General features: G+C 45.4%; 11 protein-coding genes and 1 pseudogene across 51 annotated transcripts; 3 read left to right on the forward strand and 9 right to left on the reverse strand.

The window, feature by feature from the left end:
• Positions 1-902: 902 nt before the first annotated feature.
• On the reverse strand, positions 903-18,602 carry ZNF888 (zinc finger protein 888). Its single transcript, XM_014342831.5, has 4 exons — positions 18,554-18,602; positions 15,113-15,200; positions 12,359-12,485; positions 903-5,347 (listed from the first exon to the last, which is right to left on the reverse strand). The coding sequence occupies exons 2-4, from the start codon at positions 15,125-15,127 to the stop codon at positions 3,330-3,332; spliced, it is 2,160 nt and encodes a 719-aa protein (XP_014198317.3). The 5' UTR covers positions 15,128-15,200; positions 18,554-18,602; the 3' UTR covers positions 903-3,329.
• Positions 18,603-18,739: 137 nt separating this feature from the next.
• LOC103786729 (zinc finger protein 813) lies at positions 18,740-40,776 on the reverse strand. The gene is given in 4 exon segments (XM_055102868.2): positions 18,740-18,837; positions 23,552-24,112; positions 24,114-24,580; positions 40,686-40,776. Coding segments are annotated over 4 exon segments (1,209 nt in total). The 3' UTR covers positions 18,740-18,747.
• Positions 40,777-48,653: 7,877 nt separating this feature from the next.
• LOC100977156 (zinc finger protein 816) lies at positions 48,654-120,813 on the reverse strand. Of its 5 annotated transcripts, XM_063600604.1 has the most exons (5): positions 61,749-61,893; positions 59,085-59,235; positions 55,052-55,129; positions 51,864-51,990; positions 48,654-50,692 (listed from the first exon to the last, which is right to left on the reverse strand). In XM_063600604.1, the coding sequence occupies exons 3-5, from the start codon at positions 55,112-55,114 to the stop codon at positions 49,089-49,091; spliced, it is 1,794 nt and encodes a 597-aa protein (XP_063456674.1). In that variant the 5' UTR covers positions 55,115-55,129; positions 59,085-59,235; positions 61,749-61,893; the 3' UTR covers positions 48,654-49,088. The 5 variants fall into 5 exon arrangements, with proteins under 5 accessions (XP_063456674.1, XP_034800432.2, XP_034800431.2 ...); XM_034944541.3 differs by lacking the exons at positions 59,085-59,235; positions 61,749-61,893 and adding an exon at positions 120,681-120,813; XM_034944540.3 differs by lacking the exons at positions 59,085-59,235; positions 61,749-61,893 and adding an exon at positions 90,485-90,600.
• On the reverse strand, positions 62,793-68,390 carry LOC112437895 (large ribosomal subunit protein eL39-like). Its single transcript, XM_034944566.3, has one exon. It carries the CDS (start codon positions 65,869-65,871, stop codon positions 65,653-65,655), a length of 219 nt encoding a protein of 72 aa, XP_034800457.1. The 5' UTR covers positions 65,872-68,390; the 3' UTR covers positions 62,793-65,652.
• Positions 68,538-120,975, reverse strand: LOC100975466 (zinc finger protein 701). The gene is given in 2 exon segments (XM_014342832.4): positions 68,538-69,880; positions 120,681-120,975. Coding segments are annotated over 2 exon segments (1,638 nt in total).
• LOC129394768 (actin-related protein 2/3 complex subunit 1A-like) lies at positions 84,169-90,472 on the forward strand (annotated as a pseudogene).
• Positions 96,957-99,371, forward strand: LOC112437892 (endogenous retrovirus group V member 1 Env polyprotein-like). The gene is given in 1 exon segment (XM_034944550.3): positions 96,957-99,371. A coding segment is annotated over 1 exon segment (1,629 nt). The 3' UTR covers positions 98,586-99,371.
• A 5,980-nt stretch (positions 120,976-126,955) lies between the features above and the next one.
• On the forward strand, positions 126,956-134,640 carry ERVV-2 (endogenous retrovirus group V member 2, envelope). The gene is made up of 2 exons (XM_034944551.4): positions 126,956-127,930; positions 131,838-134,640. Exon 2 carries the CDS (start codon positions 132,224-132,226, stop codon positions 133,829-133,831), a length of 1,608 nt encoding a protein of 535 aa, XP_034800442.1. The 5' UTR covers positions 126,956-127,930; positions 131,838-132,223; the 3' UTR covers positions 133,832-134,640.
• A 5,440-nt stretch (positions 134,641-140,080) lies between these two features.
• Positions 140,081-142,507, reverse strand: LOC134729645 (uncharacterized). Its single transcript, XM_063600620.1, has 2 exons — positions 141,260-142,507; positions 140,081-141,133 (listed from the first exon to the last, which is right to left on the reverse strand). The coding sequence occupies exons 1-2, from the start codon at positions 141,525-141,527 to the stop codon at positions 140,709-140,711; spliced, it is 693 nt and encodes a 230-aa protein (XP_063456690.1). The 5' UTR covers positions 141,528-142,507; the 3' UTR covers positions 140,081-140,708.
• Positions 142,508-149,526: 7,019 nt separating this feature from the next.
• On the reverse strand, positions 149,527-187,405 carry ZNF160 (zinc finger protein 160). 13 transcript variants are annotated; one of them, XM_063600595.1, is made up of 8 exons: positions 186,229-187,405; positions 180,831-182,247; positions 178,328-178,734; positions 174,605-174,688; positions 169,239-169,298; positions 158,031-158,157; positions 157,112-157,240; positions 149,527-153,177 (listed from the first exon to the last, which is right to left on the reverse strand). In XM_063600595.1, exons 5-8 carry the CDS (start codon positions 169,251-169,253, stop codon positions 150,992-150,994), a joined length of 2,457 nt encoding a protein of 818 aa, XP_063456665.1. In that variant the 5' UTR covers positions 169,254-169,298; positions 174,605-174,688; positions 178,328-178,734; positions 180,831-182,247; positions 186,229-187,405; the 3' UTR covers positions 149,527-150,991. The 13 variants fall into 13 exon arrangements, 10 of the variants coding, with proteins under 10 accessions (XP_063456665.1, XP_057156645.1, XP_034800391.3 ...); XM_057300662.2 differs by lacking the exons at positions 178,328-178,734; positions 180,831-182,247 and adding an exon at positions 173,512-174,360; XM_034944500.4 differs by lacking the exons at positions 178,328-178,734; positions 180,831-182,247 and adding an exon at positions 174,381-174,497 and having other exon boundaries at positions 169,239-169,294.
• Positions 187,406-190,799: 3,394 nt separating this feature from the next.
• On the reverse strand, positions 190,800-215,269 carry ZNF415 (zinc finger protein 415). 20 transcript variants are annotated; one of them, XM_057300665.2, is made up of 7 exons: positions 215,171-215,269; positions 205,840-205,994; positions 205,001-205,082; positions 198,917-199,037; positions 198,308-198,415; positions 197,815-197,937; positions 190,800-192,830 (listed from the first exon to the last, which is right to left on the reverse strand). In XM_057300665.2, the coding sequence occupies exons 3-7, from the start codon at positions 205,013-205,015 to the stop codon at positions 191,299-191,301; spliced, it is 1,899 nt and encodes a 632-aa protein (XP_057156648.2). In that variant the 5' UTR covers positions 205,016-205,082; positions 205,840-205,994; positions 215,171-215,269; the 3' UTR covers positions 190,800-191,298. The 20 variants fall into 20 exon arrangements, with proteins under 20 accessions (XP_057156648.2, XP_054959819.2, XP_054959816.2 ...); XM_055103844.2 differs by having other exon boundaries at positions 205,840-205,941; positions 215,171-215,209; XM_055103841.2 differs by lacking the exon at positions 205,001-205,082 and adding an exon at positions 204,743-204,955 and having other exon boundaries at positions 215,064-215,206.
• A 6,261-nt stretch (positions 215,270-221,530) lies between these two features.
• Positions 221,531-242,001, reverse strand: ZNF347 (zinc finger protein 347). Of its 6 annotated transcripts, none has more exons than XM_034944508.1 (5): positions 241,275-242,001; positions 236,034-236,094; positions 231,545-231,671; positions 230,985-231,116; positions 221,531-224,847 (listed from the first exon to the last, which is right to left on the reverse strand). In XM_034944508.1, exons 2-5 carry the CDS (start codon positions 236,046-236,048, stop codon positions 222,599-222,601), a joined length of 2,523 nt encoding a protein of 840 aa, XP_034800399.1. In that variant the 5' UTR covers positions 236,049-236,094; positions 241,275-242,001; the 3' UTR covers positions 221,531-222,598. The 6 variants fall into 6 exon arrangements, with proteins under 6 accessions (XP_034800399.1, XP_034800398.1, XP_024782425.2 ...); XM_034944507.3 differs by having other exon boundaries at positions 240,959-242,001; XM_024926657.3 differs by having other exon boundaries at positions 230,985-231,113; positions 241,275-242,000.
• Positions 242,002-245,693: the final 3,692 nt, after the last annotated feature.

Raw genomic sequence — 245,693 nt, forward strand, 5'->3', positions numbered from 1 at the left:
TATCTAATTTTTCATGTTTGACCATAAGGTTAGATTTTATAGACTCTTTTTAACTTTTTGTAATTTTTGTTAAAGAGCAGGTTGATGCTTTAAGAAAAAAACCTGTTGCATTTTTACTTTGATGTCCATTTCACAGAAAAACTGGATGATACCTTTTTAACTTTAGCTAATATGTTTACACACAGAATTTTCTTTACAATTAATGTTTTAAAACTTGCTTAAACTTTCAAACAATAATTTTTTTAACTTTTTAATATAGGTAAAAATCCATTCTTATGCCTCCTTATAATCTTTTTACTATAGGTATATTTTACTTTTCTTATACACCTTGTACATAAACTGTTTCTTCAATAATACACAGGAGGCCTTATTACTTTTAAATTATACATTTTTTGCATAAAAAATTTTTTTAAACAAACTTTCTTTATGTCTTTGGACTAGACTGTCTAAGGCTACCAGACTAGAAGTTACTATAATACATGCTACGCTGTTAACTTTTAGCAAACTTCACTTTTGTTGAAAACCTTGTAAGTTTGGGACTTCAATTATCCTTTGCTATTAATAAGACCTTGTTTAGTCTAAATTAACTTAGAATTGGTATAGATGGCCTCTTTTTCTCTCTGCTGGTCTTTTCTTGCCTCTGCCAGCCATTTATGCTGCTGTTCTTTTAACTACTGTGGGGGGCGGGGGGAGGGGGTCTAAAACCAGGTGTAACTGTCTGTGTACGGAAACTGGTCTGGGTGCCTTGGCTTACAGGTTACCTTGTGCCATATCTTTGAAACTAGGGACCCGTCCAGGCTTCCTTCTGATGGCTAACCTATCTCAAATGCTGGCCAGTCTATTTCACACAAAGTTCTAAGTTTTCCTGGGGTCACAGTTACACCATAATCTCCTTTACATTCTTTCTTGAAATTCTTTAACATATTTCTTAGTGGGGTGGGCTTACTTTGTGCCTGAACTATGTTTTTTTTTTTTTCTTCTGAGACAAAATACCATGCTCACACCACACATACTCACCACAAGACAAAGAATGGGTAAAGAGGGCACACACACGCACTTTTACCGTTTATACCAAACCAAAATCACGAAATTCAAAATCTGAGTACTAAAAAATTCAAGCCAAGTCAAAACCAAAACTAAAGTATCTAACAATTCAAATCAAGTCAAAACCAGAACAAAAGCGCCAATGCAGGCATGCCGTGGGTGATCAGGCCACGCTTCCACTCAGATGGAGTGGGGCAAGTTCCAAAGATTAGTCTTACCAAGTTTCAGATGTCTGGACTCCAAGTGCCAGTTCCTTCCTGGTGTTCAGCCACTGTGTTAATCCTCCATGGGGGCCTGCTATGCACCGCTCTGGCGAGGCATTCCATTGGGGCAATTTCCTACCCAGGAGCGCTCTTTGGATCGTGTCACTCAGGCTGGCCAGAGTCCCCCCCGCAGGGATGCTCCACAGGGCAGGCCTAAGCCACCTAAGGGGCTGCCTCGGCCATCCATCAGTTACCTCATTTTCAGGTCAGGGAACCAAGAAAAGTAGCAGGATGAGCCTCAGACAAAACCTCTCAGACACTGAGTTGCAGAAGGAAGGGCTTTATTCAGCTGGGAGCATCGGCAAGCTACTGCCTTAAAATCTGAGCTCCCCTAATGCACAATTTCTGTTCTTTTTAAGGGCTCACAACACTAAGGATTTCACATGAAATGGTCATGATTGATTTGAGCAAGCAGGGGGTATGTGACAGGGGCTGCATGCACCGGTGTTCAGAGCGGAAAAGAACAGAGCAGGGAGTTTCACAATGTTCTTCTATACAATGTCTGGAATCTATGAATAACATCAGTTTCTAAGTTATGAGTTGATAAAATTTTAACTACTGGGTTCAGGCCAGGCAAGCCCAGGCCTGGTTTCAGGCCTGGTGCCGGGCTGCCTGTCTTTGATTTCACTTCCTTGTTTTTTTCCTATAACAGGTACTGAGTATAAAACAATATAAAATAATATGAGAGGGTCTCTCTCTTCCCTCAAAACTACTAAATTCAGTGGATTTGCACAATACAATATCAGCACCAAAAATTACTTGAATTTCCATACATTAACAATAAACAATTTTAAAAGAAAATTTAAAAACACTTCCATTTGCTAGAGAACTTAAAGTAAGAAATACTTAGGAATAAACGTACAAAGCTGAGAAGTTTGTACCTTGAAATCTACAAATGTTGATCAAAATGATTAAAAACATACATAGAGATACAACTCATATTGATAGTTTGGAAAAATTAATAGTTAAATAATTATATAACCCAATGTGATTTAGATTCAACACGGTACCCATAAAAATGCCTATAAAATGCCTATCAGTTGACATTCCACCACAAAAGAAGTGAACTTGGCTGGTCCCTGCCTTAACTGATGACATTACCTTGTGAAATTCCTTCTCCTGGCTCATCCTGGCTCAAAAACTCCCCCACTGAGCACCTTGTGACCCCCACCTCTGCCAGCCAGAGAACAACCCCCTTTGATTGTAATTTTCCACTACCTACCCACATCTTATAAAATGGCCCCACCCCATCTCCCTTCCCTGACTCTCTTTTCGGACTCAGCTTGCCTGCACCCAGGTGATTAAAAGAAAAAAAATCTGTATCTGTTTTTGTTAAAGAAACAAAAAACAGGCTGGGAAAAGTGGCTCACGCCTGTTGGCCACACTAGTCTCAAACTCCTGACCTCAAGAGATCTACCCACCTTGGCCTCCCACAGTGCTAGCATTACAGGTGTGAGCCACCGCACTCAGCCTAATCCTCTTAACATAAACACTTTAATGTCAATTAATGCTTGAACTCAACGTTAAGTCAACTCAAACTCAAGTCAATGCTGAACTGACTCTAGTGTCAATTAATGCTTGATGGTTTGCTATACTCATTGCATTTGGAACTATTATCTCAAAAATAAATTTTCTGATATTCTCCAAGGAGTGATCTCAGACTGAAGACCTTGCCACCCTGATGACATTTGTAAGATTTCTGTCCAGTATGGATTCTCTGATGTCTAATGAGGTGTGAACGTGAAGTAAAGGCTTTGCTCACAATCATCACACTTGCGAGGTTTCTCTCCTGTATGAATTCTCCTGTTTTGCATAGTATGAAGCTTGACTGAAGACCTTGCCTCAATCATGACATTTGTAAGGTTTCTCTCCAATATGAGTTCACCCATGAACTACAGCATATGAACAATGTCTGAAAATTTTGCCACATTTACTGCACTTGTAAGATCTCTATTCATTATGGATTCTTCAATGATTTGCAATGGTTGTAGCGTTACTGAAGACTTGGTGACAATCATTACATTAGTCAAGTTTCCCTACACCATGGATTGCCTGATGGTGAATAAGTGTTGACTGTGCACGAAAGGCTTTGCCACACTCACTACACTTGAAAGGTTTCTCTCCAGTATGAATTCTAGTATGTTGTGCCAGGTGTGAGTAACACTTGAAAGCCTTGTCACAAACCTTACATTTGTATGGTTTCTCTCCAGTGTGAACTCTCTGATGTTGTGCAAGGTATGAATCACGCCCAAAAGCCTTGTCGCAAACCCTACATTTGTATGGTTTCTCTCCAGTATGAACTCTCCTATGTATTTCAAGGAGTGATTTGAAATTGAAAACTTTGTCACATTCTTCACATTTGTAAGGTTTCTCTCCAGTATGAAGTCTATGATGACATGCAAGTTGTGACTGTGTCCTAAAAACCTTGCCACATTCATTACACTTGTAAGGTTTCTCTCCAGTATGAAGTCTATGATGATATGCAAGGCTTGATTTGTGATTAAAACTTTTGCCACATTCATTACACTTGTAACGTTTCTCTCCAGTATGAATGACCTTATGCATTACAAGAGATGAATTTTGAACGAAGGTCTTGCCACACTCATTACACTTGTAAGGTTTCTCTCCAGTGTGAATTACAGTATGTCGTGCCAGGTGTGAATCACGTCTGAAAGCCTTGTCACAAACCTTACATTTGTATGGTTTCTCACCAGTGTGAATTCTCCTATGTCTTTCAAGGTGTGATTTGCGACTGAAAACTTTGTCACATTCTTTACATTTGTAAGGTTTCTCTCCAGTATGAAGTCTATGATGACGTGCAAGGTTTGATTGTTGATTGAAAACCTTGCCACATTCCTTACACTTGTAAGGTTTCTCTCCAGTATGAATTGTCTTGTGAACTAATAGGGCTGAATTTTCACCGAACGTTTTGCCACACTCATTACACTTGTAAGGTTTCTCTCTAGTGTGAATTACAGTATGCTGTGCCAGGTGTGAATCATTTCTGAAAGCCTTGTCACAAACCTTACATTTGTATGGTTTCTCACCAGTGTGAATTCTCCTATGTCTTTCAAGGTATGATTTGCAACTGAAAACTTTGTCACATTCTTTACATTGGTAAGGTTTCTCTCCAGTATGAACTCTATGATGACGTGCAAGGTTTGATTTTTTATTAAAAGCCTTGCCACATTCATTACACTTGTAAGGTTTCTCTCCAGTATGAATTGTCTTGTGAACTAAGAGGGATGACTTGTCACTGAACGTCTTGCCACACTCATTACACTTGTAAGGTTTTTCTCCAGTATGACGTCTATAATGACGTGCAAGGTATGCTTTTTTATTAAAAACCTTGCCACATTTATTACACATGTAAGGTTTCTCACCAGTGTGACATCTACGATGGTGTGCAAGGTATCGCTTCTGATTAAAGTCTTTGCCACATACATCACATTTATATTGTTTCTCTCCTAGATGAATTATCTGATGTTTTTTAAAGAGTGAGCTACAATTAAAGGATTTGCCACTCTCATTAAATTGGAAAGATTTTTCTTTCCTGTGTACATCCTGTTTCTGTGTGAGTAATGAAGAATGGAAGAAATTATTCCCATAGTTATTAGAAATATGGGTTTTGGGCCTACAAGAAATTCTTTGGGATGTTGAAACTGAGGAAGCATTGTTGATAGATTTCTCAAGTTGATTACCAATTTTCCCTTCAGGCTGAAATATGTGCAGTTCAGGCAGACGTGAATGACAGCTTGATACAAGCTGATCTTTAATAGGCTTGTTTCCAGCATGCCTTTGATCATATTGGTCTGTACTACCTGTCAACTCTTTGATTTCTGTCATGGGTGCTTCATGGCCATTTGTTTCATCTTCTTGCCACTGAAACACAAAGTCATGAATGTCTTTCTCAATTTCCTGGAAGCAACATTCTCCAATGTGATGACGTGCAAGTCTTTGCAATGTCCCTGTGTGGATCACTTCTGTATTGCCTTTCCCTATTGACGAGAACTCCTTCATCATGCATTTGGAAGAGATATCTACAAAATATAAACACCAATAGTTTTCCAATTCAGTACAGATAATATATAATACTGAAATGTGTAAATATGACACCAAAAACAATACTTATTTTAAACATCTCAAACATGAGCTTCAAAGTTCAGGAACACAAAAGGAGGAAGATCCTTTAATAAATGAAGGGTGATTGCATGTACTTCAAATCATTTCTATGGAAGCCTATTTCTAATATCATGACAAAACACTGACAGGGCACAAACATGTGTAAGCCTAAAGTAAGGAGTGTTTTTCCATTGTGACCTTAAAGTATGTCACAGTTTGCAAAAAATTTATCACTGTAACAACAAAAAGAATAAAATATATATTCTTCATATTTACAGCATATTTACTGTATAGAAATAAATGCTAAAGGACCGGACAATGTACTATATTGGTAAATAATCAACAACAAGCTCTTGTAAGGATAACCAAAATCAATGGAAATTCTGTACTGTCAAACAATCATAGCACAGAGAAGATAATAAAAGATTACAAAAATTAGCCAGGTGTTGTGGCCCGTGCCTGTAATCCCAGGTACTCGGGAGGCTGAGGCACAAGAATCACTTTAAGCCAAGAGGCAAAGGTTGCAGTGAGCCAACATCGCACCACTGCACCCCAGCCTGGGTGACAAAGTGAGACTCGAGTCAAAAAAAAAAAAAAGGCAGGGCTTAGTGGCTCACACCAGTAATCCCACTACTTTGGGAGGCCGAGGCAGGTGGATCTCCTCAGATCAGGAGTATGACCAGCCTGGCCATCGTGGCAAAACCCCGTCTCTACTAAAAATACAAAAAGTAGCCGGGCGTGGTCGCGGGCGCCTGTAATCCCAGCTACTTGGGAGGCTGAGGCAGGAGAATTGCTTGAACCCGGGAGGCGAAGATAGTGGTAAACTGAGATCGCACCACTGCACTCCAGCCTGAGCAAAAAAGTGAGACTCCATCTCAAAAAAAAAAAGAAAATGTTAATACTATATTTTTCCGAATAACTGTTACAAAATTACCTATATCCATGTGGAACAGGCGCTTTGTAACTTTTTAAAAAAAGTTTTTGTATTTTTTTTTTTTTTGAGATGGAGTCTTGCTCTGTCACCCAGGCTGGAGTGCAGTGGCACAATCTGGGCTCACTGTAACCTCAACCTCCTGGGTTCAAGCGAGTCTCTTGCCTCAGCCTCTTGAGTACCTGGGATTACAGGCACACACCACCATGCCCAGCTAATTTTTAAATTTTTAGTAGAGATGGGGTTTCACCACGTTGGCAAGGCTCGTCTCGAACTCCTGACCTCAGGTGACCCACACGTCTCAGCCTCCTAAATCCTGGGATTACAGGCATGAGCCACTGTGCCCGGGGGCACTTTTGACATTAATGAGTGGAATCTCTCAGTTATATTGCATACCACGTACCAAAAACTCACATGTAAAATCATAAAATCAATTAATAAAATATATTATTAATTCATTAATCAAATAATAAAATACTGTAACCCATGATAAAACAAGCAAGAAAATAAGTAGATTTATACAGCCTGCAGAATTCTAAACAATTCCCTCAAGAAAAAAACCACAACTTGTTCTTACCACCAGTACACAACATAAGAACTGAAATACATGTTAAGATCACTACCTTCTAATATATGAGGTGAAGAAAATACACAGCATTATAAGGAATAAGAATTGACTATGGCCAGGCATGGTGGCTCATGCCTGTAATCCCAGGACTTTGGGAGGCCAAGGCGGGTGGATCACCCAAGGTCAGGAGTTCTAGAACAGCCTGGCCAACATGGTGAAACCCCATCTCAACTAAAAATACAAAAATTAGCCGGGCGTGTAATCCCCGCTACTTGGACCCGAGGCAGGAGAATCACTCGACCCTGGAAAGCGGAGGTTGCAGTGAGCATAGACTGCACCATCGCACTCCAACCTTGGGGACTAGAGCGAGACTTCGTCTCAAAAAAAAAAAAAAGAACTGAATAACACCTGGGTGCGGTGGTGCATGCCTGTAATCCCAGCACTTTTGGAGGCTGAGGCAGGTGGATCATGAGGTCATAAGTTCAAGACCAGCCTGGACAACATGGTGAAACCCCATCTCTACTAAAAATACAAAAAAAATTAGCTATGCATGGTGGCGGGTGCCTTTAATCCCAGCTACTTAGGAGGCTGAAGCAGGAATCATTTGAACCTGGGAGGCGGAGGATGCAGTGAGCCGAGATCATGCTACTGCACTCCAGCCTGGGTGAGAGAATGAGACTACATCTCAAAAAAATAAGATAAATAACTACTTCTCAAATAAGCTTTGGTAGATGTGGTATTCTCTAATAGGCTGTTCCTGCAGATGCAGACTTGGAGAGAATTTAGCCATGGGTGTTGACTACCTGTGAATACTAAAAGTGCATTTATAAAGAGACATTAAAGAGCTCATTGCCTGTTCCTCTTTCCACCATGTTAGGACATGGTAGGAAGATGGCTGGGCTAAACCATGAAGAAGCCTCTCACCAGGAACTTATTTGGCTGGCACCTTGCTCTTGGATTTCCCGCTTCCCAAATTCATGAAAAATAAATTTCTGTCTCTTAAGCCTCCCAGTTTAAGCTATTTCCTCTTTTGTCTTTGAGACTGAGTCATGCTCTATCACCCAGGCTCAAGTGTAGTGGCATGATTCTCCTACCTCAAGTGATTCTCCCTCCTCAGCCCAGAGTCTCACTCTGTCACCTGGGCTGGAGTGCGGTAGGGTGATCTTAGCTCACTACAACCTCCATCTCCTGGGTTCAAGTGATTCTCCTGCATCAACCTCCCAAGTCTGGGATTACAGGTGCACACCACCATGAACAGCTAATTTTTGTACTTTTAGTAGACACGGGATTTCACCATGTTGGCCAGGCTTGTCTCGAACTCCTGACCTCAAGTGATTGGCCCGTCTCAGCCTCCCAAAGTGCTGGAATTACAGGTGTGAGCAATTGCACCTGGCCCATTTTTGGCATTTAGTATATCTGAGGTTTCACCATGTTGTACAGACTGGTCTCAAACTCCTGACCTCAAGCAATCTGCCCACCTTGGTCTCCGAAAGTGCTGGGATTAGAGGAGTGAGCCACCACAGCCAGCAGTCTAAGCTATTTCTTTTCCTTTTCTTTTCTTTTTTTATTTTTGAGACGGAGTCTCGCTCTGTCACCCAGGCTGGAGTGCAGTGGCATGATCTCAGCTCACTGCAACCTCCATCTCCTGGGTTCACGCCATTCTCCTGCCTTAGCCTCCTGAGTAGCTGGGACCACAGGTGCCCGCCACTACACCCAGCTAATTTTTTCTATTTTTAGTAGAGACGGGGTTTCACCATGTCAGCCAGGATGGTCTCGATCTCCTGACCTCGTGATCCTCCCACCTTGGCCCCCCAAAGTGCTGGGATTACAGGCGTGAGCCACCGTGCCCGGCATCAGTCTAAGCTATTTCTAACAGGACAGTGAAATGACAGAAACAGGAAAAAGAGCATCTTATCATCAACATCACCAAAGGCTGACAAATCTTATTAAACAAAGGAAGTTAAGAGCCTGTACTGTAAGACTTGCAATACATGAAGTCATCTAATAGCAGTAACATATTTTATTTTATTTTTTTATTTTTTTATTTTTTTAAGATGGAGTCTCACTCTGTCGCCCAGGCTGGAGTACAGTGGTGCAATCTCAGCTCACTGCAAGCTCTGCCTCTTGGGTTCAGGCCATTCTCCTGCCTCAGCCTCCCAGGTAGCCAGGACTACAGGCACCCGCCACCACACCCTAATTTTTTGTATTTTTAGTAGAGAAGGGGTTTCACCGTGTTAGCCAGGATGGTCTTGATCTCCTGACCTCGTGATCCACCCGCCTCGGCCTCCCAAAGTGCTGGGCTTACAGGAGTGAGCCACTGCGCTCGGCCTTTATTTTTTTATTTTTTGAGACGGAATCTTGCTCTGTCGCCCAGGCTGGAGTGCGGTTGCGCGATCTCGGCTCACTGCAAGCTCCGCCTCCCGGGTTCACGCCATTCTCCTGCCTCAGCCTCCCGAGTAGCTGGGACTACAGGCGCCCGCCACCACACCCAACTAATTTTTTGTATTTTTAGTAGAGATGGGGTTTCACCATGTTAGCCAGGATGGTCTCTATCTCCTGACCTCGTGATCCGCCCCCCTCGGCCTCCCAAAGTGCTGGGCTTACAGGCATGAGCCACCGTGCCTGGCCAGCAATAACATATTTTAAATACATTGAGACAGGCCGGGCACGGTGTCTCATGCCACTAATCCCAGCATTTTGGGAGGCTGAGGTGGGAGGATCACGTGGTCAGGAGATTGAGACAGTCCTGGCTAACAAGCTGAAACCCCGTCTCTACTTAAAAAAAAAAAAAAAAAAAAAAAAAAAAAAATTAGCCCAGCATGTTGGCAGTCACCTGTAGTCCCAGCTACTTGAGAGGCTGAGACAGGAGAATCGCTTGAACCTGGGAGGTGGAAGTTGCAGTGAGCCGAGATCACACCACTGCACTTTAGCCTGGGTGACAGACTGAGACTCTGTCTCAAAGAAAATAAAAATAAATGAAAGAAGGCTAAAGAGTAACTCCAACCCAGAAGCATATACAAAGTTCTCCAGTAAAGGTAAATTAAAAAACAGACAGGCCAGGCATGGTGATTCATGCCTATAATCCCAGCACTTTGGGAGGATGAGCCAGGCGGATCACCTGAGGTCGGGAGTTCGAGACCACCCTAGCCTACAAGGAGAATCCCTGTCTCTACTAAAAATACAAAATTAGCTGGGTGTGGCGATGCATGCCTGTAATCCCAGCTACTCCGGAGGCTGAGGCAGGAGAATTGCTTGAACCCGGGAGACGGAGGTTGCAGTGAGCCGAGATCGCAGCATTACATTTCAGCCTAAGTGATGAGAGCAAAACTATGTCTCATAAACACATAAATTAATTAATAAAAGGACAGATACAGAAACTGGCATATGTGTACCTTTTCTTCATAACTAAACTTTTTTCATATTATTTAAAATTAAAAGTCATGAAAAAACACTGTAAATATATGTTAATGAAAATGCAACATACACAGAAATAATTCTGGCATAAATTTAAAAAGTTCTGCTGGAGAAGTAGTTTTTGCAGGTTATGGAATTTTTTTTTTTTTTTTTTTTTTTTTTTGAGATGGAGTCTCACTCTGTCACTCAGCCTGGAGTGCAATGGTGCGATCCCGGCTCACTGCAACCTCCGCCTCCCGGGTTCAAGTGACTCTCCTGGATCAGCCTCCTGAGTAGCTGGGATTACAGCTGCCCACCACAGTGCCTGGCTAAGTTTTGTAATTATACTACAGACGAAGTTTCACTATTTTAACTAGGCTGGTTCTGAACTGACCTCAGGTGATCCGCCCCCGCCTCAGCCTCCCAAAGTCCTGGGATTATAGGCGTGAGCCACTGTACCCGGCCAGGTTACAGAAATTTTAAGTTTCATTATTATACTATAAGTTTAAGATGTTTAACATACCTGCAACAATAACCTCTGCCCAAATATCTATACAACACACTTCACTTCTGCGTACTGAAAGGAATGGACACTAACGTGGTTGTTATATTCACACTGGAATCATGCTTAAACCACTTATATGTTTACTAAGAACTAAAAGACAAAACTATTTAAAATAATAACGGTTGGGCATGGTGGCTCACGCCTGTAATCCCAGCCCTTTGGGAAGCTGAGGCAGGGGAATCACTTGAGATAAGGAGTTTGAGACCAGCCTGGCCAACATGGTGAAACCCCATCTCTACTAAAAACACAAAGTTAGCTGGGCATGGTGGTGAGAGCCTGCAGTCCCAGCTACCCAGAAAGCTGGGGCACAAGAATCTTTTGAGCCCAAAAGGCGGAGGCTGCAATTAGCCAAAATTGCACCACTGCACTGTAGCCTTGGCAACAGAGTGAGACTCTGTCATAAGAAAAGAAAGAGCAGAGAGATAAGCAGGGGCAAAGAAAGATGTCCTTTCAAAGATCTCAGGATTTAAACTTTCCTTTACCCACAGAATTCTCCCACTTGCAGAGAGTTTCCCCACACACTATTTGAAGGTGGAGCTTCCACTCTGCCCATCTGAGCTCTTACCTGCGTTTACACCTGTAATACATTCCCACCCATCTGGATTTTTTTGCTATTTTCACTTCACTCTCCACAGTCCAGGGCTCTTTCCCTTGCTCCAACATGGAGATAAGAGGTCAGAGACTCCTACTTATAAAAAGAAAGGACCATGAAGTGCTGGAGCTTTTCTAGAGTCCCAGCCCTATGTTTCAGTAGGAAAGAAGACATTGCAGATAGATCTAGGAAAATATTTCACTAATTCCTCCACTGACTGCCTCATTCTGAATGCTTAGGGAGCACTGTAATATGTAATATGTGGACATCAAGCTCTCTTCCAAGAACTAATGAGTTGAAAGCACAGGAGAAGCAAACGGGGAACTGGATATTTTTAAACTCTGCAGTAAGGTTTTGTTTTTGTTTTTTGAGACAGAGTCTTGCTCTGCCATCTGGGCTGGAGTGCAGTGGTGTGTTCTCGGCTCACTAGAACCTTCACCTCCTGGGTTTGAGTGATTCTCTTTCCTCAGCCTTTCTAGGAGCTGGGATTACAGGTGTGTGCCACCATCCCTGGCTAATTTTTGTATTTTTAGTAGAGACTGAGTTTCTCCATGTTGGCCAGGCTGGTCTCCAACTCCTGATCTAAAGTGATCCACATACCTCCTAAGGTGCTGGGATGACAGGCGTGAGCCACCATGCCCAGCCTGCCATAAAGTTTTATGCCTACTTTAGTTCTGGAACCCACATTGAGGTATCATGAAGAATGCAGAACATCTAAACAAAGGGGACAGTGAAAGTCCAGATGCTACATCATGAAGCTTTTCATTTCAAAATCAATACAGCTTCCATTTTAGTCAAGCAAGGATGCAACTCCCAAGAGAAACAAGAGAAAATGCAAAGATACACAAGGGAACATCCCCAGGAAGGAAGTTATCCTCACCCAGGGAGACCAGGTTCCTATAATTCTCCAACATCACGTCTCTGTATAGAGTCCTCTGAGCAGGGTCCAGGCATTTCCACTCCTCCTGAGAGAATTCTATGGCTACGTCCCTGAATGTCAATAGACCCTGAAATGAAAACACATTTTAAGCAAATGGTTATGGGAGGAGTTCTTATCTTTACAGAAAATGAGAAGAAGAGAGGGGAAAGCAAGGATTTAATTGTAGTGAATGTTCTGACAAATCCGAGTAAGGGATTTTTCACCACATGATGTATTTTTTTTCTTCTTTTTCTGTTTGAGATGGAGTGTCGCCCTGTCGCCCAGGCTGGAGTGCAGTGGCATGATCTCGGCTCACTACAAGCTCTACCTCACAGGTTCATGCCATTCTCCTCCCTCAGCCTCCCAAGTAGATAGTACTACAGGCATCTGCCACCATGCCTGGCTAATTTTTTTGTATTTTTAGTAGAGATGGGGTTTCACCATGTTGGCCAGGATGGTCTCGATCTCCTGACCTCGTGATCTGCCCACCTCAGCCTCCCAAAGTTTTGGGATTACAGGCATGAGCCACCACACCCGGCCTCACATGATGTCTTTATTATACTTTTTGAAGAGGTCAAGACACCCTATCAGTATGAATTTCTTATGTTTGTAAAAAATATAAGAAATAAATAAAAAATCAATGCAGGGTTCCTGCTATAGAAATGTTTGAAACTTTTATGGAGACACCAAGTGACATTCAGTATCTCGAAGAGACAGAGCATGAGTGATGTCTTCAGAGATGACAAGGTCCACAGTAAAAGATCAGCCAGGTGCAGTGACACATGCCTGTAGTCCCAGCTATGTGGGAGGCTGAGGCAGGAGAATGGCTTGATCCCAGGAGGCAGAGGTTGCAGTGATCCCAGATCGCGTCACTGCACTCTAGCCTGGGCAACAGAAACTAGGTCTCAAAATTAAAAATAAAAAATTAGCTGGGCATGGTGGCAGGCACCTGTGGTTCCAATTACTTTGAAGGCTGAGGTGGGAGGATGGCTTGACCCTGAGGGTGGAGGTTGCAGTGAGCTACGATCATGCCAGGGCACTCCAGCCTGGGCAACAAAGTGAGACCCCGTCTCAAAATAAAATAAAATACATGAAAACAAACTTACTCAAAGTACAAAATCCATTTCTTAAATGTTCACAAAATAATAAAACCTACACAGACTCACAAAAAACTAGATGTTAATACAAAGGGTTGTCATTTGTCCCAGATTTTCAAAATATAAAAGATTTTCAAAATATATACGTGTGTGTACATATGTATGTGTATGTATATGTGTGTGTGTACATATATGTGTGTGTATATGTGTGGGGATGTGTGTATATGTATTATATACATACACATACATATATATTATATACATACACATACATATATGTATTATATACATACATATATATGTATTATATATACATATATGTATTATCTACATACATATACATATATGTATTATATAATACATATATGTATTATATACATACATATACGTATATATATGTTTTAAATATATAAAAAGTAGCAAGTTTTGTTTAACTGAAGAGGAATCTCACCTTGGTGGAAAAGGACACATTGACAACTGGGGGCTGGGGGGAATCTTGTCAGATCTAAGAAAACAGGAAATGCCCCATCCTAGAGGAAGCAATCACCCTTTCAACTGCCTGGCCTGGAGGATGAAGAATCACTTGAACCCGGGAGGCAAAGTTTGCAGTAAGCCAAGATCATGCCACTGCACTCCAGCCTGGGTGACAGAGCAAGACTCCGTTTCAGAAACAAACAACAGAAATAATAATAATAGGTGGAATGAGAATATAGCTTTATCCTCTAGAATAAAAAAAAAGCACTGCTCCCATATTTGAGAAAAATTGTAATCATTTTTACCAAAAGCCTGTTTCACGAGCCTCTCCACAGTAACACCACTGTCTCCATGAGCGTAATGTGCTAAGAATGGTTGGATGAATCTCCTGCTATTATTTATGTTGATTCCGTATTCTTGACCTAATGATGGAATCATTCATGTATCATTCATTTCCATTATATTTATTTATTTATTTATTTAAGACAGAGTTTTGCTCTTGTTACCTGGGCTGGAGTGCAATGGTGCAATCTCAGGTCACTGCAACCTCCGCCTCCCGATTTCAAGTCATTCTTCTGCCTCAGTCTCCTGAGTAGCAGGGATTGCAGGCACACACCACCATGCCCAGCTAATTTTGTATTTTTGCTAGAGACAGTGTTTCTCCATGTTGGTCAGACTCACTCAATTACCTAAAAATGTAGTTTAATATCAGGCAGAAAACATTTCCTCTTATCGGTCTTTTCTAGAATTTACCATGTTCTTTGTGCACATTAATACGTGACTTCCATTGGCAGCTGCTCTAATCTTGGTCCACAGAGAGCTGACAGAGCATCCAGATGTGGCCCCTGAACAATCCCTGCTGCCCAACACCACTGACACCACGGGACCCTCACCCCATCTCCATCCATGTCTGGGTGTGAGCCCTTCCCAGGACCATGCCTACTGCAACCTCTTCTCATGTTCATGTCATTGGGTCACGAGAGATGGAATCTAGGTGAGATGAGAGGGACTGAGGGAAGGCATGGGTGAGTGTGAGCAAACCTGTCAGGCAGGATGCTTCAGACTCAGAGAAGATTCCCAACTCCAAGGCCCAGCATTTCTGAAAGGAAGGAGACAGAACAATCCACAGAGAATATCATCTCACCTGAGGAAGAGCCATCCCTGACTCCTTTGCTTTCCTCTTCCTCTTCTGAGTTTCTTCCTCATGTACCCAGAGTCTTTAGAAGTCAATCCTGAATGTTAGAAATATGTTGTTTATTGCTCAGAGTCAACATACCCCCTCCCTGTAAAACAACGACACATACAAAGGAGACCTCGCCCTGGGAAATATGGTCCCCTCTGCTGCCCACCATACCAGGGACAAGAAACTCCTATAGGAAAACTCCCACTCCCCTTCTGGAGAAGCCCCCACACACGCTGCAGCAGTGGGGAGCTGGGCTGGAATGAGCTCCCCTTCAGGGCACAGACCCAGCCCTGAGGAAACCCCACACAGAGGCTGGGTGCGGTGGCTCATGCCTGTCATCCCAGCACTCTGGGAGACCAAGGTAGGTACATTGCTTGAGCTCAGAAGTTTGAGGCCAGCCTGGGCAACATGGTGAAACTCCTTCGCTATCAAAAATACAAATACTTAGCCAGGTATGGTGGTGCATGTCTGTGTTTCTGTCATCCCAGCTACTTAGGAAGCTGAGGTGGAAGGATCACTTGAGCTCAGGAGTTTGAGACCAGCCTGGCTAACATGGTGAAACCCTGTCTGTACCAAAAATATAAAAATTGGGTCGGGCGCAATGGCTCAAGCCTGTAATACTAGCACTCTGGAAGGCCAAGGTGGGTGGATTACTTGAGGTCAGCGTTCGAGACCATCCTGGCCAACGTGGTGAAACCTCATCTCTACTAAAAATACAAAAAGTAGCCAGACTTTGTGGGTATCTGTAATCCCAGCTACCCAGGAGGCTGAGGTTGGAGGATCACTTGAACCTGGGATGTGAAGGTTGCAGTGAGCCAAGATCACACCATTGCACTCCAGCATGAGTGACAGAATAAGACTCTAAAATAAAATAAAATACAAATACAAATACAAAAATTAGCCATGTGTCGTGGCATACAGCTGTAATCTCAGTTACTTGGGAGGTTGAGGCACAAGAATCACTTGAACCCAGGAGACAGAGGTTGCAGTGAGCCAAGATCATGAGACTGCACTCACAGCCTGGAGGACAGAGTGAGACTCTGAAAAAAAAAAAAATCTTCATTTCTGATGTGATTGATGCAGAGATAATAAACCTGAGTAACGTGATAGAGACTGACAGGCAGAGGGAACTTCAGATGGCAGTGGGAGGACATGGGAGATATCTCTGAGCCTAGATCTGAAGGAGGAGAAAGGGACAGGGCTGTCACCATTTAGGGACATAGGATAAGAGCAGGACAATGACCTGAGACAGGAAGTGTTTTGATATCTGGGAAAAGAGAAAAGCTAATGTGACTGGGGCAGAGGGATTCATGAGATGAGGGCAAGCTCCCAGGAGGAGGCTGGACAGTGGCAGGGGCCCTGGACACAGGGCTGTGGAGCCACAGTGAGGAGTTGGGCTTTTGTCCTGGGGAACACAGGAAGCCAGTGGAGGGTTCCCTGCCAGGGACTGACATGACTTGCTTTAGATTTAGCTGTGATGTCCTCACAGTGAAAACATTTTCACCGACTTACCCTGAGAAGGTCTGAGATGAGTGAGAAGGTGTGCCTGAATTCTTACATGGGGGCCTGGAAGGGCTAATGGGAAGGGTTGGTCTTTATCACCCCATCCTTGAAAATTAGAGAAGCATCTTACACATACCTGGGCTAAAGAAACTTCTTTTGCAAGGTTCTGATGCCATTAATTCCTAACATTTAATTTTTCCTTACAAGAAAATTACAGTAACATTTACAAAATGCAAAAGTGTAAACACACAGCTATTGACCTTGAAAATAGGGAGGCCGAGGTAGGTGGATCACCTGAGTTGGGCAATTGTAGACCAGCCTGACCTACATGGAGGAACCCCGTTTCTACTGAAAATACAAAAATTATCCAGGCATGGTGGCGAATGGCTGTAATCCCAGCTACTCAGCAAGGCTGAGGCAGAAGAATCACTTGAACCCGGGAGGCGGAGATTGCAGTGAGCCAAGATCGTGGCACTGCACTTCAGCCTGGGCAACAAGAGCAAAACTGCATCTCAAAAAAAAAAAAAAAAAGAAAGAAAGAAAAGAAAACAGGGAAAGAGAGTCAGCTGTTGAACTAAGACAGAAGTAAATTTTTTCATTCAAGAATACATAAGTGGCCAGGTGTGATGGCTCACCTGAAGTCAGGAGTTTGAGACCAGCCTGGCCAACGTGGTGAAATCCTGTCTCCACTAAAAATACAAAAATTAGCTGGACTCCATCCACAACTTATTTAACCTCTTGTTACTCCTTCTCCCCAATCTTTAGATTGTTCTCAATCTCCTCTTCTCCCATCTCTGTGCCTCCTGAGCTCTCCCTGTTAAATTCTCTCTTCCCCGTTATACCCCTCTGGCCCCACTCTCTGGCACCCCAGATTTCCCAGATATCCTCCCTGCTATGGTTCTCCCTCTGTTCTCCTTGCCACCAGCACCACTCTGCTCTGTCTTCCCTGGCTCCAAATCCCTCCTCCTCTCCCTCATTCTGAAGAGCCTTTCTGTTTGCTGCCCCTCTCCCTACCTTGCTGTCTGTCCTTCATCTCTCTGTACATCCAGCTTTTCTCTACATTTCTCCAGTTGCTTTTCTCCTCCTGCTTTGTTATCTTTTGTTTTTTCACTTTTGCTGTCTCTTGGCAAATCCCTGACCATCCCCTACTTTGCCATCTGTTATGGGTCTTTCTCAGTCTTCTTTTATCTGTCTCAGGTTTTCTACTGCTCTCTCAGTCCCTCTCTCTGTCTCCTGATCCCTTTGGCCCACACGATCACAGGATGGTTTGGCGTAAGACGCCCGCATCCCGGAGAAGCGCATTTTCCAGGGGCTGGAGCTGGGCAGGCAAGAACACCCCATGTCACAGGACAGGCCCCGGGCACCTCCCCAACGCGGGCTCAGGGAAAGCGGTGACTGCGGAAGGGAGACTTGGGGAGCAGCAGGGCCCAGCATGAGGAGGGAGATGGAGGGCGATGACGCCTTCGGACAAGGGTGGGGTCCGCAGGATCCCACCACTAGGCAGAGAACGCGGCCTCCCTGGGACTGTGGTGTCAGCGCTGGGCTCCAGGGGCCGACGAGGGTGAAGCTGGGAGGCGCCAGAGCAGGAATCCACCTCTTGGGTGAGGACTTTAAAAAGCGCGGGGTGGGAGGAGTCAACAAACGGTTGTGAACGGGGAAACTACGCGATACAAACTGTATACATTGCCCTATAGCAAAAAGACCGAGGACAGGGCAGCCTCAGGGCGACTTTAAACCCAAAAGGAAGTGACTTCCGGACTCCTAGGGGAATGTCTCCATTTGCTCTTGTTGAAGGAAGAAGGGAGAGAATTTCCAGGTCTGTGGAGACCCCACATCCCAGGTACAGAATTGCCGGGGACCTGGAGGCACAGCCTCCATACAACACAGAGCAAAACTCACCGCCGCAGTGTGACTTTCAGTCCACGCGATCCGCTTCCTGGTCCGGGCGAATCTACAAGCACAGGACAGAAGCCAGGCCTCCGTGGAGCCAACGAGGTGGGCGGGGCCTGGGCGAGGTAGGGGCGGGGCGCCAGGCGAAGAGACCTGCCCTGTAGAACCTGCAGACGCGGGGCCGGGGCGGAGCTGTGCTTCTCTCAGCCTCGCACCCAGCCGCTGTTTTTCGGGTTTTGGTGAGGGAAGAGACACACCCTCTCATTTGTTTTATATTGTTTTATACTCAGTACCTGTTTTAAGAAAAAAAAACAACAAGGAAGAAAACTGAAGACAGGCAGCCCTGCGCCACGCCCAAAACCAGGCTTGGGCCTGCCTGGCCTAAACCCAATAGTTAAAAATCAACTCATAACTTAGAAACCAATGTTTTTCATAGATTCCAGACATTGTATAGAAGAACATTATGAAACTCCCTGCCCTGTTCTGTTTCTCTGTACCAGTGCATGAAACCCCTGTGTATATATCTGGGACTGTAGTCCCTGTTACGTATCCCCTAGATTGCTCAATCACGACCCTTTCATGCGCAGTCTTTAGTGTTGTGAGCCCTTAAAAGGGACAGAAATTGTGCACCCGGGGAGCTCGGATTTTAAGGCAGCTTGCCGATGCTCCCAGCTGAATAAAGCCCTTCCTTCTACAACTCGGTGTCTGAGAGGTTTTGTCTGTGGCTCGTCCTGCTACACTGGAGGCAAGAGTGGCCAGGAAGGCTGAGGCATGATTCAAAAGCCCTGGAATTGTCTGGAACAGGGATGCAAACTAGAACGTGAAATGCAAATCTCTGCCTAGGCAGAAAGTACGATCTCATGCTGATGGTACACAGAACAGAATAGAAATCTCTCCCTTTCTATTCTCCATTTGCTTGGGAGGGAGAGTCCGCCCTGCGCTCAGCTTCAGAGACTTCCCTAGGGCCACCGCCTGGGATGCCGGAGGGAGTGTTCAGGCCAGGGAGGAGTGAGGTCACCACCTGCTGCTTAAACACAGCAGAAATGTGGAAGTGGGGGCGGGAGCCTGAGGTCCAGCTACTCAGGAAGCAGTGGCGGGAGAATCATTGAGCCCAGAGGTCCAAGCCAGCCTGGGTGACAAAGTAACACCCCCTCCCGCAGGGATCCCTTCCTCATCTCTTTTTTTTTTTAATTTTTAAAATAAAAATTTCATTGTGTGAGATAGGGATCCAACATTATTCTTTTCCATGTGGATATCCAGTTAGTTGTCCCAGCACAATTGTGGATGACATCTATTAGTTTCTTTTTTTTATTTACTTTTTTTCTTTTTCTTTTTTTTTTTTTTTTTTTGAGACAGAGTATTTCTCTGTCACCCAGGCTGGAGTGCATTGGCAAGATCTCAGCTCACTGCAGCCTCTGCCTTCTGGGTTGAAGCAATTCTTCTGACTCAGCCTGCATAGTAGCTGGTATTACAGGCATGTGCCACCATGCCCGGCTAATTTTTGTTCTTTTGGTAGAGACAGGGTTTCACCATGTTGGCCAGGCTGGTCTCGAACTCCTGACTTCAAGTGATCCGCCTGCCTTGGCCTCCCGAAGTGCTGGGATTACAGGCGTGAGTCACTGTGCCGGGCCCAAGAAATACTCTTTACTTCACTTTTTAAATGTTGAGAAAATACAATTGAAAACTAAAAAATCTTCCCCAGATGAAAAATCATCTTCACTATGATAACAGAGAAGGAAATAACAACCATATTATTAATAAAGAGCCTTAGACCTGAATGCAATGGGAAATAGAGGCAAACAGTTGAGAGGTTGAAAAGAGAGAGAGAAACCTCACTGTTCTGTACAACCCATTAAGTACATGTTTTCTTTTGTCTTTTTTCTTTCTTTCTTTTTTTTTTTTTTTTTTTTGGAGACAAGAGTCTCACTCTGTTGCCCAGGCTACAGTGCAGTGGCACGATCTTGGCTTACTGCAACCTCCACCTCCTGGGTTCAAGCAATTCTCCTGTCTCATCCTCCTGAATAGCTGGAACTACAGGCGCCTGCTACCATGCTGGGCTAATTTTTGTATTTTTAGTAGAGACGGAGTTTGACCTTTTTGGTCAGGCTGGTCTCAAACTCCTGACCTCAGGTGATCCACCTACCTCCGCCTCACAAAGTGCTGGGATTACAGGCCTGAGCCACCGCGCCCAGCCTAAGTACGTTTTCAAGATAAACACTAATCAGTCCTCAGGGAAGAGGACTTGACAACACCCTTGGTCACACATACTTCATCCTGGCTCTACTTGGTAATGGAGGTGACCATTTGTGTCAGTTAATTAGCTTCATCCTGAGGAAGGGGGGAAAACGCTAACCCATGTCTTTTTGACAAGTGTGAGTTTTACAACATGGCGACAGGTGCCGTCTCTAGTGAGGCTCCTACAATCCGACAGAAACTGACGTCAGCAGTAAATAATAAAATTTAGAATACATGATTAAGTATAGAGTTTATGTGAACACAAAGCTTGAGGATAGACACCTGGAAACATCAACTCCAAATGAAGGGGGCCCGTGTTCCCATGTAGAGATGTTAAGGTTTCACACACAGGGAAAGACAGAGAAGCTTTAGCAGAATCAACACGTTTTCCATTCAAGACCAGTGGATAAGTTGCAGCAACTTGACTGGTGATGGATTGATACACTTCAAGGAAGGTTACATTATCACTACATAAGAAGGGACAATCGGCCAGGTGCGGTGGCTCACGCCTGTAATCCCAGCACTTTGGGAGGCGAGGCGGGCAGATCACAAGGTCAGGAGATCGAGACCATCTTGGCTAACACAGTGAAACCCATCTCTACTAAAAATACAAAAAATTAGCCGCGTGTGGTCGTGGGCGCCTGTAGTACCAGCTACTTGGGAGGCTGAGGCAGGAGAATGGCAAGAACCCAGGAGGGGGAGCTTGCAGTGAGCTGAGATTGCACCCCTGCACTCCAGCCTGGGTGACAGAGAGAGACTCCGTCTCAAAAAAAAAAAAAAAAAGAAAAAAGAGGGACACTGATGCCAAGAGGTCTTGTCTCTGGGGCTGCTCAGTCTTCCTAATTATCTACAGGAAAACTTTTGTGTTTTTTTCTTTTCTTTTCTTTTGAGACAGAGTTTCCCTCTTGTTGCCCAGGCTGGAGTGCTATGGCGCTATCTCGGCTCACCGCAGCCTCCACCTCCCAGGTTCAAGCAATTCTCCTGCCTCAGCCTCCCGAGTAGCTAAGATTACAGGCATGCACCACTACGCCTGGCTAATTTTGTATTTTTAGTAGAGACGGGCTTTCTCCATGTTGAGGCTGGTCTCGAACTCCTGACCTCGTGATCTGTCCGCCTCGGCCTCCCAGAGTGCTGGGATTACAGGCGTGAGCCACTGCGCCCGGCCCTCTTTTTTTATTTTTTTGAGACAGAGTCCCGCTCTGTCACCCAGGCTGGAGTGCAGTGGTCTGATCTTGGCTCACTGCAACCTCCGCCTCCTGGGTTCAAGCAATTCTTCTGCCTCTGCCTCCTGAGTAGCTGGGACTACAGGTGCACGCCACCATGCCTGGCTAATTTTTGGTATTTTTAGTAGAGACGGGGGTCTCACCGTGTTAGCCAGGATGGTCTCGATCTCCTGACCTCGTGATGCTCCCACCTTGGCCTCCCAATATGCTGGGATTACAGGCGTGAGCCTCTTTGCCTGGCCAAAACTTTTCTTTTTTAAACTGATATTAGGAAACTGAATTATATAGCTTTTTTTTTTTTTTTTTGGTATGGAGTCTTGCTCTGTCGCCCAGGCTGGGGTGCAGTGGCATGATCTCGGCTCACTGCAACATCCACCTCCCTGGATCAAGCAGTTCTCCTGCCTCAGGCTCCCAAGTAGCTGGGAATACAGGCGTGCCCCACCACGCCTTGTAATGGCTTTGTATGTTTACGTGTTTCACCACGTTGGCCAGGCTGGTTTCTAACTCCTGACCTCAAGTGATCCGCCCACCTCGGCCTCCCAAAATGCTGGGATTACAGGCTTGAGCCACTGTGACTGGCCAGGAAAACTCAAAAAAGTTGCACCTGCGGCTGGGCGCGGTCGTTCATGCCTGTAATCCCAGCACTTTGGGAGGCTGAGGTGGGTGGATCACAAGGTCAGGAGATCAAGACCATCCTGGCTAACACAGTGAAACCCTGTCTGTAGTAAAAATACAAAAAATTAGCCGGGAGTGGTGGTGGGCGCCTGGAGTCCCAGCTACTGGGGAGGCTGAGACAGGAAAATGACATGAACCCAGGAGGCGGAGCTTGCAGTGAGCGGAGATCGCACCACTGCACTTCAGCTTGGGCGACAGAGCGAGACTCTGTCTCAAAAAAAAAAACAAAAAAGAAAAGACCTTGCGCCTGCATGCCACTGGACTCTGGTTGCATGACCACGTTCCTCTCAAGGCTCAGAATTATTTAAAGGTCGGTAGCTTTTAATTTGAAACATTTGATGTTTGAATTATTTAATTTCCTACTAAGATACAGGTACTATCTCCCTTGTTTGCCTTAAAAGGATCGCTCCCGAGTCCTTCAGAAATACATCCCTGGGTCATTAAACTGAAAAAAGGTTTAGTTACTTTCTAAAAAATACCACTTCAGGCCAGACGCGGTGGCTCAAGCCTGTAAATCCAGCGTTTTGGAAAGCCGAGGTGGGTGGATGACCTGAGGTCAAGGGTTCAAGACCAGCCTGACCAATATGGAGAAACCCCATCTCCACTATAAATACAACAATTAACCAGGCGTGGTGGCATGCACCTGTAGTCCCAGCTACTTGGGAGGCTGAGGCAGGAGAATCGCTTGAGCTCAACAGACAGAGGTTGCAGTGAGCCAAGATTGCACCATTGCACTCCAGCCTGGGCAACAAGAGTGAAACTCCGTCTCAAAACAAAAAAATTAATAACAGTAATAAATACGGCCAGTGCAGAGGCTCGCTCAGGTGAGACTCTGTCTTAAAAAAAAAAAAAAAGAAAGAACGCTACCACTTACACAGTAGGGCATTCTCAAAAACAAGGGCAACGCCACCTTGTTTAAGTTTTTCTTTTGTCTTTCAAGGTGTGATTTGCGACTGAAAACTTTTTCACATTCTTCACGTTTGTAAGGTTTCTCTCCAGTATGAAGTCTATGATGACGTGCAAGGTGTGCTTTCTGATTAAAAACCTTGCCACATTCATTACACTTGCAAGGATTCTCTCCAGTATGAATTGCCTTATGAATTACAAGGGCTGAATTTCAACCAAAGGTCTTGTTATGCTCACTACACTTGTAAGGTTTCCCTCCAGCATGAAGTCTACGATAGCGTGTAAAGGATGAGGTCTGACTGAAGGTCTCGCCACACTCATAACAATTGTAAGGTTTCTCACCAGTGTGACATCCACTATGGCATACAAGGAATCAATTCTGATTAAAGACCTTGTCACATACATCACATTTATATTGTTTCTATCCTAAATGGATTATCTGATGTTTCCTTAAGAGTTGGCTATAATTAAAGGATTTGCCACTCTCATTAGATTGGAAAGATTTTTCTCTCATGTGTACTTCCCATTTTTTGTGTGAGTAATGAAGAATGGAGGGAATTATTCCCATAGTTATTAGAAATATGGGTTTTGGGACTACAAGAAATTCTTTGGGATGTCAAAATTAAGGAGGCATTGATGATAGACTTCTCAACTTGATTAGCAATTTTCCATTCGGGCTGAAATATGTGTTCAGGCAGATGCGAATGAGAGCTTGATCCAAGCTGACCTTTAATAAGCTTGTTTCCAGCATGCCTTTGATCATATTGGTCTGTACTACCAGTCAACTCTTTGATTTCTGTCATGGGTGCTTCGTGACCATTTCTTTCATCTTCTTGCCACTGAAACTCAAAGTTATGAATATCTTTCTCAATTTCCTGGAAGCAAAAATCTCTAATGTGATGACTTTCATGTCTTTGCAATGTCCCTGTGTGGATCATTTCTCTATTGCCTTGTGCTGTGGATGAGAACACCTTCATCATGCATTTGGAAGAGATATCTACAAAATATAAACACCAATAGGTTTCTAATTAAGTACAGATGATAAACAATACTGAAATGTGTAAATATGAACCAAAAAAATAATTCTTATTTTAAACTTTCCAAATATGAGCTTCAAAGTTTAGGAACACGAAAGGAGTAAGATTCTATAATAAATAAAGGGCAATCGCATGTACTTCAAATCATTTCTATGGAAGCCTATTTCTAATATCATGACAAAACACTGACAGGGCACAAACATGTGTAAGCCTAAAGTAAGGAGTGTTTTTCCACTGTGACCCTAAAGTGTATGAGAGTTTGCAAAAAACATATCACTGTCTATGAAAGAAGAAAAAAATGTATTCTTCATACTTACAGCATATTTACTGTATACAAATAAATGCTATAGGGCCACACAATATACTATATTGGTAAATAATCCACAACAAGCTCATGTAAGGACAACCAAAATCAATGGAAATTCTGTATTGTCAAACAATCATAGCACTGAGAAGATAACAAAAGATTACAAAACTTAGCCTTGTGTCATGGCCAGCACCTGTATGTCCAGCTACTCAGGAGGCTGAGGCAGAATTGCTTGAACCTGGGAGGGAGAAGTTGCAGTGAGCCAAGATCGCACCACTGCAATTAAGACTGGGCAACAAAGTCAGACTTTGTTTCAAAAAAAAAAAAAAGAAAACAATAAAAGAAAATGTTAATACAATATTTTTCTAGATAAATATCATAAAAATACCTTTATCCATGCAGAACAGGCACTTTGTGACTTTAAAAAAAATTTGGTAGTTTTATTTTTTTGAGACAGAGTCTTGCACTCCGGGCTGGAGTGCAATGGCAGGAGCTCGGCTCACTACAACCTTTGCCTCCACGGTTGAAGTGATTTTCCTGCCTCAGCCTCCTGAGTAGCTGGGATTACAGGCACACGCCACTATGCGCAGCTAATTTTTGTATTTTTAGCAGAGATGGGGTTTCACCATGTTGGCCAGGCAAGTCTCAATCTCCTGACCTCAAGTGATCCACATGCCTTGGCTCCCCAAAGTTCTGGGATTACAGGTGTGAGCCTCTGTGCCTGGTGGCACTTTGTGACATTAACGAGTGGAATGTGTTAGTTATATTGCATACCAGATACTTAAAAGCCATATGTAAAATCAGAAAAATAATATATTGTAACCCATGATAGAACCAGCAAGAAAATAAGTACATTTATACAGCCTGCAGAATTGTAAACAATTCTCTCTTAAGAAAAAGGCCACAATGTCTACTTAACCACCAGCACACCATATAAGACCTGAAATACATATTAAGATCACTACCTTCTAGACCAGGTGTGGTGGCTCACGCCTGTAATCCCAGCACTTTGGGAGACCGAGGCAGGCGGATCACAAGGTCAAGAGATTGAGACCATCCTGGCCAACATGGTGAAACACCGTCTCTACTAAAAATACAAAAATTAGCTGGGTGTGGTGGTGTGTGTCTGTAATCCCAGCTACTCGGGAGGCTGAGGCAGGAGAATCACTTAAACCCGGGAGGTGGAGGTTGCAGAGAGCTGAGATCGCACCACTGCACTCCAGCCTGGTGCAGAGCAAGACTCCATCTCAAAAAAAAAAAAAGCCCACTACCCTCTGATGTAGGAGGTCAAGAAAATACACAACAATGCTGGGCATGGTGGCTCACACCTGTAATCCCAGCACTTCAAGAGGCCAAGTCGGGCAGATCACGAGGTCAGGAGATCGAGACCATCTTGGCTAACATGGTGGAACCCTGCCTCAACTAAAAATACAAAACATTAGCTGGGCGTGGTGGCGGGCACCTGTAGGCCCAGCTACTCAGAAAGATGAGACAGGAGAATGGCGTGAACCCGGGAGGTTGCAGTGAGCCGAGATCGCGCCACTGCACTCCAGCCTGGGGGACAGAGCCAGACTCTATCTCAAACAAAAAAAAAAAAAAAAAGAAAGAAAAGAAAAGAAAAGAAAATACACAGCATTAAAAGGAATAAGAATTGACTAACGGCCGGGCACGGTGGCTCACACCTGTAATCCCAGCATTTTGGGAGGCCGAGGCTGGCGGATTATGAGGTCAGGAGTTTGAGACCAGCCTGGCCAACATGGGGAAACCCCATCTCTACTAAAAACACACAAAAAATCAGCTGGGCATGGTGGTGGGCACCTGTAATCCCAGCTACTTGGGAGGCTGAGGCAGTTCTTGTGGGTGGAGGATTACCCGGGTGCCGAGGCAAGAGACTGAAGGCACAAACCATTTCAGTATAATAAAGAAAATAGTTAGAATAAGAATAATCACAACACAAACTAGATATAGAGATGATCATGGACAATTATCAATCATTATTATAAACAGTATAAATCTTTAGCTTTTAATATTACTCTTTGTTGCATTACTAATATAACCTAGGAATAACTGGCGGGCATAGGGTCAGGTGCTGAAGGGACATGGTGAGAAGTGACCTAGAAGGCAAGAGGTGAGCCCTCTGTCACGCCCGCATCAGGGCCGCTTGAGGGCTCCTTGGTCAAGCGGTAACGCCAGTGTCTGGGAAGGCACCTGTTACTTAGCTGACCGCGAAAGGGAGTCTCCTTTCCTTGGAGGAGTCAGGGAACACTCTGCTCCACCAGCTTCTTGTGGAAGGCTGGATAGTATCCAGGCCTGCCCAGTCATCCCGAGGCCTAAACCCCTCCCTGTGGTGCTGTGCTTCAGTGCTCACGCTTCTTGTCCACTTTCATACTCCTCCCGTACTCCTGGTTCCTCTTTGAAGTTCATAGTAGATAGCGGTAGAAGAAATAGTGAAAGTCTTAAAGTCTTTGATCTTTCTTATAAGTGCATAGAAGAAAACGCTGACGTATGCTGCCTTCTCTCTCTGCTTCGGCTACCTAAGAGGGAAGGGCAGCCTGTCCCATGATCACATGACTTTCTTCACCTTGTCAATCACTTCGAAGATTCACCCTCCTTACCCTGCCCCCTTGTCTTGTATGCAATAAATACCAGCGAGCCCAGCCTTTCAGGGCCACTACCGGTCTCCTCAATTTGATGGTAGTTGTCTCCCAAGCCCAGCTGTTTTCTCTTTATCTTTTTGTCTTGTGTCTTTACTTACTACAATCTCTTGTCTCTGCACACGGGGTGAATACCCGCTAAGCCCCATAGTGCTGGACCCTATAAGTTCTATGTATATGCATTGAAGGGGGCCTGACCCTCCACACCTGTGGGTATTTCTCATCAGGTGGGATGAGAGACTCAGAAAAGAAAGAAGACACAGAGACAAAGTATAGAGAAAGAACAGTGGGCCCAGGGGACCGGCACACTCAGCATGCAAGGACCTGCATCGGCGCCAGTCTATGAGTTTCCTCAGTATTTACTGATCATTATTTTTACTATCTTAGCGAGGGGAGTGTAGTAGGGGAACAAGTGGGGAGAAGGTCAGCAGGGAAACATGTGAGCAGAGGAATCTGTATCATGAATAAGTTCAAGGAAAGATACTGTGCCTGGATGTGCAAGTAGGCTAGATTTTTGTTTCTCTTCACCCAAACATCCCAGTGTAGGAAAGAGTAACAGAGCAGTATTACTGCCAGCATATCTCGCCTCCAGCCATGGGGTGCTTTTCTCCTGTCTCAGAAGAGAACGAATGGGAATGGTCGGCTTTACACCGTGACATTCCATTCCCACGGATGAGCAGGAGACAGAAGCCTTTCTCTTTTTTTTTTTTTTTTTGAGATGGAGTCTTGCCCTGTCGCCCAGGCTGGAGTGCAGTGGCACGATCTCATCTCACTGTAAGCTCTGCCTCCTGGGTTCACGCCATTCTCCTGCCTCAGCCTCCCAAGTAGCTGGGACTATAGGCACCCGCCACCACACTTGGCTAATTTTTTAGATTTTTAGTAGAGACGGAGTTTCACCGTGTTAGCCAGGATGGTCTCGGTCTCCTTTTCCCGTGATCTACCTGCCTTGGCCTCCCAAAGTGCTGGGATTACAGGTGTGAGCCACCACGCCCAGCCTACAGAAGCCTTCCTCTTTTCTCAACTGCAAAGAGGCCTCCCTCTTTCACTACTCCTCCTCAGCACAGACCCTTTATGGGTGTCAGGCTGGGGGATGGTAAGGTCTTTCCTTTCCCATGAGGCCATATCTCAGGCTGTCTCAGTGAGGGGAAACCTTGGACAATACCCAGGCTTTCTTGGGCAGAGGTCCCTGTGGCTTTCCACAGTACATTGTGCCCCTTATTAATCGAGAATGGAGAATGGCGGTGACTTTTAGCAGGCATACTGCCTGCAAACATATTGTTAACAAGGCACATCCTGCAGGGCGCTGTGGCTCACGCCTGTAATCCCGGCACTTTGGGAGGCCGAGGCAGACAGATCATGAGGTCAGGATATCGAGACCATCCTGGCTAACACGGTGAAACCCGTCTCTACTAAAAATACAAAACAAATTAGTCAGGCATGGTGGCAGGCACCTGTAGTCCCGGCTACTGAGGAGGCTGAGGCAGGAGAATGGCAAGAACCCAGGAGGCGGAGCTTGCGGTGAGCTGAGATTGTGCCACTGCAATCCAGTCTGGGAGACAGAGCGAGACTCCGTGTCAAAAATTAAAAAATAAAAATAAATAATAATAAAAAAAAAACAAGGCACATCATGCACAGCCCTAAATCCATTAAACCTTGATTCAGTACAGCACTTTTCTGTGAGCACAGGGTTGGGGCTAAAGTTACAGATTAACAGCATCTCAAAGCAAAACAATTTTTCTTCATATGGACCAAAATGGAATTTCTTGTCTTCCTTTTCTACATAGACACAGTAACAATCTGATCTCTCTTTCTTTTCCCCACAATGCATTGCCCTTATATAGTTTGCTATGCATAAAATGCAAAACATAGAATGTGTACTGGGAAAATTTATAAACTCAGTCAGAGAAAACTTTGTAGAAAACAAACTGCACAGCAAAAACAAAAAATAGGATGCAGGCTATCTGGCCTAAATGTTTGTATTGGCTAAAAGCCATTATCAGACTTCTTATTCTCCAACAGGATGTTCCTGCAGATGAGGCCTTTTAGAGAATTTGGTCATCTGTGTTGACTATTCATGAATAGGACTAATGCTTTTATTTTTATTTTTTCTTTATTTACTGATTTTTGAGATGGAATTTTGCTCTTGTTGCCCAGGCTGGAGTGCAATGGCATGATCTTGGATCACCACGACCTCGGTCTCCTCAGTTCAAGCGATTCTCCTGCCTCAGCCTCCCGAGCAACTGGGATTACAGGCATGCGCCACCACGTCCGGCTAATTTTGTAGTTTTAGTAGAGACGTGGTTTCTCCATGTTGGTCAGTCCGGTCTCGAACTCCCGACCTCAGGTGATCCGGCTGCCTCGGCCTCCCAAAGTGCTGGGATTACAGGCAAGAGCCACGGCGCCTGGCCAGGACTAGTGCTTTTATAAAAAAGAGACAGTAAAATGTTCATTGCCTGTTCCTCTTTACACCATGTCAGGACACAGGAGGAAGATGGCTGGATGAAACTATGAAGAAGGATCTCACCAGGAACCAATCTGGTTGAAATCTTGCTCTTAGATTTTCCACTTTCCAGATTCATGAGAAATAAATTTCTGTGTCTGAAGCTTTCTAGTTTACACTATTTCTTTTTTTGTCTGTTTTTGAGACTGAGTCACGCTTCATCACCCAGACTGGGGTGTAGTGGCACGATTCTCCTGCCTGAGGAGATTCTCCCGCCTCAGCCTCTGGAGTAGCTGGGACTAAGGCACACGCCACCATGCCTGGTTAATTTTTTTTGTCGGGGGGGGGGAGACAGAGTCTCCTACTGTCACCCAGGTTGGAGGGCAGTGGCACGATCATGGCTCACTGCAGCATAGCCTCCCGGGTTCAAGTGATTCTCCTGTCTCAGCCTCCCAAATAGCTGGGATTACAGGTGCACCAAGCTCAGCTAATTTCTGTATTTTTAGTTGAGACGGGGTTTCACCATGTTGGCCAGGCTGGTCTTGAACTTCTGACCTGAGGTGATCTGTCTTTCTCAGCCTCCCAAAATGCTGGGATTACAAGGATGAGCCATTGCGCTCAGCCAATTTTATTTTCATTTAGTAGATTTGAGGTTTCATTATGTTTGTGCAACTGGTCTCAAAATCCTGACCTCAAGCGATCTACCCACCTCGGCCTTTCAAAGTGCTGGAATTAGAGGCGTGAGTCACCGTGGCTGGCTAGTGTAAGCTATTTCTGACAGAACAGTGAAATGAGCGAGACAGGAAAAGAGGCATCTCATCATCAACATCACCGAAGGCTGACAAATCTTATTAAACAAAAAAAGTTTAGAGTCTGTACTATAAAACTTCCAATATGTGAAGCAATCTAAAAGCATTAACTTTTAAAAACCAGGCGGGTGAATCACTTGAGGTTGGGAGTTCGAGACTAGCCTGACCAATATGTAGAAAGTTCATCTCTACTAAAGATACAAAAATTAGCCAGGCACTGCCGGGAACGGTGGCTCACGCCTGTAATCCTAGCATTTTGAAAGGCCGAGGTGGGCGAATCATGAGGTCAGGAATTCGAGACCAGCCTGACCAATATGGTGAAACCCCATCTCTACTAAAAATATAAAAAAATAGCCGAGCTCTGTGGTGCACTGTGAGGAAAAGCAAGACAGATCAGATTGTTACTGCGTCTATGTAGAAAAAGGAAGACAAAAGAAATTCCACTTTGATCTGTACTAAGAAAAATTGTTCTACTTCAAGATGCTGTTAATCTTTAACTTTTGTCCCAACCCTGTGTCACAGAAACATGTGCTGTATTGACTCAAGGTTTAATGGATCTAGGGCTGTGCAGGATGTGCCTTGGTGGAAATGTGTTTGCAGGCAGTATGCTTGGTTTACCATTGCCATTCATTGCCATTCTCCATTCTCTATTAACCAGAGACACAATACACTGCGGAAGGCCGCAGGAAACCCTGCCCAAGAAAGCCTGGGTATTGTACTGTTATGCCTAGTCCGTTTGTTCCTTAAAGAAGACCACCAGAGTCCAGAATCAAAGCCAAGTGGCAAGGATCTTTACTACAAGTTCGAACCTGGTCCTTCCATTCCACAGCATACAAGAGGGCCTTGAACAATGCGAGTGTTTGCTTTTTATAGCCTGAAAGTTACAGGGGAACAAAGGAATTCTTTTGGTTCCTGCTCTTTCAGTAAAACTTTGAGATATTCAGAGAAGGACTGTGTGGTAGATAGAGCTCCCTCTCCCCTCTCCCCTCTCCCCTCTCCCCTCTCCCCTCCCCCCTCCCCCGTCTCCCCTCTCCCCTCTCCCCTCTCCCCTCCCCCCTCCCCCGTCTCCCCTCTCCCCTCTCCCCTCTCCCCTCTCCCCTCTTTCCACGGTCTCCCTCTGATGCCGAGCCGAAGCTGGACGGTACTGCTGCCATCTCAGCTCACTGCAACCTCCCTGCCCGATTCTCCTGCCTCAGCCTGCCGAGTGCCTGCGATTGCAGGCGTGCGCCGCCACGCCTGACTGGTTTTCGAATTTTTTTGGTGGAGACGGGGTTTCGATGTGTCAGCTGGGCTGGTCTCCAGCTCCTAACCGCGAGTGATCCGCCAGCCTCGGCCTCCCGAGGTGCCGGGATTGCAGATGGAGTCTCGTTAACTCAGTGCTCAATGGCGCCCAGGCTGGAGTGCAGTGGCGTGATCTCGGCTCGCTACAACCACCTCCCAGCCGCCTGCCTTGGCCTCCCTAAGTGCCGAGATTGCAGCCTCTGCCTGGCAGCCACCCCGTCTGGGAAGTGAGGAGCGTCTCCGCCTGACTGCCCATCGTCTGGGATGTGAGGAGCCCCTCTGCCTGGCTGCCCAGTCTGGAAAGTGAGGAGCGTCTCTGCCCGGCCGCCATCCCATCTAGGAAGTGAGGAGCGCCTCTTCCCGGCCGCCATCACATCTGGGAAGTGAGGAGCGTCTCTGCCCGGCCGCCCATCGTCTGAGATGTGGGGAGCACCTCTGCCCTGCCGCCCCGTCCGGGATGTGAGGAGTGTCTCTGCCCGGCCGCCCTGTCTGAGAAGTGAGGAGACCCTCTGCCTGGCAACCGCCCCGTCTGAGAAGTGAGGAGCCCCTCCGCCCGGCAGCCACCCCGTCTGAGAAGTGAGGAGCGTCCTCCCTCCTCATCTGGGAGGGAGGTGGGGGGGTCAGCCCCCCGCCTGGCCAGCCGCCCCGTCCGGGAGGTGAGGGGCACCTCTGCCCGGCTGCCCCTACCGGGAAGTGAGGAGCCCCTCTGCCCGGCCAGCCGCCTCGTCCGGGAGGGAGGTGGGGGGGTCAGCCCCCCGCCTGGCCAGCCGCCCCGTCCGGGAGGCGAGGGGTGCCTCTGCCCGGCCGCCCCTACTGGGAAGTGAGGAGCCCCTCTGCCCGGCCAGCCGCCCCATCCGGGAGGGAGGTGGGGGGGTCAGCCCCCCTCCCGGCCAGCCGCCCCATCCGGGAGGGAGGTGGGGGGGTCAGCCCCCCGCCCGGCCAGCCGCCCCGTCCGGGAGGGAGGTGGGGGGATCAGCCCCCTGCCTGGCCAGCCGCCCTGTCCAGTAGGTGGGGGGGGCGCCTCTGCCCGGCCGCCCCTACTGGGAAGTGAGGAGCCCCTCTGCCCGGCCAGCCGCTCTGTCTGGGAGGGAGGTGGGGGGGTCAGCCCCCAGCCCGGCCAGCCGCCCCGTCCGGGAGGGAGGTGGGGGGGTTAGCCCCCCGCCTGGCCAGCCGCCCCATCCGGGAGGTGAGGGGCGCCTCTGCCCGGCCGCCCCTTCTGGGAAGTGAGGAGCCCCTCTGCCTGGCCAGCCGCCCCGTCCGGGAGGGAGGTGGGGGGGTCAGCCCCCCGCCCGGCCAGCCGCCCCGTCCGGGAGGGAGGTGGGGGGGTCAGCCCCCCGCCCGGCCAGCCGCCCCGTCCGGGAGGGAGGTGGGGGGTCAGCCCCCCGCCCGGCCAGCCGCCCCGTCCGGGAGGGAGGTGGGGGGGTCAGCCCCCCGCCCGGCCAGCCGCCCCGTCCGGGAGGGAGGTGGGGGGGTCAGCCCCCCGCCCGGCCAGCCGCCCCGTCCGGGAGGGAGGTGGGGGGGTCAGCCCCCCGCCCGGCCAGCCGCCCCGTCCGGGAGGGAGGTGGGGGGGTCAGCCCCCCGCCCGGCCAGCCGCCCCGTCCGGGAGGGAGGTGGGGGATCAGCCCCCCGCCCGGCCAGCCGCCCTGTCCGGGAGGTGAGGGGCGCCTCTGCCCGGCCGCCCCTACAGGGAAGTGAGGAGCCCCTCTGCCCGGCCAGCCGCCGCCTCCGGGAGGGAGGTGGGGGGGTCAGCCCCCCGCCGGGCCAGCCGCCCCGTCGGGGAAGTGAGGGGCACCTCTGCCCGGCCGCCCCTACTGGGAAGTGAGGAGCCCCTCTGCCCGGCCAGCCGCCCTGTCCGGGAGGGAGGTGGGGGGTCAGCCCCCCGCCCGGCCAGCCGCCCCGTCCGGGAGGGAGGTGGGGGGGGTCAGCCCCCCGCCCGGCCAGCCGCCCCGTCCGGGAGGTGAGGAGCGCTTCTGCCCGGCCGCCCCTACTGGGAAGTGAGGAGCTCCTCTGCCCGGCCACCACCCCATCTGGGAGGTGTACTCAACAGCTCATTGAGAACGGGCCATGAAGACAATGGCGGTTTTGTGGAATAGAAAGGGGGGAAAGGTGGGGAAAAGATTGAGAAATCGGATGGTTGCTGTGTCTGTGTAGAAAGAGGTAGACATGGGAGACTTTTCATTTTGTTCTGTACTAAGAAAAATTCTTCTGCCTTGGGATCCTGTTGATCTGTGACCTTACCCCCAACCCTGTGCTCTCTGAAACATGTGCTGTATCCACTCAGGGTTGAATGGATTAAGGGCGGTGCAAGATGTGCTTTGTTAAACAGATGCTTGAAGGCAGCATGTTCGTTAAGAGTCATCACCACTCCTTAATCTCAAGTACCCAGGGACACAAACACTGCGGAAGGCCGCAGGGTCCTCTGCCTAGGAAAACCAGAGAACTTTGTTCACTTGTTTATCTGCTGACCTTCCCTCCACTATTGTCCTGTGACCCTGCCAAATCCCCCTCTGCGAGAAACACCCAAGAATGATCAATAAAAAAGAAAAAAAAAAAAAAAAAAAAAAAAAAAACTTTGAACGGCTGTCTCCTTATCGGAGACTTTCCTGGTGGTGTTTGTACTGGGCTCAGGAAGTTTGAGAGATATATGGCGATATGTGGTGGGATGGGAGGATGGGATGTGTTTGTACTGGGCTTGTTTGTTTTGAGCCTGGGGCTGAGGAATGTGCCTGGCTCCTTTCAGTACAGGTTTCCCCCCACTGAGACAGCTTGAGATATGGCCTCATGGGAAGGGAAAGACCTGACTGTCCCCCAGCCTGACACCTGTAAACGGTCTGTGCTGAGGAGGATTGGTGAAAGAGGAAGGCCTCTGTGCCATTGAGATAAGGGGAAAGCATCTGTCTCCTGCACGTCTCTGGGAATGGAATGACTCAGTGTAAAACCGACCAGACATTCTATTCTGAGATAGGAGAAAACCGCCCTATGGCTGGAGGTGAGACATGCTGGCAGCAATACTGCTCTTTACTGCACTGAGATGTTTGTGTAAAGTCAAACACAAACCTGGCCTACATGCACATCCAGGCACAGCACATTTCCTTAAACTTATTTATGACACAGAGTCCTTTGCTCACGTGTTTTCCTGCTGACCCTCTCCCCACCATCACCCTATAGTCCTGCCACATTCCCCTCACCAAGATAGTAGAGATAGTCATCAATAAATACTGAGGGAACTCAGAGGCCAATGCCGGTGCAGGTCCTCACTTGCTGACTGCCGGTCCTCTGGGCCCACTTTTCTCCCTCTGTACTTTGTCTCTTTTCTCAGTCTCTCATCTCCACCTTGTGAGAAATATCCATGGGTGTTGGAGGGACAGGACCCCTTCACAAAGTGGTAGAACTATGGGCATGAGCCACTGCACCCAGCTACACATTTACATTATAGCATCTTGACCTTCGGCTCCCCAGCTGCCTTGTGACTGGGTGTGTGTGTATGTGGGAGTGACTGTGTGCGTGTGCATGCTCACGTGTTGTGACAGGCAAGGAAAAGCCAGTAGAGCGTCATCGCCACTGGCCTGGCAGGAGGAGGTGGCCCTTGGGCTGCAGTTCACTGTGCTGTTTGCACTCTTGATCCTTGGAAGAATCTTTCCTGAAGTCACGGAGCCTCCAGCTCCTCCAGAACAGAACTAGTTGTGTAGGAGTGTGTCCTTCATGCCCCTCAGGTCCCTGACCTTCTCCCCACCCTTCCTGAAGGGAATCCAGGACCCTCACTCTGAGCTCATCACCTGCTTGTGGCAAAGTCCCTGCCCATAACGGCCAAACTGGGTCCTGGTGATGTGCAGAGCACAGAAGACCCAGGAGCTGGAGTAAGGCAGTGGCACAGATGACAAAAATGGGGATGCCTCAGCACTGCCTGAGGACACAGGGTCTGGTCTGTAAGGCTTTTCTGACCCTAGTGAGGCCTTCTCTTCTTATTTTGACTGAAATAAATAGCCACAGGAAGTTCAGATCAATTAGAGTTGAAATTTCAAGAAGAAATGTGGGACCATCCTCACACTTGCCCCAGGCCCTGAGTCTTCCCTGAGGACGCCTCAGCATCTGAACTATAACCCCAGAGTAGGTGCTGCAGTTGTCCTGTGGCCAAGATGAGAACTGTGCATCCTTCAACGAAGGGAGACACAGAATGTTCAAAATAACCCATGCAGAAAGGTGTTTCTGGGTGGGCACGGTGGCTCCCGCCTATAATCCCAGCACACTGCTAGGCCGAGGCAGACAGATCACCTGAGGTCACGAGTTGGAGACCAGCCTGGCCAACATGGTGAGACCCTATCTCTACTAAAAATACAAAAATAGGAGCAGGTGAGTTGGCTCATGCCTGTAATCCTAGCACTCTGGGAGGCCGAGACAGGTGGATTACTTGGGGTTAGGAGTTCGAGACCAGCCTGGCCAACATGGTGAAACCCCATCTCTACTAAAAATACAAAAAGTAGCTGGGCTTGGTGGGTGTCTGTAATCCCAGCTACTCGGGAGGCTGAGGCAGGAGAATCACTTTAACCCAGGAGGTGGAGGTTGCAGTGAGCCAAGATCGTGCCACTGCACTCCAGCCTGGGTGACAGATTGAGACTCAAAAGTAAAATAAAATTAAATTAAAATTAAAATACAAAAATTAGCCAGGTGTGGTGGCACACACCTGTAATCTCAGCTACTTGTGAGGTGAGACACAAGAATCGCTTGAACCCAGGAGACAGAGGTTGCAGGGAGAGATGTCACGAGACTGCACTCACAGCCTGGATGATAGAGTGAGACTCTGTCTCAAAAAATAAAAAAATAGAGCATTTCTGATGTGACTGATGCAGAGATAATAAAATCTGAGTAATGTGATTGTGGGGAAAAGCAAGAGAGATCAGATTGTTACTGTGTCTGTGTAGAAAGAAGTAGACATAGGAGACTCCATTTTGTTCTGTACTAAGAAAAATTCTTCTGCCTTGAGATTCTGTTAATCTATAACCTTACTTCCAACTTCGTGCTCTCTGAAACATGTGCTGTGTCAACTTAGAGTTAAATGGATTAAAGGCGGTGCAAGATGTGCTTTGTTAAACTGATGCTTGAAGGTAGCACGCTCCTTAAGAGTCATCACCACTCCTTAATCTCAAGTACTTAAGGACACGGAAACTGCGGAGGGCCGCAGGGACCTCTGACTAGGAAAGCCAGATATTGTCCAAGGTTTCTCCCCATGTGATAGTCTGAAATATGGCCTCGTGGGAAGGGAAAGACCTGACCGTCCCCCAGCTCGACACCCGTAAAGGGTCTGTGCTGAGGAGGATTAGTATAAGAGGAAGGCATGCCTCTTGCAGTTGAGACAAGAGGAAGGCATCTGTCTCCTGCCTGTCCTTGGGCAATGGAATGTCTTGGTATAAAACCCGATTGTACGTTCCATCTACTGAGATAGGGAAAAACCGCCTTAGGGCTGGAGGTGGGGCATGCGGGCAGCAATACTGCTTTGTAAAGCATTGAGATGTTTATGTGTATGCATATCTAAAGCACTGCACTTGATTCTTTACCTTGTCTATGATGCAGAGACCTTTGTTCACGTGTTTATCTGCTGACCTTCTCTCCACTATTATCCTATGACCCTGCCACATCCCCCTCTTCGAGAAACACCCACGAATGGAAAGGCAACCCACCCCTACATGTGATAGAGACTGACAGGCAGAGGGAACTTCAGATGGGGGTGGGAGGGCATGGGAGACATCTCTGAGCCTAGACCTGAAGGAGGAGATAGGGAAAGGGCCATGATAATTTAGGGACATAGGGTAAGAGCAGAGACAATGACCAGAGACAGGCAGGATTTTAATTTTTGGGAAAATAGATAAGCAAATGTGACTGGGGCAGAGGGAGTCATGAGATGAGGGCAAGCTCCCAGGAGGAGGCTGGACACTGGCAGGGCCCCTGGACACAGGGCTGTGGAGCCACAGTGAGGACTTGGGCTTTCAACATTTGTCCACATGGACCAGAGGGCCTTGAGGGAAACATGCACTTAATAGCTCACAGCTCAAGATTTTAACAAATGACATAAGGAAAGAAAACTGAAAAACAGACTAACTGGTTAAACCACATTTTGATGTCAAAGGTTGCCAATAAATAATAAAGAGTAGAAAGCATGCAGACCTCGATCTGAACCAGACGCAACTAATTTCAAACAGAAACTACTTTGAAATTGTTTTTTAAAACTCGAACAAATTCAGATGTCAACGGGAAAATAACTAGAACATACACTTGTACAGAAAGGAATGATGTGAGCTGATTATAGGATGCCATAAAGGCATCTTTCAGAAGAAGTGATTATGGATTAAAAAAGGAATTTTTAAAATTAACATTTATCTCAAAGTCAAACTCCAAAAAAAAAAAAGAAAGAAAAAAAAAAAGAAAGAAATGAAGAGGAATCAGAAAGAAAAAAAGGAAATCTATTACATAACGAGAACAAAAGCACTTTTGATGTCCCTTTTGTTTTTTAATTTTTTGGTTTTTTTTTTTTTGAGATGAAGCCTCGCTCTGCCCCCCAGGCTGCAGTGCAGTGGTACCATTTCGGTTCACTGCAACCTCTACCCCCCAAGTTCATGTGATTCTCATGCCTCAGCCTCCCGAGCAGCTGGAACTACAGGTGCACGCCACCACACCCACTTTATTTTTTAGTGTTTTTACTACAGACGGGGTTTCACCATGTTGGCCAGAATGGTCTTGAACTCCTGACCTTAGATGATTGGCTCCCAAAGTGCTGGGATTACAGTCATGAGCCACCATGCCCGGGTTTGATCTGCCTTTTTTTTTTTTTTCCATTTTTCTTTTTTGAGATGGAGTCTCACTCTCGCCCAGGATGGAGTGCAGTGGCGCAATCTTGGCTCATTGCAACCTCCACCTCCCACCTTCAAGTGATTCTCCTGCCTCAGCCTCCTGAGTAGCTGGAATTACAGTCACGTGCCAACATGCCCAGGTAATTTTTGAATTTTTAGGAGACAGGATTTCACCATGTTGGTCAGGCTGGTCTCAAACTCTTGACCTTGTGATCTTTGTGATCCACCCGCCTCAGCCTCAGCCTCCCAAAGTGCTGGGATTACAGGCGTGAGCCACTGCACCCTGATGTCCCTTTTAAAAAGTACTATGGGATGGGCATGGTGGCTCACGCCTGTAATCCCAGCATTTGGGAGACTGAGGTGAGCGATCACCTGAGGTCAGGAGTTCGAGACCAGCCTGACCAACGTGGAGAAACCCCATCTCTACTAAAAACAAATTTAGCTGAACGTGGTGGCTCATGCCTGTAATCCCAGCTACTCAGGAGACTGAGACAGCAGAATCATTTGAACTCGGGAAGTGCAAATTACGGTGAGCCGAGACTGTGCCATTGCACTCCATCCTAGATGAGAGCAAGATTCCACCTCAAAAAAAAAAAAAAAAAAAAAAAGACTCTATAGGCCAGGTTCGGTGGCTCCTCTCTGTAATCCCAACTGTAATCCCAGTAATTTGGGAGGTCAAAGCGGAAGGATCCTTTGAGCCCAGAATTTTGAGACCAGCCTAGGAAACATAGTGAAACTCCTTTTCTACAAAAAAAAATACAAAAGCTAGCCAGGCTTGATGGCTCATGCCTGTGGTCCCAGCTACTTGGGTGGCTAAGGAAGGAGGATCGCTTAAGCCTAGGAGGTCGAAGCTGCAGTTAGAGGAGATCATGCCACTGCACTCCAGCCTGGCCGATACAGCCAGACCCTGTCTCAAAATATTAATTAATTAATTAAATTTAAACTATTATATGATAACAGAAAGTGATTTTTTTCTCCCACTTCACTGCCCCACTTCCTATTCCACCCTGGGAAAAGGGAAGAGAGTGTCTAACAAGTGAATTAAGACACAACCCTCTGGCTGAATAGGGATTCCAACTGGAAGCTGACCTCTGATGCCAAGATTTATAGAATGTACATGACTCATAGATAGGAATTTTAAAATTCTCAGTCTCATCTGTATAATTTTAACAAGTTTTAAGTTATTAAACTACATACATAGAAGTCAACATGTCACAACGAATCATATCTAATGAACTCACCCACTCATCTGAACCCAAAGTCCCCCGCCCCTTTTTTTCTTTTGAGACAGGGTCTTGCTCTGTTGACCAGGCTGGAGTGCAGTGACATGATCTCGGCTCACTGCAGCCTGGAGCTCCTGGGCTCAAGTGATCCTCCTGCCTCGGCCTCCAGAGTAGCTGGGATTACAGGTGTGCACCATCACACCCAGTTAATTTTTTTTTTCTTTTGGCAGAGATGGGGGTCTCACTATGTTGCCCAGGCTGGCCTCGAACTCCTGGACTCAAGCAATCCCCTTGCCTCAGTCTCCTAAAGTGCTGGGATTACAGGCGTGAGCCACTGCGCCCAGCCCCTCTGTCTTCATTACTGTGCTTCCCTCCCTAATTCTGTACATATCTCTCATTCTCCCCTTCTCTCTCTAGCTCTTGTTTTCTTTTCTTTTTCCCTGGGATTCTGCTCTTCATTTTGTACCCCTCTCCTCTCCTGCTGTTTATCCCCTTCTTCCCTCTATTACTTCTCTTCCACCTCTTCTGCTCCATCCTCGCAAATTCTTTAACCTCTTGTTGCTCCTTCTCCCCAATCTTTCGATCATCCTCAATCTCCATATATTTCTGCCTCTTCTCCCATCTCTGCGCCTCCTCTGCTCTCCCTGTAAAATTATCTCTTCCCTGTTAAATCCCCCTGTCCCCAATCTCTAGTACCCCAGATCCCCAGGTGTCCTCCCTGCTGTGCTTCTCCCGCTGTTCTTGCCACCAGCACCACTCTGCTCTGTCTGCCCTGGCTCCAAACCCCTCCTCCTCTCCCTCACTCTGATGAGCCTCCCTCTTTGCTGCCCCCTCCCTACCTTGCTCTTCTTCATCTCCCTGTACATCAAGCTTTTCTCTACATTTCTCCAGTTGCTTTTCTCCTCCTGTTTTTCTTATCCTTTTTTTTTTTTTTCACTTTTGCTGTCTCTTGGCAAATTCTTCACCCATCCTCTATACTGCCATCTGTTATGGCCTTTCTCATTCTTCTTTTCTCTGTCTCAGGTTTTCTACTGCTCTCTCTCAGTCTCCCGATCCCTTTGGCCCACACAATCACAGGAGGGCTTTGAAGTAAGATGCCTGCATCCCGGAGGAGCGCATTTTCCAGAGGCTGGTGCAGGGTAGGCAAGAACACCCGGTGTCATAGGACAGCCCCGGGCACCTCCCCAACGCGGGCTCAGGAGAAACGGTGATTACGGAGGGAAGACCTGGGGAGCATAAGGGCCCGGTACGAGGAGGGAGATGGGGGGCGACGGCGCCTTAAGACAAGACTGGGAGGCGCCCAGGGCGGGAATCCGCCTCGCGGTAAGGAGTTTTAAAAGTGCGGGTCGGGAGGAGTCAGAAAAAAGTTTTGAGCAGGAAAACTACGCGATGGGAAGTGTATATGTTACCCTATAGCAGAAAGATTCGGGACGGGACCGGTCTATGGTGACTTTAAACCCAAAAGGAAGCGACCCCCAGACTCTCACGGGAACTTCTCAATTTGCTCTGGGTAAAGAAAGATGGAGGAGAACTTCCAGCTCTATGAGGACCCCACGTCCCAGGTACAGAAGCGCCTGGGACCCGGGAAGCGCAGACTTAACACAACACAGAGCAAAACTCACCCCCGCGGTGGGACCGTCACTCCACGCGACCGGCTTCCGGGTTTGCGCTCATCTGCTCTCTGGGGACAGAAGCCAGGCCTGGGAGGGACCTGCGAGGAGGCGGGCGGGGCCTGGAGGAGGTAGGGGCGGGGCGCGAGGCGGAGAGACCTTGCCCTTCAGAACCGACAGAGGGCGGGGTCGGGGGCGGGGCCGGGGCGGGACCTGTGCGTCTCTCAGCCTCGCTCCCAGAGCCTCAATTTTTCGGGTTTTGGAGGCGAGACCAGCCAGGAAGGCTGAGGCATGATTCAAAAGCCCTGGAATTGTCTGGAAGGGGATGCAAACTAGAATGTGAAATGCAAAGCCCTGCCTGGGCGGAACATACGATTTCATGCTGACGGCCCACAGAACAGAATAGAAATCCTCTCCCTTTCTATTTTTCATTCACTCAGGAGGGACAGTCCACCCTGTGCTCAGCTTCAGAGACTTCCCCAGGGCCTCCGCCTGGGATGCGGGACCGAGTGCTCAGGCCAGGGAGGAGTGAGGTCACCACCTGCTGCTTAAACACAGCAGGAATGCGGGCGCGGGGGCGGAAGTCTGAGGTCCCAGCTGCTCAGGAAGCAGCGGCAGGAGGATGCTGAGCCTGGGGGTCCAAGCCAGCCTGGGCGACAAAGTAACACCGCCTCCCGCAGCGCTCCCTTCCTTGTCTCTCTCTCTCTTTTTTTTTTTTTTTAACTTTTTTTTAAATAAAATTTTTGATTTTGTGAGATGGGGATCCAACATTGTTATTTTTCATGTGGATATCCAGCTAGTTGTCCCAGCACATTTGTGGAAGAGATCTATTACTTTCATTTTTATATTTACATTTTTTCTTTTCTTTCCTTTTTTGAGACAGAGTATTTCTCTGTTGAACAGGCTGGAGTGCAGCGGCGAGATCTCCGCTTACTGCAAAATTCACCTCCCGGATTAAGGTAGTTCTCTTGCCTCAGCTTCCCAACTAGCTGGGATTACAGATACGCGCCACCAAGCCTGGCTAATTGTTTTGTATTTTTAGTACAGACTGGGGTTTCATCACGTTGGCCGGGCTGGATTCGAACTCCTGACCTCAAGTGATCCACCCGCCTTGGTCTCCCAAAGTGTTGGGACTACAGGAGTTAGCCACCGCGTCTGACCAGGAAAACTCTTAGAAGTTGCGTCTGCAGCCGGGCGCCAGTGGCTCACGCCTGTAATCCCAGCACTTTAGGAGGCTGAGGCGGGCGGATCACGAGGTCAGGAGTTTGATGCCAGCCTGGCCAATACGGTGAAATCCTGTCTCTACTAAAAAATACAAAAATTAGCCAGGCGTGGTGGTGCGTGAATGTAGTCCCAGCTACTTGGGAGGCTGAGGCAGGAGAATCGCGTGAACCCAGGAGGCGGAGGTTGCAGTAAGCTGAGATCATGCCACTGCACTCCAGCCTGGGTTACATAGTGAGACTACGTCTCAAAAAAAAAAAGAAAAAAGAAGTTGCGTCTGCATACCACAGGACACAGGTTGCATGACCACATTCCTTTCAAGACTCAGAATTATTTAAAGGTCCATACCTTTAAATTGTTTAAATTGGAATTATTTGATATTTCAAACGTTTAATTTCCTACTGAGTTACAGGTACCGTCTCTCTTGTTGTTTGCCTTTCAAAGAGAGACCCCAGGTCCTTCAGAAATACATCCATGGGTTATTAAGCTGAAAAAAAGTTTAGGTTGTTTCTAAAAAATACCACTTCAAGCCGGGAGCGGTGGCTCATGCCTGTAATCCCAGTGTCAAACCGCCGAGGCAGGCAGAACGCCTGAGATCAGGAGTTTGACACCAGCCTGACCAACATGGAGAAACCCCATCTCTTGTAAAAATACAGGATTAGCCGGGCATGCTGGTGCATGCCTGTAATCACAGCTACTCTGGTGGCTGAGGCAGGATAATTGTTTGAAACTGGGAGACAGAGGTTGCGGTGGGCTGAGATTGCATCATTGCACTCCAGCACTGGCAATAAGAGCAAAACTGTGTCTCAAAAAAAAAAAAAAAAACCCTCAGAAGTGAAGGGGGCCTGCCCCTACACACCTGTGGGTATTTCTTGCAAGGTGGAGATGAGAGACTGAGAAAAGAAATAAGACACGGAGACAAAGTATAGAGGAAGAAAAGTGGGCCCAGCGGACCAGTGCTCAGCATACGGAGGACCCGCGCCGGCACTGGTCTCTGAGTTCCCTCAGTATTTATTGATCACTATCTCTACCATCTCGGAGAGGGGGATGTGGAAGGACTATACGGTAATGGTGGGGAGAGGGTCAGCAGGAAAACATGGGAGCAAAGGACTCTGTCATAATAAGTTTAAGGAAAGGTGCTGTGTCTGGATGTGCACGTAGGCCAGATTTATATTTGAGTTTACACAAACATGTCAGTGCAGTAAAGAGCAGTATTGCCACCATGATGTCTAGCCTCCAGCCATAAGACGGTTTTCTCCTATCTCAGTAAATAGAATGTACGATTGGGTTTTACTCTGAGATATTCCATTCCCAGGGATGAGCAGGAGACAGATGCTTTCCCTTTATTTCAACTGCAAAGAGGCCTTTATCTTTCACTAATCCTCCTCAGCACACACGGTTTACAGGTGTCGGGCTGGGGGATATACGGTCTTTCCTTTCCCACAAGGCCATATCTCAGGCTGTCTCAGTGGGGGGAAACCTGGACAATACCCAGGCTTTCTCAGGCAAAGGTTCCTGCGGCCTTCCACAGTGCATTGTGTCCCTGGGTAACCGAGAATGGAGAATGGCGATGACTTTTACCAAGCATACTGCCAGCAAACACATTTTTAACAAAGCACATCCTGCCCAGCCCTAAATCCATTAAACCTTGAGTCAACATAGCACATGTTTCTGGAGCACAGGGTTGGAGCTAGGGTTACAGATTAACAGCATCTCAAAGCAGAAGAATTTTTCGTAGTACAGATCAAAATGGTGTTTCTTATGTCTTCCTTTTTCTACATAGACATAGTAAGTCTGATCTCTCTTTTCCCCACACAGAAGACAGAGAAAATGCATTTACAAATTTTCTAAATAAATGTCCTAAGAAAAGAGGCAAAAAAAAAATCTTTTTTTTTTTTTCAAAGGAGGAATTATACCTCTCATTTATTTCCTTGTTTGTTTGAGACAGGGTCTAGCTCTGTCACCCAGGCTGGAGTGTGGTGGAGAGATTAGAACTCACTGCAGCCGTGAAATCCCTGGCTCAAGTGATCCTCTCACCTCAGCGCCCCGAGCGGCTGGGACCACAGGCGCACACCACCACACCTGACTCGTTTTTTGATTTTTAGTACAGACAATGTCTCACTACGTTGCCCCGGCTGATCTCGAACTCCTGGGCTCAAGCAATCTTCCTGCCTCAGCCTCTCAAAGTGCTGGGATTACAGGTGTGAGCCACCGCTCCGGGCCCTGACTTTATTTCCATGAAATATGAAACCCCTATCCTCCACCTCCTGTGTGTAATAGGCAGTTTTGCTTGTCACTTTTCAGTTTCCATTATCCACTCAAACAACCCAGGACCTTGCTTAGTTTAATAAGCCGTTCTGTCAGTTCCCGCTGCAACCAGCGCCCCACTCCACCCCTTTACCGAGGTCCCTGCCCCTCTCCCCCGCCCTGCCCCAGACTGAGGGGAGCTCGCCCCGCCTGCAGGACGCACGACTCTACCTGCTCCAAAAAGGCGCTTTGCATTAAAACCATTTTCAATTTAAGAAGAGAAACTATTCAGCGTTCAGTACACGTGGTCTACTACAATAAGTTGTTTTACCTTCGATTGTTTGAAATGTTAACTTAAAACGGGCAGGAAGCATCCATGTGATATTAGGGGTAACATCACGGCACAAGAGAATGAATCCACCAATCAGAACTCGGAGGATCCAGTCCTAGAGGGAGAGGATGACAGCAGGAGACATCCACGCCCCAGCTGAGAAAGCCCGAACCCGCCCCCTCCAGGCCTGGCCCTTTAGAACAACCCACCTTCCAGAGCCCGCCCCCTAGACGGCGATAACCCTCTGGCCTGGCTCCTGCCCGCAGTCCGGCCCGGCCCCCAGGCAGCCTCCTCCCTTTTGCCCCGCCCCAGGCCCCGCCCCCACAGCGGCCTCTACTCTCTCGCCCCGACCCAGCACCTGTTCAGGCCCCGCCCGCTCAGCAACCTTTTCCCCTCCTGCCCTGTCCCCGCTTAGTGTCCAGAACCCTCCCAGACAGGGTCCAGGACCAGCCCATGGTTGTTCTGCACGGAGAGCCCGGGGCTGACGCAGGTGAGTGATTTTTTGTCTTTCTGCTTCAAACCTGCCTTTCTCAGCACCCCAGCCCCCAGTCCAGCCATACCAGGAATTTGGGTGCGTCGGGATGTTGAAATCCCCACGCGAGTTTGTGCAGTTGTCAGGGAGTCCCAGCTTCGCCATGGGAAGCTCGCAGACCCGGTGGCTCTGCAGCGTTTGTATCGTTTTAGCCCATGTCCTCCCCCTTTCAGGTGGCAAAATCTCGGCTCACCACAATCTCTGACTACTAGGTTCAAGCGATTCTCCTGCCTCAGGCTCCTGAGTAACTGGAATTACAGGCGCCCGCCACTACACCTAGCTAATTTTGTATTTTTAGTAGAGACTAAAAATGTTGGTTACACCATGTTGGTTATGCTGGTCTGGAAAACCCAATCTCAGGTGATCTGCCCACCTCGGCCTCCCAACATGCTGGGATTACAGGCGTGAGCCACTGCGCCCAGCCTCTAGGTAGCTTTTTTTTAGTCTTTGTAGCTATGTTGTTTAGGAATAAAATCGGAGGCAGGTTTTTCTGTCCCAATTCCCAGCTTGACCTTTCTCTTTGGCTTGGTAATTTTCATTATCCTTTCACAAGCTCAGACAGACATAATGCTTTGACACAATGATATTGCTTTATATAGATTTTCCACATCAATAAAGTCCAAGGGTCTGTCATGAACTGGGTTAGAAGAGATTAGAAGATTCCCAGGAGACTCAGTCTCAAGCAATCCTCCCACCTCAGCCTCCCAAGGTGCGTGGACCACAGGTGTGATCCACTGAACACAGTGGAGTCTCCAGCTCAAAAAAACAAAACAAAGGTTAAGGTACTCTATCGAATTACGTCATTTGACTTATTTTATTTTTATTTTTTATTTATTTATTTTTTTTCTGAGATGGAGTCTTGCTCTGTCACCCAGGCTGGAGTGCAGTGGCGCGATCTCGGCTCACTGCAACTTCCGCCTGCCGGGTTCATGCCATTCTCCTGCCTCAGCCTCCCGAGTAGCTGGGACTACAGGCGCCCACCACCACGCCCGGCTAATTTTTTGTATTTTTAGTAGAGACGGGGTTTCCCCATGTTAGCCAGGATGGTCTCGATCTCCTGACCTTGTGATCCACCTGCCTTGGACTCCCAAAGTGCTAGGATTACAGGCGTGAGCCACCACGCCCAATCGACGTTTTTTTTTTTTTAAATAAAATGTTTCACATATTTATTACCGAACCTAGCCAACCAATGCGTTCGTAACAGAGTCAGAGATAAAAAATATATTCCCAATAAAACATGTCCAACTCTCCAGATAGGGGCGACATTTTCAGCTTGATATGGTTGCGTGATTGTGACCTTATTATCAGTTTTCATGCGAATCCACTGGGGAATGGAACAATTCTGCTTTTGTTTCTTGGCCAGGACTCTCTTAATCCTGAAAGTCTTGTGAGAAGACATGGCAAGAAGCGAAGTCAAGCACACACTACGATGACGGAGAGAGAAGGGTCTTGATTTTTTCTTTTTTTTAGACTAAGTTTCTTTCTTTTTGCCCAGGCTGCAGTGCAATGGTGCGATCTTGGCTCGCTGCAACCTCCGCCTCCCGGGTTCAAGTGATTCTCTTGCCTCAGCCTGGCGAGTAGCTAGGTTTGGCCAAAATATGAACTAGAAAGGCAGGAACCTGGCCAAAGGTGGGGAGCTTGAATGTTATTACCTTATTCCTGCTTGATCTTTACTGCCAACGCCAACACAAATGGTCAGAGGTCCCTTATATGAAAATCTTCATGATCTTGCGGGAAAACCCTGATTTTTGTAAAGGCTGCAAAACAGGCTCAAAAATAAATAAATTAAAAAAATTAAATTTAAAAGAGCCAGTTGCAGTGGCTCACGCCTGTAATCCCACCACTTTGGAAGGCCGAGGTGGGTGGATCAGCTGAGGTTAGGATTTCAAGACCAGACTGACCAACATGAAGAAACACCCTCTCTACTAAAAATACAAAAATTAGCCAGGCTTGGTGGCGGGCACCTGTAATCCCAGCTACTTAGGAGGCTGAGGCAGAAGAATTGCTTGAGCCCAGGAGGCAAAGGTTGCAATGAGCCCAGATCATATCACTGCACTCTAGCCTGGGTGACAAGAGCAAGACTCCATCTCAAAACAAAAAAATAAAATAAAATAAAAAATAAATAAAAATACAAAAATTAGCATGGTGTGGTGGCATGCATCACTAATCCCAGCTACTCAGGAGGCTGAGGCAGGAGAATTGCTTGAATGCAGGAGGTGAAGGTTCCAGTGAGCTGAGATCATGTCATTGCACTATAGCCTGAGTGACAAGAGCAAGACTCCATCTCAAAAAATAAAAATAAAAAACAGGCTGGGTAAAGTGGCTCAAGTCTGTTGGCCAGGCTGGTCTCAAACTGCTGACCTCAAGTGATCTACCTGCCTTGGCCTCCCAAAGTACTGGGAAAACAGGTATGAGCCACTGCACCTGACCCATTCTTCTTAACATTAACACTTTTTATGTCAATTAATGCGTGAACTCAATGTTAAGTCAACTCAAACTCAAGTCAATGTTGAATCAACTCTAATGTCAATTAAAGTTTTATGATTTTTTTATATTCATTTTATTTGGAACAATTATCTCAAAAATGAATTTTCTGATGTTCTGCATGGAATGACCACAGAGTGAAGACCTTGCCACCCTTACATTTGTAAGGCATCTGTCCAGTATGGATTCTCTGATGTCTAATGAGGTGTGAACATGAAGTAAAGGCTTTGCCACAATCATCACACTTGTGAGGTTTCTCTCCTGTATGAATTCTATGTTTTGCATAGGATGAAGCTTGACTGAAGACCTTGTCACAGTCATGATATTTGTAAGGTTTCTCTCCAGTATGAGTTCACTGATGAACTACAAGTTATGAATGACGTCTGAAAAATTTGCCACATTTATTACACTTGTAGATCTCTCTTCAATATGGATTCTGTAATGATTTGCAATGGCTGTAGCATTACTGAAGACTTTGTGACAATCATTACATTTGTAAAGTTTCCCTACACCCATGGATTGCTTGATGGTGAATAAGTGTTGACTGTCCCGTAAAGGCTTTGCCACACTCATTACACTTGTAAGGTTTCTCTGCAGTATGAACTCTCTGATGTTTTGCGAGGCTTGCTTTTTGATTAAAAACCTTGCCACATTCATTACACTTGTAAGGTTTCTCTCCAGTATGAACTCTCTGATGTTGTGCAAGGATTCCTTTTTGATTAAAAACCTTCCCACATTTATTACATTTGTAAGGTTTCTCTCCAGTATGAACTCTCGTATGGTTTGCAAGGCACGAATCACTCCGGAAAGCCTTGTCACAAACCTTACATTTGTATGGTTTTTCCCCAGTATGAATTCTCCTATGTCTTTCAAGGTGTGATCTGCGACTGAAAACTTTGTCACATTCTTCACATTTGTAAGGTTTCTCTCCAGCATGAAGTCTATGATGACGTGCAAGGTTTTCTCTTCGACTGAAAACCTTGCCACATTCATTACATGTGTACGGTTTCTCTCCAGTGTGAAGTGTATGATGGTATTGAAGGGATGACTTCCGACTGAAATTCCTGCCACATTTATTACACGTGTATGGTTTCTCTCCAGTATGAACTCTCTGATGTTCTGCAAGGTATGAATCACTCCGGAAAACCTTGTCACAAACCTTACATTTGTATGATCCCTCTCCAGTATGAATTTTCCTATGTCTTTCAAGGTGTGATCTGCGAATGTAAACATGGTCACATTCTTCACATTTGTAAGGTTTCTCTCCAGTGTGAAGTATATGATGGCATTGAAGGGATGATTTCTGACTGAAGGCCTTGCCACACTCATTACACTTGTAAGGTTTCTCTCCAGTATGAAGTCTACGATGGCATACAAGGGATGACTTCTCACTGAAGGTCTTCCCACACTCATTACACTTGTAAGTTTTCTCACCAGTGTGACATCTATGATGATATACAATGTATTGCTTCTGATTAAAGATCTTGCCACATACATCACATTTATATTGTTTCTCTCTTGAATGGGTTATGTGGTGTCTCCTTAAGAGTGAGCTATAATTAAAGGCTTTGCCACACTCATTACTTTGGCAAGGTTTTTCTCTCATGCGTATTTCCTGTATTTGTGTGAATAATGAAGAATGGAGGAAATTCTTCCCATACTTATTAGAAATATGAGTTTTGAGCCTACAAGAAATTCTTTGGGATTTTGAAGCTGAGGAAGCACCACTGATAGACTTGTCCAATTGGTTACTAATTTTCCCTTTAGTCTGAAACATGTGGAGTTCAGGCAGATGCGAATGAAAGCTTGATCCAAGCTGATCTTTAATAGGCTTGTTTCCAGCATGCCTGTGATCACTTCGGTCTGTACTACCAGTCAACTTTTTGATTTTTGTCATGGGTGCTTCATGGCCATTTCTTTCAACTTCTTGCCACTGAAACTCAAAGTGATGAATATCTTTCTTCATTTCTGGGAAGCAAAAATCTCCAATGTGATGACTTTTATGTCTTTGCAACGTCCCTGTGTGGATCACTTCTCCTGTATTACTGTGCCTGGTTGATGAGAACTCCATCATGGATTTTAAAGAGCTATCTAAAAAATATAAAGACCAATAGGTTTCCAATTAAGTACAGATGGTAAATAATAGTTGATATTCAAATGTGTAAAAATTACACAAAAAGCAATACTTATTTTAAACTTCCCAAATGTGATCTTCAAAGTTTAAGAACACACTGTCTCTACTGAACATACAAAAATTAGCCAGTCATGGTGGTGGGTGCCTGTAATCCCAGCTACTCAGGAGGCTGAGGCAGCAGAATTGCTTGAAGCCAGGAGGCAGAGGTTGCAGCATGCGGAGATCACCACATTGCACTCCAGCCTGGGCAACAAGAGCAAAATTCTGTGTAGAAAAAAAAAAAGAGTTCAGTCAAGAGCCTCATATATATGAGGCAGTGAGCCTGAATGATGTCCTCCCTAGGAGGAATTTCTACAGCAGTGACTACTGCTTAGAGAAGATGACCATTTGTTTATGTGATGAACACTGTCACAGTGCTAGTGAGAGATGCTTCTGTGATGGTTCTCAAAAACCAGAATGAAAGGCCAAGCATGGTGGCTCACGCCTGTAATCCCAACACTTCGAGGCTGAGGTGGGCAAATTGCTTGAGGCCAGGAGTTCAAGACCAACTTGGCCAACATGGTGATACCCTATGTCTAATAAAAATACGAAAATCTGCCAGGTATGGAGGCATGTGCCTGTAATTCCAGTTAGGTTGAGAGGCTGAAGTACAAGAATTGCTTGAACTCAGGATGCAGAGGTTGCAATAAGATGAGATCAAGACTCTGCACTCCAGTCTGTTCAACAGAGGGAGACTCTGTCTGAAAACAAACAAACAAACAAAAAGAAAACAAAACCACAAGCACAGCTGGAAACACTTGTCAGTCAGTGTCATGCTTTCTATCTCGTATCCTGGGCCATGCTGACCATTCTGCTCAGGGCTTCCAGGGACATCTCTTCCTAGAGCAGGATGATGTTCAATTGTATTAGTCAAAGTGTTCGTGAATTTTCTGTTTTTATGTAAAACCACTCCAAAGAAGAGTCTCTAAGAAGCTGTCCATGACAGATAGGAGGGTCATCACTGCAGAAAACAATGACATGTACATCAAAAGCATGTATGCGGCAAAATCACAAAAGAGAATATAAAACCAGAAAGAGCCAAGATAGACAAGTGCAGATTCCTCATGTCTGGAGGGACATTTTCCTCACCCACAAACTCCAGGTTCCTGTAGTTCTCCAACATCACAGCCCTGTATAAAGCCCTCTGCGCAGGGTTCAGGCATTTCCACTCCTCCAAAGAGAACTCTATAGCCACATCCCTGAAAGTCAAGCGTCCCTAAAATAAAAAACACGTTTCAACAAAACATTATGGAGGAGCGAGTTACTGCCCTCACGTGAAATGAGAAAACAGAAAATAAGTATTGATTTGATCCAAGACTGTGTTCTGACAAATTTATGTTAAGGTATTTTTGAACAATTTTTCAGTATAGTTGCATTTTATTGTACTTTTTCATGATAGCTTTTAAAATCCCCTAAGTCACTGTGGAAGTCTCAGTTTTATGGACAATATAAGGCCAGGAACGGTGGCTCATGCCTAAAATCCCAGCACTTTGGGAGACCAAGGCAGGTGGATCTCCTGAGCTCAGGAGTTCGAGCCCAGGACAATATGGTGTAACCCCGTCTCTACTAAAAATACAAAAAAAAAAAAACCCAGGTGTGGTGGCACACACCTCTAGTCCCAGCTACCTGGGAGGCTGATGCACGAGAATAACTTGAGAACAAGAGACAAATGTTGCAGTGAGCCAAGATCGTGCCATTGCACTCCAGCTTGGGCTGCAGAGTAGGACTCCATCTCAAAAAAAAAAAAGAAAAAAAAAATATATATACACACACATACATATATGTTTTATATATATAATACAATATTATATATAATATATATTTATAAAATATATAATGTATAATACAATATTATATATGTATTTATAAAATATATAATATATGATGCAATATTATATATTATATATTATAATATTGTATCATATATGATATATAATATTGTATGATATATTATTAAATAATTAAAGATATTAAGTATATATAATATATATTTTATATATATATAAAATAAGTCCAGGCATGGTGGCTCACACCTGTAATCCCATCACTTTGGGAGACCGAGGTGGGTGGATCACTTAAGGTCAGGAGTTAGAGACCAACCTCTCCAACATGGCAAAACTCCGTATCTACTAAAAATAAAAAAATTGGCTGGGCATGGTAGGGAGGTGCGTGTAATCCCAACTATTCAGGAAGCTGAAACAGGAAAATCACCTGAACTCTGGAGGCAGGGGTTGCAGTAAGCCAAGATCACACCACTGCAATCCTGCCTGGGCAACAGACTGAGACTCTTTCTCAAAAAAAAAAAAAAAAGGTATATATATATATATTGCAAATAATGTATTTTCTACATAAACCGTGGGATTGGCTGCACACAGTAGGTACACCTGTAATCCCAGCACTTTGGGAGGCTGAGGCAGGTGGATAACCTAAAGTCAGGAGTTTGATAGCAGCCTGAAGAACATGGACAAATTCTGTCTCTACTAAAAATACAAAGTTAGCTGGGAATGGTGGCGCATGCCTATATTCCCAGCTACTGAACCTGGGAGGTGGAAGTTGCAGTGAGCCGATATCGTGCCACTGCACTCCAGCCTGGGCCACAATAATGAAACTCCGTCTCAAAACAAACAAACAAACAACCACAACAAAAAAGAAACGAAACAAAACTGTCAAGGACTCATGTGTCTTCATTCAGAGAAAGCTCCAAGGAGGATTTAAAAGAGCGAGCTATCTTGTTTTCTACCTTGGAAACATGAAAATTTTCAGAACTTGCAGGATAAAATACCATAACAAACATTCATCAGACCGGGAGCAGGGCTCACACCTGAAATCCCAGCACTTAGGGAGGCCGACGTGGAAGGATCACTTGAGGCCAAAAGTTCGAGACCAGCCTGGCCAACATGGTGAAACCCCATCTGTACTAATAACACAACAATTAGCCAGGAGTGTAGCACGCATCTGTAACTGCAGCTACTCAGTTGGCTGAAGCGTAAGACTCATTTGAACCTGAAAGCCAGAGGTTGCAGTGTGCCACTACACTCCAGGCGGGGAGGCCCTGTCTCAAAAAACATGCAAAAAAAAAAAAAAACCCCATTCATCAAATAATTTTTTCTAAAATCTCATAACGGTATATGAATACATTTCTAAAGCATTGCGCCGACTTGCCACAGAACTCTCAACAGCGATTCCCCACTGAGACATGGGAATGGGTGGAAGGCTGGACAGGAAAGGGGATGCATAAGTGCACTTTTCTTTGGACTTTTATTACACAACACATATATACATCATGTGATGTTTAAAATAAAAGAATTACTTAATAATAATGGGTAGAAAAAGAATGGCTCCATCCTCTCTAACGACATAAGTTGTGCTCTTATGTCAGAGCAAACTTATAATCATTTTTACCTAAAATGTTTGCTTCATCAGAGTCCCTGTAAAAAAACAAAACAAAACAAAACAAAGCAAAAGTCTCTGTGGGGTCAAAGTGCTGAGAATGATTTAAAGAATCCCCTGCAGTTAGATATTTGTATTGATTTCATAATTTGAAGTCAATGATGGAATAAAGCTAACTCTATTACTGATATCTATATCCGCTTTCCATTCTATTCCAAGACATTGAAAGTGCAGAGTCCTGCTGGGCTGTCTCACACCTGTAATCCCAGCAATTTGGGAGGCTCAGGTGGGAGGGCCACTTAAGCCCAGGAGTTCGAGGCTGCTGTAAACTAGAATTGTGCCATTGCACTCCAGACTGGGCCCCAGAGTGACACCGTGTCTCTTAAAACAAAAGTTTGGCGTCAGAGACATATTGACTCACTAGTGCAGCTTCAAATGCATTACAAAATCAGACACAAAATATCTCCCCTAGTTTGTCTCCTTTTCCAGAATTTACCAGATTTACCAGTGAACATTAATGTATGACTTTCATATACAGTTTCTCTGATCTGGTCCACAAAGAGCTAAACGTGCATCCAGATGTGGCCTCTGAACAATCCCTGCTGCCCAACATCACTGATAGCACGGGGCTCACACCCCGTCTCCATCCATGTCTGGTGTGAGCCCTTCCCAGGACCATGCCCAGTGGAGCCTCTTCCCAAGCTCATGTCACTAGGTTATAGGAGATGGAATTTAAGTGAAGATGAGAGGGACTGAGAAAAGGCACGGGTGAATGCAAGCAAACGTGTGATGTAGAACGCTTCACACTCAGAGAAGATTGGCTACTACAATACCTGGCACTTCAGAAAGGAAAGAGACAGAAGAATCCACCAAGGAATATCACTTACCTGAGGAAGAGCCATCCCTGGCTCCTTTTCTTTGCTCTTCTTGGTGGCTTCCTCTTGTAACATGAGTCTTTGGAAATCCTGTATGTTAAAAAAGCAAGAGATTTAATATTTAGAAACCATAGACTCCTTTCATGTGACAAAACACACACACAGGGGAGACCTCACCCAAGAGAAAGATGGTCCTCTGCTACCCACTGCACCAGAGACCATGCAGAGATAAGAAAGTTCCACAGGAAGACCTACAAGTGTAATTTTGACCCATTTTCAGATCTTGCTCCCCTCCTGGAAAAGTCCACACACACGCTGCAGCAGGACACAGATCTTCAGGGCACAGATCTGGCCCTAACCAAACTCCATGCAGAGCACAGCCCCCTCACCTCCCTGTGGATCACAGGCTGATCTCAGCTCTCAACATGGAGGAAACTTCCTTGATGTTTAATGCTGGACACAGATAAGAATCACCAGTGCCATTGTAAGTATTATTGAGTGTGGGTCCCATCCTATTATAATAGCAATCTGATAAAACAGCATGCCTGTAATCCCAGCATTTTGGGAGGCCGATGCAGCTGGATCCCTTCAGCTCTGGGGTTGGACACCAGCCTGAGCAACATGGCGAAAGCCCATCTCTACGAAGAACACAAAAATTAGCGTGGTGTGGTGGCACGCGGCTGTGGTCCCAGCTACTCTGGAGGCTGAGGTAGGAAGCAGACCACCACTTCTCCTGCTGCCTTCCTCCCTCCCCCTTGCCTAGTTTATAAGACAGGAGGAAAGGAAGAAAGCAAAAAGTTAGAAAGAAACAGAAGTAAGATAAATAGCCAGACGACCTTGGCGCCACCACCTGGCCCCGGTGGTTAAAAATAATAATAATAATAATAATAATAATAATAATAATAATAATAATACCAACCCCTGACCTAAACTACTTATGTTATCTGTAAATTCTAGACATTGCATGAAGAAGCATTGCAAAAGTTTCTGTTCTGTTAGCTGATGCACGTAGTGTCAAGTCACGTTCCCCACGCTTGCTCGATCTATCATGACCCTTTCACGTGGACCCCTTAGAGTTGTAAGCCCTTAAAAGGGCCAGGAATTTCTTTTTCAGGGAGCTCAGTTCTTGAGATGTGAGTCCTCTGATGCTCCGGGCCAAATAAAGCCACTTCCTTCTTTAATCCGTTGTCTGAGAGGTACTGTCTGCGGCTCGTCATGCTACATTTCTTGGTTCCCTGACTTGGAAGCGAGGTGATTAACAGAAGGTCGAGGCAACCCCTTAGGTGACTTAGGCCTGCCCTGTGGAGCATCCCTGCTGGGTACTCCAGCCAGCTTGGGCGACATGGATTCTGAGAGTGCTACCAGGTAGGCATGTGCCCCAGAAAGATACTTAGCCTGGCCACCCGAACTTGCAGCGTAACCAGTGCGCTTACTGTAATGAAATAGGATATTAGAAGGACAAGTGCCCTCAGCTAAAAGGACAACAAGGTGGCTCAGAGCAGGAGGCCCCAGAAGGAGCCCTGTTCAATATAGCAGAAGAGTTACTGAACTGAGGAGGACCGGGCTCAACTGCCCCCAAAGAGCCCATGGTCAAGATGATAGTTAGGGGCAAAGACATTGATTTTCGTATTGATACCAGTGCTGAACATTCAGTAGTAACCGCCCCGGTTGCCCCCTTTTCCAAAAAGACTATTGTTATAATCGGAGCCATGGGAGTTTTGTCAAAGCAAGCTTTCTGTTGCCCCAGACTTGTACTGCAGGAAGACATAAAGTGATTCACCAGTTCTTGTACATGCCTGACTTGAAAGGACTTGAAAGGACTTGCTTAGCGAGCTGAGAGCCACCGTCTCTTCTACAGAGCACAGCTCTTTACAGCTAAGGTTACCCAGAACGGGAGTCATTATGGCCCTTACAGTCCCCCAGGAAGAGGAATGGAGACTTCTTTTAACTGAGCCAGGCCAAGAGATAAGACCAACTCTGGCTAAGCGGTGGCCAAGGGTGTAGACAGAAGACAACCCTCCAGGGATGGCAGTTAACCAAGCCCTGGTACTTATAGAAGTTAAGCGTAGGGCCCAGCCAGCCAGGCAAAAACAGTACCCGGTCCCCAGAGAAGATCTTGAAAGTATCCAGGTCCATCTCAAGAGCCTGAGAGCCTTTAGAATTACAGTCCCTTGTCAGTCTCCCTGGAACACTCCCCTCCTGCCTGTTCCCAAGCCAGGGACCAATGACTACAGGCCGGTACAGGACTTGCGCTTAGCCAATCAAGCTACAGTGACTTTACATCCAACAGTACCTAACCCGTACACGTTAAGGTTGCTGCCAGCTGAGGACAGCTGGTTCTCTGGCTTAGACCTGAAAGACACTTTCTTTAGCATTAGACTAGCCCCTGAGAGCCAGAAGCTGTTTGCTTTTCAGTAGGAAGATCTGGGGTCAGGTGTCACTGCTCAGTACTCTTGGACCCGGCTTCTGCAAGGGTTCAAGAACTCCCCCACCATCTTCAGGGAAGCACTGGCTCGGGACCTCCAGAAGTTTCCCGCCAGAGACCTAGGCTGCGCATTGCTCCAGTACGTCGATGACCTTCTGTTAGGACACCCCATGGCAGTTGAGTGTGCCAAGGGAAAGGATGCCCTACTCTGGCCCTTGGAGGACTGTAGGTATAAGTTGTCCAAGAAGAAAGCCCAGATCTGCTGACAGCAGGTACATTACCTAGGATTTACTATCCAACAGGGGGAGCACAGCCTGGGATCAGAAGGAAAGCAGGCTTTTTGCAACCTACTGAAGCCTAAGACCAGAAAGCAGGTGAAAGAATTCTTAGGTGCTGTGAGGTTCTGCAGACCGTGGATCCCAAACTTTGTAGTACTGGCCAAGCCTCTGTATGGAGTCACAAAGGGGCAGGACCAGGAACCTTTTGAACGGAGATCCCAACAACAGCAAGCCTTTCATGAGTTAAAAGAAAATCTTATGTCAGCCCCAGCCCTGGGGTTACCTGACCTGACAAAGCCTTTTACGCTGTATGTTTCTGAGAGAGAAAATATGGCAGTTAGAGTTTTGATCCAAACTGTGGGGCCCTGGCCGAGGCCAGTGGCCTGCCTCTGTAAGAAACTAAATGGGGTTTCTAAAGGTTAGCCCTCATGTTTGAGGGCCTTGGCAGCAACTGCCCTGCTGGCAGAAGAAGCAGATAAACTAACTCTTAGGCAAAACCTGAACATAAAGGCCCCCCATGCTGTGGTGACTTTAATGAATACCAAAAGACATCATTGGCTAACGAATGCTAGACTAAACAAGTACCAAAGCTTGCTCTGTGAAAATCCCCACATAACCATTGAAGTTTGTAACACCCTGAACCCCGCCACCTTACTCCCGGTATCAGACAGCCCTGTTGAGCATAACTGTGTAGAGGTGTTGGACTCAGTTTACTTTAGCAGGCCTGACCTTTGAGACCAGCCTTGGGCATCAGTAGACTGGGAGCTATACGTGGACAGGAGCAGCTTCAACAGCCCACAAGGAGAGAGATGTGCAGGATATGCGGTAGTAACCCTGGACACTGCCATTGATGCCAGATCGTTGTCCCAGGGCACTTCAGCCCAGAAAGCCGAGCTCATTGCTTTAATTCAGGCCTTAGAACTCAGTGAAGGTAAGACTGAAAATATTCACACTGAGTCTCAGTATGCCTTTTTAACCCTCCAAGTGCATAAAGCATTATATAAAGAAAAGGGCCTGTTGAACTCTGGAGAAAAAGACATAAAATATCAGCAAGAAATCTTGCAATTATTAGAAGCAGCATAGAAACCCCACAATGTGGCAGTCATGCACTGCAGAGGACACCAGCGAGCTTCCACCTCGGTTGCCTTAGGGAACTCCAGAGCTGACTCAGAAGCTCGAAAAGCAACATAAACACCCTACTGGGCATCAGTCACAGCCCCGCTGCTCCCTCAAGCACCTGACCTTGTACCTACTTATTCTAAAGAAGAAAAAGACTTTCTCCAGGCAGAGGGAAGACAGGTGATGGAAGAAGGAAGGATCCGGTCACCAAATAGGACAGTACCTGTGCCACAGCTGCTAGGAGCCACAGTTGTACTGGAGGTGCATGAAACCACCCATCTAGGTCAGGAGTCACTTGAACAGTTGTTAGGCTGGTACTTCTACAGCTCACAATTGTCAGCCCTCGCCAAAACCGTGGCACAGCGGTGTGTTACCTGCCGACAGCACAATGCGAGGCAGGGTTCAGCCATTCTGCCCGGCATACAAGCTTATGAAGCAGCCCCCTTTGAAGATCTCCAGGTGGACTTCACAGAAATGCCAAAGTGTAGAAGTAACAAGTATTTACTAGTTCTCGTGTGTACCTACTCTAGGTAGGTGGAGGCTTATCCCACACGAACTGAGAAAGCTCACGTGCTTCTTCGAGATCTTATTCCTAGATTTGGATGGCCCTTACGAATCAGTTCAGATAACGGGCTGGAGTTTGTGGCTGACTTAGTACAGAAGACAGCAAAGGTATTAAAGATCACATGGAAACTGCATGCTGCCTTCTGACCTCAGAGTTCTGGAAAGGTGGAGCGAATAAATCGGACTATCAAAAATAGCTTAAGGCCTTAGGAAAAATTACACAAATGATTTCAGCCCAGGTAAATGAGAGATGCCCCATTAGCTTATTCTCCCCAGTTCACTCTTTCTCCCCAGGTGATTGAGTGTGGATCAAGGACTGGAACGTAGCCCCTGTGTGCCCCCAGTGGAAAGTACCCCAGACCGTCATCCTGACCACTCCCACCGCTGTGAAGGTAGAAGGAATCCCGGCCTGGATCCACCACAGCCATATAAAACCTGCAGCGCCTGAAACCTGGGAGGCAAGACCAAGCCCAGATAACCCCTGCAAAGTGACCGTGAAGAAGACGACAAGCCCTGCTCCAGTCACACCCGGAAGCTGACTGGCCCGACGCACAGTCGAAGCATGAGGAAGCTCATCGTGGGACTCATTTTTCTTAAATTTTAGACTTGTACAGTAAAGGCTTCAACTGACCTTCCTCAAACTAAGGACTGTTCCCAGTGTATTCATCAGGTCACTGAGATAGGACAGCAAATTAAAACAATCTTTCTGTTCTATAGTTATTATGAATGTACAGGCACGTTAAAAGGATCTTATTTGTATAATTCCACTCAGTACAAGGTACGTAGCCCAGGAAATGACAAACCTACTATGTGTTATAACCCATCTAAGCCCCCTGCAACCACCGTTTTTCAAATAAGATTAAGAACTGGTCCTTTCCTAGGTGACACAAGTAAAATAATAACTAGAACAGAAGAAAAAAGAATCCCCAAACAAGAAACTTTAAATTTGATGCTTGTGCAGCCATTAATAGTAACAAGCTCAGATTAAGATGTGGATCTCTTGACTAAGAAAGGAGCTGCACAGTAGAAAATAAATGTTTGTCATGAGGCAGAGGTCTGTGAAAATTTGCCTATTGCCCATGTGTTATTTAGGCTACTTAGAAAAAGGACAGAAAAGACCCGGTTCACTTTCAAAAAAAAGAAGCCAACCCCTCCTGTGCTAGCAGTCACCGTAACCCACTAGAACTAATAATCACTAATTCCCTAGACCCCCGTTAGAAAAAAAGAGAAGGTGTAACCCTGAGGGTCAATAGGACAAGGGTAACCCCCCAAGTTGCCATTTTAGTGTTTCAAGCCTTTTATAATGAGCTAAATCTGCCAGCACCAGAGCTTCCAAAAAAGACAAGGAACTTGTTTCTCCAGTTAACGGAAAATGTAGCTCATTCCCTCAATGTTACTTCTTGTTATGGACGTGGAGGAACTACGGTCGGAGACCGATGGCCTTAGGAAGCCCGAGAGTTGGTGCCCACTGATCCAGTTCCTCACACAATTCCAGTTCAGAAGGCCCAAACTAGCAACTTCTAGGTCCTAAAAACCTCAGTTATTAGACAATACTACGTAGCTAAGGAAAGAAAAAACTTCACCATCCCCGTAAGGAAGCTCAATTGTTTAGGATAGAAGTTGTATACAACAGCACAACAGGGACAGTCACTTGGTGAGGCTTAAACCACACTGAAAAGAACTCATTAAGTAAATTTTCTAAATTACAGACTGCCTAGGCTCATCCGGAATTTCATTGAGACTGGACGGCCCCCGCTGGACTATACTAGTCCAGGCACAGAGACTATACTATACTATACTAGTCCAGGCACAGGCTATACTAGTCTGTAGGCACAGAGACCCATCTCCAACAACAAAGAAGAAAAGTTAAAATCTGGGTCCTGGCTCTGGGAATCTAAGGCCGATTAATGTGAACTTTGCAAAACTAGAGCAAAAGGAATAACCCCATCTCCCCACCCGTAGTAACAAAGGATCAAAGGGTACTCTCCCTGTAGCCCTCCCACTTCCACCACGTCTCAGATGGAAAGGGAAAGAGCCCAGGAGTGGCCACAAAGCACCGGCCACCCTGGGGCTGCGGGGCTGCAACGCTGCGCTCCAGGGGCCGACTAGAGCGAGGCTGGGAAGCGCTCTTGCCCAGGGCGAGAACCCAGCTCGGGGTGAGGACGTGAAACAGCGCGAGGCGGGAGGACGGGTCGGGAAGGGTTTTGCGAAGGAAAGTTTGGCGACAGGAGGTGTCTGCACGGCCCCACTGCAGAAAGACCGGGGACGGGACCAGCCTCAGGGCGACTTTAAACTCAAAAGGAAGCGACTCACGGACTCTCACCCGGACGTTTCAATTTGCTCTGGGTTGAGAAAAGAGGGGCCGGAATTTGCAGGTCTGTGGGGACCCCACGTCCCCTATATAGCAGCACCAGAGAACTAGGAAACGCACACGCCGCGGTGCAACTTTCAGTCCACGCCATCCGCTTCCGGGTCTGTGCCAATCGGCGCAGGACGGAAGCGGGACCTGGGCCAGATCCCCGAAGAGCTGGGCGGGGCCTGGGCGAGGCCGGGGCGGGGTGCAAAGGACAAGGGCCTGGCGCGGGAGAGAAGAGTCTTGGGCTGTGAGGAGTCCGCGGGGGCGGGAAAGGGGCGGGGCCTGAGCTTTTCTCCATCTCGCTCTCCGGGCCTCTGTTTTCAAGGTTTTAGAGGTGACACCCGCCAGTGAGGCGGGAGCAGCTCAGCAGTCAGGGAAATAGTACCTCCCTGAGAAGTCGCCGTGTGGCGGTAATTGGATCCGGGAAAGTTCCTTGCTATTGAAATTTATTTTAGCAATTTAATTCCAAAGCCTGGAAGTTGTCTAGGGCAGGAATGCAAACTAGAACGCGAAATGCAAAGCCTTGCCTGAGCGAAAGGTAGAATTTCATGCTGACGGTCCACAGAACAGAATAGAAATCCTCTCCCTTTCAATTCTCCATTCACTGGAGTGGGAGAGCCCACACTGTGCTCAGCTCCTGAGACTTCCCTAGGGCCACCGTCTGGGGTGTGGAGCAGAGGGCTCAGGCTAGGGAGGAGTGAGGTCACCACCTGCTGCTTAAACACAGCAGGGATGCGGGCGGGGTGGCAGGAGTCTGGGGTCCCAGCTACTCAGGAAGCAGGGGCGAGAGGATCGCTGAGCCTGGAGTTCCAGGCCAGCCTGGGCGACAAAGTAAGACCCTCTACCCCAGAGCTCCCTCCTCCGTCTCAATAAACAAAAAAGTGATATAAAAAAAGCACTGACATTGTAACAGTGCATATAAGTTGCCCAGTTGTTTCTTACGTTTGTTATTTCATGCTGCGCTTAAAATGAGTTATTTTTGTCGTGGAAAAGACTCAAACTGTAAAATATCTTAAGAGATTTATTCTAAGCTAAATGTGAATGACCCTCAGGAGGTCCTGAGAACATGTGTCCGAGGTGATGGGGAACAGCTTGTTCTTAGACATTTTAGGGAGGCATTAGACATCAATCAAATACATTTAAGAAATACGCTGCTTTGGTTCAGAAAGGAGGGGCTACAGGTAAATTGAAACATTTTCTGATTGACAATTGGTTGAGTTTGTCTAAATACCTGGGATCAACGGAGAGGAAATGTTCACGTTAAGGTAAAAGATTGTGGAGACCAAGGTTGTTTTCGAGTCTTCTATTGGCTGCCCTTAGAGATAATAGATGATAAGTGTTTTCTATTCAGACCTTTAAACAGTGCGAGATTCTTACTTAATCTCTTCAGGATTGGTAGGGCCTAGAAGAAAAAGATCTAGCTATGTTAACAGAGATTCTTTACAGATGCACATGTACCCCTCACAAAGAGCAGCTTCGCAGGACCATTTCAAAACATGGCACAGAAACATGTTTTGGGGTAAAATATTTTGACTTTCTTCTTTGTCACGTTATTCCAGAGTCAGACTGGAAAGTAAGACAGGATATATACGACTAAATAAAACCCATCTGATGAGTATTTATGGTTTGTAGGGCATGACTCCCCAGACCCTTTAGATAGGAATTTGGGCAAGATAAAAAAATTAGACCTTGGTCCTCATTCTCAAATTTTTTTTTTTTTTACATAATTCCTAAGTGTATTGTAATATCAAATTCCCTTTACGTGCCTTCTGAAAATAAGTAGAAAATGTACTTTTTATCTTCAAGTTGTAATTTTTTTTTCCCTAGAAACAGGACCTAGTTCTGTCACCCAGGATGGAATGCAGTGGTGGGAACACTGCCCACTGCAACCTCAACCTCTGGGGCTCAAGCAATCCTTCCGCCTCACCTCCCAACTAGCTGGGGCCACGGGCCCTCACCACCAGGCCTTGCTAATTTTTAAATATTTTGTAGAGTCGGGGGTCCACTATGATGCTTAGGCTGGCCTTGAACTCCTGTACTCAAACAATCCTCCCACCTTAGCTTCCCAAAGTGTTGGGATTAAAGGCGAGCTACCACACCCATCCAATTGTAATCTATTTTGGGTGTTTTCTTTGTTGTTCTTTCCTAAGTGTTCTATCAGGTGTGAATAACAAAGGCTGTAAAATAGGCAGTCTTCAAACATTGGGATTTATTTTCATATAGAGAATAATTATGAGATATTACTAAGGATACATTGCAGTCAGGTTATTCTGTTTTACGTGGGCTCTAAAGAAAATATAACTAAATTACAAAATTGGCTGGGTGTGGTGGCTCACACCTGTAATCCCAGCACTTTGGCAGGCCTAGGCAAATAGATCACCCTGAGGTCAGGAGTTTGAGATCAGCCTGGCCAACACAGTGAAACCCCATCTGTACTAAAAATACAAAAATTAGCTGGGCATGGTGGCATGCGCCTGTAATCCCAGCTACTCAAGAGGTTGAGGCAGGAGAATTGCTTGAGCCCAGGCAGCAGAGGTTGCAGTGAGTTGAGATCTCACCATTGCACTCCAGCCTGGTCAACAGAGTGAGACTGCATCTCAAAAAAAGAAAAAAAAATTATAAACTTTTAAATCACCGCATTTCTGCATGCAATAATTTTTTGGCAATATCTGTAAGTTAATATGTACTATGAACTATATTTTTCACTCACATCCCTAGTTATCAAAGGTTTCATTTATCAAACACTAGTAATTAGCTAAAACATAATTACGTTTAGGAAGAAATTAGCATATCTAAAATATTAGCAAGTTTAAAAAAGCATAATGTGGCCAGGCATGGTGGTTTGTGCATGTAATTCCAGCATGATGGGAGGCCGAAGCAGAAAGATAGCTAGTGGCCAAAAGTTGGAGACCAGCCCAGGCAACATGGTGAAAACTCATCTTTATATTTTAAATATTTATGTATCTGTGTATTCATTTATTCATCTTTGAGATGGAGTTTCATTCTTATTGCTTAGGCTGGAGTGAAATGGTGTGGTCTCGGCTCACCACAACCTCTGTCTCCTGGGTTCACGTGACTCTCCTGCCTCAGCCTCCCGAGTAGCAGGTATTACAGGCATATGCCACCATGCCTGACTAATTTTCTATTTTTACTAGAGATGGGGTACCTCCATGTTAGTCAGGCTGGTCTCGAACTCCCGACCTCAGGCGATCCACCCACCGTGGCCTCCCAAAGTGCTGGGATTAGAGGCCTGAGCCACCATACCCAGCCTCTATGTAGCTTTGTAAAAAATCCTTGTAGCTGTCTCTTTTAGGAATAAAATGGGAGGCAGGTTTGTCTGACACAGTTCCCAGCCTGACTTTTCTCTTTGGCTTAGTAATTTTTAAGCTTCTTTCACAACCTTCTGACAGACATAATGCTTTGCCACACTGATATTGGTTTATATAGATTTTCCAAAACAGTAAAGTCCAAGGGTCTATCATGAACTGGGTTAGCGGAGGCGAGAAGATTCCCAGAAGACTCCTGATCTCAAGCAATCCTCCCACCTCTGCCTCCCAATGTGTGAGGACCACAGGTGTGATCCACTGAACCCAGTGGAGTCTCCATCTTAAAAAAAACCAAAAAGCAATACAGGAATTAAGGTACTCTATGGAATTACATCATTTGACTTTTTTTTGAAATGAAAAGCCTCACATATTTATTACTGAACCCAGCCAACCAACGTGTTCCTAACAGATTCAGAGAGAAAAAATATATTCCCAATAAAACATGTCCAACTCTCCAGATAATGGTGACATTTTCTGCTTGATATGGTAACGTGATTGTAATGCTCAGACAGCATAAATATGTGTGCCATCTCATGTACAATTCCTTATAGACCCTGATTGGTTCTTCTCCAATGTCTCCTTTTAAAGTTGTACCTGATTTTATTACCAGTTTTCATCTGAATCCACTGGGGAATGGAACGATTTTGCTTTTTTTTCTTGGCCAGGAATCGCTTAATCCTGATAGTCTTATGAGAAGATCTGGTGAGAAGCAGAGTCAAGTACACACCATGATGGTGGAGAAAGGAAGAGAAGGGGCTTGACATCTGTTTTTTTTTGAGAGAAAGTTTCACTCTTGTTGCCCAGGCTGGAGTGCAATGGCACTATCTCGATTCACTGCAACTTTCACCTCCTGGGTTCAAGCGATTCTCCCACCTCAGCCTCCCAAGGAGCTGGGATTACAGGTGTCTGCGACCATACCTAGCTAATTTTTGTATTTTTAATAGAGATGGCACTTCACCACGTTAACCAGCCTGTTCTCAACCTCCTGACTATTGTTTCTGCTGTTAGCTGTCAGTCCTCTTCATCGCGGCACAAACAAGATTATTGTTTTTCTCTGAAACTGATGTGGATGGTCTGCCTGCTGCTCCACGTGTAACCTTCAACATTGTCTTCTCCCAACTCAAAATTAGTTATCCATTTACAAACTGTTGATTTCTTTTGGGCATCGTCCCCATAACCTTTTCATAAAGCATCAATGATATCATAATTCATCTACCCAAACTTTACCATAAGTATTCTTTTTTTGAGACATGCTGGAGTGCAGTGGCAAGATCACAGCTCACTGCAGCCTCGACCTCCCAGGTTCGTGCCATCCTCACGCTGCAGACTCCACAGTACCTGGCCCTGCAGTCAGGTGCCACCATGCCCAGCGAATTTCTGTATTTTTTGTATAGAAGGGGTTTTCACCATGTTGCCCAGGCTGGTCCTGAATGCCTGGGCTCACGTGACCCACCTGTCTTGGCCTCTGAAATTGCTGGAATTTCAGACCTGAGACACTGCAACTGTTCTCATCAAAAATTTTATTTTTCTTCTTGTTTCAATTTTAGCAGAATTTATATTCCTTTGATACAGTCTCTTTTCAAACTCATGTCTTATCCTTCTCAGTGCCTCAAACTAGAGCCTGTTCAGACATGTTATAACAGATTTGTATCAGTTTATTTTGGTGCAAAAACTGTGAAATTCACGGACAATTTTCCCATAATATGTATTTTTCCATGAGCTTCTTGAAGACCACTTGTACTAGAATACTGTATTCAAGAGGATATATAAAAGGATTGTAGATATGCGAGTGCCATTTACTTCTGACATGCAAGGATGGTTCAACATATTCAAGCAAATCAATGTGATATACCACTTGAACAGAATGAAAGATGAAAACCACATCATCTCAACAGATGGAGAAAAATCATTTCACAAAATTCAACATCTGATCATCATAGAAATCTTAAACAAAATAGATAGAGAAGGAAATTTACCTCACCAATAGAAAGACCATTGATGAAATGACCAATGTGGAGATAACCAAGCAGGGAAAAGGGAATCCTTTTCCTGTAGGATCTCACATGATGCAAGAACGTTCTCACTTTTTCTATTCAATAAATACTGGAAGTCCTAGCCAGAGCAATGAACTAGCAAAAGAAATGAAATGCCTCAAAATCAGAAAAAGTAAAATTATATTTTTTGTAGATGACATGATCTTCTGTGTAGAAAATCACAAAGAGTCAACCAAAATACTACTGCGACTAATAAACACATCAGTAGATTTGCACAATACAATATCAGCACCAAAAATTCGTTGAATTTTCATACATTAACAATAAACAATTTTAAATGAAAATTTAAAAACACTTCCATTTGCTAGAGAATTTAAAGTAAGAAATAGGAATAAACGGAAAGAAGTGAGAAATTCATACATTGAAATCTACAAACATTGATCAAAATGATTAAAAACATATATAAAGATATAACCCATATTATGTTTTGGAAAAATTAATACTGTTAAATGATTACATAACCCAATGTGATTTAGATTCAACACAATACCCATAAAAATCTCTATCAGTTTTTGTTGAAGAAACAAAAAACAGACTGGGAAAAGTGCTCACCTCTGTTGGCCAGGCTGCTCTCAAACTCCTGATCTCAAGTGATCTACCTGTCTTGGCCTCCCAAAGTACTGGGATTACAGGTGTGAGCCACCGCACCTGGCCTAATCCTCTTAACATAAACACTTTAATCTCAATTAATACTTGAACTCAATGTTAAGTCAACTCAAACTCAACTCAATGCTGATTTGAATCTAACGTCAATTAGTGCTTGATGGTTTGCTATACTCATTGCATTTGGAATTATTACCTCAAAAATGAATTTTCTGATGTCCTGCAAGGAGTGACCTCAGACTAAAGATCTTGCCACACATATGACTTTTGTAAGATCTCTGTCTAGTATGGATTCTCTGATGTGTAATGAGGCATGAACCTGAAATAAAGGCTTTGACACAATTGTCACACTTGTGAGGTTTCTTTCTTGTATGAATTCACCTATGCTTTGCATAAGATGAAGCTTGACTGAAGACCTTGCCACAATCATCACATTTGTAAGGTTTCTCTCCAGTATGAGTTCGCTGATAAACTGCAAGGTATGAATGAAGTCTGAAAAATTTGCCACATTTGTAACACTTGTAAGTTCTCACTTCATTATGGATTCTAGAATAATTTGCAATGGTTGTAGCATTGCTGAGGACTTTGTGACAATCATTACATTAGTAAAGTTTCCCTATGACATGAATTGCTTGATGGTGAATAAGTGTTGACTGACCACTGAAGGCTCTGTCACACTCATTACACTTGCACGGTTTCTCTCCAGTGTGAATTCTAGTATGCTGTGCCAGGTGGGAATCACACCTGAATGCCTTGTCACAAACCTTACATTTCTATGGTTTCTCTCCAGTATGAACTCTCCTATGTATTTCAAGGCATGAATTGAAATTGAAAACTTTGTCACATTCTTCACATTTGTAAAGTTTTTCTCCAGTATGAACTCTATGATGATGTTCAAGGTTTGATTTTCAATTAAAAACCTTGCCACATTCATTACACTTGTAAGGTTTCTCTCCAGTATGAAGTCTATGATGACATGCAAGGTTTGATTTGTGATTAAAAACCTTGCCACATTCATTACACTTGTAACATTTCTCTCCAGTATGAATGACCTTATGCATTACAAGAGATGAATTTTGAACAAAGGTCTTGCCACACTCATTACACTTGTAAGGTTTCTCTCCAGGGTGAATTATAATATGCTGTGCCAGGTGTGAATCACATCCAAAAGCCTTGTCACAAACCTTACATTTATATGGTTTCTCTCCAGTATGAATTCTCCTATGTCTTTCAAGGTGTGATTAGCGACTAAAAACTTTGTCACATTCTTCACATTTGTAAGGTTTCTCTCCAGTATGAAGTCTATGATGACTTGCAAGATATGCTTTTTGATTAAAAACCTTGCCACATTCATTACACTTGTGAGGTTTCTCTCCAGTATGAATTGCCTTGTGAATTACAAGGGATGACTTGTAACTGAAGGTCTTGCCACACTGATTACACTTGTAAGGTTTCTCACCAGTGTGACATCTACGATGGTATGCAAGGTATCGCTTCTGATTAAAGACCTTGCCACATATATCACATTTATATTTTTTCTCTCCTGAATGGATTATCTGACATTTTTTTAACAGTGAGCTACAATTAAAGGCTTTGCCACTCTCATTACATTGGACAGATTTTTCTCTCATGTGTACTTCCTGTTTTTGTGTGAGTAATGAAGAATGGAGGAAATTATTCCCATACTTATTAGAAATATGGGTTTTAGGAATACAAGAAATTCTTTGGGATGCTGAAACTGAGGAAGCATCATTGACAGACTTCTCAACTTGACTATCAATTTTCCCTTTGCTCTGCAATATATGCAGTTCAGGCAGATGTGAATGAAAGCTTGATCCAAGCTGATCTTTAATAGGCTTGTTTCCAGCATGCCTTTGATCATATCAGTCTGTATTACCCGTCACCTTTTTTATTTCTGTCATGAGTGCTTCATGGCCATTTCTTTCATCTTCTTGCCACTGAAACTCAAAGTCCTGAAAATCTTTCTCAATTTCCTGGAAGGAAAAATCTCCAGTGTGATGACTTGCTTGTCTTTGCAATGTCTCTGTGTGGAACACTTCTGTATTGCCTTGCCCTCTTGATGAGAACTTCCTTGTCATGCATTTGGAAGAGATAGCTACAAAATATAAACACCAATAGGTTTCCAATTAAGTGCAGATGGTAAATAATACTGAAATGTGTAAATGTGACACAAAAAACAATATTTATTTTGAAATTCCCAAACATGATCTTCAAAGTTTAAGAACACAAAAGGAGTAAGGTTCTTTAATAAATAAAGGGTGATTACAAGTCCTTTAAATCATTTCTACAGAAGCCTATTCCCAATATCATGACGAAACACTGACAGGGCACAAACGTGTGTAAGCCTAAAGTAAGGAGTGTTTTTCCACTGTGACCCTACAGTGTATCACAGTTTGCAAAAAGCATATTACTGTCACATCAAAGAAGGAAAAAATATATATTCTTCATATTTACAGCATATTTAGAGTATACAAATAAATGCTAAAGGACCGGATAACGTACTATATCGGTAAATAATCCACAAAAAGCTCTTGTAAGGATAATCAAAATCAATGGAAATTCTGTAGTGTCAAACAATCATAGCACTGAGAAGATAAGAAAAGAATACAAAAATTAGCCAGGCGTGGAGGCCCATGCCTGTAATCCCGCTACATGAGAGGCTGAGACACAAGAATCACCAAGAGGCAAAGGCTGCAGTGAGTCAATATCGCACCACTGCACTCCAGCCTGGATGACAAAGTGAGACTCCATCTCAAAAAAAAAAAAAAAAAAAAAGGCAGTGCATGGTGGCTCACACCTGTAATTCCAGTACTTTGTTTGGGAGGCAGAGGCAGGCGGATTACCTCAATATGAAAAGTAGCTGGTAGCCAGGCGTGGTGGTGGGCACCTGTAATCCCAGATACCTGAGAGGCTGAGGCAGAAGAATTGCTTGAATCCGAGAGGCAAAGATTGTGGTAAGCTGAAATCGTGCCACTGCACTCCACCCTGGGCGACAGAGTGATACTCCATCCCCCAAAAAAGAAAATGTGAATACCATATTTTTCTGAATAACTGTGAAAAATTTCCTATATCCATGTGGAACAGGCACTTTGTGACTTTTTAAAAAAATGTTTATTAGTTTTATATTTTTGAGGTGGAGTCTTGCTCTGTCACCCAGGCTGGAGTGCAATGGCACGATCTTGGCTCACTGCAACCTTTACCTCCTGGGTTCCAGTGAGTGTCTTGCCTCAGCCTCCTGAGTACCTTGGATTACAGGCAAGCACCAGCATGCCCGGCTAATTTTTGTATTTTTAGTACAGATGGGATTTCACCATGTTGGCCATTTGGGATTACGGGCATAAGCCACTGCACCCAGTGGCACTTTGTGACATTAATGAGTGCAGTGTGTCAGTTATATTGCATGCCACATACTGAATATTCACATGTAAAGTCATAAAATTCAATTAACAAAATATTGTAACCAACGATAAAACAAGAAAATAATATGAACATTTATACAGCCTGCAGAATTGTAAACAATTTCCACTTAAGAAAAAAGCCAAAACTTCTACTTACCACCAGCACACAATATAAGAACTGAATTATATGTTAAGATCACTACCTTCTGATACATGAGGTCAAGAAAATACACAGCATTGCCGGGCGCGGTGGCTCACGCCTGTAATCCCAGCACTTTGGGAGGCCGATACGGGCAGATCATGAGGTCAGGAGATCGAGACCATCTTGGTTAACACGGTGAAACCCCATCTCTACTAAAAATACAAAACGTTAGCCGGGCGTGGTGGCACATGCCTGTAGTCCCAGCTACTCGGGAGGCTGAGGCAAGAGAATGGCGTGGAACCGGGAGGTGGAGCTTGCAGTGAGCAGAGATCGCGCCACTGCACTCCAGCCTGGGCGACAGAGTGAGACTCTCTCTCAAAAAAAAAAAAAAGAAAAAAAAGAAAGTACACAGCATTTAAACGAATAAGAATTGACTAACTGCCAGGCGTGGTGGCGCATGCCTGTAATCCCAGCACTTTGGGAGGCTGAGGCAGGCAGATCACGAGGTCAGGAGTTCGAGACCAGCCTGGCCAACGTGCTGAAACCCCATCTCTATTAAAAATACAAAAAAATTAGCTGGGCATGGCGGAAGGTGCCTGTAATCCCAGCTACTTGGGAGGCTGAGGCAGGAATCGTTTGAATCCAGGAGGTGGAGGTGTCAGTGAGCTGAGATCATGCCACTGCACTCCAGCCTGGGCAACAGGATGAGACTCAAACTACTCAACTACTTCTCAAATAAGCTTTGATAGATGTGGTATTCTCTAACAGGATGTTCCTGCAGATGCAGACTTTGAGAGAATTTAGTCATGGGTGTTGACTACTCATGAATAGGACTAGTGCATTTATAAAAAGAGACATTAAAGAGCTCATTGCCTGTTCCTCTTTCCCCCATGTCAGGACATGGCAGGAAGATGGCTGGGCTAAACCATGAAGAATGCTCTCAGCAGGAACCAATTTGGCTGGCACCTTGCTCTTGGATTTCCCACTTTCCAAATTCATGAGAAATAAATTTCTGTGTCTGAAGCCTCCCAGTTTAAGCTATTTCTTATTTTGTTTGTTTTTGAGACAGTCATGCTCTATCACCCAGGCTGCAATGTAGTGGCACGATTCTCCTGCCTCAAGAGATTCTCCCGCCTCAGCCTGGAGTCTCACTCTGATGCCCAAGCTGGAGTGCAGCGGCACAGTCTCAGCCCACTGCAACCTCTGCCTCCGGGGTTCAAGTGATTCTCCTATCTCAGCCTCCTGAGTACTTGGGATAACAGGCACTTGCCACTGTGCTGAGCTATCTGTTGTATTTTTAGTAGAGATGGCATTTCACTATGTTGGCCAGGCTGGTCTCAAACTCCTGACCTCAAGCGATCCACCCACCTTGGCCTCCCAAAGTGCTGGGGTTAGAAGCATGAGACACCAGGGCCGACCAGTCTAAGCTGTTTTTGATAGGACAGTGAAATGCCTGAGACAGGAAAAGGAGCATCTCATCATCAGCCTCACAGAAGACTTATAAATCTTATTAAACAAAGGAAGTTAACAGTCTGTACTGTAAAACTTGCAATACTTGAAGCCATCTAATACCACTAACAAGTTTTCAAAACCTTAAGGCAAGCAGGGCATGGTGGCTCACGCCTGTAATCCCAGCACTTTGGGAGGCTGAGGTGGGAGGATCACGAGGTCAGGAAATTGAGACCATCCTGCCTAACACGGTGAAACCATGTCTTTACTAAAAAAATACAAAAAATTAGCCGGGTGTGGTGACACGCACCTGTAGTCCCAGCTACTTGGGAGGCTGAGGCAAGAGAATCCCTTAAAATCAGGAGGTGGAGGTTGCAGTGAGCCAAGATCGCATCACTACACTCCAGGCTGGGCGACAGACCCGAGACTCCATCTTGAAATAAAAAAAGAAAGAAAGAAAGAAAAAGAAATGAAAGAAGGCTAAAGAGTAACTCCAACCCACAAATATATATAAAGTTCTCCAGTGAAGGTAAATAAAAGGACAGATAGGCCAGGTGCAGTGGTGCAGCTTATAGCTTGCAGCGAACGCCAAGAATGAAGTACTCAGATAATTCCAGCTGAGTGGGGCGGGGAGCAACCCTTCTGAGAGATTGCCCCCCCAGAATCCGTCCTCCAAGTATTTATTGAAAGGGCTTGTTTAGACCAGTCGCGGTCGCTCACGCCTGTAATCCCAGCACTTTGGGAGGCCAAGGCGGGCGGATCACGAGGTTAGGAGATCGAGACCATCCTGGATAACACAGTGAAACCCCGTCTCTACTAAAAATACAAAAAAATTAGCCAGGCGTGGTGGTGAGCGCCTGTAGTTCCAGCTACTCGGGAGGCTGAGGCAGAAGAATGGCGTGAACCCGGGAAGCGGAGCTTGCAGTGAGCCGAGATCATGCCACTGCACTCCAGCCTGGGCGAGAGCAAGATTCCATCTCAAAAAAAAAAAAAAAAAAAAAAAAAAAAAATGGCTTGTTTAAACTACACTTCAGACAAACAAAAAACATACACCATGGAGCTCTTTGCAGTCGGGTCGTGAGACACTATGGCCTTGTAAAAGCACTCAGACCACATTCACAGGAGACTGTTTCAGCGTTTCTTATCACACATTCTACTCCTTGTCCTGATTTCAGGGTCAAGGAGTTACAGTCTCATACACAAACAACATACACACAGTGCCTCAGTAGTTTTCCATTCCTCAATCTCAAATGCCTTGTACATAAGCTTGATTATGTTGCTGCGCATCCATCAAAGTTGGTTCACACCCGTAATCTCAGCACTTTGGCAGGCCAAGGCAGGTGGATCACCTGAGTTTGGGAGTTCGAGACCAGCTTGACCAACAAGGAGAAACCTTGTTTCTACTAAAAATACAAAATTAGCCGGGCATGATGGTGCATGCCTGTAATCCCAGCTACTCGGGGAGCTGTGGCAAAAGAATCGCTTGAGACTGGGAGGCGGAGGTTGCAGTGAGCTGAGATTGTGTCACTGCACTTCAGCCTGGGTGACAGGAGCAAAACTTTGTCTCAGAAATAAATAAATAAATAAATAGACAGACAGATACAGAAACCTGTATAAGTGTATCTTTTCTTTATAACTCAACTTTTTTTCCAATTACTTAGCAGAAAAAAGCACGAAAAAACACTGTACATATATGTTAATGAAAATGCAACATATACAGAAATAATTCTGACATAAATAACAAAGAGTTCTAGTGGAGAAACAGTAGTCATTGCAGGTTATGGAAATTTTTGTTTGTTTCTTTCTTTGTTTTTTTGAGACGGAGTCTTGCTCTGTCACCCAGGCTGGAGTGTAATGGTGCCATTTCGGCTCCTGCAATCTTTGCCTCTTGAATTCAAAGAATTCAGCCTCTTGAGTAGCTGGGATTACAGGTGCCCACCACCGCACTTCGAATTTTCAGTAGAGACAGAGTTTTGCCATGTTAGCCAGGCTGGTGTTGAATTCCTGACTTCAGGTGATTTGCCCACCTCGGCCTCCCAATGTGCTGAGATTACAGGGGTGAGCCACTGCACCTGGCCAGGTAATGGAAATTTCAAGTTTCATTATTATGCTATAACTTCAAGATGTTTAACATACCTTCAACAATAACCTCCCCCTAAATATCTATACAACACACTTCGGTTCTTCATATTGAAAGGAATGGACACTAACGTGGTTGTTATGTTCACATTGGAATCATGCTTAAACCACTTATATGTTTACTAAAAACTAAAAGACAAAACTATTTAAAATAAAAATAATGGCTGGGCACGGTGGCTCATGCCTGTAATGCCAGTACTTTGGGAAACCGAGACAGGTGGATCACTTGAGATCAGGAGTTCGAGAACATCCTGGCTAATGTGATGAAACCCCGTCTCTACTAAAAACACAAAAATTAGCTGGGCGTGGTGGTGAGCGCCTGTAGTCACAGCTACTCAGAAGCTGGGGCACAAGAATCGTTTGAGCCCAGGAGGTGGAGGCTACGGTTAGAAAGATCGCACCACTGCACTGTAGCCCGAGTGACAGAGTGAGACTTCACCACAAAAAAAAGTAAATAAGAAGAGAGTCAAAACATGTCTACAGAAAAAAAGTAATTAAACACAAAAAGTAGGAAATGAGAAATGAAGAACAACAACAAAAAAAACCTACAAGAAATACAGATAATATGTAACAAAAACGCAACGGTAAGGTCTTCTCCATCAGTAATTATTAAAATGTAAATATTTAACTCTGCACTCAGGAGGCAAAGACTGGCTGAATCAACAGGAACCAACTACATGTTGTCCACAGAAGACTCATATTAGCCCTAAGGACACACATACGCTAAAATTTAAAAAATAAAAACCAATAATTAGGTATGGGGGTTGGGGCCTATAATCCCAGCTACTCAGGAGGCCAAAGAGGATCTCTTGAGCCCAGGAGATCAAGACCAACTTCAACAACACAGCATAAAACTGAAAAATAACCTGGAGAAAGCAGGGAAGGATAGTCTGCTGGTTTACCATTTTTATCCCTGGTACAGACAGCTCCTCTATTTGTGCCCCCCTGGCTTATAGCATAGGCTCCATAGCTACTGAGTCAGTGAATGAATGAGAATGACTGAGTGATACTAGTATGTCTTCTCTGGGGTCTCATGTGTGCCAGGGTCCTATTTGACCTTGGAATGGTCTTCATCGTGATGAGGGAGCTGAGCAGGAGCAGCTGAGTGGGACAGCCCAGAGTCCCTCATGCAGACCACTCTGCTTGCCCAACCGGTAAGAAGGACAAGTGTATGTTCACTCAGAAACACATCTGGCTGATCCAACGGGTCACTGCCTGACCTTGAGCAAACTTACATTGGCAATTAAAGACCCTAAACTCCGCAGAAAGAGGAGAGGCTTCCTTGCTGCCCGGACTCTCAATGAAGAAAAATTCCTGGGGTCTAAGACTTCTCACTTGGCAATGACATTGGATTAAATATTCCAACTCAAATCCTTGGGTCTTAGTTGGGTCTTGGGATGGTGCAAACTGATAGAATTGCAGGCAATGAGCGTCAGAACAGAACAGCGGACACAAAGGTGGAAGACTTGAGGGAGGGGATCAAGGACAGGCAGAGAAACCACTCCCCTCCCTCAGACGCCCACCTGGGGAAGCACCAACTTTGCCATTCTAGAGAAGACAACGGGAAAGGGGGGAGTGTGCATAGGGTGGGTGACGGTGTGTGCTGGGTGGAGAGAAAAACTCCTTTTTCTAAATGTGACTCCAATAGCTCAGCCCATCTATTCTACTAACTGCTGAGCACAGGGGCATCCTGTGAGGATAAATACGGCTTTTCCTTCCTCCAATTCCTGAATCTCCAGGCCATGACTAGTGCTGTAACCCTCAAAATCCCTTCCCAGGACCCCGCGTTCCCTCTTTGTGGGAAAAATATCTGTGCTCCACATTTAGATTATAGCTTATTTATTTATTAACTTATTTATTTATGTTGAGATGGAGTCTCACTAAGTTGCCAGGCTGGAATACAGTGGCACAATCTCAGCTCACTGCAACCTCCGCCTCCTGAGTTCAAGCGATTCTCCTGCCTCAGCCTCTTGAGTAGCTGCGGCTACAGGCGTGTGCTACCAAGCCCAGCTAGTTTTTGCATTTTTTCAATAGAGACAGGGTTTCACCATGTTGGTCAGAATGGTCTTGATCTCTTGACCTTGTGATCTGCCCGCCTTGGCTTCCCAAAGTGCTGGGATTACAGGCATAAACTACCATTCCCGGCCATCATTTTTCATCTTTTATTTTTATTTTTATTTGAGACAGAGTCTTGCACTGTTGCCCGGGATGGAGTGCAATGATGCTATCTTGGCTCACTGAAACCTCTGTCTTCTGGGTTCATGTGATTCTCCTGCCTCAGCCTCCTGAGTAGCTGGGATTACAGGTGCACACCACCACACTCAGCTAATTTTTTTTTTTTTTGTATTTTTAATAGAGACAGGGTTTCACTATGTTGACCAGGCTGGTGTCAAAGTCTTGACTTCATCATCCACCTGCCTTAGCCTCCCAAAGTGCTGGGATTACAGGCGTGAGCCACCACACCCAGCCCCACATTTACTTTATAACATTTTGATCCTCGGCTCCCCAGCTGCCTTGTGACTGTGTGTGTGGGTGTGTGTGTGTGACTGTGTGTGTGTGTGCGCGCACACGCTCATGTGTTGTGACAGGCAAGGAAAAGCCACTAGAGCGTCATCGCCACTGGCCTGGCAGGAGGAGGTGGCCCTTGGGCTGCAGTTCACTGTGCTGTTTGCACTCTGATCCTTGGAAGAATCTTTCCTGAAGTCACGGAGCCTCCAGCTCCTCCAGAACAGAACTAGTTGTGCAGGAGTGTGTCCTTCATGCCCCTCAGGTCCCTGACCTTCTCCCCACCCTTCCTGAAGGGAATCCAGGACCCTCACTCTGAGTGCATCACCTGCTGGTGGCAAAGCCCCTGCCCATCATGGCCAAACTGGGCCCTGGTGATGTGCAGAGAGTGGAGACCCGGGAGCTGGAGTGAGGCAGTTGACACAGATGGCAAAAATGCAGACGCCTCGGCACTGCCTGAGGACACAGGGTCTGGTCTGTAGGGCTTTTCTGGCCTTAGTGAGGTCTTCTCCTTTTAATTTGACTGAAATAAATAGTTACAGAAAGTTCAGATCAATTAGAGTTGAAATTTCCAGAAGAAATATGGGACCATCCTCACACTTGCCCCAGCCCCTCAGTCTTCCCTGAGGACACCTCAGCATCTAAACCACAACTCCAGAGTAGGAGATGCAGTTGTCCTGTGGCCAAGATGAGAACTGTGCATCCTCCAAAGAGGGGAGACACAAAACACTCAAAATAATCCATGTAGAAGGGCGTTTCTGCCCAGGCATTGTGGCCCATGCCTGTAATCTCTGGGAGGCCGAGGCGTGCAGATCACTAGGTCAGGAGATCGAGACCATTCTGGCTAACACGGTGAAACCCCGTCTCTACTAAAAATACAAAAAAATTAGCTGAGCGTGGCGGCGGGCGCCTGTAATCCCAGCTACTCAGGTGGCTGAGGCAGGAGAATGGCGTGAACCCGGGAGGCGGAGCTTGCAGCGAGCCGAGATTGCACCACTGCACTCCAGCCTGGGCGACAGAGCAAGACTCCGTCTCAAAAAAAAAAAAAAAGAAAGAAAGAAAAGAAAAGAAAACAGCAAGCTATCGTGTTTCCTACCTTCAAAACATGGAAATTTTCAAAACTTGCAGGATAAAATACCACAACAAAACATTTATCATGCCGAGCTCAGTGGCTCACCCCTGTAATCCCAACACTTTGGGAGGCTGAGGAGGGAGGATCACTTGAGGCCAGGAGTTCCAGACCACCCTGGCCAACATGGTGAAACCCCATCTCTACTAAAAATAAACAAACAGCCAGGCTTGGTGGTGCACACCTGTAGTCCCAACTACTCTGGACGCTGAGGCATGAGAATCCCTTGAACCTGGGGGGCGGAGTCTGCAATGAGCTGAGATTGCGCCACTGCGCTCCAGTCTGGGTGACAGGCGCATTCATCAAAGAATTTTTTCTAAAATCTCAAAATGGTGTCTGAATACATTTCTGTAGGACTTACGCTGACTTGCCACAGAACTCTCAGCAGTGATTCCCCATTGAGCCAATGGAACGGGTGGAAGGCTGGACAGGAAAGGGGATGCCTAAGTGAACTTTTCTTTGAATTTTTACTACACAACACATATATACATTGTGTGGTGTTTAAAATTAAAAAAATTAATAATGGGTAGAAGAAGAATATGGCTCCATCTTCTCTAATGATAAGTTCTGCTCTGATGTCAGAACAAAATTATAATCATTTTTACCTAAAATGCCTGCTTCATCAGAGTTCCTGCAAGAAAAAAAAACTTTTTTTTTTTTTTTTGAGACAGAGTCTTGCTCTGTCACCCAGGCTGCGGTGCAGTGGCGAGATCTCGGCTCACTGCAACCTCCACCTGCCGGATTCAAGCGATTCTCCTGCCTCAGCCTCCCCAGTAGGTGGGACTACAGGCTGGCCTGCCACCACGCCCGGCTAATTTTTTGTATTTTTGGTAGAGACGGGGTTTCACCGTGTTTCGATCTCCTGACCTCGTGATCCGCCCGCCTCGGCCTCCCAAAGTGCTGGGATTACAGCCATGAGCCGCCGCGCCCAGCCAAAAAAGAAAACTTTAATAACTTTAAACATCAGCTATCACAGGGTGTGTGTGTGTGTGTGTGTGTGTGTAAATAATCTAGGTAAACTACAAAATTAGCCGGGTAAATGTAATGGAATACATGCTTGTAAACAAACTTGTCATAATTTGGGATCTAAGGTTATTATTTGACATTAGCAATCTGGGTAATTTCCAGTTTAAGAATTATAGGGGCCGTGGTGGCTCAACCCTGTAATCCCAGCACTTTGGGAGGCCGAGGCGGGCGGAACACGAGGTCAGGAGGTCAACACCAGCCTGGCCATCATGGTGAAACCCCGTCTCCACTAAAAATACAAAAATCAGCTGGCCGTGGTGGCGCGCGCCTGTAGTCCCAACTACTCGGGAGGCTGAGGCAGGAGAATCGCTTGAACCCAGGAGGAGGAGGTTGCAGTGAGCAGAGATTGCCCCACTACACTCCAGCCTACGCGATAGAGCCATAGAGCGAGACTCCGTCTAAAAACAAACAAACTCAGTCTAAAAACAAACGAACAAAACAACAACAACAACAACAACAACAACAACAAAGAAGACAGAGAAAATACAGTTACAAATTTTCTAAATAAATGTCCTGAGAAAAGAAAGGAAGGGAAAGTTGTCCTTCACCTCCAGTGTGCAACAGGCAGTTCCACGTGCAGGTCACCCTCCATGTTCCATTATCCGCTCAAACAACACAGGTCCTCGCTTAAACAAGCCGTTTTCTGGGTTTTTTGTTTGTTTGTTTGTTTGTTTGTTTGAGACGGAGTCTTGCTCTGTCGCCCAGGCTGGAGTGCAGTGGCGTGATCTCGGCTCACTGCAAGCTCCGCCTCCCGGGTTCACGCCATTCTCCCGGCTCAGCCACCTGAGTAGCTGGGACTACAGGCGCCCGCCACCATGCCCGGCTAATTTTTTATATTTTTAGCAGAGACGGGGTTTCACCGTGTTAGCCAGGATGGTCTCGATCTCCTGAACTCGTGATCCACCCGCCTCGGCCTCCCAAAGTGCTGGGATTACAGGAGTGAGCCACCGCGCCCGGCCCCTTAAGCTGTTCTAATTCTCAGTCCTGGCTGCAACCAGCGCCACACTCCACCCCTTTACCGAGGTCCTTGCCCCTCGCCCTCCCCCTACCCCAGCTACCCCAGGCTGCGGGGAGCTCGCCCCGCCTGCAGGACGGGCGTCTTTACCTGCTCACAAAAGGCACTTTGCATTTAAACCATTTTCAAATTAAGAAGAAAAACAGGTAATTCCAGCACTTTCGGAGGCCGAGGAGGGCGGATCACCTGAGGTAAAGAGTTAGAGACCAGCCTGGCCAACATGGCGAAACTCCGTTTCTACTAAAAATACAAAAATGAGCCGGGCTTGGTGGTGGGCACCTGTAATCCCAGCTACTCGGGAGGCGGAGGCAGGAGAATCGCTTGAACTCGGGAGGTGAAGGTTGTGGTGAGCCCAGATCACACCATTGCACTCTAGCCTGGGCAACAAGAGCGAAACTCCGTCTTAAGAAAAAAAAAAGAAAAGAAAAGCTACCAGTTACACAGCAGGGCTCCTCAGAAAGCAGGGGGAACACCTGTTTCAAGTTTTTCTTGTATAGGGGCCTACGTAAAAGCTAACTGCCGGTGGGCTGATAGTGTGACAAAACTTACTACTTTGTTGATTTAAAGCGATCCTTGGTATTTTAGTGTGCAAGTACTTGAAAGCATGACTGTAATTATCTTAGAAGCACACATTGTCATGAGATATTGGGTCATGTGGACATTGTGTTTCTGTAGGAGTTTGTCCTTGCAAATATCATTAAGCTGCTTTCCTTAACCATTAACATCTTATGACCTTGACTGGCGCAGTAAGGAGTACGTTTTCCTAGTTTTAATGGACCTGAGCTTTGACATCCTGGTTCTCCTAGGTTCCTGCTTAACAGTGTATCCACTCATGCACCACAGAGTCTCAGCACCATTATGGAAGACACCACTCTAGTAATATATCAAAGACAGACTGAGCATCTACTCCAATAACATAAATAGTAATAGCAATGCTACGGGAAATATTAGGAAGTTTAATGTATGTATACAATTGATCATTTATTATTTTCAGTTTTATATTGGCTAAAACTACATTGGATGGGTTATTTTAATCAAATATTAGAAATATCTTTCAAAACTGCGATCTAATATAAACACACAGTTTGAGACCATTTCCTCTATGTTCAATATATATGAAAGAGTTCAGATTTATGAACTTATTTTATGCTTTTCATTAGATCTAGTTTGTTTTCTATCTTGATTTCTTCTGTGTTCATGAGCTTGTGAACCAAAAGTATCCAATAGGTCTCAATTAATTTAGAAAGTTTACTTTGCCAAGGTTAACGACGTGTTTTTTGCAGCCAATGTGGTCCAGATGCAGCTGGGTTTTATACATTTTAGGAAGACAGGAGACATAAATCAATAAATGTAAGATGTACATTGGTTTGGTCTTGAAAGGCAGAGTAATGAAAATCAGAGACTTCCAGGTTATAGGTAGACAACAGATAAATGATAGCATTTTTAAAATTTATTTTTATTTATTTATTTATTTATTTATTTATTTATTTTTAGAGTCTTGCTCTGTTGCTCAGGCTGGAGTGCAGTGGCGTAATCTCAGCTCACTGCAGCCTCTGCCTCCCGGGTTCAAGCGATTCTCCTGCCTCAGCCTCCTAAGTATCTGGGATTACAGGCACACGCCACCATGCCTGGCAAAATGTTTAAATTCACCTATAGCCTGAAACCAACCCATCCCGCTTTGAGTTGCCCCACCTTTCTGGACCAAACCAATGTATTTGTTAAATGTATCTCATTGATGTTTCATGCCTCTCTAGAATGTACAAAACCAAGCTGTGCCCCCAACCACCTCTGGCCCATGTTCTCAGGACCTCCTGAGGACTGTGTCATGGGCCAGCTCACTTATATTTGGCTCAGAATAAATCTTTTCCAGTATTTTACAGAGTTTGACTCTTTTCATCAACACTAATATCGCTATGTCATTAATTTCTAAATATATTGTAATTTCAAATTCACCATGTGCATTCTGTAATAAGACAAATTTCATTTTAAAATTGTAACGTATTTTAGATATTTTCTTTGTTTTCTGTTTCTCAATGTTCTGTCCCGTGTGGATAGCAAAGCCAATAAAATACGCTTCAGAAGTCATTTAGATTTATTTTCCCTTAGAGAAAAAATAATTTTGCAATATTTCTAAAGATAAATGGCAGGCAAGTTATTTTCTTTCATAGGAACTCTCAAGAAAGGACAACTCGGCCAGGCTCACGCCTGTAATCCCAGCACTTTGGGAGGCAGAGGCAGGGGGATCACGAGGTCAAGAGGTCGAGGCCATCCTGGCCAACATGGTGAAACCCCGTTTCCACTAAAAATTAGCTGGATGTGGTGGTGCGCACTCTAGTCCCAGCTACTCAGGAGGCTGAGGCAGGAGAATCGCTTGAACCTGGGAGGCGGAGGTTGCAGTGAGCCAAGATTACATCACTGCATTCTGGCCTGGAGACAGAGCAAAAAAAAAAAAAAAAAAAGAAAGGACAACTCAATTATTAAATTTTTACAAGTAGCCTCATTTCTTCAGGCAATAATTCCATGGCAATCTCCAACTTAACATGTAATATGGAAGTATGTTTTCCTGTCACAGCATTATAATTCTGTATTATGCAATATTGCTAAGTAGCCAAAAAAGAATACTGAGTCTGGACTTCCATGCTTCCATGCAAAAAAAAAAAAAATGAATTGATTGTGACAGTTTTTGTTAACCTCAGAACGGTAGACAAGAAGCTGATTGTAGCTGAAAGTCATGATTCCATTTTGTATATGTAAAGTTTCGTTGCTTCTAGAAATGTCAAGGAAGCAACATGGACATACTGATTCAAAAGAAATTTAAAAGGATATTTCCTGCCGGGTGTGGTGGCCCACACCTGTAATCCCAGCACTTTGGGAGGCCAAGTCGGGCGGATCACCTGAGGTCAGTAGTTCAAGACCAGCCTGACCAACATGGAGAAACTCCGTCTCTACTAAAAATACAGAATTAGCCGGGTGTGGTGGCACATGGCTCTAATCCCAGCTACTCAGGAGGCTGAGGCAGGAGAATCACTTGAACCCGGGAGGCGGAGGTTACAGTGAGCTGAGATAGCACCACTGCACTCCAGCCTGGGCAACAAGAGAGAAACTCCATCTCAAAAAAAAAAAAAAAAGATTTTCTTAATCACAGAAAGATTTTGACATATACATCCTTGTAATATCATTATAAGAGAAATGCAAAGTAATTAGATGTTTCCAAAAAGTTAAAGTAGAAACTACTTGTTTTTTGAAACAGAGTCTCACTCTGTCACTCAGGCTGGAGTGCAGTGGTGCCATCTCAGCTCACTGCAGCCTCAACCTTTCTGGTTCAGGTGATCCTCCCACCTCAGCCTCCCTAGTAGCTGGGACTACAGGGCGTGCCACCACGCCCAGCTAATTTTTGTATTTTTTAGTAGAGATGGGTTTCGCCAAGTTGCCCAGGTTGGTTTCTGACTCCTGGGCTCAAGCCATCTGGCCGCCTTTGCTTTCCAACGTGCTGGGATTACAGGCATGAGCCACCACGCCTGAAACTACTTTCATCTATTGAGTTTATATTATAGCCAGTGTCACAGGAAAAAGCATGTGCATATTCTAACACAGACGGAACAATGAAAATGTTTACTACTGGGCCGGGCGCGGTGGCTCATGCCTGTAATCCCAGCACTTTGGGAGGCTGAGGTGGGTGGATCACAAGGTCAGGAGATCGAGACCATCCTGGCTAACATGGTGAAACCCCATCTCTACTAAAAATACAAAAAATTAGCTGGGCGCGGTGGTGAGCACCTGTAGTCCCAGCTACTCAGGAGGCTGAGGCAAGATAATGGTGTGAACCCGGGAGGCGGAGCTTGCAGTGAGCCGAGATTGCACCACTGCACTCTGGCCTGGGCGAAACAGAGAGACTCCGTCTCAAAAAAAAAAAAAAAAAAAAAGAAAACTAAAAAGAAAATGTTTACTACTGTCAAAAAACAAATTTAGACATTGGTTAGATTTTATTCAAAAGGTATATTGCAATAGGGAAAATGCTCCAACCCCAAGATCTGCAAATGTATGAGTTGCACAGAAAAGGGCTTCTCTTTTATAAGGAGAAGGAAGCAAGGTTAGAAAGCGCCAGGTACAGGGCAGTGGATAAGCATCTGCTGTGACCTATTCAGTGAATATTTTATCCTAAGGTCAGCTTACTCTTGGGATGGGACATTAAAAAGGCAAAGTTGGGCTGGACGCCATGGCTCATGCCTGTAATCCTAGCACTTTGGGACACCAAGGTGGGTGGATCACTTGAGGATGGGAGTTCAAGACCAGCCTGGCCAACATGGTGAAACCCTGTCTCTACTAAAAATAAAAAAATTAGCTGGGGGTGGTGGCACATGTCTGTAATCCCAGCTACTGGGGAGTCTGAGGCAGGAGAATCACTTCAACCCGGGAGGCAGAGCTTGCAGTAAGCCAAGACTCCATCTCTAAAACAAACAAACAAAGAGAAGTTGTTCTCAATCACAGTGCCCATATGTGGTTAAGAAATAGAGGTTGTTAGCCGGGCACGGCGGCTCATGCCTGTAATCGCAGCACTTTGAGGCCAAGGCAGGTGGATCACCTGAGGTCAGGAGTTCGAGACCAGCCTGAGCAACATGGAGAAACCCTGTCTCTACTAAAAATACAAAATTAGCCAGGCACAGTGGCGCATGCCTGTAATTCCAGGTACTCGGGAGGCTGAGGCAGGAGAATCACCTGAATCTGGGAGGCAGAGGTTGCAGTGAGCCGAGATCATGCCATTGCACTCCAGCCTGGGCAACAAGAGTGAAACTGCCTCAAAAAAAAAAAAAAAAAAAAAAAAAGAGAGAGAGAGAGAAATAGAGGTTGTTCTGAATTTCAATGGCCAAGAATACTCCAACCGTCAGGGGCTTGGAGAAACAGGGAAGCCTAAGGTTTGAGTAAGTTAAGAAGCATTGTTTCCACCATCAGTGAGAAATCCTTGATGAGACAAACTGTGGGAATTTGGAGTTTTTTCTTATGTAAACAAAGAGGGTAAGCTTTGAAGTAAGCTGTTTCTAGGGAAAACAAAAACAAGGGATTGGGCAGGGGAGTGGTTTCCGGTGGGTTTTATTTGTTTTTTTGTTTGTTTGTTTTTGTTTTTGTTTTGCTTTTGCCCTAGAGGCCTCAAGAGGCCTGGGGAACATGTGCTCCTCTGGTGGTTTCTTCAATCTTTGCTATTTCTTCAACCCTTTACTAGGTTTACAGGGTTGTAATAAACTTCAACACTGTCACCACACGTAACATAAAACAAAATTTAAAAAATAATAAATATAGGCCGGGCGCAGTGGCTCACACCTGTAATCCCAGCACTTTGGGAGGCCGAGGCAGGCAGATCACCTGGGATCAGGAGCGAGACCAGCCTCACCAATATGAAGAAACTCCGTCTCTACTAAAAAAATACAAAATAGCCAGGTGTGGTGGTGCATGCCTGTAATCCCAGCTACTCAGGAGGCTGAGGCAGGAGAATCGCTTGAACCCAGGAGGTGGAGGTTACTGTGAGCTGAGATTGCACCATTGTACTCCAGCCTAGGCAACAAGAGCGAAACTCCGTCTCCAAGAGAAAAAATAATAATACATGTGTAGAATTTGAAAAATAGAACTAAAAATAGGAACAATAGCGATGTTGCCCCATACCTCAGTTTTTGAATGGAATGAAAGGGCCTTGAGTGTTCATTTTGGCTGTGTGTTATTCATTCCTATCACATACAAGAGACATTAGTAATTATTGGAAGATATGGCTCTAAATCTCTAAATTCAGGGGTCTGTGTAACTGTTAAATTGAACAGAAACCTAGAGATATATTAAGAAAAATAGTGGGCTGGGCGTGATGGCTCACACCTGTAATCCTAGTACTTTGGGAGACTGAGGCAGGTGAACTGCCTGAGCTCAGGAGTTTGAGACCAACCTGAGCAACATGGTGAAACCCTATCTCAAGTAAAAATACAAAAAAATTAGCCAGGCGTGGTGGTGTGAGCCTGTAATCCCAGCTAATCGGGAGGCTGAGGCAGGAGAATTGCTTGAACCTACCTGGGAGGCAGAGGTTGCAGTGAGCCAAGATCGCACCACTGCACTCCAACCTGGGTGACAGAGCGAGACTCTGTCTCCAAAATAAAAAGAAAAAGAAAAATGGTGTTTCCTTTTCCATTTTCCTGCTGACCATGGAAAAACACACTCTCACAGTTTTATCAATTCTTTGGTAACAATTAGAAAATGCAAGCACTGGTTCACGTCGACAGCCCAGAGTCCGCAAATCCTCTGCTCTGAGCCCGTCTGGACTTCCCCGATCCCAGCTTTCTCTCCTTTGAAAACACTAAGAATGACATCACTGCATCAGTTTTTACTAGAGCCAATCACCTGTCGTGCCTGGAACAGGGATCTTACCCAGATTGCCCTCAGTCCTGATAATCAGGAAGCGCACATCTATAAGAAGCACGGGAGCCAGCGAGTGAAAGCTCGTGAACTCAGTGAGCACAATGGACATATCACAGGCATTCACTGGGCTCCCAAGAGCGACCGCATCGTCACTTGTGGGGTAGACCGCAATGCCTATGTCTGGAGTCAGAAAGATGGTGTCTGGAAGCCAACCCTGGTGATCCTTAGAATTAATCGTGCAGCTACTTTTGTGAAGTGGTCCCTGCTAGAGAACAAATTTGCTGTGGGAAGTGAAGCATGACTCATTTCTGTTTGTTACTTTGAGTCTGAAAATGACTGGTGGGTAAGCAAGCATATTAAAAAGCCAATTCACTCCACAGTCCTCAGCTTGGATTGGCATCCCAACAATGTTTTGCTGGCAGCAGGATCATGTGACTTCAAATGCAGAGTGTTTTCTGCTTACATTAAAGAAGTGGATGAAAAGCCAGCCAGCATGCCCTGGGGCACCAAGATGCCTTTTGGGCAGCTGATGTCAGAGTTTGGTGGCAGTGGCACTGGTGGCTGGGTCCACGGGGTAAGCTTCTCTGCCAGTGGGAGCCGCCTGGCCTGGGTCAGCCACGACAGCACCGTTATCTGTTGCTGATGCCTCAAAAAGTGTGCAGGTCTCAATTCTGAAGACAGAGTTCCTACCACTCCTGAGTGTGTCATTTGACTCAGAGAACAGTGTCGTGGCTGCTGGCCATGACTGCTACCCAATGCTCTTTAATTATGATGACCGCGGCTGCCTGACCTTCATCTCCAAGTTAGACATTCCAAAACAGAGCATCCAACGCAACATGTCTGCCATAGAACACTTCCACAACATGGACAAGAGGGCCACGACTGAGGACCACAACGTGGCCTTGGAGAGGCTGCACCAGAATAGCATCACTCAAGTCTCTATTTATGAGGTAGACAAGCAAGGTTGTCGCAAATTTTGCACTACTGGCATTGATGGAGCCATGACAATTTGGGATTTCGAGACCCTCGAGTCTTCCATCCAGGTCCTCTGCATAATGTGAAGCTGAGTGAGCCTTCGCCATCTAGCATGACAAACTGTGGCCAACCGCAGCTGTGCTGTGGCACGATGGCGAGGAAGCTAGACCCAGGGAAACACTGAAAACACATATCAGGCCAATGCTGTGTGGTTTTGTTTGAATATAAAATTGGTGAAAGTGCTGGTTTTTTTAAAGCAGTAATTTTTTTTTTTTTTTTTTTTTTTTTGCGATTTCATTCCATTCTTGACCAAAGCTTCCCTTTAAGTAGTTTATTATGGAAAATTGTCACACTAACTTAAAAAACAGGGTGAGGGAGATATGTAAATTGTCCACTAGAAAATTAAATAAAAGAACTAAATGTGGGAAAAAAGAAAAGAAAGAAAGAAAATACAAGCACTTAGGTCGGGTGCAGTGGCTCACGCCTGTAATCCCAGCACTTTGGGAGGCTAAGGCGGGTGGATCACCTGAGGTGGGGAGTTTGAGACCAGCCTGACCAACATCTCTACTAAAAATACAAAATTAGCCAGGCGTGCATGCTTGTAATCCCAGTTACTCGGGAGGTTGAGGCAGAAGAATCGCTTGAACCCAGGAGGTGGAGGTTGCAGTGAGCCGAGATCGCGCCACTGCACTCCAGCTTGGGCAACGAAAGCGGAAAAAAGAGGCCGGGCATGGTGGCTCACACCTTTGGGAGCACTTTGGGAGGCTGAGGTGGGTAAATCACCTGAGGTCCGGAGTTTGAGACCAGCCTGGCCAACATGGTGAAACCCATCTCTACTAAAAAAAAAAAAAAAAAAATTAGCTGGGCATGCTGGCGGGCGCCCATAATCCCAGCTACTTGGGAGGCTAAGGCAGGAGAATCCCTTGAACCTGGGAGGCAGAGGTTACGGTGTGCCGAGATTGCACCACTACACTCCAGCCTGAGTGACAGAGTGAGACTCCCTCCCCACCCCCCCCAAAAAAAAAAAGAAAAAAGAAAAGAAAATACTAGCACTAATTTATATGTCAGATTCATGTCACATCTCAAATTCATCTAAATTTTCTTGACATCCCTTTTTATACCAGTGGAGCCCTGATGACACTTAATAGAAGTTTTCTCTCTATCAGAGAAATAAGTTGATGAGAATAAACTCAACGAAGGTGAAAATTCTGTTTTTTTCTGTGACCTGGGGGAAAAAGCTTAAGGTGAATTTACATTCAGATTGGTTATACAGAGAGAACATACAGAAGTGGATGAACTCAGTATAATTAAGTTTTTCTATCCACAAACCAGGTGAAAGTATTGCAGGAGGCAGATAGCGAGGCATGAGCAGGTAAGGAGATTCTGTGTCACCTGCAAGGGGTCCTGATCCAGAACCTAAGAGAGGGTTCTTGGATCTCACGCAAAGGAAGAATTCAAGGTGAATCCATACAGTAAAGTGAAAGCAAGTTTATTAAGAGAGTAAAGGAATAAAGTATGGCTACTCCATAGTCAGAGCAGCCTCCTGTTTCATCCTATGACTAAGAATGCCTTCACTTACTGGGAATGTAACCCAGCAGGTCTCAGGCTTATTTTCTCCAGCCCCTATTCCAGATGGAATTGCTCTGGTTCAAATGTCTCTGACACTTTGGAAAGGAATATTTAGAAATGCAACTCACTGGCCGGGCACAGTGGCTCATGCCTGTAATCCCAGCACTTTGGGAGGCCGAGACAGGTGGATCACGAAGGTCAGGAGATCAAGACCATCCTGGCTAACACAGTGAAACTCCATCTCTACTAAAAATACAAAAACTTAGCTGGCCTGGTGGTGGGCGCATGTAGTCCCAGCTACTCAGGAGGCTGAGGCAGGAGAATGGCGTGAACCCGGGAGGCGGAGCTTGCAATGAGCTGAGATCGGGCCACTGCACTCCAGCCTGGGTGATAGAGCGAGACTCCGTCTCAAAAAAAAAAAAAACAAAAAAAAAAAAGAAAAAAGAAATGCAACTCACTGAGAGTCTCCTTAAAGATGCTGCCCACTGACAGCAAGAAAAGATCAGTGGCTACATTGCCTCCACCTGGCCTTGTGGCTGCACTTCTCTGGCCCAGAAGGGGACTTATCAGGGGCCAGCTGGACATAATCGAGATGGGGAACTTTCCCCATTAACAACCATGTGTACTTCTGCAATAACCCACCCTAGAAGAGCCTTCTGCTCAAAATGATACTAAAACACACATCCCTGGGTGGAGATTTGAGATGCTAATGAGATATGTGACGTGTGTACCAGCATGGACCGTCACAGGGCTTTCCTGATCAGAGGACTTCCTGGAACGTGCTTACTAGGAACATCCCTGCACAGCCCCTTCATGAATAATCATGTCAGATTCTCACAAAAAGGCTCTGCCCAACACTAGTAGGGACAGGCTCATTCTTTTGAGGAGCCCACCCTGCTCCACTGTTCAGGGTATCTCTTCTTTCCGAGCTCCTACGCCTTTAGATAAAGGGCACTTACCTGCTTAACTCTTTCTGCGTGTCTCTTGACTGAATTCAAGGAAACCAAGAACCAGAGGACTTCCACGCCCCTCCTGGTAACATCTGGTGTTTTCCCCTGGTGGCCTGTGAACTGTTCTTCTGGGTAAGTGCCAAAAAGCTGGTGCCAGATTCTCTGGTTGACGACCTCTGCTTCTTTCTGCACTGAAGAACCTCCTGCCCTAATGCAGATCTTGCAGCTTTAAGGGGAGGGGTTTTTCCTCTCGGGCTCTGTTCACTATCAACTGCCCAGTACCATTTCCCTTCAGCCACTGTCACTCTGCTCCCTCTGGCTGATTTCTCAGCTCACCCTGAGGGGTGACAAGCAGAGGAGGGAGGATTTAAACTCCACAGTGAGTAGATCTGAGACACGGTGACCCTCCCTGCAGGAGGCTTGTGAGGGCGGCAGAAAATCCACCCTGGCTGTGCAGTGACTGGGGAGCTTCATATCTTCAAGTGAAACTACTATTCCGTGTTGAGTCGGCTCTTCTACTTGCTGTTCATGGCAGTTCATTCTCCTGGACACAATATGCCGCCACCGGTGAATAATCCCCCAGGTCACTCTGCTTACTCTTTGCTGTCCCTGTCCTCGTCGCCGGGCTTCCTTGAATTCCTCCTTCGTGTGCAAGTGCCTTGTCTGTCCTGCTTGTCTGGGACCTGCTGCGTTTGCTTCACTGCCAATCGCCGGAGGCCTGCCCGCACCTGTGAGGAAGTTTATACTTATTTTTTCCCTAGAGATGAGACCCAGCTTCGTCCTTTCAGTTGCCTCCTTTCTCACTGCAGGGACCGGCACTGGCAGGATGCTCGCTTACGGGCATCCCTCGTTTACTATCGGGTCCTTCTCTGCCCGACTACTCTTCAAGAATGCCTCATTCTGTGGCTCCTCAAGCGAGCTGTCCGGTTCCTCCGGATGGTCATTTATAGGCCTCTTTCTCAGACCCCAGTTTCTCTTTACAACCGGGGTTTCCTGTGGGTCAATGGGAAGTTCATCCGCCTCCTCAAGCCATTGTTACAGACCTGTACGGCAGTCAGGTGCTTTTTGTATTATGTTGAAAAAGCTGACAGAAAATGCCCCCGGCGCTCCCCTTGCTGCTTATGTGATCATATCAGGGACGTAAAAAACCAGAATCAACAGCCCAGTCCACTAACTCTGAGCCCCAGGGGCCTTCCATGCCTGTTTAAGCATTTTTTCTGTATGATCCCCAAGGAACCTACTATGACTAGGGGAAGATATCAAATTTACCTCCATTCCTCTAACCATCTGTATGCATTAATCCAATATTATCATGCATTAAGGGGACCTTACCATGGAGTCCCTTCTCTGCAGACTTTAGCAGGGGCAGAACTACTGGACTTCTTGCAGAACCAAGGTCACTGGGAATATGACAGACAAGAGAACTACTCCCATGCCCGACGTTCTTACACGCTTCCTGGCCCAACACAGAGGTGAGAAAGGCGTCCCTCCTAGGCATCAATCCTAGGAAATCTAAGAAACCCTTCTGAGCAAAATGAGATACAGGGAGACAATGGATGGTGCAAATGCTAAGGCTAGCTAATTCTGGAGCCCCAGGGTGAAGAACCCGTCATCCCTATAAATAGAGGCATGGACACTTCACCTAGGCCAAGGTGTGGAATGCCTCACCTTCCTGAGGCACCCAATAGGTGGAGAGATGCCTTCTCTATCCTATGTTCTTTCCTGTCTTCTCTTTCAGATGGGTAACCAGAGCTCCGTATCCCGGGATTCCCCTCTCGGATGCATCCTTAGAAACTGGGATAAGTTTGATCCCCAGGCATTGAAACGAAAAAGATTGGTTTTTCTTTGCAATACAGTTTGGCCAAAATATGAACTAAAAGGGCAGGAAGCCTGGCCAGTGGGGGGAAGCTTAAATGTTAATACCATACTCCAGCTTGACGTCTACTGCCGACAACAGCGCAAATGGTCAGAGGTCCCTTATGTGCAAACCTTCATGATCTTGAGGGAAAACCCCGATTTTTGTAAAGGCTGCAAGATAGATCCTGCCCTTTTAGCTATCCTCAGTCGTCCACTCCAGAGACCTCAACCAGGAGGCTTCAATGATTTCCTAGTCAACCCACCTCAACCTCCTCTTCCTGAGACCAAAGAGAAAGAGCAAGCACCCCCAGCTCCTTCCTCCTTGTATCACACTCTTAGCCTTCATGGGTCAGCCTCAACCTACACTAGGCCCTCAGGCCCCCGCTCTGGAATCTGCCTGCTACCAGTGATGAGCCAACCAATAGGACCAGTCCAAGTCCAGGTCCCCTTTTCCATGCAGGACTTGTCCCAAGTTAAGGAAGGCCTGGGAAAATTCTCAGAGAATCCGGGAAAATTCCTGGAGGGCTTCCGTAAATTAACCCTCACTTTTGAACTAACCTGGAAGGATGTCGCCATCCTCCTAGGACAAACCCTGTCTCTGGAAGAAAGACAGACCATTTGGGAGGCAGCGCGTCAATGCGGGGATGAGCTACACTTGGCAGATGCCAACTACCCCGTGGGAGCTACAGCTGTCCCCCTGCAGGACCCCAACTGGGACTACGATACCCCGGCAGGAATCTGCGCCAGAAATCATATGCTCCTATGTCTGATAGAGGGAATGAAAAGGAGTCAAGTCAAGCCTGTCAATTATAATAAGTTAGCAACCATCGACCAAGGGCCACATGAGAATCCCACGGCCTTTCTCGAAAGGCTCCAGGAAACTCTTATCAAACATACCAACCTAGACCCGGGATCCCCAGAAGGACAACTAGTCCTAAAGGATCACTTCCTCAGACAAGCTGCCCCAGACATTAGGAGAAAACTGCGAATGCTGGCTTTGGGAACTAGAGCCCCCATGTCAGAAATCCTCAGATTCGCTTCCTCAGTGTTTTATAACCGAGACCAGGATGAGAGGGACAGGGCCGAGAGGAAGGAAAAACAGAAAGAAGAGAGGCAGGCTCAATTACTAGCTGCTTTGCAAGTCCACCAGCCCCCTCCAGGTTGCCCTAAGGATACCCTCCCAGGGAACTGCTATCAGTGCGGGAAGCCGGGCCATTGGAAGGCAAACTGCCCCTATGGGCCAAAGGGGGAAAAGCCCTGCACGGCCTGTCCCCTCTGCCGTAAGCTCAGGTACTGGAAAGAGAACTGTCCCGAGAGCCAAAAGGGCCCCTGAGCCAATGACGGCTTTGAGCTGAGGGTGCCCTCTGCCTTGGCCAGCTCCCAGATGTGACATCATCATCAAAGGGATGGAGCCCAGGGCAACTCTGGATGTAGCAGGTAGGACAATACATTTTCTATTTGATTTGAGAGCAGCCTGCTCGGTGCTGACCCCCTTCTCTAGGCAACTTTCCTCTGTCAGGTAATCAGGGTAAATGGCATCTCTTCCTAAGATTTACACCTTCTTTATTGTTAAAAGACCAATTAATCTTTTCCCATGAGTTCCTGATAATGTCTGAATGTCCCATACGTCTTTAGGGCAGGGATATACTCTCCAAACTAGGGGCACGCTTCACATTTACCTGAACTTCCCTGAAAGGCTTTCTTTTTTTTTTTTGGAAGACTCACCCATGACATTGGTGAATTATCTTGATCTGGAATCACAAATAACCCTGAGATATGGGCTTTGATACACTAGGAAGGGCAATAACTGCAGTCCCAGTCAAAATCCAGCTAAGAAAACCTTCCGCTTCTTTCATAAGAAACAATACTCGCTATGGCCAGAGGCAACGGAAGGACTTGAGCCTGTCATTAACCCATTCCTTAGACATGGCCTGTTAAAGTCTGTAACTCTCCCTGCAACACAGGAAATCTATTCTGCTGGTAGAAAACATTTATAGGGTTCTCCACTACTGAACCCTGATTAAGTCTGGTTTTCTGATGGCGGCAGTTTCATCCAACATGGAGTGACACATGCAGTTATGCAATAGTGTCTCTATTTGACATTACAGAAGCCAAATCCCTTCCTCCAAGAACGTTGGCACAGCTAGCAGAGCTCATTTCCTTAACTAGAGCCATAGAAATAGGGAAAAACCCAAAAGCTACAATTTATACAGATTCAAAATATGCCTTCTCAGGACTCCATGCTCATGTGGCCATCTGGAAGGAACAGGGATTTTTACCAGCAAAAGATACCCCTAAGGAATGTGGACCACAGATCCTGGCCCTGCTCTAAGCTGTACACCTATCACAGGAAATAGCTGTAGTCCATGGCCAGGGACACCAAAGGACCAGGGAGAAAATGCCCAGCAAAACAGGAGGGTGGATCAAACAGCCAGGACCACTACCCTGTAGGGAACTCCTCATGGCCCTTAACCCATCTTTACCCAACACCTTACCCACCCACAAAAACCCAAGAGGAAAAGGAATGGGCTATCAAATATGAATCTACCCGAGAACCTGAGGTGTGGTATACAGTGGGAGGAATTCTCCACTTTCCTAGGCCCTCCAGTAAAAACTTGTGAGAGCACTCCATGAGTCATGTCACTTTGGGAGACATCATCTCCAGCACATGTGCAAAAACCTCTTTTCCAGGAAAGGGCTCTACTAGACTATTTGTCAGGTCTTTAACACCTGTGCATCCTGTGCCTGTAATAGCCCCCAGGGCCCTACGCTGCCCTGCTTTTTTTGTTTTTTTTTTTTTTTGAGTCAAAGTTTCACTCTTAGTACCCAGGCTGGAGTGCAACGGCGTGATCTCAGCTCATCGCAATCTCTGCCTCCCAAGTTCAAGCGATTCTCCTGCCTCAGCCTCCTGAGTAGCTGGGATTACAGGCAGGTGCCACCAAAAAAAGACCAAAAAAAAAATTTTTTTTTTTTTTGTATTTTTAGTAGAGATGGGGTTTCTCCATGCTGGTCAGACTGGTCTTGAACTCCCAACCTCAGGTAATCCGCCTGCCTCGGCCTCCCAAAGTGCTGGGATTACAGGCATGAGCCACCGTGCCCAGCCAAATTTTTTTTTTTGTTCAATGTTGCCCAGGTTGGCCTCAAACGCATAGCCTTGCCTCCTTGTGCCCCAGGACAACCGGCCAGAGCCAATGCAGCTCCCTGTCCTGCTTAGTTGAGCCAGTTCAGCATCGGGAAGCTTACCCAGGGAAAGACTGACGGATGTATTTCACTCAATTGCCAGCCTATAGAGCCTATAAATGCCTTCTGGTGTTTGTGGACACCTTTATTGGGTGGGTTAAAGCCTTTCCTACAAGAACAGAAAAGGCCCAGGAAGTAGCCAAGGTACTTAAAAAAAAAAAAAAAAAATCATCCCGGCCGGGCGTGGTGGCTCACGTCTGTAATCTCAGCACTTTGGGAGGCCGAGGCAGGCGGATCACGAGGTCAGGGAATTGAGACCATCCTGGCTAACACAGTGAAATCCTGTCTCTACTAAAAAATAGAAAAAATTAGGTGGGTGTGGTGGTGGGCGCCTGTAGTCCCAGCTACTCAGGAGGCTGAGGCAGAAGAATGGTGTGAACCCGGGAGGCGGAGCTTGTGGTGAGCTGAGATTATGCCACTGCACTCCAGCCTGGGCGACAGAGCGAGACTCCGTCTCAAAAACAAAAAGAAAAAAAAAATCATCCCTCAGTGTGGGTTTAGTTTGTGTTTACAAAGTGACAACGGCCCAGTTTTTATTTCACGCACCCTTTAATTAGTGACAAAAGCCCTAGAAATAAAGTACTCCTAGCACTCCTGGAGAACACATTCGTCTGGCAAGGTAGAAAGCACTAATCAAACTATTAAAAGGACCCTGAACAAAGTGTGCCAGGAAACCTCCTCACCATGGTTAGAACTCCTGTCCATAGCACTGCTCTGAGCATCACCCCTAATATTACTTACGCCTTCCTACATGCAGACCTAATGTTAGATCCAGAAGTTACCCAATTAATCAAATACATAACATCACTGGCCCAATTTCAACAAGCCATCCAGGAGTTTGAGCAAAAGGTACTGCCTGCCACTGACCCCTCCAGTAATCAACCCTTATACTAGCCAGGGTCACAAGTCCTCATCAAAACCTGGAGAGATGGGTCACCCAGGTCTCAACTAGCCTGGGTCTCTCCTTTATGGAAAGGCCCCTTTATTACTTTCTACCCCGACAGCTGTCAAAGTTTCTGTAATCTCTAGTTGGATACATCACTCCTGAGTAAAACTGTGAGAAGGTCCCGAAGAACCAACAACAGAATCAGCATCTGAGTAGTCTCATGAGCCAGCCACTGGAGAGCTTCCAATTCCTCTTCAAGTGAAAAGATAAGTAAAGCCTTCTCTCTGTTCACCTCAAAAAAAGGTCTCTCAGTACTGGGAATCTTGGTTGCGGTGGCATTGGTTCTTCTCCTTATTTTGACCCACACTTGAAGGCCACCTGAAGTCCTGATAACAGCCTGATTTCTCACTAAACACTCCATCGAACCATTTCATTATTTGTCTCTCCTATTTTCAGCACTTTCCTTTTGCTTTCACAAAGCTTAAGGGAGAATCAGCTATGACAGAGAAATTCCTTTTCCTTTATCTTTCCCTCCTTCCCATGCCCCTACTCTCATAGGCACAGTGGAATGAAAATTCCCTTGTCAGTTTTTCCAAAATAATTGCTTCGGGAAACCATCTAAGCAACTGTTGGATCTGCCACAACTTCATCACCAGGTCCTCATCTTACCAATATATTTTGGTAAGAAATTTTTCTTTAAACCTAACATTTGGTTCAGGAATCCCTGAAGGCCAACATAAATCTGTTCCGCTCCAGGTTTCGCTTGCTAACTCAGCGCACCAAGTCCCCTGCCTGGATCTCACTCCACCTCTCAATCAAAGCTCTAAAACTTCTTTCTGTTTCTACAACTGTTCTTCTCTAAACCAAACCTGTTGTCCATGCCCTGAAGGACACTGTGACAGGAAGAACACCTCTGAGGAGGGATTCCCCAGTCCCACCATCCATCCCATGAGCTTCTCCCCAGCAGGCTGCCACCCTAACTTGACTCACTGGTGTCCAGCTAAACAAATGAACGATTATCGAGACAAGTCACCCCAAAACCGCTGTGCAGCTTGGGAAGGAAAAGAGCTAATCACATGGAGGGTTCTATATTCGCTTCCCAAGGCACACACTGTCCCCACATGGCCAAAAACTACTGTTCCCCTGGGAGGGCCTCTATCCCCTACATGCAATCAAACTCTTCCAGCAGGGTGGAAATCGCAGTTACACAAGTGGTTCGACAGCCACATCCCCCGGTGGGCCTGTACCCCTCCTGGCTATGTATTTTTATGTGGGCCACAAAAAAATAAACTGCCCTTTGATGGAAGTCCTAAGATAACTTATTCAACCCCCCCTGTGGCAAACCTCTACACTTGCATTAATAACATCCAACATACGGGAGAATGTGCTGTGGGACTTTTGGGACCACAGGGGATAGGTGTGACCATCTATACCACCACCCAACCCAGACAGAAAAGAGCTCTGGGTCTAATACTGGCAGGGATGGGAGCGGCCATAGGAATGATCGCCCCATGGGGAGGGTTCACGTATCATGATGTCACCCTCAGAAATCTCTCCAGACAAATAGAAAACATAGCTAAGAGTACCAGAGATAGCATCTCTAAACTCAAGGCCTCCATAGATTCTCTAGCAAATGTAGTCATGGACAACAGATTGGCCTTAGATTACCTCTTAGCAGAGCAGGGTGGAGTCTGTGCAGTGATCAATAAATCCTGTTGCGTTTATGTCAATAACAGTGGGGCGATAGAGGAGGATATAAAAAAGATCTATGATGAGGCTACGTGGCTCCATGACTTTGGAAAAGGTGATTCAGCAGGGTCCATTTGGGAGGCTGTGAAGTCTGCCCTCCCCTCCCTCACATGGTTTGTCCCTTTACTGGGACCAGCTGCACTTATAGCCTTCTTTCTCCTCTTTGGCCCTTGTCTCTATAATTCACTAATTAAGTATGTCTCTTCCAGGATACGGCAATTTCACACAGAGCCCCTAAAAATGGAAAGGGATCATCCAATCTTCCTTGGAGGTCCCAGCACCTACAAGTACATCTCCCCCTTGGATGCCAGTGGGCAAAGATTCTGCAACTACGGAGGGGCTCCTTCCCTGACAGAGAGCAAGAGAGGGAGACCCTGATGACTTCTTCGTCCCACGTCAGCAGGAAGTAGTTACAGAAGACCCACGACGTCCTTATGCCCAAAGCTTTTCAGGGTCTCCAACTCTTGAGGGGGAATACTGTTAGGGTAGGCAGGTAGCCAGACAAGAGCAGGCAAGGAAGCCCCTGGGAAAGGAATCTTTAGGAATGCAGCCCGCTGATGGCCTCCTTGGAAACGCTGCACGCTGAGTCAGCAAAAGGAGGAGCGTGGCTACACTGGCTACACCTGGCCTTGTGGCTGCATTCCTCTGTTCCAGAAGGGAACTTATCAAGGCCTAGCCAGAGGTTACCAAGGTAGGAGCTATTCCCCACTAAGAAGCATGTATACTTCCCTAATAATTCAACCTAATATACCATTTTGCTCATTAAAATAATAAAAAAAACCCACACACCTGTGTGGAGATTTTATTTTTTAACCAGAAATTCCTTGTTAGACTTTAGATCCAAATGACACGGCACATGTGTGCCCAGACCACTTCCCAAAACATGCTTACTAGTAACGCCCCTGCATGGCCCCTTCATGAATAATCATGTAAAATTCTCATAAGAAGCATCTCCCCAGCCAGGTGTGGTGGCTCACGCCTGTAATCCCAACACTTTGGGAGGCTGAGGCAGGCAGATCACCTGAGGTCGGGAGCTCGAGACCAGCCTGACCAACATGGAGAAACCCCGTCTCTACTAAAAATACAAAATTAGCTGGGCGTGGCGGCGCATGCCTGTAATCCCAGCTACTTGGGAGGTTGAGGCAGGAGAATCGCTTGAACCCGGGAGGCAGAGGTTGTGTTGAGCCAAGATCGTGCCATTGCACTCCAGCCTGGGCAACGAGAGGGGAACTCCATCTCAAAAAATGAACAAACAAAAAGAAGCATCTCCCCAGCATTGGTGAGACAGACTCACTCATTTGAGCAGCCCAGCCTGTTCTGTCTTTCAGGGTGTACTGTTTATTTAAAAGCCCCCATAAAAATTCCTCCCAGGCCAGGCATGGTGGCTCAGGCCTGTAATCCCTGCACTTCCTTGGGCGGATCCTCAGACAGATCACGGGTCAGGAGTTTGAGACCAGCCTGACCAACATGGCGAAACCCCGTCTCTACTAAAAATACAAAAAAATTAGCCGGGCGTGGTGGCACGCACCTGTAATCCCAGCTACTCAGGAGGCTGAGGGAGGAGAATCACTGGAAACCAGGAGGCGGAGGCTGCAGTGAGCAAAGATTGCGCCACTGCACTCCAGCCTGGGCTACAGGAGACTCCATCTGGGGAGGGCGGCGGGGAATTCCTCCTAAGTCACTAGCAGCTGACTCACTCTCTGCAGCAGCCAGTTCTGTCTCTTCTTGACCTCCTGTCTTTAAATAAAGGTTACTTAATGATTTAACTCTTTCTGTGTGCCTCCTAGATGAATTCTTTCCTTCAGGAAGATAAACTGAAGGACCTCCACACCCCTCCTGGTAACAAAGGTCTTTGTGCAATCCCTCCTGAAGAAGCAATGGAGGATTTAGTGTATCTAAACTAGTAAATACAAACTGTACTCAATTATCCAAGAAATCATTGAAGAAACACTCTTTACTCCATTTTTTATATCTTGGGAAAAATATAATTAAAGACAAAATAATATTTTCCAAACCCAGAAATCCTCACCAAAAAGGAAAAAAATAAATAAACAATCCCAGTTGGTGGCTGGTGAATGCTTCTACCTTAATCAATACATGTTTTGAAGCTGTCAGCTTCTTTTTGCTCATAAGTGACTCCACAGAATCTAGTCTTTGCTTTGCCCTCTAGACAAGGAATACAGAATTTTTAAATCTTATCAGAAACATATAAATTGTTTGGTTTTGCACAATATTTACTAATTTTCTCCACTCATCCACTGTGGAGTCATAGCACAAAATGAGGCACCACCCTCTCGTATTGCAACTAAAACAGACTGAGCTTCTGCTCCATAACCATAAACAGTAATAGCAATACTAATTGAAAGATGAAGTAATTTTATGTAAGTAGGTATAAAACTGATAATTCATTGTTATTTTCAGTTTTACAATAAGTGTGAATTACATACAATAAATCTTTCTCTCTCTCTCTTTCTATTTCTGATAGTCCCACTCTGTCGCACAGGCCAAAGTGCCGTGGGGTGACCTCAGCTTACTGCAACCTCCGCTTCCTGGGTTCAAGTGACTCTTGTGCCTCAGCCTCCTGAGTAGCTGGGATTGCAGGTGTACACCACCTTGCTTGGCTAATTTTTGTATTTTTCATAGAGATGAAATTTCACTATGTTGGCCAGAGTGGTCTCAAACTCCCAACCTCAGATGATCAGCCCGCCTTGGTCTCCCAAGGTGCTGGGATTACAGGCATGAGCCACCACACCCAATGGAGTTTTCACTCATTTACTTTAATCATCATGGGTTAGAGATATAGCTTTTAAAAATGTAATTGAATATACCCATACAGTTAGGATCTAAAAAGAGCATTTCCTCTATTAATGTTTATTAAATAATATGGTGGAACTCAGACTTGCTCTGTTGCCCAAGTTGGAGTGCAGTGGCATGATCTTGGCTCAATGCAATCTCTGCCTCATGGGTTTAAGTGATTCTCCTGCCTCAGCCTCCTGAGTAGCTGGGATTACAGGCATACACCACCATGCCTGGCTAAATTTTGTATTTTTACTAGAGACAGGGTTTCACCATGCTGCCCAGGTTAGTCTCGAACTCCTGGCCACAAGTGATCCACCCACCTTGGCCTCCCAAAGTGCTGGGATTGCAGGTGTGAGCCACCACACCAGCTTAATTTTTTTTCTTTTTCTTTTCTTTTTTTTTTTTTGAGATGGAGTTTCACTCTTGTTGTCCAAGCTGGAGTGCAGTGGCACAATCTCAGCTCACCACAACCTCCACCTCCTGGGTTCAAGTGATTCTCCTGCCTCAGCCTCCTGAGTAGCTGGGATTACAGGCATGTGCCACCATGCCTAATTTTGTATTTTTAGTAGAGATGGGGTTTCTCCATGTTAGTCAGGCTGGTCTTGAACTCCCGACCTCAGGTGATCTGCCCGTCTCAGCCTCCCAAAGTGCTGGGATTACAGGCGTGAGCCATCGTGCCCAGCAGTTTTTTCTATCTGAATTTCTTCCGTACTAATCAGCTTGTGATAGACACATGGCTTCTGAAACAGAAAAGTGCAAGGGCTTTTTATGAGCAGGGTGTGGAAGACTACCAGTAACAAATGCTTTGGCATAAGTGATGAGTGAGAAGGGGAGTGAAAGTCTCTACTGTCCTACCTACTAATTGTGCTTTGGGAATTTGGATTGAAAAAAGCCACCTTAATGGTGTTTGGTTATCATTTATTCTCCCCCACCTGGCAGGAAATAAGGACAGAGTCCCCAAAGCTGCTAGGGCACTTAGGGTGGATATGAAACATTAAAACTTCACTTGCTTGAAACCAGAGCAGCCACCAAGCTGCTCAAAATTACTGCCAATGATGTCTTGCTTCCTGGCATTCAGAAACCTTCTCCTTCTCTACCCCTGACTCTTCCTTCCCTCTCTATCCCAATCTCAATCACCTTAAGGAAGAGTTGAGTATCCTGAAAAATTTGAAGGGAAAAAAGAGATTCAAGCTTTTGTAGCTCTCTTGGTAAGAGGTGCCCCAATCACCTTCCGAGGAGAAATGCTTTGTAGGAGTGTCTCAAACCACCAAGACCTGTGGGACCAAGCAGGTATGGGGCCCATAGGAAGAAGCCACTGAGCCTCAGGATCCTCCAGATGCTGGGAGATACATGGAGCAGCAGGCAGCATTATGCTTGTATCAAGCACCCAAGGAGAAAACAAGGCCACTGAGCTGCCCCAGCCTTCCCTGACATGATTGTCTCCTATGGCCGTGGGTTTGTTTGGAGACCTGCAACAAAACTGTAATTCCTCCTTCTCCTTTGTAAGTTCAAACTAAGGGTAGGTTTGCTACCAGTCTTTTAAAAAAGATTGGTGTCACTCTTGCTTACAGGGCAGAGAAGGCACCCAGAATGGTGGCCACTGGCACCCCACTCCCAAGCCAATACCACCTCCAGTGTAACCATGCACACAATCTCCAGAAGGGGACCCCAGCCCCTGACCCAGCTGCATTGTCTCTGCCACTGTGGTGAACACTTGCATGGAGGCAGGTACTCTGGCACCCTCTAGCACTCTGGCTCTTGAGGAGTCAGAGGAAAACGCTGGGGTCCAATACAAGTCCCCTAAAGTTAGAGCACGCAGTCCAGATGTTGGGAGCTAAGTGCTGGCCCCCTAAAATCTTCCAGAAATGAAGCCAGTCAGCTGAATCCACCTTATACCACAATCCACAATCAAACCCTCAAGGTCATCAAATCGTTATGATAAAAGTAAAAAACAAAAACAAAAACAATCCTCATCCAAAGGTCAGCAACCTCAAAGACTGAAGGTAGATAAGCCCAAAAAGATGAGAAAGAGTCAGTGCAAGAACCCTGGAAACTCAAAAAGCTAGAGTGCCTTTTTTCCTCCAAATAACTGCATCAGCTTTCCAGCAAGGTTTCTGCACCATGCAGAGATGGCAGAAATAACAGAAATAGAACTCAAAATGTGGATAAGGACAAAGTTCATTGAGCTATGGGAGTATGTTGAAACCCAATCCAAGAAAGATAACAAACACATAAAACAATGGGATTATGTAAAGAGGCCAAATCTATGATTCACTGGTGTCCCTGAAAGAGAGTGAAACCAATTTGGAAAATATATTTTTGCATATTATCCATGAGAACTTCCCCAACCTAGCTAGAGAGGCCAACATTCAAATTCAGGAAATGCAGAGAACGCCAGTAAGATACTTCACAAGAAGATCATACCCAAGTCACATAATCATCAGATTCTCCAAGGTCAAAATGAAAGAAAAAAATGTTAAAGGAAGCTAGAGAGAAAGGTCAGGTCACCTACAAAGGAAAGCCCATAACAGCAGACATCTCAGCAGAAAGCCTACAAGCTAGAAGAGATTGAGGGCCAATATTTAACATTCTTAAAGAAAGGAAATTCCAACCCACAATTTCATAGTTGGCCAAAGTAAGCTTCATAAGCGAAAGAGAAATAAGATCCTTTTCAGAGAAGCAAATGCTGAGGGAATTCATTGCCATCAGACCTGCAGTACAAGAGCTCCTGAAGAAAGCACTAAATATGGAAAGACCATTACCAACCACTACAAAAACACACTAAAGGACATAGATCAGTTACACTATACCACCTAACATCATGATAACGGATCAAATCCACACATATCAATATTAACCTTAAATGTAAATGGGCAGCCAGGTGGATGCAGTGGCTCATGCCTGTAACCCCAGCACTTTGGGAGGTGGAGTGGGTGGATCATGATGTTAGGAGTTTCAGACCAGCCTGGCCAACATGGTGAAACCCCATCTCTACTAAAAACACAAAAATTAGCTGGGTGTGGTGGTGCATGCCTATAATCCTAGCTACTCAGGAGGCTGAGGCAGGAGAATCGCTTCAGCCCCAGAGGCGGAGGCTGCAGTCAGCTGAGATTATGCCATTGCACTCCAGCCTGGGCAACAGAGCAAGACTCTGTCTCAGGAAAAAAAAAAAAAAAGTAAATGGGCTAAATGCCCCAATTAAGACACAGACTGGCAAGCTGGGTAAAGAACCAAAACCCACTGGTATGCTGTCTCCAAGAGACCCATCTCACAAGCAGTGACACACATAGGCTTAAAATAAAGAAATGGACAAAAATCCAAGTCTTTGCTATTGTGAATACTGCCACAATAAACATACGTGTGCATGTGTCTTTAGAGCAGCATGATTTATAATCCTTTGGGTATATACCCAGTAATGGGATGGCTGGGTCAAATGGTATTTCCAGTTCTAGATCCCTGAGGAATTGCCACACCAACTTCCACAATGGTTGAACTAGTTTACAGTCCCACCAACAGTGTAAAAGTGTTCCTATTTCTCCACAATGTTTGAACTAGTTTACAGTCCCACCAACAGTGTAAAAGTGTTCCTATTTCTCCACAATGTTTGAACTAGTTTACAGTCCCACCAACAGTGTAAAAGTGTTCCTATTTCTCCACATCCTCTCCAGCACCTGTTGTTTCCTGACTTTTTAATGATCGCCATTCTAACTGGTGTGAGATGGTATCTCATTGTGGTTTTGATTAGCATTTCTCTGATGGCCAGTGATGATGAGCATTTTTTCATGCGTCTGTTGGCTGCATAAATGTCTTCTTTTGAGAAGTGTCTGTTCATATCCTTCACCCACTTTTTAGTGGGGTTGTCTTTTTCTTGTAAATTTGTTTGAGTTCATTGTAGATTCTGGATATTAGCCCTTTGTCAGATGAGTAGGTTGCAAAAATTTTCTCCCATTCTGTAGGTTGTCTATTCACTCTGATGGTGGTTTCTTTTGCTGTGCAGAAGCTCTTTAGTTTCATTAGATCCCATTTGTCAATTTTGGCTTTTGTTGCCATTGCTTTTGGTGTTTTAGTCATGAAGTCCTTGCCCATGCCTATGTCCTGAATGGTATTGCCTAGGTTTTCTTCTAGGGTTTTTATGATTTTAGGTCTAACATGTAAGTCTTTAATCCATGTTGAATTAATTTTTGTATAAGGTGTAAGGAAGGGATCCAGTTTCAGCTTTCTACATATGGCTAGCCAGTTTTCCCAACACAAATGTCCAACAATGATAGACTGGATTAAGAAAACGTGGCACATATACGCCATGGAATACTATGCAGCCATAAAAAATGATGAGTTCATGTCCTTTGTAGGGACACGGATGAAGCTGGAAACCATCATTCTCAGTAAACTATTGCAAGGACAAAAAACCAAACACCACATGTTCTCACTCACAGGTGGGAATTGAAGAATGAGAACACATGAACACAGGAAGGGGAACATCACACACCCGGGACTGTTGTGGGGTGGGGGGAGGGAGGGATAGCATTAGGAGATACACCTAATGCTAAATGACGAGTTGATGGGTGCAGCACACCAACATGGCACATGTATACATATGTCACAAACCTGCATGTTGTGCACATGTACCCTAAAACTTAAAGTATAATAATAAAAAAAGAGAAAAAACCCTGCTTATTAGGAAAGCAGAGTAATTATAGAATGTAAAATCAGTGAAAAAATTTATGAAATTTTGCCTTTATAATGATATTTAAAATAAATACCATCATGCCTCTTTTGCAGGTGAAGAAAATGAAAAACTAGAATGTTTAGGCTCAGGGTGGGGTAACTTTAAAAAAGAAGGACTGGTCATGTCTATACAATACAATATCCTTCCTCCCCTAATAAACTAACTCCTAAAATAAAAAAATAAAAAATAAATAAAGGGACAAAAATCTACCAAGAAAATGGAAAACAGAAAAAAAGCAGGGGGCCAGGTGCAATGGCTCATGGCTATAATCCCAGGACTTTGGGAGACCGAGGCAGGAGGATCACTTGAGGCCAGGAGTTCAAGACCAGCCTGGCCAACATGGTGAAATGCTGTCTCTACTAAAAATACAAAAAATTAGCTGGGCATGGGGGCTTGTGCCTGTAATCCCAGCTACTAGGGAAGCTGATGCAGGAGAATTACTTGCACACCGGAGGTGGAGGTTGCAGTGAACTGAGATTGCACCACTGGTCTCCAGCCTGGGCAACAGAGCAAGACTCCAACTCAAAAAGAAAAAAAGGAAAGAAAAAGAAAAAAAAAGCAGGGGTTGCAATTCTAGTTTCTAACAAAACAGACTTTAAACCAACAAAGATTCTAAAAAGACAAGGAAGGGCATTACATAATGGTAAAGGGTTCAATCTGACGAGAAGAGCTAACTATCCTAAATATATATGTACTCAACACAGGAGCACCCTGTATTCCTAATGCAGGAACTTGCTCAAAATGCAGGTTCTTAGAGACTTTCAAAGAGACTTACACTCCCACATAATAACAGTGGGAGACTTTAACACCCCACTGGCAATATCAGACAGATCATTCACACAGAAAATTAACAAAAATATTCAGGACTTGAATTCAGCACTGGATCAAATGGACCTGACAGACATCTACGGAACTCTCTACTCAAAAACAATAGTATATACATTCTCCCCATTGTCACATGGCACACACTCCTTTTTTTTTTTTTTTTTTTTGAGATGGAGTCTCACTCTGTCCCCCAGGCTGGAGTGCAGTGGCGCGATCTCGGCTCACTGCAACCTCCGCCTCCCAGGTACAAGCAATTCTCTGCCTCAGCCTCCAAAGTAGCTGGGATTACAGGCACCTGCCATGATGCCCGGCTAATTTTTGTATTTTTAGTAGAGATGGGGTTTCACCATCTTGGCCAAACTGCTCTTGAACTTCTGACCTCATGATTCACCCACCTCAGCCTCCCAAAGTGCTGGGATTACAGGCGTGAGCCATGGCACCTGGCCGGCACACACTCTTAAATAGATCACATAATTTAAAGTAAAATACTCCTCAGCAAATGCAAAATAACTGAAATCATAACAATCTCTTTGATCATAGTGCAATCAAGTCAGAAATCAAGACTAAGAAATTCGTTCAAAACCATATATTACACAGAAATTGAATCACTTGCTCCAGAATGACTTTTACCTCTATAATTGACAATTCTTGTCTCCCATCTTGCTCTTTCTTCTTAAATTTCCTTGGCTATTCCCTCCAAGATGATGTTGGATAAGAGGAGACTAGAAGCTCCTTAGTGTCATTTCTGACTTTAGTGTGACTTTCTGTAACATGTCCCAGATGTTTGTCAATTTGATGAAGATATATCACTTCCTAGTTCACTATTTTTAGGTAACATTATTTCCTGTTAAATACTGCCAATTTTTTTTGCATTTATGAATGTGGGCACCTTATTTTTCTCTCAACATAGAGAGACCCCATCTCTACAAAAAGATACAAAAATCAGCCAGGCATGGTGGCACATGCCTTTGGTCCCAGCTATTCAGGAGACTGAGATGAGAGGATCACGTGAACCTGGGAGAGGGAGGTTGCAGTGAGTGAGTCAAGATCATGAACGCTGCACTCCAGCCTGGGTGACAGAATGAGACCCTGCATGAAAAAAAAAGACTGCATGGCATTGGTGGGGAGCGATATATATATCCATGGAACAGAATAGAGAATGCACAAATATTTTCCTTTCAACTGATATTTGATAAAGATACCAAAGCAGGCCAGGTGTGGTGGCTCATGCCTGTAATCCCAGCACTTTGGGAGGCCGAGGCAGGCAGATCACGAGGTCAAGAAATTGAGACCATCCTGGCCAATGTGGTGAAACCCCGTCTCTACTAAAAATACAAAAATTAGCTGGGTGTGGTGACACGTGCCTGTAATCCCAGTTACTCGGAAGGCTGAGGCAGGAGAATCACTTGAACCCAGGAGACGGAGGTTGCAGTGAGCCGAGATCATGCCACTGCACTCCAGCCAGGTGGCAGTGAGACTCCATCTCAAAAAAAAAATTAAAAAAAAAAAAAGACACCAAAGCAATTGAAAGCAGGACTTTCAAATAATGGTGCTGGACCAAATGAATATCCACAATGAAAAAAGATCAATCTGCACCTAAATTTGACACTCATTCAAAAAGGACCGTGTTGTGAAATGCAAAATAAAGAAACCATCAAATGTTAATCTATCAAGAATTAGAAAAACATACTGTAAACTAATTGGGAACAAGCACACCAAAGAGTTCATAGATATGACACCAAAAGCATGGAAAAAAATGATAAATGAAACTTCGTCAAGTTAAAACTTCTGGTCTGTGATACCAAGGGAACAGAACAGAGAACCCAGAAATAAGGCCACAAACCTGCAACTATCTGATCTTCGATGAAGCTGACAAAAACAAGCAATGGAGATAACACTCTCTACTTAATAAATGATGCTGGGATAACTGGCTAGCCACATGTAGAAGACTGAAGCTGGACCTCTTCCTTATACCACACAAAAAATTAAGTCAAGATGAATCAAAGACTTAAATGAGAAATCCCAAACTATAAAACACATGGAAGATAATCTAGGCAATACCATCCTGGACATACAAATGGACAAAGATTTCATAACGAAGACACCAAAAGCAATTACAACAAAAGCAAAAATTGACAAATGGGATCTAATTACACCAAAGAGCTTCCACATAGCAAAAGAAACTATCACAATGAATAGAAAACCGTACAGACTGTGAGAAACTTTTGCGCAAACTATGCACCTGACGAGTCTAATATCCAGCATCTATGAGGAACTTACACAAATTTATAAGAATAAAACAACCCCATTAAGGGGCAAAGGACATGAACATTTTTCAAAAGAAGACATATGGCCCAGCCCAATGGCTCAAACCTATAATCCCAGCACTTTGGGAGGCCAATCCAGGTGGATCACCTGAGGTCAGGAGTTCCAGACCAGCTTGGCCAACATGGTGAAACCCCGTCTCTACTAAAAATACAAAAATTAGCCACGCGTGGTGGCTCACGCCTGTAATCCCAGCCACTCGGGAGGCTGCGGCAGGAGAATTGCTTGAACCTGAGAGAGGCGGTGGTTGCAGTGAGCCGAGATCGTGCCACTGCACTCCAGCCTGGGCAACAGAGTGAGACTATGTCTCCAAAAAAAAAAAGACAGAAAAAAGAAACAACCCAGAGCACAGGAAAAGGGAAGACGCCTGTGTGGCTGGAACAGACAGAGTGAGCGCTCACTAGCAGGAGATAAGGTCAGAGATGTCCTGGGGAAGCAGATCAGATAGGGACAAGGTCTTCAAACAACTCTCTCCCACACCACAAAAGAAATTGGAAATGATTTATTTCCTCACCTGTTTTAAGTAAACATTTAACTTTTTTCTTTCTCATAGAAGAGAAAGTGATCAACTGTACCACATACTACCAAAAGGAAGAGAAAGATGAGGACAGGAAGTTAAATATTGCATTTAAAAATGGGGAAGTTCTCTGGGTGCAGTGGCTCACATCTGTAATCCCGGCGCTCAGGGAGGCAGAGGCGAGAGGATAGCTAGAGCCCAGGAGTTCGAGACCTGCCTGGGCAATATAGCAAGACCCTGTTCTCCACAAAAAGGAAAAAAAAAAAAAAGACCAAAAAAAAAAGTGTAGGCCAGGTGTGGCGACTCACGCTTGTAATCCCAGCACTTTGGGAGGCCAAGGCGGGCAGATCATGAGGTCAAGAGATCGAGACTGTCCTGGCAAACATGGTGAAACCCCACCTCTACTGAAAATACAAAAATTAGTTGGGCGTGGTGCACGTGCCTGTAGTTCCAGCTACTCAGGAGGCTGAGGCAGGAGAATTGCTTGAACCTGGGAGGCGGAGGGTGCTGTAAGCTGAGATGTACCACTGCACTCCTGCCTGGGCGACAGAGCGACTCTCAAAAAACAAAAAAAAAAAGTGTAAAAATGGGGAGGTTGGCTGGGCTCAGTGACTCACACCTGTCATCCCAGTACTTTGGGAGGCCAAAGTGGGCAAATCACAATCACCTTAGGTCAGGAGTTTGAGACCAGCCTGGCTAACATGGTGAAGCCCCGCCTCTACTAAAAATACAAAAATTAGTTGGGTGTGGTGGTGCATGCCTGTAATCCCAGCTACTCGGGAGGCTGATGCTGGAGAATTGCTTGAATCCGGGAGGCGGAGTTTGCAGTGAGCAGAGATCATGCCACTGCACTCCAGCCTGGATGACAGAGTGAGACTCCATCTCAAAAAAAAAAAAAAAAAAAAAGAAATGGGAAGTCACTGATGATTGAAAAAGAAGGGATCAGTTGAATGCTGGAAGTGAATGTTTGATTCAAGCAAGAATTCAAGGGTTCAAGTAAAAGTTGGAGGCAAGACTTGAAAAGAAAGTAAAAGCAAGCTTTCAGAGTATGACATTCTTCTTTCTTTCCTTTTCTTTTTTTTTTTTTTTGAGATGGAGTTTTACTCTTGTTGCCCAGGCTGGAGTGCAATGGTGCAATCTCAGCTCACTGCAACCTCCACCTCCCAGGTTCAAGCAATTCTCCTGCCTCAGCCTCCCAAGTAGCTGTGATTACAGGCATGTGCCACCACACCTGGCAAATTTTTGTATTTTTAGTAGACACAGGGTTTCACCATATTGGCCAGTCTGGTTTCAAACTCCTGATCTCAGGTGATCCACCCGCCTTAGCCTCCCAAAGTGCTGAGATTACAGGCGTAAACCACTGTGCCTGGCCACGAGTATGACATTCTCAAAGGGGCTCAGAAGAGGGGAATTACCATAGAGGGAAATATAGTTACCACTAATTTTTGTTTTAAAGATGGTGAAGGGGGCCTGCCCCTCCACACCTGTGGGTATTTCTCGCAAGGTGGAGATGAGAGACTGAGAAAAGAAATAAGACACGGAGACTTGGGCCCAGGGGACCGGCACTCAGCATACGAAGGACCCGCACCGGCACTGGTGTCTGAGTTCCCTCAGTATTTATTGATGACTATCTCTACTATCTCAGCAAGGGGGATGTGGCAGGACTATAAGGTAATGGTGGGGAGAGGGTCAGCAGGAAAACATGTGAGCAAAGGACTCTGTGTCATAAATAAGTTTAAGGAAAGGTGCTGTGCCTCAATGTGCATGTAGACCAGATTTATGTTTGACTTTACACAAGCATCTCAGTGCAGTAAAGAGCAGTATTGCCCCCAGCATGTCTCACCTCCAGCCATAAGGCAGTTTTCTCCTATCTCAGCAAATAGAATGTATGATCAGGTTTTACACCGAGACATTCCATTCCCAGGGAGGAGCAGGAGACAGGTGCCTTCCTCTTATCTCAACTGCAAAGGGGCCTTCCTCTTTCACTAATCCTCCTCAGCACAGGCCCTTTACGGGTGTTGGGCTGGGGGATGGTCAGGTCTTTCCCTTCCCACGAGGCCATATCTCAGGCTGTCTCAGTGGGGAGAAACCTTGGACAATACCCAGGCTTTCTAGGGCAGAGGTCCCTGCGGCCTTCCGCAGTGCATTGTGTCCCTGGGTACTCGAGACTGGAGAATGGTGATGACTTTTACCAAGCATACTGCCTGCAAACACATTTTAACAAAGCACAGCCTGCACAGTCCTAAATCCACTAAATCTTGAGTCAACACAGCATATGTTTCTGCGAGCACAGGGTTGGGGGTAGGGTTACAGATTAACAGCATCTCAAGGCAGAAGAATTTTTCTTAGAACAGATCAAAATGGAGTTTCTTATGTTTTCCTTTTCTACATAGACACAGTAACAGTCTGACCTATCTTTCTTCCCCCAACAAGATGGGCGAGTAGAAGGGAAAAAATGGCTTTATTCTGTATGTGTGCATGTGTGTTTATGTGTCTTTTAAAGGAGAAGACCATCATCGGGGTATGCTGATGAAAATAATTCCCTTGAGCCCGGCGCGGTGGCTCATGCCTGTAATCCCAGCACTTTGGGAGGCCAAGGCAGGTGGATCACGAGGTCAGGAGTTCGAGACCAGCCTGACCAACAGGGTAAAACTCCATCTCTACTAAAAATACAAAAAATTAGCCGGGCTTGGTGGCACATGCCTATAATCTCAGCTACTCAGGAGGCTGGGGCAGGACAATCGCTTGAACCCGGGAGGTGGAGGTTGCAGTGAGCTGAGATCGTGCCACTGCACTCCAGCCTGGGCAACTGAGCAAGACTCCATCTCAAAAAAAAAAAAAATCAGAGCTTAGTCTTCACTTGTGAAATAGATTTGTGAAGGGAGCACCTGCATCCTTGCAGAGCTCTGTGATTGATCTTCTCCGTATGCCAGATCTTACAATGGGAACCAGTCACTCAATTGAAAAACTTAAATGCAGTGGGAATAACTGGATCTTAAGGAGGTAGGGGCCAACTAGCGAGACTTATGGCCCCTCAATCAATTTCCAGACTTGAGCCAGTTTACAGACCCAGGACCCCTTGAATGAAAGGGAAGCTGGATTTCCTTAAGAAAAGATCTCACTGCACGACAATTTATACTGTCAATCTTTCTCCCATCCTTTGCCAAGGAGACCGCTGGCCTTTTACCAGGGTAAATATGCATTGAGGAAAGTGGAATGATCAGACCTTTTGGGGACTAGTGGACCCGGCTCTGAGCTAACATTGATTCCAGGGGACCCAAAACATCATTTCGGTCCTCAGTTACAGTAGGGGTTTATGGGAGATCAGATAATTAATGGAGTTTTAGCTCAGGTCTGATTTACAGTGAGTCCAGTGTGTCCCCAGACTCATCCTGTGGTCATTTCCCCGGTGCCAAAATGCATAAATGGAAGAGACATACTTAGCAGCAGGCAGAATCCCCGCATTAGCTTGCTGACTAGTAGAGTGAGGGCTATTATGGTGGGAAAGGCCAAACGGAAGCCACTAGAGCTGCCTCCATCTAGAAGAATTGCAAATAAAAAACATCACAGGCCAGGTACAGTGGCTCACACCTATAATCCCATCACTTTGGGAGGTTGAGGCTGGTGGATCACGAGGTCAGGAGTTTAAGACCACCCTGACCAATATGGTGAAACTCCGTATCTACTAAAAATATAAAAATACAGCCTGGGCGCGGTGGCTCACGCATGTAATCCCAGCATTTTGGGAGGCCGAGGTGGTCGGATCACGAGATCAGGAGTTGGAGACCAGCTCCAACAGTAAAACGCCATCTCTACTAAAAATACAAAAATTAGCTGGGCATGGTGTCATGTGCCTGTGATCCCAGCTACTCAAAAGGCAGAGGCAGGAGAATCGCTTGAATCTGGGAGGTGAAGGTTGGAGTGAGCTGAGACGGCGCCAATGCATTCCAGCCTCGGCGACAGAGCAAGACTCCGTCTCAAAAAAAAAAAAAAAGACAAAAAAACCCCACAAAAGTTAGCTGGGCGTGGTGGCGCACACCTGTAGTCCCAACTACTTGGGAGGCTGAGGCAGGAGAATTGCTTGGACCCAGGAGGTGGAGGTTGCAGTGAGCTGAGATTGCGCCACTGCACTCCAGCCTGGGCGTTAAAGCAAGACTCCGTCTCAAAAACGAACAAAAACAACAACATCATGTCTCTGGACTTGAAAGATCCAGGGGTGGTGATTCCCACCACATCTCCATTCAGCTCTCTTATTTGGCCTGTGCAGAAGACAGGTGGATCTTGGAGAATGACAGTGGATTATCATAAGCTCAACCAAGTGGTGCCTCCAATGGCAGCTGCTGTACCAGATGTGGTTTCATTGCTCGAGCACATTACCACATCTCCTGGTAACTGGTATGCAGCCACTGATTTCGCTAACTGCTTTTTTTTCCTTCCATTCCTGTCCATAAGGCCCACTAGAAGGAATCTGCCTTCAGCTGGCAAGACCAGCAATATACCTTCCCTGTCCTGCCTTGGAGGAATATGGGCTCTCCAGCTTTATGTCATAATCTTGCTCACAGAGATCTTGATCAGTTCGCTTTCATAAGATATCACACTGCTCCTTTACATTGATGACGTTATGCTGAGTGGGCCCAGTGAGCAACAAGCAGCAACCACACTGAATTTATTGGTGAGACATTTGTATGCCAGGGGATGAGAAATAAATCTGGGTAAAATTCAGGATTCTTTCACCTCAGTGAAATTTCTAGGGGTCCGGTGGTGTGGGGCCGGTCAAGATATTTTTCTTTTCTTTTTTTTTTTTTTTAAATGGAGTTTTGCTCTTGTTGCCCAGGCTGGAGTGCAATGACTCGATCTCGGCTCACTGCAACTTCTGCCTCCCAGGTTCAAGCAATTCTCCTGCCTCAGCCTCCTGAGTAGCTAGGATTACAGGCATTCGCCACCATACCCGGCTAACTTTTTGTATTTTTAGTAGAGACAGGGTTTCACCATGTTGGTCAGACTGGCCTTGAACTCCTGACCTCAGGTGATCCGCCCGCCTCAGCCTCCCAAAGTGCTGGGATTACAGGCATGAGCCACTGCGTCCAGCCAAGATCTTCCTTCTAAGGTGAACGATAAGTTGCTGCATTTGGCCCTTCCTACAACAAAGAAAGAGGCATAACGCCTAGTGGGCCTGTTTGGATTTGGAGACAACACATTTCTCATTTGGGTGTGTCACTCCGGCCCATTTATCAAGTGACCCAAAAGGCTGCCAATGTTGAGTGTGGTCCAGAACAGAAGACTCCACAACAGGTCCAAGCTGTTGTGCAAGCTGCTCTGCCACTGGGCCATATGACCCAGCAGATCCAATGGTACTTGAAGTGTCAGTGGCAGATAGGCATGCTGTTTGGAGCCTTTGTCAGGCCCCTAAAGGTGAATCATAGTGGGGCCTCTGGGATTTTGGAGCAAGGGCCTACCATCCTCTGCAGATAACTACTCACCTTTTGAAAGACAGCTCCCAGCCTGTTGCTGGGCCTTGGTAGAAACTGAATATTTGACTATGGGTCACCAAGTTACAATGAGACCTGACCTGCCTATCATGAACTGGGTACTTTCTGATTCATGGAGCCATAAAGCTGTGCATGCCCGGCAGCATTCCATCATCAAATGGAAATGGTATATATGTGATTGGGTTCAAGCAGTTCCTGAAGGCACAAGGAAGTTACATGAGAAAGTGGCTCAAATGGCCAGGCATGGTGGCTCACACCTATAATCCCAGCACTTTGGGAGGCCAAGGTGGGCGGATTGCTCGAGGTCAGGGGTTCGAGACCAGCTTGGTCAACAAGGCAAAACCCCATCTCTACTAAAAATACAAAAATTAGCCAGGTGTGGTGATGCATGCCTGTAATCCCAGCTACTCAGGAGGCTGAGGCAGGAGAATCGCCTGAACCCGGGAGGTGGAGGTTGCAGTGAACTGAGATTGTGCCACTGCACTCCAGCCTGGGTGACAGAGTGAGACTCCATCTCAAAAAAAAAAAAAAAAAGAGAAAGTGGCTCAAATGCCTATGGTCTCTACTCCTGCCATCCTGCCTTCTCTCTCTCAGCCTGCATCAACATCCTCATGGGGAGTTCCCTATGATCAGTTAACAGAGCAAAAGAAGACTAGGGCCCAGTTTACAGATGGTTCTGCATGATATGCAGGTACCACCTGAAAGTAGGCAGCTGCAGCACCTTCTAGGACATCCCTGAAGAATAGTGGTGAAGGGAAATCTTCCCAGTGGGCAGAATTTTGAGCAGCACACCTGGTTGTGCACTTCGGTTTGAAGGAGAAATGGCCAGATGTGTGATTATATACTGACTCATGAGTTGTAGCTAATGGTTTGGCTGGATGGTCAGGGACTTGGAAGGAGCATGATTGGAAAATTGGTGACAGAAAAATCTGGAGAATTTCCATCCAAATGTTGATGGACCCGAGTGGTCAAAAACAGTGAAGATATTTGTGTCCCACATGAATGTTCACCAAAGGATGACCTCAGCAGAGGAGGATTTTAATAATGAAATGGATAGGATAACTCATTCTGTGGATACCACTCAGCCTCTTTCCCCAGCCACTCCTGTCATCACCCAATGGGCTCATGAACAAAGTGGCCATGGTAGCAGGGATGGAGGTTACACATGGGCTCAGCAATATGGACTTCCATTCACCAAGGCTGACCTGGCTATGGCCACCGCTGAGTGCCCAATTTGCCAGGAGCAGAGACCAACATTGAGCCCTCAATATGGCACCATTCCTTGGGAGTGATCAGCCAGGTACTTGGTGGCAGGTCTTCCATCATGGAAAGGGCAGCAGTTTGTCCTTACTGGAATAGACACTTAGGCCAGATATGGATTTGCCTTTCCTGTGATTCTCCCACCTCGGTCTCCCAAGTAGTAGCTGAGATTATAGGCATGCATTACCACGCCCAGCTAATTTTTGTTTTTTCTCTTTTTTTTGAGACGGAGTCTCGCTCTGTCACCCAGGCTGGAGTGCAGTGGCGTGATCTCAGCTCACTGCAAGCTCCACCTCCTGGGTTGACACCATTCTCCTGCCTCAGCCTCCTGAGTAGCTGGGACTACAGGTGCCCGCCACCACGCCCGGCTAATTTTTTGTATTTTTAGTAGAGATGGGGTTTCACCGTGTTAGCCAGATGGTCTCGATCTCCTGATCTTGTGATCTGCCCGCCTCGGCCTCCCAAAGTGCTGAATTTTTGTATTTTCAGTAGAGACGGGGTTTCACCACGTTGGCAAGGCTGATCTTGAACTCCTGACCCCAGGTGATCCGCCCGCCTCGGCCTCCCAAAGTGCTGGGATTACAGGTGTGAGCCACAGCGCCCCGCTGACTGCTGAACTTTTTTTTTTTTTTTTTTTTTTTTGAGATGGAGTTTCACCTTTGTTGCCCAGGTTGGAGTGCAGTGGCACGATCTCGGCTCACCACAACCTCTGCCTCCCAGGTTCAAGTGATTCTCCTGCCTCAGCCTCCCAAGTAGCTGGGATTACAGGCATGCACCACCACACCTGGCTAATTTTGTATTTTTAGTAGAGACGGGGTTTCACCACGTTGGTCAGGCTGGTCTCGAACTCCCGACCTCAGGTGATCTGCTCACTTTGGCCTCCCAAAGTGCTGGGAATAATGAGCCACCAAGCCCAGCCCCAAGAAAAAAAGGTTTTTTTCAAAGCTGAAGCCTGGAAGAACATATAGGTGACTAAAAATTAGACAAAAAGAAAAAAAAAAACACAGAAAAAAAGTCAATGTAATACACCGCACTGACAAAGTGAAGGACAAAAATCACGTGATCATCTGAATTGATGCGTAAAAAGTATTTGAGAAAATCCAATACTGTTCATGATTTTAAAAAGCCATTTAAACTAGAAAGAGAAGAAAATACCAGAACATGAGATTTAGCTGTGATTTCTTGGATACAATATGAAAAGCACTGGCAGAAAAGCAAAAACAGACGAAAGGAACTACATCTAAGTGAAAAACTTCTGTGCATCAAAAGAGAATGCTCCAGCAAGGATGCAGAAGAGCGAGCTCCTGTTTCCCAACACAAAAGTAAAATCTCAAAACTTGCAGGTTAAAATATCACAATAAAACATTCACTGAAAAACATGTTTTAAATCTCATATCGATGTATAAATACGTTACTATAAATCTTGTGCTGACTCTTGCCATGAACTGAGAATGGTGGTTCTCCACTGAGATAAGCACGAGGAAGGAAGCGGAACAGAAAAGAGGATATGTTACATCTTAGTGCCTAAGCTATAAGTTTGGAGTTTTACTATAAAACATTCACCATGTGATGTTCAAAATAAAATAGAATATTTAATAATTATTGGGTTAAAAAAATGGTTCAATTCTCTCCAATGGCAAAGAAGCTGTGATTCGCTGTATGAGCACAGTGATAACCATTCTCACCTAAAACACAGTTCACAGGGGTTCCTCCAGGAATACAACATCTCTGTTCTGGTCTGTCTGAAAATAGTTTAATGTATCTCCTGCTGTTTGACATTTATGTTGACGTCATATATTAAAATGTGTGGAATGAAAAAATCCTATCACTGATGTCTCCATCTAAACTTTCCATTCCATTCCCAGTCATTAAGAGTTTGAACTCAGAAACACAGTGACTCACTTGTTCAGTTCCAAATATAATAAAAACGAGGCAGGAAAGATTTCCCCATAGTGTTCTCATTTTAAAGCATTCAACAGGAACTTGTGCATATTAATACCTGACTTCATGGGTAACTTCTTGAATCCTGGTCTACAAAGAGGTGGCATACATCCAAATGTGGCCCCTAAACAATCCCTGCTCCCCAGAAGCACTGAAACCACAAGGCCCACACCCCATCTCCAATCCATGTCTGGGTGTCAGCCCTTCCAAGGACCATGCCCACCAGAGCCTCTTCAGAAGTTCATGTCACTAGGTCATGCAGGATGGAATCTAAGTGAGATGAGAGGGACTGAGGGAAGGCATGCGTGAGTGAGCAAACATGTCAGGCAGGATGTTTCAAAGATTTGCAATGACATTTTGTTACAGTAGGTAGCTTACCTGGTATGAGAAGGAGAGGGCTCCCCGTCCCCATTCACACACATCAGGAATGAGCCAGGCAACCATCAGGTGATGGTCAGGTGGTTGTTAACTGTCTCTCTAAAATAATAATTAGTCACAGCCGGCACCAGGGAAAGGCATAGATAGAAAACACCTGAAACTGGTGATCAGCCTCTTCCCATCAGATCTCAGGAGTTGGGCGAGTGGACTAAAGCATGTGCATGTGGACAGCCCACCCCAAGGGAAGAACAGCCCACCCCAAGGAAGCAAGACCCCAGAAGTATGCCAACGTATAAAACCCTAAGTCAAAAGGTCAAACTGCACACTTGCCTTTCAAGTCGATCACTTGGCCCTCTTCCAAGTGTACTTTCCTTCCTTTCAGTTCTGCTCTAAAGCTTTTTCCTTTTTTTTGAGTCAAAGTCTCACTTTGTCGCCCAGGCTGAGTGCAGTGGTGTGATCTCGGCTCACCACAACCTCCACCTCCAGGGTTCGAGTGATTCTCCTGCCTCAGCCTCCCGAGTAGCTGGGACTACAGGCGTGCACCAGTAGGCTCGGCTAATTTTTGTATTTTTAGTAGAGACGGGGTTTCCCCATCTTAGCCAGGCTGGTATTGAGCTCCTGACCTCAGGTGATCCGCCTGCCCCGGCCTCCGAAAGTGCTGAGATTACAGGCACAAGCCACCACACTCAGAAAAAAATTTAAAATTTAATATGTGTTATATTATAAACAGAGAAATCAATATGTCACAATTCAATCAACTCATCCAATCAACACCCCCCCACCTTGTTCATTATTCTGTGTTTCCCTTATTCTGTAAATATCTCTCATTCTCATCTTCTCTAACTCTTGGGTTCTTTTCTGTTTCCCCCTGGGTTTCTGCTCCTCATTTTGAGCTTCTCTCCTCTCTTGCTGTTTCTCCGCTTCTTCCTGCTATTCCATCTTTTCCACCTGTTCTGCTCCAGTCTTACAACTTGTTTCACCTCCTGTCCCCCTTTCTCCCCAATCACTGGATTGTTCCCAGTGTCCATACATTTCTGCCTCTGTCTTTCCCCATCTCTGCTTCCCCTGTTAAATTCCCTCTTCCCTGTTTACACCCCCTCGTCCTCAGTCTCTAGCACCCTCAGATCCCTAGGCTTATACTGAGGTCTATGATCCATTCTGAGTTAATTTATGCACAAAACGTGAGGTTTTTGTCTGGATTTTTTTCTTTTTTGCATTTGGATGTCCAGTTGTTCCAGCACCAAAACTCAAACAGAAACAGACAATCTGAACAGGCCTATAGCTTTTAATGAATTTGAACCAATAATCCCTGAGCACCCTGCTGTGGTTCTTCTTCTGCTCTCCTTGTCACCAGTTGCCCCTTCTTGCTGTCCCAGCACCACGCTGCTGCCTGCCGTGGCTCCAAATCCCTCCTCCTCTCCCTCACTCTCTGTCTGAGGAGCCTCCCCTCTGCTGCCCCTCTCCCTACCTTGCTGTCCTTCACCTTTCTGGACATGGAGCTTTTCTCTACATTTCTCCAGTTGTTTCCCCATCCTGTTACTTTCTCAGCTTCTTCTTTGACTCTTCCTGTCTCTTTGCGAATCCCCCACGCATCCTCCATTTTGCCATCTGTTTATGGGTTTCCCTCATTCTCTGTCTCAGTTTGTCTACTTCTCTCGCAGTCCCCGTTTCCAGATCCCCTTGGCTCACACATTCAAGGAGGGTTTGGGGTAAGACACCTGCATCCCGCAGGAGCACATTTTTCCAGGGGGTGGAGCTGGGAAGGCAAGAACACCGGGTGTCACAGGACAGGCCCTGGGCACCTCCCTAACGCGGGCTCAGGGGAAGCGGGGACTGCAAACGAGAGGCCTGGGGAGCAGCAGGGCCCAGCATGAGTTGGAGGGAGGTGGGGGGCGAAGGCGCCTTAGGATAGGGGTGGGGTCTACAGGATCCCGCCAGGCAGAGGACGCAGCCTCCCTGGGACTGGGGCTGCGGGGCCGACGAGGGCGAGGCTGGGAGGCGCCCAGGACGCGACTCCACCTCGCGGGTGAGGACTTGAAAAAGTGCGGGGCAGGAGGAGGGGTCAGTACAGGGTTTCGAACGGAAAAATTTAAGGAAAGAACATGTCTACATGACCTGAAGGCAGAAACACCGGCGACGGAACCAGCCTCAGAATGATTTTACCCCAAATCACTGAAACGACCCCAAGAGTCTCATAGCGATGTGTGACTTACTAGCAGTGAGGGGAGCGGTATGAGAATTTTCAGGCGTGTACGAACCTCCAAATCCGGGGTATGGAGGTGAGAGGACTGCGAAGCCCAAGTTTAATCTTAATAATAGACAGGGAAATCCACGCACCGCCATAAGGTTCACTCCGCGCGATCTGTTTCCGGGTCTGCAGGAAACTAAGCGCAGAGCGGAATCCTGGGCGGGTCCCGCGAGCGACAGCGTGGGGAGGGAAGAAGGAGGGGGGCGGGGCCTCCGCGGAGGGGCGGGGCCTATGCTTTCCTCTTCTGGCTCCCATGGCATCTCTATTTTTCGGGTTTAGGAGGCAACATTTACCAGTGAGGCTGAAGCAACTCAGCAGGATCTCCCTGGGGCAGGGCAAACTGTTGGTGATTGGATCCAGGAAAATTTCTGCTATTGAAAAAGTTTAGCAACTTAATTTAAAAGCCCCAGAATTGTCTGTGAAGGGGATGCAAACTGGAATGTGAAAGGCAAACTCTGCATGGGGGGATGGATCAATCCCATGCTGATGTCCCACAAAACAAAACAGAAATCCTTTTATTTTTTATTTATTTATTTTTTTGAGACTGAGTCTTGCTCTGTCACCCAGGCTGGAGTGCAGTGGTGTGATCTCGGCTCACTGCAAGCTCTGCCTCCCGGGTTCATGCCATTTTCCTGCCTCAGCCTCCCAAGTAGCTGGAACTACAGGCACCCGCCACCACGCCCGGCTAATGTTTTGTATTTTTAGTAGAGATGGGGTTTCACCGTGTTAGCCAGGATGGTCTCGATCTCCTGACCTCGTGATCTGCCTGCCTCAGCCTCCCAAAGTGCTGGGATTACAGGCGTGAGCCACCGCACCTGGCCCTAGAAATCCTTTTATTTTCTAATCTCCATTTACTCCAGAGAGTCAACCTTGTACTCGTTTCCAAAGACTGACTTTGTTTTTTTTTTTTTTTTTGGAAACGTAGTTTCAAATCTGTCAGCCTTGGCTTCCCAAAGTGCTGGGATTACAGGCGTGAGCCACTGGGCCTGGCCTCCAGAGACTTTCATAGACGCAACACATGGGGTGTTAAGCATGGAAAGCTAGGTCTGTCATCACCCTGGATTCATCTTGTCTCTGCCCAGAAGAGACAGTGCACTGAAAACAGGAGAGTTTTGCAGCAAAGAGTTTAATTATCGCAGGGCTAGCCAAGTGGAACAAGTTGGGAGAGGGGGAAGTTAGTTCTCAAATCTGTTGCCCGAAAAGTTGGGAGACTAGGGTTTTGAGGATAATTCGGAGAGCAAGGGGCTGGGGAATTGGTGTGGCTCATTAGTTGTGGAGAAAATCATAGGAGGGTTCAAAACAGGCCTCCTGGAGCTGAGTCAGTTTCTGGGTGAAGGTCACAGGACCGGGCAGTGCCAGTTCTCTGGTACCAGTGAAGAAGACGTCCAGGTGGCCTGAATGACTCTGCCCAATTGTAAAAGTCTGAAAAATACCTCAAAGACCAATCTTAGGTTTTCACAATAGTAGTGTTATGTACAGGAGCAACTGAGAAATTTCAAATAACTGGTTATTGTTTCTGTCTACATTTTAGCAGAATTCAGTTACCTCCCATAATCCTAACATTGTAGCCTTTCATTAGTCTTAGAAAGTTGGTTTCAGTCACCTGAGAGGGTCACTTTGGGAGGGACTAGTATCATCCTTTCTTCAAAGTCATAACTATAAACTGAATTCCACCCATAGTTAGCTGGGCCAATGCCCAGTAATGAGCAAACACAGCTTGTGAGGTTAGAAGCAACAGTTAGGTTAGATTTCTCTCATTATCATGATTTTTGCAAAGGCAGTTTCAGGTTCAGTGATGTTAGATCACCAATTTTTGCTTTAAATAATAAGCAATGGCCGGGTGCAGTGGCTCATGCCTGTAATCCCAGCACTTTGGGAGGCTGAGGCAGGTGGGTCACCTGAGGTCAGGAGTTCAAGACCAGCCTGGCCAACATGGCAAAACCCTGTCTCTACTAAAAATACAAAAAGTAGCCGGGTGTGGTGGTGCATGCCTGTAATCTCAGCTACTTGGGAGGCTGAGGCACAAGAATCACTTGAACCTGGGAGGCGGAGGTTGCAGTGAGCCAAGGTTGTGACATTGTACTCCAGCCTTGGCGACAAGATCAAAACTTCCTCGAAGAAAAACAAAACAAAACAAAAACCTAAAACATCTGATGGGAGAAAGACCGCACAAACAATAACACAAAACCCCCAAACAATATGATTACTGAGTGCTCTAATGGTAAGGAGAAATTTAAACCAGCTGGTTATTAATCTTAACTTTAGCCAAGACAGAACCCCAAATTCACCTACATACCTAGGAATGGGTATACCATCCTAGGAGCAGGAAAAAAACTCAAATTCACCTTCCCAATTGGAAGCGAGCTTAAACTTTAGTAAGGAGTTACCTGCCCTCTATTGTCATGGAAGCAGGAAAACGTGCCTTCCTTATTGGAAGCAAGTAAAACTCCAGAAAAAGATGTACAGCAAAATAAAGTTAAGATCTCAACCAAATTTTGGTAGATCAGGGATTCTCTAGAGAGGGAGCTCCCAGGCCTCAGCCAATTGTCCTACTGGTTTGAGCCATAAGGATAGCTCAATCTGGTACCAAGCACCAACAGGAGATCGTCAAAGGTCAGGGCCCACTCCACTCAGAGTTACTTCCTTGGGTCACCAATTTGTCAACGAAGAGTACCTGAGACAGGTCTCAATCAATTTAGAAAATTTATATTGCCAAGGTTAACAACATGCCTGTGACACAGCCTCAGGAAATCCTGATGACATGTGCCCAAGGTAGTCTAAGTACAGTTTGGTTTTACACATTTTAGGGAGACATGAGACATTAATCAATATATGAAAGATGTGGGCCAGGCGCAGTGGCTCATGCCTGTGATCCCAACAATTTGGAGGCCAAGGTGGGCGGATCACAACATCAGGAGTTGGAGACCAGCCTGGCCAACATGATGAAAGCCTGTCTGTACTAAAAATACAAAAACTAGCCGGGTGTGGTGGCACGTGTCTGTAATCTCAGCTACTCGGGAGGCTGAGGCAGGAGAATTGCTTGAACCTGAGAGGTGGAGGTTGCAGTGAGCTGAGATAGGGCCATTGCACTCCAGCCTGGGCGACAGAGTGAGACTCTGTCTCAAATTTAAAAAATAAAATAAAATAGAAATATATGAAAGATGTCCATCGACTTGGTCTGGAAAGTCACACAACTCAATCAGGGAGGAAGCTTCTAGGTCATAGGTAGATAACAGACAAACTGTTGCATTCTTTTGGAGTTTCAGATTAGGCTTTCACTGAATTCGTGATTTACAGGAATAGTCACTTATGCCTTAGTCTGGCTTAGTGAAACATAGGACAAAGGAAAAAATCAGATACGCATTTGTCTCATGTGAGCAGAGGGATGACACTGAGTTCTGTCTGTCCTTTGTCTACAAGGAATTTCCTTGTAGGTAAATTTTGAGGAAGGTATGTAGCTTTTAAAAATCTTTGTAGCTATCTTATTTAGGAATAAGGAATAAAATGGGAGGCATATTTGCCTGACAGAGTTCCCAGCTTGACTTTTCACTTGGCTAAGTGATTTTGGGGTCTGAGATTTATTTTCCTATTACACCTCCTTGTAATATCATTATAAGAGAAATGCAAATTAGTATGGGTTTTTTTCAAATAAGTTAAAGTAGGAACTACTTTCTTTGTGTGTGTGTATGTGTGTGTGTGTGTATGTGTGTGTGACAGAATCTCATTCTGTCACCCAGACTGGAGTGCAGTGGCATGATCATGGCTCATTGCAGCCTCAGGTGATCCTCCCACCTCAGCCTCCTGGTAGCTGGGACTACAGGCATGTACCATCATGCCTGGCTAATTTTTGTATTTCTTGTAAAGACAGGATTTTGCCATGTTGCCCAGGCCAGTCTCAAACTCCTGGTCTCAAGTGATCCTCCCACCTCAGCCTGCCGAAATGCCAGGATTACAGGCATGAGCCACTTAGCCCATCCAGAAAGTACTTTCATCTCTTGAGTATATATTATAGCCTGTGTTACAAAAAAAAAAAGAGAATGTACATATTCTAACACAGATGGAACAATGAAAATGTTTACTACTGTCAAAGAACAAATTTGGACATTGGTTAGAAGAGATTCTATTCAAAAATTATTATTGTGGTAGGGAGAATGCTCCAACCACAAGATCTGCAAATGTCTGAGTCACAAGAAATGGGCTTTTCTTTTCTCTAAAGAAGGAAGCAAGGCAAGAAAGCACCAGGTACAGGGCAGAGGATGAGCATCTGCTGTGACCTATTCAGGGAATTTTTTTTTTTTTTTTTTTGAGACAGAATCTCATTCTGTTACCCAGGCCGGAGTGCAGTGGTGCAATCTCGGCTCACTGCAAGCTCCGCCTCCTGGGTTCACGCCATCCTCCTGCCTCAGCCTCCCGAGTAGCTGGGACTACAGGCGCCCGCCACCACGCCCAGCTAATTTTTTGTATTTGTAGTAGAGACGGGGTTTCACCGTGTTAGCCAGGATGGTTTCGATCTCCTGACCTCGTGATCCGCCCGCCTCAGCCTCCCAAAGTGCTGGGATTACAGGCGTGAGCCACCGCGCCCGGCCCAAACAAAGATTTTAAAAAATAATAAATACATGTGTTCTACTTGAAAAACAGAACTAAAAGTAATAAGAACAATAGCAAACTTTGCTCCTTACCTCAGTTTTTGAATGACATTGAAGGGTCCTCAGTGTGCATTTTGGCTGTGTGGTATTCATTTCGATCACATGTAAGACACTGATCAGTTCTTGTTGGAAGACATGGCTCTACATTTCTAACTTCAAGGGTCTCTGTAACTGTCGAATTAAGCAGAAAGCTAGGGTCATATTAAGAAAAATAGTGTTCCCTTATACATTTTTCTGCTGATCATGGGAAAACATATTCTCACAGCTTCATGAATTATTTGGTCACAATTTGACAATAAAAACACTAATTTATATGTCAGATCCATGTCACATTCTCATATTAATCTAAATTTTCTTTCTTTTTTTTTTGAGACAAAGTCTTGCTGCGTTGCCCAGGCTGGAGTGCAGTGGCGCGATCTCGGCTCACTGCAAGCTCCGCCTCCCAGGTTCACGCCATTCTCCTGCCTCAGCCTCCCGAGTAGCTGGGACTACAGGCGCCCGCCACCTCGCCCGGCTAATTTTTTGTATATTTAGTAGAGACAGGGTTTCACCGTGTTAGCCAGGATGGTCTCGATCTCCTGACCTCGTGATCCGCCCACATTGGCCTCCCAAAGTGCTGGGATTACAGGCATGTGCCCGACCTCAATCTAAATTTTCTTGACATCCTTTTTGGTACCAGCTGAGCCCTGACGAAGGAAGGTAATTCAGAGACATTTTCTCTTGTGATCAGAGAAATAACCTAATGAGAATAAACTTATTTTGATTGGGTTTTTTTGTTTTTGGTTTGTTTTTGAGACAGGGTCTCACTCTGTCCCCTAGGCTGGAGTGCAGTGGCATGATCACAGCTCACTGTACCCTCCACCTCCTGGGCTCAAGCCATCCTCCCAGCTCAGCCTCCTCAATAGCTGGGACTAGAGGGTCACGACACTATGCCCAGCTAATTTTTTTGTATTTTTTGTAGACATAGGGTTTTGTCATGTTGCCCAGGCTGGTCCCAAACTTCTGAACTCAAGTGATCCGCCTGTGTCAGCCTCCCAGTGTGCTGGGATTACAGGTGTGCACCACCATGCCCAGCTGAAAATAAAATTAAGGTGAAGAAAGTTGTTCTCTGTGATCTCAGGGGAAAACCTTCAGGTAAATTTGCATTCAGATTGAATAGAAGAAACATACAAATGTGGATGCACTAGATACTACTTTAAAAGTCTTTCTAGCGCCAGGCGCAGTGGCTCATGCCTGTAATCCCATCACTTTAGGAGGCTGAGGCAGGCAGATCATGAGGTCAGGAGATCGAGACCATCCTGGCCAAAGTGGTGAAACCCCATCTCTACTAAAAATACAAAAACTAGCTGGGCGTGGTGGCATGTGGCTGTAATCCCAGCTACTCGGGAGGGTGAGGCAGGAGAATCGCTTGAACCAGGGAGCTGGAGGTTGCAGTGAGCCGAGATCACGCCACTGCACTCCAGCCTGGGTGACAGAGTGAGACACCGTTACAAAAAATAAATAAATAAAGTCTTTCTGTCCACAAACCAGCTTGGAGTAGGTAGGTAGCCAGGCATGAGCAGTTAAAGGAGCCCCTGGGAAAGGAATCTTAAGAAACACAGCCCACTGACAATCCCCTTTTGACAGCAAAAGCAGGACAGTGGCTACATTGCCTACACCTGTCCTTGTGGCTGGACTTGTCTGGCCCAGGAAGGGAATTATCCGGCCCTAGCCAGAAATAACCCAGCTAGGAGATTTTCCCTATTAAGGAGCATGCACACTCCTCTAATAATTCATCCTAGAATGGCCTTTTGCTCATTATAATACTAAGAAACACATCCCCTTTTTTCAAATATGATTTTAGAAAAAAATAAATAAGGGCCGGGTGCGGTGGCTCATGCCTGTAATCCCAGCACCTTGGGAGGCCGAGGCAGGTGGATCACGAGGTCAGGAGATCAATACCATCCTGGTTAACACGGTGAAATCCCGTCTCTACTAAAAATACAAAAAAAAATTAGCTGGGCGTGGTGGCAGGCGCCTGTGGTCCCAGCTACTCGGGAGGCTGAGGCAGGAGAATGGCGTGAACCCGGGAGGCGGAGCTTGCAGTGAGCCGAGATCGCGCCACTGCACTCCAGCCTGGGCGACAGAGTGAGACTCCGTCTCAAAAAAAAAAAAAAAAAAAAAAAGCCACACCCCTGGGTGGAGATTTGAGATGCTAAGGAGACATGTGATGTGTGCATGGACAGTCACAGCACATTCCTGCCCAAAGGACTTCCCAGAACACGCTTACTAATAATGCCTGTGCACGGCCCCTTCATGAATAATCATGTCAGGTTCTCATTAAAAGGGTCAGGCCAGCATGAGTAAGGACAGACTCCTTCTTTTCAGGAGCCCACTCGGTTCTGTCGTTCAGGGTGTCGCTTCTTTCTGAGCTCCTGTCTCTTTAAATGAAGAGCATTTACCCTTTAACTCTTTCTGCGCATCTCTTGACCAAATCCAAGAAGACCAAGAACCAGAGGACTTCCACACCCCTCTGGGTGACATCTGGTGTTTTCACCTGGTTACCTGGTTACCTCGCCTGGTTATCCAGGTAAGTGCCAAAAAGCTGGTGCCAGATTCTCTGGTTGACGACCTCTGCTTCTTTCTGCACTGAAGAACCTCCTGCCCTCATGCAGATCTGGCAGCTTTAAGGGGAGGGGTTTTTCCTCTCGGGCTCTGTTCACTAACAACTGCCCAGTACCATTTCCCTTCAGCCACTGTCACTCTGCTCCCTCTGGCTGATTTCTCAGCTCACCCTGAGGGGTGATAAGCAGAGGAGGGAGGATTTAAACTCCACAGTGAGTAGATCTGAGACACGTGGTGACCCTTCCTGAAGGAGGCTTGTGAAGGTGGCAGGGAATACGCCTGGGTGTGCAGTGACTGGGGAGCTTCATTTTTTTTTTTGTAGTGGGGGGACAGAGTCTCACTCTGTCGCCCAGGCTGGAGTGCAGTGGTGTGATCTCGGCTCCCTGCAACCTCCACCTCCCGGGTTCAAGCGATTCTTCTGCCTCAGCCTCCCGAGTAGCTGGGACTACAGGCGTGTGCCACCATGCCCGGCTGATTTTTGTATTTTTAGTAGAGACAGGGTTTCACCGTATTGGCCAGGCTGGTCTCGAACTCCTGACCTCGTGATCCGCCCACCTCGGCCTCCCAAACTGCTGGGATTACAGGCGTGAGCCACTGCGACCGGCGCATATCTTTTAACTAAAACTACGATCCGGTGTTAATCAGCTCTTATACTTGCCGTTCATGGCCGTTCACTCCCCTGAACACCACAGACCCCCACAGTTGATTAATCTCCCAGGTCACTCTGCTTACTCTTTGCTGTCCCTCTCCTCGCCGCAGGGATTTCATGAATTCTTCCTGCGGGTGCAAGCCTCTTGCAGGGCCTGTTTATCCAGGACCTGCTGTGTTTGCTTCACTCAGGCACCAGAGTCCTTTGAGGGCCTGTGCTGATGTTTATACTTTTTTCCTCAGAAATGAGACTCAGCTTTGTCCTTTCCCTTGCCTCCTTTTTCACTGGAGGGACTGGCACTGGGAGGATGCCGGCTTAAAGAAATCCCTCATTTTGGCCGGGCACGGTGGCTCATGCCTGTAATCCCAGCACTCTGAGAGGTTGAGGGGGGGTGGATCACCTGAGGGCAGGAGTTCAAGACCAGCCTGGCCAACATGGTGAAACCCCATCTCTACTAAATATACAAAAATTAGCCGGGCGTGGTGGCGCACGCTTGTAATCCCAGCTACTTGGGAGGCTGAGGAAGGAGAATCGCTTGAACCCGGGAGGTGGACATTGCAGTGGGCCGAGATCGCACCATTGCACTCCAGCCTGGGCGACAAGAGCGAAACTCTGTCTGAAAAAAAAAAGAAAGAAAGAAATCCCTCATTTATTATTGGGTCCTTCTCCGCCTGCCTACTCTTCAAGAATGCCTCATTCTGTGACTCCTCAATGGAACTGCCTGGCTCCTCCAGAGGGTCACCTGTGACCACTTCCTTACTCCCTAGTTTCTCTATACAAGCAGGGTTTCCACTGGGCTACAGGAGACTGCTTTCTCCACCTCATTAGGCCATTGTAACAGACCCGTGAAGTACTCAGGTCCTTTTTGCTTTTTGTTGAATAAGCTGATAGAAAATGCTTCTCACATTCCCCTTGCTGTTTATGTGATCATATAACGGACTAAAAAACCAGAATCAACAGCCCAGTTCACTAACTCTGAGCCCCAGGGGGTCTTCTATGCTTTTCAAGCATTTTTTTCTGTATAACCCCAAGGAACCTTTTAAGAGTGGGGGAAGATATCACATCTTTTCCGTTCCTGTAATCATTAGTATTAGCCCAATATCATTATGTATTAAGAAGACCTAGGCCGGGCGCATTGGCTCACGTTTGTAATCCCAGCACTTTCGGAGGCCAAGGCGGGCGTATCACCCGAGGTTGTGAGTTCGAGACCAGCCTGATCAACATGGAGAAACCCCGTATCGGCTGGGCACGGTGGCTGATGCCTATAATCCCAGCACTTTGGGAGACTGAGGCGGGCAGATCACGAGGTCGGGAGTTCGAGACCAGCCTGGCCAATATGGTGGAACCCTGTCTCTACTAAAAAATTAGCCGGGCCTGGTGGCATGGATCTGTAATCCCAGCTATTCAGGCGGCTGAGGCAGAAGAATCTCTTGAACCCTGGACACAGAGGTTGCAGTGAGCTGAGATCGTGCCACTGCACTCCAGCCTGGGTGACAAAGTGAGACTCCATGTCAAAAAAAAAAAAGAAACCCCGTCTCTACTAAAAATACAAAAATAGCTGGGCATGGTGGTGGACACCAGTAATCCCAGCTACTCAGGAGGCTGAGGCAGAAGAATCGCTTGAACCCAGGAGGCGGAGGTTACCGTGAGCCAAGATAGCGCCACTGCACTCCAGCCTGGGCAACAAGAGAGAAACTGTCTCAAAAAAAAAAAAAAAAAAAAAAAGGACTTTAGAAGTCCCTTCTCTGCAGAATTCAGCAGGGGCACAACTACTGGGCTTCCTGTAGAACCAAGGTCACTGGGAACATGAGAGAAGAGAAGAGAACTACTCTCATGGCAGACATTCTTCAACCCGTCCTTACCCAACACGGAAGAGTGGAAGGCATCACTGCTGGGCATCAATCCCAGGAAATCTAAGAAATCCTTCTGAGCAAAACAATAGGAAGGAATGCAAACAGCAGAGCACACAGTAGGGCTAATTTCAGAGCTCCAAGGTGAAGGACACTTCACCCTTGCAGGGAGAGGCATGAGACACCTCATTTAGGTCAAGGATTGGAATGCCTGACCTTCATGAGTCACCAAATAGGTAAAGGGACACTTCCTCTATCCTGCATTCTCCTTTTTCTTGTCTTTCAGATGGGTAATCAGATCTTTATATCCCAGGATTCCCCTCCTGGATCCCCTTGGAATCTGGGATAAGGTTGATCCCCAGATTATAAAACAAAAGAGACTGATTTTCCTTTGCAATATAGTTTGGTCAAAGGTGGGGAGCTTAAATGTTAATACCATATTCCAGCTTGACCTTTACTGCCAATGCCAACACAAATGGTCAGAGGTCCCTTATGTGAAAATCTTCATGATCTCGTGGGAAAACCCTGATTTTTGTAAAGGCTGCAAAACAGGCTCAAAACAAAAAGAAAAAGAAAAGAAAAAGGAAACAGCCAAGGGCGGTGGCTCACGCCTGTAATCCTAGCACTTTGGGAGGCCAAGGTGGGCTGATCACCTGTCAGGTAACCAGGTGGCCAGGTGACCAGGCTGGTCAGGAGTTTGAGACCAGCCTGGCCAACATGGTGAAACCCCATCTCTACTAAAAATACAAAAAAATTAGCCGGGCATGGTGGCGGTCACCTGTAATCCCAGCTACTCGAGAGGCTGAGGCAGGAGAATCACTTGAACCCAGGAGGCGGAGGTTGCAGTGAGCTGAGATCGCACCATTGCACTCCAGCCTGGGAGACAAGAGCAATACTACATCTCAAAAAAACAAACAAAAAAAAGGCCAGCCACAGTGGCTCATGCCTGTAATCCCAGTACTTTGAGAGGCTGAAGCAGGCAGATCATCTGAGGTCAGGAGTTCAAGACCAGCCTGACCAATGTGGAGAAACCTTGTCTCTACTAAAAATACAAAATTAGCTGGGCATGCTAGTGCATGCCTGTAATCCCAGCTACTCGGGAGGCTTAGGCAGGTGAATCGCTTGAACCTGGGAGTCGGAGGTTGCGGTGAGCCGAGATCCCGCCATTGCACTCCAGCCTGGGCAACAAGAGCAAAATTCCATCTCAAAAAAAAATACAAGCCATTCAGGAGTTTGGACAAAAGGTACTGCCTGCTCTTGACCCTTTCAGGAATCAACACCCATTATACCAAAAAACCTGGAGAGATGGGTCATCTGGGTCTCAACTCCCTTATGGAAAGACCCCTTTACTGTCTTACTTTCCACCCCAACAGCTATCAACATTTCTGGCATCTCCAGTTGGATACATCAGTCTCAAGTAAAACTGTGGGAAGGTCCCAAAGAACCACAGAAGAACAACAGAATTCAGCGCCTGAGCATTCTTGTGAGCCACTGGAGAACTTAAAATTCCACTTCAAGTGAAAAGATAAGTAAAGCCTTCTCTCTGTTCACCCAAAACTAAAGTCAATCTCAGTACGGGGAATCTTGGTTGCGGGGGCATTGGTTCTTCTCCTTATTTTGACCCACACTTGCAGGCCACCTGAAGTCCCGATAACAGCCTGATTTCTCACTAAACACTCCATCGAACCATTTCATTATTTGTCTCTCCTATTTGCAGCACTTTCCTTTTGCTTTCACAAAGCTTAAGGGAGAATCAGCTATGACAGAGAAATTCCTTTTCCTTTATCTTTCCCTCCTTCCCATGCCCCTACTCTCACAGGCACAGTGGAATGAAAATTCCCTTGTCAGTTTTTCCAAAATAATTGCTTCGGGAAACCATCTAAGCAACTGTTGGATCTGCCACAACTTCATCACCAGGTCCTCATCTTACCAATATATTTTGGTAAGAAATTTTTCTTTAAACCTAACATTTGGTTCAGGAATCCCTGAAGGCCAACATAAATCTGTTCCACTCCAGGTTTCGCTTGCTAACTCAGCGCACCAAGTCCCCTGCCTGGATCTCACTCCACCTTTCAATCAAAGCTCTAAAACTTCTTTCTATTTCTACAACTGCTCTTCTCTAAACCAAACCTGTTGTCCATGCCCTGAAGGACACTGTGACAGGAAGAACACCTCTGAGGAGGGATTCCCCAGTCCCACCATCCATCCCATGAGCTTCTCCCCAGCAGGCTGCCACCCTAACTTGACTCACTGGTGTCCAGCTAAACAAATGAACGATTATCGAGACAAGTCACCCCAAAACCGCTGTGCAGCTTGGGAAGGAAAAGAGCTAATCACATGGAGGGTTCTATATTCGCTTCCCAAGGCACACACTGTCCCCACATGGCCAAAATCTACTGTTCCCCTGGGAGGGCCTCTATCCCCTACATGCAATCAAACTCTTCCAGCAGGGTGGAAATCGCAGTTACACAAGTGGTTCGACAGCCACATCCCCCGGTGGGCCTGTACCCCTCCTGGCTATGTATTTTTATGTGGGCCACAAAAAAATAAACTGCCCTTTGATGGAAGTCCTAAGATAACTTATTCAACCCCCCCTGTGGCAAACCTCTACACTTGCATTAATAACATCCAACATACGGGAGAATGTGCTGTGGGACTTTTGGGACCACGGGGGATAGGTGTGACCATCTATAACACCACCCAACCCAGACAGAAAAGAGCTCTGGGTCTAATACTGGCAGGGATGGGAGCGGCCATAGGAATGATCGCCCCATGGGGAGGGTTCACGTATCATGATGTCACCCTCAGAAATCTCTCCAGACAAATAGAAAACATAGCTAAGAGTACCAGAGACAGCATCTCTAAACTCAAGGCCTCCATAGATTCTCTAGCAAATGTAGTCATGGACAACAGATTGGCCTTAGATTACCTCTTAGCAGAGCAGGGTGGAGTCTGTGCAGTGATCAATAAATCCTGTTGCGTTTATGTCAATAACAGTGGGGCGATAGAGGAGGATATAAAAAAGATCTATGATGAGGCTACGTGGCTCCATGACTTTGGAAAAGGAGGTGCTTCAGCAAGGGCCATCTGGGAGGCTGTGAAGTCTGCCCTCCCCTCCCTCAACTGGTTTGTCCCTTTACTGGGACCAGCAACGGTTATACTCTTACTTTTCCTCTTTGGCCCTTGTTTCTTTAATTTACTGATTAAGTGTGTCTCTTCTAGGATAAAGCAATTTCACATGAAGTCCCCCCAAATGGAGAGATATCAGCTATCTGTCATTGGAGGCCCCAGCACCTATAAGCACATCTCCCCCTTGGATGCCAGTGGGCGAAGATTCCGGGAAACTATGGAGGAATTTTCTCTCTGAGACAGAGCAAGAGAGGGAGACCCTGATGACTTCTTCGCCCCATGTCAGCAGGAAGTAGTTACAGAAGACCCACGACGTCCTTACAACCAGAGCTTTTCAGGGTCTCCATCTCTTGAGAAGGGAAATACTAGGGTAGGCAGGTAGGCAGGCATGAGCAGGCAAGAGAGCCCTTGGGAAAGGAATCTTTAGAAACGCAGCCCACTGATAGCTTCCTTGGTGATGCTGCCCACAGACAGTCAGCATGTCTCTAATAACCCATCCTAGAACAGCCTTTTGCTTTTTTTTTTTTTTTTGAGACAAGTTCTTGCTCTGTCTCCCAGGCTGGAGTACAATGGTGCGATCTCGGCTCACTGCACCCTCCACCTCCCAGGTTCAATTGATTCTCCTGTTTCAGCCTCCTCAGTAGCTGGGACTACAGGCATGTGCCGCCATGCCCGGCTAATTTTGTATTTTTAGTAGAGATGGGGTTTCACCATGTTGGTCAGGCTAGTCTCAAACTCCCGACCTCAGGTGATTCGCTCGCCTCGGCCTCCTAAAGTGCTGGGATTATAGACGTGAGCCACTGCGCCTGGCTACTCACAACACTTCTGAATGGCACATTCATGAAAAATCATGTAAGGTTCTCATAAAAACATCTGCCCAGCCATTAGTAGGAGTAGACACGTCCTTTTGATCAGCCCACCCTGTTCTGTCTTTCTGGGTGTACTGTTTTGATGACTTTAAAAGCTCCCATAAAAACTAAGGCACTAGCAGCTGGCTCATTCTTCTGATGTCCTCTCTTTTTAAATAAAGGTTACTTAACCCTTTAACTCTTTCTGTGTGTCTCCTGACTGAATTCCTTCCTTGAGGAAGACCAAGAACTGAAGGATTCCCCACCCCTCGTGGTAACCAAAGGTCTATGAAGGATTTAGTGCATCTAAACTAGTAAATACAGGCTGGGCGTGGTGGCTCACACCTGTAATCCCAGCACCTTGGGAGGCTAAGGCAGGCGGATCACCTGAGGTCAGGAGTTCGAGACCAGCCTGGCCAAAATGGTGAAACCCCGTCTCTATTAAAAATACATATATTAGCCAAACGTGGTGGCGGGCACCTGTAATCTCAGCTACTCTAGGGGGTGAGGCAGGAGAATTGCATGAACCCGGGAGATGGAGGTTGCAGTGAGCTGAGATTGTACCACTATACTCCAGCCTGGGCAACAGAGCAAGACTCCATCTCAAATAAATAAATAAATAAATAGATAAATAAATAAACTAGTAAATACAAACTGCACTCAACTGTCCAAGAAATACTCTTTATTTCTTAAACGTTGGGAAAATATAATTAAAGGCAAAATAATTTTCTCCTCACCCAGAAATCCTCTCCACAAAGGAAAACAATAAATTGATAATCCCAGCCCAGTTAGTGGCTGGTGAATGCCTCTACCTTAATCAATACATGTTTCAAAGCAGTCAGCATCTATTTTCTCATGAAAGATGACTCCAGAGAACCTGGTCTTTGCTTTGCCTGGTAGGCGAGGAATACCTTAATCTTATCAGAAATATATAAATTGGTCGGGTGCGGTAGCTCATGCCTGTAATCCCAGCACTTTGGAAGTCTGAGGTGGGTGGATCACGAGGTCAGGAGATCGAGACCATCCTGGCTAACACGGTGAAACCCCGTCTCTACTAAAAATGCAAAAAATTAGCCGGGCGCAGTGGCGAGTGCCTGTAGTCCCAGCTACTCAGGAGGCTGAGGCAGGAGAATGGCGTGAACCTGGGAGGCGGAACTTGCAGTGAGCTGAGATTGCGCCACTGCACTCCAGCCTGGGCGACAGAGCAAGACTCTGTCTCAAAAAAAAAAAAGAAAAAAAAAAAGAAATATATAAATTATCTGGTTTTTCACAATATTTACTAAATTTCTCAACTCACCCACTGTGAAGACAGCACAATTTGAAAGGGACACCACTCCCTTGTAATGGAACACAAACTCAGCTTCTGCTCCGTAACAATAAATAGTAATAGCAATACTAAATGAAATATTAAGTAGTTTCATGTAAGTATGTATACAATTGATAGTTTGTTATTATTTTCAGTTTTGCAATTGGTACAAATTCCATAGAATAATTTTCTTTCTTTCTTTTTTTGAGACTGAGTTTCGCTCTTGTTGCCCAGGCTGGAGTGCAATGGCGTGATCTCGGCTCACCACAACCTCCGCCTCCCAGGTTCAAGCAATTCTCCTTCCTCAGCCTCCCGAGTAGCTGGGATTACAGGCATGCGCCACCACGCCTGGCTAATTTTGTATTTTTTTAGTAGAGACGGGGTTTCTCCATGTTGGTCAGGCTGGTCTTGAACTCCCAACCTCAGGTGATCTGCCCGCCTCAGCCTCCCAAAGTGCTGGGATTACAGGCGTGAGCCACCGCACCCAGGCTGAAAAGTTTTTTCTGCAGCTATTGAGATAATCATGGGGGTTTTGTCCTTAGTTCTGTTCATGTGATGAATCACATTTATTGATTTGCGTAGGTTGAACCAACCTTGCATGTCAAGGATGATATCCTTGATGAACACTGATACAAAAATCCTCAACCAAATACTAGCAAACTGAATCCAGCAGCGCATCAAAAAGCTTACCCAACATGATCAAGTAGGCTTTATTGGCATATATATGCCAATAAAGTAAGATAATGCAGAATGAATAAATCCCTAGAAATATATAACTTACTGCCAGGCGCAGTGGCTCACGCCTGTAATCCCAGTACTTTGGGAGGCTGAGGCAGGTGGATCACAAGATCAGGAGTTCAAGACCAGCCTGACGAACATGGCGAAACCCCGTCTCTACTAAAAATACAAAAATTAGACAGGGATGGTGGTGCGTGCCTGTAATCCCAGCAACTTAGGAGGCTGAGGCAAGAGAATTGCTTGAACCTGGAAGGCAGAGGTTGTAGTGAGCCGAGATCACGCCATTGCATTCCAGCGTGGGCGACAGAGTGGTACTTTGTCTCAAAAAAAGAAAAGAAAAAGAAAAAGAAAAAAAAAAGAAATATATAACTTACCATCACTGAATCAAAAATAAATTGTAAAAATCTGTACATGCCTATAAATAACACTAAAGTAGTAATGAAAATGTCCCAACAAAAGAGACCAAGTATAGACACGTAATTTGTAATCACTGCATAATTCTACTGAACATTTAATAACAAATTAACACTGAGAACAGTGGTTCTCCACTGCGACGAGCAGGAGGAAGGAAAGCTGAACAGAAACATCTTGGTGCCTAAGCCGTATGTTGGGGGTTTACTATAAAACAAATATATTAATCATGTGATGTTTAAATAAGTCGAATATTTAATAATTACTGGGTTAAAAAATGGTTCCATCCTCTCCGATGGCAAAGAAGTTCTGATCCTCTGTCTGAGAACAATGATAACCATTTTCACCAAAAACACATTTCACAGGCGCTCCTCCAGGAATACACAGACTGTGGTCTGTGTTCTGGACTATCTGCAAATAGTTTAACATTTGCTGTTTGACATTACATGGACTTCATATCTTAAAATGGGTAATGAGATGAAAGCATCTTATCACTGATGTCTGTGTCTCAGCTTTCCATTCCATTCCCAGTCATGAAGAATTTGGAGTCAGAAGGCCAGGCGCGGTGGCTCACGCCTGTAATCCCAGCACTTTGGGAGGCCGAGGCAGGCAGATCACGAGGTCAGAAGATTGAGACCATCCTGGCTAGCATGGTGAAACCCCGTCTCTACTAAAAATACAAAAAAATTAGGCGGGGGCGTAGTGGCGGGCGCCTGTAGTCACAGCTACTCGGGAGGCTGAGGCAGGAGAATGGTGGGAACCCGGGAGGCGGAGCTTGCAGTGGGCCGAGATTGCGCCACTGCACTCCAGGCTGGGTGACAGAGCGAGACTCCGTCTCAAAAAAAATTAAAAAATTAAAAAAAAAAGAGTTTGGAGTCAGAAACACAGTGACTCACTTGCAGAGTTTCAAACATAACATAAACGAGGCAGGAAAGCTTTCCCCTTAGTGTTCTAATTTTAAAGCATTTAGCAGGAACTTGTGCACAGTAATATTTGACTTCATGGGCAGTTTCTTGAATCCTGTTCTGCAAAGAGGTGGCATGCATCCAGATGTGGCCCCTAAACAATCCCTGCTGCCCAGCATACAACCCACACAAATATACGACAAGAAAACAAAACCTTAGACCAATATCCCTGAAAATATTGGTGAAAAAGTCCTCAACATAATATTAGGGGGCCCACACCCCATCTCCAATCCAGGCCCCAGTGGAGCTTCTTCCCAAGTTCATGTCACTAGGTCACGGGCAATGGAATGTAAGTGAGATAAGAGGGACTGAGGGACCGCATGGGTGAGTGAGCAAATATGTCAGGCAGGATGCTTCAGACTCAAAGACTTGCAACTCCAAAGAATGACATTTTGTTATTGTAGGTAACTCCTCTGGTATGAGCAGGGCAGGGCAGGAGAGGGCTCCCCCTCCCATACACACACATCAGGAATGTCAGGCAACTATCAGATGATGGTCAGGTGGCTGTTAAACATGTAAAATAATAGTCACAAATGGCACCAGGGAAAGGCAGGCTCTTCACACACAGAAAACACCTGAAACTGGTGATCTGCTGCTTCCCATGAGATCTCAGGAGTTGGGTGAGTGGACTCAAGCATGCGCATGCGGACAGCCCACCCCAAGGGAACAATCAGGGAAGCAAGACCCCGGAAGTATACCAATGTATAAAACCCCAAGTCAAAAGGTCAAAGTGCACACCTGCCTTTCAAGTCACCCACTTGGCACTTGGCCGTCTTCCAAGTGTACTTTCCTTTTCATTTCTGCTCTAAAGCTTTTTTTTCTTTTCTTTTTTTTTTTTGAGACAAGGCCTTGCTGTGTCACTCAGGCTGGAGTGCGATGACATCATCTTGGCTCACTGCCAACCTCCACATCCTGGGCTCAAAAGATTCTCCTGCCTCAGCCTCCCAAGTAGCTGGGATTACAGCCATGCACCACCGCACCCAGCTAATTTTTATCTTTTTTGTAGAGATGGGGTTTTGCCATGTTGCCCAGGCTGGTTTTGAACTGCTGGACTCAAGCGATATGCCCATCTCAGCCTACCAAAGCATTGAGATTACAGGTGTGAGCCACTGTGCCTGGCCATTTCTGCTCTAAAACTTTTTATATATTCATTCATTCATTCATTCATTCATTTATTTTTGAGACGGAGTTTCGCTCTTGTTGCCTAGGCTGGAGTGAAATGGCGCCATCTCGGCTCACTGCAACCTCCGCCTCCCACGTTCAAGCGATTCTCCTGTCTCAGCCTCAGGTCAGGCTGATCTCGAACTCGAGACCTCAAGTGATCTGCCGCCTCAGGTCAGGCTGGTCTCGGACTTTCGACCTCACATGATCTGCCGCCTTGGCCTCCCAAAGTGCTAGGATTATAGGCATGAGACACCGCGCCCGGCCCTGCTCTAAAACTTTTTAATAAACTTTTGCTTTCACTCCTGCTCTAAAACTTGCCTCAGTCTCTCCTTATGCCCTATGCCCCTCAGTTGAATTTTTTCTTCTGAGGAGGCAAGAATTGAGGTTGGTGCAGACCTGTACGGATAGGGATTCACCACCTGTAACAATTTCAGAAATAAGAGAAATAAAAATCAACCGATACTATTACTTTACCTGAGTAAGAGCCATCCCTGTTTCCTTTTCTTCCTCTTCTAGGCATCTTCCTTGGGTAACATGAAAAAGCCTTTAGAAGTCAATCCTGAATGTCTAAAATATGCCATTTAATGACTGGAATCAACACCCTCATTTTTGTGCCTCAAACACCCATTCAGGGAAGCCCTCACTGTGGAAAGCCAGTTCTCTGGGAGTCATTGCACCAGATGGAACACAGGGACGACAGGCTCCTACAGGAAGACCAACAGGTGCGTTTTGGGCCCATTTCTTCAGAACCCGCTCCCCTCCCAGAGAAGCCCACACACACACTGCAGCCGTGGGAAGCTGGGCTGGACTGAGCTTCTCTTCAGGGCACAGACCCAGCCCTGACCAAACCCCATGCAGAGCACAGCCCCCCTCACCCATCTGTGGATCACAGGCTGATTTCAGCCCTTAGAAACAAAGGGCGGAGCCTGGGTGCTCAATGCTGGACACCCATGGAATCACCTTTAAATATTATTAAGGACACGTCCCAATGTATTTGAATGAAAACTTCAGGTAAGGGGGCACCAGAGGTGTGCCTGCAAAATGCCCCAGATGCCTGCTGGACTCCCAGAGGAGAGTTGAAGAGACAATTGGACACAGGATTCCAGTGTTCAGGCGAGAGGTCTGCAGGGAACATGGAGCCGCGTAGGTGGGTTTAAAGCCATGAGATGAGATGATAAGGGCAGTGGGTGTGGGCAGACATCAGAAGTCCGAGGGGTAAGCTGAGGGTCACTCCACATTCAGAAAACAGAGCTCAAGACATACTAGAAGAGAAAAGTGTAAAGTGATCAGGGAGGCAAGAAGAAAATTAAGAGAAATACATTTTTATTTTTTTTAATTAAAAACATTTTTGACATGGAGTCTTGCTCTCTCGCCCAGGCTGGAGTGCAGTGGCGCGATCTCCGATGACTGCAACCTCCCTCTCTCGGGATCAAGCGATTTGCCTGCCTCACCCTCAGAGTAGCTGAGATTACAGGCGTGCAGCACCACACCCGGCTAATTTTTAGTAGAGACGGGGGTTTCACCATGTTGGGCAGGCTGGTCTCGAACTCCTGACCTCAAATGATCCACCCGCCTCGGCCTCCCAAAGTGCTGGGATTACAGGCGTGAGGCACCGCGCCTGGATCCTTCTTTCGCTCTTCCCGTCTCTGCGAATCCCGACCCATCCTCTACTTTGCCTTGTGTTTATGGGTTTCCTTCATTCTTTCCTCTCAGTTTTTCTAATTCACTCTCGGCCCCTCTCTGTTTCCTGATCCCTTTGGCCCACACATTCACAGGAGGGTTTGGAGTAAGACGCTTGCATCCCGGAGGAGCACATTTTCCAGAGGGTGGAGCTGGGCAGGCAAGAACACCGGGTGTCACAGGACAGGCCCCGGGCACCTCCCCAGCGCGGGCGCAGGGGAAGCGGTGACTGCGAAGGGGAGGCCTAGGGAGCAGCAGGGCCCGGCACGAGGAGGAGGGAGGTGGGGGGCGACGACGCCTTAGGACAGGGTAGGGTCTGCAGGAGCCTAGGACCAGGCGGAGGACGCGGTCTGCGGCGCTGCACTCCAGGGCCGACGACGGAGAGGCTGGGAGGCGCTCAGGACGGGAATCCACCTCGCAGGTGAGGACTTTAAAAAGCGCGGGGCGGGAGGAGGGGTCAGGAAAGGGTTTTATGCGGGAAGAAGACGCGAATGGCAGGGGACAGGGACTGGTCTCAGAGCGAGTTTTACCCACATGGCGAGGTCTGTATTTACCTCGGCGCGATGAAGGGCGCGATGCGGGGATTTTAAGGTCAGCAGAGCGGGTGTGGAAAAGCGGGACGGCGAATCGAAGGCTTAATCTACACCTAGGCACACTCTTGCTCGGCGGCGTCACCTTCACACACCGCGATCCGCTTCCGGGACTCCAAGAAACTGCACGTGCGCGCAGAGCCCGGGTAGCCTGGGGCGGAGCCCGGGAAGAGGCGGGGTCTGCAGAGGGACCGCGGGGGCGGGGCCCGTGCAGTTGTAAGGTAAAAAGCATAGAGTTGTGTGGGGCCCCTTCTGTTGGAAAGCAAAATGTTTTCTTCCCACCAAGATGAAAACGGTTTATCTCAAAACTATTTTTGCCAGCAGGTTGGACCCGATCCTGCTAGGGAGTCTCCTGCAGCTCAGCGGTCTGGGAACTGCGAATTCGGTGGGGGGAGGGGGGTCCAGGAGGAGCAGTGAGTGATTGGATCCAGGAAAGTTCCTGCAATTCAAATTAATTGGAGTAACTTACTTTAAAAGCCCTGAAATTATCTGTGAAGGGGTTGCAAACTAGACTGTGAAACGCAAAACTGCCCAGAACAAATGTGATACGTAATGCTATTGCCCAAAGGATCCTCCTTTCCATTTCTATCCCATACCTATCTCAGGGGAAGAGTCAAGTCTGTGCTTCCAGAGACTTTTATAGGACAACACCTGGACCGTGGGCTGTGGACCGTGGAAGGCTAAAACCCGCAGTAAGCCAGATCACCAACTGCTGCTTTAAAACACGCAATAACTTAAAAAAAAATAGATATAAATTGTATTGTTCTTCCTTATACTTGTTATTCGGTTCCACGCTTGACAAAACCTCAAATAACTTTGAGACAAACTTTTTTTTTTTTTTTTTTTTTTTTTTGAGATGGAGTCTCGCTCTGTCCCCCAGGCTCCTGGAATACAATGGCGCGATCTCGGTTCACTGCAACCTCTGCCTCCCAAGCTCAAGCGATTCTCCTGCCTCAGCCTCTGGACTAGCTGGGATTACAGGCGCGTGCCACCACGCCCGGCTAATTTTTGTGTTTTTAGTGGAGACGGGGTTTCACTATGTTGGCCAAGCTGGTCTCAAACTCCTGACCTCAAGTGATGAGCCCACCTCGGCCTCCCAAAGTGCTGGGATGACAGGCATCGGCCAAGGAGCCCGGCCGAGATAAACTTTCTTTAAATCATACTATGCTTAAATCGATAATATCTAAACATAATTTTTTTTTTTTTTTTGAGATTGAGTTTCGCTGTTGTTGCCCAGGCTGGAGTGCAATGGCGCGATCTCGGCTCACCGCAACCTCCGCCTCCCGGGTTCAAGCGATTCTCCTGCCTCAGCCTCCCGAGTAGCTGACCACCACACCTGGCTATTTTGTATTTTTAGTAGAGACGGGGTTTCTCCATGTTGGACAGGCTGGTCTGGAACCCCCAACTTCAGGTGTTCCACCCGCCTCGGCCTCCCAAAGTGCTGGGATTACAGGCGTAAGTCACTGCGCCTGGCAATTTTTTTTTTTTTTTTTTTTTTTTAAGATTAGGAAACAGACGTCAGAAGCAGCCAAATCAGGTCTGTAAGGTGGATGCCTAATGATTTCTCATTGCAACCCACTGTTGCAAAACTGCCGTTGTTTAATTAGAGGAATGAAGGAACATTGTCATGGTGGAGAGGGACGCTGGTGAAGTTTCCCTGGACATTTTTCTGCTAAAGCTTTGGGTAACTTTCTCAAAAATGCTCTAAAAATAAATAAATGTTATTCTATGTCCCTCTAGAAAGTCGACAAGCAAAATGCCTTGTGCATCCCCCACCGCCAAAAAAAAAAAAAAAAAACTATTGCCATGACCTTTATTCTTCACCGCTCAGCTTATTTTAATTAATTAATTATTGAGAAAGAGTCTCACTCTGTTGCCCAGGCTGGAGTGCAGTGGCGCAATCATGGTGCACCACAACTTTTACCTCCTGGGCTTAAGTGATCCTCCTACCTCAGCCTCTCAAGTAGCTGGAACCACAGGCACACAACACCATGCCTGGCTAATTGTTTTGTAATTTTTTGTAGATGCAGAGTCTCCTTATGTTACCTAGGCTAGTCTTGAACTCCTAGGCTCAAGCAATCATTCTGCCTCCATCTCCCAGAATGCTGGGATTACAGGTGTGTGCCACAGAGCCAAGGTTCACTGGTCAGCCTTTTGCTTTGACTGGACTATTTCCACCTCTTGGTAACCATTGCTTTGATTGTGGTTTTTTCAGCATTGTACTGGTAAAGCCATGTTTCGTCTTCTGTTAAAATTCTCCTAAGCTACCTGGAGTTCACACAGCTGCACTATTCCTTTATTTTTTTTTTATTATTATTTTTTGAGACAAAGGTTCACTCTGTTGCCCAGGCTGAAGTGCACTTGTGCAATCTCGGCTCACTGCAACCTCCACCTCTTTGGTTCAAGTGATTCTCCTGCCTCAGCGTCCCAAGTAGCTGGGATTACAGGCATGTGCCACAACGCCCGGCTAATTTTTTTTGTATTTAGTAGAGACGGGTTTCATCAAGTTGGTCAGGCTGGTCTCGAACTCCTGGCCTCAAATGATCCACCTGCCTTGGCCTCCCAAATTGCTGGGATTACAAGCATGAGCCACCTCACCCGGCCCTGTACCGTTCCATAGAAAGAGCTTGTGTATGGCCGGGTATGGTGGCTCATGCTTGTAATCCCAGCACTTTGGGAGGCCAAGGCAGATGGATTACTTGAGCTCAGGAGTTCAAGACCAGCCTGGGCGACATGATGAAACCCCATCTCTACCAAAAAAAAAAAAGAAAAAAAAATAAAGAGGAGGAAAAAATAAAGAGCTCACGTAGACCAGGTGCAGTGGCTCACACCTGTCCACCATTTCCCAACTGAGCTACTGCAGCTCCCTACCTCCTGGGAGCAAGCTACCTAGGAGACACTCCATCACCCCCTTCCCTGTTTTGGCTGGGCCACACCCCTGGCTACTTAAAGCCCAAAAACACAGTGTGTGAACCAACCTTGTTGGGTTTTGGACATGTAAGTTACCTGAGCTACCCACCACATATATACCTCTTCAACGTAACTCCTTGCTTGCTGTTGGACACTGGTGGGAACGGTGCATCTTATAGCCAGAGCTCTGTGTCACCCTGTAACATGAACTGCCCATTCTCACTCGGGTGCTCACAAACCTTACCAATAAAATTGGACAGGCTCAATAGAGCTCAACTATAAAATGGAACTGGCATATTCAAGATGAGGCACAGCAGAACCTCAAGGGACCAGTATACTCCATGAACAAATGGGTAGCTTACAAGAAGGAGTCAAACAGTCCTTAAAGGATCCTCTGGCTCCTCTTGTGGGTACCTGGGACCCAAGATTCACATATATGCCCACCAAGTGTATGGCATGGTTTACTGATGTCTCTGCAAAACAATAAACACACAGGGTCTACTGGGCTTCAGCCCAGTGGACGGCCATTCTTTGACCCAGTGAATGGCCATTCAGCCAGTGGATGGCCATTCTTGACTAAGACTAGACATAGACATTCTGCCTAATTAGCCAAACTGCATGCATTGGTAATGGCCCTGCAGGCCACGTCCACCACCATATCTCATCACATTTTCATGATTCATGAGCCATGCAGACTTGTGTGGAACCCTTTAATGCTGCAGGACAGCAGGGGCTCCTTTGGTTCACCCAATCTTCGAAACTGTTGTATTAAGACCTTTGTTTCAACTCCATCAATTTCCATTTCCATTTTACTCATCCCGTTTTTTTTTTTTTTTGAGACAGGGTCTCGCTCTGTCACCCAGGCTGGAGTGCAGTTGTCCAATCACTGCTCATTGCAGCCTCAACCTCCTGGGCTCAAGTGATCCTCCCATCCTGGCCTCCTGAGTTAGCTGGGACCACAGAAGTTCACCACCACACCTGACTAATTTTTGTATTTTTTTGTAAAGAACACCGTGTTGCCCAGGCTGGTCATCCCATTTCTTAATTACCATCTAAAGATTTCCACTCTGCTGGGAGGAGAGCCATGACTCTCCCCTACCTTTCCCCGCTTAGTTTCATTTTACGAATGCTTTTTTTTTTTTTGAGACGGAGTCTCGCTCTGTCGCCCAGACTGGAGGAGTGCAGTGGCACGATCTTGGCTCACTGCAAGCTCCCCATTCCAGGTTCAAGCCATTCTCCTGCCTCAGCCTCCAGAGTACCTGGGATTACAGGTGTGCGCCACCACACCCAGCTAATTGTTTTGTATTTTTAGTAGAGACAGGGTTTCACTGTGTAGGCCAAGCTGGTCTCGACCTCCTGACCTCAAGGGATCCACCCGCCTCGGCCTCCCAAAGTGCTGGGATTGCAGGTGTGAGTCACCATACCCAGCCTGTGAATGCTTGCTTTATTCACCTTTTTTCTTAATGACGATTTTAAAATTTCCACCTTCATGAGAGAAGTCCTTTGAATCTCAACTATTTTCCCCCATCCATTCTCTTCTTAATTAACTTGATACTGTTAATTGGCACTTCAAAGTTCCAACAGGAGATGTGGAGACAGCAAATTTGATAAGGCTTCCTGAGCTGTCTTTTGGTTTTGTAGAAGTAAGGTACCGTGGGATGTATACATTAAAGGAACAACCTTATTTTTCTCCCCTTCCTTGCTTGTAGTTCTCAAGAATAACTTCAGAATGGTATTCTGAAGGTAACACCCTGAAATATGAAGAAACTGGCCAAAGCAGCCGGGCTCCATTCCAGAGCCCCCTGCCCCCCTTTCAAAGAACAGCACGTCCTTCAGTGCTTTAGGGCGGCTCATCACGAGGCCATGTGCCATAAAACCTAGGGTGGGTGCTCTCTGGGGTCCCTCAGCATCAGTGCCGGTGGGACACCAGTAGATGAGACTCCATCTTCCCCAAGCAGTTTTCCTGAGCCTTGGGGGACCAGCTTGCAATGAATCAGTCCTAGGCTTCTACTGCCCCTTGTTGCCTGTCAGTAGTAAACTCACTTTATTGAACTTGTGTGCGTGGGTTCTGTCTCACTGGAGTCAGACATTTGGTAACCAGTGCGAAGTGAACCTACTTCACAGGCAAGGAGAGTCTGTAATCCTCCTAGACTTGGCAGTGGGAATGCACAATGGCACACCCACTATGGAAAACAGTATGTTGGAAAACTTCAATAGGGTGCCTACAAAACCTTACAGCAAACATCATATATCATGGTCAAAAAGTGAAAGTTTCCTTCCCAGGGTTGGGGACAAGGCAAAGACGTACACTCTTACCACTTCTATTCCACATAGTGTTAGCAATTCTTGGCTGAGGGTAGTGGCTCATGTCTGTAATCCCAACACTTTGGGAGGCTGAGGCAGGAGGACTGATTGAGTCCAGGAATTTGAGACCAGCCTGGGCAAGATGGGGAGACCCTATCTCTACAAAAAAAAAAAAATTGAAAATTGGCTGGTGGCTGGGCGAGGTGGCTCACGCCTGTAATTTAAGCACTTTGGAAGGCTGAGGCAGGAGGATCCCTTGAACCCAAATGTTCAAGACTGCAGTAAGGTCTGACTGCACCACTGCACTCCAGCCTGGGTAACAAAGCAAGACCCCATCTAGAAAATAATACTACTAGTAATTGAAATAAGAAAAATAATAGAGACCAAAAAGGAAGGCATAATAGTGTACACGATGTGATGGTTGTGGTAAGCTAATGACCCCCACCCCCAAAGATACACATACAAAGGATTTCCGTATCAATAGACCTATACCCTGTATTACATGGTATCTCAAATCAGAGTTTGCAGATGTGATCTGGCTGAGGATCTTGAGATGGCAGAATATCCAGGATTATCTGGTTGAAGCAACATAATCACAAGAGTCCATATAGGAAAAATACAGGTGGACTTAGAATCACAGAGAATTGACAATGCTTGCATAGCAAAGAGACAAAGAGATTTTATGACACTACCTTCTGGCTGTGAAAACGGAGGGACGTAGACCATGAGGTAAAGGATCTAAGTGGCCTCTGGACCTAGCAGGGGTAAAGAAATAAACTCTCCCCTAGAGAGTCAAGAAGGATCATAGTTCTGTAAACCTGACTTCTGACCACCACACATTAACAGCATAAATTTGTGGGTTGTTTTTTTTTTTTTTTTTTTGAGACAGAGTCTTGCTCTGTCGCCCAGACTAGAGTGCGGTGGCGTGAACTTGGCTCACTGAAACCTCCGCCTCAAGCAATTCTCCAGCCTCAGCCTCCCGAGTAGCTGGGATTACAGGCACGCGCCACCGCACCCAGCTAATTTCTGTAGTTTTAGTAGAGATGGGGTTTCACCATCTTGGCCAGGCTGGTCTCAAACTCCTGACCTCATGATCCACCTGCCTCGGCCTCCCAAAGTACTGGGATTACAGGCGTGAGCCACCATGCCCAGCCTAAATTTGTGTTGTTTTAAGCCACTCACTTTGTGGTAATTGTTACAGCAGCAATGGGAAATTAAGTTTATGTAGAAAACCCTAAGAAATCTAAAAAATCTGGAGAACGAGATTTTAAGGAAATAGACTACCAAATTAACATACAAAAACTACTTTATTTCTATATACTAGCAATTAATACATGGAAATTGAAAATAAAATACAATACTCCTCTGGTTTGAATATCCCCAACAAAACTCATTTGGAAACTTGATCCCCAGTGTGGCCATATTGAGAAGTGGGGCCTTTAAGAGGTCATTGGATCATGAGAGCTCTGCTGTCATGAATGAATCAATCCATGCACAGATTAATGGACTGTTATCATGGGAGCAGAAGTGGTGGTTTTATAGGAAGAAGAGAGACCTGAGCAAACAGCATACTCAGTGCTCTCACAATGATGTGCTACATTGCTTCAGGATGCTGCAGAGTGTCCACCAAGAAACCCTAACCAGCACTGACCAAAGGTCAAAAAATGTCTAGTAAGGAGACCTTTATTTCTTACACAGGGTTGCAGCCTGCAGGCTGGGAAGCATGGTCTCTACCAGAAACAACACAGGCAGTTCAGAGGAGGAAAGTTGCGGCAGGAATTTATACTGAATAGCAATATGTTGGATATTAAGTAAACATACTCAATAGGTTATGGGAGAGTCATGCGTGTGTGATAAGCAAACATACATGTTCCTAGTTTATCTACCAGAACAAAATAAAATTCTCGTTTTCTATATTCACTCTCAAGAGGAAACTCATGAACATTAATCTTTTCAAATTATATCAATATTCCAAGAACATCATGAAGGAGGTTTTATCTTTATTCTCCACTTTTTTTTTTTTTTTTTTTTTTGAGATGGAGTTTTGCTCTTGTTGCCCAGGCTGGAGTGCGATGGCGTGATCTCAGCTCACTGCAGCCTCCACCACCTGGGTTCAAGCCATTCTCCTGCCTCAGCCTCCCAAGTAGCTGGGATTTACAGGCATGCGCCACCACCCCCAGCTAATGTTTTTGTATTTTTAGTAGAGACAGGGTTTCACCATGTTGGCCAGTCTGGTCTTGAACTCCTGACCTTAAGTAATCCACCTGCCTCAGCCTCCCAAATTGTTGGGATTACAGGCGTGAGCCACCATGCCCAGCCAACTTTTTTTTGTTTTTTTTTTTGAGAACGAGTTTCGTTCTTGGTGCCCAGGCTGGAGGGTAATGGAATGATCTCCATTAATGGAACCTCTGCCTCTTGGATTCAAGCGATTCTCCTGCCTCAGCCTCCCAAGTAGCTGGGACTACAGGCACGCACCACTAAGCCCAGCTAAGTTTGTATTTTTAGTAGAGATGGGGTTTCACTATGCTGGCCAGGCTGGTCTCTCCTGACTTCAGGTGATCTGCTTGCCTTGGCCTCCCAAAGTACTGGGATTACAGGTGTGAGCCACCGTGCCTGGCCTGATTTGTATTTCTCACATTCTTACTATGTATTTTCACTTCATGGAAACCAAGATGCATAGCATGGGTCTTATTTGGCACACAAGAAACTGATGTGGAAATATAATAATGTGGTGCATATGCATCAATGGCAATGCAGATTTTGGGGTGTAAGAATGTGAAATTAACTTTCAGTAAGATTTTCATTATATCCCAATAAGTATCCTAAGCCACAGTGTGGGGCACGTAATTCAAGCACAAAATGCGGTTATAGGTTTCCAAAACTGTGTTATTTGATTTCACCATGAAAAAAATTGTTCTTGATCGTTTAAGAGCCTAGTGGTGCACTGCTATTGTGTTATGGAGTATCCTACTGACACAGGATAAAACTATGTTGGCAGAAAGAACGTGATTCATTCATAGAGAAAAACCATTCTATTTTATTAGTTAAAACATTATATCTATGATACATTCTGAATAAAACATTAGCAAAATGTGCTTCAAGCAGATAATGTGAGTTCTACTAAAGAATATGTTACTCTACTTCTGTTGATTAAACTCTTCACTCTGACAACTACTCTCTCTTCAGTTTCTTTCTTTTTCTTCTTTAGATGGAGTTTTGTTCTTGTTGCCTAGGCTGGAGTGCAGTGGCATGATCTTGGCTCACCACAACCTCCGCCTCCTGGGTTCAAGCGACTCTCCTGCCTCAGCCTCCCAAGTAGCTGGGATTACAGGCACCTGCCACCATGCCCGGCTAATTTTGTATTTTTAGTACAGATGGGGTTTCTCCATGTTGGTCAGGCTGGTCTCGAACTCCCGACCTCAGGTGATCCACCTGCCTCAGCCTCCCAAAGTGCTGGGATTACAGGTGTGAGCCACCGTGCCTGGCCTCTCTCTTCAATTTCAAAACAAGATCAATTTTTCATCACTCTTTGCTAAACAACAGGTATTGCTCTTTGATGGATAAGAGGGCGACCTTTTCCCCTGCAGTATTTCTACCACACAATCAGTGTCTAATTACCTATTACTCTCCTCCCACAAAAATCCCAATGTCCTAAGGTCTTGGCCTGCTCCATTTCATGTTCAGTTGATAGACCATTTCTTTCCTCTAAGCCACAGAACTCTCCTGGTAGGAGAAAGGCACCCTAAACATTATCAGAATGGTGAGTGACATCAAAGTTTTACATTGTTTTTCGCCACTCCCAAATGCTAATTCAGATGATACTTAATTTTAAAAGCAAAGTCCTCCTTCTTCACAAATTGGATAGAAATAATCCTTCACCTAATCAATGATCTTCACCCAATCAATGATCCTTCCATCCCAATGAACTTTCCAAAAAAGCACCATGGAAGGTGTGTAAGGATGCACAATAAGATTTCAAAGTTCACATTGAAACTCAATAGTAGGCTTTCCAAAAAACCTTAAATAACTCAGTGAAACATTTCATAAGGTGAAGGTAACTGACTGCCTACAAATATCCTGCAACCTTTTCATATGTGAGTTAAAAATATATAATTTTTAGCATATTTGGACTTGTGAGTATTCTACAGTGTATAATATCAAAGGCAAACAGGGAAACCAGAGACTGTTATTCCTCATAGGAATCCTCACTTACCATCAGTCACTGGGTAATGGCCTCAGGATGCATATTACATTTGTTTCGTTTCATCAAAGATATAAATCTTGATGCCTAGTAACCTGCGAGGCCTGGATAGACCCTCTGCCACATATGTTTACATGATGTCTCTTGCTTATGGCCTCTCATATCTATTAATTCTTCAACTCATGAGGGATTGGCCACTGTCACTGCATTTGTAAGGATTCTGTCAAGAATGAATTAACTGATGTGAAAGGAGTGAATTGTACCTAATGACCTCACCACACTCATTTGTAAGGTTTCTCTCCGGTATGCATTCTGTGATGACTTGCAAGATTTGAACTCTGCCTGAAGACCTTGCCACACTCATTACATTTGTAACGCTTTTCTCCAGTGTGGATTGCCATATGGGTAGTTAGACTTGATCTTACCCTAAAGGCTTTCCCACACTCTGTACACCTGTAAGGTTTCTCCCCAGTATGAATTCTTCGGTGATTTGCCAGGTGTGCATTTTGAGTAAAGACCTTGCCACATTCATTACATTTGTAAGGTTTTTTCCCAGTATGGATTGCCTGATGGGTGGTTAGGCTTGAACGAACACTGAAGGCTTTCCCACACTCATTGCATCGGTAAGGTTTCTCTCCGGTGTGAGTCCTTTGATGATTTGCAAGGTGTGAGTTCTGAGTGAAGACCTTGCCACATTGATTACATTTGTAAGGCTTCTCTCCAGTATGGATGACCTTATGGGTAGTTAGGTTTGAATGCATACTAAAGGCTTTCCCACATTCATTACACTTGTAAGGTTTCTCTCCAGTATGAATTCGCCGATGAGTTGCAAGGTATGAATTGTGCCTAAAAACCTTGCCGCATTCATGACATTTGTAAGGTTTCTCTCCAGTATGTATTGCCTGATGAAAAGTTAGGCTTGAACGATCACTAAAGGCTCTGCCACAGTCATTACACTTGTAAGGTTTCTCTCCAGTATGAACTCTCCAATGCCTCGCAAGTTGTGACGTTTGAGCGAAGACTTTACCACATTCATTACACTTGTAAGGTTTCTCTCCAGAATGAATTCCCCGATGACTTCTAAGGTGTGATTTTTGAGTGAAGCTCTTGCCACATTCAATACATTTGTAAGGTTTCTCTCCAGAATGGATTGCCTGATGGGTAGTCAGACTTGAACGAACACTGAAGGCTTTCCCACACTCATTACACTTGTAAGGTTTCTCTCCAGTATGAATTCTTCGATGATTTGCAAGTTGTGAATTTTGAGTGAAAACCTTGCTGCATTCATTGCATTTGAAAGGTTTTGTTCCAGTATGGATGACCTGATGGGTAGCTAGGTTTGAATGCATACTGAAGGCTTTGCCACATTCATTACACTTGTAAGGTTTCTCACCAGTATGAACTCTCCGATGCCTTCCGAGGTATGAATTGTACCTAAAGACTTTGCCACATTCATTACATTTGTAAGGTTTTTCTCCAGTGTGGATTGTCTGATGGATTGCTAGGCTTGAACGAACACTAAAGGCTTTGCCGCACTCATTGCACTTGTAAGGTTTCTCTCCAGTGTGAATTCTCCAATGACTTATAAGGTGTGAATTTTGAGTGAAGAGCTTACCACATTCATTACATTTGAACGGTTTTTCTCCAGTATGAATTAACTGATGGGTAGTTAGGTTTGAATGTCCTCTAAAGGCTTTTCCACACTCATTACACTTATAAGGTTTCTCTCCAGTATGAATTCGCCGATGAGTTGCAAGGTATGAATTGTGCCTGAAGACCTTGCCACACTCATGACATTTGTAAGGTTTTTCTCCAGTATGGATGACCTGATGAATAGTTAGATTTGAACGAACAGTAAAGGTTTTGCCACACTCACTGCATTTGTAAGGCTTCTCTCCACTATGAATTCTCCTATGACTTGTAAGGTTCGAATTCTGAGTGAACGCCTTGCCACATTCATTACATTTATAAGGTTTTCCACAACTGTTTGCTTTTCGTCTTTGTGTGAGTAATGAAAAATGGTTAAGTTCATGATATTTTTTAGACCTGTGGGTTTGGACACTAGAAGGAATTTGTTGAAGTGGTGACACTGAGGAACCATTGTTGGTAGACTTCTCAACTTGATTACATTCATACATTTTCCCCTCACCTTGAAATAGCTGCAGTTCAGGCAGATGCGAATGAAAGCTTACTCCAAGCTGATTGTTCATAAGCTTGTTTTCTATGTCTCTTCTGTCGTGTTGATCTCTTTTACCTTCTTTCTGGGCCATAAGCACTCCCTTGTAATTTCCTGTGTCATCTCTCCATTGACACTCAAAATCATGCACATTTTTCTGGGGTTCCTTGAAGGAAAAGTCTTCAATGTCAGGGCTTTCGTGTCTTTCCAACACCACTGTGTGGAATACTGCTTCTGTACTGCTCTTCTCTTTTGGTAGCAAATCCTTGATTGTACATTTAGGAGGGATATCTACAAGATATAAAGAACCACATAATTTCCAATTAATTACAGTATAGAAATAAATATTTTACATTGAAAACATATTCCACCAAAAGTAATACTTATATTGAACAGACTTTGGAACTTCAGAACTGTGAATTTCAATTGTTAGGAACAAAAATTTTTTTTTTTTGAGACGGAGTCTCGCTCTGTCGCCCAGGCTGGAGTGCAGTGGTGCAATCTTGGCTCACTGCAAGCTCTGCCTCCCGGGTTCACACCATTCTCCCGCCTCAGCCTCCTGAGTAGCTGGGACTACAGGCGCCCGCCACCACGCCTGGCTAATTTTGTTTTTGTATTTTTAGTAGAGACGGGGTTTCACCATGTTAGCCAGGATGGTCTCGATCTCTTGACCTCATGAGCCGCCTGCCTCGGCCTCCCAAAGTGCTGGAATTACAGGTGTGAGTCACTGCGCCCAGCCCAAAGTAGTATTTTTTAACAAAGAAAATGCAGTTACATGTAATTCAAATATTTGGGAAGGGCTGGCTGTTGTGGCTCATGCCTGTAATCCCAATGCTTTGGGAGCCTAAGGTGGGAGGATCACAGGAGGCCACGAGGTTGAGACCAGCCTGGGCAACACAGCAAGACTCCATCTCTACAAAAACAAAATAATTTAAAAATTAGGCCAGGTGTGGTGGCTTATGCCTGTAATCCCAGCACTTTGGGAGGCTGAGGCGGGTGGATCATGAGGTCAGGAGATTGAGACCAGCTTGGCCAACATGGTGAAACCCCATCTCTACTAAAAATACAAAAATTAGTCAGGCGTGGTGGCATGCGCCCATAGTCCCAGCTTCTCAGGAGGCTGAGGCAGGAGAATTGCTTGAACCTGGGAGGCAGAGGTTGCAGTGAGCCGAGATCGTGCCACTGCACTCCAACCTGGGCGACAAAGCAAGACTCCGTCAAAAAATAAAAATAAAAAAATTAGTTTGGCATGCTGGCATGTGCCTGCAATTCTGGATACTCAAGAGGCTGAGGGTGCTGGGTGCGGTGGCTCACACCTGTAATCCCAACACTTTGGGAGGCCGAGGCAGGTGGATCGCCTGAGGTCAGGAGTTCGAGACCAGCCTGGTCAACATGGCAAAACTCTGTCTCTGCTAAAAAGATAAAAAATTGGCTGGGTGTGGTAATGGGCACCTGTAATCCCAGCAACTTGGGAAGCTGAGGAAGGAGAATTGCTTGAACTCAGGAGGTGAGGTTGCGCCACTGCACTCCAGCCTGGGCAACAAGAGCAAAACTCATCAAAAAAAAAAAGGAGGCTGAGGCATGAGGATTGCCTTAGCCCAAGAGTTCAAGGTTACAGTGAGCTATGGTTGTACCACTGCACTACAGCCTTGGAGACAGTGAGATGTCTTAAAAAATAAAAAAATAAAAAAAAATCGGGCAGCCTAGATTCAAACTACCCATGACCAAAACACTCACGTTGTGAATCCTATGTTAGCCATCAGAGGATTATTTTTCCACCAGCCTAGATTCAAACTACCCATGACCAAAACACTCACGTTGTGAATCCTATGTTAGCCATCAGAGGATTATTTTTCCACCATGACCTCACGGCACACACCAATTGGCCAAAAACATATGGCTATCTCAATTGAAGAAAAATAAGTTATACACATTTAAAGCATATTCATTATGTACAAATACATACTAAAGTACAACATAATATATTATAATGGCAAAGAGCTCACAGGAAACATAATTAAGAAGCGGGAATTTTGAACTGCAAAACCATAATAGCACTAGGAAAATGAACATTCAATAAAACTATGTCAGAAAAAACTGTGTTGAAATACTTGTTTTATAACTATCTATATCCACACAGAGCAGATAATTTTGCAACATTAGTAAGTGGTACATGACAGTTATATTTCTTTCTTTCTTTTTTTTTTTTTAGACAGAGTCTTGCTCTGCTCCCCAGGTGTAGTGCTGTGATCTCGGCTTGCTGCAACCCCCGCCTCCAGGGTTCAAGTGATTCTCCTGCCTCAGTCTCCCGAATAGCTGGGACTGCAGGCATGTGCCATCACGCCTGGCTAATTGTTGTATTTTTAGTAAAGACAGGATTTCACCATGTTGGTCGGGCCGGTCTCGAACTCCTGACCTTGTTATCTGCCTGCCTCTGCCTCCCCAAGTGTTGGGATTATAGGCATGAGCCTCTACACCTGGCCTGACGGTTATATTTCACAATACATGCTGAAATCCATAATGTATTCATTTTATGAAAATCAACTAATAAGATATTCTAGCAGCCTATGATCAAATGAATTGGGAGGAATAACTGCATATATAAAATGTTCTTGTTTAAGGCCATGTGTGGAAACTTAAAAAAAAAATTATTGGCCAGGTGCATGGCTCATGTCTGTAATCCCAGCACTTTGGGAGGCTGCAGCAGGTGGATCACCTGAAGTCGAGAGTTCGAGACCAGCCTGACCAACATGGAGAAACCCCATCTCTACTAAAAATACACAATTAACCAGGCATGGTGGCGCATGCCTGTAATCCCAGCTACTCGGGAGGCTGAGACAGGAGAATCTCTTGAACCCAGGAGGCAGAAGTTGCGTTGAGCCGAGATCGCACCATTGCACTCCAGCCTGGGCAACAAGAGCGAAACTTCATTTAAAAAAAAAAATTATTGTCTGTGGAATAATAAACAGTTTTGTCTTAAGAGAAAGAAGGATATTTATTTAGAACCAACACAATAGGAACTGGAATATGATTTTTTAAAAAATTCTATATTGACAAATTATAGTTATACATATTTACAGGAAACAAACTGATATTCTGTTATAGGTATACAATATGGACTGATGGAAACAAGCTTATTACCATATAAGTCATCTCAAAAACCTATCATTTACTCCTAATGTTTTCACCCAGTGACCAACATCTCCCTATTCCCTCCAGTCCCCAACCTGTGGTAACCCATACTCTACTCTTTGCTGCTATTAGTTTTATTGGTTTAGATTCCAAGTGTAAGTGAGAACATGCAGTACTTGTATTTCTGTGCTGAAGCCTGGAAAAACAGAATACGCACCCCATGTAAGACTGAGGATCAATGACAGAAGGATTTTGTTAGATGTCTTTACGGTTATGCTGAGAACAATCTCAGAAGATAGAACCCACTCGCTTATCACACACCCCCATGAAGAGTGGAAAAGCAGAATGGAAGAAATGGCCGAGGGACCTCGACAGGCGGAGACGGCTGGAGACTCTTCCATGAGGTTTGGGGCAGCAGATGCCAAGGAGCAGCAGCCAATATTTCCATCTCCTGAGCAGGTCTTCCACGCACAGGAAACGGGGTGGAACATAAACAGGTCTAGACGTCAGGACTAAGGACTATGGAGGCTTCCCCTCTGACCCATATGGACTAAGAACTGAGCACCATATGGAATTAAATACAGAGGGAGAGACCAAGAAAGCAAGCAGTTTCTTCAGAAGGAACCACAGAGTTCAAATGACAGGGTGTTGTCCATCATGATGAAGACTTTGCCTCTATCTCTAAGGCAACTTATTTTCCCAAAGAACTCTCTCATCTGCAGAGAGTTTCCCACTTTATTTATTTATTTATTTTGAGACGGAGTTTCGTTCTGTCCACCCAGGCTGGAGTGCAGTGGCATGATCTTGGCTCACTGCAACCTCCACCTCCCGGGTTCAAGCAATTCTCTTGCCTCAGCCTCCTGAGTAGCTGGGACTACAGGCACACGCCACCATGCCCGGCTAATTTTTTTTTTTGTATTTTTAGTAGAGATAGGGTTTCACAATGTTGGTCAGGCTGGTCTCGAACTCCTGACCTCAAGTGATCTGCCCGCCTTGGCCTCCCAAAGTGTTGGGATTACAGGCGTGAGCTACTGTGCCCCCTCCCACACTCTAGTTAATGAGTGGCCTTCTCTCTGCCCATCTGAGCTCTTACCTGTGACCACGCCTTTGACACATTCCCGCATTCTTGGTTTTCTTGCTATTTTCACACAGCTCTTCACAGTCCAGGGCTCTTTCCCTTCCTCCAACATGGAGATAATATTCATATCAAAATGACACAGTCCTGTTTATAAAAAGAAAGGATCACAATGTGCCGGGGCTTTTCCAGAATCCCAGCCCTATGTTTACATGAGAGGACATTATATGTGGATCTAAGAAAACTTCAAAAATTCATCCACTGGGCCAGGCGCGGTGGCTCACGCCTGTAATCCCAGCATTTTGGGAAGCTGAGGTGGGTGGATCACAAGGTCAGGAGATGGAGATCATGATGGCTAACATGGTGAAACCCTGTCTCTACTAAAAACATAAAAAAAAATTAGCCAGGTGTGGTGGCGGGCGCCTGTGGTCCCAGCTACTCGGGAGGCTAAGGCAGGAGAATGGCGTGAACCTGGGAGGCAGAGCTTGCAGTGAGCCTAGATCACGCCACTGCACTCCAGCCTGGGTGACAGAGCGAGACTCCACCTCAAAAAAAAAAAAAAAAAAAATCATCCACTGAATGCCTCCTTCTGAATACCCAGGAAACATGGTACATGCTGATAGAAGGCTCTATTCCACCAACAACTTAATCCAAAGCAGAGAGGTAGAAAACAGGAAATCTGACATTTCAAAAGTCTAACACAATGTATTATGCATACAAAAGCTCTGAAACCTCAAATGATGAAGTACAAAGGAGGCAGAACATCTGAGAAAGGGGAAGATTAAAGTCCAGGTTTCCCATGATTAAGCTTTCCATTTCATAGTCAACAGGACTTCAATCTCAGTCAAGCAATGCAGGGGCTCTCCAGGGACTCGTAAGGGAAAATGCAACAATAGACAAGAACAGATCTTGACTTCTGGAAGAAAGTCATCCTCACCCAGAGAAACAAGGTTCCAGTAGTTCTCCAACATCACGTCCCTGTATAAGATCCTCTGAGCAGGGCCCAGGCATTTCCACTCCTCCTGAGAGAATTCTATGGCCACATCCCTAAATGTCAACCGTACCTAAAATGAAAAACACATTTCACCAAGTGGCTAAGGGGAGAGTTCAAAATTTCACATAAAAGGAGAAGAGGAGAAAACTGTGAGAATAGGTTAAACTGAAGTGGGTGAGCTGACAGATCCAGATTGTGACAATGTGACATACAGATTTGGTCTTCATCCCCCTCTCCTGACATAAGAGCTCACTTGAAATCAGTGGAGTGATAAGTATCTTTTTTGTACATTAATGGGATAATTGATGGCTGGAGCACCTAGGTAGCTTCAGGATGGAGGGCGGTCACTGGAACTAAGGCTCGGTGGGTGGTCACTGGAAAGGCTGAGGCTCGGTTAGACTAAGCCTCTGTCCTCTCGGGAGGGCAGAGGGAATGAAGGTTCAGTTGATCACCAATGCCAATAATGGAAGCAAGGCCTCCATAATGGGGCCTCCATGAAAACTCAAAAAAGACAGAATACATGAGAGAATACATCCCAGCTCCTCACTCCTTTCCCATATCTCAACTAATAGATCACTTCCATCTAGATGTTCATCTGTGTGCTTTGTAGCATCTTCTATAATAAATGGGTAAATATAAGTGTTTCCCTGTGTTCTGTGAGCCACTCAAGCAAACTAATCAATTCCAAGGAGGGGGTCATCAGAATTCACAATTCACAGCTGGTCATTGAGAAGCACAGGCCACAACTTGTGTTTGTGACTGGCATTAACGTGTGTGCGCTGTTGTGGGATTGAGCCCTCAGCCTATGGGAGCTGACCCTATATCCAGATAGACAGTGTCAGAATGGAATCAAATATGAGAACACCCATTTGGTGTCTGTTGCAGAATTGTTTATTTGATGTGTAGAGGAAAACCCAATACATCCAAAATCACAGAAGTATTTGTATTATGGAAGCAAAGCAGGAGAAACTGAGTCTGTTTTTCCCATATTTTCCTACACATTAAGGACTTTTGAGCAAGTTATGTCTCCCTAATTCTGTTTTATTATTCTTTTACCTAAGAGGTTGTGATATCCTCTATATCAGTGTCGATTTCTCAGTTTTATGGGCAATAAGTATACAAATAAAAAACTGAAAAGAAGGTTATCTCTATGGAAGTGTTAGATATTATGTTTGACATACTGAGTGATATTCAATATCTACATGAACTAAATAAGCACAACTGATATCTTAAGAAATGATAATGCGGCCGGGAGTGGTGGCTCACGCCTGTAATCCAGCACTTTGAAAGGCCGAGGCGGGTGGATTACTTGAGGTCAGGAGTTCAAGACCAGCCTGGCCAACATGGTGAAACCCGTCTCTACTAAAAATACAAAAATTAGCCAGGCGTGGTGGCAGGCGCCTGTAATCCAAGCTACTCGGGAGGCTAAGGCAGGAGAATCACTTAAACCCAGGAGGTAGAAGTTGCGGTGAGCCGAGATCACGCCACTGCACTCCAGCCTGGGTGACAGAGTGAGACTCCATCTCAAAAAAAGAAAACTGTACTGAAGTGATGCTGTCTATAAGACAGAGGAGTAGGAAGTCCCAAGCACTACCCATGGAGACACAGATTTAATAACACTACATGGACCAAATTGTCTTTGTGGGAAATCTGGCAACCACATCAGAGGTCAGAACTCTTTTGAAACACCTACTCACCTGAGGCCCTACCCTGGCATGATGTAGTATCACTGTGAGAAAACCACACTCCCATTTTCTCCTGGGGAGAGAAAGTATGGGAATATCCATCTAACATTCTGACTTTTTTTTTCTCTTTTTTCCTGTAACACAACACAAGGCTCATAACATTCTGACTTTTCAGGGCACTGCTAAGGGACAAGTTTCTGTCTTGACTGAATATAAACACTGAAGTAACAGGACCCCAGGTAAGGAAGCTACTGAGAACAAAGCCATCCGTCATAAACCAGAGCTTGTAGTAACGTACGCAGACATGAGGTGGCGGTGCAGCCCCCAGCTTACTAGGACACCAGCGAGGCTGCGGAACAGCCGGCAGACAACAGAGACATTCCTGCATACAAACTGGCACAAGCTCTCTAGTTAAGCTACAATCAAAAAGTCCACGGAGGAGGCATCCTTAGAAAAGGCTTGAGGGATCTCCAGAGCCTCTAGTCAGGATGACTGTAGCATGTCTTCCCTGAAGGAAGCCAGAATCAAAAACTACAAGTGGCTGATTAGTGAAATGCTGTGGTCCCAACAGGAGGTAACGAGATATCAAAAGAAGCCGGGCACGGTGGCTCACACCTGTAATCCCAGCACTTTGGGAGCCGAGGCGGGTGGATCACGAGGTCAGGAGTTCGAGACCAGCCTGGCCAAAATGGTGAAATCCCGTTTCTACAAAAATACAAAAATTAGCCGGGCGTGGTGGCGGATGCCTGCAATCCCAGCTACTCAGGAGGCTGAGACAGAGAATCGCTTGAACCCGGGAGGTGGAGGTTGCAGTGAGCTGGGATCCCACCACTGCACTCCAGCCTGGGTGACAGAGTGAGACTCCATCTCAAAAAAAAAAAAAAAAAAGCAAAAGAAAAAAAGAAACATGGACCATATGCAGCAACATATTAAATCACCACAAAGTAATACTAAAGAAGCAGATATATATATATATACATTATCAAAGAAATAACAATAAGACTCCTAAAGTTGCTCAAGGTATTAAGACAGTACTCATAAACAACTTCAGAAAATCAGAAAAACAATAAATATGAGATTATCAACAAAGAGATAAAAACTATGAAGAAGAAACAGAAATTCTACAGCTGAAAAACATAACTGAATTAAAAAACACACTAGAGCCAGGCGTGATGGCTCACGCCTGTAATCCCAGCACTTTGGGAGGCCAAGGCGGGCGGATCACGAGGTCAGAAGTTCGAGACCAGCCTGGCCAACATGATGAAACCTCATCTCTACAAAAATACAAAAACTTAGCTGGGCATGGTGGCGGGCACCTGGAATCCCAACTACTCGGGAGGCTGAGGCAGAAGAATCGCTTGGACCCAGGAGATGGAGGTTGCAATGAGCTGAGATCGCACCACTGCACTCCAGCCTGGGAAACAAGAGTTGCCACCTCAGGGGAAAAAAAAAATACACAAAATTAGCTGGGTGTAGTGGCATGAGCCTGTAGTCCCAGCTACTCAGGAGGCTGAGGTAGGAGGATCATTTGAGCCTAGGAGGTTGAAGGTACAGTAAGCTATGATCATGCCACCATATTCCAGCCTGTGCTACAAAGTGAGACCCCATCTCTAAAAAAAATAAATAAAAGGAGAAAATGAAATAGAAGAATGATGAAGATAGCCAGGCATGGTGATGTGTGCCTGTAATCCCAGCTACTCAGGAGGCTATGCCAGAAGAATCAGTTGAACTCAGGAGGCAGAGGTTGCAGTGAGCCAAGATCACACCACTGCACTCCAGCTTTGGGTGACAGAGTGAGACTGCATGTCAAAAAAAAAAAAAAAAAAAAAAAAGAAAAGAAAAATGAACAAATGAACATAGCCTAAGGGAAGTGTGGAACACTATCATGTGTGTCAACTCCAGTGTCAAAGTAAGAAGAAGGAGTATAAGAGAACTTAACCTACTGTGTCTGAGTGAAAAAGAAAAAATCTGTATTCTCTCATAAGTAGTAAGGCAACTGGAGCAGTAATCAAAAAAAAAAAATCCTAGAACAAAGACCAGGAATAAATGCATAACTCGTAAGCACTGTACAATTCTACTCAATGTTTAATGAAGAATTAACAATTCTCAAACAATTCCAAATAAGTGAAGAAGAGGAAACAACAAAAAACAATTGTATGATACCACCCTTAGTCTGACACCACCCAAGCAAATATATGACAAGGAAACAAAAGTGTAAGATATTATTTGTGATAAACACTGATGCAAAAGCCCTCAACAAAATACTAGGAAACCAAATTGTAAAGACATTAACAGAATTATAGTCCATGACCAAGTGGACTACACACTGGGAAGACAAGAGTGGTTCAACAGAAGAAAGTCAATGTAATACACCACACTGACATGGTGAAGGACAAAAACCACATGCTCATCTCAATCGGTGCAAAAAAAAGTTATGTGACAAAATTCAACATAGTTCACGATAAAAATGCTCAACAATTCGGGCGCGGTGGCTCACGCCTGTAATCTCAGCACTTTGGGAGGCCAAGGCAGGTGGATCACCTGAGGTCAGGAGTTTGAGACCAGCCTGACCAACATGGTGAAACCCCGTCTCTACTAAATACAAAAAATTAGCCAGGCATGGTTGCACATGGCTGTAATCCCGGCTACTTGGATGGCTGAGGCAGGAGAATCTCTTGAACCCGAGAGGCAGAGGTTGCAGTGAGACTGTGCCACTGCACTGCACTCCAGCCTGAGCAACAAGAGCAAAACTCCATCTAAAAAAAAAAAAAAAAAAATAGGCTCAACAAATCAAGGAAACTTCAGAATATTAGATTTGGCAAAGATTTCTTGGCTATGACACCAAAAGCAAACACAATAGCAGCAAAAAAAAAAGGGACTGCATCCAACCGAAAAACTTTTGTGCATCAACAGATGCTACCAAGAATAAAACAGTATGCCTGTGACAAGTCCTAGCCAGAGCAATCAGGCAAGAGAAACAGAAGGCATTCAAATAGAAAGAGGGCTGCATGCAGTAGTTTGCACCTGTAATCACATCACTGTGGGAGGCCAAGGTGAGAGGACAGTTTGAGTCCAGGAGTTCGAGACCAACATGGGCAACATAGTGAGACTCTGTCTCTATTTTTTAGCAACGACAACAAAAACAACAAACGAAAAGGAAAAGGAGGAAGTCAAATTATCTCTCTTTGAGAAGGATATGATTCTGTATCTAAAAAACCCTAAAGATTCCACTAAAAGACTCCTAGACCTGATAAATGACTTCAGCAAAGTCTCAGGATTTAAAATCAAGGTACAAAAATCAGCAGTACTTTTTTTTTTTTTTTGAGATGGAGTTTCGCTCTTGTTGCCCAGGCTGGAGTGCGACCTTGGCTCACCACAACCTCTGCCTCCCCGGTTCAAGCAATTCTCCTGCCTCAGCCTTCCTAAGTAGCTGGGATTACAGGCATGCACCACCACGCCCGGCTAATTTTGTATTTTTAGTAGAGACTGGGTTTCTCCATGTTGGTCAGGCTGGTCTTGAACTCCCGACCTCAGGTGATCCGCCTGCCTTGGCCTCCCAAAGTGCTGGGATTACAGGCGTGAGCCACCGTGCCCGGCCCAGTCAGCAGTACTCTTAAATGCCAATAATGTTCAAGCTGAGAAACACATCATCAAGAATGCAATCCTATTAAAAATAGCCACACCCCCCAAAAAATGACTAGGAGTATGTCTAACCAAGGTTGTGAACTATCTCTATGAGGAGAACTACAAAATACCAGTGAAAGAAATCAGAGACAACACAAACAAATGGAAAAGCATTTCATGCTCATGGGTTGAAAGAATCAATATCAATGAAATGTCCAAACTGCCCAAAGCAATCTATAGATTCAACAGTATTCCTATTAAATGACCAGCATCACTTTTCACAGAATTAGAAAAAACTTCTAAAATGTATATGAAAGCAAAAAAGAGCTCAAAGAGCCAAGACAATCCTAAGCAAAAGGAATAAAGCTGGATGCATCACATTACCTGACTTCAAACCATATTGCAAGGCTACAGTAAACAAAACAGCATGGTACTGGTATAAAAACAGACACATATACCAATGGAATAGAACAGAGACCCCTAAAATAAAGGCCCACACCTCCAACCAACTGATCTTCAACAAAATCAACAAAAATAAACAATGAGGAAAGGATACCCTATTCAATAAGTGGTGCTGGGAAAACTGGCTAAACATATGCAGAAGAATGAAACTGGATCCCTATCTCTCACCATATAAAAAAATTAACTTGAGATGGATTAAATACTTAATATAAGACCTCCAACTATAAAAATCCTAAAAGAAAACCTAGGAAATACTCTTCTAAGACTTTGGCCTAAGCAAGGAATTTATGAAGACCTCATAATATATGCAGCAAAATAAATGCAGCAAATAAAAGGAATTTATGAAGACCTCATAATAAATGCAGCAAAATAAAAAATAGACAAGTGGAACTTAATTAAAGAGCTTGTACACAGAAAAACAAACTATCAACAGAGTAAACAATCTACAGAATGGGAGAAAAGACTTGCAAACTACGCATCTGATGAATAATATCTAGAATCTATAAGAAACATAAGCAAATCAACAAGAAGAAGACAAATCACCCCACTAAAAAGTGGGAAAATAGCATAAACAGACACTTCTCAAAAGAAGTTGTACTATTGGCCAACAAGCATATGAAAAAATGCTCAACACCCCGATCATCAGAGAATGCAAATCAAAACCATAATGAGACACCATTTCATACCAGACATAATGGCTATTACTAAAAAGTAAAAGAAAATAACAAATATTGACAAGGCTTCAGAGAAAAGGAAACACTTTTACACTCATATACTTATGGGAATGCAAATTTGTTCAGACCTTGTGGAAAGCAGTTTGGAGATTTCTCAAAGACTAAAAATAGAATTACAATTCAACCCAGCAATCCCATTACTGGATATGTACCCAAAGGAAAATAGATTGTTCTATCAAAAAGACACCTATATTCATATGTTTATTGCAGCACCATTTACAATAGCAAAGACATGGAATCAACCTTGGTGACCATCAACAGTGGATCAGATAAAGAAAATATAGTAGACATATACCCTATGGAATATTATACAGCCATAAAAAACAAAATCATGTCCTTTGCAACAACATGGATGCAGCTGGAGGCCGTTATCCCTAGTGAATTAATGCACAAATAGAAAAACAAATACCGTATGTTCTCACAATGGAAGCTAAACACTGGGTGCACACAAACACAAAGATGAGAACAATAGACACTGGGACTCCAAAAAGGAAGAGGAAGGAAGAGGGGAAGGGCTGAAAAACTATCTATCGGGTACTATGTTCACTACTTGGGTGATGGGATCTTTGGAAGACTAAACCTCAACATCACAAAATATACCCATGTAAGAAACCTCACATGTACCCCCTGAATCTAAAATAAATAGTTTAAAATGAATCAAATAAAAGTACGTACCAATGTACACACAAAAATTCAAATCCATGAGACATATTCTGTGGAAAAATGAAATTGTTTTTCCTACTATAATCTCAGAAAATGCTTCTAAAATCAGATGTGGCCAGGTGCAGTGGCTCATGCCTATAATCCCAGCACTTTAGGAGGCCAAGGCAGGAGTACTGCTTGAGCTCAAGAGACCAGCCTGGGAAATATAATGAAACCTCATCTCTACAAAAAAATCAAGCTGGGCATGGTGCTGCGTGCCTATAGTCTCAGTTACTCCAGAGGCTAAGGTGGGAGGATCACTTGAGCCCCAGAGATCAAGGCTGCAGTCAGCTGTGATCACACGACTGGACTCCAGCCTGAACAACAGAGTGAGAGCCTCTCAAAACAATAAACAAACAAACAAATAATAAATAAACAGATGTATAGTTTTCCCCTATGCCAGCAAGCAATCAATTGTGCAGCAGACACCGCCTGGGTATCCTCCAACCCCAGTTCAGTTTCAATACCATCTACCTGGAGATAGTGGCAAATCCCACAGGTTGAGGGTTCAGTCCCACTTCGGGTGCCAACAGCAAGCCCCAGGTTGTTTTTCCTGTGCTTTTGACAGACTGACTATTAATCAGGGTTCCTGTAACTCCCTCATTGGGTTCAATTAATTTGCTAGACCTCACAGACCTCAGGGAGACACTTTATGTACATTTACCCATTTATTATAAAGGATATTACAATGAATACATATGAAGAGATGCATACAGTGAAGTACTGGAAAAGGGGCTGGAACTTCCATGCCCTCCCTGAGTATGCCACCCTCAGGAATCTCCACGTGTTCACCTAACCTGAAGCTCTCTGAACCGTGTGCTTTTGTGTTTTCATAGAAACTTCATGAAGTAGGCATGATTAAACCATTGGCCACTGGTGATCAACTTAACCTTCGTCGCATCTCCCCCTCCCTGGTAGCTGAGGAGTGGAGTTTAAAGCCCCAATCTTCCAATCTTGCCTTGGATATTCTGGCGACTCAGGCCCCATCCTGAAGCTTGTTGGAGGCTGCCAGCTATCAGTCAATGCATCAGCATGCAAAAAGACAACACTTTGGAAACTCCATAGATTTTAGGAGCTGTATATGCCAGGAACTGGGTCAAAGACAAAGGCCATGTGAACAATCCACTGGTAGATAAAGATAAAGCATACCATTTCATTTCGTAAGGCCTTCCGAAATAAGATAAACTGAACGAATAATTGAGAAAGGGGTAAGCAAAGAAAGATTATTTTTACAGTAGAATAATGTGTAATCGAAAGGAAGACAACAGTGCGTATATAAAGAATTAAACCAAGCCGGGCACAATGGCTCATGCCCATAATCCCAGCACTTTAGGAGGCACAGTCAGGAGGAAGGCTTGGGCCCAGGAGTTTGAGACCAGCCTGGGCAACATAGTGAGACCCTGTCTCTACAAAAAACAAAAACATGAAAAATTATCTGGGTGTGGCAGCACACAACTGTAGTCCCAGCTACTCAGGAGACTGAGGTGGGACAATTGCTTAGGCCAAGGAGGTCAAGGCTACAGTGAGCCATGACTGTACTGTAACCAAGTACGCTCATTTTTCTAAGAAAAAGGGAGTGAGTTATTATTTTTTTCTCTTATTTTCTCCTTTCCCCATTTTCCCCTGTTCCCTACTTCCTACTTAGCCCTTTAGAAATACACTTATAACCTTTTACCTCCCCTTCAGCAGACACTCTCTACAGGGCAAGTTCATCTAACTATGTGCTTCGAGCTCCAGAGGGGAATCTCACTTGCCAGGAGGTTACCTCGAGAAACAGCAATCAATCTACAATCCAAAGTCCTGCTACAAAACTCTGTCCCACCCGGAGAGTTTCAGCCACTTTTACAACCCAGTTCTGCCCACGAAGGCACCAGTGGCTGCCAGCTCAACCCCCTGGTACATAAGGCACAGAAGCAAGTTAGGGGGACACCCACCTGCTCGCTTCCTCTCCTTAGTGCCATTCATGCCAAGCCCGCCTTTTAAAAGCGCCTGCTTTCTGCTCCAAAAGCAATGCAGTACCTTAAGGCAGGAAGCCTGTACTTCTTCCCCTAAGCTAGCTTTGGAATAAAAAGTCACTGTCTTTCTACCAGAACTTGCTCTTGTTAACTGGACTCTGCAAGCAGCGAGCAACTGAACCTGCATGTCAGTGACAGAGCCGCCGTGCTCCAGCCTCGCTCCAGCAACAGAGTGAGACCCTGTCTCAAAAAATGTAGTAAAAGTTAAAAAGAAAATAAACCGCAGAATACAACACAGCTCCTGAATTCCAGGAACAGAAAATGGAGCAAAGTATAAAAATTCATTTCATATATACACATCCACAAAGTAATGCAACCCACTCAGACTCACAAGGAATAAGAAAATGAAAATAAAATGGGTTGCATTATCCCCGGATTTTCATAATATAAAATGAACACAGTGGCAAGTTTGCTTAATGAGGGGGAAATCTGACGTGGCATTGGTGGGAGAGGGCACCTCTGCACCTGGGGTAGGGATAGAATCTTGCCAGATCCAGCAACACAGGAAATGCGCCATCCTAGAAGAGATCACTCTTCTAATCGCCCAGCCTGGAGGAACTCTCCACGATCCGTAGTGAAGTCGGCATGGTCACAGGCAGCCAGGGTGGCACTTTTTTTTTTTTTTTTTTTGAGACAAGGTCTTGTTCTATCACTCAGGCTGAAGTGCAGTGGCACTATCATGGCTCACTGCAGCCTCAATCTCTGGGGCTCAAATGATCCTCCCACCTTGGCTTCCACAAGTGCTGGGATTACAGGTGTGAGCCACCATGCAGCACCCTGTGTGGCATTCTTTATAGAAGTGAGAAAGTTAAAAGATCCACCTGTCTTCATTCCCAGAATGCTCCAACAAGGATGTAGAAAAGTGAGCTCCTGTTTCCTAACACGAAAACATGTCAATGTTCAAAACTTGCAGGTTAACATATCACAACCAAACATTCACTGAGGAATTTGTTTAAATCTCATAATGATGTCAAAATACATTTCTACAGGACTTGCACTGACCCTTCCCACAGAATTGAGAACAGTGGCTCCCCACTAAGATGTGAGGGAGGGTGGAAGGCTGGACAGGAAAAGGGATGCTTTACCTCTTGGCGCATAAATGTATCATTTCACTATAAAAGAAATATATACATGATGCCATGTTTAAAATAAAAGAAACAAAATGTTGACTCATAACTGGTAAAACAAAAATACAGTTCCATTCTCTCTAACGGCAAGGTTGTTCTGCTTATATGCCATTCTCACCTACAATACCCGACGGACAAAGGTTCTTGTAAGAACATCACAGTCTCCATGGGATAGAGCTTCTGAGACTAGTTTAATGAATCTTGTTACACATTTACGTTGATGTCATACATTAAAATGGATGATGGAATGAAAGAATCATCTATCTCCAATGTCAGTGTCTAAACTTTGCATTCCGTTCCCAGTCTTTATGAGTTTGGAGTCAGAAACCCAATGACTCACTTGTTCGGCTTCAAATGCAGTTGCCAATGAGGCAGGAAAGCTTTCCCCTTAGTGTTCTTATTCTATGCCAGTGAGCAGGTACGTGTGCACAGTAACACCTGACTTCATGGGCAGCTTCTGTTATCATGGTTTACACAGCGCTGACAGTGCATCCAGATGCGACCCCTGAGCAATCCCTGCTGCCCAACAGCACTGACACCACGGGACCCTCACCCCATCTCCATCCATGTCTGGGTGTGAGCCCTTCCCAGGACCATGCCCAGTGCAGCCTCTTCCCACATACATGTCACTGGGTCAGGGGAGATGGAATCTAAACGAGATGAGAGGGACTGAGGGAAGGCGCGGGTGAGTGCTAGCAAACATGTCAGGCAGGACGCTTCAGACTCAGAGAAGATTCGCAATGCCAATGCCAGGCATTTCAGGAAGAAATAAAAGAACAATCCACCAGGAGTATCACTTTACCTGAGTAAGGGCCATCCCTGACTCCTTTTCTTTCCTCTTCCTCCTCTTCCAGACTTCTTCCTTGGGTAACATAAAAGAGTCTTTAGAAGTCAATACTGAATATCCAAAATATGCTGCTTAGGGCTGAGAATCTATACATCCCCTTCATATGCCACAGTCACACGCACAGAAGATCTCACCCTGTGGAAAGATGGTCCTCTGCGCCCCACTGCACCAGGGGGAATATGGGGACGAGAAAGTCCTACAGGAAGAAGTGAGTTTCTGGCCCCTTTCTTCAGAACCCACCCTCCTCCTGGAGAAGCCCACACACACACTGCAGCAGTGGGGAGCTGGGCTGGACTGAGCTCCCCTTTAGGACACAGACCCGGCCCTGACCAAACCCCATGCAGAACACAGCCCCCCTCACCTCTCTGTGGATCCCAGGCTGAGCTCAGCCTTCAGAAACAAAAGACAGGGATTGGTACTATGCTGGCTACAGAATAGAGTCAACTTTAAATATTACTCAGCTGGGCTCTAAAACACTGAAATGAAAATACGTCAAGGGGGCACAAGAGATGTTTCTGCAAAACGCCTGGGCACTCTAATATGAAGCCAGGGTTGAGCTCCACCGAGGGGGCGAGCCCAGCACAGCCCCACCTTCTGGCTCTGCTCTCCTGTTGGGGACTTGTTCTCACCAGGATCCAGACTGGATATTGAAGGAGCAAAAAGAATCACACAGAACAGGCAACATGGACCAGAGGTGGGGGTGAAGGTGGGCCTGCAATGTCAAACAGGAGGCTGTGGGAGATCACAAACGTTTCCAAGGAGGAAGTGATGTCAGAACAAAGACCTCAGGAAGAAACGCTGCTTGTCACTTGCAGCTGAGAGGCCAGGGAGTTCTAGGCAGAGGGCCGGCCCACATGGAAGCCTTGAGGCAGGAGCAACCTTGGCTCTAGGAAAAGGAAAGGGGCCTGTGTGGCTGGAGCAGAGGGGGCTGGGAGGACACAGGAAGGAGATGACGTCTGAGAGGTCCTGAGGGTGCAGATCACGCAGGGAGAGGTCTTCAAACATTCTTTCTCTCATACGTCAAAAGAATTTATGAAACCATGTATTTCCTCACCTAAGTAAATGCTTAATTTTTTCTTCATTTTACAAAGTAACACACTTACAACGTAGTATCTTACATATTTTAAACATGACAAGAAGTTCAGCTGAGCCCCAGGAAGTACAGGGTTGCCCTCAGCTGAGATGTGCAAGACTGCAGGGGTGAACATGTTTGGAGGAGTTTGGGAAGTCACTTTTATTTAAATAATTAATTAATTAATTTTTGAGAGAGTTTCACTCTTGTTGCCCAGGCTGGAGTGCAGTAGCGTGATCTCGGCTCACTGCAGCCTCCGCCTCCTGGGTTCAAGCGATTCTCCTGCCTCAGCCTCCTGAGTAGCTGGGATTACAGGCGCCTGCCACCACACCTGGCTAATTTTTTGTATTTTTAGTAGAGATAGGGTTTCGCCATGTTGGCCAGGCTGGTCTCAAATTCCTGGCCTCAGGTGATCCGCCTGCCTTGGCCTCCCAAAGTGCTGGGATTATAGGCATGAGCCACTGTGCCCAGCCAGGAAGTCACTTTTAGGAATATGAAAATGGAGATGCCTGTTGGGACATCCCTGTAGAGTTTTGGAGACAACTAGACACAGGATTCTAGACCTCAGAGGAGGGTCTGCAAGGTACATGGGGCTGAGTATTAACAGGTGGGGCATAAAGCCATGAGATGAGAAGTACAGAAAGGCAGTGGGTGTGGACGGAGACAAGAAGAGGTGTAAGGACTGAGCCATGAGCACTTGCACATTCAGAGAACAAGAAAGTTCTGGAGACACCAGAAGAGGAAAGCAGAAAGTGATCAGAGTGGCAAGAAGACTGAATAGATTTGTAAAGGTTAACGGGGTGTCATAAAAGCCAAGATAACAGAAGAGGAAGTGATCAGCTGCGCTACATGCTACCGACAGGAAGAAAAAGATGAGGACAGGACATGAATTACGGCATTTAGGAATGGGGAGGTCACTGATGACTGAAAAAGGAAGAATCAGTGGAATGCTGGATGTGAAAGCTAGATTCAAGCAACAATTCAAAGGTTTAAGCAAGAATTGAAGACAAAGTGGCCGCACACGGCTCACGCTTGTAATCCCAGTACTTTGGCAGGTTGAGGTGGAAAGACTACTTGAGCCCAGGAGTTTGAGACCAGCCTGGCCAACACAGCAAGATCCTGTCTCTATATTTTTATTTAAAAAAAAAAAAGAATTGAAGACAAAGTAAAACTAGTTTTTAGAATATTATGCTCTTAAATAGAGCATAAACAGGTACTTATTACAGAGGGAAATGTAGTTGAAAGTATTTTTTTGTCTTAAACATGGAAGAGTAGAAGAAAAAAAGGCTTTATCACGCATTGGAGATCTGTTCAGAGAGGAAAAAAATTGTTCATACTACTCTGACACTCAACACAGAATATTTCACCTCTAGTCACCAAAATGTGTGTCATTTTCCCCACAATGACAGGTTCTCCAGCAGACTCCCAGGTAGGGAGTCCTGCTGTTTTACTCAATTCTGACACCGTCTACAAAACAGAATCAGACACCACAGCTTGAGGGCTCAGTCGCACAGGACTGCACTCGCTTCATATGCTGTACGCTCTGACTGACCTGGTCAATGTGCTTCCCTAACACTTTCCTTGGGTTTGAATAACTAGCTAGCACAGCTTTTCCATCTGGCTGTTCATCTGTGTCCTTTGCAACATACTTTATAATAAATGAGTAAACTAAGTGTTGTCCTGAGTTCGGTGAATGACCGTGGCAAATTACTACAACCTGAGGAGGGGGGTCAAGTGAATCCCCAATTTACAGTTGGTAGCCCAGAAGTTCAGGTCCCAACCTGCAACTTGTGACCGGCATTTGAAGTGGGGGTAGCCCTGTGGAACTGACCAACCAGTCAACAGCATCTGATCCTAATTCAAGCTGGACAGTGTCAGAATTGAGTTGAACTATAAGGTCACCCAGTTAGTGTCGGATGGAAAATGCATTGCTGGTGGGAAGAAGTTCCTCCACATTTTGGTGATGAGTTTTCTGTGTGGAGTGTTCACTATTACATTGACTGTATACTATTATATTGACTATAATCAGCATCACATAATACTAAATATTATGTAATCAGTATTACATTAACTCATGTTCTCGCCCCTACCCAACCCCATCCCAGGGAAATGGAGGAAGAGGGTGGCCCACAAATGAATGAGTCAAGTCACTGCCCTCTGGCTGAAAAGGTTACAAGTGGAAGCTAACCTCTGATGCCATAATTATAAAATGCATAGCCTTATAGACAAGTTTTGCAATTCTCATCTTTATCTGTGGATTTTAAGCATATTTAAAATCTGTTAGATTATAAAGACAGAAATCAACATGTCACAACTAAATTACCCATATTCAATCAACTCACCACTCACCTGAACCAAGGTCCCCTCCTTCTTCCTTCCTGTGTGTTTCCCTCTCTCATTCTGTACATATCTCATCCTCACCTTCCCTCCTTGGCTCTTTTTTTCCGATGTTTCCCCCCAGGTTTGTGCTCCTCATTTTGAGCCCCTCTCCTCTCCTGCTCTTTCTCCCCTTCTTCCCTCCATTCCTTCTCTTCCGCCTGTTCTGCTCCATTCCTACAACTTCTTCCACCTTATTCCTTTCTGCCCAAAGTTTTCATTGTCCCAATCTCAATCTCCACATATTTCTGCCTCTTTCTTCCCTCATCTTTGCTCCCCCTCTGCTCCCCCTATTAAATCCCCTCTTCCCTGTTACACCCCTTGTCCCCACTCTCTGGCACCCCCAGATCCAAAGCCTCCCTATGCTGTGGTTCTCCCTCTGCTCTCCTTGTCGCCAGCTGTCCCGTCTTGCTGTCCCAGCACCACATTGCTGTCTGCCCTGACTCCAAATCCCTCCTCCTCTCCCCCACTCTCTGTCTGAGGAGCCTCCCCCTTTCTGCCCCTCTCCCTATCTTGCTGTCCTTCATCTCTCTGGAGACCCAGCTTTTCTCTATATTTCTCCAGTTGTTCCCTGCCCCACACTTTCTCAGCTTTGTCTTTCACTCTCAGTGTCTGTCTGCAAATTCCCCACCCATCCTCTGCGTTGCCATCTGTTCATGGTTCTCACCCGTCCTTCTCACTCCTTCTCAGTTTTTCTATTTCCTCTTTCTCCTGTCTCTCTTTCTCCTGATCCCCTGTAGCCACATATTTACAGGGAAGGGGATGGAATAAGATGCCCACCTACTGAAAGCACTTTTCCTAGTGGAGTGGAATCTGGGACAAAAGAACATTGGAGGTGAACAGACAGGCCCAAGTCACCTCCTTCAACGCTGGGTCAGAGGAAGCCATGCTTATGAAGGGGAGGCCTGCAGGATAGAGGGCAAGGCTCAATGAGAGCAAGATGGGCGGGTGTCTCAGGGGAGGGGTGGGATCTGTGGAATCCCAGGACCAGGGCGAGGACTCTCTTGCACCGGAGCTGCGGTGCTGCCGTGCAGACGCAATGAAGGGCGAGGCTTAGGGGACCCAAAGGGTGAATGCACCTCGCGGGTGAGGACCTTACAAGGCACGGGGGGGAGTGAGTAAAGGGTTTTAAGCAGGAAATGGCATGAAAGCTCTCTACATGGGCTGAAGGCAGAAATACTGCAAGCAGGACCTGTCTGTGTGGTTCAATGGGAAGTGACCCCCGACCTCTCATGGACACCTCTGAATTTACTTGGGAATGAAAGAGCCATGAGGGGATATTAAGGTCTATAGGGCCCGGAGTGACGGCTCATGCCTGTAATCCCAGCACTTCGTGGGCTGTAATCCCAGCCGAAGCGGGAGGAGCACTTGAGCCCACGAATTCGAGACCAGCTCAGGCAACACAGTGAGACTTCCTCTCTACTAAATATATATAAAAAAATTATTTAAACGTGGTGGTGGTACACACCGGTGGTCCCAGCTACTCAGGAGGCTGAGGTGGGAGGATCGCTTGAGCACAGGAGGTCCAGGCTGCAGTGAACTACAGTCACGCCTATATACATGTATGTCTCTGAGGACTCCTGCAAATCGAGTCTGGATGTGCAGGAGCCTGGGAAGCCCAAGTTTAACCTAAACAGAGGGAAACTCACGTGTAAGGTCTTCACTCCAGGTGATCAGCTTCCAGTGGCTGCAAGAAGAGCTGGGTCCCCTGTAGGCGGGGCCCGGGGCAGGCGCCTCGTGCAGAGAGGCCAGGAGTTGGGAGGTGCCTGAGGGATGAAGTGGGCGGGGGGCTTGGGGAAAGGGGGCGGCGCCTGCGCTCCCCTCCCTCTCACTCCCAGGAGTCTGTTTCCAGAGCTTTGGAGGAGAGACCTACCAGCGAGGCTGAAGCCACTCAGTGGGCTGGGAGCTGGGATCTCTCTAGGTCGTCAGGGGGCAGTGTTCGGATCCAGGAACGTTTCTGCAATTAAAATTAAGCATTTAAAGAAATGCTGTAACTGAATGAGATGCAAACTAGAATGTGAAATGGAAAATTTGAGCTTAGCAGGGAGTGTACAATTTCATGCTGATCAGCAGAACCTCCTTTCCATTTCTATTCCCCACGCACTCAGGAAGGACAGCGTCAACCTCGGATCCAGAGCAGGGCTAAGGCCTATGTATTAGTTAGGTCAATAAGTTGCTTTTTAAAAAGCAGTAACTTTTTACAAATAGAAATAAATTCCATTGTTCTTCCTTTATCCCATTCCACTCTTGAGATGACGGCCTCAAATACCTTTGAGATAAACTTTGTCATTGTAATATGCTTATGTCAATAATTTCTACATATAGCATAATTTGAAATTCACTTTACATGCATTCCAAAAGTACTTGAAGAAACGGAAGAGAAACCAAAGAACATAGATTACAATATTTAAATAAAAATTGTTTTCTAAGTACTTATTTTAATCTGTTGTAGAAAAAAAGCCTGTAAAATCGTCTTCAGAAAACATTTACATTTATATTCACCTCAAGGGTAATTCATTTTGCAAGATTTTAAGCGTATTTGATAGGGTATTTTTTTTTTCTTTTGAGACAGAGTCTCCCTCTGTCGCTCAGGCTGGAGTGCAACGGCGTGATCTTGGCTCATTGCAACCTCTGCCTCCTGGGTTCAAGCGATTCTCCTGTCTCAGCCTCCCAAGTAACCAGGATTACAGGCACACGCCACTAGGCCCAGCTAATTTTTTTTGTATTTTTAGTAGAGATGGAGTTTCACCACATTGGCCAGGGTGGTCTCAAACTCCTGACCTCAAGTGATCCACCTGCTTTGGCCTCCCAGAGTGCTGGGATTACAGGCGTGAGCTACCATGCTGGCTGGATATTCTCCTTCATATGAACCCTATACAAAGTAAAACTAGATTATCAAATATTAAATGGCATCGTATCTACTAGCAATAATTTTATGGCAACATCTGTGAATTTACCTCTACTTTGAAGTATGTTTGCCTCTCACATCCCCACATGTGGAAGATTTCATCAATGGAAAAGTGGTGATTAATTGAAAATACAATTGTTTAGACAGGAAAAATAGCATATTTCACAACTACATCTACAGTTTCAAAAGATATGGTGTCTGGGATAGATTTGGGGACTTTTGCAAGGTAGACTGCTCTGTGTTATGCAATATTGCTAAGAACCTATGTTGACAAGAAAGCAGTTTCAGCATGGACTTCCATGATCCCAAGCAAAGAAATGATTTGATTTTGGATCTTTTCATTAAATTGAGAATAGTAGGGGTGAATCTGATTATAGATGAAAGCCATGAATCCATTTTGTATATGCAGAGTTTAAATGCTTATACATTTTCATTGAAGCAAAATCGACATATTCACAAGAGATTTAAAAAGGATATTTCTGGCCGGGCACGGTGGTTCATGCCTGTAATCCAAGCACTTCACTCTGGGAGGCCGAGGCAGGTGGATCACCTGAGGTCAGGAGTTCAAAATAAGCCTGGCCAACATGGTGAAACGCTGTCTCTACTAAAAATACAAAAATTAGCCAGGCGCGGTGGCAGCGCCTGTTATCCCAGTTACTAGGGAGGCTGAGGCAGGAGAATCACTTGAACCTGGGAGGCAGAGGCTGCAGTGAGCCAAGATCGTGCCACTGCACTCCAGCCTGGGCAACAGAGCAGGACTCCTTCTAAAAAAACAAAAAAAAGAAGAAAGGATGGAAAGGGGAGGCTTAACCTTTGCTATCTGCTAGGATTACAGGGTCAAAATCGGCTTCTACATTGTCAACACATAACACCAAGTGAAACTCAAAAATAATGAACTTGCCCTGGTACCTTGGCCTTTGAGACTCAGCACTGAATCCAGCCTGGGCAACATAGTAAGACCCCATCTATACAAAAAAATTTAGAAATTATCCAGGTGCGGTGGTGCATGTCTATAGTCCCAGCTATTCAGGAGGCTGAAGTGAGTGTGAGATTGCAGTCAGCTATTATCGCACCACTCCAGCCTGGGTGACAGAGCCTGTCTCAAAAAACAAAAAACAGAAGAAAAAAGCTTTGAAGGGCACTCAGCCTTCACTGTGGGTGTACTGAATGTTCCTGTCACACATAAGAGACATCATTAACTGCTAAAGGAAAATTTCAGCTAATTGAAAAAATTAGATGCATCAACTTCATTTCAAAGCCATATACATTTAAAATTCCCTTACAATTGTGTAATAGATCAACAATTGAAAGATAAGGAAACAAGGCATTAGTGATGCACATGCTCCAATGAGACCCCGATATCATACAAGGTAACACTCCAAACTATTTTATCTTCCAAAATGCATCTGAAAGCTTCTTGATCTACAACACAAAATACTCCAAAATACCAAAGGTAACCCAGAAATTTATCTCTGAGATTTTCCCTATAATTCCTCTATTTTAAAAAGTATTCTTTATGTTTAAGGGAATGGTTGGCGACCTAAATTACCAGATACCCTTCCTCCACACACCCTGGTCCAGGGTCCTTGAAACGCCCCTGGACCTAAGCCCAGACTTCTCTTTCTTCCATCCCGGTGCCTGGCAAATAGAAATGGAAACGATGTTCCGATCGTTGTCACTATGAAACTGAACACAGCACAAGTAGAAATTTCACCTTCGTTTCATCCTCTAAACAGACAAATCAGGTCCCGGATTAATTAAACGGTTCTAATTGCCAGTTCCAGGATGAAACCACTGCCCCACAGGGACCATCCGCTGATGCCCCTGCACCCCTCCTGGTACCCTGAGCTAAGATGAGTTGTGATCCTCTTAATGGTAGGATGCCTGTCTCCACCTGCAAACAAAATGAGTTTTTCACTTAAATCGTTTTCAATGTAAGAGTAAAAAAACCTTAGCCTTCAATTAAGTGGCCCAGTACAATTCTGTTCTTTTGCCTTAAATTGTTTGAAATGTTGGATTAACTGAAAATAAGCAGTAAGCGTCCCTGGACTGAAAATAAGCCGGAAGCATCCCTGCTTATTAACTGAAAATAAGCAGGAAGCATCCCCGGCTAATTTCAATGAGCTGAAACTTTATTTTAGCAGTGCAATGCTGTTGATCCAGTCCTAGTGGAGAGAAAGGCTGACATAGCAGAAAATGACCTGGGGCCAAGAGGAGTAGAGAGCCCAGACCCGCTCCTTTCCCGGCCCTGCCCGCTTCCCACAGCCCAGACTGCACCACAGCAGCTTCCACCCTCTCATCCCGCCGCCCTCTTCCAGCCCTTTCCCGTTGCCCAGACCCCACCCCAGGGCGACTTTTACCCTTCTCACCCCGCCCCCTCCCCACTGCCCAGGCCCCGCCCCCACGGTAGTTCCACCCTCCCACCCCACCCTCTTCCAGCCCTTTCCCGTTGCCCAGACCCCACCCCAGGGCGACTTTCACCCTTCTCACCCCGCCCCCTCCCCACTGCCCAGGCCCCGCCCACAGCAGTTCCACTCTCCCACACGACCCTCTTGCACCCCTTTCCCATTGCCCAGACCCCACCTCACGGTGGCTTCCACCCTCCCCACCCTGGCCTCTCCCCACTATCCAAGACCCGCCTCTCGCTGGCGACAGCTCCCGCCCAGAATCCGCTTCCAGTTTTCTCACCGGCAGGAGAGCATTCAGGCCTTTCAGGGCACTCCAGCCCTGTCCAACCACACTCGGAATCCACCATCCCACCAGACGTTAAAATCCCCAGGTGCGCTCATGGGATTGGTAGCGAGTCCCAGCGTTTCCGCGGGAAACTCTGAGACCCGGTGGCTCTGCAGCTTTTCTATGATTTGAACCCTCTCCTTGATTTGGAGACTGGATTGCTCTTTTTAATACTCCCAGTTGGTGGCTGGTGTGCTTCCCAGCTGTCTGCAGGCTTGTTCTCATGAGAGATGACTCCAGAGTGTCTAGTCTTTGCTTTGCATAACGGATGAGGAATACAAAATGTCTTAATCTTATGAATATATAAATTGTCTGTTTATGCACAATGTTCAGTCGTTTATTCACTCATCTCCCGTGGAATCCTAAGCACAATTATAAAAGAGTCACATTACATGAGATCATCGTCTAACACAGACAAAGCTTCTGTCTCAATAACAGTAAATAATAATAGCAACATTAAATGAAATATCAGTATTGCTAAAATGGGAGTGTAGTAAAAATTAAATAAGTAAATAATTAAAAGGAAATGCTATATGGTCAGGTGCGGTGACTTAATGCTTGTAATCCCAGCACTTTGGGAGGCCGAGGTGGACAGATCATATGAAGTCAGGAGTTCAAGACCAGCTGACCAACATGGTAAAACCCTGTCTCTACTAAAAATACAAAAAAATGACCCAGGAGTGGTGGCACATGCCTGTAGTCCCAGCTACTCCGGAGGTTGAGGCAGGAGAATTGCTTGAACTCAGGAGACAGAGGTTGCAGTGAGCTGAGATCGCACCACTGGACTCCAGCCTGGGAGACAGAACGAGACTCCGTCTCGAAATAAATAAATAACTGAATGAATGAATGAAATATTAGGCCATTTTTATGGTCTTCACTTTGGGAGACTGATGTATGCAGGGGTGGACTGCATGTTCGTCCTTGGGGTGGTCTTTTTCGTGAGAAGGGAGCTGAGCAGGACCAGCTGAGGGGCAGAGCCAAGGGCCCTTCATGGAGACCACTCTGCTTACCAACCTGTGGAAGGGCAAGCGCAAGTCCACCCAGAAACACATCTGGCTGACTATGGGATCCCTGTCTGAGGCTCAGCAGACCCACGTGGCCAATAAAAGACCCTAAACTCTGCAAAAAGAAGAGTCTGTCTCTGTGCCCAGGCCCCTCCATGGAAAAAAGGTCCTGGGGTCTGAGATTTCTCACTTGGCAATGATGTTGGCTTGAATATTACTCACAGACCCAGATCCTTGGGTCTCGTGTGGGGCAAACTGACTGCAGAACTGCAGGAAGTGAGAGTCTGAACAGAGCAGCAGAAAGGCAGGCAGGAGACTTAAGGGAGGGGAGAAAGGAGAGACACAAGCAGACCAACCCCTCCTCTCCCTCAATCACCCGCCTGGGGAAGCATTAGTTTCCCATCATAGAGAGGACAATGGGGAAAGGGAGACGCGTGTGCATAGGATGAGATGTGTGTTGGGTGGACAGAAAGACTCCTTCCCCTAAATGTGACCCCATTAGCTCACCCCATTCTATTGCACAAATTCCTGAGCAGAGGGGCACCCTGTGGGGATGAACACAGCTCTTCCTGCCTCCAGTTCCTGCGTCTCCCTGCCATGACCAGGGCTGTAACCCTCCAACTCCCTTCCCAGGGCCCCGTGGCCCCTCTGCACTGGAGAAAGGTCCATGTTCCACAGCGGGTTTCAAGGACCTTGCCCCTCAGCTCCCCAGCTGCCTTGTGACTCTGGCTCTGTTATCTTGGAATAAACAGGGAGAGGCCACTGGCCTGGCAGCAAGAATGTGGCAGCTTTATCTTCCCAAGGACAGTCCCAGTGGAAACCTTTGGGCCGCAGGTCAGTGTGCTGTGTTTCACTCTGATTCTTGGAGAAATCTTTCCCTTACTCTGGGACCCTGATAATCACTCCCTCTTGATTTGCACCCATAGACGCCCCCACAACAAACCCTCCCTAATGAAAGCCATCTGCGCCTGATTCTTAGGACCCCCTGTTGCCCTTCTGGACCCAGACACACTTACTAACTCCCACACTCCCCATATACTTCATAAAGATCCCACAATCCCCAGATACTTCATAAAGATCCAGAAGCCCTGTTATGAAATCTCACAAGCCCCAGTAACTCGTGGAATAATATACACAAACACCCCAGGAACTCACTGACCCAGGGCAACGTATTTCCACTCATAGTGACTCCACCCCACAGGGGAATACCACTAAAACCTACCAATAAAACAGAGATGTCTCTAATGATGCAATTAGACCCCAACATCAGGAAAGGAAACACTCCATATGATCATTTCATCTTCCAAAACACAACTGAAAGCTTATTGATCTGCAACTGAAAATACCCCGAATGCCAAAGGCAACCCAGAAAATAATCTCTGAGATTCTTCCTATCTTTCCTCTATGGGTTTCAGGATGGTTTTTGCACTTCCCAAAGCCTCCACAGAAATCACCCCGTGGAGCGGATGCTGTGGAGCAGCTCTGGGATCCACACCCTCAGGCCAAGGCACCCATCCTCCTGCTGCTGAAGCTCCCTATGGGGTCAGCTTAGGTCTTGGTTCTAAGTACACTTCGGGATGTTTTTCTCTGCCTGATTCCACTGCCTTCAGTCCTCTTCACTGTGATGATGAGTTTCCGAATTAAATTCCTGCATGCAAATCTCTGTGTCAGCATCTGTTTCCCAGGTAACCTGAGCTGAGACATCAGGGCATTACAAAATGAGCCTGCAGCCCCACAACCACCCCAAAACCCACTCCCAGGTGCTACAGCCAGACCTGAGACTTCTTTCCAAGTGTGCCACACACCCCGTGAGCCCACAGTCACCTGTGGGCCAGGTGCATGCAGCATTCATCCAGCTCCTCTAGAGGCTCAGCATTGCTTCCACGCCTCACTCGACACCTCTAAGGACTTCTTCACCTGTCCCCATTTTTCTACTTCTCTTCCAGCCTGAGGAGCACACTGGATTGAAAGGCCTCTGGACACAAGCGATGCGGCAGGAATGGACACAAACTGCTATCTGCAGGACAGTGGGCCTCAAGTCTAGATTCTAGAAGTTGGCCATGCTGGAAGGAATTGCCTGCAATTTGGGGACACCATGGAGTCCAGTTTAAAGGCAGTTGAAGATTGGCCGGATTGAGCTGACGGAGGATGTCCAAGAAGAAGAGAGGCCCCAGATCTCATGAGGGAGGCTGCCATTGTCCCCTTGTCTCTCCACTCACAGTCCCCTGCAAAATTCCCCCACTGTTTAGGGAGTGCCTCCTTCATGGCCCGTTTAGCTTCTGAACTTCTCGCCACCGTTCCTGAAGGGAATCCAGGACCCCTGACTGTGAGCGCATCACCTGCCGGAAGGCAAAGCCCCTGCCCAGGATGGCCACTGGGCCCTGCTGATGTGTAGAGCGTGGAAGACCCGGGAGCTGGAGTAAGGCGGTGGGGACGCCTCGGCACTGGCTGAGGACACAGGGTCTGCGGGGCTTTTCAGGCCTCAGTGAGGCCTTCTGCTCTTACGTAGACTGGAATAAATAGCCACAGGAAGTTTAGACCAATTACGGATGAAATTTCCAGAATATGAGACCATCCTCACTACCAGCCCTGTCCTTTTGGTCTTCCCTGAGGACTCTTCAGCCCGACCCCAGCCCCAGCATCTGAACCACAGCCCCGGAGCAGGTGCTGCAGTCGTCCCGTGGCCAAGATGGAGACTGTGTCCTCCAACGGAGGGAGACACAAAACACTCAAAATAATCCACGCAGAAGAGTGTCCGATGTGGTGATGGATGCGGAGACGGTGAAACCTGAGTAACGTGGTAGAGACTGACAGGCAGAGAGAATTTCAGATGGGGGTGCAAGAGGGTGGGAGACAGCTCTGAGGCTAGACCTGAAGGAGAAGAAAGGGACAGAGCTGTGATGATTTGGGGACATAGGGTAAGAGGAGGGACAAAGACTGAGACAGGAAAGGTTTTGATGTTTGGGAAAAGAGAAAAACAAATGTGACTAGGGCAGAGGGAGTCATGAGATGAGGGCAAGCTCCCAGGAGGAGGCTGGACACTGGCAGGGGCCCTGGATGCAGGTCTGTGGAGCCACAATGAGGAGTTGGGCTTTTGTCCTGGGGAACACGGGAAGCCGGTGGAGGGTTCCCTGCCAGGGACTGACATGACTGCTTTAGATTTAGCCATAACTCTAATGCAGAGAAAGGCCTCTGAAGATGGTCTCTCTGCCTCTGAGTCTACACCCTGGCTTCCATCCTTGTGGTTTTGGTTTTGTTTTGTTTTAAATTTTAAAGGACTGAGTCCCATTTAAATTTTTAATTGCAGTGGGCACTCCCCAATTCCTAGAAGAACTGCAAAACACAGATGTACACCCAATTCTGCCAAACATTAAGGGGGTCAGTATTGCCCAGACTGAGGTATATTGACTGAGTCCCTCACCTTCACGTTGCAGGTGGATTTACTGAGGGCTAGAAGGGGAGATGTTTCACTAAGTCATCCAAGTTGAATTAGACTTTCTCACGCCTCCCCTGGAAAATTCCAGGATCTTCTTTCACATACCTGGGCAAAAGAAACTTCCCTTTCATGGCTTTATCACATTGATCCCAAACATTTAATTCCTCTTTTCCAGAAAAACACAACATACTAATGAAATGCAGAACTGTGAAAACATGGCTATTGGTGTTGAAAACAGTGAAAGACTGTCAGCTATAGAGATGAGCTCTCTCAGCAAATTTTTTCATGAACACATAAGCTCTGCTGGAATAAGGTTTTGAGTCAATCCAGCCCATCTTTCCACATTTACAGAAAATAGAACTGACAAAAGGGACTTGAGGGGGACATCTGCTTAGTAGTTCACAGGTCACTATTTTAAGAGATGACATAAGGGAAGAAAACTGACTAGTAACAAATAAGTTGGCCGAGCGTGGTGGCTCACGCCTGTAATCCCAGCACTTTGGGAGGCTGAGGCGGGTGGATCATGAGGTCAGGAGATCAAGACCATCCTGGCTACCGTGGTGAAACCCCATCTCTACTAGAAATACAAAAAATTTGCCGGGCGTGGTGGCGGCTGCCTGTAATCCCAACTACTTGGGAGGCTGAGGCAGGAGAATGGCATGAACCCGGGAGGCGGAGCTTGCAGTGAGCCGAGATTGCACCACTGCACTCCAGCCTGGGCGACAGAGCGAGACTCTGACTCCAAAAAAAAAAAAAAAACCAAATTAGTTAATAGGTTCTTATGTTAACGTTAAAAAAAAAAGCGCCATTGATATCTTTACCAAATACACATTCATACCATCTAAAATTCTTACTGATGGCCGGCGTAGTGGCTCACGCCTGTAATCCCAGCACTTTGGGAGGGATCACTTGAGATCAGGAGTTCGAGACCAGCCTGGCCAATATAATGAAACCCTATCTCTACTAAAAATACGAAAATTAGCCAGGTGTGGTGGCAGGTGCCTGTAATCCCAGCTACTTGGGAGGCTGAGGCAGGAGAATCACTTGAACCTGGGAGGTGGAGGTGGCAGTGAGCCAAGGTCACACGAGTGCACTCCAGCCTGGGCGTCAGAGTACCTCCATCTCAAAAAAAAATAAATAAGGGCCGGGCGCGGTGGCTCACGCCTGTAATCCCAGAAATTTGGGAGGCCGAGACAGGTGGATCACTTGAGGTCAGGAGGTCAAGACCAGCCTGGCCAACATGGTGAAATCCCGTCTCTACTAAAAATACAAAAAATTAGCCAGGCATGGTGGCACACACCTGTAATCCCAGCTAGTTGGAAGGCTGAGGCAGGAGAATCACTTGAACCCGGGAGACAGAGGTTGCAGTGAGCTGAGATCACGCCACTGCCCTCCAGCCTGGGTGAAAGAGCGAGACTGTCTCAAAAATAAATAAATAAATAAATAAAAATGAATAAAGTTACCTACTGACTACCAAAGAGTATTTCCAATATATGATAAAGAGTAGAAAGCATGCAGACCTCAATCGGAACTCAACACAATTAACTTCAAATGGAAACCATTGTGTAAATATATATATATAATTTAATATGTATATGATATATTAACTATATATGGAATTCTACAAAGGGAAAAAATTGAAAATATATCACATTTAGAAAAGAATGACATGAGCCAATACAGGATTCCACAAAAGCTTACTTCAGCAATAATTACATATAGAAAAAGAGACTGAATTAGATAAGCTTCATCTCAACCTTCAGCATGAACTGTGAGATGAAAGGTAAATACAAGGCACCAGGCAGTGACACAGCCAGTCACTCCTTGCCTCTCCTCACTGCCCCCACCCTACCCCATCCTAGGAAACAGGAAGAGGGAGACCCATAACTGAATGAGGCAAGTCACTGCCCAATGGCTAAACAGCATGGGCAAATGAAAGCTAGCCTCTTATGCCATAATTATAAAATGCACAAGCCTTTTACACAGAGCTTTGAAATTCTCATCCTTATATGTAGAATTTAAACAATTAGATTACAATTTAAATGTAATACATTATAAATAGAGAAATCAAATTGTCATATCCAATCTCAACTCACCTCTCATCTGGTCCCAGGGCGCCCCTCTTTCTTTATAACTATGTGTTCCTCTCCCCCATTTTGTGCCTCTCACTTTCACCTTGTCTCTCCAGCCCTTCTTTTTCCCCTTTTATCTTCCCCCTAGGATTCTGACGATTTTGTGCCTCTTTTTTCTTCTGCTGTTTCTCCCTTCTTTGTTTTTCCCCCTTATATCTGTTCTACTCCATTCTTCCAATTTGTTTCACCTCTTGTGGCGTTTTCTTTCCAATCTTTTCATCGTCCCAATCTCCATTTATTTCTGCCTCTTTCTTACCCCATCTCCGCGCCTCCTCTGCTCTCCCTGTTAAATCCCCTCTTCCCTGTTACACCCGCTTATCCCCACTCTCTGGCACTCCCAGATCCCAGGCCTCCCTGTGTTGTGGTTCTCCCTCTGCTCGCCTTGTCACCAGCTGTCCCCTCCTGCTGTCCCAGCACCACGCAGCTCTGTCTGCCCTCGGCCAAATCCTTTCTCCTCTCCCCCACTCTCTGTCTGAGGAGGCTCCTTCTTTGCTGTCCCTCTCCTTATCTTGTTGTCCTTCATCTCGGGACATCGAGCTTTTCTCTACATTTCGCCAATTGCTTTTCTGCCCCTGCTACTTTCTTGACTGCTTCTTTCACTCTGTCGCTGCAAATCTCTCACCCATCCTCCACTTTGCCATCTGTTTATGGGTCTCCCTCATTTTTCTTTTCTCTTTCTTGGTTTTTCCATCTCCTCTCAGTGGCTCTTTGTCTCTCTTTCTCCTGATTCCCTTGGGCCACACATTCACTGGAGGGTTTGTAGTAAGATGTCTGCATGTTGCAGGAGTACATTTTCCAGGGGGTGGAGCTGGGCAGGCAAAAACACCGGGTGTCACAGGACGGGCCCCGGGCACCTCCCCAACGAGGGCTCAAGGGAAGCGGTGACTGCGAAGGGGAGGCCTGGGGAGCAGCAGGGCCCGGCACGAGGAGGAGGGAGGTGGGGGACGACGGCGCCTTAGGACAGGGGTGGGATGTGCAGGATCCCAGGACCAGGCGGAGGCGCGGCCTCCCCGGGACTGGGTCGGCGGCGCTGCGCTCCAGGGGCCGACGAGAGCGAGGCTGGGAGGCGCCCAGGGCAGGCGGTGAGGACTTTAAGCGATGCGGGGCGGGAGGAGGAGTCAGTAAAGGATTTTAAGCAGGAAAATCCTGCTTAAACGTTTAAAAAACCGGGAAAGGCCGTGTTTACTTGGCCCAAGGCAGAAAGACCGGGGGCAGGGACCAGCCTCAGGGCGACTTTAACCCAAAAGGAAGCGTCTCCGGGCCCACACAGCAAGGCCTAGTTACCTGAGGTGGAGGGTGCGGTGCGGAGATTTTAAGTCCGTAGCGACCCCCGGGCATCGGGTGTGCGAATGGGGGACGGCGAGGCGCAGGTTGAGTCTACACAGAGGAACACTCGTACGCCATGGTGTGATGCTTGCTCCGCACGATCCACTTCCGGGTCTGTGGGCAACTGCGCGGAGGAAAGCGACCGAGCGGCCTGGGGCGGGGTCCGAGATGGGCGGAACCGGAAAAGGGCGGGGCGTTGAGAGAGCCGGGCTAAGGCAGGGGCCGCGGGGCAGGGACCCCAGGGAAGGAACGGGGAGGAGCCACCGGGGAGGGGCGGGGAGTGACCAAGTGGAGGGACCCGGGGGCGGGCCGGGGAGGAGCCGCCGGGGAAGGGCGGGGAGGAACCGCGGGAAGGGACCGCGGGGGAGGGAGGCAGAGGGACCGCCAGGAAGGGACCCGGGGGAGAGGCGGGGCTGGACGGGACACGTTAGGGTCTGCGATTTCGTGTGATGCCCACAGCCCAGCGCCCAGAGCCATCTGTAGTGTCTTGTGGAACGGCGTAGATGTTTCAAACGGTTTCAAGTTAAAAGCACAGTTGTGTAGGTTATTTTGGAAACCAAACTGCTTTCCTCTTAGAATGGAGGCGGTTTATGTTGAAACCATTTTTTGCTAGCGCGTTTACCCAGCAATGTTATTGACGCTGAAGCAGCCCAGGAGTCTGGGAACATGGGTCGACACGGAGCGGTGATGGCATGCTGGAAAAGTTTCTGCGATTAAAATTAAGTAATTTAAAAGCCCTGAAATTAGCAGTAACTTTTAAAAAATAGATATAAATTGCATTGTCCTTTTTTATACTTTTCTATTCCGTGCGAGATGACAACCTCAAACGCCTATACTTTTTTTTTTTTTTTTTTTTTTTGAGCCGGAGTCACGCTCTGTCGTCCAGGCTGGGGTGCAGTGGCATGATCTCTGCTCACTGCAACCTCGGCCTCCCGGGTTCAAGCAATGCTCCTGCCTCAGCCTCCCGAGTAGCTAGGATTACAGGCGCTCTCCACCACGTTCTTTAGCGGAGATGAAGTTTCACCATGTTGCCTAGGCTGGTCTCGAATTCCTGACCTCAAGTGATCTACCCGCCTCAGCCTCCCAAAGTGCTGGGATTACAGGCGTGAGCCACCATACCTGGCCCCAGGAACTACTTTCACCTACTGAATATATATTAAGTCCTTTGCCACAAAAAGATAATATACATAATTTATCTCAGAACAATTAAGATATTTACCACTGTAAATGACAAATTCAGACTTAGAGAAGGAAAGATTTTATTCAAAAGGACTATTGCAATAGAGAGAATGTTCCAATCACAAGATCTGAAAATGTCCAAGAGACACAAACTAAAAAGCTTTTTTTTCTTTTTTCATATATGGAGGAGTAAACAAGGCTAGAAAGCACAAGCACAAGTTATGAGGCTGTGGATGAGCACTTGGCATGACTAGTTATTCAGGGAAAGTTTGTTATGTTATGTTATGTTAAAAATGTTACGTTATTTCTTGGAGAGAGTCTTGCTCTGTCACCCAGGCTGGAGTGCAGTGGCGTCATCTCTGCTCACCGCAACTTTTCATCTACCAGGCTCAGGCAATCCTCCCACCTCAATCTCCCCAGTAGCTGGGACTACAAGCACACGTCACCACGCCTAGTTAATTTTTGTACTTTTCGTAGAGACGGGGTTTCGCCATGTTGCTCAGGCTAGACTCGAACTCCTGAGCTCGAGGGATCCCCCACACCTTGGCCTCCCAAAGTGCTGGGATTACAGGCGTGAGCCACCGTGCCCGGTCTATTTATTTTTGGAGAGAGCATCTTGCTCTGTTGCCCAGGCTAGAGTGCAGTGTCAAGACCATAGCTCACTGCAGCCTTCAACTCTGGAATCAAGTGATCCTCCTACCTCAGTCTCCCAAGTAGCTGGGACTACGGGTTTGCACCGCCACACTCCACTAATTTTTTTACTTTTTGCAAAGGCGGATTCTCACTATGTTGCCCAGGCAAGTCTTGAACTTCTAGCCTCAACTGATCCTCCTGCCTTGATCTCCCAAAGTGTTGGGATTACAAATGTGAGCCTGGCTCATCATGGAATTCAAGACCAGTTTGGGCAACATAGCAAGACTCCCATCTCTACAGAAAATTTTTAAAAATTAGCTGGGCATGGTGGCACACACCTGTAGTCCCAGCTACTCAGGAAGATTGCTTGAGCCCAGGAGTTCGAGGCAGCAGTTAGCTATGATCCTGACACTGCACTCCAGTCTGGGCAACAGAGTGAGAACCTGTCTTTCAAAAAAAAAAAAAGCCTTCTCTTGGGAGGGGCTGTTGGCTGTTGTTAAGGAAAAGTTGTTCCAAATTACACTGACAAAGAATGGTTCAGAGGGTTGGGCATGGTGGCTCACGCCTGCAATCCTTGTACTTTAGGAGGCTGAGGCGAGTGGATCACATGAGGTCAGGAGTTCGAGACCAGCCTGGTCAACATGGCGAAAACCCATCTCTACTAAAAACAAAAATTAGCCAGGCGTGGTGGTGCACACCTGTAATCCCAGCTACTCAGGAGGCTGAGGCAGGAGAATTGCTTAAACCAGGGAGGCAGAGGCTGCAGTGAGCTGAGATTGTGCCACTGCACTTCAGCTTGGGTGACAGAGCGAGACTCTGTCTCAAATAAATAAATAAATAAGGCTGGGCGCGGTGGCTCACACCTGTAATCCCAGCACTTTGGGAGGTTGAGGCGGGTGGATCACGAGGTCAAGAGATCGAGACCATCCTGACCAACATGGTGAAACCCCGTTTCTACTAAAAATACAAAAATTAGCTGGGTGTCGTGGCCTGTCCCTGTAGTCCCAGCTACTCAGGAGGCTGAGGCAGAATTGCTTGAAACCAGGAGGCAGAGGTTGCAGTGAGATGAGATCGTACCACTGCACTCCAGCCTGGCGACACAGTGAGACTCCATCCTATAAATGAATGAATGAATTAATAAAGTGAATTAGTTATCAAAAACCTCAAAAAAGAAAAGTTTGTAGCTGGGCATGGTGGCTCACACCTGCAATCCCAGCATTTTGGGGGACCGAGGCAGGCAGATCCCTTGAGATCACGAGTTTGAGACCAGCCTGGCCAACATGGTGAAACGTTCTCTACTAAAAATACACAAATTAGCCGAACGTGGTGGCGGGCGCCTGTAATCCCAGCTACTCGGGAGGCTGAGGCAGGAGAATCGCTTGAACCCGGGAGGCGGAGGCTGCAGTGAGCTATTGTGCCACTGCACTTCAGCCTGGGCAACAGAGCAAGACTCCGTCTCGAAAAATTAAAATTAAAAAAAAGAGTGATACAGCTTTCATGGTGTAAAATAACTTTCTTGGGATTTTCATTATATTCACATAAGTATCCTGAGGCAGGGTATGGGGAGAACAACTCAAGTGCACTCTGTAAGTGTATGTTCCCAACACTCTATTTAATTCCAAGAAAAAAAAATGGTTCTATCTTTCAGCCTTAAGAGTCTAATGGTGTGTTGTTATTGTCTGTTACAAAGTAACCTACTGAGGTGGGATAAAACTATGTTGGCAGAGAGAACATGATGCATTCATAGTTATGCAAAAATCAGATTAATTAGCACAAGATCTATGATACATTCTGAATAAAACAGTAGCAAAATGTAATACCAGCAGTAAATGTGAATCCTAATCAATAACATGCTATTGTGGTTCATCTCTGAGGTTGTGGTTTCTATTGTGGTTTCAATCTTGGCTATATAACAGCGATGGCCATTCCATGCAGAAGGTGGCCACCGTTTTCCCCTGAATTATTTCCACGATGTAATCAGTCACTAATAACCCATTACACTCCTCCCACAAATCCTAGTGTCTAAGGTCTTGATCTGCTCTGATTTTTTTTGAGGCACAGTCTCTCTCAGTCACCTAGGCTGGAGTGCAGTGGTGCAATCTCGGCTCACTGCAACCTCCACCTCCTGGGTTCAAGCGATTCTCCTGCCTCAGTCTCCCAAGTAGCTGGGATTACAGGCGCCCACCACCACGCCCGGCTAATTTTTGTATTTTTAGTAGAGACGGGGTTTCACCATCTTGGCCAGGCTGGTCTTGAACTCCTGACCTCATGATCCACCCACCTCAGCCACCCAAAGTGCTGGGATTACAGGTGTGAGCTACTGCGCCCGGTCGTGGTCTGCTCTGTTTCCTGGTCAGTTTGCAGGTCATCTCTTTTCTGTAACCCAAAGTGCCGTCTGTCAGGAGAACACCCTAAACACAATAAGGATGATGATCAACATCATCATTTTGCATTATTCTCTGCCTGCCCCCATGCTTGGTAATTTGCCAAGGCAGAGTCCTTATTCTTCAAAGAATCTGAATAGAAATGATCCTCATCTAATGCAGTGAGCCCTTCCATCTTACTGATTCTTTCCCAGACATCACCATGAAAGGCAGGTAAGGAGGCCTATCAACACATTTCAAGGTTTTGGTTGAAAGTCATAAATCCTAAAGTATAAAGTAGTAGCCCTGCAAGACACCTAAAATAAATAAATATTTTAAAATCTGAGACAACCAGTGACTTCAAACATCCTGCAACCTTTAATATATATCATGTTGTGTGAGTTTTAACACATTTGGGCTTGCATTTGTTCTACAATGTGTAATATGAAAAGTTTATCAGCACAACTAGACTGAATTATTCCTCACATAAATCCTTGGATGTGTTACAGTTTTGATCCTTGGTTAACAGCTTCAACATGCACAAAATATACAAAGATGTTTACACATTTTGATGTCTAGTGAGTTGTGAGACCTAAATGAAGCCTCTGCCACACAGTTAGGTGTATATGATTTCTCTTTAGCATGGACTCTGATGTCAATGAATGCTTGAACTTGTGATGAAAGGTTTGCTGTACTCGTAAGGATTCTCTCAAGAATGAAATTCTCTGATGCTGTGTAGGAGTGAATTGTGACTGAAAACCTTGCCACATTTATTATACTTGTATGGTTTCTCTCTGGTATAAATTCTTTGATGACTCACAGGATTTAAACTTTGACTGAAGACCTTGCCATATTAATTTCTTTTATAAGGTTTCTCCTTAGTATGGATAATTTGATGTCTGAAGAGGTTTGGGCGCACACTAAAGGACTTCCCACAATCACTACATTTGTAAGGTTTCTTTCCAGTATGGATTATCTGATGTCTAGTGAGGTTTGGGCGCACACTAAAGGATTTGCCACACTCATTACATTTGTAAGGTTTTTCTCCAGTATGGATGACCTGATGGGTAGTTAGGCTTGAATGCACACTGAAGCCTTTGCCACATTGATTACATTTGTAAGGCTTCTCTCCAGTATGGATGACCTGATGGGTAGTTAAGTTCGAATGCACACTAAAGGCTTTCCCACACTCATTACACTTGTAAGGTTTCTCTCCAGTATGAACTCTCCGATGACTCGCAAGGTGTGAATTGTAACTGAAAACCTTACCACATTCATTGCATTTGTAAGGTTTCTCTCCAGTATGAATTCTCCAATGCCTTGCAAGGCTTGAAGTCTGACTGAAGACTTTACCACATTCATTACACTTGTATGGTTTCTCCCCAGTGTGAATTCTCTGATGAGTTGCAAGGCTTGAAGTCTGACTGAACACCTTGCCACACTCATTGCATTTGTAAGGCTTCTTGCCACTATGAATTACCTGATGGTTGGTAAGTGTTGACCTCACACTAAAGGCTTTGCCACACTCTTTACACGTGTAAGGTTTCTCTCCAATATGAGTTTTCTGATGTAGTGCAAGGCATGAATTTCGACTGAAGACCTTGTCACACTCATAACATTTGTAAGGTTTCTCTCCAGTGTGAACTCTCCGATGTAGTGCAAGGCATGAGTTGCGACTGAAACCTCTGTCACATTCATTACATTTGTATGGTTTCTCTCCAGTATGAACTCTCCAATGACGCGCAAGGTTTGATTTTTGACTAAAGACCTTGCCACACAGATCACATTTATATCCTTTCTCTCCAGAATGACTTACCTGATGTACAGTCATGTGTGAGCCATGATTCAAGGCTTTGTCGCACTCAATATATCTGTAAGGTTTTTCCCTAATGCATGATTTCTGTTCTTGTGTGAGTAATGAAGAACAGATGAAATCAGTCCCATATTTATTAGAAACATGGGTTTTGACGGTAGAAGAAATTATTTGGGGTGGTGAAACTGAGGAACCATGGTTGACAGACTTCTCAACATGGTTACATTCATAAATTTTCCCTTCAGCTTGAAACTGCTGCAGTTCAGGGGGATGTGGTAGAAAGCTTAATCCAAGCTGATGTTTAATAGACTTGTTTCCTATACCTCTTCTATCGCGTTGGTCTCTCCTACAAGTAAGATTTTCTTTTGGGGCCGTAGTCACTTTGTTGCAATTTCTTTCATCATCTCTCCACTGACAGTCAAAGTCGTGTATTTTTTTCTTGATTTCTCTGAAGCAAAACTCTTCAATGTCATGTTTTTCATGTTGTTCCAATGTCACTGTGTGGAATACTTCTCCTGGATTACCTTCCTGTTGTGGTGCTAGTTCCTTGATTACACAGTTACGAGACAGATCTATAAGAAATGAAAACCATAGGTTTCCAATTAATTAGAGACAGTATATAAATATTTCATACTGAATAACAGAATCACACAAAAAGCAACATTTATATACAACAGAGTTATAAAACTTCCCAATCATGATCTTTAATTTTTACGAACACAAAGGAATCACATTCTTTAGTAAAAAAAAGGGTGATTACATGGCATTCAAATAAATTCTAGGGAAGGACAGATTCAAACATCCTATGACCAAAACACATTGTGCAAACCTACGTTAGCCCTGAAAGGAATATTTTTTCACCTTGACAGCACAGTACACACCAATTGGCAGGAAATACATGGCTGTCTCATTATTGAAATAAATATTACATTTTACCTAGCCACAGCATATTTACTGTGCCCATATAAATGAAAAAAGTACTACACAATATATCATAATGGTAACTAAGCCACAACAAACTTACGGAATGAGTAAGGTACATAAATGATAATTCTGAATTGCAAAACAGTAATAGCACTGAGAAAATGAGACAAAAACTAATAAAACACTGTTAAAAATAGCTAATTTTTCTGAATACCTGTTATGAAAATATCTGTACCCACCTAGACCAGGCATTTTTGACATTAATGAGTGATGCATGTCAGTTATATTGCATGAAACTTACTAAAAACCCATCATCTGTAAACCATAACAATTAATTAATAAAACACTGTAGTAACCCATGATAAAAATGCAAACCAAAAACTAGTAACTACACCTGTACAAAGTTATAGCCTGTAAATGATTCTCTCCTAAGAAAAAAGCAAGAACTATTTCAGAACCAGCACACAACCTGTGAACTGGAATATATGTTAAGATCTCTGACATTTGATGCATGAGGTCAGGTAAACACATAGCATTATAAAGAAGAATTGAAGAACAAAGTCAGAAATCACAATTATGACTTCACACCTGCACTTATGTAACAAACAGCCAGTCAATAACGCAATTCCCTACATATGCATTGCCCTTTCATGACCTAGTTCATCAGCCCCACAATATACATAAGAGTTTGTACTTGGAAAATTTATTAACTGAAATCAGAGAACACAATGTTTAAAACGAATTGAAAATAAAATCAAACAAAATATAATGCAGTCTCTACGGTCTGAATATGTTGGCCAAAATTCATATGCTAAGGTCCTATCCCCCAGTGTGATGTTGTTGCAGATGGCGCGTTTGGGATATAATTAGGTCATGAGGTTGGACTAGTCAAAAATAGGATTAATGCCCTTACAGGACAAGACATAAGAGCTTGTTTTCTCTTGCCCTTTCCATCATGTGGGACAGTCAGCGGGCCGGTACCAGGAACTGATTCACCTGGCTCCTTAATTTTGACTTCCCAGCTTCCAGGTCTGGGAGATATAAATTTCTGTGGTTTAGTTCTCCTAGCCTATGATATTTCTTTCTTTTTTTTTTTTTTTTGAGACACAGTTTCTCTCGTCACCCAGGCTGGAGTACGATGGCGCAATCTCGGCTAACTGCAACCTCTGCTTTCTGGGTTCAAGCAATTCTCCTGCCTCAGTCTCCCAAGTAGCTGGGATTACAGGTGCCTACCACCATGCCTGGCTAATTTTTATATTTTTAGTAGAGATGGGGTTTCAGTATGTTGGCCAGGCTGGTCTCGAACTTATGATCTCAGGTGATCTGCCCACCACAGCCTCCCAAAGTGCTGGGATTACAGGCATGAGCCACTGCGCCCGGCCCGCCTATGATATTTCTTATGGCACGATGAGTTATATAAGACAGAAAAAGGACAATCTCATCACAATCATCACAGAAGGCTGATCAATCTTATTAAACAAACTTTGGGACTTTACTGTAAGACATGCAATATTCCAAGTAATCACACACCACCACCTTGTTTTAAAAACTTTCAAGTAAATTGTTATTATTTTTCAAATAAACACATTAGGCCCATGGTATTCATGTATCTAACCTAAATTTTCACAGAAAATAAGAGAAAAACAAGACTAAATCCTGGGCCAGCAGGCTCAGACTTTCTTTTATTTTTATTTTTTGAGACACAGTCTCGCTCTTTTGCCCAGGCTGGAGTGCAGTGGTGTGATCTCGGCTCACTGCAACCTCCGCCTCCCAGGTTCAAGCAATTCTCTTGTCTCAGCCTCCTGAGTAGCTGAGATTACAGGCACCTGCCACCATGCTCGGCTACTTTTTTTGTATTTTTAGTAGAGAAGGGGTTTAACCATGTTGGCCAGGCTGGTTTCGAACTCCTGACCTCAAGTGATCCGCCCACCTCAGCCTCCAAAAGTACTCGGATTACAGGCGTGAGCAACCACGCCGGGCCATCAGACGTGTTTTTAAGCACATGTCCACCCACAGGCAGTGTGGAAAACCTGGGTGGACATGTGCAGTGTGGAAAACTATCAGTCACAGCAAGAATGCACCCAGGCAAGGAGCATATGAAGAAAAGGAGCTACAAGAGCTGGGCTGTGTTGATAATAGTGTTATTCAGTCAGCTCTCATGGAAGGCAGCTATGCTCACCACTACACCACCAATGCATCTAGGCAGTCAGCTCTCATGGATAATGGTATCTGAGTCATCACTTCCTACACATACTGATTTAGGCAGATCCTGACTTATAAAGCGGTTGAGTGGTGTCTTGTCTTGCATAGTGAGAGTAGTGTGGAGGGTGAGGAAGTCCTGTGGCAATTGGGGTTTTCAGGAATACAAAACCAATATGCTAAAAAGCAACAGTATAGTCCATGCAGATCAAGGTATCATGTGAGGATAGGAGAGAGGAAGGGCAAGAGCACAGGAGAGGGAGTAATGGGCATGTCGGAGGAAAATCTGCATGCACATCTGTGGGATATAATTCCACTAGGACAGTTACAATTCTGACCTTGGGGCCAGGCGTGGTGGCTCACGCCTGTAATCCCAGCACTTTGGGAGGCCGAGGCGGGTGGATCACATGAGGTCGAGAATTCAAGACCAGCCTGACCAACATGGAGAAACTCTGTCTCTACTAAAAATACAAAATTAGCCAGGTGTGGTGGTGCATGCCTGTAATCCTAGCTACTCAGGAGGCTGAGGCAGGAGCATCGCTTGAACCTGGGAGGTGGAGGTTGCGGTGAGCTGAGATTGTGCCATTGTATTCCAGCCTGGGCAACAAGAGCGAAACTCCATCTTAAAAAAAAAAAAAAAGTATCATAAAAAATACAGAATTTACGACTAAATGAAAAAGATGTTCATTTATACCACATGTAAATGTACAAGATGAAACTAGTAGTGGCTTAAACAAATGACACTGGACTTTAAAAACCGAGGCATTACAGCGGTGTAAAGCAAAAAAAGAACAAACGAAAAAAAACCAAGGCATCATTCAGCTTCACAAGCTCCCTCCACAAGAGGGAGGTTTGAACCTACAACAAATTGAACCCAGGCTGAACAAAGGTTTGTTGATGAGAATGAACAATGGTGCACACAGGATGGAAAATGAACAAATGTGGTGTGAACAATAGTTTAGTCAAGAGCCTCATACATATGATGCTGTGAACTTGAACAATGTCATCCCTAGGAGAAACTCCCACACCAACTGCTGGCTTAGGGGAGATGATCATTAGTTTATGTGTCCAGCGCTGTCACAGTGCCCTTCAGGTACACTTTTGTGAGGCTCCTCAAAACTAGAAGGACATCTGGAAACACTTGTCAGTCAGGCTCGCCTGATATTTTGTATCTTATATCCTGAGCCATGCTGACAATTCTGCTCAATGCTTTAAGGGGCATCTCTACATGTAGCAGGATGCTATTCAATTATATTAAAGAGTTTTCCCTCATAAATTTTCTGTTATCATATAAACACCCTCCATAAGAGACTCCAGGAGAAGGTATGTATAACCTATAGGTTGGTTATCATAGCAGGAATACAGAGAAATGACAAACCCCAGGAGTGTGTATATCAAAAGCTGGGTTTGTTTTTTTTTGAAACGGAGTCTCACTCTGTTACTCAGGCTGTAATGCAGCGGTGCCATCTCAGCTCACTGCAACCTCCACCTCCTGGGGTCATGTGATTCTCCTGCCTCGGCCTCCTGAGTAGCTGGGAGTACAGGCGCATGCCACCACACCTGGCTAACTTTTGTATTTTTAGTAGAGACGGGGTTCCACCATGTTGGTCTTGAACTCCCGACCTCAGGTGATCCGCCCACCTCGGCCTCCCAGAGTGCTGGAATTACAGGCGTGAGCCACCGCACCCGGTCAAAAGTTGGTTTTCAGAGGAAAAATCATGCAAACTTAAGAGAAAACAAAATCAGGAAGAGCCAAGGTTTTTCTACATTCATATAGCAGTGAGACCAATGGAAAAGAGAGAAAAATACAACATATGAGGCTAGATTTTGAAGATCTTGAGAGAGGATTGTCTGCTCTGCCTACAGAGGGATCCTAAGCTAAGAGCCTGAAAGACTAAGACATACTCCCTGTGTAGGACGGGGGATCCCAGTGAAGACCTGTCAACTGTTCTTACAGTTCTGCAGAGTAACAATCTCAGAAGAACCAACTCCCTCCCCTGGTCCACACACCCACGAACTGTGGCAAAAGCAGAACAGAAGAAATGGCTGAGGGACCACAACAGGTAGAAAGGGCTTGAGACAGCTCCTTGCAGCTCCCCGGGGCCTCAGATGCAAAGAAGGAGCAGCCAGTGTTTCCCATCTCGTGGGCAGGTCTTCCAAGCACCAGAAATGGGGTGGAGCACGGATAGCTCCAGGCATCAGGACTGTGGAGGCCTCCCCTCTGATCTATATGGAAAGCGAACTGAGCATCAGGTGGCATCAAGAACAGGAGAGACCGGCCGGGCGCAGCAGCTCAAGCCTGTAATCCCAGCACTCTGGGAGGCCGAGACGGGCAGATCACCTGAGGTCAGGAGTTTGAGACCAGCCTGACCAACATGGTGAAACTCCATCTCTACTAAAAATACAAAATTAGCCGGGCGTGGTGGTGCATACCTGTAATCCCAGCTACTCGGGAGGCTGAGGCAGGAGAATCATTTGAATCCGGGAGGCGGAGGTTGCGGTGAGCCGAGATTGCACCATTGCACTCCAGCTTGGGCAATAAGAGCGAAACTCCATCTCAAAAAGAAAGAACAACAGCAACAAAAGAACAGGAGAGACCAAGGGAGAAGTAGACCCTTGTGATGTGGCCCCTCCCGGACCCCTCAGAGTGAAGGAGCCAGAGAGTTCACAGAAGTCAGAGGGCAATGCTGTCCATCATGATGGCACTTCCATTTGTCTCTGTTTGAGCTGCAGCCCCCACTGGACAGCAAAAGGATCAACTATGACATGTCTCAAGAGCAGAGGGAGAAGTAGGGGAAGTTTAAAATTTCCTCTAAGAGCTCACAGGATATAAACATTTGTTTTCCTACAGAACTCTCCCACTTGCTAAGAGTTTCCAAACACAATGTAATGGTGTGGCTTCCTCTCCCCCCATCTGAGGTCTTACCTGTTTTCACACCTTTGATCCATTCCCACCCTTTTGGTTTTCTTGCTACTTGTACTTGGCTTTCTATGGTCCAGGGCTCTTTCCTGTGCTCCCACATAGGATAATACTCTGGTCAGGAAGAGAATTTCCCACTTATAAAATGAATGGAACATGATGTGCTGTGGCTTTTCAAGAATCTCAGCCCTTTGCTTGGATAAGAAGAGAGGCTATCACAGATGGATCTAGGAAAATATTTCACAAATTATTTCACTGAATGCCAACTCTGAATGCTTAGGGAAGACTGTAATATGCAAATATCTAGCTCCCTTCCAAGAACTACTGAATCAAAGCACAGGGGCAGAAAACAAGAAGTGAGTATTTCAGAAGTCTACCATAAGCTTTCATGGATACTTCAGCTCTGGAACCACCACTGTTGTATCATGAAGGGGTCAGAACATCTGGAAAAAGGGGATGGTTAAACTCCAGAGTTCACATTATGGAGCTTTTCATTTCAGAGTCAACAAGGCCTCAAACTCAGTCAGGCAATGCAGGGGCTCCCAAGAGGCATAGAAGGGAAAATAGAAAGATACCAAGGGCAGATTTTGACTTCTGGAAGAAAATTATCCTCACCCAGGGAGACCAGGTTCCTGTAGTTCTCCAACATCACATCCCTGTATAAAGTCCTCTGTGTAGAGTTCAGGCATTTCCACTCATCTTGAGAGAATTCGATGGCCACGTCCCTGAATGTCAACTGTCCGTAAAATAATAAACACATTTCACCAAGGGGTTATGAAGGGAGTTACCATCTTCACACAAAATAAGAATAAAAGAGAATTTAAGTATAGGTTTAATTGAAGTGTGTGTTCTGATAAATCCACACTAAGGTATTTTTGAGTACATATCTCTCCCTAATTGTGGTTTTTTCTCTTTCTTTCTTCTTTTTTTTTTTTTTGGTTTGAGACAAGGTCTCGCTCTGCTGCCCAAGCTGAAGTGCAGTGGCATGATCATGGCTCACTGCAGACTCAATCTCCCAGGTTCAAGTGACCCTCCAACCTTAGCTTTCCAAGTAGCTGGACTATAGGCATGTGTGTACAAAGTACATTTGAAAACTTCAACAATGAACTAGGGATCAAGCAGAAGAAAAAATTTCAGAACTTGAAGACAGGTCTTTTGAAATAAACGAGTCAGACAAAAATAAAGAAAAAAATAAAAAAGAATGAACACAGCCTATGTGACATATGGGGCAGGCACCATAAGGTGACCAAATATTTGAATTTTTGGTGTCCCAGAAGGTGGAGAGAAAATCAAAAGGATAGAAAGCTATTTAACAAAATAATAACCAAAAACTTCCTAAGTATAGTAAAAGGTTTAGATATCTAGATACAGGAAGTTCATAGATTCTCAAAGAGATACAATCCAAAAATGTCTTCTTGGCACATTATAGTCAAACTGTCAAAAGTCAAAGAAAAAGAAAGAGAATTTGGCTGGGTGTGGTGGCTCACGCCTGTAATCCCAGCACTTTGGGAGGCCAAGGTGGGCAGATCACCTGAGATTGGGAGGTCGAGACCAGTCTGACCAACAAGGAGAAACCCCATCTCTACTAAAAATACAAAACTAGCCGAGAGTGGTGGTGCAGGCCTGTAATCCCAGCTACTCGGGAGGCTGAGGCAGGAGAATTGCTTGAATCTGGGAGGTGGAGGTTGCGGTGAGCCGAGATCATGCCATTGCACTTCAGCCCGGGCAACAAGGGCGAAACTCCGTCTCAAAAAAAAAAAAAAAAAAAAGAAAAGAAAGAGAATTCTAAAAAAAAAAAACAGCAAGAGAAAAGCATCTAGTCACTTATAAAGGGTGCTCCATAAAACAGGAAATTTCTCAATAGAAACCTTACAGGGCAACAGAGAATGGTATGATACATTAAATGTGCTGAAAGAAAAAAAAACCCTGCCAGCCAAGGATACTATACTCAGCAAAATTATCCTTCATAAAAAGGAGAAATAGTCTTTCCCAGAGAAGCAAAGCCTGAGGGAATTCTTCACCACTAGACTGGCCCTACAAGAAATGCTTAAGGGATCCCTACACCTAGAAGCAAAAGGACAATACTGGCCGTCATGAAAACACACAATACTATAAAACCCACTGTTAGAGCAAACATGCAAGTAAGGAAAGGAGTCAAATGTAAATGTTACCATTATAGAAAACCACCAAACCACAATGAAAAACAATTAGAGAAAGAAAGGAGCAAACATACAAAACAACCAGAAATCAATTAATAAAGTGACAGTAATAAGCCCTCACATATCAATAATGAACTTTATGGAAATGGATTAAACTTTCCACATAAAAGATATAGACTGGCTAAATTGATACAAGCGTGTAACCCAACTATATGCTACCTTTAAGAAACTCATGTCAACTGTAAAGACACAAATAGACTCAAAGTGAAAATATGAAAAAAGGTATTATATGCAAACGAAACCAAAAGCAAGCAGAAGTACCTCTACTTCAATCTAACAAAATGAATTTTAAGTTAAAAACAGTAAAAGAGATGAAAAAGGTCATTTTATATACTAATAAAGAGATCAATTCAATAAGAGGAATATAACAATTCTAAACATATATGCACCCAACACTGGAGCATCCAGACATATAAGGCGAATATTATTAGATTTAAAGGGAGAGATACACTCCAAAAATAATAATAGTTAGGGATTTCAGCATTAGACAGCTGATTTAGACAGAAAATTAATAAAGAAACACTGAATTTAAACTGCACTTTAGACTAAACAGACCTAAGGGATATTTACAGAACATTTCATCCAACAAGTACAGAATACACATTCTTTGCATCAGCGCACAGAACATTCTCCAAGACAGACTACATATTAGAACACAAAACAAGTCTCAACACATTTTTAAAATATCAAAATCTTAATAAGTATCTTCTTAGAACAACAATGGAATAAAATTAGAAATCAATACCATGAGAAACTTTGAAAACTGGCAAATACATGGAAATTAGACAACATGCTCCTAAATGACCACTGGGTCTAGGAAGAAATTAAGGGGGAAATTAAAAAAAAAAAATCTTGAAACAAGTAAAAATGGAAACACAATATGTCAAAACCTATGGAATACAACAAAAGCAATGCTAAGAGGGAAGTTTATAGTAATAAACACCTACTTGAAAAAAGTAGAAAAATTTCAAATAAGCCAGGCACGGTGGCTCACTCCTGTAATCCCAGCACTTTGGGAGGCCAAGGTGGGTGGATCACCTGAGGTCAGGAGTTCAAGACCTCAGGCTAAGTTCAAAACCCTGGCTAAGATGGTAAAACCCCGTCTCTACTAAAAATACAAAAATTAGGCCGGGCGCAGTGGCTCACGCCTGTAGTCCTAGCACTTTAGGAGGCCAAGGCGGGCGGATCACGAGGTCAGGAGATCAAGACCATCCTGGCTAACATGGTGAACCCCGCTTCTACTTAAAAAATACAAAAAAATTAGCTGGGTGTGGTGGTGGGCGACTGTAGTCCCAGCTACTCGGGAGGCTGAGGCAGGAGAATGGCATGAACCCAGGAGGCGGAGCTTGCAGTGAGCCCAGACCGAGCCACTGCACTCCAGCCTGGGCGACAGAGGGAGACTTCGTCTCAAAAAAAAAGAAAATACAAAAATTAGCCAGGTATGTGCCTGTAATCCCAGCTACTCTGGAGGCCGAGATGGGAGAATCGCTTGAACCAGGGAGGTGGAGGTTGCAGTGAGCCAAGATTGCACCACTGCACTCCAGCCTGGGTGACAGAGCAAGACTCCATCTCAAAAAAAAAAAAAAATTCAAATAGTCTAACAATGCACCTCAAGGAAATAAGAAAGCAAGAACAAATCAAACCCAAAATTAGTAGAAAGAAAAAAATAACAAAGATCAGAGCAGAACTAAACAAAATACTACAAAAACACAAAGGATCAACAAAATGAAATGTTGGTTATTTTTAAAAAAGATAATATAATCTATAAACTACTAGCTAGATTAATCAAAAAGAAGACCCAATAAACAAAATCAGAAATAAAATGGATACATTACAACTGATAACACAGAAATATAAAAGATCATCAGAGACTATTATAAATAACTACACACTAACAAACTAGAAAACCTAGAGGAAATGGATAAAATGCTGGACACGAAGCACCAAGACTGAATCAGGAAGATTCAGAAAACCTTAACAGACCAATAATGAAATTTAATCAGGAATAAAAAGTCTCTGAACAAAGAAAAGTCTGGGACCAAATGGCTTCACTGCTGAATTCTATCAAACTTTCAAAGAAGAACTAAGACTGATTCTCCTCAAACTATTTTACAAAATTGAAAGTGAGGGAATTCTCCTTAACTCATTCTATGAAGCCAGCATTCCCGATACCAAAACCAGAAAAGAAAAAAAAAAAAGAAAACTATAGGCCAAAATCCCTCATGAACATAGATGTAAAAATCCTCATCAAAATACTAGCAAATTGAATATTTTGCTATATTCCCAACACATAAAAATGATAAATACTCAAGGTAATAGACACTTCAAATACCATTACTTGATCATTACACATTCTATGACACATGTAACAAAATATCACATCTGCCCCTTAAATATGAACCAATATTATGTATCAACTTGAAAAACGAGCAAGCTATCCCTGTTCCTTAATACGAAAACGTGTAAATATTCACAACTTGCAGGATAAAATACCCTAACAAAACATTTACTGACAATATTCTTCTAAAATCTCACAATGATTAAACACATTTCAACAGGGCTTGAGCTGTCTGTTCTCACAGAACTGACAATAGTGGCTCACCACTGAGGCCTGTGTGAGGGTGTAAGGCTTGACAGGAAAAGGGATGTTCTATATCTAAGCACCTAAATATCTCTATTGAGAGTTTCACCATAAAACAAATATATACATCATGTGATGTTTAAAATAAAAGCAGCATAATACTTAATAACAATACATATAATAAGAATATGGATATATCCTCTTTAATGAAAAAGGAGTTCTGCTCTGATGTCTGAGCAAAACTGTTACCATTTTTACCTAAAATATCTGATGCCTAAGAGACCCTGCAGGAATAGCACCATCTCCGTGGTATGCAAGTGCTGAGAATGGTTTAAAAACCTGGCCGGGCGCGGTGGCTCATGCCTCTAATCCCAGCACTTTGGGAGGCCGAGGTGGATGGATCACGAGGTCAGGAGTTGGAGACCAGCCTCACCTACATGGTGAAACCCCGTCTCTACTAAAAATACAAAAATTAGCCAGGTGTGGTGGCACGTGCCTGTAATCCCAGCTAGTCAGGAGGCTGAGGCAGAGGAATCACTTGAACCTGGGAGGTGGAGGTTGCAGTGAGCCAAGATCGAGCCACTGCACTCCAGCATGGGTGACAGACTGAGACTCCGTCTCAAAAAAAAAAAAAAAAAAGTCCTACAATTATACTTTATTTTTGTCGTTGTTGTTGTTGAGACAGAGTCTCGCCCTGTCACCCAGGCTGGAGTGCAGTGCAGTGGTGCGATCTCCACTTACTGTAACCTTTGCCTCCCGGCTTCAAGTGATTCTCCTACCTCAGCCTCCTGAGTAGCTGGGATTACAGGCGTGTGCCACCACGCCTGGCTAATTTTTGTATTTTTAGTAAAGACGGGGTTTCACCATGTTTGCTGGTCTCAAACTCCTGACCTACAATGATCCGCTCACCTCGGCCTCCAAAGTGCTGGGATTATAGGCCTGAGCCACCATGCTCGGCCTTACAGTTACACTTTTATGTTGACTTTATGTTTCAAAGTCAATAAAGGAATAAAACGCCCTCTAGTACTGATGTCTGTATCTCAACTTTACATTCCATTCCAAGTCATTAACAGTGTGGAGTCAGAGACATACTGATATACTAGTTTTATCTGGATTACAAAATCAGGCACAAAATATATCCCCTTATTGGCTGCCTTTTCCAGGATTTACCAGGTATTTGTCTATATTAATACCTGACTTTAGGCCAGGCACGGTGTCTCATGCCTGTAATCCCAGCACTTTGGGAAGCCGAGGTGGGTGGATCACCTGAGGTCGGGAGTTCGAGACCAGCCTGACCAACATAGAGAAACCCCGTCTCTATTAAAAATACAAAATTAGCTGGTTGTGGTGGTGCATGCCTGTAATCCCAGCTACTCGGGACACTGAGGCAGGAGAATCACTTGAACCCGGGAGGCAGAGGATTCAGTGAGCCGAGATTGCGCCATTGCACTCCAGCCTGGGCAACAAGAGTGAAACTCCATCTCAAAAGCAAACAAACAAACAAAAAACAAAAACAACAAAAAACATGACTTCCATGGGCAGCTTCTCTATTCCTGGGCTATGGAGAGCTGACAGTGCATCCAAATGTGGCCCCTGAGCAATCCCTGCTGCCCAACAGCACTGACACCACGGGACCCTCACCCCGTCTCCATCCATGTCTGGGTGTGAGCCCTTCCCAGGACCATGCCCAGTGGACTCTTCAGAAGTTCATGTCACAGGGTCAGGGTGAGACGGAATCTCAGTAGAGATGAGAAGGACTGAGGGAAGGCACGGGTCAATGTGAGCAAACGCGTCAGGCAGGATGCTTCAGACTCAGAGAAGATTTGCAGTTCCAAGGCATTGTCTCCCACCTTTCTGAAAGAAGGGAGACAGAATGACCCACACAGAATCTTTCTTTACCTGAGTAAAAGCCATTCCTGACTCCTTTGCTCTCCTCTTCTGGGTTTCTTCCTCATGTGCCAGGAGTCTTTGGAAGTCAATGCTGAATATCAACAACAAGTGCTGTTTATTGCTTAGAAACAACACACCCCCTCTTGTGTGACAAGCACACACATACACAGGGAGGAGCTCGCCCTGTGCAAAGACAGTCCTCTGCCGCCCACTACACCAGGGTGGCCCCAGGGACAAGAAACTCCTACAGGGAAACCAATACATGAGTCTTCTGACCCCTTTCTTCAGAACTCCCTCCCCTCCTGGAGAAGCTCACACACACGCTGCAGCAGTGGGGAGGAGACCCAGCCCTGATCAAACCCCATGCAGAGCACAGCCCCCTTTCCCTCTCTGGATCCCAGGCTGGGCTCAGCCCTCAGAAATAGAGGACACAGAGCCTTGGTGTTCAGGGCTGGATATAGATTAGAATCATGTTGAGCACTGTATTATCGAGGGTGGGTCCCAACCTGTGTGAATGGGAATCTCTGGGACAGGGATGGGGGCACAAGAGGTATATCTGCAAAGTACTCCAGCACTTTCATATGAAGCCAGGGGGTAGCTCTACTCAAACACGGTCAGCCCAGCATAGCCCCCACCTTCTGACTCTATTCTCCCCTTGGGACCTTGGTGTCATCAGGATCCAGACAGTGGAAGCAGAAAGAATTGAGAGAAGCATGCAGAGCAGGTAATATGGACCAGAGGTGGGGGTGAGGGTGTAGCTGGAGTGTGAAATGGGGGGTGGGTCACAGAAGTCCCCGCTGAGAAGATGATATCGGAACCGAGACCTGGGGAAGGAGGGGTGTTTGCACCTGCAGCTGAGGGGCCAGCGAGTTCCAGCAGATGCACAGCCCACGTGAAGGCCTTGAGGCAGGAGCAACCTCGGCCCAGGAACAGGAAGGACGCCTGCGTGGCTGCAGCAGAGGGAGCGAGGAGGACACAGGCAGGAGATGAGGTCAGAGAGGTCCTGGGAGGGCAGATCAGGCAGGGCAGATGCTGTCAAACATTTTTCTCCCACACCTCAAAAGAATTTTGGAACTGATGTATTTCCTCACCCATTTTAATTAAATATATAATGTTTTCTTTATAAATTAACCCACTTATAATGTAAAATCTTATATATTTGAAAGTCCCAGGAAATACATGGTCCCCCTCATCTGAGATGTGCAGGACTGCAGGGGAATGCATCTAGGGAGTCAGGAAGTCACTTTTGGACACCTGAAAGTGGAGATACCTGTTACATGTCCTAGCAGAAAGTTGAGGAGAAGGCTAGGCGCAGTGGCTCACACCTGTAATCCCACCACTTTGGGAGGCTGAGGCAGGTGGATCACCTGAGGTCAGGAGTTCGAGACCCACCTGACCAATGTGGTGAAACCCCATCTCTACTAAAAATACAAAAAAATTAGCCGGGCATGGTGGTAGGCACTGGTAATCCCAGCTACTTGGTAGGCTGAGGCAGGAGAATCGCTTGAACCCGGAGGGCAGAGGTTGCGGTGAGCCGAGATCGCGCCACTGCTACAGCCTGGGCAACAAGAGAAAAACTCCGTCTCAAAAAAAAAAAAAGAGGTTTATTTGGCTCATGGTTCTGCAGGCTGTACAAAACACGGTGCCAGCATCTGCCTCTGATGAGGGCCTCAGGAAGCTTCCGTTTAGGGTGGAGGGTGAAGGGGCGCCAGCAGGGCAGACGAAATGGTGAGAGAGGAGACGAGAGAGAGAGAGGTCAGGCTTTTTGACAACCAGCTCTCAGGGGAACTAAGAGTCAGAACTCACTCCCTAGAGAATGACATCAAGCCATTCCCAAGAGATCTGCTCCCATGACACTCACCAGACCCTCCCTCCCTCCAACTTTGGAAGTCACATTTCAACATGAGAGTTGGTGGGGCAAAACAAATCATATCCTAACAATTGCACATTCTGAGGCTATGAGTGGGGCTGGCGTGTGGTACACAATTGGAGGGTTAGTCGCAGCCAGGAGCAGGAACAGACCATTCCCAGTCACTGCTAAGTAGGGATCCCAAGCCCTGAGACAGGTGGGTGGGTAAGTTGGAAAAGATCTCTTCCTTGCTTCCAGGGACTGAACAGTGAAAAAAAACAAGGCCTTTAAATGAGCAAAAAGAAGAAAGAAAATCTCCAGAGACAAGGTGCAGAATAGAAAAATAGGAGAATGGAAGAGGTGCCGGGCAGGAATTAAATGACACCAGGAGTTCTGGGTGTATGTTTTCTCCAGGCTGTGGTCAGCTACACAGGGACAGAAGCAGAGTAACAGAGCTGGATGTGAGGGTGTCTGGGAGAAACAAACGATTTAGTGCACTTGACTTGCAAATCATCTAGTAACTGAAAGGGTCTGTTTATGTCCAGTTTTTTTTTTTTTTTTGAGACGGAGTCTCACTCTGTCACCAGGTTGGAGTGCAGTGGCGCGATCTCGGCTCACTGCAACCTCCGCCTCCCGGGTTCAAGCGATTCTCCTCCCTCAGCCTCCCGAGTAGCTGGGATTACAGGCACCTGCCACCATGCCCAGCTAATTTCTGTATTTTTAGTAGAGACGGGGTTTCACCATGTTGGCCAGGATGGTCTCGATCTCCTGACCTCATGATCTGCCCGCCTCAGCCTCCCAAAGTGATAGGATTACAGGCGTGAGCCACCGCGCCTGGCCTTTTTTTTTTTTTTAAACAGGATCTTGCTGTCGGCCAGGCTAGAGTGCAGTGATGCAATGCTGGCTCAGTGCATCCTCCCACCTCAGCCTCTCGAGTAGCTGGGACTACAAGAGGCACGAGCCACCACATCTGGCTGATTTTTAAATTTTTTATAGAGACAAGGTGTCACTATGTTACCTAGGCTGGTCTCAAACTGGGCTCAAGTGAGCGTCCTGTCTCAGCCTCTGAAAGTGCTGGGATTACAGGCGTGAGCAACCATGCCTGCCATATCACTATCATTTTAAAAATAAACTGGAGCCAGGCACGGTGGCTCACGCCTGTAATCCCAGCACTTTAGGAGGCCAAGGTGGGCAGATCACGAGGTCAGGAGTTTGAGGCCAGCCTGATCAACATGGTGAAACCCCATCTCTACTAAAAATACAAAAATTAGCTGGACATGGTTGCACGCGCCTGTAGTCCCAGCTACTTGGGAGGCTGGGGCAGGAGAATCGCTTGAACCTGGGAGGCAGAGGTTGCAGTGAGCTAAGATCACGCCACTGCACTACAGCCTGGGCAAGAGTGAGACTCCATCTCAAAAAATAAAATAAAATAAACTGGATATGGTAGAGGCACATATTCTTTTGTTTTACCATTATTATTCCTGGTGTAGACAAAAAAAAAAAAAAAAGAGCCTGGCACATGACGGAGTATTTGTTGAATAAATGAGCAAAATGATACAGGGTGACACTAGTGCATCCTCTGGTACGGTGTTCACTTTGAGGGACTGATGTGTGCAGGGGTCCTGTTTGACCTGAGGATTGTCTTCACCGAGAGTGAGAAGGGACCTGAGCAGGACCAGCTGAGGGGTAGAGCCAAGGGCCCTTCATGGAGACCACTCTGCTTATCAACCTGTGGAAGGGCAAGCGCAAGTCCACCCAGAAACACATCTGGCTGACTATGGGATCCCTGTCTGAGGCTCAGCAGACCCACATGGCCAATAAAAGACCCTAAACTCTGCAAAAAGAAGAGTTTGTCTCTGTGCCCAGGCACCTCCATGGATAAAAGGTCCTGGGGTCTGAGATTTCTCACTTGGCAATGATGTTCGCTTGAATATTACTCACAGACCCAGATCCTTGGGTCTCGTGTGGGGCAAACTGACTGCAGAACTGCAGGAAGTGAGAGTCTGAACAGAGCAGCAGAAAGGCAGGCAGGAGACCTGAGGGAGGGGAGAAAGGAGAGACACAAGCAGACCAACCCCTCCTCTCCCTCAATCACCCGCCTGGGGAAGCATTAGTTTCCCATCATAGAGAGGACAACGGGGAAAGGGAGACGCGTGTGCATAGGATGAGATGTGTGTTGGGTGGACAGAAAGACTCCTTTCCCTAAATGTGACCCCATTAGCTCACCCCATTCTATTGCACAAATTCCTGAGCAGAGGGGCACCCTGTGGGGATGAACACAGCTCTTCCTGCCTCCAGTTCCTGCATCTCCCTGCCATGACCAGGGCTGTAACCCTCCAACTCCCTTCCCAGGGCCCCGTGGCCCCTCCGCACTGGAGAAAGGTCCGTGTTCCACAGCGGGTTTCAAGGACCTTGCCCCTCAGCTCCCCAGCTGCCTTGTGACTCTGGCTCTGTTATCTTGGAATAAACAGGGAGAGGCCACTGGCCTGGCAGCAAGAATGTGGCAGCTTTATCTTCCCAAGGACAGTCCCAGTGGAAGCCTTTGGGCCGCAGGTCAGTGTGCTGTGTTTCACTCTGATTCTTGGAGAAATCTTTCCCTTACTCTGGGACCCTGATAATCACTCCCTCTTGAGTTGCACCCACAGACGCCCCCACAGCAAACCCTCCCTAATGAAAGCCATCTGCGCCTGATTCTTAGGACCCCTGTTGCCCTCTGGACTGAGACAGACTTACTAACTCCCATGGGGTCTTGCACTCCCCCGATAGTCCATAAAGGTCAGGCACTGCCTGAGGACACAGGGTTTATAGAAGCCCGGCTACGAAATTTCGCAAGTCCCAGTAACAGTGAAATAATACACATAAATATCTTAGGGTCTCACTGACCCACGACAATGTATTTATTTCCACTCATAGTGACTCCACCCCACACAAAAGTACCACCAAAGCCTACCAATAAAACAGAGATGTCTCTAATGATGCACGTGCCCCAATGAGATCCTAATAGATTCCAAGAAAACACTCCAAACTGTTATTTCTATCTTTCAAAACGCATCTGAAAGCTTCCTGATCGGCCGGGCGTGGTGGCTCCCACCTGTAATCCCAGCACTTTAGGGGCTGAGGCAGGCAGATCACGAAGTCAGGAGATCGAGACCATCCTGGCCAACATGGTGAAACCCCGTCTTTACTAAAAATACAAAAATTAGCTGGGTGTGGTGGCACGTGCCTGTAGCCCCAGCTACTCGGGAGGCTGAGGCACGAGAATCGCTTGAACCTAGGAGGTGGAGGTTGCAGTGGGCCAGGATCACACCACTGCACTCCAGCCTGCCAACAGAGCGAGACTCCGTCTCAAAAAAAAAAAAAAAAAAAAAAAAAAGAAAAAGAAAAAGATACTAGGGCTTTCCAAACTAATCCATGCAGTCCCATAACCACCCATAAACCCACGTCCATGTGCTACAGCCAGACCTCTGAGACATTCCTTTACAATTCCACTCACTCCTTGATCCCACAAGCATGCATGGGACAGGTGTACACATCATTCACCCGGCTCATCTAGAGGCCCACCTTGCTTCCATGCCCCTATGTGACACCTCCAAGAATGCTTCTTCACTTTCCCTCATTTTTCTACTTCTCTTCCATGCATGAAGAGCACACTAGGCTGAAAGGCAAAAGGGCCTCTGGACAAAAGCAGGAATGGACACAAACTGCTATCTGCAGGACAGTGGGCCTCAAGTCTAGATTCTAGAAGTTGGCCATGCTGGAAGGAATTGCCTGCAATTTGGGGACACCATGGAGTCCAGTTTAAAGGCAGGTGAAGATTGGCCGGATTGAGCTGATGGAGGATGTCCAAGAAAAAGAGAGGCCCCAGATCTCATGAGGGAGGCTGCCATTGTCCCCTTGTCTCTCCACTCACAGTCCCCTGCAAAATTCCCCCGCTGTTTAGGGAGTGCCTCCTTCATGGCCCGTTTAGCTTCTGAACTTCTCGCCACCCTTCCTGAAGGGAATCCAGGACCCCTGACTGTGAGCGCATCACCTGCCGGAAGGCAAAGCCCCTGCCCAGGATGGCCACTGGGCCCCGGTGATGTGTAGAGCGTGGAAGACCCGGGAGCTGGAGTAAGGCGGTGGGGACGCCTCGGCACTGGCTGAGGACACAGGGTCTGCAGGGCTTTTCAGGCCTCAGTGAGGCCTTCTGCTCTTACGTAGACTGGAATAAATAGCCACAGGAAGTTTAGACCAATTACGGATGAAATTTCCAGAATATGAGACCATCCTCACTACCCGCCCTGTCCTTTTGGTCTTCCCTGAGGACTCCTCAGCCCGACCCCAGCCCCAGCATCTGAACCACAGCCCCGGAGCAGGTGCTGCAGTCATCCCGTGGCCAAGATGGAGACTGTGTCCTCCAACGGAGGGAGACACAAAACACTCAAAATAATCCACGCAGAAGAGTGTCCGATGTGGTGATGGATGCGGAGACAGTGAAACCTGAATAATGTGATAGAGAGTGACGGGCAGAGAGAATTTCAGATGGGGGTGGGAGGGCACGGGAGACAGCTCTGAGGCTAGACCCGAAGGAGGAAAAAGGGACAGGGTCATGATCATTTAGGGACATAGGGTAAAAGCAGGGACAACGACCCGTGACAGGAAGGGTTTTGACATTTGGGAAAAGAGAAAAGCAAATGTGACTGGTGCAGAGGGAGTCATGAGATGAGGGCAAGCTCCCAGGAGGAGGCTGGACACTGGCAGGGGCCCTGGACGCAGGGCTGTGGAGCCACAGTGAGGAGTGGGGCTTTTGTCCTGGGGAACACGGGAAGCCGGTGGAGGGTTCCCTGCCAGGGACTGACGTGACCTGCTTTAGATTTCTCTGTGATGTCCTCATACAGAGAAAGGCCCCGAAGATGGTCTCTGTGTCTGAGTCCCTGCTTCATATTTTTGTGCTATTTTTTGTTTTCATTTTTAGAGGAAGAAATCCAAATAAAAATTTTAATTGCAACTGGCTAGTCCCCCCACATGCAACTGCCAAACACAAATGCACACCCAATTTTGCCCCAAATTTCAGGAGTCAGTGTTGCTCTCACATTGAGGTTTTCTGGTCTAGTCCCTTATCTCTATGTTACAGGTGGGCTCACTGAGGCTGAGAGAGGGAGTCATTTCACCAAGTTATCCTGAGAGGTCTGAGTTGAGTGAGAAGGAAGAGATGTGGCTGAATTATGATGTCACGACCTGGAAGGGCCAATGGGCTATGTTTGTCTTTATCACATCTCCCTTAGAAAATTCCAGGACTGGCCAGGCATGTTGGCTCATGCCTGTAATCCCAGCACTTTGAGGCCGAAGGAGGGGAGATTACTTGAGGCCAGGAGTTTGAGACCAGCCTGGCCAACATGATGAAAGCTCATCTCTATCAAAAAACACAAAAATTAGCCGGGTGTGGTGGCCTGTTCCTGTAATCCCAGCTACTCAGGAGGCTGAGGCAGGAGAATCGCTTGAACCCGGGAGGCGGAGGTTGCAGTGAGCCGAGCTTGCGCCACTGTACTCCAGCCTGGGTGAGAGAGCAAGACTCCAGCTCACAAAAACAAAAAAAAAGAAAAGAAAAAAAGAAAATTCCCAGACCTTCTTTCACATATCTGAGCAAAAGAAACTTCTTCAAGGTTTTATCACATTGGTTCCAAATGCAGCTCACAGCTTACTATTTTAACAAATTACACAAAAGAAGAAAATTGAATAATAGACTAGTTAAACTAGGTTTCCATGTTAAGGTAAAAACATCATTGACATCTTTATCAGGTACACATTGAAACAATCTAAAATTACCTACTAGTCAACAAATAATGCTTCTATTATATGATAAAGAGCAGAAAGCATGCAGACCTCTATCAAAACTGGATACAATTAATTTCAAAGGGAAAGATTTTGAAATTGTTAAGAAATATCTGATGAATTTTGGAGCTAAAAAAATTGAAAACACATTATATTTAGAAAATGACATGAGCTGATTACAGGATGCCACCAAAGTTACTTTGGAAATAATTATATACAGAAAAATAGAAACTGAATTAATGAAGATCTATCTCAAGTTGCAAAATGAACTATACATGAGATGAAAGAGAATTAGTAAGAAAAAAAGCAAATCAATTACAAAAAGCAACAACACTTTTTTTGTTTGTTCTTTGTTTTTTTTTGAGACGCAGTCTTGCTCTGTCACCGGATCTCGGCTCTTGGCTCACTGCAACCTCCGCCTCCCGGGTTTACACAATGCTTTGCCTCAGCCTCCTGAGTAGCTGGGATTACAGATGTGTGTCACCACACCTGGCTAATTTTTGTATTTTTAGTAGAGATGGGGTTTCACCATCTTTGCCAGGCTGGTCTTGAACTACTGACCTTGTGATTCACCCACCTCGGCCTCCCAAAGTGCTGGGATTACAGGCATGAGCCACCATGCCCGGCCTCAACACTTTTAATGTTCCTTTTGAGCAACGTTGTCCAATCCGCAGCCCAGGAAGGCTTTGAATGCAGCCCAACACAAATTCCTAAACTTTCTTAAAACATTTTGAGATTTTTTGCAACTTTTTTTTTTTTTTTTTTTTTTTTAGCTCATCAGCTATTGTTAGTGTTAGTGTACTTTATGTGTGGCCCAAGACAATTCTTCTTCCAATGTGGCCCAGGGAAGCCAAAAGATTGGACACCCCTGCTTTAGAGAGACACTATGTAGTGACAGAGTCTTTCACTTTCTGCCCAGCTTTACTCTCCCACTCCCCCTTCCCCTCCCCCTGCCCCAATGCCAGGGAAGGGGAAGAGGCTGACCTGTGGAATTAATGAGTCAAGTCACTTCCCTCTGCCTTAACAGGGATTGCAAGTGGAAGCTAACTTCTGATGCCATAATTATAAAATGCACCAGCCTTAAAGACAGGGGTTTTGCAATTCTCATCATCTGTGTATTTTAAACTTATGAAGACAAAAATCAACAGGTCAAAACGTAGTCATCACATCCAGTCAATTCACAACTCACCTGGACCTGGGGTCCCCCTCTTTCCTCATTATGGTGTGTTTCCCTCCCTCATTCCGTACATCGCTCTCATTCTCACCTTCTTTCTCTAGCTCTTTCCTTCCTCTTTATTTTCTCCCTAGGATTCTGCTCATTTTGAGCCCCTCTCCTCTCCTGCTGCTCCTCCCCTTCTTCCCTCTATTCTTTCTCTTCCACTTGTTCTTTCCATTCTTGCAATTTATTTAATTCCTCTTTCTTCCTAATCTTTTCATTGTCCCAGTCTCCACATATTTCTGGCTCTTTCTTCCCCATTTCAGCACTCCCTGTTAAATTCCCTCTTCCCTGTTACACACCGTTGTCCCCACTCTTTGGCACCCCCAGATCCCAGGCCTCCCCGTGCTGTGGTTCTCCCTCTGCTTCTCCTTGTCATCGGCTGCCCCCTCTTGCTGTCCCGGTACCACACTGCTCTGTCTGCCCTGGCTCCAAATCCCTTCTGCTCTCCCCCACTCTCTGTCTGAGGAGCCTCCTCCTTTGCTGCCCCTCTCCCTACCTGGCTGTCCTTCATCTCTCTGGATACTGTGCTTTTTCTCGAAATGTGTCTAGTTACTTTTCTCTCCCTGCTACTTTCTCGGCTTCTTCTTTCACTCTTACTCTCTTTGAAAATCTCTAACCATCCTCTACTTTGCCATCTGTTTATTGGTTTGCCTCATTCTTTCCTGTCTCAGGTTTTCTACTGCTCTCTCCGTCCCTCTCTGTCTCCCGATCCCTTTGGCCCACACGTTCACAGGAGGGTTTAGGGTAAGACGCCTGCATCCTGGAGGAGCGCATTTTCCAGGGGGTGGAGGGGGACAGGCAAGAACACCGGGTGTCACAGGACAGGCCCTGACCACCTCCTCAACGCGGGCTCAGGGGAGACCTGGGGAGCAGCGGGGCCCGGCACGAGGAGGAGGGGGGTGGTGGGGTCTGCAGGATCCCAGGACCAGGCAGAGGACGCAGGCTCCCCGGGACTGCGGCTGCAGCTGCGGCGCTGCGCTCCAGGGGCCGACGAGGGCGAGGCTGGGATGCGCCCAGGACGGGAATCCACCTCCGGGGTGAAGACTTTAAAAAGCCCGGGGCTGGAGGAGGGGGTCAGGAAAAGGTTTTAAGCGGGAGGAAGAAGCAAAAGGCCGGGGACGGGGAGCAGCCTCAAAGCGACTTCAACCCAAAGGGAAGCGACTCCGGACCCACACTGCGAGGCCTGTATTCACCTGGGGTGGAGTGTGCGGGGATTTTAAGGGCCGTATCGACCCTGGACATCGGCTGTGGAAATGGGAAACAGGGAGCGCAGGTTTAATCTACACAGAGGGTCACTCACGCTCGACGCCGTCACCTTCACCCAACGCGATCCGTTTCCGGGACTGTAGGAAACTGCGCATGCGCGGAGAGAAGAGCCCGGGCGGCCTGGAGGAATGGCTGGAGTGGGCGGGGCCTGCGCAGCTTTAAGGTAAAAAAATCAGAGTTGTGTGGGCCACTTATGGTGGAAACCAAAATGTTTTCCACTTACCAAGTGGAAAACGGTTTATGTTAAAACTATTTTGCCTGCAGGTTGGACCCGATCCTGCTAGGGAGTCTCCTGCAGCTTAGCAGTCCGGGAACTGGGATTTCGGTGGGGGATCCACAACTAGCAGTGATTGGATCCATAAAAGTTACCAAAAAACAAAAATAAAGTGTCTGGAATCACTCCACTGGATTTCAAGACTACCAATATAGGAAAGGTAATAAAAATTGTGTGGTTTTGGGGCAATAAAAGACATATGGATTGATGCAATACAGTAAGAGAGTACAAAAATAGCCTCTACAGGTACTTCCAACTGATTTTTGACAAAGTTACCAAGGGAATTGAATGAAGAATTTTTAAAAACTGCTGAGGGGCTAACTTAATATCCACAGCAGGAAAGAAGTCATCTCTACTCAAACTTCACAACCGTACAGACATTAGTTCAACATTGACCATAGCCTAAATGTAAAATATCAAACCATAAAATGGTATCCTGTAGGAGACTGAAAGAAAAAATTACTCACAATAAAATCGTAAGAATCAAGAGCTTGTTCAAAAATTCTTAGCCATAGCAGCAAAAGCATGATTCATTAAAGAAAAAAAAAATCAACTGGTATTTACCAAATTAAAAACTTTTGGTCTGTGAAAGACCTTAAGACAATGAAAGAAAAGGTATTTGATATGGTTTGGCTCAGTGTCCCCATCAAATCTCATCTTCAAGTATAAACCTCAGGTGTTGAGGGAGGGACCTGGTGGGAGGTGACTGGATCATGGGGGTGGTTTTCCCCAAGCCATTCTCATGATAGTGAGCTCTCAGGAGATCTCATGGTTTAAAAATCTGTGATAGTTCCTCCTTTGATTGCTCTCTCTCCTGCTGCAAGCAAGACGTGCCTTGCTTCGCCTTTGCCTTCCTCTATGATTGTAAGTTTCCTGAGGCCTCCCTAGCCATGCGGAACTGTGAGTCAATTAAACCTCTTTTGTTTATAAATTACCCAGTCTCAGGTTGTCACAGGAGGGTTTAGGCAGTGTGAAAATGGACTAATACAGTACTGAATAATAGAAAATATTTGCCTACCATATATCTGACATAAAACTGGTATGTGGAATGTATAAAGAATCCTAGAACGACTTAAAAAAAAAAAGCAAAATAATCAAATTAGAAAATGGATAGAACTATGAAGAGACATTTCATTGAAGCAGATATACTGAGATAAATGGGCACATAAAAAGATTTCCAACATCACCATCCATCGTATCTCAGACCTCAGCATCTTCTGCTTTCTCCATGTGAACCCCTGGATGCTGTCAGAGATCATGAGAAACACAGGAGCTTCTACTGAACAGTCCAGTTGATGTGTATTAGCAACCTGTAATTGTTTTTGGAAACTAACAATGGAAACACAGATACAAAAATATTCTTAGCTCAAGAAATATGCACTTTGTCATTATTAGTGATTTTTTTTTTTTTTTTGAGACAGAGTCTTGTTCTGTCACCCAGGCTGGAGTGCGGTGGTGTGATCTCAGCTTACTGTAACCTCTACCTCCCAGGCTCAAGCGATTCTCCTGCCTCAGCCTCTTGAGTAGCTTCAACCACACGCGCCCGCCACCACACCCAGCTATTTTTTGTATTTTTAGTAGAGATGGGCTTTCACTATATTGGCCAGGCTGGTCTCCAATTCCTGACCTCAGGAGATCCACCCCCCTTGGCCTCCCAAAGTGCTGGGATTACAGGGGTGAGCTACAGCGCCTGGCCGCCACTAGAACTAACACCTCAGGTACTGGATGCCTCCTTCGAAAGATTGGATAATCGTTCTTACAGGATTATGTGGTAATGAGTGTCTCTGTCATTCATTTAGGTAAGATGCATAGGCAATAGTGATCTATAAAATATAGACTTAATTGATCTACAAAAATATAGATTTAATACAAAGTTACCACAATCACAATGATATATGAAGATAAACCATTTAAAAATTACAAGAGATATTAACAAAATAGGTATAGATGGTGAGTAAAGGACAAAAATAACTAGCATTGTTACTGTAGCATCATCATTAAAAGCTTTGTCTTTGCAACCAGACAACATGGATTCAAATCTCGATTCTGCCTCTTACTGAAATGTGACAAGATGAGTCTTTTAAAGCAGAATATGCTGAGATCTGAGATTTGATGGATGGTGATGTTGGAAATCTTTTTATGTGCCTATTTATCTCAGTATAACTGCTTCAGTGAAGTGTCTCTTCATAGTTCTACCCATTTTCTAAATATATATATTTATATATATATAGAGAGAGAGAGAGAGAGAGAGAGAGAGATGGAGTCCCGCTCTGTCACTGAGACTGGAGTGCAATGGTGGGAACTTGGCTAACTGCAACATCCGCCTCCCAGGCTCAAGCAATTCTCCTGCCTCAGTCTCCCGAATAGCTGGGATTACAGGTGCCTGCCATCACACCCAGCTAATTTTTGTATTTTTAGTAGAGACGGGGTTTCACCATGTTGATCAGGCTGGTCTTGAATTCCTGACCTCAGGTGATCCCCCCGCCTCGGCCTCCCAAAGTGCTGGGATTACAGGCATGAGCCACTGTGCCCAGCCTAATTTGATTATTTTGCTTATCTGTCCTAAGTTTCCTCACCTCTGAAATGAGAATATCATTAATACTTATTTCAGGAGCTGATGATTCAGTTGTTACACATAAAGCATTAATAACTGTGATTCTTACTCTAAATGTGATTGATATAAAATATATATGCAAAGATAAATCACTTATTAAAGAATATATATAAGTTTTTTAAAATGGAAACAAATCTAAGGGGAGTATATTAAATGGCAGCTGTCATTGCAAAAGTTGCACAAATATCATGTTTTGCTGTAAGATCCTCTGGCTCAGAAAAGAAATACCAGCCACAGTAGGAAGTTGAATTGCCTCCAGGGATTCACTGAGAGAAATTATCTCCTTTGCATAAATGATAATTAATATCTTGGGGACTCTCTTATTAACTGTATTTTCATTTACTTCTCCAGATGCTGGTTAACCTCCACACGCTTGATTTTCAAGCATCTGATCTTTGATAACTTCCATATTAAGAGACTTCATTTCACCATCTAGTATCCCTGTACTTTAATTGAACTAAAGATTTACAAGGACACTCCATTTTCCTATTTACAGAGAACCTAGTCTGTACCTGCCATTGTTTTACATATATTTTCATGTCACAAAATTTTATTTCTAAACAACACCCTCATTTATGTATTTTCTAAGTGTTCACTGGAGTAACACAGAGAAGAAATGCAGTAAACATATAATTTGGATTAAAATGTATGGAAGGAAAAAATCCTTAAAGTAAAAATCATATACAAAAACAAAAAGTCATTTTACTACTATTGGCTCATGGCCATGTAATCCTAGCACTTTGGGAAGCTGAGGCAGGAGGAATGCTTGAGGCCAAGAGTTCAAGACCAACCTGGCCAACATAGCGAGACCCCACGTCTAAAAAGAAAAAGAAAAAAAAAAGAAAAGAAGCTATGGAATATGTTACACAATACCATAAACTGAACAAGACACGAATATAACACAGCCTTTGGAAAAATGCCCTTTGGCTAAAATTGCTTGATCATATTATGTAATAAACTTTTCCACAAATTCATTTGCATTGAACTACTGTAAAAATATTTTAGGCAATTTAAACAGCATTTCACAAATATTTTCAAGAATGACGTTGTGTAATGGGCCCTATGGGTTCAGCAGAAAGGAAGAGTATTATCTACTATTATGAAGAAAGCGGAGGTCTTCCCTAACAAAGAAGTTAGAAATTTCTTTTTTTTTTTGAGAGAGTCTCACTCTATTGCCCAGGCTGGAGTGCAGTGGTGAGATCTCAGCTCACTGCAACCTCCGTCTCCCGGGTTCAAGTGATTCTCCTGCCTCAGCCTCCCTGGTAGCTAGGACTACAGGAGTGCGCCACCACACCTGGCTAATTTTTGTATTTTTAGTAGAGATGGGGTTTCACCATGTTGGCCAGGCTCGTCTTGAGCTCCTGACCTAAGGTGATCCACCTGCCTCGGGCTCCCAAAGTGCTGGGATTACAGGCATGAGCCTGTAATTTCTGGCCATGCCTGGCCAGAAATCAGAAGTTTCAAGAGTAAATATTCAGTGTTGTACTACAGTCAGTTTCCATTTTGTGATTTTTGTCTTATAACACCATTTATACCTCTGCACTCCCTCTTCTTATTCTGCCCATCTGGCCAAGCTGATAATGTCCGTGTTCCCTCCTTTGGCACTAGATGGAAGTTCAAATCACGTGTGGGATCCTCACCCCAACCCACCCTTTTATTAAAGGTTATTACCATAACACCCCAAGCAAGTTATTTATCCCTGCTCTCTCAAGCCATTTTGGACCAGTTTGGGAAGTCAATCCTGCTTCTCACAGAAAGCCTCATTATGCAATACACATTTCCCTAAAACTTCATTGTTCGGCATCATCATTTTCCATATCTAAACCAAACTGTAGATGGAGTTCAATACACTTCCTGTGGAGAGGTGACAAATTAACATTACCAAAAACATGATAAGGCTAAATTTATGAAACTTCTAGTTTACCTACGAAAACAAAATGAAATTTCCATTATATATGTTCATTTTTAAGAGGAAACTCATGAATATTAGTCTTGTCAAATTATGTGAGCATAGCATTCTTAGTGTTATTTTTGTTATTCTGCACTATTTATAATTTCATAATTTTTTTTTTTTTTGAGACGGAGTCTCACTTTCTCGCCCAGGCTGGAGTGCAGTGGCGCGATCTCGGCTCACTGCAACCTCCACCTCCTGGGTTCAAGTGATTCTCCTGCCTCAGCCTCCTGAGTAGCTGGGATTACAGGCGCATGCCACCACATCCAACCTATATATATATATATATATTTTTTTTTTTTTGGTACTTTTTAGTAGAGATGGGGTTTCACTGTGTTGGCCAGGGTGGTCTCGATTTTCTGACCTCATGATCCACCCGCCTCGGCCTCCCTAAGTGCTGGGATTACAGGTGTGAGCCACCACAACCAGCCAATATTTTTCATACAATTGTTTTTTTTGAGACAGGGTCTCGCTCTGTCACCCAGGCTGGAGTGCAATGGCGTGATCTTGGCTCACTGCAACCTCTGACTCCAGGCTCAAGTGATCCACCTGCCTCAGTCTCCCTGAGGAGCTGGGACTACAGGCATGAGCCACCCTGCCTGGGTAATATTTCTATTTTTTTTGTAGAGACAGGGTTTTGCCATGTTGTCCTGGCTGGTTCAAACTCCTGGACTCAAGTGACCCTCCTGCCTTGGGCTCTCAAAGTGCTAGGATTACAGGCATGAACCACCACACCCAGCCCATACACTTTCTATATTTGTATTTTCACTTCATGTAAATAAAGATGCATGCCATAGTTATTTAGCACACAAGCATGTAAAAATATAATACGGTATATATTCACCAACACTGTGGCAGCTTTCAGAGTGTAAGAGTATGAAAACTGCACTTTCTATGGGATTTTCATTATATCCATATAAATATTCTAAGGCAGAGGGTAGAGAGAATAATTCAAGTGCAGAGTATGATTACAGTTTCCCAAAATTGTATGTTGTTTGATTCCACAAAGAAAAAAATTGTTCTACATCCTCCAACCTAAAAGACTGAGTGTATTGTTATTATCTGCTATGAAGTATCCTACTGAGGTAGGATAAAATGATGTTGGTACAAAGAACGTGATTTGTTTATAGTTATAAGAAAACGTTGAATTTTTTTTGGCAAAACATTATGTCTGTGACACATTCTTAATAAAACTGTAGCAAAATGTAATTCAAGCAATTAGTGTGAATTCTACTAAAAAAAAAAAAGAAAACATGGTATTCTGGTTTTTCTGACCAAGCTCTCCACTCTAATAACTGTTACCTCTTCAATTTCAAAAATAAGCCTATTTTTCATCAATCTCTGCTATAAAACAGCTATTGCCATTCAGTAGAGAAAGTGGCAACCATATCCCCTGCACTATTCCTATCACATAATCAGTCACTAATAACTTATTACTTTCCTCTCATAAAAATTCCAGTGTCCTGAGGTCTTGGCCTGCTCAATGCAGGTAGAGCCTTACTTGCCTAAAACCCATGGTGTCTTTCTCTCAGAAAAGCACCCTGAACACAATCAGTATGATGATTGATATCATAGTTTTACATTATTTTCTGCCCCTAAACCATGGTCTCTCAATTGAGAGAATATTTAATTTTACAAGGCAGAGTCCTCCTTCTTCAATAAACATGGATAAAAATGATCCTCATGTAATGAAGTAAGCCTTTCCATACTGTGGTTCTTCCCCAGATAGGCACCACGAAAGGTGCTTAAGGATGCAAAATAGCCACAGATCCATAGTTCAGGTTGAAAGTCACAAACAGTAGCCTTTTTGAGAAACCTCAAACAATGGAATAAAAGATTTTATAATCTGAAGGTAAGTAGCCATTTCCAAATGTCCTTTGACCTTTGAAATATATAATGTCTTAAGTTTTACCATATTGGAACGTGTAATTATTGTGCAGTTTATCATATTAAAAGTGAATCAAAGAACTGGAGACTGAGTCACTCTTTGTATGAATCCTTACCTACAGTTACAGTCTTAGAGTAAGAGCTTCAGGATGCTCTTACACATTACATTTGTGTGGTTCCATCAAATACATAGATTTTAATGCCTGCAAAGCTGTGAGGCCTGAATAAAGCCTCTGCCACACACAGTACATTTATGTGATTTCTCATTATTATGGACTCTTGGATGTCTATTAATACTTGAATTCATGAGGAGTTTGCCACAGTCATTGCATTTTTTTTTCCCTTTAAGATGGAGTTGTGCTCTTTTTGCCCAGGATGGAGTGCATTGGCACGATCTTGGCTCACTGCAACCTCCGCCTCCTGGGTCCAAGTGATTCTCCTGCTTCAGCCTCCTATATAGCTGGGATTACAGGCGCACGCCACCAGGCCTAGCTAATTGTGTACTTTTAGTAGAAATGGGGTTTCACCATGTTGGTCAGGCTGGTCTTGAACTCCTGACCTCAGGTGATCCACCTGCCTCGGACTCCCAAAGTGTTGGGATTACAGGCGTGAGCCACTGCACCCAGCCAGTCATTGCATTTTCAAGGAATCTCTCAGGCATAAATTCTCTGATGTTGTCAAAGGAATGAATTCTAACTGCAAAAGTTACCACCTTCATTTGTAAGGTTTCTCTCCACTATGAACTCTGTGATGGCTTGCAAGGTTTGAACTCTGACTTTAGAACTTTCCACACATTACATTTGTAAGGTTTTCCAGCAGTATGGATTGTCTGATGGGTAGTTAGGCTTGAACAGATACTAAAGGGTTTCCCACACTCATATGGTTTCTCTCTGGTATGAATTCTCTGATGCCTTGCAAGTTTTGAAGTTTGACTAAAGGCTTTGCCACACTCATTACACTTGTAAGGTTTCTCTCCAGTATGAATTCCCCGATGTCTTGCAAGGTGTGAATTCTGAGTGAAGACCTTCCCACACTCATTGCATTTGTAAGGTTTTTTTCCAGTATGGATTGCCTGATGGGTAGTTAGGCTTGAACGGACACTAAAGGCTTTCCCACACTGATTACACTCATATGGTTTCTCTCCAGTATGAACTCTCTGATGCCTTGCAAGCTTTGATGTTTGACTAAAGGCTTTGCCACATTCATTACACTGGTAAGGTTTCACTCCAGTATGAACTCTCCGATGTCTTGCAAGATGTGAATTCTGAGTGAAGACCTTGCCACACTCATTACATTTGTAAGGTTTTTCACCAGTATGGATGACCTGATGGGTAGTTAGGTTTGAATGTTCACTAAAGGCTTTGCCATACTCATTATACTTGTAAGGTTTCTCTCCAGTATGAATTCGCTGATGCCTTGAAAGGTATGAATTATGCCTAAAGACCTTGCCACATTCATTACATTTATAAGGTTTCTCTCCAGTATGAATTCCCCGATGTCTTGCAAGGTGTGAATTCTGAGTGAAGACCTTGCCACACTCATTACATTTGTAAGGTTTTTCTCCAGTATGGATGACCTGATGGGTAGTTAGGCTTGAATACACACTGAAGGCTTTGCCACACTCATTACACATATAAGGTTTCACTCCAGTATGAATTCTTTGATGATTTGCAAGGTGTGAATTTTGAGTGAAGACCTTGCCACATTCATTACATTTGTAAGGCTTTTCTCCAGTATGGATGACCTGATGGGTAGTTAGGTTTGAATGTGCTCTAAAGGCTTTGCCACACTCATTACACTTATAAGGTTTCTCTCCAGTATGAATTAGCTGATGCCTTGCAAGGTGTGAATTACGCCTAAAGACCTTGCCGCATTCATGACATTTGTAAGGCTTTTCTCCGGTGTGAATTACCAGATGAATAGCTAGGCTTGAACGAACACCAAAGGCTTTGCCGCACTCATTACACTTGTAAGGTTTCTCTCCAGTGTGAATTCTCCAGTGATTTGTAAGGTGTGAATTTTGAGTGAAGACCTTGCCACATTCATTACATTTGTAAGGTTTTTCTCCACTGTGGGTTGCCTGATGGATAGCTAAGCTTGAACGAGCTCTAAAGGCTTTCCCACACTCATTACACTTGTAAGGTTTCTCTCCAGTATGAATTCCTCGATGTCTTACAAGGTGTGAATTCTGAGTGAAGACCTTGCCACATTCGTTACATTTATAAGGTTTCTCTCCAGTGTGAATTTTCTGATGTTGTGAGAGTTGTGAATTTCGACTAAAGACCTTACCACACTCATTACATTTGTAACGTTTTTCACCAGTATGGATCACCTGATGGGTAGTTAGGTTTGAACGTGTTCTAAAGGCTTTGCCACACTCATAACATTTGTAAGGTTTCTCTTTAGTATGACTTCTCTGATGACTTGCAAGGTGTGAATTTTGAGGAAAGACCATGCCACATCCGTTAGATTTGTAAGGGCTTCCCCAATTATTTGCTTTTTGCCCCTGTGTGAGTAATAAAGAAGAGATAAAATCTTTGAGATATTTCTTAGAAATGTGGGTTTTGACATTATAAGGCATTTGTTGAGGTGGTGAAACTAAGGAATTATTGTTGAAAGACTTCTCAACCTGATTACATTCATAAATTTTCCCTTCATATTGAAAAAGCTGCAGTTCAGGCAGATGTGACTGAAGGCTTAATCCAAGCTGATTTTTAATAAGCTTGTTTCTTGCATCTCTTTTATCATGTTCATCTCTTCCATGAGTGAGACTGCCTTCTTGGGTCAAAAGCACTCCTTTGTAATTTCCTTCAGCATCTCTGCATTGATACTCAAGGTCATGTGTATTTTTCTGGAGTTCCCTGAAGGAACATCCTTCAATGTCTTGGCTTTCCTGTCTTTCCAACATCACTGTTTGGAATACTTCTCCTGTATTACTCTTCCCTTTGTGTGGTAAATCTTTCATTACAAATTCGGAAGAGAGAGCTACAAGATATAAAGATCCATAGGTTTCCAATTAATTGTAGTATGTAAACAAGTATTTTACACCGAAAAACAATATTACACCGAAAAACAATATTAAACCAAAAGCAATTCTTATATTAAACAGATTTATGAAACTTCAGAACAATAATATTCAATTTTTAGGAACACAAAGGAAAGAGGATTGTTTAATAAAGAAAAGTTGATTCCATGTAATTCAAATTAATAGTATGGAAGCCTAGTTCCCAACCTACAATACTGTAGCCAGCAAAGCAATCGTTCAGTCATAAAGGAGAGAAAGTCTTCCCCAGACAAACAAAGCTAAGGGAATTTACCATGATCAGACCTGTTTTACAAGAAATGATAAAGGGAGTTCTTCAAATCCAAAGAAAATGACACAATGTAACTGTTACACTAATATTAATATCATAATCATGGTGTGCAAACCATTTATATATTTACTAAGAGGGCTGAAAGATAAAACTATTAAAAATAAGCACAACAGTTTGTTAAGTGATAGGCAGTACACAACATAAATTGCGACATAAAAAATTCAAAATGCAGGGTGAGAAGGGAACGAACATGCACAGAGGTTTTAGTTTCTTTTTTTGCAATCAAAGATAAGTTGATATTGATTTGAGATAAATTGTTAAAAGTTATAGGATGTTTTTATAAGCCTTATTTATTTTTTATTATACTTTAAGTTTTAGGGTACCTGTGCACAATGTGCAGGTTAGTTACATATGTATATATGTGCCATGTTGGTGTGCTGCACCCATTAACTCGTCATTTAACATTAGGTATATCTCCTAATGCTATCCCTCCCCCCTCCCCCCACCCCACAACAGTCCCCAGAGTGTGATGTTCCCCTTCCTGTGTCCATGTGTTCTCATTGTTCAATTCCCACCTATGAGTGAGAACATGTGGTGTTTGGTTTTTTGTCCTTGCAATAGTTTGCTGAGAATGATGGTTTCCAGCTTCATCCATGTCCCTAAAAAGGACATGAACTCATCATTTTTTATGGCTGCATAGTATTCCATGGTGTATATGTGCCACATTTTCTTAATCCAGTCTATCATTGTTGGACATTTGGGTTGGTTCCAAGACTTTGCTATTGTGAATAGTGCCACAATAAACATACGTGTGCGTGTGTCTTTATAGCAGCATGATTTATAATCCTTTGGGTATATACCCAGTAATGGGATTGCTGGGTCAAATGGTATTTCTAGTTCTAGATCCCTGAGGAATCGCCACACTGACTTCCACAATGGTTGAACTAGTTTACAGTCCCACCAACAGTGTAAAAGTGTTCCTATTTCTCCACATCCTCTCCAGCACCTGTTGTTTCCTGACTTTTTAATGATCGCCATTCTAACTGGTGTGAGATGTAAGCCTTATTTTATGGTGACCACAAAGTAAAAGCCTGTAATAGACATATTAATAATAAAAAGCAATGAATTAAAACATACTGCCATTTTGTTACTTCTTTTCTAATTGTTTTCTAACTTCTCTCTTGCTTTCTTTCTTACTGTCTTCCTTTGTGTTTAAGTGATTTTCTCTGGTAGTATAAGTCCTTACCTATCAATAATTACATTAAATAGAAATGGACTAAATTCTCCAATTACAAGAGAGAGGCCTGCTGAATGGATTATAAAACATACAGCTAACTATATGTTGCCTACAACAAACTCACTTCACCTATAAGGATACATGTAGACAAAAAGTGAGGGGATGGAAAAAGATATTTCATGGAACTAGAAATCAAAAAAGAGCAGTAGTAGGTATACTTAGATAAAATAGACTTTAAGTCAATAAGTGTAAAAAGAGACAAAGTCAGTATATAATGAGAAAAGGATCAACTTAGCAAAAGGATATAATAAATACGTACACACCCAAATATGTAAAGCTAATGTTAATAAATCTAAAGGGACAGACAGGTAGCAATACAATAATATTAGGGGACTTCAAAACACAATTTTTGGTAATGAATAGGTCATCCAGGCAGAAAACCAATAAAAAAAAAATTAGAGTTAAAATATACTGCAGACTAAATGGACCTAAAAAAAGACTTTTTAAATTTTTTTTCTATTTTAAACAGATGGGATCTCCCTGTGTTGCCCAGGCTGTGGTCCATTGCCTAGTCACAGGTGAGTTCACAGTGCACTGCAGCCTTGAACTTCTGGCCTTAAGCATTCCTCTCTCCTCAGCCTCCCAAGTAGGTAAAATTACAGGTATGTTCCATGCCCTAACAGACGTTTACAGACCATTTTATCCAGCTGTTGCAAAATACATATTCTTCTCATCAGCACATGGATTATGCTTCAGGATAGATTATATGTTAAGACACCAAACAAGTCTCAATAAATTCAAAAAAGTCAAAATTGTATCTAGTATCTTTTCTGACCACAATAAAATAACACTAGAAACCAACAAGAAGAGCCTCAGAAGATACACAAACATGGCTGGGCGTGATGGCTCACACCTGTAATCCCAGCACTTAGGGAGGCCAAAGTTGGGCAGATCACCTGGCGTCAGGAGTTCAAGACCAGCCTGGCCAACATGGTGAAACCCTGTTTCTACTAAAAACACAAAAATTAGCCAGGCGTGGTGGCACACGCCTATAATCCTAGCTACTCGGGAGGCTGAGGCAGGAGAATTGCTTGATCCCAGGAGGTGGAGGATGCAGTGAGCCAAGATTGTGCCATGCACTCCAGCCTGGGTGACAGAGCAAGAGTCTGTCTAGAAAAAAAAAAAAAAAAAGAAGATACACAAACACATGGAAATTAGACAACATATTCCTGAACAGCCATTGAGTTAATGAAGAAATTAAGAAGGAAATAAAACATTTCTTTTTTTTTTTTTTTTTTTTTTGAGATAGGGTCTTGCTCTGTCACCTACACTGGAGTGCAATGGTGTGATCTCAGCCCACTGCAACCTCCACTTCCTGGGCTCAAGCAATCCACCCACCTCAGCCCCCCAAGTAGCAGAGACCACAGGCACACACGACCATGCCCAGCTAATTTTTGTATATTTTACCAAGACAGAGTTTGGACATGTTGCTCAGGCAGGTCTCAAACTCCTGAGCTCAAGCAATCCGCCTGCCTCAGCCTCCTAAGGTGCTGGGATTCCAGGCATGAGCCACCATGCCTGGCTAAAAATTTCCTGAAACAAATTAAAATGCAAAACAGCACAATCTATAGGATACAGAAAAAGCAGCAAAAAGAGGAAAGTTTGTAGCAATAAACACCTATATCAAAAAAACAGTAAGTCAACAAATAAAGCACCTAATGATACAACTCAAGGAACTAGAAAAGCAAGAACAAACCAAACCCAAAAGTAGTAGAGGGAAAGGAATAATAAAGATCACAGTAGAACTAACCAAAATAAAGACTAAAAAAAAATCTAAGATCAATAAAATGAAAAGTAGGATTAAAAAAAAAATTTTTTTTTTTTTGAGATGGAGTTTTGCTCCTGTTGCCTGGGCTGGAATGCAGTGGCATGATACCAGCTCACCATAACCTCTGCCTCCCGAGTTCGAGAGATTCCCCTGCCTCAGCCTCCCAAGTAGCTGGGATTACAGGCATGTGCCACCACGCCCGGCTAATTTTGTATTTTTAGTAGAGATGGGGTTTCTCCATGTTGGTCAGGCCGGTCTTGAATTCCCAACCTCAGGTGGTCCACCCACCTTAGCCTCCCAAAGTGCTGGGATTACAGGTGTGAGCCACCGCGCCCGGCCTAAAAAAATTTTTTTTTAGAGATGGGGTCTACCTCTCTCACACAGGCTGGAGTACAGTGGCCCAGTCATAACTCACTGCAGCCTTGAACTCCTGGGTTTAACTGATCCTCCTCCCTCAGCCTCCCAAGTAGCTGGGACTACAGAAACGCACTACCATGCTTGGCTAATTTTTGTTTTATTTTTAGAGATGGGGTCTCTTTCTATGTTGCCCAGGCTGGTTTGAACTCCCCGCCTCAAGCAATTCTCCTTTCTCAGTCTCCCAAGTTCCTGGGATTACAGGCCTGAGGCACCATGCCTAGCTTGAAAAGTAGGTTTTTCTAAAAGATAAGCAACATCGACAAACTTTTAGCTAAACTGAAATAAAAGGTGGGGGGAGGTACACCCAAATTAATAAAATCAGAGACAAAACAGAAAACATTAGAACTGATACCATAGATACACAAAGGACCATTAGGGACAATTATGAACAACTACATACAAATTTAAAAACCTAGAAGAAAGGGATACATTTCTGGACACATACAACCTATCAAGATTGAAACATGAAGAAATAGAAGACCTGAAGACACTAATAACAAAATTGAAGCTGGAAAAAAAAAAAAATTTCATGTAGAAGAAAAGCCCAGGATTGAATGGATTCACTGCTGAATTCTACCAAACACTTGAAGAAGAACTAATACTGGCTAGGCATGTTAGCTCACGCCTGTAATCCCAACAGTTTGGGAGGCTAAGATGGGAGGATTGCTTGATGCCAGAAGTTTGAGAGCAGCCTGGGAAACACAGCAAGACCTCAGCTCTACTAAAAAATAAAAAAGGATTTGGCCAGGCACGGTGGCTCACGCCTGTAATCCCAGCACTTTGGGTGGTTGAGGCAGGTGGATCACCTGAGGTAAGGAGTTCAAGACCAGCCTGGCCAACATGGTGAAACCCCAACTCTACTAAAAATACAAAAATCAGCCAAGTGTGGTGGCACACGCCTGTAATCCCAGCTACTTGGGAGGCAGAGGCAGGAGAATCATTTGAACCTGGGAGGCAGAGGTTGCAGTGAGCCAAAATTACGCCACTGCATTCCAGCCTGGACAAGAGAACGAGACTGCATCTCAAAAACAAACAAACAAACAAACAAAAAAACACAATTAGTTGGGCATGGTAGTGTGTGCCTGTAACCCCAGCTACTGGGGAGGATGTGGAGGGAGGGTCAGTTGAGCCCAAGAGTCTGAGTTTGCAGTAAGGTATGATTGTGCCACTGAACTCCAGTCTGGGTGAGATAGAGAGAGAGAGACTATCTCAAATAATAATAATAATAAAGAAAGAAAAGAAAAAATAAAGAATACTAATTCTACTCAAACTATTTCAAAAATTGAAGGCAGCACATATTTCCAAACTCATTTTATCAGGCCAGCATTACCCTGATACCAAAAAGCAGACAAGGACACCACAACAAAAAGAAAACTATAGGCCACTACCCCTGATGAATATACATGCAAAAATCCTTGACAAAATAGAATTCAACAACACATTAAAAAGACATTCACCATGATCAAGTGGGATCTATTCCAGGAATGCAAGGATAGTTTAATACACACAAATCAATTAATGTGATTCATCACATCAACAGAATCAAAGACAAGAAGCATATTATCATTTCAATAGATGCTGGGAAATGACTCAATAAAATCATTATCTCTTCCTAATAAAAAGTCTCAATAACTTGGGTACAGAAAAAACATACCTAAGCATGATAAAAGCCATATATGACAAATCCAGCGGGAATGTACTAAATAAGAAAAAACTGAAAGCCTTTCTGCTAAGATCTGAAAGACAAGGATGTCCACTTTCACTACTTCTATTCAACATAGCATTGATGTTCTAGCCAAAGCAATTAGGCAAGAGAAAGAAATAAAAAGCATACAAATTGAAAAGGAAGAAGTCAAAATATACTTCTTTGCAGATGACATGATTTTATATTTAGAAAAACCTAACAACTCCACTAAAACACTCTTAAAATTTAGCTAACTATATAGAATTTGGATCTGTAAGACTGAGAACTGGGCATCAGATAGAATCAACTACAGAAGGAAACACCAAAGGAGATGAAATAACCCTTTTGTAACAGCCCTCCCTGTGCCACACGGAGTCAAGGAACCAGAGTTCTCAGAAGCTAGAAAACAGTGTTGTCCATCATGATAAAGACTTTGCCTTTGTCTGAGCTGCAGCACCACTGGAAGGTGAAAGGATAAACTAGTACAAGTCTAAAGGATAGACAAAAGGGGGCAAATAAAGATTTCTGTTCTGAGGTCACAGAATTCAAACTTCTGTTTTCCCACAGAACTCTCAGATTTGCATAGAGTTTCCCAAACACTATTTAATAAACGGCATTTTCTCTACCCATCTGAACTCTTACCTGTGATCACAGCTTTGATCCATTCCCATCCATCTGGGTTTCTTGCTATTTGTACTTGGCTCTCCACAGTGAAAGGCTCCTTCCCTTGCTCCAACATAGAGATAATACTGAGGTCAAAACAAGAGATTCCTGCTTATGAAAAGAAAGGAAAACAATGGGCTGTAGATTTTCCAGAGTCCCAGTCCTATGTTTACATGAGGAGGGAGGACTTTACAGCTGTATCTAAAAAAACACTTCAAAAATTCATCCACTAAATGCTTCTTTATAAATTGTTAGGAAACACTATAATATGCAAATATATAGCTCTCATCCCAAAACCACTGAATCAAAGCATGGGGATAGAAAACAGGGAATTGGATATTTTAAAAGTCCTGAAACCCTCCAGTGACATCAGGAAGAGGAAAATTAAAATCCAGTTTCCACATTATGGAGATTTTCATTTTTCAGTCAACACAGCTTCAGTCTCAGCCAAGCAATGCAGGAGCTCCCAGGAGACCCACATGGAAAATGAAAAGATACACAGGGGCAGATCCTGACTTCTGCAAGAAAGTCATCCTCACCCAGGGAGGCCAGGTTCCTATAATTCTCCAACATCACGTCCCTGTACAAAGTCCTCTGAGCGGGGTCCAGGCATGTCCACTCCTCCTGAGAGAATTCTATAGCCACATCCCTGAATGTCACCTGTCCCTAAAATGAAAAACACATCCACCAGGGGGATATAAGGAAAAGCTCCAATCTTCACATAAAATGAGAAGACAGAATAGATTAAACTGAAGTAAGTGGGCCGATATCCAAGTTGTGATATAATAAAATATACATATGGTCTTCATCCCCCTTTCCTGACATACATCTCACTTGGAATCTCTGGAGTGATAAGTGCCTTTGTAAGCTAATGAGATGACTGGTGGCTGGAGGCCCCAAGATAGTTTCAGAATGGCGGGTTGGTCACCAGAAAGACCAAGGCTGGATTACAGAGTTGGGACTTCGAGCCCCATCCCCCAACTTACCCTGAGGGGATGGGGGCTGAAGGCTCAGCTGATCACCAGTAGCCAAAGATGTAAGCAATCATGCCCACTTAATGAAGCCCCCATAATAACCGGAAAGGACAGGGCCTGAACAAGCTTCAGGATAGGGAAACACATGGAGGCTCTGAGGACACCGCCACCGACCCCCACCAAAGACAGCACTCAGCCTCCCAAGTAGTTGGGATTACAGGCATGCACCACCACGCCATGCTCCTTCTCCCATACCTTACCCAACAGACTGCTTACATCTGGCTGTTCATCTGTATACTCTGTAATATCCTATATAATAAATGGGTCAATATAAATAAAGTGTTTCCCTGATTTCTCTGAGCCATTCTAGCAAATTAATCAAACCTGAGGAGGGGGTCACGGGAATTCATGATGTATAAGCCAGTCAGTGAGAAGCAGAGACCATCTGTGTTTGCAACTGGCATTGAAGTGGGCACACTCTTGTTGGATTGAGCCCTCAACCTGTGGGATCTGATGCTATGTCCAGGTAGACAGTGTCAGAATTGAACTGAATAGGAGGTCACTCAGCTGGTGTCCAGTGCAGAATTGCTCGCTTGGTGTGTGTGGGAAAACCCAGGACATCTGGGATCACAGATGTGTTTTCCGTTGTGAGAGTACAGTAGGAGAAACTGGGTCTGTTTTCACCACATCCTCACACACACAGGTATTTTTGGGCAGAATGTTTCCTTAATTCTGTCTTCTTATACTCTTCTACAAGAGGTTATGATAGTCTTTAAATCAGTGTTGATTTCTCAGTTTTGTAGACAATACAAAAAATACACAAATATACAAATAAAAAACCAACACCGGGTTATCTTTATTGAAGTGCTATATATTATGTCTAACACACCAAGTGATATTCAGTATTTAGATGATCTAGAGCATGAGTGATGTCTTAAGAGATGAAAATGTGTACAGTGACTTTAAAGAAAGGACAGAATCTAAAAACTGTGATCATCGCAATAACAATGACAGATGTTTCTGAGCACTTCCCAAGTGCAAGGCATTATTCTATTTATTTATTTATTTACTTACTTATTTTTTTGAGACAGAGTCGCTCTATCACCCAGGCTGGAGTGCAGTGGCATGATCTCAGTTCACTGCAACCTCTGCCTCCTGGGTTGAAGCGATTCTCCAGCCTCAGCCTCCCAAGTAGCTGGAATTACGGGCACCCACCACCACACCCAGCTAATTTTTGTATTTTTAGTAGAGATGGGGTTTCACCATGTTGACCAGGCTAGTCTCAAACTCCTGACCTCAGATGATCCACCCGCCTTGGCCTCCTAAAGTGCTGGGATTACAGGCGCAAGCCACCGTGCTCAGTCTGGCATTATTCTAAATAAATGTCCTGCATGTACTAACTTGTATATGAATATGATAGCCCATGAGAGAAAGATCTGTTCCCATCTTACTAGCAGATAAATGTATATGACAGACACTCTAAGAAACTTGCGTCAAGACAAAGAGCTAAAATGTCAGAGCAAGCATCTGAATCCAGGTGTCTGGGAATAAGAATTAAACCTAAAGAATCAAATAGTTGGCCAGGCGTGGTGGCTCATGCCTATAATCCCAGCACTTTGGAAGGTCGAGGCAGGCAGATCACGAGGTCAGGAGATCAAGACCATCCTGGCTAACATGGTGAAACTCCGTCTCTACTAAAAAAATACAAAAAAATTAGCCAGGCATGGTGGCGGGCACCTGTAGTCTCAGCTACTCAGGAGGCTGAGGCAGGAGAATGGCATGAACCCAGGAGGCGGAGCTTGCAGTGAACCGAGACTGCGCCACTGCACTCCAGCCTGGATGACAGAGCGAGACTGTCTAAAAAAAAAAAAAAAAAAAAATCAAATAGTTAAGTAAAAGAACATGAAAAGGATCTAAATGAGCAAAGTTGAAACAAGTTCATGAATAACAACATGGAACTTCATAAAAGGTAATTACATATATACACACATCTATTTATGCCCATAATATGTAACTATTCTTACTATTAAATCATTAATGTGATAGCTGAGAACAAATTTAAGGACACAGAAAATATTTAAGATACAATTTGAATTGCTAAAAAACACAAAACTTATTTAAAATCATGATGTGTGGGCTGGGTGCAGTGGCTCACACCTGTAATCCCAGCACTTTGGGAGGCCAAGGTGGGCGGATCACGAGGTCAGGAGTTCGAGACCAGCCTGACCAACATGGTGAAACACCATCTCTACTAAAAATACAGAAATTAGCCGGGTGTGGTGGTGGACATCTGTAATTCCAGCTACTCAGGAGGGTGAGGCAGGAGAATCGCTTGAACCCGGGAGGCAGAGATTGCAGTGAGCCGAGATTGCACCACTGCACTCCAGCCTGGGTGACAGAGTGAGACTCTGTCTCAAAAAAAAAAAAAAAAAATCATGATGTGTGCTTAATAAAAAAACACGCACTCACGTCACATATACACAGTTTAGTAATAACAACAGTGAAAAGGTAAAACATCCACTCTGTCCTCATTCAGAGAAGGCTCCAATAAAGATGTAGAACGAGCTATACATCTTTCCTAACATGAAAACATGTAAATTTTCAAAATTTGCAGGCTAAAATGTCACAACAAAACATTCACTGAAGGGCCAGGCATGGTGGCTCATGCCTGTAATCCCAGCGTTTTGGGAGGCCAAGGTGGGCTGATCACTTCAGGTCAAAAGTTTGGGACCAGCCTGGCCAACATGGTGAAACCTTGTCTCTACTAAAAATATAAAAACTAGCTGGGCATGGTGGCATGCAACTGTAGTCCCAGCTACTTTGGAGGCTAAGGCGAAAGAATTGCTTGAATCCGGGAGGTAGAGGTTGCAGTGAGCCGAGATTGCACCACTCCAGCCTGGGCAACAGAGTGAGACTCTGTCACAAAATAAATAAATACAATAAATAGAATATTTAATAATTGGTAAAACAGGCCGGGCGCAGTGGCTCACGCCTGTAATCCCAGCACTTTGGGAGCCCGAGGCAGGTGGATCACGAGGTCAGGAGTTCGAGACCATCCTGGCTAACACAGTGAAACCCCGTCTCTATTAAAAATACAAAAAATTAGCCGGGCATGGTGGCGGGCGCCTGTAGTCCCAGTTACTTGGGAGGCTGAGGCAGGAGAATGGCGTGAAAGCAGGAGGCGGAGCTTGCATTGGGCTGAGATCATGCCACTGCACTCCAGCCTGGGCGACAGAGCAAGACTCCGTCTCAAAAAAAATAAAATAAAAATAATAATTGGCAAAACAAGAACATGGTTCTACCCTCTCTAATGGGAAAGAAGTTCTGCTCCTATCACCGAACAAAATAATAACCACTCTCACCTAGCACCAGTTGCACAAGGGTCCCTGCAGAAACACCAGTCTCCATTGTATGGGTTTTCTGAAAATAGTTCAATGATTCTCCTGCATTTTCCATTTAGGTTGATTTCATGTATTAAAATAGATGATGGGATGAAAGAACCCTCTGTCACTGATGTCTGTCAGTCTAAAATTCCCATTCCATTCCCAGTCATTAATAAGAGTTTGGGGTTAGAAACACAGTGACTCACTTGGTGAGCTTCAAATGTAATGTAAATGAGCCAGAAAAATTTCCCCTTATTAGCCTTATTTTACATCATTTAGCAAGTATTTGTGCACATTAACACGTGACTTCCACGTGCAGCTGCTCTCATCCTGCTCCACAGAGAGTTGACAGTGCATCCAGATGTGGCCCCTGAACAATCCCTGCTGCCCAACAGCACTGACACCATGGGACCCTCACCCCGTCTCCATCCATGTCTGGGTGTGAGCCCTTCCCAGGACCATGCCCAGTGCAGCCTCTTCCCAAGTTCATGTCACTGGGTCACGAGAGACGGAATCTAAGCGAGATGAGAGGGACTGAGGGAAGGCACGCGTAAGTGCGAGCAAACCTGTCAGGCAGGACGCTTCAGACTCAGAAAAGATTCCCAACTTCAAAGAATGACATTTCAAGAAGAAATAAGAGACAGAACAATCCACTGATAATATTACCTTACCTGGGTGAGAGCCATGCCTGACTTGTCTTTCTTTCCTCTTCCTCTTCTTCAAGGGTTCTTCCTTAGGTAACAGGAAAGTGCCTTTAGAAGTCAATATTGAATATCCAAAGTGTGCTGTTTATTGCTCAGAATCAACACATCCCCTTCCTATGCCACAATCACACACACACAGGGAAGACCTCACCCTGTGGAAAGATGGTCTCAGCTGCCCACTGCACCAGGGCAATGCAGGGACAAGAAGCTCCTATGAGAAGATTAATAAGTGAGTTTCTGACCCCTTTCTTCAGAACCCGCTCTCCTCCTGGAGAAGCCCACACACACGCTGCAGCAATTGGGAGCTGGGCTGGACTGAGCTCCCCCATTCAGGGCACAGACCAAGCCCTGACCAAACCCCATGCAGAGAACAGCCTCCCTCACCTCTCTGTGCATTGCAGGCCAATCTCAGGCCTCAGAAACAAAAGGTAGAGGCTGAACGTGGTGGCTCACACTATAATCCTAGCACTTTGGGAGGCTGAGGCAGAAAGATCAGTTGAGGCCAGGAGTTCAAGACCAGCCTAAACAACATAGTGAGACCCCATTTCTCTTAAAAAAAAAAAAAAGTAATAAATTTAGCCAGGCACGGTCACTCACGTCTTGTAACCTCAGCACTTTGGGAGGCCTAGATGCAGGATCTAGAGTTCACAGGAGAGGCCTGCAGGTGACATGAAGCTGTGCAGGTGGGGTTCAAAGCCATGAACTGAGTTGATAAGGAAAGGCAATGAGTGTGGACAGAGAAAAAAGTGGCTGGAGGACTAAGCCCACGTTCAGAGAACAGAAAGTTCTGGAGACACAAGAAGAGGAAAGCATAATGTGATTAGGGAGGCAACAAGAAAATTACAACAAATAGATGTGTAAAGCTTAACGGGATGTCCTAAAAGCCAAGAAAATAGAAGAGAAAGTGAGCAACTGTGCCACATGCTACTGATAGGAATGGAAAGATGACAGGAAATTAAACAGTGAATTTCAAATGGATCCATCACTGGTAAATGAAAAAGAAAGGATCAGTGGAATGTTGGGTATGAGAGCTTGATTCAAGCAAGAGTTCAAGCAAGGACTGAAGGCAAGAATTGAACATAAAGTAAAAAAAAAAAAAATTGTAGTGTATTGTGCTCTTAAATGGAGCATAGAAGAGGAGTACTTACTACAGACTGAAAGGTAGTTTAGAGTTTTGTTTTGTTTTTTTTTGAGATGAAGTCTCACTCTTGTCACCCAGGCTGGAGTGCAATGGTGTGATCTCAGCTCACCGTAACCTCCGCCTCCCAGGTTCAAGCGATTCTCCTGCCTCAACCTCCAGAGTAGCTGGGATCACAGGCGCGTGCCACTATGCCTGGCTAATTTTTGTATTTTTAGTAGAGACGTGTTTCACCATGTTGGCCAGGCTGGTCTCGAACTCCTGACCTCAAGGGATCCACCTGCCTTGGCCTCTCAAAGTGCTGGGATTACAGGCGTCAGCCACCGTGCCTGGCCAATTTAGAGTATTTTTTGTTTTAAAGATGGAGCGTAGAAGAAAAAAAGACTTTATTCTGTGTGTGTGTGTGCGTGTGTGTGTGTGTTTGTTTTTTGTTTTTGAGACAGGGTCTCACTCTGTTGCCCAGGCCAGAGTGTGACAGCATGAACATGGCTTACTGCAGCCTCAAGCTCTCATGTTCAAGCGATTCTCTCACCTCAGCCTTGCAAGTAGCTGGGAGCGCAGGTGCAAGCCACCACATCCAGCTTATTTTTTTCTATTTTTCGTAGAGACGGAGTCTTGCTATGTTGCCCAGGCTGGTCTCGAACTCCTGGACTCAAGCAATCCTCCCACCTTGGCCTCTGAAAGTGTTGTGATTACAGGTGTAAGCCGCTGTGCCCAGCCCTGTGTACGTGTCTTAATGGAGAACACCACTCCCTGGGTACAGGGATGAATTCCCTTGAAGTTAAAATTTTGAAAGCTTTACAGATTGTGAAGGAAAAAAAAAGTTAAAATTGATGGCACGCATATTGTCCTGAGACTGTGAGTGAGGCTGGTACATGGTACACAATTGCAGGGCCAGCAGCAGCCAGAAGCAGGAACAGGCCATTCCCAGTCACGACTGAGTAGAGATCACAGGTCCTGACAGGTGGGTGGGCCACTTGGAGGTCTTTTCCTTTAGTCTTTGAGACAGGAAAAAACCCAACTCTACATTCTGCTCTCACACTAAACACAGAATACTTCACCTCTAGTCACCAAAATGTGTGTGTGGCTTTTCCCACAATGACCAGGGGACTCCCAGGGGACTCCCAGCTCAGGGGGGTGAGGCGGAGGTCCTACAATTTCATTCAACTCTGACATTATCTACAAGACAGCATGGGCCGGGCACAGTGCTCACGCCTGTAGTCCCAGCACTTTGGGAGGCCAAGGCAGGAGGATCACTTGAGGCCAGGAGTTAGAGACCAGCATGGCCAACATGGCAAAACCTCGTCTCTACTAAAAATACAAAAATTAGCTGGGTGTGGTGGTGCACACCTGTAATCCCAGCTACTTGGGAGGCTGAGGCAGGCAGGAGAATCGCTTGAACTCGGGAGGCAGAGGCTGCCTTGAGCCAAGATTGCGCCACTGCACTCCAGCCTGGACAACAGAGCGAGACTGTTTCAAAAAGAAAAAAAAAAAAAGACTGCATGACGAGGTGCTACAGGTTCAGAGCTCAGTCTAAAACTGCCCCCCACTTCAGACACAGTATGCCAGTGGTAACTGTCACTTATACTTTTGAGTGACCTGATAAATACTGTGGTTCTCTTAACCCCTCCTCGGCTTTGATTAACTTTCTAGGACAGCTCTTCCTTCTGACTGTTCATCTGTATCTTCTGTAATATCCTTCATAACAAATGTGTAAACTAAGTGAAGTGTTTTCCCTGAGTTCTTTGAGCCGCCCTCACAAATTAATAGAACCTGAGGTGGTGGGGAGGGGGATGTCAAGGGAATCCCCAATGTGTAGCTGGTCGCTCAGAAGTTCAGGTACCAACGGGAGACTTACAACTGGCACCTGATGCGGGGGCAATTTCGTGGAACTGAGCCTCAATCAGTGGGATCTGATGCTAACTCCAGGTAGACAGTTTCAGAATTGAGTTAAACTATAGGACACTCAGTTAGTGTCTGATAGAGAATGGGTTGTTGGTGGGAGAAATCCGCACACATTTTCGTGAGTGGAGGCGAGACACTGTGTAGAATGTGCCCTGTTGTACTGAGTGTCACAGGAAAGAAAATCAAAGGAAAAATATTTTTTCCTCTTAGTTCATACACTCACCCACACCCTACCCTATTCCAGGAAAAGGGAAGTGGGTGGACTCAAAACTAAATGAGCGAAGTCACTGCCCTCTGGTTTGAATAGTGATTGCAAATGAAGCTATACCCTAATACTAATAATTGTCAAATGCACATCTTATGCATTTTACATAAAGGAGTTTCTTCCATTCTCATTTGCAACTGCATAATTTAAGTAAACGTATTTTAAATGTGTTGCATTATTATAAACCCAGAAACCAATGTCACAATGTCATCATCACATCTAATCAACGCACCACTCACCTGGACTCAGGGTCCCTCTCTTGCTTCCATACTGTGTGTTTCCCTCCCTCATCCTCTACATAGCTCTCATCCTCACATTAGCTTATTTTTTATTTTCTGTGTTTTTCCCCTGGTTCTTTGCGCGTCGTTTTGAGCCCCTCTCATCTCCTGCTATTTCTCCCCTTCTTCCTCCGCTTGCACCTGTTCTGTCCCATTCTGGGGCCTTGTTTCAACTCTGATTCCTCTTTCTCCCCAATCTTTTCATTGTCCCCAGTCTCCATATATTTCTGCCTCTTTCTTCTCCCATCTCTGCTCCCTCTGTTGAATCTCCTCTTCCCTTCTACACCTCTTGCCCCACTCTCTGGCACCCCCGGATCCCAGGCCTCCCCCTGCTGTGGTTCTCCTTCTGCCCTCCTCGTCACCGGCTGTCCCCTCTTGCTGTCCCAGCACCACGCTGCTTGTCTGCCCTGGTTCCAAATCCCTCCTCCTCTCCCGGACTCTGTCTGAGGAGCCTCCCACTTTCTGGCCCTCTCCCTACCTTGCTGTCCTTCATCTCTCTGGACATCGAGCTTTTCTCTACATTTCCCCAGTCGCTTTTCTCCTTCTGCCTTCTCAGCTCCTTCTCTTACCATCTGCAAATCCCTCGCCCATCCTCTACTTTGCCATCTGTTTACGGGTTTCCCTCACTCTTTCCTCTCAGTTTTTCTACTTCTCTCTCTGTCTCTGCCCCTTTCTCTACCTGCTAATCCCCTTGGTCCACACATTCACAGGAGGGTTTGGACTAAGACGCCTGCATCTTGGAGGAGCGCATTTTCCAGGGGCTGGAGCTGGGCAGGCAAGAACACCGGGTGTCACAGGACAGGCCCCGGGCACCTCCCCAGCGCGGGCTCAGGAGAAGCGGTGACTGCGAAGGGGAGGCCTGGGGAGCAGCAGGGCCCGACACGAGGAGGAGGGAGGTGGGGGGCGAGGGCGCCTTAGGAGAGGGGTGGGGTCTGCAGGATGCCAGGACCAGGCAGAGGCGCGGCCTCCCCGGTACCGGGGCTGAGGAGCTGCGCTCCAGGGGCCGACGAGGGCGAGGCTGGGAGGCGCCCAGGGCGGGAATCCACCTCGCGGGTGAGGACTTTAAAAAGCCCGGGGCGGGAGGAGGGGTCAGGAAAGGGTTTTAAGCGGGAGGAAGACGCGAAAGGCCGGGGACAGGGAGAAGCCTCAGAGCGACTTCAACCCAAAGAGAAGCGACTCCGAACCCACACCGCGAGTCAGCTGGGGTGGAGGGCGCGGTGCGGGGATCTTAAGTTCTGTAGCTGCCGGGCGCAGTGGCTCACGCCTGTAATCCCAGCACTTTGGGAGGCCGAGGCGGGCGGATTACCTGAGGTCAGGAGTTCGAGATCAGCCTGGGCAACACGGTGAAACCCCGTCTCTACTAAAAATACAAAATTAGCCGGGCGTGGTGACACATGCCTGTAATCCCAGCTACTCGGGAGGCTGAGGCAGGAGAATCGCTTGAACCTGGGAGGCGGAGGATGCGGTGAGCCGAAATCGCCTGGACAACAAGAGTAAATCTCCGTCTCACCAAAAAAAAAAAAAAGAAAGAAAAAAAAAAAGGTCTGTAGCGAGCCCGGGAACTGGCTGCGGAAACGGGGCACGGCGGTTCGCAAGTTTAATCCATACTGAGGGACACTCACGCTCGGCGGCGTCACCTGCACCCAACACGATCCGCTTCCGGAACTGCAGAAAACTGCGCGTGCGCGGAAAAGAGCCCGGGCACTCTGGGGGCGGGGCCTGGGGAGAGGCGGAGTCTGCGGACGAAACGCTGGGGCGGAGCTGGGGCAGGCGAGCCAGGGGCGGGGTCTGCGCTTCCCTCAGCCTCCCTAGCTCGCAGTCTCATTTTTCCCGGTTTGGAAACCCTGGAGTGTTCACCATGTCCCCGGGAGCACCGTTCCAATTTGAAGCAGTTTTAAGGTGAAAGAATAGACTTACGTGGACCACTTATGATAGAAACCAAAATGATTTCCTCTTACCAAGTTGAAAACGGTTTATGTTAAAATTGTTTGCCGGCGGGTTGGACCCAGTTCTGCTAGGGAGTCTGCTGCAGCTCAGGAACGGGGATCTGGGAATCGGGGATCTCGGTCTGGGAACTGGGATCTTAGTGGAGGATCCACGAGGCACGGCGATTGGATCCAGCAATTCCTGCAATTAAAATGTATTTAATTTAACTAAAATGTCTGGAAATTATCTCTGAGGATGATTCAAAGTAGAATGGGAAATGCAGCATCCTACCTGGACGGATATGCAATTTAATGCAGTAGCCCAACAGAACCTCCTTTGCATTTCAAATCCCCATTCTCCCCAGTGGAAGAGTCAAGCCTGTGCTCAATTCATGGGAAGGTTAAGGCCGATAAGTTAGATCACCAAGGGCTGCTTTATTGTTCTTTAAAACATATATTTTTGTAAAGATGGGAGTCTCGGCCCAGGCTGGTCTCCAACTCTTGACCTCAAGCAATCCTCCTGCCTGGGCCCCCAAAATTGCTGGGATTACAGGAGTGAACTACTGTGCCCAGTCAACTACTGATTTAAACCATGTGAATTTTTAAAAACTAGAGATAAACTGCATTATTTTTGCTTATATTCGTTATTCCGTTCCACACTTGAAATGACTTAACCACAAACAACTTTGACATAATGTTTTTTGCATCAAAATATGCTTAAGTCAATAATTTCTAAATATCCTGTAATTTCAATTTCACTTTATGGGCATTCTGAAGGGAACTTGACACAGTACTTTTTATTTTAAAATTGTAATCTATATTGGGTCTTTTTTTTGTTTCCTGTTTCTTAATGTTCTATCAGATGTGGATAACAGAGTGTGGAAAATAGTCACCACATGACAATTGGATTTATTTTCGCCTAAAGAATAGTTTTCCAGTATTTCTAACGTATCATCCCAGCACATTCACTGAACTAAAGACTCACAGGGATACCCTTTTTTCATGTTTATAGAGAACCTAGTTTATACCTGCTATTGTCTTATGTACATTTTCATGTCACACAATTTTATCTCCAAACAACACGCTTATTTATATACACCGTATAGTTTTCACTTTAACAAAATATTAAACGTTTCATCTGGGTTACAATATATGAAAGAAAAAAATAAAAGGAAAAATCATATTAAAAAATAAAAAGTAATTTTACTACAATTGAACATAAACCATGAAATATATTGCTCAATACCATAAACTGAAAATAACATTTCCATAGCCTTTGGAGAAATGCCCTTAATCATATTAAGGCATTAATATGCTGCTTAATCATATTTATTATGTAAGAAACTTTTCCACAGATTTTCACTGAGTTAGTATAAAAACATCTTAGGCATTATAACTAAACAGGATTTCAAAAACATTTTCAACAGTTGTGTTATTTTTAATGAGTCCTATGGGTACAGCGGAAAAATAAATGTAGAATATTACTATCAAGAAAACTAGGGCAGGGCGTGGTGGCTCACACCTGTAATCTCAGCACTTTGGGAGGCAGAGGCGGGTGGATCACTTGAGGTCAGGAGTTCGAGACCAGCCTGGCCAACATGGTGAACCTGTCTCTACTAAAAATGCAAAAATTAGCCAGGCGTGGTGGCACATGCCTGTAGTTCCAGCTACTTGGGAGGCTGAGGCAGGAGAATCACTTGAACTTGGGAGGTGGAGGTTGCAGTGAGCCGAGATCACGCCACTGCATTCCAGCCCGGGTGACAGAGCAAGCCTCCGTCTCAAAAAACAAAACAAAACAAACAAACAAAAAAGAAAACTGGGGTCTTCCCAAACCAAGAATTCAGAACTTTCCAGAGTAAATAATTCAGTGTACTAGCGTCAGTCTCCATTTTGTGATGTTGTACTACTAACGCTTTTACAGCTCTGCACTTCTGTTCTGCCCATTTGGTCAAACTGATCATGCTTGAGTGCTTCCTCCTTTGTCACTAGATGGACGTTCAAACCACACAAAGCTTCCTCTAACCCATCCCCACACCTTATCAACCATAACACACCAAGCAAGTTGCTTATCTGGGCTCTCAAGCCATTTTTGGACCAGCTTTGGAAGTCTACCCAGCTTTCCCCAGAAACCCACATTATGTAATAAACACTCTCATAACACTTCTCAACCAAACTTTAGGTGAAGTTTAATACAGTTCCAGTAGAGAGGTCACAAGTTCAAATGATCAAAATGTTATGAGGGTGAACATACAAACTTTGTCGTTTATCTGCCAGGAAAAAAAAAATCTGAATGTGTCATATTCTTTCTTAAAAGAAAATTTATATATATTAATTTTTCCAACTGCCACTGAGCATTCCAAGGGTAAAAAAGAGATGTTATTGTTTTTATCCATATTCCCCACAGTTTTTTTGTTTCCTAATATGTCATATTTTTACTATACTTGTATTTTCACTTCAGGTACATCAAGATAAATGCCATAGGTGTTATTTGGCATGCAAGAAAGAGACATGCAAAAATATAATAATACTGTGCATATGCATGAAGAGCAATGCAGACTTCAGGGTGTGAGAGTCTGAAATACCCTTTCTGTGGGATTTTCATTAAACCACATAAGTATCCCAAGGCAGAGTGTGGAGAGAATAATTCAAGTACAAAATACAATTAGTTTCTGGGCTGGGCATGGTGGCTCACACCTGTAATCCCAGAGCTTTGGGGGGGCCAAGGCAGGTGGATCACTTGAGGTCAGGAGTTCGAGACCAGCCTGGCCAACATAGTGAAACCCTGTCTCTACTAAAAATACAAAAACTAGCCGGGCATGGTAGCGGGCACCTATAATCCCAGCTACTTGGGAGGCTGAGGCAGGAGAATTGCTTGAACCCGGGAGACAGAGGTTGCAGTGAGCCGAGATCACGCCACTGCACTCCAGCCTAGGTGACAGAATGAAACTCCATCTCAAACAAACAAACAAAAAAACCAAAATACACTTAGTTTCTGAAAAGTATATGTTGTTTGATCCAACAATGGAAATCATTGTTCTAGATCCTTCGATAGCTTAATGGTGCAGTGTTGTTATCTGTTATGAAGTATGCTACTGAGGTAGGATAAAACTATGTTGGCAAGAAATGATTCATTCATACTTATAAAATACATCAAATTTTATTAGTTAAAACATTAAATCTATGATGCATTCTTCAATAGTAGCAAAATGTGATTCCAGCAGTTAATGTAAATCCTAGTAACAAACATGGGATTCTGGTTACTTTGATTAAACTTCTTATGCTCGGCCGGCCGGGCACGGTGGCTCCAGCCCGTAATCCCAGCACTTTGGCAGGCCAAGGTGGGCGGATTATGAGGTCAGGAGTTCGAGACCAGCCTGGCAAACATAGTGAAACTCCGTCTCTACTAAAAATACAAACATTAGCCAGGCGTGGTGGTGCATGTCTGTAATCCCAGCTACTTGGGAGGCTGAGGCAGGAGAATCGCTAAAACCCAGGAGGCGGAGGTTGCGGTGAGCTGAGATTGCATCACTGCACTCCAGCATGGGCAACAGAACAAGACTCCATCTCAAAAAAAAAAAAAAAATCAATCTTTGCTATGCAACAGCTATTGGCATTTGATGGAGAAGGTAGCCTCCACTTTTCTGCATTATTTGTACCATACATCAGTCCCTAATAAGCTATTACTCTCCTCTAATAAAAATCCGAGTGTCTTCCTGGCTCTATTTCATATTGCTAGAGAATTTCTTTCTTTCTTTTTTTGAGTCAGAGTTTCGCTCTTATTGCCCAGACTGGAGTGCAGTGGCATGATCTCGGCTCACCACAACCTCTGCCTCCCGGGTTCAAGCGAGTCTCCTGCCTCTCCTGAGTAGCTGGGATTACAGGCATGCGCCACCATGCCTGGCTAATTTTGTATTTTTAGTAGAGATGGGGTTTCTCCATGTTGGTCAGGCTGGTCTCGAACTCCCGACCTCAGGTGATCCACCCACCTTGGCCTCCCAAAGTGCTGGCATTACAGGCGTGAGCCACTGTGCCCGGCCAGTAGAGAATTTCTTCCCATACCCACAGTGCTCTTCTGTCAGAAGAAGGGCACCTGCAGTGCAATAAGGATGATGAGTG

Source organism: Pan paniscus, chromosome 20 (assembly GCF_029289425.2).
Source record: "Pan paniscus chromosome 20, NHGRI_mPanPan1-v2.0_pri, whole genome shotgun sequence".
In the NCBI taxonomy this organism is placed as follows: Eukaryota; Metazoa; Chordata; class Mammalia; order Primates; family Hominidae; genus Pan; species Pan paniscus.

Excerpts from the sequence above, each read along its gene's own strand:
- ZNF415 (XM_057300665.2), bottom strand. Across the intron at positions 198,416-198,916 it reads CAGGAACCTGGTCTCCCTGG|AGTATTATCCTATGTGGGAG; the intron begins GTGAGGATAATT and ends CTTCCTGACCAG. Across the intron at positions 197,938-198,307 it reads GATCAAAGGTGTGAAAACAG|ATGGAGTTTCGCTCTTATTG; the intron begins GTAAGACCTCAG and ends TTTCTTTTTGAG.
- LOC134729645 (XM_063600620.1), bottom strand. The coding sequence starts at position 141,527 with ATGCTTTTTACCTTACAACTGCACGGGCCCCGCCCCCGCGGTCCCTCT. Across the intron at positions 141,134-141,259 it reads GCGCCCTTCATCGCGCCGAG|TCCTCACCTGCGAGGTGGAT; the intron begins GTAAATACAGAC and ends CGCTTTTTAAAG.
- ERVV-2 (XM_034944551.4), top strand. The coding sequence starts at position 132,224 with ATGACAGAGAAATTCCTTTTCCTTTATCTTTCCCTCCTTCCCATGCCC.
- ZNF347 (XM_034944508.1), bottom strand. Across the intron at positions 231,117-231,544 it reads TAGGAACCTGGCCTCCCTGG|CAGGAATCTCTTGTTTTGAC; the intron begins GTGAGGATGACT and ends TCTTTTCATAAG. Across the intron at positions 224,848-230,984 it reads GATCAAAGCTGTGATCACAG|CTCTCTCTTCCGAATTTGTA; the intron begins GTAAGAGTTCAG and ends TATATCTTGTAG.
- ZNF160 (XM_063600592.1), bottom strand. The coding sequence starts at position 169,310 with ATGTTACCCAAGGAAGAAGTCTGGAAGAGGAGGAAGAGGAAAGAAAAG. Across the intron at positions 157,241-158,030 it reads CTGGAACCTTGTTTCTCTGG|GACTGTGTCATTTTGATATG; the intron begins GTGAGGATGACT and ends TTTTATAAACAG. Across the intron at positions 153,178-157,111 it reads TGTCAAAGGCGTGGTCACAG|ATATCCCTCCTAAATGTACA; the intron begins GTAAGAGCTCAG and ends TATATCTTGTAG.
- LOC100977156 (XM_034944541.3), bottom strand. The coding sequence starts at position 55,114 with ATGTTACAAGAGGAAGCCACCAAGAAGAGCAAAGAAAAGGAGCCAGGG. Across the intron at positions 51,991-55,051 it reads CAGGGATGGCTCTTCCTCAG|GGACGCTTGACTTTCAGGGA; the intron begins GTAAGTGATATT and ends TTTTTATTTTAG. Across the intron at positions 50,693-51,863 it reads CAGGAACCTGGAGTTTGTGG|ATAGCTCTTTAAAATCCATG; the intron begins GTGAGGAAAATG and ends TATATTTTTTAG.
- ZNF888 (XM_014342831.5), bottom strand. Across the intron at positions 5,348-12,358 it reads TAGGAACCTGGTCTCCCTGG|ATATCTCTTCCAAATGCATG; the intron begins GTGAGGATAACT and ends TATATTTTGTAG.
- LOC112437895 (XM_034944566.3), bottom strand. The coding sequence starts at position 65,871 with ATGTCAAGCCCCTTCTCTTCCTTTCTCCACCATCATGGTGTGTACTTG.